Source organism: Ambystoma mexicanum, chromosome 7p, assembly GCF_040938575.1.
Source record: "Ambystoma mexicanum isolate Mex_15411 chromosome 7p, UKY_AmexF1_1, whole genome shotgun sequence".
Taxonomy (NCBI): domain Eukaryota; kingdom Metazoa; phylum Chordata; class Amphibia; order Caudata; family Ambystomatidae; genus Ambystoma; species Ambystoma mexicanum.
In genome coordinates, this window is record NC_090939.1 from 687,220,139 (window position 1) to 687,508,496 (window position 288,358).

Genomic DNA, 288,358 nt, shown 5'->3' on the forward strand with positions numbered 1-288,358 from the left:
ATGCGCCAAGCGGGCCATGGCATTTGGGAGAGAAGCCAGTTCGCATTTGCACATTGTGGTGCACTACATAGAGGGATTCTAAACTTCAAGTTCTCACAGATGCCTTTATGTTGCAAATAAACAATGCGAAGGACAGCGGCTTTGATTTTCAGCTCGCGCCCAGAAGAGGCCCACAAGTCGCACTTGTTTTTTGACCTTGAGACAGGGACCATGCCGAAAGAACTTAATTTGAAGGGGGTGCGCAATAACGTAAGAGACGATAAGGCAGAAAATTCAGAAACTAGACCAAGTTTCATTTTAGTTCAGTATACGAAAAATCGTTGTCAAGAGCATGGTCCGATTTACAGACTGCATTACGCAGAGACACAATGGAAATTTCAAATATAATGTGAGTAAATCTTTAGACGCTTTTATATCGGAATGAAGAATTAATGAATGGATGCATGAATAAATGAATGAATGAAGAGCTAGGAAAAGCAAGGAAAACGTGTTTGTAGTGGGCACATGGGCATGCAGGTCCACTGGTCTCACCGATCTCGGTCCTTGGCCCAGCCACTTTTCCCTGCATTGCCTACCTGCACTACAGGACTGTCTCTGTATCCTTCAGCCCCTTCTCCCGGCATTTACCTTGCACTTGCCACCAGCTGGCCCTATTATTTATCTTGTATTCTACTAACCATGTACAGCACTTGTACCCCCCTCTCCCCTTCCCCATGCGCGATCTGAAAGGCACCTGGCCTAGTAGGATCGTTGTCTGTCTGCCCTTGTTCCCCCCCTGCCTCGTCGCGCCTTGAAACACTTGTGTATAGGCGCGTTACAAATGCCATATCATATATCATATCATTCCACACGCATGTAGACTAACTGTCGTTTCTCATTGTGTGTTGGCCTTGATTTATTTCGTTACTTTTCGCATTGATTTTAGAGCCGAACATACTCCATTGAACTATTCTTGCAAGCAAATAGTTTCTGATCGGCCGTAATAAATAAAATGAGTAATATTAATGAAGATCGGCTGGCGGGACTAATTATAATTTGTTTGTTTTCATAACAGGTGTTTGCTCCCCTTCTGCTACTGTCATCGGTTTGAGACACAGGCAGATGGTTTTTTCAACAGACACCTGCAGCTTCGTGTGAACAACTGGAGCACACTGACAATTTTATGGGACGATCGCCAAGGGCCAAGTGGCTAGAAGCAACATATCAACCTTTACGATGGACTAGTGCCTAGTTGATGGAACAGCCTTGCGGTTCACCGTGCTTCCAAAATGCTTCTTTTAACGAAAAGCAACACCCTGTGTACCATAAAGGAACAGCGCATGACTCAATATTAACTTAGACGGATTTGCGGATACAGATAAAAGAAAATAAATGGCTTTCGGAGTTCATATGGCAATTGCTGAATATTCTCTAAACATTTAATGTCAAATAAATGTACTTTACCAAATGTACCGTGTTGCTGTTTGATTTTAAAGTACAGTTTCATATTCCGAATTGTGGCGCGCTGTGTTGTGGGATGGTCTGTGTTGGTTTCCGGGTTCTGTGTGGAGTCGCGTAGAAGACGACTGGGCGCGTTTGCCTACGCAGCACAGAAACATCACAGAGAGAGGCGGGGAATATGAATGTTTTGATAATGTCAGGCTCAGGGGTGGGGGATTTGATTTAGTGCCGCAGAAGCAGGTCAGCCAGGGCGATGTGGCAAGTGATAGGATTATCACAAAATGGCGGCTCCCTGGTGCCTGTTTTCGCTTGCGTTTAATGGTCGAAAACTCGGGTAAGGTCCATAGGAAAGTTTTCTAAAATCGAGCCACTTAGGCTTAAAAAAACATGGCCGACCCGTAGGGACAGTAACATTTTTTACTGGACCATGCCTTTAAGTCGCTGATCCACAGGAGCCTTTTATAATGGTGCTATCCCATTGTAAAATGCTCTGTGAATCAGGCCCCAAGTCTCTAGTACCAGCCTCCATAACACTGAGCCTCAAGCACACACCTCAAACCCAGAGCTGTGCCAGTGGTTATGAATGATTGAAACCTTCAAGCCAACACCTTTCTGTTTGGCTTATTTGGTAAGTAACCAACAGTTTTATTTTGTTAGACAGGAGTTTGAGGGGTGGGATATGTTGCAGGTCACAGTATTTGCACGTTTTTTTTTTTTTTTTTAAATGTAAACAGCAGCAGCAGCTCCATGGCATCACACTTAGAAAAGGTCAGTTTTTATTATTTTATTGGTGCTTTATATGTTGCTTAATGCCAGCCTCCTCCAGCTTCTAAGCACTAGAACAGGAGCTGAACACATGTTGCACTGCATCCTCTTGTTGCCAAAGCATGTGCGTTACCCCTGAGCTATCCTTCCAAATATATATATATATATATATATTGACAGAAACTCCCAGTGGCGTCTCTGGACGCCACCAAAGCTTTCAATTCCGTGAGGTGGGACTGGTTGTACGCCACTATGGCAAAAATGGGGATTGGCCCTGTATTTCTAAAATGGACACAGTTAGTCTATGCTAACCCCACTGCAAGGGTACGCACTAACAGAACTTACTCCGATAAGTGGTCCCTGTGCAGGGGCACTCGTCAAGGTTGCCCCCCTTCCCCCATGCTTTACATCATTGCTGCATAGCCTGTAGCAGCCTACCTGAGACAGGAATACGGGGACGGAGGCATTCAAATTGACGGGGCGTCTCACCTCATCTCCATGTATGCAGATGACACCCTCTTGTACCTTCAGGATCCCGAACACCTCCTACCTTACATTCTGGAAACTCTGGACTGCTTTCACAAGCACACCGGGATCCAGATCAAAAAGAGTAAATCCTGTCTCTTCCCTCTTGCCGCACTGCACAGTGAACATTACGGGTCTCTCCCCCCTCTTGATCTGGAATGACAAACAACCTCCTTCAAATATTTAGGAATAACTATGCACAGAAACCCTGCTACAGAACATATCCTTAACACTGTCAGGGCCAAAGACTCACTCTCAAAGTCCATGGACTTCTGGGGCCGGCTCCCGCTCTCGATGGCAGGGAGAGCGGGCCTTCTCAAAATGGTTGCCCTCCCTCGCCTAATACACACCTTCACCAACGTCCCATACAACATCCCTCCCGCTTTCTTCAGAGACCTCAATAAACTTTGCAGGGGCTTCCGTTGGGGGGGTAGCAGACACAGGGTGGCACTAGAGACCCTCCAAAGGCCATACGAGAAGGGTGGACTGAAGATCCCAAACTTCAAACTATATTTTCTCGCTAGTCAATTGAGACATATGATGCAGTGGATGGCTGACGAGGACACAATAGATACTCGCCTTCTTCAGCCTGCCCTCCCCCAGCTGCTGCTCAGGGACTTGCTCTGGACTGGAAGGGGTGCCCTCGTACACTGCCCTTACCTCGCCAAGCTTGGGATTCGCCTTTGGGAAAGGGCCTGTAAGCTGGTAGGGCCTAAAGACCCGTACTCCCCACAGATCCCTATTGAGGCACTCATGTTCAGTCAACCCTGGGGGCAGCTTGAGACTCGTACACAATGGGAACCTTTTGGTGTGGCCACGCTTGGAGACTTGATTCAGGAACAGGAACTCATTGCCTTTCCCGACCTATGTGATTCCACTGGTCTCCCCACCGGGCAATTTCTACTGCACAGAGCGGTCACACAGGCCTTGAGTAGCAGGTGGCCTGTGGCAGCTGACCAAAGGGAGGAAAACGCATGCATCGAGACGATCCTGAACGCTGCGGAGGGGGGCCACGAGACCTCCCGTATCTACGAGGCTCTACTGCAGGGATCCACTGCGGATGAGCTAAAAAGCCGGAACAAATGGGAGGCCGAGCTAGGCTTTGGTTTTGAAGACTCTGTCTGGGGGGACATTACCCACTATCACAAGAAAGTCTCCCGTAACGCTCGCTTACAGCTCATCCAGATGTATATCACTAACAGAGCATACCTCACCCCGGAAGCTATATCTAGATTCACCGGTGCTGGCATCCAACTGTGCCCCAAATGCAGTGAACCCAAGGCTGGCGTAGCACACATGTTTTGGGGCTGCCCGGTGCTCAGGGAATTTTGGCTGCAAGTAAAGGAAAGGGTGGCCGGGGCAGACATTGACATTGAGACAGATGACCCCTCAGCATGTATCCTGGGCAGGTTTAGGCGGAGCAGGAAGAACAAACCACTAAACAAGCTCAAAGACCTCATATACATCACAGCAAAAAGGCGCATAGCCATGAGTTGGAAAAGCCCCAGAGGCCCGCCTATACCCATATGGTGGGGCTAAAATGGATCATGGCTGAAACAGCGGCATGGGAGACGGTGATTCAGGTGCAGAGATTGGACTCTAGCAAGGAGCTACAACGCTGGGTGGCCCTAACAGTTCCTTTGCTTCATCCTGAGCCACCTGAGTCAGAACCAGATGGAGATGCTGACCCAAGAGTTTAGAACTCCTGAGAATCATTGACTTACCGCGGTCTTGGTGAGGGGAGGGAGGGGGGAGGGGAAAGGGAAGTTGGGTGTTTATTTCATCCTGTCATTGTGATATGCCTTTCAGATGCTATAGATGATGCTTCTGCTATATTTGTTACAGAAAATAAAAATATATTTAATATATATATATATATATATATATATATATATATATATATATTGCTTGAGGAAGCAACCGATGGTTACTTCAAAGGCAGAGGGCAACTTCATGTAAATCATCTCACTGTGCATCTATCTACAGTGTGCCTGTGATGCAGGTCTGGCAGATCTGGGTCAGGTCACACAGTGCCCTGCCAGGATTGGTGGCAGAAGCAACTGTGGCACACCCTCTCATCACAGGCTCAGTGAATCACTGGATGTGCAAAGCATACAATGAGAAACACTGATGAGATGTGTTTTCATGATGTGCTGTCACTGAGTACTGCAGACTGTTCTTACCCATTCACAGCTAGTTAGACCTATCCCCCATACCCTTCCTGTTGCTACAGTATTGCGTATGAGCTGCACAGTCAGCCCCTCCTCTGAACCCACCCATTCAGGCATTCTTCACTAATGGACTGCCAACCTCTTAGTGATGGCAGTTTCATGGTTTTTCCTGCCTCCCTGTTATTTCTCCCGCCAACGAGATCTAGATTCCAGGGGGAAAAAGCTGTGGCACATTTAGCTGCATTTATAACCGCCTTTTTCAGGTGCAACACAAATATCTGCACTTGGCACTGCCTCTTTGTCCAGTGGCCCAGAGGTCGCAAGGACAGGTCTAGGGGTAGCAGAGTGGGAGTCACGGGTAGCAACTGCTACCCCTGGCAACCTCAAAATGACATCCCTGTCAGAGACAGTCTTCCATGTCCACAGCAGGCAGTAAGGAGCCATAGCAAGAGACCCTGCCTCACAGCTGTTGTGAATTGAATGTTGATCTCACCAGAGTGGAAGAAGAGCGTTCATTCTGGAAACGTTCTGCGGGCTGATGCTGTTGGGAAAGGGGAGGAGTGGAGCAGGGCTGATATAGTCGGATGCGTAGCAGGGTGTCTGGTGAAAGGAAGGCTCCACATGTCTCATGGTGCTGCATAAACCACAAGCATAGGAGATGCCTGCCGCTTCGAGTGGACCACATCTCATGCCAGCGCGGATTGTGACCAAGTTCTGGGCAAATGATGCAGGTGTCGTCCTGGAACAGCAAAGTGCTTTGTCAAGGTGTCTGCTCTTGTAAGATAACCAAACTGCCTTGGCGAGTTGGCCTCCAAGAGAGAGCCAAGGGCCATGATTGCATAAAGTTTAATAGCCACTAGGAGCAAGGCAGAATAAGCACTGAGAACGCCATTTTAGGAAGCTTCTCTGCCCACGACATTGATAAACCACCCAAGGTTGCTTTGTGCAGTCACTGTGTTGAAAGTTTTATCCACTCAGAGGGGGAAAGTTACCTAGCTGCTTCCTTCTGCGGTGTCTTATATGTGTGGGGGGCATGTGTAGGACACTCTTCCAATATCACATGTGCCATTCAGGCGTTTGATCCAGAGCTTTTATCGCAAGCAAGGATAGATGTTTCTGCATAATATAGGGTTATTTATTACCTAGTATAGTGAGCGTAGTTATAGTTGTCTGTAGAATTGTTATTTTGGAGGGATATGCATTATGGGTTGCCTTTCGCTTACATCACATCTCTACCCACGGAGCTGATTTCTTGGAGGAGCGTGGTGGTTCAGTGGGTGGGTATTGTGGGTAACACTATTGCCATGTTCGTTAAGAGAATAGTAATGGTGATACGGTTTATGTGGATTGTTGGGCAATTGTTCTGCAGCTTGAGTAACGCTGTTATCATCATGGCATTAGTACCGTTTTTTTATTACTGCTGATCAGTATGATCATTATCGCAGTGTAATTGATATGTTTTTGATGCATGGGCGTGGTGTTATCATTACTCATGTTGAACAATATAATTGTTGAGTGATGGCAGTCCCAAGTACAGATCTCACGTTGCAAGCGTGGCATGGTTGGGTCGAGGAGTTATCGTTACAGATTTAAAGTAAGCATCCTAGTGCTTCAAAAGACAACGATTTCTAACATCTGGTGCTGGTGTGGTCACGACATGGCGTTCTTGTGATATTCAATGGCGAAAAATGTAAAGGTTAATTTGTCAGTGTGGTGTTAGGTTCGGCTGCGGAATGGCGACCGGTGGTACTTATGGTACATTTATTTAACATGCAGCCCTTGTGAGGCTGCAGCAAGGTGTATGGGTATTTATATGTCTTGCAGATTTAAGGTTCAACAATTGTTACGGAGAATTCTCATAAATGGCTAATTTCCCTTACCCAATGAGTGCCTCAGCAGCTTTGCTGGATTTTTAGGATTTTCTTTTTTCACCTGGTAAGAGTGTGGGCCTTTTTCCCACTCTTACATGTGTTTTTCTGTGTGTGTTTTTACCGTTTGTGTGATCTTGGGCTCTGGAGCCTCACCTACTCCATGAGCACCATTTGTGTGTGTGTTACACATTACCTTCAGTGCAGTAACACTAGGGTTGTCTTTTAGACTTCCCTCTGACTCCATTTTTCTGGGACTGACTACTGTCTCCCAGAAACATGTAAAGTTGCCATTAACTTTATGTAGTCTCTTTAAACTACAGACCCAGTACACCCCATCTTACATGGAGTATTGGAAAGGGTTAATTCCTATCCCTTTTTGTCTGTGTCGCTTGGAGCACTGTTTCGCTCCCTTTACATTAAGACTTGGCTGGTGGCAGTGGTAACTACCCTAACTTTTCTACCGCAGTTATATTATATAACCATAGTATTGTTTTAGGCTATCATATTAGCCTCGAACATAAACCCGCTTGACCAAATACATTTTATTTTGGCTCCGGCTGGGTTTAGTCACCATTTCTTTTTGTTAAAGTCTTTCTCGTGTTTTTCTCTGCGCGCCAAACCGGGGATGATTCCTTTGTTCGCTATCTTTTGGCGGGCCTCTGCACAGAAGCCCTACTTAAAGCGCCTGAAAGTCTGGGTAGGCAGGATGTGAGGGAGGGGTCTTCGGACACCTGTCCTGGGTTCCCTTGGTAGCCCAAGTCGCACTTTTGTCTGATTGGCTAAGGGGACTGGCCTTGCCAGGCCAGCCACCCTGCTGCGTGATTGACAGCCAGGCTGTATGAATGGGGGAAAACTGCATAAAAAGCAGGTCTCTGGGACTGGAAAGGCAGAGTCGCCACTGGAACGCAAGAATCAACGAGGAGCTGACTGAAGATGACCCCTTCAACGACTAAACCGCCCGGTGAAGCCCTGCGGCAGGTCCGAATCGTCCGAATCTGCAGACAGAGAAGATCCTCCAGGAAACTTCTTCCCTTGTGCGGGTGGGACCAACCAGTTCGTCCAAACTGCAAGGCAGGACCCCTCCTCTGGTCGAATTCGCTGTACGGAGCTACAGTGGGCCGGATAGCCAGGAAGGTCGGACCCTGCTTGGGTTTTAAGGAGCGCACCTTTTATTTGTTGCTTTGCTCTGCTGCTGGTTTCTTCCCTGGGTAGTGCAGGACCCTCCAGTCTTCCTACTTCATGTCAGTCCGACAGTTGCTTCAGGAACCGTGAGCCTGCAGGAACTACCAGGAACGTCCGCCTCAGTTACAGCTTCCTCTCCGTTTTAAGGTACTGTGCAAACCTGGCTGCTTGTTTCGTTCAGCCGCGGGGAAAATGTGTGAAATCTTTCTCCAATCTGAGGGCTTGTCCTTCTCTTCTTTTAAAACTAACTTTTCTGCCAACCAACCTCGTCCAAAATCCGTGGCATGAACTTTACCGCCAACTACCCTGAACCGTGTGATCTTGAGCAAAAGACTTTTGTCCTATTGACTTTGGCCCTAAGCCTTTTCTACCTGATTCTATCACTGTAGTTCCTCTAGTTCTATTGCAATGAGTACTTACCTGTTGGTGTTGTCCAATTTCTATTAACTTTGTCTTTCCCTTCCTTTTAAATTGCTGGAGTGCCATTTTGCTCCCACTTCATTTTGTGAGCTTCATTTGTCTGGGATTTAAGGGAAACGGTGTGGTGTATTGAGAGTGTGATTTTTAAACTGCTTATAATGGTGTAATGTTATACAACTGAAGAGTGAAATAAATGTATATTCTTTTACTTGAAAACCTTGGGTCAGTGTTTGCCTGAATCATAGTAATTGCTGTCCTTTGTGTAACTATTTGATACTGCTCACTTACTCTTGAGATAAGACTGGCTGCTCCGCTACTGCTACCACTTTAACAGTGTAGTACAGGGTTGTCCCAAAGGTGAATTTGTACTGTCACTTGTAGTCTTAATTGTGTGTGGTGTTCCCAAAGGGTACTGCATATAATTCTGCCTAACAACAATGCACAGTTCTGTGGTGCTTCTTGTATACATAACTTAAGTGTTGTACCTCAAGTTTATCATCATTAATCAAGCATGGTACTAGTGGTGTTTGCATGCTTTTTGGTGTTTGTGTTCCATTATCTTGTGTAGGTGTTTTTTAGCTTTCTTTCCCTGTGTGTTTTCTCACTGACATTGTTTGGGCTCTGCCTACCCCATGTTACTTTTGCTCCTCCTATGATCTATGTGTCATTATGTAGCAGGTTGGTGTTGTTGCTCCACCGTTGAAGGGTAGTTGTCTCTTAAGTGGCTCGGGGGGGCTTCCCTTTTCCCCGTGTTGCTTGGACTGTAAAGTTATTTCTCTTTTGGCAAATGTATGACTGTATGTATTTGTACTGAGTGTATGTTTCTTGTTGGGAGGCAGATGAATATGTCATCCGTGGCTTCTGCCCCACCCCAATCCAATACATCACAGATGAGAAACGGTACTCACTGAGACAACCATGCCACCCTTATCCCAGGCAGGTACAACAGGACTTTGAGACAATCTAAGCTAAAGATGGCGAAAACATTCAAGCTACTGTTGCAACAATAACAAGCACACACATTAGACACGAAGCAAATATGCACTCTACATGAAGAACACGCACACGAGGTAATATTTGCATTTATACATGAAGAATATTAACAGCATCCACAATATATGAAGAATATGAACCGAACCAATGTATAAGCTGTATACAACAAAGATGACACACAAGCTCACTAAAATAGAAACCAGAGTGTAATGAGGTACCATCTTCTTCAAAATGGAAGCCGCACCATGCTTTTAAATAGGCAAAAGCCTTGACATTTTAAACAAACTCAAAATGCTGAATCCATGGAAATACAGAGCAGTGACGAGCACAGAGAGTAGCTGGTAACCAAGGTTAGAACTAGATAGGGATGATGGGAATGACAGAACAAAAGGCATGAGATAACAGTTCCCGGGATGCAAGCAGGATACTCCCTAATTAATTAAAGGTTTAAAAGAAAGCAGCCCAACTTTATTAGCCAAGTGAAACGGCACAAAGAGTCAAGAGACTCTATGAAGGATAACTCAAGAGTGTTCCTAGAGGCAACAGAAAACACGGCGCACACGTTATGTCACGGATTTAAAGACACAGCACACTGCAGACCAGGACTCTCTCCACTCGCAGGGATGTGGAGCACAATAAAAAACGCTTTCAAATTCATTAATTTCAGATTCTGCTTTGAGAAGGCAGCTAACCCATCTCACACCCCACTTGACGAAAAACCTGTGTCGCAATGGACCATGTACCAGGCTGGTGTGTAATAATACAATATTTATTTATTTTTAAATTAAAATGAAAATCAAAAAGACTCAATATAGGGCAGCAATCACCAGTGTGGTGATAATTACACAGCAAAATTAGAGGGTACACTTAATTTAACTTAATTTAACTTTCTAACATCAGACACCTCAATGCAAAAATGAATGAAAGCAAAATTACTTTTTGGGAATACTTTAGATGGCACAACTGTTATGCATTCCCCCTGCAACACTCCCTGCAACACTCCCCCAAACCCCTGTTAATCAAGTTTTGTGTGGGTGGAGAGGAGTAGCAAGCGGCCAGGTATCATAGGCAAAAATCAGATTGGACATCCGATCTACCAACCCTGAATGGGAAGCCAAAATCAGATAGAAAATCCTTGAAAATGAACAAAATGGCACTCGGAATTCATTGAATAGTTATTTTACATGTGCGGTTGAATGGATAAGACAGGAATTTGTGTGGCTGTACTAAAGAAGCAAAAAAACGTACAAGCTACAAGGCAAGGTAATAACCAACATGCATACAGGTGAGAAAATCAAATTTGGGAAGGAAAACAGTGCAGCAGAAATCACACGTGGCAGAATTATAATTTCTTAGTTTTCACGTGTTTTAAACAAGAAAACAGCGTAAGAAATTAGCTTAACAGTCAAAACCAGAAACCAGTTTTTACTGATGAAGTACAAAAGCACATAACAAGTATGAGACTGAAATGAAAGGGTGACCCTTAATGGGTGACAGTATTGGATTCTTTATAGGAAAGGAAAATCAGATTTTAAAAGGGAAACACTTTCATGGGCAAACTCGATTTTATTAGCAAAATGATTTGTTTTACTGCAACTATATTTTAGTGGCTAGATTATAAAGAAAGACATGGTATGCAAGGAGGTTCATTTGCAAAGTTAACCTTTTCACGCTGCACAAGGAAACTAACACAGATTCTTCTAAGGACAGGAGACACAAAGGATTCTGACAATTAAAGAAATAACTAGGGTACGTATATGATTCTTATATGCTTGGACAAAATGCTTGGTAACAGAGCGGTTTATGCAGCTTTTTGGTTCTGGGGAAGGGTGATACTTACAAAATGCACTTGAGTTGGGGTTGTGGACAGCTAACCGGGTCTCTGGACAGCGGGACAAGGATCTGGTCACTACACAGCGGCTGGGCACTCCTTTAAGGGAGCAGCGGGGCAATCGGGGTGTGGTCACAGTGGACAGCGAGATGCATCCGCGGGGCATGGACAAGTCTGGTCAGTGGGTTCTCCCAAAGGGCTCAGCAGCCTTTCCTCCTTTTCTCCCTAAATTATTGCGATTTATGCATGGTTTAGTTCGCGACAAGTGGTTCTGCCTGGATAGGAGGTTCTGCCTGGATGTGGAGTCTTGAGTCTTGCAGGGTGAATGTTTAATGTCTATAGGTCTGGGTATTGAATGTCCTGAATTTTGAATGTCCTGACTCTCTATATGCCTCCTCCTTTTATAAGCAGGATGACATCAGAGAGTTTTTACTATGTGGGTGGAAGTAACCTAGAAATACCTCTAAGATAGGATAGGGCTTGCGGTGGATATCGCCACCCACTGCAGGCGGATTAGACCCCAGGAAGTGGCATCAGTTTTAGTGTGGGTGTTTTATGATGTGCTATGTTCCACCACAGTTACTTTTGCCAAAATCAGTTATGAAACAAAACCCTTGTATTAACAATTGTTATTCTCATGAAAATCAGATAGGCAGATCCCATATTTTACAAGGAATATACCCTTTTTAAACCCCATGTCTGTGTGATGCTGCTTTGTCCTTGTTGTACTCTTTCACAATTTCTATGGAAACATTTCACCTAAAGTTCTACAAATGGCTATACATAAGCCTAACAGTATCAGGCATATTTCCATCAAATTTCACATCTGTGTCATATACGCTTTCCCCAGAAATCCATCTTTAATGCCATTCCCATCCCGCACACAGTCTCATCTTGTTGATTGAAAAATCACATTAAAACCATTATAATTTCACATCACTTCTTATTCAGATTTCTGCAATAAATGTCTTAATGTAAAAAGTATTTTAATTCAAATGGGCTGGAGGTATTTCCAACCCCCCAGCCAAATGTCTTTCCCTGGTCAGCTTGCACAAGGGTTGTCATGACTCCTCCTATGAAGTCCTTCAGTTTGAATGCAGGGGATTTCACACTTATGAGGCAAACACATGGGTTGGAATCTCCATTTGCCCTTGGGAGCATCTCTGCCAAGCAGTCTGAGGCATCCTGTAATTATCACACTTGTCAGCCCAAAGAACAGGGCCCCTGCCCTGGCAGTATCAAATCACGGGGAGGTGCAACATTTGGGCTTTGAGCGAAACTGGTCTAACAGGAATGCCTAAGCTTCAGCCAGGCGGTTGAAGTTCTTTTTGTGAGGAAAAATAAAATATACACAGTAAAATATACCTATATTTTTGCAGCTTTTCTTCCCAAAATATACAGTTGTGTTTCTGGGCATTTTACAGTATTATTTCTTATTTAGATTTCACAATGTCATTTCACTGCTTTCAAAGCAGTGTAACACGGGTTCATTTTTTTATTCATGTTCATTTAACAAATGCGGGTTTCCTCGCATTTTCATTCTGAAGGCTTTCATGGCTCTGGTCAATTTCTATACACAGGGATATGAAATGGGTCCTTTGAAAATGACACCAGGAAAGGAGAGAGAGAACTTCTTCTGAAGGGCTTTGCGTGTGTTTCCCAAGTGAATGCTAGCCATGCGGGCTGAAATGTAATTCCTTCTTTTCACAGACTTTATTTGACACAATAATGCCGTTCAGGGAGGGATGGCCCTCATTTGATGGTGTTCACCTAAATATAGATGGACATGGCTGTGGTTTATTAAAACCAAGCTGGGTGCTGTTTAAAGATGAAAGTAGCACCAGTGCAAGGTCTTTTTTAAACACAGAACATTTTCTTGTGCAGCCTTACATTTTTGAGCTGACAACACAGCAGCGCTGAGCCAGGCTGCCTTTGAATTCTTCTCTTTGGGCTCACATGAGCAAAGAAAATGCAGCCATTCTCAGGGTGTCTATGTTCCATCTCACCCCATATGTGCTCAGCAGACAAAGCGCAGCCATTATTTCTGTAACTGCTAAAACGCAGGTTTGTGATGCAGGGATCTCTGTTTGGCTGGTAAATGTACCCCACAGTTACTACTAGCCAAAATCCCAATAAAAAGGAGTGAATTCCACTTCATACACGGTCCCCTAACACGTGATTTATAATTGGGTAAGACTGTTTTTCACTAGGAGCCGACGGATAAGGACATCTACTCCCCGAAAGCTCACATACACCATAGCTCCACACAAAGCCAAATACAAAGAGATCACCTGGGCTCAGGGCCTAGGAGTGAGAGATGGTAACTACCTAAATTAATATAAGACAGTCCATGGACCTCTCTCCCCCTACTCACAGTCTGGCGCATATCTTGGGGACCTGTCAAATGTCCAAGGTTGGTTAGCAAGAAACCAATCAAACCCCTTAGAGTCATGCCACCCACCACATAGTATGCCAGGCAATTGTTTTTCTTAGAAATGATGTACTTTTACTTTGATCAATATTGGGGTGGTGTAAGGAGGAGCCATCTGATTTAGTTAACCCAATAACATGTTTAACCCATATATGATCTATGTGTAGTCACCCAAAGTAACCTATCCCTATTCCCTTTAGCTTTTTGCAACTGATTATATTATGATGTCATTTATGATGTGTTTCAAGTATTTCATCCATTGTACCCAGAGAGCTGAGAGAAACAAGATTCCAATGCTTTTTTGCTGTCCCTGCTTTAATTGGATGGTAATAAAGCTGCACTTTGCCTTGCACTTTGTCTACTTCATCATTGAGTTTGGTTTGGAGTGACTCCAGTACCTCTGGCCTACCAGGGACTTTTTGGGCCCACTTAACAGTGTGCTTGTTAACCTTTTCTCAGATTTGGAGATTTGGTCTGGAGATCCTGTGTGTCAGGGGTGTGTGTGTAGTTACCTGTGGAAGGTGTGTGCATGTGGTGATTCTGTTAGTGATATCTGTGATCCATGTGAGCACTGGTGGAGGGTGTGTGTTCATGTGCTTTCTCTTGCCATCACTTTGAGTTTAGAGGTGAGGAGATTTGACTTGTGCCGATGTGATTTCATGAGTTTGTGAAGTCAGATTTGGAATTTGTGGAATGTGTATGCTGGGTCCACTGTTTCAGTTGGGAGTTAGCCTGGGGAGTGAGCATGGGTGGGTATTCCCTTGGGGTTTCCCTCTTTGTCCTCCCCTTATCTCCTATGCTGTACCTGTGGACTTATCTCCAATAAAGAAGTCACTTGAACTCACTTCTCAGCAACCTTCTTCCAACATGGCTTCATGGCCTGATCACATTACTTTCTCTTATTGGCCCTAGCCCTACGGGGAGGTAAAACCTCCCTGTTACCTATGAATCAACAGTTTTAGATTATTTAGAAAAATCATGGGACCCTTCCTTCACAGTGCTGGGATGAGGAAGAGTAGGACTAGAAGTAATGTAGATCATTGATAAGTAATCCAACCATTTCCTCCATGTCTCCTTTCCTCATTCCAGGATTGACCTTTAGGAATTAGCAAAGCCAAGCGTATGGGGAAGAAACATATGTCGAACCACTCCAACACTCAAATAAAATGCACAGCCATCCACCATCACTTTATAGATTGTCATAGAAGTAGCCACAATCAGAGTCTGCAAGCCCCAGACTGTAACTCTCCCACAACAAAGGAAGTAGATCTGGTTCTATCTGCATTCAATGCATAGTGCTGAATAATCATATTGAGACTAGCCCAAATGGAAGCCCTGCAGATGTCATGTAACAACTTCCCCTGTGTATTGGCCAAAGAGGTTGCTACTACCATTGTGAATCTACCCTGAATAGGGGCTCTAGGGTGCAGGTTCACCCTCTAAGAGGCCATAAGTATGGTGGCTCTGATCTCTCTACTGATGGTTGTTGTGTAGTCCTTTTTACCGACACCGCCCACTCAAAACCTCACAAACAAATTGTCAATTTTCCTGAGGGATTCTGTGTCGTTCAGGTGTTCCAGAACAGCCCTTTTCACATCGAGACAATGCTAGACACCCTCTTCATGGAAACTAGGATGTGGAAATCTCAATTTTATTGGTTAATCAGTTCATAACAATATGTCTTGAAGGAGAGCCTGCTATAAAACATAATCTGCTAGGGGCCATTTACAAATGCCATTCAAAAGATTAGGCCTCCCTGCTTTAACACACAAAGCTAAAACATTAGGCCTCACGTTAGACGCCTTTCTGCTTAGAACTGCACGATGCATAAAACGTGCTTACGCCCGCTGGAATTCAAAATAAACAGCATGACCTCTCACCGAGATATGCGTGTTGAAAGTACATTAGCTCATCCCAGTTGTGAGAAAACTTCACTGACATTAATGTGAATTTACAGTAAATCATTTTATTAGTAAAATGAGACTGGGAGAAACACTTCCCTTTTCTGCTCATGGTCTAATCTTTATAGACAGTAAACTTTTGCGCTGCTCGCTCTCTTCCCCATTTTACAAATAGCATTTGCTTTCAGTGATACGATTTGTGATGTATTATGACGTGGCTGTCTTTTTCCTCTCTGCATATACCGTCCTGACACATTCAGGGGAAATGTTGCAGAAGTGACGGAGGGGTGATTAATCTGCCACAAGATGTCTAGGCACGTATTGTGTGGGAGTGATGTCTGATATCTAGCTATATAAACATGGTCATTCTGCTTTAAAAGTTGTCAGCAACTGGGGACTGCAATGACTTTTGTTTTTTCTCCGTCATTGTAATCTTTCTTTGCTCACCCACTTAAGTGTTATTCATAATAAATGCTTGCAATTGTGAAAACCTCTGTGTCGGAATCTGTATGAATCTGATGTAAAAGTGTTTGTTCCATTTATATTTCAGACGGGGCAAACCCCATCAAAAACCATTGTAAATTCCCTTTTTTACAATTTGGCGAACTCTGGTGGTGGGACTTCGGTGACAGACGGATTCAGCTTGGACCTTTTTCCAGCAGTTGACCAGTGCGGGATTGTTGGTTTGACGAATTCACTGTGGAGGCCTCTGCTCAGAAAGGAGCCAGTGCTCCAGCGGCCACAGGAAAACCTCAGACCACATCTGCAACTAACTGCTCAACACGACGATGATCCGTTTGTGACCGAAGGCTCCTCCGTCTGAAAGGCTGTCTGAGGACCAGTGCAACGTTCGCTGGGAGGTTCAAACACAGACGTGCGTGTGTGCTGGTGAGATAGATGACATCTGAAATCCGATGAGAATGTTTCTAGCTATTGAAAGGACTATTTGAGGAATTAAAGTCGTGTCAATTTTTTTTTCTCTCTCTCTCTTCTCCTTTCATTTTTTTTCGTTTCTTTTTTTGGTTTTTGTATTTGCGTGTATCATTATAACATGGGGAAAATATTGCACTTAAGTATGCCCTAAGGGTTATAATCCTTGTGATCATAAATTAAATACATAAATTACGCAAGGTAACAGAGATTAGCGAACAAAGCTAGGCGCGCCGATAACGGGTAAATGAGTAATCATGGGAAATGCATGTACCAGAGTGAATTGTTGCGCAAGTAAGTGCTTGAATAAGCTAGAACAACACGTGCCAACACCACCGATGGGGAGTCCTGGGTGGGAGATCATGGTAAAAAAAGGGTTAGGCACAGTTTTTTTCTTACGAGAATGGAACAAATATACCTCGAAAGCCAGTGATCCTACCCTGATTCATCTGATTTATGGCTCTTTTGACTTAGAGCGAATTGCTTATCTCAGGGAAGCACTGCTGGCAGAAGGAGATAAAAAGATAAGACCTATTCAGTGGGAAACTTACTGAATCTGGGAGGATTATGCCAGACATAAATCTATAAGAGAAGCATGGCCTAAGGATAAAAAGCCACAATCAGAGAGGGATAAAGCAAGAGCCTATGAGCTCCAGAAACTAAAGGAAGGATGGGAACAGGATAACAGAGAGTGTGTTCTGAACACGGTAGGAGCATATGTATCCAAATCATGTACTGAGGCTTCTGCACCTATGATGCTGACAGATGAAGATCCTGATCCCTTATTAGAATGTCTTCACTCCACTAAGCGAACTCCCCCGCCTCCTTACTCTTGCCCAGAAGGTAGTGGGGAGTCAAAGGAGACCCCTCCTCCACCAAGTACCTCTGGATACCAGACTAGAAGCATAACTACATCCCAGAAGGATGAAGGAAATGTTTTGCAAATGCTTGGATAGGCAAAAGTGTGGAAGGCATTAAAATAGCTAGGGATAGTGCACCTCAAGTTGAACAGCCAGTGCCAAATGAAATTGTGAATTACTTGTTCAACAAAGTATGGTCAGCCTATAAATTGATTAGTAGAGATGAAGCATATGATCTTACAGACCACTACAGGCAAATGGATGTGAATAGCCAAAAGGGATCATTTCCATAGAAAACTGCCAGATATTATAGTGACACTACTTATGTGGCTTGAAAAAATTCCCTTAAAAAGTTCAGTAACACACCAGAACCCTATGAGAGAAGTGCCAGGTTTTGATAGCAGCAACCCCACACATCAGGTTCATGTACCTTGGAATCGCTTGGAATTATAATCTTTTACCAAGGACTTTCCTGATATTAGACAGAATTCAGAGCAATAGTATAGTCAAACTAACCGTTTGCTAAAGAATGGACCTCTCACAAGAAATGATATTGATCAGTTGTTCTCATGTATATTACACCCAGATATTTGGAGACAGTGTAGAAAACAGGATAGTGAAGAACCTCCCATTAAATGGACTGATTTAGAGGATGAAACAGTGACCAAATACAGGAATGGCCATGGTTGTTTACACAAGACTATTCTTGCCTTGCCAGAATACATAATGGAAAGGATAGAACAGATAGTACCCAGCAAGCAGATGGACTGGGATAAGTTAACTCATTGCAAACAGAATGAAGGAGAATCAGTTGAAAATTATTTTACCAGGAAAGAGCAGGCTTTTAGCTCTTTTAGCGGAATGGACTAAAGTACTACAGAAGGACCCTTAAGAATGATATTCAAACACATGAATCTACATGGCCAACCCAGAATGCTGCTCAAATACTGATCATGGCCAGATATTATGCGATAGACAGAGTAAAGAAAAGATTGAGAAAGAAAGAAAGCTGAATAGTTTAAAGACTAGAGTATTGATGCAAAACGCATTTCCAGAGAGAGGAAAGGGACAGATGCAGACAGCAAGAGGTATGTTCAGAGGAAGGAAACAGGGAGCAAGTGCAACCCCATCCAATGGAAGAAGTGGTATAGATGAAGGATGCCACTATTTGTAAATCGAGTAATCATTGGATCAGAAAATGCCCTCTAAGACCTAGGGGAAGAGGGAGATCAGAAGGGCGTGGTTTTGCCAGAGGACAAATCAGACAAGGTAACAGTGAAGAGGTAAAAACTATCCAAGAGCAGCAGAATTATTTTGATCCTAGACAAGGCCAACAGTATTCAGCAAGAGATTACTATGAAGATGACACACATACAGATGACTATGTAGAATAGGGATGCCCAAGAGAGGGAAAAGGGATAGTGGAAATACAAGTGGAAAATGTAAGTTCTTACTTGATACCGGGGCTACCCATGCATCCATCTCCCATAAATTGATACCTACTGTACCCCTCTCTGGGAAATTGAATAACTCAGTAGGGTTTTCAAATACACCTATTCATAGCCCCATTTCAGAGCCTATCCAATTCCCTCTAGATCCTATTTTATGTCGGTAAAGACGAGAGGGGGGTGTCTGTACTCCTGCTCTCGATATGGCTGAGGAGAGGCACAGAGGACCCCAGCCAAGATTCTCTATTATTGGTAACGTAGTCGAGCAATCAAGGCCTAGGTTCTCAGGAGGTGATGCAGGCTGGTTCTTAAGTACGGTGTAGTCCCCAAGCCCCCACAAAGGAATGTCCACACACTGTATTACTGAAAACACAGTCTTTATATAATTAATATTCAAGGTTATGTACACTTTCACAATAACTTACTTTGTGCTCAGAAGATCTACAATGGCAAATATATACAGTTCTAAGGTGGTACCACAATTATTATCAGATCTCATTAAAGTGCATCAACTATACTCTGGTTAAATGTCACACAGATCAAGGAATAAAATGTAACGCTCACCTGATTCTCGCAGAGGCGCCGGTCTTGACTGGGCGACTACCGTATCTTCAAAGGTGATGTGTAGCACCCGGTTGGCTCTTTGGGCTGGACCTCTGTGCACTGTATGCCTGACTTCAAGAGTAAGATGTCTGCAGACAGAAAATATGGGATTAATGAACTGGGGTTATTGGGGGTGTCCCTATCTCTTCCCTTTTTGCTCTCCTGTAGACCCCCAAAGGTTAACGCTCTCACCTTAGGTAAGGGAATGCCGAGCTCTCCATCTGCCTCGGGGCAGGGTGCTGTAATCAGTTTCTTCACTGGATCGGTAGCGCAGGCCTCTTGACTTCAGAGGACTGCTGTCCGTCGTTTACTGCACGAACGGTAAGTTTCGAGTAATTCTATTGTCTTTAAAGTCTTTAGCAATGATGTCTCTTATTTTGCAGGTTCCGGCGATGGCGGATGACGGGCTGAAGTGAGTTGAAGATGGAGTCCGTATGATGAATAGAAGCGCCTGGAAGCACGTAAGTAAGCGCTTGTTGCCTGCTTCACGATGCGCTCTAACTGTCTTTTATTTTGCAGGTACGAGTTCGGAGCGGCAGCAGGGTGCCGGAATACCCACTGGGGTTGATGTGGAAAGGAGTAATGGCACGTGAGTATTAAAGTTCCCCAATGTCTTTAAACGCACCTTGTTTTGTCTTTCAGATGCAGGATGCAGCGCCGAAGGCCTCCGGAGAGTGCGAAGAGTCGGTAAGCTTTTGTCTTTCAGATGCCGGAATGCAGTGTGAAGACCTCCGGAGCGCACGAAGAGTAGGTAAGCCTTTGTCTTTCAGATGCCGGAATGCTAACCTGTTCTTTCTTGTGTTTATAGGTGTTGCTGAAGACTGGATTCAGGATGGTAAGCCTTTTTCCTTAGGCCCAGGATCCGATGCAGAAGACACGATGAGCGTTCTGCTGCAGAGGATGCAGAATAACGCAAAGCAAGATTCATCCACCGGGTGTGGTTTAAATAGCCTCCTGTAGTGCTTAGGTGTCTCCTTCCACAGCCACGCCTAGGTAAGAAAAGAGTTCCTGCTTTCCAGAAGAGTTCCAGTGTTCTGAATCTAGGGAGTGGCTCCTACCCCACCCAACAGGTAAAGTAGTTCCAAACAGAAGAGGATCAGAGGATCAGCTGGCAGGCAAGTAAGCAGCATGGTCTGCTGCAGGTAAGTCCACCCAAGCATTATGAGCCCGGCGCTTCCAGCGCTGGGACTGGACACATTTATGAGCCTGGTGCCACTGGCGCCAGGACTGGGTCCAAAAGGTCCCAATTGGGACTGGTTGGCCCTCGGAACCTGGGTTATGGATCTGCTTCCAAGGGAGTTGGGAAAACCCTGACCTTTTGGAAGCAGAGATCATGACAGTACCCCCCCTCAAGGCCCCTCCCAAACCGGGCTTCTCCAGGGGTTTTGGCTTGTCAGGAAATGTTCGGTGAAATCTTTTGATTAGGCGAGGAGCGTGGACATATTCAGCAGGTTCCCAGGATCTCTCTTGGGGGCCGTAGCCTTTCCAGTCAATTAGGTAAAATAGTTTAGATTTGGAGATCTTGGAGTCCAGAATGCTTTTGACTTCAAACTCGAGTTCTCCATCAACTAGGATGGGTTTTGGAGATTTAGTTAGTCGGGTTTGAGGTTGCACGGGTTTTAATAGAGAGACGTGGAAGACCGGATGTATCTTCATGTGAGGGGGCAAGTCCAACTTGACCGCTACTGGGTTTACTATGGTAGTGATGGAATAGGGACCAAGGTATCTTGGGTTGAATGTGCGTGGCCCTTTTAGAGGTAGATATTTGGTGGATAACCAGACTTGGTCCCCTACTTGATATTGAGGGGCTTCCTTCCGATGTTGATCTGCTCCTTTCTTGTATTGTTCTTTAGCCCTTTGAAGGTGAGAAACAGCTTCCTTAAAGGCTTGGGTGATTGTAGAATGCAGGTAGTCTACTGCTGGTGTTTCAAGATCTTGGAGGGGATCCAACTCCGAGGTTCGAGGGTGACTGCCGTACAAAAGAAAAAACAGTGTTTTCCCAGTTCCCGAATGGACAGAGTTATTGTAGGCATATTCGGCTATCCAAAGGATGTCTTTCCAAGTTTTTTCAGTTTGTTGCAGCATGCAGCGTAAATACTGTTCCAGAGTTTGATTGGTCCTCTCGGTTTGTTCGTCGGTCTGAGGGTGGTGACTGGTCGATAGTCTCACATCAATTTGAGCCGACCGACAGCAACTTTGCCAAAAATGAGAAATAAATTGACTACCTCGATCCGAAATTAGAACCGAAGGAAAACCGTGTAGTCGGACGATGTTTTCGAGGAATTCTCGGGCCAGAGTTGCTGCTGTTGGCAAGCCTTTGAGCGGAATGAAATGCGCCATCTTGGAGAATAAGTCCACGATTACTAGAATCATATTGTATCCGGAGCATGGACGTAGATCGGTGATGAAGTCCATAGAAAGCGTATGCCAAGGGCGAGGTGGGATGTCAATAGGGCGTAAGAGGCCTGCTGGTCTTTCCTTTTGACTCTTGTTTTGGGCGCATACTCCACAAGACATTATAAAGTCTCTGATATCTTTTTTCCAAGACGGCCACCAGAAGTAGCGCTTGATCTTTTCTGAGGTCTTGGCCATACCGGGATGACCTTCCATTAAAGAATCGTGATAACAGGAGATTACTTTTTTCTGTAAATCTGTGCTGGGTAGGTATAATCGTTCTTGGAAATACAATAAGTTGTCCTTTACTGCAAAGTCCTTTCCCTGCAGATGCCAATTCTGTATGTCAGCTGGAGTTACAAGTTGCCTGGCTTTATCCTTAACTTCCTCTATGGATTCTGTGGCGATTACACCCAGAATTCTTTGTTCGGGAATGATTGCTACAGGTTTAGGGTTGATCAAGTGTTCTTCCACTCCCATCCGAGAAAGGGCATCAGCTTTACCGTTCTTTGTACCAGGTCGATAGGTAATTATGAAGTCAAACTCGGCAAAGAATAATGCCCAACGGAGTTGTCTAGAGGATTGGGCTTTTGCGGTTTTCAAATATTGCAGGTTTCGGTGATCCGTAATCACAGTAACGGTGTGTCGGGCCCCCAGCAGATAATGCCGCCAAGCCTTAAAGGCAGACTTGATAGCCAGAAGTTCCTTGTCAGTAATCGTGTAATTGATTTCCGGAGGCGAGAATTTGCGGGACCAAAATGCCACGGGATGCAACTGATTGGTTACCGGGTCCTTTTGTGATAGAACTGCCCCCATGGCAAGGCTTAAAGCATCAGTTTCCACGATGTTGGGGAGTTCGGGGCGAGGGTGTTTTAAGATTGGTGCAGAGATAAATTTAGTCTTCAAATCCTGGAAAGCTTGTTCCGCCTCGGTAGACCATTCAAAACGTTTGTTTTTCTTTAACAAGGCAGTGATGGGCTGGACTATTTGAGAGAATTCGGGGATAAACCTGTGGTAAAAGTTAGCGAAGCCTAACATGCTTTGCACACCTTTTACGGAGGATGGTGATGGCCATTTGTGAACTGCATCGACCTTCTTTGAATCCATACGTACTCCGCCAGGTGATAATATGAACCCCAAGAATTCAACTTCAGTCACGTTGAAAACACATTTTTCCAACTTAGCGAAAAGCTTGTGTTGACGCAATCTTTCGAGGACCATTTTCACGTGTTTCCGATGTTCAGATTCCGATGAAGAATAAACGAGGATGTCGTCAATGTAAACAACAACACACACATCTATGAGCTCTCTGAGGACATCGTTCATAAAATATTGAAAGGCGGCCGGGGCATTGCAAAGTCCGAAGGGCATGACCTGATATTCAAATAGCCCATACTTGGTGCGGAAGGCAGTCTTCCATTCATCGCCCTCTTTTACTCGTACCAAGTGGTAAGCTCCTCTAAGATCCAGCTTTGTATATATGCATGCTTTTCTGACTTGGTCCAGGAGTTCAGGGATCAAAGGTAACGGATATCTATTCTTAACGGTGATCTGGTTTATGGAGCGATAATCGATACAAGTTCTAAGGTCTCCTTCCTTTTTTGGAACGAAGAACAAAGCTGAAGAAGCAGGGGACTTGGAAGGACGAATAAACCCATTCGCCAGGTATTGATCCAGGTATTGTCGAAGGTGAAGGTTCTCAGGCTCGGTGAGAGCATAAATTCTACTACAAGGAGGAGTAGATCAAGGTATCAGGTCTATCTGGCAGTCATAAGACCTATGAGGAGGTAGAGTGTTAGCCTGATCCTTCCGGAAAACATCTTGGTATTCAAGGTATTCGGGAGGTAACTGGGGAGTCTCTGAAGAAATTGCTGCCAGTGCAACACCAGGTGGAAGGTGACAAGTAGAGACACATTCTGGAAACTGGACCGTTCTTGCTCGCCAATCGATCAGAGGATTGTGTTTCTCTAACCAAGGTATTCCTAGAATAATCTGAAACTGAGGGGCCTTGATCACATCGAACACGATCTTCTCATGGTGTCCATCTTGACTTACTAGCGTCACCTCTTGAGTGGTATGCGTTACTGGCCTGGAGGCTATCTCCGTACCATCCACTGTAGTAATGACGTCCTTTACAGCCTTGGGACAAAGAGTTAGATTCATCCTCAAAACCATTTCATGATCCACATAATTGCCGATGGCACCGCTGTCGACGTAAGCTTCAATTGCATGTAATCGATCCGGATTATCAGGGCTAATGAGGACCATAGGTATCATGAAATGCGAGGTCACGGAACTGGTTTTCACGCTCGGCAAGAGGACCTCTATTCTTGTCGGGCGAGGTCGTTTCCCTGCTCAGAGTTTGTAACTTTGGTAACTGCAGCTCCTACTGCCTTCTTGGCAGGTTTCACCGGACAGTCTCGAAGAAAGTGCCCTGAGTTTCCGCAATATAGACATAATTGCAACTGTTTTCTCCTTTCCTGCTCCTTTTGTGTTAGAGGACCTTTCAGACCCCCAATTTGCATGGGTTCCCCGGAGTCTACTCCTTTGGAAGGAGTTGGCGGTTTGGAAAATACTCGAGCATCAAACTTGGAACGGTCGGCCTTCCTGTTCTGCAGTCTATGATCTATTTGAACGACCAAGTCTATATAATCCGAACAGTCTTGTGGGGGATTCACTACTTGGGCTAAAACATCTTTGAGCTCTCCACATAGACCTCTGTAAAACAGCGTAATCCTTTTGTCCTCAGGCCATTGAGTTTCCACTATTAGTCTATTGAAAGATGCAATATAAGCCAAAAGGTCTTGATTACCCTGTCGCAACGAAAGAAGCTCATTGTCCAAGGCCTGCCCCTGTGAATGTCTTGCGAACAGTTTTTCCATACTAAGCTGAAAGGCTTGAAAATCATGGAGAACCGGATCATCTTGATTAACTAGAGGGATCGACCAGTCTGCCGCATTGCCACTAAGGTACGAAAGTACAAAAGCTACTTTAGCTTGATCAGTTGGAAAGGCTGCTGGCCGGCATAAGAAGTGCAACCGGCACTGATTGATAAATACTGCAAACCTCTTTGGGTCACCAGAAAATCGTTCGGGCGGAGCCAGAGGTACATTCCCAGGTAGGTTGATCTGCACTGGATTCATAGAGGATGTTGAAGGAAGATTTGCCCCTGATGCGGGTAACGGGGTTTGCCCGGCTTGTGACTGTAGCAATTGTCTAGCAAGACCGTCTGTTCTCTCCTTGGAAATAATTAGTTCCCTTCTTAGAGCATTCGTTTCCTGACGAGCTGCATGCACTTCTGCCCTTAGTTCCCCAAGTAACCGGGCTAGGTGGTCAGTATCCGAGGTTTCCATAGCGCCTGGGCGAGAGTTTTGCGGTAGGCTTTGCGTTCTGTAACGCTCACCTGATTCTCGCAGAGGCGCCGGTCTTGACTGGGCGACTACCGTATCTTCAAAGGTGATGTGTAGCACCCGGTTGGCTCTTTGGGCTGGACCTCTGTGCACTGTATGCCTGACTTCAAGAGTAAGATGTCTGCAGACAGAAAATATGGGATTAATGAACTGGGGTTATTGGGGGTGTCCCTATCTCTTCCCTTTTTGCTCTCCTGTAGACCCCCAAAGGTTAACGCTCTCACCTTAGGTAAGGGAATGCCGAGCTCTCCATCTGCCTCGGGGCAGGGTGCTGTAATCAGTTTCTTCACTGGATCGGTAGCGCAGGCCTCTTGACTTCAGAGGACTGCTGTCCGTCGTTTACTGCACGAACTGTAAGTTTCGAGTAATTCTATTGTCTTTAAAGTCTTTAGCAATGATGTCTCTTATTTTGCAGGTTCCGGCGATGGCGGATGACGGGCTGAAGTGAGTTGAAGATGGAGTCCGTATGATGAATAGAAGCGCCTGGAAGCACGTAAGTAAGCGCTTGTTGCCTGCTTCACAATGCGCTCTAACTGTCTTTTATTTTGCAGGTACGAGTTCGGAGCGGCTGCAGGGTGCCGGAATACCCACTGGGGTTGATGTGGAAAGGAGTAATGGCACGTGAGTATTAAAGTTCCCCAATGTCTTTAAACACACCTTGTTTTGTCTTTCAGATGCAGGATGCAGCGCCGAAGGCCTCCGGAGAGTGCGAAGAGTCGGTAAGCTTTTGTCTTTCAGATGCCGGAATGCAGTGTGAAGACCTCCGGAACGCACGAAGAGTAGGTAAGCCTTTGTCTTTCAGATGCCGGAATGCTAACCTGTTCTTTCTTGTCTTTATAGGTGTTGCTGAAGACTGGATTCAGGATGGTAAGCCTTTTTCCTTAGGCCCAGGATCCGATGCAGAAGACACGATGAGCGTTCTGCTGCAGAGGATGCAGAATAACGCAAAGCAAGATTCATCCACCGGGTGTGGTTTAAATAGCCTCCTGTAGTGCTTAGGTGTCTCCTTCCACAGCCACGCCTAGGTAAGAAAAGAGTTCCTGCTTTCCAGAAGAGTTCCAGTGTTCTGAATCTAGGGAGTGGCTCCTACCCCACCCAACAGGTAAAGTAGTTCCAAACAGAAGAGGATCAGAGGCTCAGCTGGCAGGCAAGTAAGCAGCATGGTCTGCTGCAGGTAAGTCCACCCAAGCATTATGAGCCCGGCGCTTCCAGCGCTGGGACTGGACACATTTATGAGCCTGGTGCCACTGGCGCCAGGACTGGGTCCAAAAGGTCCCAATTGGGACTGGTTGGCCCTCGGAACCTGGGTTATGGATCTGCTTCCAAGGGAGTTGGGAAAACCCTGACCTTTTGGAAGCAGAGATCATGACATAAAAGTAACCAACACTATATATAGGAGGAAAGCAGTTGGTTAGAACAATTGGCAGAATATTGACCCCTACCAACTAGGCACAATTCTGTGTGGAGATCCCCCCACCTGGGCAGTCTGTAAATAAAGATATAACACAAGCCCAGTCCATATATTGTTCTATAAGTCTTATTTCCTTCTATAAGGTTTCTACCCCCCAATGTACCTGGTGGAGCAGAGTTCTTCGAAGAGGCGTCAAGAGATTCTTCTTGAGTGACTCCCTTTAAAGCAGGAGCCACGGATCGTCAAGAGGCGTCGAAGAAGGTGAACTTGGCGTCGACAAAGTCGATGAAGAGTTCGAGGGTGCCGAGACCACGGTGTCGATCCAGGCGGTGCTCGTCGGCGACGTCCTGCGAGGATGAGGTGTGCGGGGCACTTCAGCGTTGTATAGTTCAAGACCGCAAAGAGTTTCTGAAGAACTGTGGCCCAACAAGGGCATCGAGTCATCAAAGTCTTTGTGGTCTTTGGGTGGCGGGAAACCTACCAGTGGATTCTCCTTGGCGCGTCGGCATCCTCGACTTTCTCCGGCGGGATAAAGCGGTTGTCGGTGCGGACAAGGGAGTCCTTCGATTCAACAGTCTTAGGCAAAGGAGCGGGCGGCTCCGGTCGTCGGCGGCACGGCGTCAAGCGGTCCCCTCTTCTGGGCAACACGGCTTCGATGGGCCTCCAGCGGTTACGGTGATACTCCGAACCCTGGTCGACGGCAATGGACTTCGATTGCGTCGATGTCGGGGTGCTTCACTTCATTCTCCTCGGCGGTTCCTGTCTCCGGTCCGCAGCCTTTCGAGGGTCTGTCTTCCAGGGAGCTTCGGCGAAGGTTAGCAGTGCTCGATGGTCCTTCGGAGCACAGGAAGAGGACGCCTAGCCAGGTCCTCGCTCGGATCAGTCCTCGACGAACTCGACAGCTTTCGGATCGGGTCGAAGCAAATGCAGCAGCAGTTCTTCTTCTTTCAGATAGGCGTCGATGATCAGCAGTTCCAGTTACTCTTCAAGTGTAGACACAGCTTCTGAACAATTTCCAGTGGTGAGAGGTCCCCAGATATACTATTCTGCCTCTCATCCACACTGTTGGGTCACACTCAGCAGCCAATCATACAGAAGGGCATTCATGCAGTCAGTCAGCCAATCAGGCATACAGTGCATTCAGGCTATACTCCTCCCTCTCAGACACTCACAACAAGGAATGTGTATTGGGACAAGTACCCAGCCATTCAACACTACACACTGCATTCATACCAGTTTCGGGCAGAGCTGTCTCAGTCTTTGTCTCTCATACCAAAGACCAGACACCCACAACAAGAAGTGCATATTGGTCACACACTCCATTCACCCAGGTCCCACCCACAGGGTGTACCCACAACATACAGTCACTGGGAAGGCTCGAGCCAGTCTAGCCTGGACTTCACAACAACACCATATATGGAACTTCCACCCAACAGCCAGTCGGGGGGGAAGGGTCAGAGTCAGGGCTTCTCAGGACTTTGGGAAAACAAGGTAACTGGCAATAGAAAGCAAGAGGCCACAGGGACCATCTTGATTCCTATCAGGAATCAACTGATTTCAATGGCAGGGTCTGGGTTCCAAAATTGAGGATACTCAGAGCACCTGTCAAATTCAGCATGGAGCTCCCACCAGCCCATACCCTGCTCTGTGGGCCCAGGAACATACAATAGGGGCACAGGGTTGCACCCCCCACCCATGTGTGCCATAAGGGTATCCCATGGGTCTGTACACCAAACAAAAACAGGAAGAGCTGCTCTGCCAGGAGTCCCACATGGACTCCTGGGCAGAAAACATTACAGAACATAAGTGAAAAATGACTACAGGACAAGGACAGGGAGGCCCTGTCCCTCCAATGCATTTCCAGCATCACAGTCGCCACCCCCCCAGACTGAGGTTATGGTGCCTAATCTCCCACGAGATAGACACCCTCATCCAGACGGCCAACATACCTTCTGGATAGGCATCTGCATTATCGTGACTCTTCCTTGGTCTATGCTCTATGGTGAAGTCTAGCCCTTGCAGGCTATTGGACCACCTGAGCAGTTTTGGGTTTTCACCCTTCATCTGCATAAGCCACTTCAGGGGCTTATGATCAGTTTGGACCTTGAAGGTAGAACCCCTAAGGTAGGGCCTAAAACGCCTAAGGCTCCAAACTATACTGAAACACTCCTTTTCAACAGTAGCCCACCTAAGTTCTCTAGCCTTCAGTTATCTACTGATGAATATGATTGGGTGTTCCCTCCCTTTGTCATCTAACTGGAACAAGACAGCTCCAATTCCGGTGTCGCAGGCATCCGTCTGGACGATAAAAGGTTTGCTGTAGCCAGGCGCACACAACACAGGTGCCCTACACAGACTTTCTTTCAAGCCATCAAAGGCCCTCTGACAGTCTTCAGTCCAAATAACGTTCCTAGGATTTTTGGGTGAAGTCAGAGCTGTCAGTGGTGCAGCTATGGTTCCATAGTCCGCCATGAAATTGCGATAATACCCAGTGAGGCCCAAAAAGGCTCTCATCTGGGTTTGAGTAGTGAGAGTCTCCCAGTCCTGTACATCCTGTACTTTACTGGGCAGAGGTTGGATTTGACCCCCTCCTACCTCATGACCAAGATACGTGACTTTCCCCTGAACTATCTGGCACTTGGTGGCCTTGATAGTGAGGTTAGCCCTTTTCAAGGCCTGCAACACCTTATCCAGATGTGTCAAATGCTCTTTCCTGGTGGAACTGTAGATGGCAATGTCTAAGTAGGCCACACAGAAGGCCTCCAGCCCACTGAGCGCATGATTGACCAATCTCTGGAAGGTGGCAGGGGCATTCTTCAACCCGAAAGGCATGACCCTAAACTGGTAGAGTCACACAGGTGTTGAGAATGCCATCTTTTCCTTGGCATGATCCGTCAGAGCTATTTGCCAGTAGCCTGAGGTAAGGTCAATGGTGCTTACAAATTTGGCAGCACCTATGGTGTCCACGAGCTCATCAGCCCTGGGCAATGGGTGCGCATCAGTTTTGGTGACGGCATTGACTCCTCGGTAGTCCTCACAGAATCTCCAATCCTTGGTACCTGCCTGGGAACTCGCCTTGGGGACAAGGACCATGGGACTGCACCAGGGACTGGTTGAGGGTTCAATAACACCCAGATCCAACATCTTGGCGACCTCAGCCTGGATGTGGTCCTTAACTGTATCTGACATACAGTAGCACCTGCATTTGACAGGCACACTGTCATCAGTGTCAATTTTGTGCCTACACCACAGTGTAAGGCCTGGTGTCAGTGAGAACAGAGAAGCATACTGGCGTGGCAAAGCCCTGCAGGTCTTCTGCTGCTCTGTCGTCAGATCGGGAGAGAGATGTACTCCCTCCACTGAGCCGTCCTGAGGGTTGCTATGCAGAAAATCAGGAAGGGGCTCACTCTCATCCTGTTCTTGCCCTGAAGCTAGCAAGAGATATGAGACTTCTGCTTGCCTGTGGAAAGGCTTGAGCCTGTTAACATGGAATACCTGAGAGGCTAGCCCAGTGACTCCAATGTCAACCTGATAATTGACTTCGCCCATCTTGGAGATGATCCTGAAGGGTCCAGTCCACTTGCCTGCCAAAGCTCTAGGCTTGGTAGGCTCCATCACAAGGATTTCCTGTCCCAGAGTCCAATCCACTTGCGAGGCTTTAAGGTCATGCCAGTATTTGTTCAATTCCTGGCTGGCCTTGAGATTCGCTGTTGCCTGACCCATCATCTGTGTCATCCTCCGTCTGAGGCCTAACACATAGTCCCCCACTTGCTTGACGGGACCTGGAGGGGTGGCCTCCCAACCTTCTCTGTTCAAGGCAAGGGGTCCCCTCATGGGATGTCCAAAGAGTAACTCAAAGGGGCTCAAACCAACACCCTCTTGAGGTACCTCTCTGTAAGCAAACAGCAGGCATGGCAGGAGGAGATCCCATTTCCTCCTTAGGGGCTCTTCATAAGCGCCTAGCATGCCCTTGAGAGTTTTATTAAACCTCTCAACCAGACCATTGGTCTGGGGATGGTAAGAGGTGGAGAACTTGTAGGTTACTCCGCACTCTTTCCACATGGTCTTCATGTAACTAGACATGAAGTTGGATCCTCTGTCAGATACAACCTCCTTAGGGAATCCAACACGGGTTAAAATGCCCAGAGGCAACCACCTTGGCAGTAACAGTCCGAAGGGGTATAGCCTCAGGGTACCTGGTGGCATGATCAACCAGGACCAGGATGAACCGATGTCCATCTGAAGTGGGAGGGACAAGGGGACCAACAATGTCGATGCCCACCCTCTCAAACAGTGTGCCCACCACTGGCAATGGCTGCAGTGGGGCAATGACACTGCCTCCAGTCTTGCCAGACAACTGACAAGTTGGGCAGGTCCTGCAGTGGGACTCTACTTCTACTCCCATCCGATGCCAGTAGAAATGGGCATAGAGCCTTTGCTTAGTCTTCTTGGTACCAAGATGACCAGCTAAGGGCACCTCATGCGCCAACTGCAGTAGGAAGGGCCTATAAACCTGGGGTACCACCAACCTCTTGAGGGCACCAGGTTCAGGCTTAGTGGGCTCACTAACAAGGAGCTCACCCTCCCAATAGATCCGGAATGTCCTAGGCACTTCTCCTTGTGCCTGGGACAGGGCCTGTTTCCTCAGACCCTCGAGAGAGTGGCACTCAGGAGTTGAGTTTGGGTTTTCCACTGGATCCAGCCTGTCCGGAGCATGGATCCCAATGGGTGCTGTAGGAACAGCAGGAAGAAAAGGAGCCCCCTGCACAGAGGTGGACTTCTTGTTCTTCCTTCTTCTTGCCTTAGGCCTCGCCTTTGGCTCGGGTACCTGACTCACAGTCAGACCCTGTATCACCTGTGACCTAGTGACTGCAGCAGCAGTCAGGGGGAGACCATCCGAGATCAACCCCAACTCTACTAGATCATTTCCTAACAGAATGTAAGCAGGGAAATTGTCCTGAACCAGGACAAGAAGCTTTGTTGTCTTGTCTCCAATCATGAGTGTGACTAAGGCTACAGGCGATAATTTGGGAGGCCCACCAGCTAACCTGGTGGTTCTCAGAGGAGCATATACATAGTCCTCTGGCTTGAGCAGGGTCCTGTCCACCACTGTCATGCTTGCCCCAGTGTCTCTCAAACCAGTAGAATGCTGGCTATTCAAGAGGACACTTCTCAAAAACCTACGGGTGTTCAGTGGGCTAGTCACCAGTACTTCTGCGTACTGGTCCCAGGCCCCAAGGGACACTAAGGAAATCTCTACAGGAGCACCAAAGGTGATCCCTGTAGAGGGGTGGAGGACAGTGGCCTCCACCTCAGACATAGGGTAAGGGTAGGTCAAACTGACAGCCTGTACTCCAAGTGCCTTACCTTTACACTTGGAGTCACCCTTCTTGTGATCCAGAGCCCCACATTCCCAACAGGTGCCAGGAATGCGGGGTACGGTACCGGAACCACTGGGAGCCTGCTTTGCAGCATGCGGACCACTACTTATATTCCCACCCACAGATGACCTATGCCCACTAGATTCTTAGGTCTTAGGAGAGGAAGTTTTTGGTTTACCCGACTATGACTGCTTTTGGGACTCCTCAGCTTTCTGAGATGTCCCCTTTTCTTTGTCCTTGTCCTTCCCACTGGAGTCCTTAGGGGACGCCCGGTGGGAGACCCACTTGTCAGCCAACCTAGCCAGCTTAAAGGGATCCAAAATGTTCTGGTCAGCAACATACTGACGCAGCTCTGGTGAACAGGCTTCAGAAAAATGCTCAAGAAACAACAGGTGGGACAATTCAACAAAAGTTTTCACCTTGTAACCATCAATCCACCCCATCATGTTCATGTGCACAGCACTCACCCAGTCAACCCAAGACACATTCTCTCTTTTCTTAAATTCCCTGAACCTTTTAAGGTATTGGGTAGGTGTATTGCCGAACTTGGCAATCAAGGCAGACTTCATGCACTCATACTGACCCATTTCTTCCACACTCAGTTTCAGAATACAGTCATATCCAGTCTGAGGCACTCTGCTTAACAAACAATTAGCCCAATCTCTCTTATCTACATCATGAATTGCACAAGCCATTTCAAACGTTTCAATCCATTGGAGGATATTTGAACCCTTCACAAACACACCAACCAAATCTTTCATAAACGTGGTGGCTAGGGACCTGACACTCTCACTGGGTTTAGCTGAAGTCTCCACTCTAGCTTTCTCTAGCTCGATTCACTGACATTCAGTGTCCTTGTTCTTGAGTTCAAGGTCCTTATTTTTGCGTTCAAGATCCCTATTCTTGAGCTCCACTTGTTGTGCCAACTCCTCCTTCTTAAAATCAGCATCTATTTCCAACCTGCGGTATTCAAAGGCCAATTTCATCCTTAATAACTCAAGCTCCAAGGAATTGCTGGGGTTTGGAACAGAGGCAGCAGGAATCGTGGTATTCCCAGAAACAGATTCAGCAAAAAGCCCAGGGGCAGAGTCCTCATTGGTTGCACCCCCCCCCTTCAAGAGTTTCACCATCAGTCTGGTAGTCCACCAGGGCAGCTATCAGCTCAGCCCTAGACTTATCCACAAAGTCTAACTCACTGGCTTCACAGGCACTCCGGAGAGCCTCTAAGCTCATCGTAGTCAATTTACCATTTGCAATAGACTCCATTGCTTGTAATGCAGTTATCTTGTACACAACTAAACCTCAATTTAACAAAGTGCAGATATTTCATAAGCGGCACAGTTATACACTGATTCTCAAAACCATAAGCATCCCACCGCTGCCGCCAGTGTAAAGACTGGAGGGGAGTGTCTGTACTCCTGCTCTCTATCTGGCAGAGAAGAGGCACAGAGGACCCCAGCCAAGATCCTCTATTATTGGTAACACAGTCAAGCAATCAAAGCATAGCTTCTCAGGAGGTGATGCAGGCTGGTTCTTAAGTACGGTGCAGTCCCCAAGCCCCCACAAAGGAATGTCCACACACTGTATTACTGAAAACACAGACTTTATATAATAAATATTCAAGGTTATGTACACTATCATAATAACTCACTTTGTGCTCAGAAAATCTACAATGGCAAATATATACAGTTCTAAGGTGGTACCACAATTATTATCAGATCTCATTAAAGTGCATCAACCATACTCTGGTTAAGTGCCACACAGATCAAGGAATAAAAGTAACCAACAATAGATATAGGAGGAAAGCAGTTGGTTAGAAAAATTGGCAGAATATTGACCCCTACCAACTAGGCACAATTCTGTGCGGAAATCCCCCCACCTGGGCAACCTGTAAATAAAGATATAACACAAACCCAGTCCATATATTGTTCTATAAGTCTTATTTCCTTCTATAAGGTTTCTACCCCACCAATGTACCTGGTGGAGCAGAGTTCTTCCAAGAGGTGTCAAGAGATTGTTCTTGAGTCACTCCGTTTAAAGCAGGAGCCACAGATCATTGAGAGGCGTCGAAGAAGGTGAACTCGGCGTCGACGACGTCAATGAAGAGTTCGAGGGTGCCGAGACCATGGCGTCGATCCAGTCGGTGCTCGTCGGCGACATCCTGCGATGATGAGTTGGGAGGGGCACCTTGGTGTTGGATAGTTCAGGACCGCAAAGTGTTTATGAAGAACTGTGGCCCAACAAGGGCGTCGAGTCGTCGAAGTCTTTGTGGTCTTTGGGTGGCGGGAAACCCAACGGCGGATTCTCCTCGGCGCATCGGATGAATTTGGGGATGGCCAGTTCAGGATAGCATCTACCTTGTGCACATCCATTCGGATTCCATTCAGGCTGAGAATAAAGCCCAGGAATTCCACCTCGGAGACATGGAATGAGCACTTTTCGAGCTTGGCGTTGACAGAGTTTCTCCAATACTGATTGGACGTGTTTAACGTGGTCCTGCTTTGATGCGGAATTTACTAGGATATCGTCGATGTACACTAGAGCACGGACATCAATCAATTCCCGTAGGACATCGTTCATGAAGTATTGAAATACAACAGGCGCGTTGCAAAGGCCAAAGGGCATTACTTGATATTCGTACAAGCCGTATTTGGTGCGAAAAGCGGTTTTCCATTCGTCCCCCTGTTTTACGCGAACAAGGTGATATGCCCCCTCAGGTCTAGTTTTGTGTAGATGTGGGCATCTTTGACTTTATCAAGCAATTTAGGGATTAGTGGCAGGGGGTAGCGATTTTTTATGGTAATCTTGTTCAGTGCATGATAGTCGATGCACGTTCTCAAGTCCCCCTCCTTCTTCGGTACGAAGAATAGAGGACTGGCTGCTGGAGACTTCGAGGGACAGATGAACCCGTTGGCCAGGTATTGGTCAAGATAGGCCTTTAGGTGCTGGTTTTCTGGTTCCGTGAGTGCATAAATTCACCCACAAGGGATTTGTGCGCCGGGTATCAGGTCGATTTGGCAATCGTATGGTCTATGCAGTGGCAGGGTATTAGCCTGTTCTTTCTGAAAGACATCTTGAAAGTCCTGTTATTCACTTGGTAGGGTGCCGATTGCCACAGTCGCAAGCGTGGAGGTTCTGGTGTCTATTGGTTGTTTCTCTTGGTGATAACATGTGTGGGCGCAAGTCTCGGGAAAGGCCAAGTCTTTTGCTCACCAATCGATTCAAGGATTGTGAGCTACCAACCATGGCATTCCCAAAATCAACTTGAACAATGGTGCCTTAATGAGGTCGAAAACGATAGATTCTTGGGGCCTTATTACACGTTATAAGGGAATACCGTTAGCGGTAACGATATACCGGCAACGTTATTCTCCCAAGCCGATCACGACCCGGACCCACTGCTATTACTGGACCCGTAACGTACGGTGCCACTAATAGCGGCGGGGCCGCGTGCGTGCGACCCCCACACCGTAAATAGCGCCATGGCGCTAATAGCACGCAATCACAACCCATGCGTACATGGCAATACCGGCATCCCAAAGACCCAAAAAGCAGTTACCGGCATGGCGCTAATAACAGCAACGAAAACCGCACGTTAACAGACCTGAGCAGTGTTCCCATCTGCCACAGGTGGACACAATCAGCACACGTGGAGGCAATGGAGACAGGCAGCACTAAAGAGCACACCACACCCCTTCCCACACCTCTTCCCACACCCCTTCCCACAGCAAGATGGTCCCAATACCAGCAGCATGACATGGGCATGTGTACATGATTGCAGTGCAGCACCAACAACAACAGGCAGCACAGATGAGACGAAGGAGGAGGAGGAGGGCAAGACTGGCGGAGCAAGCACCACCAGGGCACCCAGAAATACCACAAGGGCAGCCAACAAACCCCCGGATTCAAGGCAAAGATGACCATGGCATGTGTAAGGAACAACTAAATGTGCATCTGATAGAATGTGCCCATGCCACTATGCAACCACCAGATGAGCATGATGTGGATGTGGATGAGTATGGGTGAAATGCTCCAACAGGACATGCAAGAGGCGATGGCACGGCGGGACAGGATCTGCATCAGCATCTGAATCAGGAATAGCATCATGTACAAAGGTGGGATATCATGGATGGAGAGATGTGCATTGTTGCCCTTGTGCCCGTTTTGAGGCCCACAAAGGCCCCTGTCCCAAAGAAAATCACACATACACAATGATGGAGACCATGCCTGTGTTTCAACCTCAGAACAGTGTATTTCGAACATAATGTGAACAGAACGTGCATGACCCCAACTGTGCAAACGCCCTTACCCCCCTCACCCCACAACACCCCCGAATACACCCTTACCACCCTCCCCCCACAACACCCCCGAATACACCCTTACCACCCTACCCCCACAAAACCCCCGAATACACCCTCCCCTCCATCCCCCCACAACACTCCCACGTGAGCCTCAAGGCATGAACGTGTCCCTCTCCACATGTGGCAGATAGTCCTTGATGGCCCTATTTGTCAGTGCCTGCTCCGTCTTCGGGTGGTTGCGAAGTGGTGCACCTCAGGTTGCGCATAGACCGGTGTAGGGGGCTAGTTTGCCGTGAACTCCCTGAGGAGGCGGGGCCCTGTTCATCCTGGGTTGGTAGTGGGCATCTGCGCTCAATTGCATCTGCAATGCGGTTCATGGCCTGCCTTAGTTGGGCCATTTCATCGCAGATCCGGTTGGTGCATGCCTCCATGCACTCCCTTGTCTGCTGTGCAAATGCACCAATGTCCTCCCTCAGGCGCCCTGTCTCAGCCACATGTTGCCCTACTAGACCAGTGATTTCGGTCTGCCTCTGAAAGATGGCTGGGAGGTCATGTTGCATGGTGTCTGCCGGTGGGATGGCTGATGCGCCTGGAACCATTGCACTGGCATCAGGTGAGGATACCTGGGGGCTCCATGACACATCTTGGTTGTGGGTGGGTGATCCGCCTTGGCTAAACGGACCTGGTGAGAACATCAGGCTTGACAGTAAGGGGCGTGTCGGTATGGGGCTCTGACTCAGATCCTCAATGCCAGGTGCTACCTCCGCATCCGAAAGTGGGGCAGTGGCTGCTGCCTCACCCGTTGAGCTGGTGGCAGCAGAGTGCACTCCCTCAATGCTGCCTTCACTTGCTGGGAGACACACTCCCGTGGGTGCCACAACGGCAGCAGGCATGGCCTCTGGCTGCGTGGAACTGCTGCTCCTGCTGCCTTTGTCCCTGTGATCATGGTCACTCCTCCTAGGTCCCCTAGAGGATGTGGCGGTGTCCCCCGTGGCATCCCTCCTGGCTTTTTTCCTGGGTGCGGGAGCAGGTGTTGAAGTGTGTGGCTCCTCAGTTTCCGTGTGTGATCCTGCAGGGGTGAGAAAAGGGGTAAATCATCATCTATGGGTCGACCTGCCTTATGCAGGATGCATACGTCATGCCGTCCAATGCATTTGGGGCTCTTCAGTGTGGAGGCAGGTAATGGGGATGTTGGCTGGCTCATGCATGATTGGCCCTGTTTTGGACGGGTATGTGGTGATGCATGCATGTCTGTTTGTGGCTGGATCCACGGCATTCATATGGACACATGATTGGGAGACCCCTCACCCTTCACTGCGCATTGTTTGGTGTATACACTCACCTCCATCGGATGAAATGGCCACGCCAAGCTCCATTTCTCCGACCCCTTGGATCAATTCGACTCCAATCGTGGAGGCACATATCTCCTCCCACTCCTTCAACTTCAAAGGGGACTCTGCGCCACCTCCTGTGCCCATTGCCATGTTGTGGTTCACTGATAATATATTCCGCACACGGACCCGGAGGTCGTCCCGCCTCTTGCGGCAGTCCTTGACACTCCGGGTGGTAGTGCCCACTGCACTGACTTTTTGTGCGACTTCAGCCCAGATGGCCTTTTTCTTAAGGAGGGCCTCCCTCCGCATGCCATTCACAAACACTACCTCTGCATTGGCAGCAAGTGTGGTGGTCAGCATCACAAGCTCCTCATTGGAGAATTTTTCTTTGCGCTGGCGATCAGCTGTTTTTTTAGGGCCTTCGGCATCTTCGGGCTATCCGGTATGGTTCCTGGTCGGAGTTCCCTGGATATATGTCCTGGATGCAGAGGATAGCAATGGATTGTGTTTTTAAAGATGGCCGCCGTGCTCTTTCCCGTTCCTGTGCGATGGCGTAATTTCCGGTTCCGCTTTTTAACGGTGATCGGTAATAGCGGTGACCGCTATTTACAGGTGGTGGGAGGGCGGAGGCGCTATCGACGGTTTGGACGACACCGGTAAGGGGCGTTTTGGGGAATTTAGCGGCAGGGCGGTACGGTCATTTACGGCATGGCGCTATGCTCGTGTCCGCGTACTCGTGATGGGACGCTATTAGCGACCTCTTGCGAGGGCGGACACTCTGATAGCGCCATGCTGATTTTTACCGGACAACGAGTAATGAGGCCCTTGGTGTCCATCCTGGCACAGAAGGGTTAAAGCTGCAGTGCATTGGGATACTGGACCAGAAGCTATTTCCGTGCCGTCGACAGTGGTAACAGTGTCGGTGGTTGATTTAGGGCGTAACGGAAGCCCCATCTTTGCCGCAAGATCCTGGTCGATGTAATTCCCAACAGCTCCACTGTCTATGTACGCTCTTACTGCGTGCTCCGAGATAGTTGTTGGTGATTGATCAAGACCACAGATAGTGCAAAATGGGAGGTCTGTAGTTCACTTTCTTCGCTCGACAAGTGGACCCCTACACTTGCCAGGCTGGGGAGTTTTCCGATTCCTTGATGGTATCTTCCTTGTCCGTGGCCCCTACCGTCCTCCTCGGCGGCTTCACAAGGCACTCTTTAAGGAAATGACCTGACCTTCCACAGTACAGACATAACTGCTGCTGTCTCCTTTTATCCCTTTCCGCTTTAGTCAAGGGGGATCTGACCCCCCCGATTTGCATTGGTTCTCCTGAACCTTCCGTTGTTCGGGCAGTATTGTCCTTTGAACGCACATACATAGAGTGAGGGTCCAGTCTGGTTCAATCTGCTCTTCGGTCCTGCAACCTATGATCCAGTTGAACAACAAGGTCAATGAATTCTGAGCAGTCTTTCGGGGGGGTTCACTACTTGTGTGAGAACATCCTTGAGCTCCCCCGCAACCCCCGATGAAATAACGTGTTTCTCTTCTCCACTGACCATTCTGCTTCAGCTACGAGTCTATTGAATGTGGCTATGTATGTTAATAGGTCTTGATTCCATGGGCGTAGGGACAGAAGTTTGTTGTCTAATGCCTGACCATGAGTATGATGGGGGAACAGCTTTTCCATCTCATGCTGAAAGCCCCTGAAGTCATGCAGCAAAGGATCGTCTTGGGCCACAAAGGGTACAGACCAGTCCGCGGCGCTACCACTCAGGTAGGATAGCACAAACGCGACCCGTGATTGGTCATTCGGAAAGGCCCCTGGCCTACAAAGGAAGTGCAGGTGGCACTGGTTCATGAACGTTGCAAACCTCTTGGGATCCCCCGTAAAACGTTCGGGCGGGGCCAAGGGAACTGCCCCAGGAATTGTTATCTGAACGGGATTGGCTGATGGCGCTGGGATCGAGGGCACGCTTCCCGGAAATGGTGCATGCCCTGCTTGTGACTGGAGAAGTTGCTGGCTTAAATCATCAGTGCTTACTTTGGCTACTATCAGCTCTCTCCTCAGGATGTTGGTCTCCTGCCTGGCTGCATGTATTTTGGAATGTAGCTGCCCCAACATGTGGGCTAACTGGTCGGTTTCTGATGTTTCCATGACGCCCAGGTGGATTTTGATGTGAGGCTTTGCATTCTGTAACGCTCACCTGGTATCCACGGGGACATCAATCAGCCTGTTCTGACCTCTTACGACCTCGAACCCTTACCTGGAGGCTATTCGACTGGAGACTGGGCCTGAAACACAGGATTGGTAGAGTTTAACTCCCTATTGTCTCTGTGTGCTTGAACCCCTTCTTCCCCGGGGTCCAACCCTTCCCTTTGATCCACAGCTCACCTTGTTTTCTTGGATAGTGTGCTCTCCGTCCTGCTTTCAGTGCAGGGGTGCATTGATTGATGCGGGTTCGTTGCTGCCTAGTTACTTCACTGGCAAGAGTCCGACAGGTAAGTATAATGAGTCTTTTGAACAGTTCTCTAACTTCGTTCCTTTCCTTCCTTAGATGATGGCTGGCGTCCGGGGATGGCAGCATGCTGCTGAGATGAGTAGTGCTGAAGGTGAGTGAGAGCGTGATGCGCGATGCACCCCTGTCGTATTTGCATTGAACTGAGTTATTTTTCTGTCTTTGAGGTGCCGCGACGTTTTCAGCATGGATGCCGGTTATGAAGAACAAATGCAGTGGGTAAGCGCGGTATGTGGCGCCTCTAGATGTTTCCATGCTAACCTGGAGTGTCTTTTCCCTCTTGCAGATGGATGAGAAGTTCCGGAGACAGAGTTCCCCCAGAGCGGCTGGGATTCAGGTAAGCGTTTGAAGCTCGTACAGTATTTAAAAATAAGTGAAGATTTGTAGAATGCTTACTGATGCCTTTTTTCTGTTCTTTCCCTTTTCCTTAGGAAGCGGCGTGCCGGGATGGGAATGACATCGCCGAAGATGCCTGCAGAACAGAATGAGTGATGAATGATGGGCAGAAGTGCCGCAAGGTAAGGCTGTTCCTAACTGTGTTCTTGTTCTTGCAGGAGCTGAGCACAGAAGAAAGATGCAGCCCTACTAGAGACCGATCCGAACACAGTGAGTGTCACACTGCAGGTGCAGAAAATGCAAAGCATGTTTCTCAGCCTGGGTGTGGCTTAAATAGTCTATGGGTATCCCAGGTGTCTCTGGGCTGAACCACACCCAAAAGACTAAACCACACATGCAGTTCTGGGAACCGAAATATGTGGGGGCATCCATCTTGTCCCCATCAATACACTACAAGTCCAATCCCCAATGTTATCCTATGGGAGTGAGTGAGTCTGGTGCCACAAGTGCCAAGTCTGACTCCAAGTGGGTCTTTGGAGGGATAGAGAGGCCCTTGAGGGCCATGTAGGTTATCGTGGCCTGGCTCCAGCCTGACATCTTGGAGGGCTGGGGACATGAGGGGCAGGAATCATGACAGTCGGTGTGGCGCATAATTTTGAATTATGGGCTGAGAGAGGTTTTCTTACTTCTCATGGTACCAAAATCCAGCATGGAATGCTGATCACAAGATTGTTGAATTCACTGGTAGTGCCTAGAAAGCTAGCAATTATCAAATGCAGCGCTCACAAAAAAGTGACAAATGATGTGGGAATAGGCAATGCATTTGCTAATAGGACAGCTAAATTGACTGCCCAAGCACCTGCCACTTTAACATATGTCTCAGTAAATGCACCAGTAAATATTGAATTTGATAATGCTCTTGAATGTGTCAGACAAATACAGGCAGATGCATCCAAAGAGGAACTTGAGAAATGGAACAGCAAAGCCACTCTTGATGATGGTTGTTATGTATACCAATCTGATAGGAGATTATGGATGTTACCCAACACATATGTGCCTATGATGGTCACAATGGCACATGGACACTCCCATATATGGGCAGATGCAATTGTAGCCTTATTAGGAGAAGTATGTTATAATACAAACATTCGAAATATAGCTATAGCTAAATGTAAGAATCGTATTACCTGCTTGACACACAACATAGGAAAGGGTACACCTGTCCCTAGAGGTCATTTCAGACCCCCATAGCTACCATTCAAATGTATTCAAATGGATTTCATAGAAATGTCTCTATGTCAAAGATTCAGATATGTACTGGTTATAGTATGTACGTTCAGCAAATGGACAGAAGCATTCCCTATAGTGGATAATACTGTCTTAAGCACTGCAAAGGCTTTGGTAAAAGAGAATTTTTCAAGATACAGACATACCCCATACAATTTGGAGGAGTGACAATGGTGTTCACTTTGTTAATTAGACAATGGACCTAGTGTGTCAGGCGTTGGGAATACGACAACATTTCCATTCCATTTATCATGCGGCCGCAGCTGGTTATGTGAACGTTTCCATTCAACCCTGAAGAACAAATTGGCCAAAATCTGTTCCAGTAGCCCCCTCAAGTGGGTAGATGCCTTGCCCCTAGCCCTAATGTCCATACGTACTGTCCCACATTCAGGAGTAGGTTTGTCACCATACAAAGTTGTAATGGGACGACCTGCAAATATATGGGCAATCCCAAGTCCAAGAAAACTGTCTAATGTCCCTTATCCTTTGTTGAGCGATTACTGTTTGGAACTTACTAAGAGGTTGTCTATTATTTATAAACAGGTGAAAAACTTTTTGCCAAAGCCTCTTGAAGGATCCAGCCACTCCATGCAGCCTGGCGACTGGATTTTCACAAAGAACTTTCAGCGATCATCCAGTCTACAACCACAGTGGAAGGCCCTGTTCAAGTTCTGCTGGCCACCCAAACAGCTGTAAAGTGTGAAGGACATCGTAACTGGATACATGCGAGCCACATGAAGCGGGCTCCTCCATTTCTGGCTGGCAATACGTCTACTGAGTTAACATAAGAAGAATCTATGCCGCAAGGGACTGATCATTCCCAAAGACTACCTCCGTGCAATGTTTCTCCAGGTATCGGGCCTCCCAAAGGCATCACAGGAGTGACCCAGGGACCACGATATAACCTGAGGCCACGAAAGCTAAAGTAACTGTGCTGATAGACGCTTGCTTCTTTTCCTGAATTGACTTTGCTGCCTTCTCTACAGATTGTCCAGGGTGGTCAATACCAGCATCTTTAACTAACTGTTTTTGGGGTGAGGCATATGAACACTCCTGAAACTCCAATAACCCTTGTCTTGCCTCAGCCTGTTAGAGTCTTTCCTTTAAGAAACTCTCTCATAATGCCAAACAGTATCTATGACACACCTACTCCTGAATCCAGACTTTGGTATCGCTCCAAACCCAAGGTTCTGTTATTTCTACTACTTCTGAGTGTTTTCCTGTTTTGTTTATTTTTTTTCCTAGACAAATTGCTCAAACCCCCATATTCTGCTAAACCTATACATATATCTGTCCCTTCACCAGAAGAATTATATCATAAGGAACAAATAAGAGAGAATGCTTTTATTTCCCTGCTTCATCACACTCGGGATATTGTGAAGGATTCTGATTGCTGGATCTGCTTGCAGCTACCTGCCTATGTGGGGGAAGGAATGCCCCTGCTACAGATACCTTTACATTTTCTTCCTTCCTGCTATGCGCTTCATTTAGTATTCTCAGATATTGAGATAGTGCTTGCCCTCAGAAAGATGTCTTTAGGGTTTAGCACCAAGCGTGGTACTGCTCTGAATCACAAAAGCGCTTACTCTGATTTTGATAAGGATATCCTTTAAAAGGGCCAATGTGATCTGGTAACTGTACCCAATGCTACTTTTCCTTTTTCATCTAATTTTTCACCCTTTTCTGATATTGCAAACCTTCCTGCACTATATTCTACTGATAAATTTCATGTGAACTCCCCTTCCACAAACCCAATTGCATTCCTTAAATTTAGAAACCTAGATGTCAAAGGTAGTATCTGTATAGAAGCTTCTGGGGCCTATGATGTGGGATATAGCGTAGATTGTAACATGACCTACCACATGCCTGACCTACATCCTTCTATGGATGCCCCTATGTATGTGGGGGATTCTATTTACTTTATCTGTGGTAGTCATGCGCACACATGGCTTCCCAAGGGCTGGGCAGGACATTGCCATCTGGGAATTGTACTACCAGCCATATCTGTTAAACGCAACAATGATGTTCCACAACCTGCCATTAAGCCCCTACTGCGCTCCAGAAGGGGTGTGGTGAACCAAGGAGATACTGCAGCGGACATTGCCGGTGACTTAATGAAAGCTTTTATTCCCTGGTTTGGCCCCGCTATTAACTCCTATGAAATTAGGAGGTTAGCTAGGCTCTTGGAGGCCACAATCGCTGAGACAGCAGATGATTTAGAAAACAAGAAAACATAACTATTGAAATGGAAGCTATTAGAATAGTGGCCCTTCAGAACAGGATGGTGGTAGACATGATTTTGGCTGAGAGTGGCGGGACGTGCAAAATTATAGGATATTCCTGCTGTTCCTACGAACCTGATGCTTCCACCTGTGTGCGTGAGTCCATAAAAAGGCTCTGTGGAATTGGCTCGCAGGTTCATGTAGAAAATGGATCATGGGACATTTTACATTCCATTTGGGGTTTCTTTAGCGTATGGGGTTGGAAGATAGGAATGGTACTGCTTACAGGGATCCTAATAATGCTGGGAAGCTGCCTTTTTTTTAATTGCTTATCTGCATGCTGCCAATATTTAGCCTAATTGTGTGCCCCACGACCATTCCGTGGTGCCAGAGGAGTTGCCCTCATGATGCAGGATGTCGCTATACAGGAACTGATGCAGATTGAGATTACTGAAATAGACATAGGAAGACCACCTTTGCCCCCTTGGCCTTCACCTTGCACCTCCTCTAGTGATGCCCCTGAGTATGTTCGACAGGCGGCTATCCAGGATGAGAAGGTATATGAGGCGGTTCTGTAGCTGTAGTCTAGCAATATTGTTGAGCTGATTAACAAAAGGGCCGTCTGTGGAAATCTCGATTTTATCTATTAATCAGTTCATAACAATATGGCTTGAAGGAGAGCCTACTATAAAACATAATCTGCTAGGGGCCATTTACAAACGCCATTCAAAAGATTAGGCCTCCCTGCTTTAATACACGAAGCTAAAACATTAGGCCTCACGTTAGATGCCTTACTGTTTAAAACTGTACGATGCATAAAACTTGCTTAAGCCCGCTGGAATTCAAGATAAACCGCATGACCTCTAACCGAAATATGCATGTTGAAAGTACATTAGCTCATCCGAGATGTGAGAAAATTCTGCTGACTTTAATGAGAATTTACAGTAAACCATTTTATTAATAAAATGAGACTGGCAGAAACACTTCCCTTTTCTGCTCATGGTCTAACCTTTATACACAGTAAACGTTTGCGCTGCTCGCTATCTTCCCCATTTTACAAATAGCATTTGCTTTCAGTGATATGATTTGTGATGTATTATGGCGAGGCTGCCTTTTTCCTCTCTACATATACCGTCCTGACACATTTAGGGAAAATATCTTAGAAGCGACGGAGGGGTGGTTAATCTGCCACAAGATGTCTAGGCACGTATTGTGTGGGAGCGATGTCTGGTATCTAGCTATATAAACACATACTTGCCAACCCTACTGATTTAGGCAGTAGGCTACTGCTTTTTAAGCAGTTGTACCGCCTACAGATTTGGGTGACAGATCGTACTGCTTTTTACAGTGGCAGGTTATTTATGTGTCTATTAGGCAATTAATCTGTCTATGCGGTGGGCGGGTAAGGCATACATTTGAGTGATGGGCTCAGATCAATCCACTGGCCTGACAGCTACATGACTCTGCCGTGCACTCTTGCCGGGACAGACCTTAGGTGAACCACCAGTGAAGGCGAATGGTAGAGCGTACCACCATCACACAGCATCTGCCTATCAGACGGAGGAGGGTATCAGTCTCCATGTTGTTCAGTTTTGAAATAGATATGTACTGCCCGGGCTGCTGCTACATAGCAGTTGCAAACGTTGCCTACCAGCTCTGTGTGATTATTTTCTGTGAAGTTAGGTAATTGAATTTGGTGTTAAGTTACCATTCACAAAATTATAATTTAAAATATTTGAAGCATCTTTCCATGTCGTGCTGTTTGACATGTTGTGCATTTTAGAATGCTCCAGTGGTGCCAACAATGTGTGTTTTCTCATTTCCTGTGATGTCATTGTTATGCTAAGTATTATTTTTTTCAAATTTGAAAAATCCTAAATCTTTTCAGTCACAGAATGTTGGCAAGGATGTAAACATGGTCATTCTGCTTTAACATTTGTCAGCAACTGGGGAGTGCAATGACTTTTGTTTTTTCTCCGTCATTGTAATCTTTCTTTGCTCACCCACTTAAGTGTTATTCGTAATAAATGCTTGCAATTGTGAAAACCTCTGTGTCGGAATCTATAGGTATCTGATGTAAAAGTGTTTGTTCCATTTATATTTCAGACGGGTTGAACCCCATCAAAAACCATTGTATATTCCCTTTTTTACACTGAATAAAAGCCAGCGATGCTATTTGCTGGGGTCTATGAAACCTAAAGGCCACCTGTGGGATGAAACTGGGTCCCAACTCAAAATGAGTGCCTCATCCTGCACTTTCAGGAATGGAGGTCTGCATAAAAGGGCCCCAATCTCTCCCAACTTTTTGGCCAAAGTGACAGCAATCAGAAAAGTAGTTTTGAGGGTCAACAGTCTTAAATCAATAGACATTATAGGTACACTGCGGCCTTTTGCAGCATGTTAACAACCAACGGCTGAGCTCAAGGACGGTAGCCCTCCAATTCCACAGTTACAGAGGCTGCAACACCTGTAAGCAGCTTAGTCACCAACCTTTCCCCCACCACCTTGAGTAGGGGAGCCAATGTTCCCAAAAGGATTTAATGTCTGCCCATGGGGCTCTTAGGGGGTATACAGCCAGCACTTTTAAGGCTCTACCATAAAGAAACTTCAAGATCTTGGGAGTACCACAGATTAAAGCCGGGATGTCTTGTCTACCTCACCAGGCTACAAAGTTTGCCCAGTGACAGTAATACAATTTAAGAGTAAGATGTCTCCTTGCCCCCTGTACAACCGTCGCCACTTGAACTAAAAGCCCTATATTCTGCAATCCCCTTCTCTCAACTTCTAAACTCACCATTGAATGACTCAGGGGGTGCACACCCGGGCAACACCCATGCATGTTCCAATTGCAGCTCTAGAAGAGAGGGGAATCATCACCTCCTGGGTCAAAATGCACCACTAGAATTGCAGTGACGTGGCTGTCCCCCACCTTCTTGATCAATCTGGGGGATCAAGGGAATAGGAGGGAGTACATAGACCAGCATGTGGGGCCAATCTGTGAGCATAGCATCCACTCCCAAAGTCCCCTGTGTTTGGAACCTGGGCAATACCTGTGGACCTGAGCATTTTGAAAGAATGCAAAAAGATCTATTTCCGGACTACCAAACCCCCTGCACATTTCCCCAAACACCTGTTTACGGAAAGACATCTCCCATGATACTGTAAATATCCTGTGAGGCGGTCTGCCTCTGATGTGGGCAGCCCCAAGAGAAGGCAGGTGGCATTCCACCAGAGACCAATTTGCCTTATTAGGATTCCCAAGGACGGTACACTCATTTCCCCCTGACGATTTATATAAGATGGGGCAGTGATACTGTCCATCCATCCCATCACTGATTAGTTCTGTACCATGACCCTGAAGAGATAAGATTACACCCCTCCAAAGGTGAGACAGAGAAAAGCACGATTCGAGATCTCTCAGCAGAAATGCAGTCATCAGGTTTTTGCAGTCATAGAGCTGGGAAAGGTGGTTACCAAAAATAGTGGAGGTGGATTATCTGGGTTTATAAATGTATCCTCAGCCAAGGGACTACAAAAACACATGAGGACATGTTTCTGTGAAATGTCAATAAGACCCTGGCCATCACCCTGCTCTTGTTGCAGAGCTTAAACAACAGATCCTGATGCCAAAGGGCTCTGTCCAGAGGTGGTCGAACCTTCCCTTCCTTATGCAGAACTGGGATATAAAGACCCACAGAGACTGAGGAGTCAGGTGTGACCTGGGGATGTTTATAAAAAAGACAGAGCAAGGATTGGCAGACAGCGTAGATCTCTGAGGAAGATACCCCTGAATACCCTCCCGATTGAGGGTCACCACCAGAGAGACCAATACAGTAGCTTCGTACACATCTGAGGGGTGATTTCTGGCCACACAGCAGGACTCAGAACTGAAAATGTTATTGCCCCATTACAAACCTATTTATAGTATATGTACTAAACCTTTGCCAACAATAACCTATTAGTTGCATGTGCCTATTATTTCGCCATAACTTCTGGCTTTGTCTAGGCTAGTGACCTAGTCCTTAGGTATCATCAAAAACATGGATACACACATATCATTGGTAACATTCCCTCAATATTGTATGTATATTGTCTGTCCTTTATATATCATCAAACCATATATGCACACATTTCCTTATTGAAATTCCATCAATTATTTATATTGCCTCAATACATAATTCCATAATGCCTGTTGAAGAAAGTGGAGAAAACAAAATAGAAGTACATAAGTTAGGCAATTGCGTAAAACAAGTTGTATGAGAGTAATTCTTTAATCCCCAAAATCATAAAGTGATGCTGTTTGTCTATTCACAATTATAATCATAATAATCATTAATAAATAATAAGCTAAATTGAGACCCACGTCCTTTTCAGGAGATTTGCTGCCATCCAAAGTGATCCTAGCCAATAATACACTATTTGCTTCCTTCCTGACTAGATTCGTCAACGCCTCCTTCCGACACAAGAATGTACCTAAAACCATTAAGGAGGTGGTAGTTACATCCCTGATCAAGAAGCCTGGCCTCAATCCTAAAGACCCTGGCAACCTGAGACCCATTACAAAAGCACCTTTCATACTATAAGTCTTGGACAAGGTCGCGACTAGTCAGTTACAGGCCCATTTTGAGGCATCTGCTATTTTGCACCATAGTCAGTCAGCTTTTAGGAGCCACTACAGGCCGGGAGTGCTTGGATAAACCTACAATCACAAATGCTGCAAAAACTGGAAGAAAGTAAAACAGGTCTGTTGATTCTTTTGGATTTTTCAGCCGCTTTTGACTTACTGGATCACTTTTACATGCTCAAAACCCTGGCCTCCATAGGGAATTCCTCTAGTTTATTTATTTATTTTGTTGTTTATATAGCATGCCAAGCCCTAAGGTATCTGGGCGCTTTCTTACAGACAAGGTTACAGTAGTTACTCTGGTTACAGGAACACAATGGTCAAAGGGCATCTTAAATACAGTGTTCATAGGTGCAGTCAATACAGTTCAAATGTACAGTTATAGGTACAATATTAACAATGTTAAGATATTACACAATATTTAAATAGTTATAGATACAATATTTACATAGTTGCCTGTGGAATAGTCAGGAGGTAGTTTTATGTGTTCCTCATGAGTGGGAGAAGGCTTTAGTTGCCCCTGCCTAGGGTGCAGAGTTTGATTTGATTTGTCTCCAGAATATCCAAGAGGATTCTTGTTCTCTTAATTGGAATGGGAGGGAGTTCCATTGCTTGCTGGTAATTGTGGGGAAGCTACTGCTGCCCGCGTTTTGGAGCTTGAATCTTGAGGTTGTGAGGAGGTGCAGGTGGGTTGTTCTTGTGGGTCTTGCACGCTGTGAAAGGTGAATTTGTCTAGCAAGTAGGTCAGAGCCACTCTGTGGAAACATTTGTGTGTCAAGGATAGTATTTTAAACGTGGTGTGTTCGTGTACCGGAAGCCAGTGGAGTTTTTGTCTTGTTGCAGATATATGTGCAGATCTGGGGATGTTGAGCGTGGCTCTTATGGTGTTGTTTTGAAGGACTTGTAGTTTACAGATGTTTTGGATCTTGGTACCGGCATATAGGGCGTTGCAGTAATTGAGCCAGGACAGGACTAGGGTGATACAATTGTCCTGAGATAAGAATTGTCTGGGGGCATTGATGAGTTTGCAAGTGTAGGTTGTGGCTGATATGGTGGCGCTTACTTGTTTATTGAGGGTGAATGATGAATCCAGGTAAAATCCTGTTGTTTTTACCTCGTTGGAGACTCAGATGGTATTGCTGTTAATGTTAAAGGATTTGAAGGCATCATTTAGTTTGGCAAGTCTAAGTGGGGACCCTACGAGGAGCAGTTCGGTCTTATCGTCATTCAGGCAAAGCCTGTGGTGAGCCATCCAGGCAAAGCCCATGGTGAGCCATCCAGGCTTGAATGGTTAGCTAAATGGCATTGAGGGTGGCAGAGTCTGAGACGTGATCTCCCGTGATCGGTATGAGGACCTGGGTATCATCCATCTGCATAGTTAGTATAGGTGAAACCCAGATTGTCCAGGCGGTCGAAGAGGGGATTTGTAAAAATATTATATAAAGTAGGGGAGACACACGATCCTTGGGGAACTCCACATGAGACAATGGTTGGTGGTGGTGGCTTCCGCTTTAGGGGAGAACACGTTCATTGTTCTGTCTGTTAGGAATTATATGTTATGCAAGATGTGGCGTTGGGGGAGAACTGGGCTGCTGATAGCAAGTGTTTGCAAAGGATGTTGTGATCCACAAGATCGAATGCAGCTGAGAGGTCTAGGAGGAGAAGAAGGACTAGCTTCCCTTTATCTTTCAGGTCATCCATTTGGCCTGTTAAGTCGAGGCGTGTGGTTTCCGTGCCATGTTTTGAACGAAATCCTGACTGGCTCAGCCCTAGAATGTTGTTAGCTTCAAGGTATTTCTGAATTTGATGGTAGGCAAATCCATCTAGAATTTTGTGAATGTTTGGGTCGAGGGTGTTTTCTTTTTAGTAATAGTAATACCCAGGTGTTCTTTAAGTCTGTTGGGATGCAGCTGTTCTTAAAAGAAGCATTGATGACATTAATGATGAACGGGGTAAGTTGAGGTGCGCAGTCTTTAATGACAGTTGAGGGAGAGAGTTCCCCTTGGTACCTTGACAGTTTTAGGCTTCAGATGATTTGGAGAACTTCTTCATTGGTGACCTCTTTGAATTCAAATTGGGGTATTTCATTGTTGTTGGGGGCATCCAACTGCTTTGTAGGAGGATTGGTAAATTTAGGTAGACTTTTCCTTTTTATTTCAATTTTAGACTGGAATTGAGTGATCTCGGGATCATCTTTGATTCCACACTTTCCTTCTCAGCGCACATCTCTGACGTCTCTAAAAAGTCAAACTTCTTACTGCACCTCCTTAGAGGTACTCTGCCTTTCCTCTCATTCCCCCAGAAGCTCACTGTCTCCCAAGCTCCAGTTCTCTCTAGGTTGGACTACTGTAACAGCCACTTTCTAAATCTACCTACCTGCCTCTACTCTCCGCCCTTTACAACTAATCCAGAGCAGGACTGCAAGACTTGTCCTTGGCCTCAAGCTGTGGGATAGTATCTCTCCAGCTCTAAAATCCCTTAATTGCCTCCCAGTGGATGCAAGGATTAAATTTAAAATGCTCTGCATTGTCCACAAGGCTTTCTGAGGCCTGGGACCAAAATACCTTCAACTATCCCTTGGTAAATACTTACCTTCTCGAGCCCTTCGCTCCTCTACTTCTAAGTCCCTTAGGGTCCGTTGTTTTTCAAAGAAACGAGCTGTGGAAAGATCTTTGTCTTCGGCTGGGGCCTCCCTTTGGTACAGCCTCCCTGCCACCTTGAAACTTCAAGAGAATCATCACTGGTTCTGGAAGCACCTCAAGACCTTCCTCTTTGCTTTTGCCTTTGCCCCTCTTCTCCCCTGCTGATCTGTTCTCGCTCTTGGCACCATGCACCTGGCCACCCTCTGTCCCTTAGGCCCAGATACCTGCTCACCCTGCCCCCCCCTCCTGCATTGCCTCCGGGCCACCCCTTGCACTGGGATCTGTATCTGTACCCATACAGTCCCCCGCATTTCTTCTGCACTTATCAGATATGCCCTATCTGGCTAATCATGCACTTGCCACTTGCTGGCTGCACTACCACTTTTTATTGCATTTATTTATTTATTTATTTCATGTATTATTTATTGTGTTCTCTCCTTTGTTCCGCACTTTCCACTTCTCCCCCTTCCATGCACGTTCCCCCTTTTCCCTTTTCCATGCACCTGCATATTCTTAATGTCGCTGGGCCTAGTAAGATTGTTGTTTTTGTCTCCCTTGTTCCCCTCCCTTTGCTTGGTCGCGCTCTGAAACACTTGTGTATGAGCGTGATATAAATAAAACATCATATCATAAGAGCGATTTGGATGTTCAAGCACCAGCTTGCGTCCTTGTTGCAACTTTACAATGGAGGAATCAGGGTTTCTAGTTCTCTAAGGATTGAGAACAGTTCCTTAGTATTTGAGTTGGCCTTTGGTAAGGAACACTTGTTTTTGTATTCCCGTGCAACACTGTCAAAGTCATGTCTATTAAGTACAGTTGGATATTTCTTCCAAGTGGATTCAGCCTTCCTTTTAGCCTTTCGTAATACTTTTAGGGAGGGGGTGAACCATCCGTTTAAGTGGCCAGGTTGTTTGGCTTTGCGTAAGGCAAGGGGAGCTAGATTATTAAAGGCTGTGAGTATGGTGTCATTCTATTGTGATGTCATTTTAGTTGGATCAGAGTTATTCAAGAATTGTGCTGTCAGGATGGATTGCAGTAGCGGGAGTAGGTTGTTGGCCATGACATTCTGTTTGTTCCTGGACGGAGCGGCTGGGGCCAGTGTTAGGAGCTTTCTTTGGCTGGTCTTGGTATCACTCTTAAATGTTATAAGATGGTGATCTGACCATGGACAGGGGGAGTTCGATAGGATGACTGCATTGCAGTTGATATCCACAAGCCAGTTGAGAGTTTCAACCTTTCACATGAGTGGGATTCTGGATCATATGCGAGAAGCCGAGTGCTGATATGGTGTTGGCCAAGGATAGCGCATTTTTGTCAAGAGGGTCATTAAGGCCAAGGTTACAACCACATAGGATGATGGTTTGCAATTTGGGTTTCGCATTGGAGGAGAGGATTTGAGTAACCTCATTCTCAAAGTCAAGAACGGGTTCTGGTGGTGTGTAAATGAGGATAGCGACATTGTTAGTGAAAGGATTTCACCTGACTGATGTGGGAGGAGTGACCTGTGTCTCTCTCATGTTCAGGGATGTTTTTGCAATCATGGCTACCCCTCTGCCTTTGGAGGTGGGTCTGTCCATCCGACAGATCGAGTAGCTATCTAGGACAGCTAGTGAGAGGGCTGGGCCAGCTGCAGCTTGGAGCCAGGATTCTGTTATGGCAAGGAAGTCTAGTTTGTGTGATGTAATGATGTCTGTGATGTCTAGGGCGTAGGCAGGTAGGGATCTAGCATTGATAAGTGCTCCTAGGATTTCTTTGTTAGGCGAGCTGAGGTTGGTAGGGTGGAGGTTAGGAGGGAGTGTGTTGGTATGGTGGTTCTAAGAGTTAGGAAAGAGTTCCTTCTTAGAGTGGTGGGGCATTAGAATGGGGAACATCTCTAGTCGGCTTTGTTCTGGTTCCTAGGTTGTCATTTCTCTGAGCCAATGGGCACTGCGTGGATGTGGGTTGAGGCAGTCTACGACTGGATAGGGTCAATGCGTAGCTTACATGAGTAAGGTGTTTGAGTAGTGTGGTGGACATGTTGGTCAGGTAGTTAATGGGTGATGTGTAACAATATAAATAATTTCACAGGTTTATGGGCTAGGAGGCAGCCCGTGTTGCAGGTAGAGCAGGCCTTGGTAGTGGTAGGGTGGCTGCAGGATACTATAAAAGCAAGACAAGGTGCTATATAGCAATTTCAATCATTTAGCAAGTTAGTGTTTCAAGGCCGGATGAGAGCCTACGGTTGACAATGAATAACACAGGTTGATTACTAATATGAAGCAAGAGCAACTTTTAAGCAAGAGCAACTTTTAGGCAAAATGCAATATGGAGCAAAAGCAACTTTTAGGCAAGATGCAATATGGAGCAAAAACAACTTTTAGGCAAGAAGCAAAATATGGATCAAAATAAACTTTTGGGTAGGATGCAATATGGAGCAAAATTGACTTTTAGGCGAGATGCAATGTGGAGCAAGAGTAACCTTTAGGCAAACTGCAATATGGATCACAGTTAACTTTCAGTCAGGATGCAAAAGTATAAGCAGGGAGAGACACTGGCTGTAAAAATGCATCAGAAGCAGTAATAACGTAGTTGAAGCAGCGTGAAATAGCATGCAGTAGCTTTGCAATTGTTCAAAGTAGCACTAGCGGGCAGCCTGCGGTTGGGGTCTCAGCAGTGAGCCATAGGTAGCAGGAACAAGAATAGCATTAATCGCTGGTGTACAATATGTGTCAAAGTCAGAGTAGATAAGGCAAGTCTAGTTTTGGTCGAGTGACTTGACAGGCCACGAGGTACACGTTTGGGTGAACCTGCACTGTGCAATGTGCAATGTTGACTGCGGACAGGGAAAAGCACAGCTGTGGAAAAGCTCAGTTTACTTAATCAGGGTAATGGAGCATGGATGGGCTGTGCTAGTGTTCCGGGGGGGTGATGGGTGAGCCTGAGAACAATCAGGGGACATGAATCAACGGAAACAAGGCAAATGGATCGGTATAGATCAAACATTCTTGGCTTGTTGACATTGTGGTGTTCACAAGAGTCAGAGGGATTAAGAGTTGTGAATTTCAAAGATCGAAAAGGTAGCAGTAGTGACAAGACTCAGGTGCGCACCAGAGCGTCATGTAGATGATTACTGGGCAAGGTGTGGCACAGAGGTCACGGTAAAAAGCTGCAAGCTGCTCCCGGCTCCGACAGGCTCGGGACAGGGGCCTTGATCGTGGGCCTTTGTTGGGGGCCAGCGTTTGCCTGCCGGCTCCCGGATTGGCTACTTTTGGTTGGTCAGCCAACCAATCAGAGCATCTTCATGTTGCACATAGGAAGCGAGATCAGGCTGTAAGTGCGGTGGCCATTTTTAAAGCACAAACACTGAAGATTTGGAAATACAGATTTGTCTGTGTAAAGGCACGTGTGAGTCACTGATTTCTTCAACGAGATGAGTAGAATACTAACTTTGATTGCGGTGAAGGTGTCGCTTCTGTGCATTTATAGTGATGGTATCATGTGGATTGACTCATTCCTTACTGAAAGACACTCCCAAATCTGTTGGTGCAACGCATGTTCAAAGTCAGACCCATTAACTATGCCGTTCCAAAGGGGCCTGTATTTCACCAGCCCTTTTTAATCAATATATAAAGCCATTATGCACCCACCTTGAACCGAGTGGTCTGCAGTTTACCAACTATGCAGACGACTACCAGTTGTTAATGTACCTCAGTGGGGACTATGATACCATTTTAGCAAACTTAACCTCCATATACTCATAAATCCACAAATGGATGGTTAAAAACTGGATGGGTCTCAATGGTTCAAAAACTGAACTCATGATTTTTGGCACAAATCAGGCAATAAATAAACTGGATTAGGCATGCTCTCATTGAGAGTAATTCTATTCCAGTGGTACAGTATTAGAGGCATCTATGAGCGCTGATGCTCACGTTAACAACATAGTCAAAAATACCCAATACCATCTAAAAATACTACAACAAATAAATCCACTGCTTTCCCGCAAAAACTGTGAAACCCGGGTACGAGCAATTGTTATGCCCCGCCTGGACTGTTGCATTACCCTTCTTGGTGGGAGCTGATAAGGAGAGTATATACAGACTCCAGATTGTTCCAAATCATGCAGTCAGAGTAATTTGTAACATCCCCAGGAAAGAGAATGTATTCAGTTACAGAAGGGGCTTCACTGGCTGCTTGTCGCAGAGAGGCTCCTTTTCAAGATCCTCGCATTGACTCATGAATGCCTGTTTGGTAAGGCTCCAACATACCTTACACAAATGTTAATTAGGAATACACAAAGCAGAACATTACGTTCTAGTTCAGTGAACCTACTCACAGTTCTTCAGGTGAGGCGAACAAGAGGAAGGGCACCTCCTTCCCAGTCAAGGCTACTATGGTTTGGAAAGCTCTTCCAGAAAGTTTTCGCTAGGAAGAAATACAAGCTACTTTTAGAAGGAAGCAGAAAACTTAGTTCATGTTATTTGTTTTGCCGTCAAGTCCTGTGTTTGTTGCGCCCTGATGCCAGCGGGCTATGGCTCATTAGAAATAAATAAATAATAATCATTAATACTTCATGTTTGTCAGAATACGAGTGATCTTATTCTCTACCTCATATATACTTTCACCTATAAAGGTCGGCTGTCTTCCATGTAGTAGTAATGTTCCTCTACCATACGAGTTCCCATGGTGAACCCACCATTACATCGCTGTAATTACCTTTCATAATGGAACCAATTCGGTTTATTGTAGGTCCAGAATTCCTGATTGTTGTCAATTGTTGTCAATCTCTACTGCATGATTAATCACCTTGCAAGATATTTCATCTGTATCAGCTATAAAATACCTATGAGCATTTGTCATCCCCATAGGCTGTTTATAATATTTAGGGTACATTACCTTAGTTTGATTGTATGGTTACTATGAACGTAACCCTTGCATTAATCAATCAACATTCTGGGTTTCATATTAGCCCACCAATAATTTCTGTTATATGATCATTGGCACCAATTAGCCATTCACTGTTTATCTAAAAAACTTATCATATGCATCAGCTTCACTGTGCCCTTTATACATTATTATATATTTTGCGATCCTAGATCCGTAAAGGGTATCTGTGTTTGCTTACTTGTTTCAAAAATAAATTGCTTCACCCTATAGGTGGTCCTTTCTGTATTCTTCAATTACGTTTTTGTAATGGCATTTCCATTCTCCTGTAAGAAATATATAATGTATTCATTGTACCATCTGCACTGACATTGTGTTCCCCTTAACTTAACAGTAGATAGACACTCCTGTCTGATTTGTGCAAGTTAAAATCGCACCTATTATTTCAAGAATTCAGGGATATTTCAAGTTGGCAGCAGAGCTCCGCGTGTAGGGACCGCCGCTGCAATCTTAAAGTTCCCTTTTATGAGGCTGTCCCGTCATCTATCTTCACTACGTCATCGCGCTATTCCCTGTTGCATGATATTTCCAGATCTAATGCTTGTAGCAGCCATCGGACAGCGTTCTTTACTTTCATGCTTTTCGCTTTGACTGGAAACCAATGTGATTAGGAATGGCTATCTTCTAATGTATTTAAACATCGATTGTGTAAATACTCACTTATTTATCGTTAAGAGCACACAAAGACCTTTGGATTCCATGTATCCATGTCACTGGGGAGTATTTGCACTTATATCTGGTCCTGGGCTAATTATCTAATGATTTGGGAGATCTCAAGTACGCCTGCTTGCCAAAAGTCGCTGATAACTAAGAGGTTGGCAAAAGTTTAGTAAATATATGGTAATACTCTTGAACAAATTAGTATGGAAAAATTTTAATTTGCATAAATCTGATTGGTATATGATGTAATAATACACAATTAGATACAATTAAGTATTAAACCTTGAATGTATGGACAATTGCATTTGAATAGATCAGTTCCTTCAGTAATTGATTCTTTTAACTGAGCACACATTGTGAGTTGATTTGAGCACACATTGTGAGTTGATTTAATTCTCAACTGATGGGTGTTACAGTCTGTCTCCCACCCGCTGCAGACAGTTATTGCAATTTATTCCCATAAATACAATCATGAAGTTGGCACTGTAAACCACAGTTCACACTGTTACAGCTCTGTTTATTTTAGCACTCAGAGAACCCTCCTTTAGAGGATGCCTGCTTCCTCAGTTTGTCTGCATGTTTTTCCATCTTGAAGACCTTATGGAACCAGGCCTCCAACCTATCTCCAAATCGCTCCTAGCCCTCAAAGTGGAGTTTAAGGGCCGTGGAGTGGCTTGATCTTTCAGGCTTCTGGTCCCTGATGTGCATGTGGCACCTCCCTGGGACACAAGCTCCCATTGCCATTGCGGCCCCACAGACACGGTCATAAAACAGATTCAAGACATTGGGCCTCATTACGGGTTTGGCGGTAGCCATGCCGCTATTGGCGGCATGGCTGCCACCAAAACCGGGTCCGGGTTCCCTGAATGGGGAATTACCGGGCCATTACGAGCTTGGAGGACCCGGTAATTCCTCCCTCAGGGAACCCGGGCCCGGACCTTCCCCATTCCCATTTGAGCCCACATAGGGCTCAATGGGAATGGCAGAGGGAGCTAACAACGGGCCGATTACGACCGGCCTGTTGTTAGCTCCCTGGTCCCCTCGCGGGACCCGGTAACGATGCCTGGTTTTGCCAGGCATCCTTACCGGGTCCCGCGAGGGGACCTCGTAATCGTGCGGATTCGTGTTAACGGGTCCGCATCCATTAGGGGAACCCATTAACCCATTCTGCACGGGTCGTAATGAGGCCCATTGAATTCCACCTGATGTTACTTGTCAATAAGCACTGGCACACAATCCAACCCATCCTCCTTCTTTAGCTTTTTTAATCCAAACAGGACAGTCTCTGCTGCATAGGAGTCATAGGTACCTGCCCGCAAGACAAGGTGGAAGCTAACCTAAGCCCTTTTCATCGAAGTGTCCACCTTTCAGTAGACCGGGTCTTTTAAACACATATTTTGGAACCCAGAGATTCACCAACTGCAAACGATTCTTTAAATCTCACGGACTCATACATCTCCTCCACCACTTTCTCGACTTTCTCCTTGTCCAGGTATACTGGTAGATTCTTCTTCATCACCAGAGGAGATCGGGAAAGTCAAAGTGGAGGAAGAAGACTATAGGCTATAGGATGAGGAAGGAGAGAGATGGTAGCTTCCTCTTCTTACCCTCTCTCCTTTTATGTTCAGACAACAGTTGCTTAAATAGGGTTTTCAGCTCGTTCTTAGAGAATTTGTGCTGCACTCCCATGGACGAAGGAAGTGCACACAATTTTTGCTCCACTGGCGTGGGGAAGCATGACCTGTCTCACACAATGCCCAAATGTCATGACTCTCCCAGCATTCCACTTCAACGTGCAGTTTTTTGCTAAAATGCCATCAAAATATGATACGCTCAGCGGCACAATGTAAAAGAGTCATTAAACTATCACTGCCAATAGAAAAAAATATTCACAGTAGATGAAAATGTGGCATGCAGTCTAATTTCTGAAAGTTGTAATGTAAACTATGAAAGGCAGTTTACTAAAGCCGTATTCCTGTAGCACCAGTCTGTGCCTAGATACTGCACTACTCCAAGGTGGAATCACAGTCACACTACCTAGTTAAAAAAAACTGTTTTCAGGTCGCCTACACTTTGTGCTCTGAGGACAGGCTTCAACCATTTTACATTCAGGTTCTTGTAGTATGGGTAGAAGAAAACGAAATAGATTTCCCTTTCCAGGTGGCCAAGTCTACATGGGTATCACATATCTGTAGCATGCCATTTCCTTCATCTGCTCAATACCAACCAAAATGGCAGAGTCTGCAGTCGTAGTGTACAAAACAGTATTTTCACTTCGCTGGTTGAATAATGTTAAATTAATCCTCAAAAACCTTTGCTGATGTAATCTCTAGGTAATTGAATGATAACCTTACGGAATCGAGGGCAATCTGCTTCCGTCCCACCCTCATGCCCTAGAAGCTTATGCCAGCTTGGCTTTATCGGCACTTAAAATACACTCAAGGTTGTACACCCAACCGACTAAAAAATCAATTTTCTTCCTACTTTCATAAGGGCTGATGGAGCAGCAAACACCCAGATCGCTGCTCCATTTAGCATAGCCTGACTAGTTGGACCTTGGTATCAAATGACAGCAGGACAGAATGAACCCCACTCTTTCTCAACTTGGTATGGAGCCTGATTAGTGTATTTGTGGCATGGCCCATGCACTTTGGTTTGATGCATCTGCTGCTTCCAGGAGACATTTCCTGTGATGCATGCACCCAGATAATCATGAACAACACTTTTTCAAAATATGTATTAATTGTTAACATTACCTTTTAGGACGTAGACAATTTATGTAATCTTTGTTTTCTCTGCATTTATTTCTATACCTCTACATCCATAAATAATTTTAAAATGTAGATAATGGGGGGGCGCTGTTGCGCTCAGTGAAGATGGCCGCCTGATCTTCGGCTCCGATCTGTGAGGCACCGTTTTGTTGGAACTCTCCTGTTTGCCCCTACGCCACGACCATCCGACACACCAGAGGGGCTGCTGATGAGACCGGGCACCTGCTGTCCAAGCGCCGCCCACGGTGCCGCTCCTGCTGCGGAGCTACAACCCGCCGCGGGCTGGGCGGGAGCGAGTGCCTCCCCGGCCCCGCACTTGGATCCGTGGGATCACGCCGGAGTCCCGCGGCTTGTGGCCTACTGTGGGGGAGGGGCGCTTCACTCGCTTGCGCGTTCGCCCTCCCCCGTGTCAGACTTCTTTCTTCTCAACGCAGAGGCAGCACAAACGCGGCTAGAACACCTCCCTCCCCGTCGGGTCTTGGTACCTGGGAGCAGTTAACGCAGGCCGCCTTGACCCTTGGGGGAAGAGGGTTAGGGTCCGATGGTTGGATGGGTAGAGGTTGTTTGGGAACACCGGAAAGAGGGAGAGGAAGAAGTTATGGATGGGAATGGGGAAGATCAGGGTAACATGCTCCTCAGCTCCGGCTCCAGTACCTGGAGTTCTCCGCCCTGGTGCTTTTGCATTCACTGGCACTCTCTTGCTAATACCAGACGGAATGGGCCTTTGTACTGGAGCCCCAGACCAGTTACTATGTTCAATTCACATTCAACAATACACTCAGATGCCAGGTGATGTTAGGCTTTTGTACTGGAGCCCTCTACCAGTTTCTGGACCTTAAGTTCTACCGCTATCCACCCATTACTTCATCGAAGGAAGCTGAGTCTGCATTTACATCATACAGAATGATACATACAATGCCCAGTTTCTGAACATGCCCTATTGTAACAACGGAAACTTCACTTAGCTTCGGCACTGCCGTGTAGTCTTCTGGTCTTTTCGGGCTGCTAGACCCCTATGACGTTCTGTACCTCACAAGCTCTGCAAGAGGCAAGAAATAAGTCAGAATGAAAGCGTACATATGAGCGGAGTCGCTGTTTAGGGATCAATAGTTCAGAAATTGCACTTCTGCTCGGGTGTCTTTCCAGTCTAAACACATATAGGAAGCATGCTTCGTCTAGGAACACAATCGCGTGTTAATGGTGTCTCATGCTGGGTTATTGGACGGAGCGCCATGCATTCCCTAACCGCCTCGGGCGCGGTTCCAGTTCGGAAATCCAAGCGCGACTTCCGCTAATTAACTGTCTCTCTAGAATGCTGCCGGAACGTGCGCGCTGTGCTCTGCACTTATCTGATTAGTCACGCGGGGCCTGGGGTGGCTAACAGGCGGCGGGGAGCCCCGCGTAGGCGTGCCGTCAGGAGCTCAGGCTCTGCACATCCTTCCTCTCTGCTGGCCGGAATTGCAAGCATGGGACTTCGGGTGTGGCTCGCGCATGCGCATTTGCGCGGGCGTGGCTGACTTCATCCCAGCAGGCTTGTGCCACGCTCGGCCTGCTGGGAAACGTAGCTCCTGGGCTGTCCTTCGTCCCGGAGGCTGTTTCCTGAAATAGGGATGAAGGACACACCTGGGGAACAATGTAGGATGAATCCTACGCCCCATTAGGGTACCTGCCACACTGCTAGAGCCCCCACCAGTCTCAATCCTGACAGTACTCCCCCTCCCTCCGGCAGGCCCAGGTTTAGATGGATTTGACAAATGAAAGAGGCGAAGGAGCCGAGGAGCATGGATGTTTTCAGCGGGCTCCCAGGACCTATCCTCCGGGCCATACCCCTTCCAATCCACTAAGTAAAAGAGTTTACGCCGGGTACAACGGGAATTAAGGATTTTGCGGACCTCAAACTCGGGCTGATCATTGACTAGAATAGGAGGAGGATTCTTGGTTTTGGAAGTGGCCGGGGCTGGTTTGAGTAGAGCTATGTGGAATACAGGATGTATTTTCATGTGTGCTGGTAAAATCAACCGTACAGCTACTGGTCCCACCAAAGCTTGCACAGGAAACGGGCCGATAAACCGGGGCATGAACTTTTGTGAACCCTGTAGCCGGAGATGACGAGTGGATAGCCACACCCTATCCCCTACCTGGTATTGCGGACCTGGTCGCCTTCCTTTATCTGCTTGGTATTTATAAGCTTTTTTCGCTGCTCCCAAGTTATCCTGCACTGAACGCCATATTTCTTCAAGATGTTGTTTCTTCGCGGCTGCTGCTGGTACTTCGGGTACGTGTCCTACAAGGGCTGGTTGAAAGCGGGGATGATACCCATAGTTACTGTAGAAAGGAGTCATCTTGGTTGAAGTATGTATTGCATTATTATATGCTATTTCTTCTAACCAAATAACGTCTGCCCAATTATCCTCTTTACCGAGAGTAAGGCACCGGAGGTATTGTTCGAGAGTCTGATTTAGCCTCTCCGTCTGCCCGTCAGTTTCTGGGTGATAAGCGGTGGAGAGTCGTATGTCCATACCCACAGATCTACAGAAGGCCTGCCAAAACCTTGACGTAAATTGTGGTCCACGATCAGAGATGACAATGTGCGGTAAGCCATGCTGGCGGACGACATGCTGCAAAAACAAGTCTGCTAGAGTATTGGCTGACGGGGTACCAGTGCATGGTATGAAGTGAGCCATTTTGGTGAGGTAATCCACTATTACATAAATTGTGTTAAACCCTCGACTTAATGGTAGATCCACAATTAGATCCATAGACACGGAATGCCAAGGAGCAGGAGGCGTCGGTAAGGGTTGTAGAGTTCCTGATGGTCGTTGATGATCTGATTTGTTTCTGAGGCAAGTTTCGCACTGGGTCACATATGTATGGACATCCTTAGGTATGGATGGCCACCAAAAATGGCGTTTTATTAATTCAATTGTTTTAGCTTTTCCGGGGTGACCTACGAATTTTGAGTCATGACACCATTTTATGGCTTGTTGTTGCAGGGGTGTCGTGGGTAAATACAAGGCTGATTTAAAAAAAGGTAATCCTTCCTTAATAGTTTGGTTTTTGTTCTGGCTAGCCCATTGGACTAATTGCTGTGCTGACATCGCCTTTCTAACAGTATCGAAAACTGCATCCGCAGCTACACTCCCGATTACACGACTGGGATCAACCATTGGCTTGGGCTCTTCTACTCTTGTGGTGGATTGATCAGGATCTGGTTCCGGATACCTCGATAGAATGTCTGCTTTTCGATTCTCAACTCCTGGGCGATAAGTGACTACAAAATCGTATTCGGAGAACTGCATGGCCCATCTGAGCTGCCTGGGACTGAGAGCCTTTGCTGATTTCAAGAACTGCAAGTTTCGGTGGTCGGTATAAATGGTTACAGTATGTCGAGCCTCCATTAGGTAATGTCGCCATTCGTCGAACGCTGTTTTAATCGCCAACAGTTCCTTGTCAGCTATGGTGTAGTTTTGTTCTGCGGGTAACAACATTCGAGAGTAGTAGGCAACTGGATGTAATTGTCCATGTTCAGTTCGTTGCGAAAGAATGGCCCCCACAGCATAACTGGAGGTGTCCGTCTCGACAATGTATGGTTTGGTTGGATCAGGATGTATTAGCACCAGGGCAGTAACGAAAGCCTTTTTTAGAGTCTGAAAGCCTGTCTCAGCCGCTTCATCCCAGGAAAAGGTTACCCCCTTCCGTAACAGTCTAGTCATGGGCTGTACCTTCTTGGCGAATCCTTCTATGAAGCGACGATAAAAATTGGCGAAGCCAAGAACTGTTTGAATGTCTTTTACTGATTTCGGTGAGGGCCAATCCAGGATGGATTGTACTTTTTTCTTGTCCATGGTGACTCCTTGAGGTGACAGAATGAACCCTAGAAACTCCACAGTGGATTGATGGAACTCACACTTCTCGAGTTTTGCATATAGGTGATGTTCCCGAAGCCTCTGTAGGACTGCCCGGACGTGTTTTTGGTGGTCCTCCAAGTTCTGGGAATAAATCAAGATGTCATCAATGTAGACCACCGCGAACACGTCCAGGTACCCGCGGAGTACTTCATCCAGGAAATGCTGGAAAGCTGCTGGGGCATTGCATAGGCCGAACGGCATAACCTGATACTCGTATAGGCCAAATCTCGTCTGAAATGCCGTTTTCCACTCATCACCGTTGCGTACCCTTACCAGATGATAGGCCCCACGCAGGTCCAATTTGGTGTAAATTGTCGACCCACGCACCTGATCCAACAACACCGGTATCAAAGGCAAAGGGTAGCGGTTCTTGATGGTAATTTTGTTGATTGCCCTGTAGTCGATACATGTTCTAAGGTCTCCAGTCTTTTTGGGTACGAAGAATAAGGGAGAGGAAACGGGTGACGTAGAGTGTCGGATAAACCCGTTTGCCAGATTTGTTTCAATATAATCTTTCAGATACTGGTTTTCTGCTTCTGTGAGAGCATATATCCTACTACAAGGAAGTACTGCCCCTGCTTCCAAATCAATCCGGCAGTCAAATGGCCGATGTGGCGGTAGGGTTTCGGCGGCGGCCTTGCTGAAAACATCCCGAAAATCTTGATATGCCTGAGGTAGCTCTGGGAGTGCACTTCCTGCGACGAACTGTGGAACAGATACTGAACAATATTCTTGACAGAAGACAGAATTAAAAGAAACTGAGCCGGCCTTCCAGTTCACCTGTGGATTGTGAAGTCGCAGCCAAGTCAGTCCCAGGATAAACCCGAACTGAGGGGCCGCTATGATATCGAAGACAATGATTTCCTGGTGTGTGGTACCCATTTTCAGGTGCAACGGTTCTGTTTGCTGAGTCACTGGCCCAGAGATTAACGGGGACCCGTCTACGGACTTTACTTCTTCTGGTAGAGTCTTAGCACGTAACGGAAGACCCATTTTCCGAGCTAATTGAACGTCCACGAAGTTACCTGTGGCGCCCGAATCCACCATCAGAGTAACAGGCACCCATTCCTCTTGCCAGTGCAAATTCCCGATCACTGTGATATGGGCTTCCTGAGTCGTGTGCACATTAGCCAAATTCAATGGGGTGTTTTCTGCTTCGCTCGCTCCTACCACCCTCATGGGCGAGCTTTCTCGTTTCCCGAAGGCCCTCCTTTAATGGGCTTGGTAGGACATTCCCGCACGAAGTGCCCTGCTTTTCCACAATACAGACATAACTTGTCTCTGCGCCTTTTTTCTTTCTCCTCCTTGCTCAGTGGTCCCCGCACCGAGCCAATTTGCATAGGTTCCTCAGTTCCCTTCTCCACTGCTCTGGTTAGTTTCTGCTGGTCCAACCTCACTATTGGTTTATTGTCCCATTTCCGCCTGTCCTGCCGTCGCTCACTCTGTCTTTGGTCCAACCTGAGTGCTAAGTCAATCATTGCGGAACATTCATCTGGCTGGGGATCTACTTGAGCCACGAGATCCTTTAAGTCCTCCCGTAGTCCCTGGTAGAACAGAGCCATTCTTTTTTCCTGTGGCCAGTCGGTTTCCATTGCCAACCGGTTAAACGCTGTTACATAGGAAACCAAATCTCTGCCCCCTTGTCTGAGAGTCAATAGTTCCCTATCCTTAATTAGGGTAGCAGCTCGTCTGTTAAAGATTTTGCCGAACTCCTCTAGGAAGATATCCCAACTATAAAGCAGAGCGTCATCTTTTCGAACTAAGGGTGTGGCCCAAGAAGCTGCATCTCCACTCAAATATGAAATCACGAAGACTGTGCGGGACTGTGCTGTACGAAACACTGCCGGCTTGGTCAGGAAATGCAATTGACATTGCATGATGAATTGGTTAAAGGTTTGAGGGTCTCCATGATACCTTTCGGGCGCAGCTAGAGGCAGTTGGGGTTCAGTAGCGACCTGCACCTGAACCGGGATCGGCGGAGGGGCCCTAGGCAGTGGCGTGGCTTGGGCTTGTTGTTGGATAGTAAGGGTGTGCACCTGACCCGCCAAATTCTGGTAATCCTGCCTAGTTGCTTTTAACTCAGTCTTGAGTTCCTGGAGTAATGCTACCACGTCTGCCATGGTTGTGCTGCCCAGGCGTCTGAGGAACACTTGGGCTTGCGATTCTGTCAGACGTCTTTCTTCTCAACGCAGAGGCAGCACAAACGCGGCTAGAACACCTCCCTCCCCGTCGGGTCTTGGTACCTGGGAGCAGTTAACGCAGGCCGCCTTGACCCTTGGGGGAAAGAGGGTTAGGGTCCGATGGTTGGATGGGTAGAGGTTGTTTGGGAACACCGGAAAGAGGGAGAGGAAGAAGTTATGGATGGGAATGGGGAAGATCAGGGTAACATGCTCCTCAGCTCCGGCTCCAGTACCTGGAGTTCTCTGCCCTGGTGCTTTTGCATTCACTGGCACTCTCTTGCTAATACCAGACGGAATGGGCCTTTGTACTGGAGCCCCAGACCAGTTACTATGTTCAATTCACATTCAACAATACACTCAGATGCCAGGTGATGTTAGGCTTTTGTACTGGAGCCCTCTACCAGTTTCTGGACCTTAAGTTCTACCGCTATCCACCCATTACTTCATGGAGGGAAGCTGTGTCTGCATTTACATCATACAGAATGATACATACAATGCCCAGTTTCTAAACATGCTCTATTGTAACAACGAAAATTGCACTTAGGTTCGGCACTGCCGTGTAGTCTTCTGGTCTTTTCGGGCTGCTAGACCCCTATGACGTTCTGTACCTCACAAGCTCTGCAAGAGGCAAGAAATAAGTCAGAATGAAAGCAAACATATGAGCGGAGTCACTGTTTAGGGATCAATAGTTCAGAAATTGCACTTCTGCTCGGGTGTCTTTCCAGTCTAAACACATATAGGAAGCATGCTTCGTCTAGGAACACAATCGCGTGTTAATGGTGTCTCATGCTGGGTTATTGGACGGAGCGCCATGCATTCCCTAACCGCCTCGGGCGCGGTTCCAGTTCGGAAATCCAAGCGCGACTTCCGCTAATTAACTGTCTCTCTAGAATGCTGCCGGAACGTGCGCGCTGTGCTCTGCACTTATCTGATTAGTCACGCAGGGCCTGGGGTGGCTAACAGGCGGCGGGGAGCCCCGCGTAGGCATGCCGTCAGGAGCTCAGGCTCTGCACATCCTTCCTCTCTGCTGGCCGGAATCGCAAGCGTGGGACTTTGGGTGTGGCTCGCGCATGCGCATTCGCGCGGGCGTGGCTGACTTCATCCCAGCAGGCTTGTGCCACGCTCGGCCTGCTGGGAAACGTAGCTCCTGGGCTGTCCTTCGTCCCGGAGGCTGTTTCCTGAAATAGGGATGAAGGACACGCCTGGGGAACAATGTAGGATGAATCCTACGCCCCATTAGGGTACCTGCCACACTGCTAGAGCCCCCACCAGTCTCAATCCTGACACCCCGCTTGATACGAGGGCGGCTGGCCTCGTTCTTCGAACCCTGTCGACACCTGCACCGGACTCCAGAGCGCTCCGCTGCCCCCATCCTGGGTGGCGTGCTGCGCACCACCGAGCTTCCATCGCGGGCTGGGCGGGAGCGAGTGCTTCCCCGGCCCCCGCGGCTTGCGGCCTACTGTGGGGGAGGGGCACTCTACTCACTCTGTGCGATCGCCCTCCCCCGCTTGATACGAAAGCTGCTGGCCTCACCCTTTGCATCCAGATGGCCCCTGCACCGGACTCCAGAGCGCTCCGCTCCGCTGCCCCATCCTGGGCGGCGTGCTGCACACCATTGAGCCTCCATTGCTCCGGCTCCGGGCGGTGAGTTGCCCCTTGCCCCGGTCCCCCGGCCCTACGCCTCTTATATCCCTGAGGCCGCAGGATTCTCTCGGGCCTCCTGACACGCGGTGAGTGCTGGTGCGCCCCGCCACCTGAACTGGACCCTTGCCCTAATTGTGTGCCGGCCCGGGGGTCCCCCCCCTTCGGGTCCTCCTCATGCCAACTTTACTGCACCACACCCGTTTCTCCCCGGCTCCTTGGCCTGCAGTTGGGGGTCTCGCCGGCCTGACAAATTGACTCTGGGACACTCTGGGGAGCCTAGCCTTGCCAAGCCACCTTTCGACTGGCTCTCCTCCCGCACCTGAGTGCGCTGTGGCTACCGACCACCAACGTTCCACGTGCAACTGCTCCTGGGCCCCAGTTGTCCTTGACGCCCTCCTTCCACTGACCGCTTTACTGCCTCTTACAGGGATATTTCTCTCCACTGGTCTCTCCCCCAGCCACCAACTCCCCCTCAAGCCTTCTGGATGTGGTAGTCGGCACGTCTATCTACACGAAGACAGCCTCAACTGTCTCCCACCGATCCTCCCGACTGGTGGACCTATCTCCAAGGTTGCTCTGGGGTCCTTCCACTTGCCTTCGGCGATCTGCACCGTGAGCCACCCGTCTCACTGCCTCATATGGTGGTGGTCTCCTACACCATATTAACACCTACGACCCCGGCTACTACTGCCTCTACTACTGGTCACTACCACTCGAGCCCTGACCACCCCTACAGACCTTCCGGTGAATTGCTCGGGTCCGCTCGGCGTTCACCGGCTCCTTCGTGGTCTGGCTGGGCCGTGGGGCCCCCCATCGGAGACGCCATACCCCTTCCTTCCTGGTGCTCTGCCCGAGCCCCCCGTTCATACGCCTCCTTGTCGATCCTGGTGTCTCCCCTTGTGGCCCTACCCTCTCTCTTCTGTGCTTAAGTTTCCCCCCCCCACCGGCAACATGTCGACACGAACCGGCAAGAAACAATCCTCGATCAATATTTTCACGAAACCCTCGGGGGCCCCCAGAGCTGAGGCGTCATCACTGGAACCTTCTCCCTCACCGGTGCTGGAGCCATCCGGCTCCCAGAAAATGATGGAGTTTATCCGAGAGGGGTTCACCACAATTCATAGTAAACTTGATGACATGAACGGCACGATTTCCTCCATTAAAGCACATATGGAGCGGACTGATGGTCGTGTTGCCGAGATCGAGACACGAGTGAGCACCGCCAAGGACGGTATGGGTTCCCTCCGTGCAGAGGTCTTCACGCTATCCGCCCGCGTTACGGAGGTAGAGAAGAAGAATGAGGACCTCGAATCCCGCTCGAGGCGCAACAACCTCCGCATAATCGGGGTGCCAGAGGATGGTATACATGAACCCATGGAAGATTACGTGGAGGGCATGCTACTCCAACTCCTTGACTCCCCTAAACTCTCCCCGCAGTTCGCGATCGAGAGGGCCCACCGCTCACTCACGGCGAAACCCAAACCTGGAGCACCCCCACGCCCGATCATAGCCAGGGTCTTGAACTTTTGCGACCGCGATGCACTCCTTAGGGCGGCAAGGGCCAAGGGGGACCTTCTCCTAGGCGCAGCCAGGATCCACGTATATCCAGATTTCTCGGTGTCGGTTCAACGTGAGCGAAAAACCTTCCTGGCAGTGAAGAAGAGACTACGCGACCTCCAGGTTAAATATGCCATGTTATACCCCGCTAAACTGCGTATCGAGCATACAAACCGGGTTTACTTCTTCACGCTGCCTGAGGAGGCATCCAGGTTCATAGATGAACACTTTCCCGGCTGAAATGTACTCGTAACAGTCACGGACACTGGCTCACCACAGGTTGCTCTAATTGTTGAATGAACGCCGCCTAATCCTGCCTTAGATCTTGTCTGGACTTTCGTCACTCCGTTACTACCTGATAAGGTTCCTATGTAATGCCTCATTCGCACTTTTGACAAAAATGTTATTATCATTGCTGTTTTTTCTCACTGTGATTGTTACCTCCAGATTCACTGACCTATCGCAATATGGCCGGGTTGCTGGGCAATCTCTTGCTCGGCCCGCCCCCCTCCTTGGTGGGCTCTGGATGCCCGTCAAATGCTTTTCTCCCCCTTGTTCACCTCTCTTTAGGATTCTTTCTCAGTTCCTCTAGTTGAGCTAATCCGCTTCTCGGTCCAGTGGATCGGATATATGCATTTTCACCCCTGTTCTCTTGGTTCACCACCTACTGACCATGCCCCCCGTCACCAATGGGCCCTCCCCTGGGTGGGAACGGGTAATTTTAGTGGGCATTATGTTTATCCTAAAATTGCCTTATGGTTCGGAGCATCGCCGCCAGGCCGGTACGCAGGCCCCCCAGGCGTTGATGCCATTGTGTTTGTTCTGGTTGTTTGGGTGTGAGTTGTTCATCCCTTCGTTTGGGGGAGGGATGTGGGAGGAGGAGGGGGGATCGGGGTTATATGTTAAAAACGGCTTGGTATTCATAGAAAGGGCAGAGTCCGAAGCATCATGGCCCCGTCGGCGATTTAGATCGGTCCACATTGGGCACCGTCCACGGGGAGCACATTTCCACCCACCTGTATTTCTCTATGACTATCCCTGGAGGGTTGAGTGAGGAAACCCTGACATTTATGAGCTGGAATGTACGGAGATTGGGTAATTACAAGAAAATGAGGCTACTACAACTTCAAGCCGAGCGACATGGGACTAAAATCCTCTTCCTTCAGGAGACACATGCATGCACAGAATACTGTGAAAAATTTGCTAAAACATGGGGTCCCCAAAGGTACTTTACCACCTATTCTACCCAGAGCTGCGGAGTTATGACCCTTATTCACAGAAGCCTCAGATTCACCCCCATTGCTACGATTATCGACCCCCTGGGCAGATACGTGCTACTCCATGGTACCTTACAGAATAAGGAAATTGTCCTGTTAAATATATACGGTCCCAACATTGATGATCCCGGATTCTACTCTGATCTTATAACTCTCTTAGATGGCTTCCCTCTGATACCGACTCTCTGGGGAGGCGATTTCAACACGATATTCGACGTGGATCTGGACAGATCTGGCTCCAGACCCCGCCAGCTCTCCAGAGCGGCTTACACTACACTCTCCTCTCTTCCCCGCTTGGCCCTATTTGACGCATGGAGGCTTCTCTACCCTGATTCCCGCTCTTATTCCTTCTACTCCACGGTTCACGATTCCTTTTCTCGGATTGACAGATGGCGGGTGTCCGATGGGCTAATAAGGAATGTATCTGGTATGGCAATCCTCCCCAGGACCCTATCTGATCACTCCCCTGTGACTGTTACTCTATGCTGGGGCCCGGATCGGGATCGATCCAGATACTGGAAAATGAAGCCACATTCCCTCCTCGATCCGGTCTTTAGCTCTGAGATGGAGTCGGCGATTGAGGAGTTCTTCGAGATCAATACCAACTCCGTGTCCTCACAGGCCACCCTCTGGGAGTCCTTTAAGGTCTACATCAGAGGCATTGCCCTCTCCAAGGAAAATGGTATCCTCAAAACTATTCATAGGGAAATCGCCGAGAGCGAGGCCACGATGTCTTCACTGGAAGCTCAGTATTCCCTAGATCCAACCCCTGTAACCCTCGCGTTAATTGGCACGGAATTGGACACCTTCCGTGCCCTCGCGGACCGCGAGCTGAGGTTTCTCGATAATCCCGGGCGGGCGAGGAGGTATGGTGAGGGCGAACGCCCTGGCCGTATCCCAGCTAGACTCCTCCGCCATGAGTTTGGCTCCCCACCCATTCCCGGAATTCAGAGACCCGATGGATCCCTGGCCACCTCCCCTGGAGATGTCAATGCAGAATTCCTTTCCTTCTACCAATCCCTATATGCACACTCTGACAGTGCAACTGCTGCAGAGATCGATGCTTATCTTGATAGACTCCCCCTCTCGGTCCTCTCTCCCGACACCATCGGATCCCTCGAGAATCCATTCACCCCTGAGGAGTTCTCGGATGCTATAGAATCTCTATCCTCGGGTAAGGCCCAAGGTTCAGATGGTATTCCTGTTGAGTTTTATAAACATTTCAAATCACTCCTACTCCCCCGCCTGGTTGCTCTCTGGGAGGAGTCGGTGGAGGCGGGCCAGTTCCCCCCCTCACTCCGCGAAGCCACCATAACAGTCCTACTAAAACCTAATAAATCCCCCACTCAATGCGGCTCTTACCGCCCGCTCTCACTGATCAATTGCGACGTTAGGATTTACGCAAAATTGCTCGCTCTACGACTGGTCCCATACATGCCACATATCATCCACCCTGACCAGGCGGGGTTCATCCCGGGCCGCTCCACCTCCTTAAATCTGAGACGTTTTTTCAATATTATAAGTAGAGTGAACCCTGGTGTACACGCGGTGACCGCGACCCTAGACATGCAAAAGGCTTTTGATTCGGTCTCGTGGAACTACCTCTGGCGGGTACTTGATAAATGCAAATTTGGTCCCACCTTTGTATCCTGGGTCAGGCTACTTTACTCCAACCCCGTTGCCAGAGTTCGTACTGAGGACCGCTGCTCCCCCCTATTCCAAATAGCAAGGGGCACCAGACAAGGCTGCCCCTTCTCGCCCTTAATCTTCGCTGTGGCAATGGAGCCGTTTGCGGACATGCTTCGCCAAAACCATGCGCATAGGGGTCTACGTACTGCCGGTTCCTCAGATATAGTCTCTCTATATGCTGTTGATGCTCTTCTCTATATCCGCTCCCCCGAAACTAATTTAGCCCCAATACTGGCAGACATTGCTCTCTTCGGACGGATCTCTGGTCTCACGGTGAACTGCTCTAAATCAACCCTCTTCCCGCTCACGCCCAGCACACTCCCCCCTCCCGATACCATGAGATTCACATGGGCCCAATCTAGATTCACTTCCCTGGGCGTAGTGGTGTCACGTCATACTGAACGGGTCTTGGAAGATAATTTTCAGTCATACCTCACAAACCTTATGATAAAAATACAGGGCTGGAACAAACTTCCGATCTCACTGGCGGGTAGGATAGGGGTACTGAAGATGGTGGTACTTCTCCAACTACTGTACAGATTTACTAATATTCCGTTGTGGCCGGGAGCTGACTTTTTTCAGGCATTGACACGCGCCCTTAACTCCTTCCTCTGGCACTCCGGTGCGGTCCGCCTTAAGCTCAAGACCCTTTCTGCCCCAATGGAAGCTGGTGGCTTTGGGGCACCAGACTTCCTCAAGCACTGGCTGGCGGCTCAACTCCAACACACTGCACACTGGTTCAATATATCGGACCCCCGACCCCACGTTAGACTGGAAAGGCTGTCAGTCAGCGATCGCGACATCCGATCTCTGGTGTTCGTACCAATGCCAGCGGTATCGGACTCACTGGACCCAGCGACATGCACATCCTTGGCCTTGTCCAAATCTTGGCAAATATTGGGCACCGCCCATCCCTTTCACGGTAACTTCCCAATTTGGAATTTCCTCCCTGGGGTCCCACGAGTCCCTCCCTCCGTGGTTCGCACATGGGCCGAGGCGGGTTATGAATTGCTGCGTGATATATTCGAACAGGGTAATTTTATAGAATGGCCTGACCTCCCGGCCCCCCTTAGACGGAAACCTTCCGTCTGGCTTCAGTATTCATCCCTCCGTAGAGTACTCAAGCACAAGTACACATGCTTCCCAACACTGCCACCTGATGAACCTGCAATCACCGAACTGTCCTCACCTGACCCAATGAGGGGCAAAATTTCCAGACTATACACCTTACTTCAAACCACGACACCCCCTACATTCTCCAAACTACGGCGCTCCTGGGAGACAGATCTCGGCCTCGAGATAACCGATGAGCGCTGGTCCCACATGTGTGCACGGATCCATGGGGTATCCTTCAACTCCCGGTTCAAATTGATCCAATTCAAGGTGCTCCACAGGTACCACTACACCCCGACCAGGCTACATCGCATCTCGAGCGACTCCTCCCCTAGGTGCCCTAGATGCAGCTATGAGGATGCCGACTACATCCACATGATCTGGTCATGTCCCCGACTCACCCAATTCTGGATCTCAGTGTGCTCCACTACATCGACCATCCTCAAATCCCCCTTCTTGCCATCCCCACTGAAATGCCTATTCCATGATTTCCCCAAACTCCACCGTGACTCCAGAAAACTGGCTGGCCTCTGTATGCTACTAGCGGTGCGCACAATTCTACTTTGCTGGCTACGGCCTATCACCCCCACCCACGCGCAGTGGCTCAGAGCAGTTACGTGGACCTCCGACACCGAAGAATCCTGGGCGGTTCAGCAACCCGCCTGCTCCAGGCCTAGAGATATCTGGCTGAAGTTCCGCTCATTCATGTCCTCCACTGATACCGACTCAGATCCCGCATCCCCAGCTCCCTCTCCTAACCCAACCTTAGGTGGTCCCTGAGCTGTCTTTCATCTACCTTCGTTCCGACCTTCTATGGGTCCCCCTGGTGCATATGTCGATCCCATTTCCTTTATGTACCCCGTTTATATGTACTGTATGAAATGTGCCGATTGCTCTGTTTTGATTCTGAAGGCTCTATTGTTACTCACCTGTATCTGTGTTACCAAGCTGAATGAATAAACAAAAGTTTTAAAAAAAAAAAAATGTAGATAATAATTTAATTAGTGCGATCTCAGTCCTTTCACTATAGAGAGCATCATCGGCATAGATATGTGCAAGCCACAGGTGCCCAATAATAATTACAATGACACAACAGCTATATCCAACCCCAATACCAGCCCATCCAGAAATTAACTAAATGAAACCAGTGGCTAAAACACAGCTTTGTATGAGCCCTCTGTCTCATGATCGTGGAGTCCAGATCTCGCGGTGCCTCTGTGATGTTGGTACAACAGCCTGATAGCCTGTATGGTCTTTTGATCGGCTCCAACCTCCTGTTATACTTCACACAATGTGGCCCTATTGATTGAGTCAAAGGCTGCTTTTATACCAAGAAAGGCTAGAAACCGAGAGGCCTGCTTTATGTATCATATTTCTGGATTAGCAGGAATAGTCTAAATAATTGACCGGTTGTACCTTTTTTACTTATTTACCTTATTTATATCTTATTGACTTTTAAAGCCTCCTTGTGTACTGGAAATTGGTGATCTTTCTTGAATTTAAAGTTCCATACAAAAGGAAAGAAGCTCTCATATATTTTTCCTATAGCATCCAATAAGGGAAATAGGATGACAGGTTAAAGAATTGGACCCAAACAAAACAATGAGGAGATAGGGGGGTGGGAGGCACTACTGAATTAGGCAAATATAAGTTCAATAAGAAGATAATCCTCGTAAGTAGGGTAGTGTATTAGTATGTCTCATCAGGTAGAGTAAGATAAATTTCAGGTGCGGCTGGGAAAATCTCAAGGCCACTCGAGATCAAAATACATAGGTACAAAAAACACACACCCTGGACGTTGCCGACCAGGAGCCCAAAGCTGCACTCCTTGCGGGATAATATCCCAGGTCAAATATCTCAACTAGAACAGAAGTTAGATGGCTCCAATGAGTCACATATCCATAACAGTTGAGGCTGTAAATTTGTAATTTAGATGGCGAGCAGCATACAACTGTGCTCAATAGTTTAACACAATACGTAATCATTAAAGTGTGTATTTCAATATTTCTGTCCGCCTGCTGGAGTAAGACAAGGAAAAGGACCAAACTGACTCAAAACAGGTTAAAACAGAAAGTAAACAGGTTTTATATAAACAAAAGTCTCTGTCTGTTGCACTGTTAGTTTCCACAGTGCACCGTGGAGGGTGTCGTAAAATACAGTAATTCAAAATACAACAATGGTACGGTTTGAGCTATAAAATCGGGTAAACCAAAAAGAAGGTGAATCAAATGAGTATGACAAGTTGTTCCCCAATTACATCATTGGTGATGACATGTACAGTTTCCAACATAAATCCTTTTGAAATTTTCAACATAAAAAAGCACTCCTAGTTGGTATGAGGTGCCAACGCGTTTTGGATTCCATTAATCCATCTTCAGGGCCGGATGTGCTCATATTTCATAATGTATTCAAGTAGAATCTCTTTCGTTGGGTCCTAAGAATAATTCGAATGAACTCATCAAGGGGTATAGTGTATTGTGTTTCAAAGTAACTAATAGGCTTAGTAAATACACTGACCTAGTGAGTCGAGGGAACTGGACTCAAAAAGATGTTGTCGTGTCTGGAGAGAGTCGCCTCCCATCTAGATCGTTGGTAAATGGTGGCGGGATTCAGGTCTCATGCAGGTATCTGCAGGTAAAAGGGAAAAGCCCCCATCAGAGGCGATGGCAGATTCATACTAAAGCAATTTAGAAGTCGCACTGACAGACTGTTCTGCCGCCCCTGTGTATATAAACAAAAGTCTCTGTCTGTTGCACTGTTAGTTTCCACAGTGCACCGTGCAGGGTGTCGTAAAATACAGTAATTCAAAATACAACAATGGTACGGTTTGAGCTATAAAAAATTCGGGTAAACCAAAAAGAAGGTGAATCGAATGAGTATGACAAGTTGTGTCCCAATTACATCATTGGTGATAACATGTACAGTTTCCAACATAAATTCTTTTGACATTTTCAACATAAAAAAGCACTCCTAGTTGGTATGAGGTGCCAACGCGTTTTGGATTCCATTAATTCATCTTCAGGGCCGGATGTGCTCATATTTCATAATGTGTTCATTTAGAATCTTTTTCGTTGGATCCTAAGAATAATTCAAATGAACTCGTCAAGAGGTATAGTGTATTGTGTTTCAAAGTAACTAATAAGCTTAGTAAATACACTGACCTACTCAGTCGAGGGAACTGGACTCAAAAAGGTGTTGTCGGGTCTGGAGAGAGTCGCCTCCCATCTAGATCGTTGGTAAATGGTGGCGGGATTCAGGTCTCATGCAGGTATCTGCAGGTAAAAGGGAAAAGCCCCCATCAGAGGTGATGGCAGATTCATACTAAAGCAATTTAGAAGTCGCACTGACAGACTGTTCTGCCGCGCGAAAACATCACCCCCCGTGTACTAGCGTGATGAGCTAGTTCGAGCGCGTATAGTAATTGGAGTGAGAATCTCTCAGTAGGGAGTATCGTATTGGTTTGAAATTCAATTGTACTTACTGGATCTCTGCAGGGAGGATAACCCGAGCGGCCCATCGCCAAGACGAGTCGCTCGTAAGTGAACCTAGATAAAGTGGTTGTCAAAGACGAGATACCCAAGATTATAAACTTGATATAGTATACACCTGGCAAGAGTATTACGGCCAACGGCCATCCAGACCATTCCAACCTCGTGCTCCAAGGACCGGACCACAAAATACTGACGCATCATCATCTGAGGCATCTAGTGCGGAATTAGAGACACCTGTGGATCTAGCAACAGAGGTTCCCTCCACTTCATCAGCGGAAGAAAGCGCTACAGGTCTGGCCTCTTTTTTAGAAAAAGACTGACCAGACGAGGACAAGGGAAGAAAAAAATCAGAGAGGAAGAAACAAATGGGGAAAAAGAAATAGTAGTCAACATCTCTTCGTACCAACTGTCCAAACTAGAGTTACAAGTCTTACGTAAGGGTCTTTCCTTTGTTCCCCAATATAACACCAACTTACTTAGAGAAAAAATCAACTTTTTCAATCTAATGAGAAAACTGAAACTCAAAGTCTTTTTTGACTCACTTGAAGAGGAAGAATACATCACTGAACCTCCTGAATTTCTGGAAATGTCACCCAAAAGTGCCTTTAACCTCCTATCAACAACAATGTATTGGCAGTCTTGGAAAAAACAGTACTTGACCAATTCAAGAAACTAGAATTCAAGTGTAAGAATCGTGGAAACTTTACGTCTGTCGAACGCCACACACTCAAAAACTTGTTAGATAACAACAAGATCATCTTTAAACCAGCTGACAAAGGCGGAGCGCTCGTCCTGATGGACAAGAGTGTGTATATAGCGGAAGTCGAACGCCAATTGGGTGATCTTGAGACTTACCAGCAGATCGATTACAATCCCACAGAACAAGTAAGAAGCCTCATCAAAGCAACCTTGGATGAAGCAGAATTGAGGGAAGTGATCACAGAAAAAACATGCAAATTTCTGGAAAAACCGCATCCGATCACACCGGTTATGTACATTCTGCCTAAAATCCACAAGAGATTAATCGATCCACCTGGACGACCAATCATAGCAGCAACTGATAGTCTACTTGAACCGCTAGCGAAGTATCTGGACCGCATTCTACAGCCACTCATACAAGAAACTGAGACGTATATTAAGGACACCACGCATTTCTTGAGAAAATTAAGTGAAAGTACTTTTGTCAAGGAAAGAGATATTCTCTTTACCATGGATGTGACATCGCTGTACACCAACATCGCACACAAGGCTGGACTGGAGGCTATGAATGGCTATTGCTGAGGTCGTACAATTACCAAGGAGACAAACTATTCGTCCTAAAACTACTCAAAATAGTACTGATTAACAATTTCTTCAAATTTCAAGATGATTTTTACCTCCAACTTTCAGTGACCAGCATGGGTGCCGCCATGTCTCCAGCTTACGCCAACACTTATATGTATTATTTGGAATCCCAAAATGTCCTCACGTCTCCGAGGTGGGCCCGCCATCTTACCCTCTTTGTCAGATACATTGACGATATTTGCGGAATTTCGTCTGGCCCAGAGGATAAACTAAATAATTTCTTCTCAATGATGAACGCCATGCACCCTCGAATTAAGTTTACTACCTTAACGAGTAAATTGAAGATCAATGTCCTTGATGTGGAGGTCTATGTTAAAGATGAGAACCTTGAGACCAGGATTTTCACAAAAGCCACAGACAGAAACAGTCTACTATTAGCTACAAGCTTTCATCCACATCGAACAATAGACAGTGTTCCACTTAGCCAATTTATGCGTTATCGCAGAAACATCTCTGAAGACACAGAATACATAGACAATCTGCCACATGACGACAAAAATTCAAAAACAGGGGATACAATCCGGCCACAATCACTGGCATTGAGGAAAAAGTATCTATCATGAAGCGGGACACTCTACTAACCTCGAAAAACCAACCAAAGGATGAACATTTGGTCTATGCAACAACATATTCGACCCAAAGCAAGAAAATTAGGGACATTATCCAACAAAACTGGCCGATGCTCCAGATGGACCCTCAAACTCATCCTCTCTTTCGACAACTACCTACCTTCGCGTGTAGGAATAGCAAAGCACTTAGAAACAGTTTGATCAGAGCTGAAACACCCAAAGATCTACCCACGGCAAAGACATTTAAGGGGACACAACCTTGCTTTAATTGCCAACATTGCAGCAACATCTTACCTGGCAATACCATCTCACATCCACACACTGGGAAGCCAATCACACTAAAACATTCCTGTACTTGCGACTCCACAAATGTGGTCTATGCCTTAAAATGCCCTTGCGCTTTTTACTATGTAGGCATCACTACGAGAAAGGCCAAGCTAAGATGGACAGAGAATAAGTCAAATATAAGGACAAAGAGCCTTAAATCCCCAGTATCGGTACATTTTCTGGAGTCTAGGCACTCGATAGCTCAACTGAAATGTCTAATCCTTGAACAGGTGAAGGCTGGCCCTAGAGGAGGTGATATCCATAAAAAACTGCTACAGAGAGAAATCATATGGATAGATCTGTTAGACTGTCTCACCCCTCGCGGTATGAACTGTGAATTTGATCTTGTGTGTTTCCTTTGATGTAACAGATGTGAATTTAGAAGTTGAGGCTGTGTTCGTCCTTTACTGTTATAAATGTGTAATTGGGACTTTACATACATAAGCTTGAATGTACAGGGCACACTGAGATGCCATATAAACCGAATGTGCCAATATGTGTATATGCCAATCTGCCAGACATATGTGAATATGTATGCCTCTAGAGAATGTGAACGGCTTATGGGACCGTCAACATGCCAATCTGCCAGATATATGTGAATATGTATGCCTCTATAGAATGTGAACGGCTTAGGCACCGTCAGCATGACAAACCCTTTAGGAGTATTCCATGCAGAGAAAAGCTGTAAGTACCCATGTAGATTGACCATTGATCACTTCTCTTCAGTTCGACCCAGTTTTTGATAGGAGCCGGTATGCTCGCTAGCTCCTCCCTCTGGGTCCCAGCTAACCGGCAGGAGGGGGGGCGCCCCACAGTCCAACTGGAACTGTGACGCCCCCCCCCCCTGCGCCCCACTACTCAGATTAATAATGACCCTATTTTCTGCCCTTGCAGACGTTTTTACCTACGCATACAGATGCGCAAGTACAATTTGATTTTTCTCCTGATTGACACTATTGCAGCGCCGCTCGCAATACGGCTCTGTACGGCTTACTGCCCACACCAACATGGCGGCTTAAGCGCCAACGCGCATGCGTGGCGTCCGTGACAACCACTTTATCTAGGTTCACTTACGAGCGACTCGTCTTGGCGACGGGCCGCTCGGGTTATCCTCCCTGCAGAGATCCAGTAAGTACAATTGAATTTCAAACCAATACGATACTCCCTACGGATAGATTCTCACTCCTATTACTATACGCGCTCGAACTAGCTCATCACGCTAGTACACAGGGGCAATGTTTTCGCGCGGCAGAACAGTCTGTCAGTGTGACTTCCAAATTGCTTTAGTATGAATCTGCCATCACCTCTGATGGGGGCTTTTCCCTTTTACCCGCAGATACCTGCATGAGACCTGAATCCCGCCACCATTTACCAACGATCTAGATGGGAGGCGACTCTCTCCAGACCCGACAACACCTTTTTGTGTCTAGTTCCCTCGACTCACTAGGTCAGTGTATTTACTAAGCCTATTAGTTACTTTGAAACACAATACACTATACCCCTTGACGAGTTCATTTGAATTATTCTTAGGACCCAACGAAAGAGATTCCACTTGAATACATTATGAAATATGAGCACATCCGGCCCTGAAGATGGATTAATGGAATACGGAACGCGTTGCCACCTCATACCAACTAGGAGTGGTTTTTTTATGTTGAAAATTTCAAAAGGATTTATGTTGGAAACTGTACATTTTATCACCAATGATGTAATTGGGACACAACTTGTCATACTCATTCGATTCACCTTCTTTTTGGTTTACCCGAATTTTTTTTAGCTCAAACCGTACCATTGTTGTATTTTGAATTACTGTATTTTACGACACCCTTCACGGTGCACTGTGGAAACTAACAGTGCAACAGACAGAGACTTTTGTTTATATAAAACCTGTTTACTTTCTGTTTTAACCTGCTTTGAGTCAGTTTGGTCCTTTTCCTTGTCTTACTCCAGCAGGCAGACAGAAATATTGAAATACACACTTTAATGATTACGTATTGTGTTAAACTATTGAGCACAGTTGTATGCTGCTCGCCATCTAAATTACAAATTTACAGCCTCAACTGTTATGGATATGTGACTCATTGGAGCCATCTAACTTCTGTTCTAGTTGAGATATTTGACCTGGGATATTATCCCGCAAGGAGTGCAGCTTTGCGCTCCTGGTCGGCAACGTCCAGGGTGTGTGTTTTTTGTACCTAAAGAATTGGACCACCATACCAGACTGCTAGGGTTTGGGGATCATCCCACTTCTATACACATCCTCCAATATTTTATATACAACTGCAGTTCACATTTTTAAATCTGGCTTAATGCTCTTGGCTCTCATCATCTGAGATGCACCACAGGGCTCTCACTGCCCAGAATAAATGCCTGACCAGATTCAAAGCACTAGTGAGCCTCAGCCTGACAAAAAAATACTCTGTTATAAAAAACCTATCATATCATATGACAAATCCTGGTGATTCAGCATCCATTAAGGCGGCATCCGGTAATAATCCACCCACACAAATGGTCGCCATACATATAGTCTCCGGGAAAAGGCTGTTGCAACATTATGTATAGTGACCATTTGTAAGGGGAGCCGGGCTGTCCCCTACTCGCCTTGGGGACATTTTTTCTTTTTTTAAACAGTGGGTGCAGGGGTGTCCCCGCAGGTTTACAGTGATAATGCTGCTGCAAACCACAGCCTTTTTGCGGCAACTGTTTTGCCACAGAGCCTTTTTACAGGGACATTATCACATGGAACCATCAAGGCCTAATACTCCTAGAGCAATACAGAATATTGCCATGGCTGCCATGCAAGCAGTAGTACAACTATGATCCTAATGAACTACCCTCGGGTATAACTGCTTACAATGCACTGAGAAGTGACTCTGGCCCAATAGCTTCAAGTATCACATCACTTCCCACAAGCGCAAACACCCCAATGCCCTCTCTCATCATGCGCCTCCTGCCCTCAGATGCATTAGACAACCCCATGACCTGCACACTTACTGTACACTTCCCTTACTCACACAGCACTCTAGTTAAGTGTGCTGGCAACACCTGTAACATTTTTACCACAGAATCTCTTAGGGACACTGTACCACCGATCACACCCTAACAACTAAAGATTTCCCCTGCATCACTCAATGGCCACCCACTAAAATCTGACCACTTGGACTCCTTGAACAGTAAACTTGACATGTCATTGCTGCTTTCATTTGTGTATGGCAGGAAAAGCAACTCTGTTCCCACCTCTACTACAACATATGGTAGAGTGTGCGTGCGTCTCCAGTGGTCATTCTACCAACTTTTATAGGCAGCCAATTTGTAGGTGAGTACTCACATAAGCCAGTGTGAGGTCCAGTAAACCACAGCCAGTTAATTGCTATGGACTGGCACACATATCCTGCTGCCACTCTTGCCTTACCATACAATACTGGAAAATATGGGTCTGCCTATGACTGACCATCATAGTATACAGACTGTTCTGGATTGAAAACTCAATCACATGCCTCAGGCCCATCCTCTGGCAATGATGTCATTCTGCAAGCAAACACCCTGACCCATACAGAAGATGTCACTATGCTAATTGTTGACAAATAACAGACATCATGATCTGAACAACTATTCCAATGCTCTCTTGTGGAAATTGTGCAGCCAGACGTGAAGAAAAATATCTTTGTCAGGTGTGTATCTAAAGTACTGTCTAACCAGAGCAGAGTGGCATCATCTATCACTGTTGACTAGTCAGATGAGAAGGCAACTTGTTTGCTAGACCATCGCACAGCATGCCCTATCTGGGTCACATAGGTCACCTTCTGGTGGAAGAACCCCCAATTTAACCTACCAGGAAGTAGTGCTACTGCAGGTAGAGGTGCTAACCCAATCCGGCCCCCTGAAAGGGGGAGCACAGGAGCCAATGAGCTGGGTGAGAGGGTTAAAGCATTGGAGAGCCAGTAACCAAACATTAGCACTCTGCAAGTTTACAAACACACTCTCAAAGGGTGCACAAAGTGGTTGGACGATCTCAGACTATCATTCGGAAAGAATACCATAACGATCCAGGAGGGAGGCCGGTTTTAACCACACCGGGCTACATTGCCTCACATCACAATATTGGAGCTTCACATCTTCCAACATATTGACAGAGACACTTATCTCAGCGTCCTACAGCTTAAGTGCCAAGAATCCAAACTGGTCAGAGGGAGTGGATGCTGTCACTCCACCTACAAATGAACAAACGATCCTGGGCCTCTGGCAGGAGACAACGTATGCTCCGGTGAGGAGCGGGTAGGAAAGTGGGGGACTGCCTGCACTCGACAATAAAGCGGGGCAGTGCCTTATTGCAGAGATACATGCTCCTACCAGCAGAGCTCGGGTGAAGGGAGAATCTCGTCCAGTAAAAGTGTGGCCTGCCATCCTACCTCCACAGGTGGGGACACTACCCTGCCGACATCCAGAGACAGGGTAGTGGTGCTCCTACCACCCAAGGCACCTCGGATCCTGGGGCACAGATAAGCACAGGAGCCCCGGAAAAGAGGAAACCATCCTGCTGGACTGTTACACACAGGTAGCTAAACACCATGCTAGGAAAAGGAATATGCATGTCTTCGGAGGTCCTCTTACACCAAGGAGGAGTATTCTGTGTGACTGCCCTACCAGCGACATCTGCCTGCGCATATCATGCTGGTGCTTAGCCGGGCCGGGCAGAGTAACTGTCAAGGAAAAAGATGGTAAGGCTGGACTGGCACAAGCCAACTGCATGGACACAAGAGGGTTGCAGCTCTGTGTGAGTGTTTCTGCGCGCTCCAATGCTAGCCCGTCATGCCAAGAGCTCCTGTGTGAGGACAACAATGACTACCTTGGAAAAGGGTGAGTAAGAAGCAGTGGCCGAGACACCAAACCACCAGAGGATGCTGCTATTGACCCCGCTGATAACTATGTCGACCCGCACCCACCATACTGGTGCTACCCCTGCACCCTGAGTTGTAGGCAGTGGCTGCCAAGAAAGGAAGAAGGGGAAAGAGAAGGAATGCATACAAGATCCAGGAGAAGAGCTCACAAAAGGAACTGCACCCCTGCTTGGAGGGGGAGAATGGATGGAGTGGCCCAAACACCTTGCCACTAGCGCCGCACAGCCTGCCTAGCAAATGGCCCAAACAGTCTGCCACAAGTGTAGCCCTGCTGGCCCTACCATCTATGGAAAAGGCCAATGTGCCTTTGGGTGCGGGTTGTGCCAGCTCCTGAACTGGGACACCAACTGCCCAGTCATCCTGCCAGAAAGGAAGGAAGATAGGACTGGCCAGGACTGCTGCCCCATCAACAGCAGTGACTCCTGCTTGAGGGAGGAGAAGAAGTGACCCAGACACCCTGTCATCCGTGTCTGGCCAACCAACGTCTCACTGCCTGACACCCGCCGCCAGTGTTAGGGAGAATTCTCCAGAATGGCTAATTTTCCTTACCTACTGAGTCGCTCAGCAGCTTTGCTGGATTTCTAGGATTTATTCTTTCACCTGGTAAGAGTGTGAGCCTTTTTTCCCAATCTTACATGTGTTTTGCTATGTGTGTTTAACATTTTTTTTCATAGACTGTGGAGCTTCACCTACTCCATGGGCATCATCATTTTACTATGTGTCACACAGCACCTTTAGTGCAGTGACACAGGGTTGTCTTTTTTAGACTTCCCAACTCAGACTCCGTTTTCTGGGACCGACTACTGTCTCCCAGAACATGTAAAGTTGCCATTGACATTATGAGTCTTTTTAAATCCACAGACCCAGTACAAACTATCTTACATAAAGTTCTGGAAAGGGTTAATAGTTATCCCTTTTTGTCTGTTTCTCATGGAACATTATTTTGTTCCCTTTTCAGTACGATTTGGCTGGTGTCAGTGTTATCTACCCTATTTTTCCTACCACGGTTATTTTAAAAAGCCTTGGTATTGTTTTAGTCTATCTTAGTAGCCTCAAACTTAAACCCGCTGGACCACATTTACTTTTATATGGTTCCGGCTGGGTTTATTCGCCATTTCTTTTTGTAAAAGTCTTTCTCGTGTTTTACTCTGCGCGCCAAACCAGGTTTGGTTCCTTTGTTCACCGTCCTTTGGCAGGCTTCTGCACAGAAGCCCTCCTTAGACGCCTGAATGTCTGAGGGGGACAGGATGTGAGGGAGGTGTTTGAGACTCCCTGCACAGGGTCTCCTTAGAGACCCATGTCGCACTCTGTGTGATTGGCTGAGGTGACTGTCCCACCGGGGCAGCCACCCTGCTGTGTGATTGACAGCCAGGCTGTGTGAATGGGGGAAAACTGAATAAAAAGCAGGTCTCTGGGACTGAGAAGGCAGAGTCACCACTGGATCGAGAGAACTGAAGAGAAGCTGACAGAAGAGGACCTCTACCACGACTGAACCTCTCGGTGAAGCCCTGCTGTGGGTCCGAATATCCAAACTTCGACAACAGGGAAGATCTGCAAGGAATCTTCTCCCCTTGAGCTGGTGGGACCAACCAGTTCACCAAACTGCAAGCCAGGCCTCCCTCCTCTGGTCGAATTTGCTGTGCACAGCTACAGTGAACCGGAAAGCCAGGAGGATGGGACCCTTCTTGGGTTTTAAGGAGCGCACCCTTTATTTATTGCTTTGCTCTGCTGCTGGTTTCTTCCCTGGGCAGTGCATGACCCTCCAGTCTTCCTACTTCGTGTCAGTCCGACAGTCGCTTCAGGAACCATGAGCCTGCAGGACCTGCCAGGAACGTCTGCCTCAGCTACAGCCTTCTTCTCCATTTAAGGTACTGTTCAAATCCGGTCGTTCGTTCCGTCCGACTGCGGTAAAAGTGCTTGAAATCTTTTGCAAATCCAAGGGCTTGTCCTTCTCTATTCTTTAAAGTAACTTTTCATCCGACCAACTTCGTTCTGAACTCTTGGCAAAGACTTAAGCGCAAACTACTCTGAACTGTGTGATCCTCTGCAAAGACTTTGGTCCACTGACTTTGGCCCAGGCCTCTTGATGGTTCCATGTGATAATGTCGCTGCAAAAATATCGCCATACAAAAATTTCGCCATATTTTTGTGGCGATATTACCCCATGGAACCTGCGTGGGACACCCCCGCAACCCCCATATATTTTAAAAGGGAGTGGGGGACACCCCCCGCAACCTCCCATCCATTTACCCCATAAATTATACCCACCAAAAATATTGCCTATGGCCGTTCCCGATGACCATATGTACGGCAATATTTTTGGTGGGGATAATATTACCTGATACCCTCTTCATTTGATTTCCTCACTGTAGTTACTTTTTCTACATTGCCCTGCTTACTTACTGGTTGGTGCTGCACAACATTGGTCTTACTTTGTCTTTCCCTCTCTTTTAAATTAATGGAGTGCCATTTTGATCTTAAATTGTCCACAGTCTATTGGGTGTGGTGTAGTGTATTAACATTATGATTTTTCAACTGCTTGATAATAGTGAAATGTTTTATAACCGATGTGTAAATAAATGTATATTCTTTTACTCAGAAACCTTGAGTCAGTGTTTGTTTGAACCATAGCAATTGCTGTCCTTTGTGTAACTATTGATACTTCTCACTTTACTCTTGAGATAAGTCTAGCTGCTCAACCATCGCTACAACTTTAATGTGTAGTACGGGCTTGTACCAAAGGTGAATTTGTACTGCCACTTGTAGTCTTAATTGGGTGTGGTGTTCCCAAAGGGTACTGCATATGATTCTGCCTAACAACCAGGAAGCAGTGTAACGAGCAAGAGAAGTTTGCAGCTTTGTATGAGTGCTTATACACCCTCCTATTTCACTACAGCAAAGAGACATTCCTGTCTGGGGGAGCATGACCAAGAAGAGGGGGTGAATAACATGTTGTCACCCCATGCCCTGTCAACATCATGTGACGCAGCCCAGCCTCCCATCTGCCCGCGTCTCGCTGCCTGCCCCAACATCCAGGGACTAAGCCGGTGTGGCCCCTGGTGATCCCAGGTGCGGCTTTGCTGGTTTGTGAACTGTGCCACCAACAGACCTTAACCGGTGGTAGTGACCATCCCGAACGGACACTGATGTGAAGTGAACTGGTGAACATGTGTTTAATACAGTGAGCCTGTATGGAAGGTATACATGCTTAAAGTGGCCCCAGTTAAAATGGATGTAAAGCTGTGCTCCTGCGTTTTGTAGGCATGCTCTGTTTGGTGCCAGCAGATAACAATGGCCTCATTCAGTAGTTGAATTTCCACTTACCCCAGGTTAATAAAGGGTCTTGTAAAATGGGGTAGAACTGCCAATATTCCACCAGCAGTTCACAAACCCTGTCACTCGCTGAATACATGTAGAGCCCTTGATATGTGTTATATGTCCACAATTAACGGAATCTCTCTGTGTGTGTCATTGAGTCATTCCACGATTTGTCTAGTCTATCATTTCTGTGTGGCCTAAGTATTGTTGTTCGGTAACAGAGTGGTTGGGGGGTCAGTTCATATTTCCCTAACACTTGTTTTGTTCGTTATGAAAAAGGAGGAGTGTGGTGTATGACCCTCCCAAGTGCGTTGCCCTTTTAAGAGGGGCAGTGTTATGTGTGGCTCTCCCCCGTGTATTGACCTTTTAAGATGGGCCATGACTGTGTCATGGCCCAAGCTAATAAAAGGAACAACTGCAGGCACGTGCCTCAGGCCAGCTGTAAACTCCAGAAGGGAACAGCTGATTCTGTGTCTCATTTAGGCCTGCAGGCCCACACCGTGTGAGCACAGGCCTCCAGGCTATGGTGCCATTGGGCTCTCCTGCCATCAAGGTGGCCAGGGTCTGCATGTGCTGGGTATGGTCCGTCATTATCTAAGACCGGGTTCTGCCTGGCAAACCTCTGGGGCACTGGGCCTCCAAAGTGCTGGTGTCCATAGCACTTGTGGGGGCCGGCTTGATGTCAATAGCCGGCCCCCACAATAGCCTCCTCCACGTGTGGGCTGGTAGCTGGCTTATATTCCCCAGGAGCCCTCCTGACTGTTTGGATTTTCTTATGGTCCACTTGCCAGGGTCTCCCCATACTCTCCCACCTTGCTCTCTCCTCCAATGTCCTGACCTTTCTCCATCCTTATGACCTAGCAATGTTCTGGAGGGGGACTGCGGCAAAGCCTGTGGGTATTTTTGGTGGAGTTTTTCCCTGAGTTTGCGCAAGCCACTTACTACACGATCAGAAGTCACAACTTCCAAGGATGAAGTTGGATATAGCGCAGCAGAGGTTATGCTTCATGTAGCATTACTTGGGGCGCACATCCATCTGCTCTTCACACAGTGAGGCAAGGCCCAGGGATGATCACACTGCAGTCCTCTATTGAAGTTTCAACAAACATCATCCATAGAATTGTCATGCTTGTTCATCTGGGAATCATCAGAGTGATGTGTCAGTCAAACAACATATCAAAAGTGGACCCATGCTGGGTGTTTGAAAGAGTCATGTGAAGCATGCCCAGGGCAGCAGTTAACACAGGCTAGCATGAAATAGTGTGCCATCATCTCCCAAATGTACATGGGGACCCAGTCAGTGAACCAAATAGTAGTTGCATCACTGACGTCATCACATCTCCATGATGTGGCTTTATCCTGAGTGAAAGTTACAAAGTATGCTGCCTTGGTGCTGGCTACAAAAAGATGGTCGATGGCACATAGCAGTACTGCCCAAAGCCAATGTGGTGGAAGAATAGTGCCCATTAAGAGCGTTGGATACAGTAATGTAAAGGTTTTCACAAAGCCGTCCTGGCATTGCACAGACACAAGATGCTCAGTGCAATTCTCCAGGAAGGTTATATATGCGCAGGGTATATTCAGACAGCCACATGCCAGCATATGATCCTATACCATGGTAATGGACTTATAGGAGTATCTCTGTACTCCTATAAGTCATGTGAATGATGCGCTCACAGAGCTACATGTTTGGCTTGCATTAGTAGACACGTGGCTGTAAGCCTATGGGTGGGCAGTGTTGTCTCACTACATGAATCCAAACTGCAGCACATGCGTGAAAGCGGCACTGTTAAAACTGACCGTGGGGGGTGTGGCTTAGCGTCAATCCGGAATGTCTGTCTAGTGCATAGCTCCCTCTTGGGTTTACGTTATATAATTCCTAAATGCCACAAAACTTAACAAATTAATACTTTATCCCTCCTTATTTGCGCCCCACTTTGTTGAAAAGAGGTTGAAGACAGCTCTGACACCAGTAGACTGTACAAGGAAGTGAAATTCGGCTTGTGTAGAGGAGCCTGTGGCTGTGGCCTCAAACACCGACGTTTATTGCATAACAAAGCTGACGCGTCCTGTCATCTGGTCTGTGTTGGGGGTTGGTCCTGAACCCCCTCGCGATGCTCGTAAGCACTTGGCGAGCACAGACTCACACAACACACGTCTGTACTGCTGGGGCTTCCCAGTCACACTGCCGCGGCTGGGAACGCCCCCTTTATTTATACTGCACGTAGCGGCGTGCAACGTCATGCCGCCGCGTGCGCCTCCCTTCAAAGGGGCAGCGCCACACTCCTCTTTTTTCGGGAGGACAACAACAAATACTTTAATACTACTCACTCCAAACTAACCAACTACAATGACACAACACTTGAAAACAGTTTCCCCACACACCCCTTTATTAACATCCACCCGGGTCCCCTTACTTAACAGTCTAAGGACTCAGGCTGATCAGATAAATGTCCCAACACATAGTCGCTGAGGTAAGCGGGTTTCCCTCGCCCAGCCCTTTGGGGCTACCTCCCGCCTACCTCCGGCACGGGTCGTCTGTCCACAGGCATCCCCCTGACAGGGGACTCGGGTGTGCCGGATTGGCCTCCTCTATCATCAGGCACTTCCATTAAGTCTGGTTAATGGGAAGGGTCTGTCCTCGGGTCCCCTAGCTTCTTGAAGAAGCTCACATTACAGGTGACTGACGACCTTCCGTCCGAGGCGGTCACCATGGACCCCTTGACAGCCACAACGTCCAGCGGCTCTGGTTCGTATGGAAGGGAGAGCTTACCATGGGGGTGTCGGTTTCGAATGAGGACCTCATCACCTGGCTCCAACCGCTGCGGGGCGGAGCCCTCTTCTTATGTTCTCCTGCTCAATCCTCACTCGCCGGTCCACCTCTACCTGTTGGTTATCAATCACCCCCGGTTCCTTCTCCCCCACCTCGGGCAGCAAACCCTAAGGGCAATGCTTGAACAGCGCCTCGGCCGGGGCCACCCCCTTGGAAGCATGCGGGGTGGTGCGGTACACCAGCAGGAACTGATAGAGGGCTCTCTGGAGGGACTGTCCCTGGCCCTGGGCAATTCTGAAGGTCTTGTTCAGTGTTCTCATTAGCCTTTCGGCTTTTCCGTTTGCCCGTGGCCACAGGGGGGTGATCTTCCGGTGTTGTACCCCGCAGCTCTCCATCAGTTCCGAGAACCGCTCGCTCTGGAAGGGCGCCCCGTTGTCAGAGCACAAAGTGTGGGGAAACCCATGGGCCGCAAACACCTTCTCCACTGCCACCACCACGTGCTCGAAGGCCACAGACTCCACAAATTCCACCTCAGGGTATCTTGAGTATTCATCGACGATCACTCGGAAGTGGGTACCCATCGTTGTAGATCCAAAGTCCGCATGGACCACCTCCCAGGGTCGCGTCCCTCGAGGCATCGCCTCTATGGCCAGCTCTCATTGCAGAGGAGACGCCGCCTGACACCACACGCAGACTGCCACAAAATCGTCCACCTTTCGCTCCAGTTCAGGGAACCATACCCTCAGCCGTAGCCTGGCTTTGGTCTTTGCCGCACCCTGGTGTCCCTGGTGGGCCAGGGTAATCACGTCCTTCACCTTGGACTGGGGGACAACTATCCGGTCCCCTCTGAGCAGCAGGCCGGATGCTGAGAATGATATCTCTTCCCTGACCTTCCACAGCTGCTCTAATCCCGTCTTGGCCTCTTGAGTTCATCCCGCCAGGGACTCCAGCACCGATTTCCAGGAGCCCTGCTGCATGGAGTGTCTCAGGATTTGGAAACACTCGTTTCCAAATCCTGCTGCTGCTGCCTCGAGTTCCTCCAGAGGCATCGCATTCGGCGTGGCCGCCTCCGCCACCATGCGAACATGGTCATCGGCCTCTTCAGCACAGGTATCATACTCCTGTCCCCCATGGGCACCCGGGTGTCGGGACAGGTAATCTGCCACATTGTTTGCCCCCGGCCGATACACCAAAGTGACCCCGTACTCTAGGAGAGCGAGCATCCATCGCTCAATCCTCGCCGGTGGCTTGGATGACGACACTGCCAGAATGGAAAGCAGAGGCTTATTGTCCGTCACGACCGTCACCGGACGTCCCAGGACATACAGCCTGAAGTGTCTACAGCCCCAGAGCACCGCCAGTGCCTCACGTTCAATCTGCGAATACCTCTGCTCTGTCTCAGACAGTGCCTTGCTGGCGTAGGCCACCGGGCGGACACTCCCGTCACGACCAATCTGGGTCAGCATGGCGCCCAGACCAAATGGGCTGGCGTCCACGATAACTTCCGATGGCAAAGCAGGGCCAAAGCACGCCATGGTGTCCTCGGCTGCCAGCGCACCCTTGATGTCCTCGAACGCCGCCTGCTCCAGCGGGCCCCAGTGCCAGGTGGATTCTTTCTTCGTCAGGGCCCTGAGGGGTTCCGATCTCGAGGCAAGATTTTTTATAAACCGTCCACAGTACGTGACCATGCCGAGGAAGCTCCTCACATCGGACACCGACTCTGGTGGCTGTGCCTTTTTGATGTCCTGGACTTTCTTGGGATCCGGCGACACACCCCCCTCTTTGAAAACGAAGCCAAAGAATGGACGGGCGCAGGAACTCACATTTTTCCCTGTGAAGGGTGAGGCCCAGCGACTGCAGCCTCTCGAAAGTCTTTGTAAGCCTCCGCAGGTGGTCCACCTCTGTCCTCGCAAACACCAGGATATCATCACTGATGTTCAGGACGCCCTCTAGGTCAGCGAGGGCACCCCGGATGATATTTTGAAAAACCTCTGCTGCTGAGGACACACCGAAGCTAAGTCTTTTGTAGCGATAGAGTCCCCGGTGAGTGGTGAACGTGGTGATGTACCTCGATTCCGGGTGTAGGACCACCTGATGGTAGATGGCCCGGAGGTCCAGCTTAGAGAAGAAGCGTGCACCCTGCACCTCTGCAATGATGTCATCAATCATTGGGGTGAGGTGCCTCTCCCTTTTGATGGCTTTGTTCGGCAACCGCATATCGACACAGATGCGGACAGAGTCAGGTTGCTTGGGTTTCCTCACCACGACAATCGGGGACACCCATGGAGTCGGACCTTCCACCTTCTCAATTATGTCGAGGTTTACAAGATTGTCCAGCTCCTTGTCCACCTGCTCCCGAAGGTGAAAAGGTACCCTGCAATGTTTTAGGGTGATGGCTGCACAGACTCATCAATATGTAGCCTCACTGGGTCACCGAACATCTGTCCGATTCCATTGAATAGGGCGGCATACTTGTCAAGCAGGTCATTAATGTCCTCCAGGTACACTGAGTAAGCAAAGCTGACAATGCCGAGGGCCTCAGCCGCTGCACAGGTCGACAAGGTGTTTGTGCTTAACGGCGTTACATAGAATCGTGCGGTGATCTGAGAGCCATCATGCTCCACCTTCACCACGAAAGCACCATCCAATGGGATAGGCTCGAGACCACCGAATCCAAAAATGCAAGCTTTCGGTGTAACCAGTTTGGGAGGTGTGTCCATGGCGTCGTAATGTCCACGGGCCATCATGTTGACTGACGCTCCCGTGTCCACCAGGACCGGGTCTGGTGACTTGTTGACCTCCACCACACACCTCGGCTGTCTCCTGTTCTTCCCTTTGATGGCCCCCACACTGGAGACGAAGAAAATGTTCTCTTCCTCCTCTTCATCTACCTCTTTGAACGGTGCATCTTCCTCGCTCTGGTCCACCTGGGCAACATTCGGCGGGCGATTCTGGCGAAGGAAACCGGACCGGGCCTCTAGGCACGATCACGGGCAGGGCCGCCCTGCACACCCGGGAGAAGTGATCAGGCAGCACGCACCTTCCGCACGTCTTTCCCGCCGCTGGGCACTCCGTCTGGTGGGGAAGGTCGTACCCACACTTCTGGCAGGACTCACCAGCTCTTCCCACTCTCTCACGGGGTCCAGAACCAGGTCTCCTGATGCCTCTTCCACCTCGCCACATGACACACACTTCCTCTGACTTGACGGCGCGCGACCCAGCCTCCATCCTAGCCGCCCGTGCCTCAGACACCTCATGGCACCGCCCCAGCTCAAGGATGTGGGGCAACATGGTGCCGGGCTCTCTCAGGACCTGTCTTCTGAGCTTGCCCGAGGAGCACGCCTGGATGAGCATCGTTCTTATCATGTCCTCTGCATTGCCCCATGCACAAGCCAGCGACAGGCGCCTTAGGTGTCCATAAAAGGTGTCCAAGGTTTCATCCTCTTTTTGCCATGAGGATAGCATTACAAATCATTCGTAGTCCAAGTTGGCAAGGGGCAGAAAATGAGCCTGGAGTGCTGCTTTCGCCGCCGCGTAGGAGCCATCCCCCGGTGGAAGCGACTCAAATATTTCCTGGACCGAAGGTCCCGCTGAATATAACATGGTTGCCAGCATGCTGTCATCATCCGTCACCTGTGCGGCCCTAAAGTACATGTCGAGGCGGTCAACCCACCTCCTCCACCTGGGCCCCAAGCTGGATGGCAGGCCCAAGACGTCAAATTCGGGGATGGGCTGCAGGGCCGAATGGGCTTGTGCCTGTGCCATGATAAGATGCACTGGCTGAGCAACCGGTTGCACCACTGGCGGCGCCTGAGGTACTGGAGCCTGACCTCCTGCTTGAACCTGAGGAGGTTGCTGTAGAGCTGCTGGTTGTCCACCATCCTGAGGCGGTTGCTGTAAGGCTGCCGGTTGTCCGCCGTTCTGGTGAGGTTGCTGTTGAGCAGCTGCTTGCCCACCGTCCTGAGACGGCTGCTGTTGCACTGCTGGCAGTCCACCGTCTTGATCAGCAGCCCCACTCATGGGCTTCAGCGCACAGGCACCCCCAGCGTGGAATTAAGGGGTCGCAACTCAACTCCCAGCACCACAGCACAGTCCAGACACACACACCCAGGCAAATGAAATGTCCAACCTGGGAGCAAAGGTGACGATGGCAGTGTGTCCCCCTTCACAGACAGCCTCATACACAGCCACAGCAGCTGGATGTGATGATGAACAGGATGAAGAGAATGGAAGATCTACAGCTGCAGCAGTCCTTCCTGATGACGAAGAGGATGAAGAAGAATGAAATCCCCAACCTGATGATGAAGAGGATGATGAAGAGTCCACTCCTCAGCTGCTGCAGCACCTTGTAGGCAGAGGGGTTCCAAAAATTGAGTCAAGGAGAATGTGGGCTATGCAGGCCCAGCCATTATACCCCTCCTCCTCGCTTGCACTCGACGTAGGAGGCCCAAAAATCAAGAAAAACATAAAAATGGGCATGCAGGTATATCTGCCTGCTAACAGTGTGTCCAAAAGTTAGGCCTGGATGCCACTCACCACTCAAACCGGAGCTCGGTGAAGTTCCATGGCCGAAATTCAAAATGGCCACCAGCCGCGTTGTCGATGCATGGCCTACGGCATGAAACGAAACGTAATCAAAATTCCGCTTCAGGAAAAAAAATTGATCGTTCAGTCAACGCCGGGCCCAGGCATCAACCCCACTTCGTTGCCACTGTTGGGGGTAGGTCCTGAACCCCCTCGCGATGCCCGTAAGCCCCCGGCGAGCACAGACTCACACAACACACGTCTGTACTGCTCGGGCTTCCCGGTCACACTGCCACAGCCGGGAACGCCCCCTTTATTTATACTGCATGCGGCGGCGTGCAACGTCACACCGCCGCATGCGCGTCCCTTCAAAGGGGCAGCGCCACAGTCTGCGTCCGTGTAAAGAAGGTTCCGCTTTAAGAAGGAAGGCAGCTTTCCTCACAACAAGTGCACTCAACACGAAAAGAACTAATATTAAAGCAACAGTACCGCTTTAAATGCACAGACATGGAGGATATGTTTATTTACACATTTTAAAGACTTTTTGAAGTGCTGTGTATGCATATTTGAAGCAGAAAAGCCCATTCTAGTGCCTACTTGGATTTCTCACGCACTAATTTAGTCAGTACTTCTAAAATTCAAATATTACATGGGTAACAAAGAAAATATAACGAAAATAATATGCAAATACTTAATTATGCATTAAGTTGAACTACAGATTGGCTCAATACAACAAAAGAGACAAAGCAGCCTGAGTTCTCAACATCAAATATAGGATTACTATAGTAATAGCACATACAATGCTGTCTTAAGGAAATCACCATACAAATCACAACACACTTAATTTAAAGACTAACAAATCCACTCCTTGGGCTGTTCTCCTTTTTTTGTGCTATAATATATACCAAAGTGTGTCATCTATCAAACATAATCCTGCACATAATCCTGCACACTCCTCTACAAAGACTTTAAGTGAAACCACTATGTCCTAAAAAAAAAATCTTCTCAAGGAGGGGATAATGACATCATCCAATAACGCTCCTAAGAGACGAAAAGGTGACTCCGCTACAACCAAGGAGGACTCACAAGATCCAGTCATGCTAGCTATTTTGGATGAAATAAAATCCCTCAAATCAAATCATTCATGGAAGCTACATCTATGAAACTTCAAATGCTAGATGAAAAATGGTCTTTGTTTGAAACCAGAATCCATGAAGTTGAAACAAGAATAAGCAATGCAGAAGATGTCACTGGAAGAGTAGCCAGAAGGAAAAAACTGAAAACTTAGAAAACAGGAATAGGAGGAACAACGTATGCATTATTGGCCTTCCAGAAAGTATTGAGAAAGACAACCCTATCCAATTCCTGTATAATATGCTTCCAATTCTGCTTGATCTCCCTACATCTCTGCAATTCAACATTCAAAGAGCACATCATATAGGACCTAAAATCCCATCTCGAAATGCTCCTTGAACGCTAATATTTGCAGTGTTGGATTACACTCATGTTCTCCTCATTATGGAAAAAGCCAAGCAAAGGAAACAACTAGAATGTGAAGGCACAAAGATTTTTATATCTCAAGACATCTCTAATGCCACAGCAGCAAGGAGAAAATAACTGCTAACATTAAGACCAGCTCTCAAGCAACTGAATGCCAGGGATGGAATCATACACACTGCCTCTTTAAAAGTCACCCTCAATGGACGGGCATTCACCTTTCAGGATCCAGCGGATGTAAGAAGATTTATACAGAACCATTGAAGGGAAGAAAGGGACACTTCAAGACAACCTACATGAAGAACTCTTTGAATGGAAATTGTTTTCTAACTCATGTTTCTCTCCCCGTAGCGCAACATCGGGCGAGCCCTTCTAGATCTGGCTCTCCACCCCCTCTATTCATTGTTTCTTTTTGACATGGTTTGGGGTGGCTGTTTCCGGTTAGCCACTACTCTTTTCATTACTATTGAATCTAGTTATATATTACAAAATTCCATGTCAATTTTGTTTGTCTCCCCATCCCTTCATGTCTCCCTTCCTTCAGTCTACCCGCACAACACTAGGTGATGTATGTACGTATATTTTCCTGAATGTCTCCCATGTCTTTTAACATAACTTCATGGAATGTCAAAGATCTTCATAAACCAATTAAACAGCAAAACATTATTTCCCATCTTTACAGGACCAAACAGGCTATAGCTTGCTTACAAGAATCCCACCTCTCACAATTGGAAGCTGCAAAACCAAAACGTCTATGGGTAGGACAGGTATTTTCAAGCGCAGCATGTGGTAAGAAAAAAATAGTTATTATCCTTATCAATAAACATCTCTAATGCAAAGTTATTTCGACAGAAACTGATGATGTGGGCAGATGGGTCCTTGTCAAACTCCTCATTCACTCTATTGAATATTCCATCTTAAATCTATATGGCTCTACTAATGCTGATCCCACGTTCTGGACCCAATTAAGAAATTATATTTTTAGATCTAGCCCAAACAATCTTCTAGTATGTGGAGATTGGAAAGAGATCATAGACCCTCTCCTTGATAAAAAATCAAATGTACATTTTAAGAAAACTAGCTCTCATGTACAATTCACTAACTTTGTATCTGAATTAGGTCTTATTGATACCTGGTGTCTGGTTCATCCCACAGATATGAAATATAGTTTCTACTCCCCACCACACAACTCGTTCTCGAGAATAGAGTATGTTTTTATGTCCAAATCTATGTCCAACCGCCTGTTAGATGTTACAATAGAAACCATTATTCGGTCTGACCATGCGCCTGTTCATGTCCAACTATCTAATTCACATAATTCGCATCAACAAAACAGGTGGAGATTTGACTCGACCCTTCTGAAAGATAACTCATTCACTGAATTTATTCAACAACAACATACCCACTTCTTCACTGAAAATACAAATGAGGACACTTCCATTCATAAGAATTGGGACTGTTATAAAGCTTTGTTAAGAGGTCATATTATTTTGTATGCAGCCATAAAAAAGAAAAACTCAACCAAGAATCTGAAGATATCCTCAAACTAATTAAGCACCTAGAGGTAGACTACACTTGTGCTAATGCCAATTTGATTCTTCCGCAAATTACAAAGTTAAACATCCAGTACAATAACTTGATTATGCAATACTCCCGTACCAATCTCTTTAAGTATAAATCGAAAGTATACCAATTTTCCAACAAATCAAGTAAAACATTAGCCTCGCACCTCAAACTTAAAAAAGATAGAGCAAAGATTGCGGTTATAAAGGATCAAAACGGAAAAAGAGTTCTTAAAGATGAAGATATTCTACAAGCCTTCTCCAAATGTTATCAAAAATGATACTCATCAGAATCATCACCTACTAGCTCTCATGCGTCAAACTTTCTCAGAAATATACATCATGATTCATATACCAACACCAATCTCCAAACATGAAATGCTCCCATACAACCTAATGAAATGCATAAAGCCATAAAAGATCTTAAAAAATGAAAAGCCCCAGGACCACCAGATGGATTCCCGATAGACTTTTTTGCCCACTTTAATGATCTGTTAGTTCCTAGACTTCATTAACTCTATTATTCCTTTATTCCCAATGAAAAAGCCATGGGATCATTTTTGGAAGCAATGCTAATTGTCTTTCCCAAACCAAATAAAGACCCTGAATGAGTCAAAAACTATAGACTCATTTCACTAATCAACACTGACTGTAAAATCTTAGTCAAAATCCTAGCCAATCGATTAAATCCCTTACTCCCGAACTTAATTAAGAGTGATCAGGTAGGATATGTCACAGGGAGATTGTCTTCAGCAAATATTAGACTTTTTACAAATGTCTTTAACATCATTAAAACATCCACTAATCCTTTTGCCGCTATTGCACTCGATGCAGAGAAAGCTTTTGACAGGGTAGAATGGAATTTTATGTTTAAATCTCTCCAATGGCATGGTATCCCAGATCAATTTATTTCAATGGTGAAAGTACTATATTCCAACCCTATAACAGCAGTTTTTGTAAATGGGCACATATCCTCTTCTTTACCTCTTAGCAGAGGTACCCGCCAATGATGCCCTCTCTCCCCCCTTCTTTTTATCCTGGCCCTTCAACCATTCTTAGAAGCAATTAGACAGGATGAAAACATTGTTGGAATATATCATAATCACATTCATGTTAAAACTGCAGATTATGCAGGTGATGTTTTACTCCTCTTAAATGTCACAGACTCTTGCCTCAACCATCTACTTAGTACTATCCCACAATTTTCCTTAGCATCTGGCTGCAAACTCAACATTGATAAATCAGAGGTTTTGCCACTGGACATACACTGCACCAAACACCACTGCTCGAATCTAGGAATTAAATGGTGTCCCACAGGTATCAAATATCTAGGTATTGTAATAACTTCCTCTATTAAAGATACTATAAAACAAAATACTGCGAATGTCCTCGCTAGAGTCAAAGGTCTTACTAGTTCATGGTCTCCTTTGTTTTTGTCATGGTGGGCAAGGTTGGAATCTATTAAAATGTCTATTGCCCCTATTGTTCTTTATTTGTTATATATGCTCCCTATCTCCCTTCCTGCTATGTTTTTTTAAATCTCTAGACTCATATATTCTTAAATTCCTTTGGGGAAAGAAGAAGCACAGAATTTCATTATACAAACTCAAAACCCCTAAAACAGATAGTGGAGTTGGTTTTCCCGATTAAAAAAAATACCACAGAGCGTTTGTTCTATGTCAGGCTCAACTATGACTTGCCCCCACTACATTGAACCCACCAAATTGGTTCCTTTTTGAGAGAGTGATGGTTTTCCCCCATATCCTAGCGGATTGCCCCTATATTAAAAGAACCAATAGATTCACCAATAGCAATAGTAGTAATACTAGCATCACTTATCTAAGAGCAGACCTACTCCCATAAATCTCTACATCATCCCAATTTGTATCCACATATATTTGGATGAATTCCCAACACATTTTACTGCTTTAATGTTTTACAAAATACTTATATCTGTACCAGAAAACAAAGGTCCACGGAAAAGCCTATTAGAATGGAAACTAGATTGCTCATTGACAGACTCTCAAATGAAGTGGCCATTGATTTGGAAAACAATTTCTAAAGCTATTGTATCGGCAAGTCTGCTCCAAACCCTATACTTCTTTCATCATAGGGCCTTTATCACTCCATTAATTCTAGTCAGAGGTAGTTTTTCGCAAGATGAAAATTGATGAAGTGGCTCATGTACGAAAGGTTCTTTTAGACATTTCATTTTTGATTGTATTCATGATAAAACATTTTGGAAAGTGGTATGGAGTATGCTAAAATCTTTTTTTCACTTACAACAAGAACTTTGTATTTCCTTTCTATATCTAGGCAGCTCAGCCATTCAACCTCCTATGGATAAAAATAAAGGATTTTTGGGGGCGCTGTTGAGCAGCCTACAAAATGGCTGCCTAGACGTGACGCTCTGCTCCTCAACCAGAGATCCTATGAAAAATATCTGTCACCAAGCCTGGCTGCCTAGATCTGAATAGAGAATTGGGTGAAGTAAGCTAGTGTGCGTCTCCACACTTAAAACAAAGAAGATACCACGGCCACAACACGAAATATCCTGACTCAAAAACTGGGAAAGATCCAGTGCCTGCGAAACCGGTGTGCAGGGCTGGGGGAGGTGCCTCCGCTTTCCTGGAGCCCAGTATCACGTCAGAGACTGACCCCGGCGAGGACGCTGCGGTTCTCCTTCCTACCGATCACCTCCTATGCTGCGGGGGAATACCACTGACCCCTCCCACAAGTGCAGCCTCCGGATTGCTGGAGACCAGCAGACCATACCCGGCTGATGTGTGGATCAAGCGGCTGGCGCCCTGATCCCCCACACTGGAAACAACAAGTGAACTCGGGGCTGACACTGCTGTGACCGAGTGGGACTGAGGTGCTGGAGCACTCCTGCACGCCGGTCCATGCGGAGCCTGCCCTTGCTGCACACCGCAGGGGCCTCCTAACCCCGGCGCTGGACATGAAGCTGCAATGCTGCCCGGGGGGGGCACAACGTGGCCCGCTCATTCAGACTGGTGACACCGCGCCATAGAAGATACGTTGCAGCGAGGTAGGACCTGTTAAATTACCCGCTTTCAGCAATAACTTGGAGCCTAACATTTGAACACAGTGGGAATGCACTGTTAATGGCAGACATTACGGCCAATACTGCATAACACCACAGTGGCCAGAAACAGATCAGCACCTGTCTGACACACACCGCATTGGGACCAGCTAATCTGGGCACAGCTTTCCTAGAAACACAGCAGGAATACACGGACAGCGATCTGCCCACTAAAATAACCAACGCCGTTCCAACATCACGAGGCGCTGCACACTTACGCCATAATGCAAATCCACAGTATAATCCAAGGAACCACGCGCTAAGGCATCTACTAAGCGATAACTGCAACACAAATCAACGGCGTAAGTCACTCCATATAAGCAGAACCTTCATCCCTCACACAGCGCCATCTCCTGGCAGCCCCTCAATGCTGCAATGTGCTTCAATCAAGGAAAACAGGGAGAGACACTGGCAATCTCTGCAGGGCTGGGCCGCCGCCGTCGCTGCCCAACTCCACGGAAACATCCACCACACAGTGCTAGGCTGTGGCCACTTGCATCAGCCTAAACAAATTGCTGCAACAATTGACCTGCGCCATACTAACGCTCCTGAAGAGGCAATAAATCCTGGAAAATATCCCTGCATGAACTATGCCCGCATAAGCTTCTGCACCAACATCATGACCAAAGGTGCCAACAAAAGAAGGGGCCCAATGGACTCATTCACAGGCCCGAGACCTGTGTCTTCAATAACTCCCCTCCCCCTAGCAACCCACAATCACCCGAAGGGGAGGAGAATTCAAGCGACGACCAATTATTACAAACCATGCAAAATGGGTTTCTGGCCATCAATGTGAAACTAGATGATATAGTTGGCACAATAGGGTCTCTGAAGGCGAAGATTGAAAAAGAAAGTGGACGCATTACGGAAGCAGAAGCGCACCTCAGTTCAAACGAGGACAGCATAGCACAGCATGATCGCACATTGAGTACCATCCAAACAGAATGAAAGAAAATGGTGAATAAATACAATGATTTGGAGTCAAGGTCCCGACGCAACAATATCCGAGTGGTCGGGATTCCGGAGACAGCGGCAAGGGGACCCTTGGAGCTCTTCATGGAGAATCTCCTTTAATCACTTGTTGACCCCTCAAAATTCTCACCACAGTTCCTGGTCGAAAGGGCGCACAGGACACTCACCCACCCCATGCCCTGGAGCCCCCCAGAGGACAGTCATTGCCAGATAGTTAAATTACAGAGACAGGGACACAATACTGCGGCTCGCCAGGGAAAAAGCAGTGCTAAAATTTGAATCCAGCAGGATACATATGTATCCAGACTTTGAAACTGGCATACAAACACAAAGAAGACCCTACGATACTGTCAAACGCCTTCTTCGAGTCCGAAAGATTCCATACTCATTAATATTCCCAGCCAAACTGCAAATTCAACACGAGGGAAAAGCCCATTTCTTTGTGGACCCTACTCAGGCAATGGCCTATGTGGAGTTGCATATACCCATACCTTTGCGACAACCACAATCAGGAGCCAATACGCCACACAATGGTGAGGACGAAAGCTTAGAGGAAAATGAATGAAAATGAGAAATAACAACACAATTAGCTAGAAAGATCGAACACCTTATCACTTTGGCGACGGATGAAAAACTTCAGAAGACCTGGGGTGCATCGAGCTACACTAAAGGTGAGGCTCTCGACATGGTCCGCCTGGGTTTATCCAAAAGTGTGAATTGTCACATCATCATGTTGGGGCAGATGGGGAGGGTGGGAGTGGGAATGGGCAGGTTGTGGGAGACTTAGTTTGCTCAGCGTACAAAGAATCAGGGCCTATTGCAGCCTGGTAGATATGGGGAGAAAAGTTCATAAAAGTTGTGGCAAAAGGCACGAAAACAGGTACATGCTAATGAACATTTAGACAATGGCGCAATGGGCGGACCAGAATGATGAATCTGATGACGCACCATGGCTCTCCAGTTGAAGTTGATCTCTTGAAACTTGAGAGGTCTAAACAACCCGATTAAGACAAGAAAGATCTGGGCGTACCTCGACCGGCATGCACCAAACATTGTGATGCTCCAAAAAACCCATGCCCTAGAATTAACCCACAAACAGATGGCACACAAATGGGGGAAGAACATATTCTATACCAACTACTCTTCACAAGCGAGAGGTGTGATAACATTCGTACACAAAAGTATTGACTTCAAGGTAGGAACAAAGAATATAGACCCAGATGGCAGATTTGTGGTGATATCCAGTGCCATCAACAACAGACCGGTGATCCTTGTAAACACGTATTGCCCTAACTCTAATGACCCAGCATTCTACATCAAAGTATCAACACTGATAAACAATACCCCTGACGTCCTCATTATCTGGGGAGGTGATTTCAACACAATACTAGACCTTTCTATGAATAGAACAAGCACTAAACATAGAAATATGACCAAAGCATCGTTTATGATAAACCAGACTATGGCCCAATACAGCTAAACAGACATTTGGAGATCAGAACAACCAACCTCCAAGGAATATACATATTATTCTACTGTGCATGATGCCCATTCCCATATAGACTTCTGGTTAATATCTGAAACTTGGACTAATGGATTGTGCAAAACCACAATACTACCGCGCACCTGGTCTGATCATTCACGCGTAGTACTTGAAATACTTCAGGATAATATAGACATCCCAAGATCTGCATGGATAATGCCACCGTCCATATTACTCGACGACTCTCTGGTGGAGACATTAAGGATCAACGCTGAAACATTCTTTATAGAAAACGAGAACTCGGTGCCCAGAACCTCCACGGTATGGGAGACGTTCAAAGTTTGGCTACGAGGAACAATGATAGATGCTACATCTGGCATCCTAAACACTACCAGGATGGAGCTCAAGAAAACTGAAGAGAACCTGAGGAAACTCAAAAACAAATACAGTAGTACACAAGACAGCGCATTGGTGGGATTAATCAAGGACAATAAACAAAACTTCTGTGAATTAGATGACAAAGAAACCCGATTTGTAACCAAGAAAGTACAAGCGAGGCGTTATGGTGAGGCAGACCACACTGGGAGGCTGCTGGCTGGAATAATCAAAGGGGAACGTGCAACACAACATATAAGTGGGATTACCAAACCCAACGGTCAGGCAACCATTAAGCATGAAGAAATAAACAACATGTTTAGGGATTATTATCAGAGGGGTGTGACAATTCTGGAAGGAAGGCTGCAGATCAGAGCATTACTCAGAGCCAATTAAGTGATGGCGCAGTCAGTCATCCAGGAAGGCTGAATGGATTGTGATGTCAGCAGCCCATGATGTCATGATGGGAGGGTCTTCCATGGAAAGTCAGGTATTTGGTCCAATGAGAAATGAAAGATTGGAAAAGAGGTACTTTTCTTGGACAATACTGGTTTTTATTGTTGTTGTCTGTTTTTCGTTTGGACCGGCAGGTAGCTGAAAGTGGCGAGGAGGAAGGAGATTCACACAAAGAAGCGGCCACTTATGAGTGGGTCTATTAGGAAGAGAGACTGCTTCCCTCAAGTTAAATGCTCCTGTTGAGCATGTTTGGAAAATGCTATACCTTTTACAAGTTAAGTTATTGAATCTCCCGACGCAGAGCGGCCTCCGTCAGAGCCCGAAGAACGAAGCCGTAACTTCATCAGAGCCGAAGAACGAAGGCGTAACTGACATTCAGCTGTGCCGCATAACCCAACAGCTGACCGGTAATCGCTCCTGTACTCTGGCCCCCACCGTTGGAGGGTTGGGCCTCGCAGTGAGGGAGCCGACGCAGCACGGCTCTGAAATAACCTGAGAGCCGATCCGTCAGACGACAGCTGACGAGGAGCCCAGGCAAGTGAAGGGACGGAGGTCTCTGGAGACAGTCGGTCTCGCGGAGACACGGAAGCAGAGTACAGTCGAGGAGGAGGCTCCCTTCCCAGCAGATTTATCCAGTGGAGGCAGACGTCCTAAAGGAGGTGAGGAGGGGAAGGATTCCTCTGTATATCAAAGGGAGAATAGAAGGCTAAACACATCAAGCACATAGAGGGCAAAGTGAACTGTGAGGAGAGGACTGTTGGGGACATTAAGAGGCAAAGACAATTAAAAGGGTGATCTATGAGAAGAGGCCTACTGGGGACAATAAAGAACAATGCAGATGTACATATAAGAACGGCAAGCTTAGTCAGTCATCTCCAGGCCCACTAATCGAATGTGGCTGAGGTCCAAGGTCCAGATAAAGGAGTCCTTTCCAGGGTTGGGGCCCTGAAGTACAAGTTGGTGCAACCGCTCACAAAGATACATATCCCATAAATCGCAACCCCCACCTTTTCAAGGACTGTCAAGAGAGAGAGAGAGAGACAGTTGCCCTACCTATTACAAAAGACAGTTTATTGACACTAAAACCCAATAAAGTGTACTGTTTCAACCTAATCTGTTTCAAGAGAGGTCTTTTCCCATCCACATTCTAACAATTTTGTGGCAGCGGCGGAATAGACCGGAACACGATGGAGGAACTAATAAAGACCCTAAGTGAGGGCCAACAGTTGCTGCAGCAGGCCCTAAAACTCCAAAGCCAGCAGGCTCAAGCAGACAGACAAGCTTTCCAGCAAGCGTTGCAGGTCCAGCAGGCCCAGTTGTTGGAAGCTACCAACATGAGAAACCACACACCTGTGCCTACGTCGGTCCTTCAGAAATTTTCCAGTGGCGAAGACCCCGCACACTTCTTTGTCAATTTTGAAAGGGTAGCCAGGAACGCCCAATGGCCTGCCGAGAGGTGCTGTCATTACATCGCACCACTTATGACCGGAGAAATGCAGAGCGCATATCAGGCCGCAAACCCAGCAGGAGACACAGCCTATGCCGACATGAAACGGGTGGTCCTTGAGCGACTTGGACATGACGAAGAAGCATACAGGATCAAATTTCGTGAGGCTAAACTAATGACAGAAGAGACCCCCCGCCAACTTTTTTATCGGATAAAAGAATTAGGGGAAAAGTGGATGCAAACAAGCACCGCAACAACTCATGAAGTGGCCGAGAAAGTCATAATGGAGCAGTTTATCGAGGCTTTATCATTGCCAATGCAGAGATGGGTGAGGCAACATCATAGGCCCACTTTGTTTGAGGCAGTCAATATCACCTGTGCATACCAGAAGGCCGGTCTGGCAAAGCTAATGGTTTACCCCTCCACTCCTAAAGTCAGAGGAAGTCACACGGGTATGAACATCCGACCTGTATCCACCTCTCGTTGGCCAAATTCAATGCTTAAAAAACCTGACTGAGAGGGAGGGAGACTCCGGGCTACTAGTGAAGGCCCGGTGCTGTCCCCGCTCACCAGACCCCCGAGACTCAGCGCAAAGGGGCCACAATGCTTCAAGTGTGGCGATTGGGGTCACTTGGCAAGGCTGTGTCCAAGAAGAGCTAAAGCGGAACCATTGGAGGTGGGGGTCCTTGAGACTGCCAAGGATGTCAACCAATATGAGGCTACTTCAAGCCGGAAGGTCACGTATCCTTATGTTTGTGAAGCCGAGGTCGAGGGGGGACCTGCCAGAGCAATGCTGGATTCAGGGAGCTTACAGACGGTGGTGAACCCCGAGCTGGTAGGTGGAGTCGAGAGGTTGAAAGAAAGAATCTCCATCAGATGTGTGCATGGTGATGTTAAGGAGTACCCAGTCAAAGATATACAGGTTAAGCTAGCTGGGGAACAGATGACTGTGAAAGCAGAATTAATGCCTGCACTGCCGGAACCCTTGTTAATTGGCTCTGATGTACCTGATCTTCCGCGGCTTATTCGAAAGGTCGAGAGTCAGTGGTTAAAGGAGGCTCCCTTCTATGGTCAAGAAGTGATATCACAAGCCAATAAAATGAGAAAAAGCAAAAATCAGAGACGGGGGGAAAAGCAGGCATGGATCACGCAAAACATGTGCCCAGTCGCCATAGACTGGATAATAGATGAACAAGGCGATAGTTTTCACATGGCCCAAGAGCTCGACCCCCTCCTGAAACATGCGAGAGACTCAACAGGACTAGATGCGAGTAGAAAAAGCCCCCATTTTATTAAGGAGAATGGGTTATATTATAGAGTGACAAGTGGCCCTAACCAAGTACCTCTCCGACAATTGTTGGTACCCAGCAAGTATTACCGACCTTTTCTTGAAGTTGCCCATCTGCAAATAGGGGAAGGACATCTAGGAGTGGAGAAGACCACGCAAACAATTTTGGCGAGGTTTTACTGGCCGGGGGTGTATGGGCAAGTAGCACGGTTCTGCCAGCGGTGTTCTGAGTGCCAAAAAAAGAATCGACCAAATATAGTCAAGGCTCCGCTCCAGTCAATGCCGCTGATTTTAGAACCCTTCCAATGAATAGGATTGGATATCGTCGGTCCCTTGGATCCTACCAGTAGAGGGCACAGGTATTTGCTGGTGGTAGCCGACTATGCGACCAGGTACCCCGAAGCTTTTCCCTTACGCTCCACGTCGGCGCAACAGATATGTAGATATGTGATGTCCTTGTTCCGTTTATAGCGAGAGTGGGTATTCCAAAGGAGATAGTGACAGATAGAGGAAGTAACTTCATGTCAGCGGTATTGAAACAGTTATGCGAGACCTTGCACATCCAGCAGCTCAGAACGGCCGTTTACCATCCTCAAACAGACGGCCTGGTTGAGAGATATAACCAGACGATAAAGCAGATGTTGAGGAAGACTGTACAGCCAGCAGAACGAAATTGGGATAGGGTATTACCCTGGATTTTAATGACATTAAGGAATACACCTCAATCCTCAACGGGTTATGTCCCATTTGAACTGTTATTCGGAAGACCAGTGAGGACCCTGTTAGATATCCTAAAAAAAGGATGGGAGGAGTAAGCTCACACAGAGATTTCTCTAACGGAATACGCTTCCGAGTTAAAGGCAAGAGTGGAGAAGCTTCAAGCTGTGGCACGTGAGAATCTGCAACAAGCTGTGGGAAAGCAAGAGCAGTATTACAACCAGAAGTCACGGTTGCATACTTTTCAAGTTGGGGATCAGGTGCTTGTGCTTCTACCCACATCTGAAAACAAAATGTTGGCGTCTTGGAAGGGCCCATACACTGTGGAGAAGGTGTTGGGGCCGGTGAACTATAAGGTGCGCCAACCTGATAGTAAAATCCCTATTCAAACCTACCATGTTAACTTGCTAAAGAAGTGGGTGGAACCAGACATGATGATTGCTATGATAAACATAGAGGAGGGATCAACAGAATATCTACCGACTTCTGAGGCAGCGCTTGCTAAGGAGGCTTTAAATGTCAACCCACAGCTGGAACCTGTTCAAAAAGAGGAATTGTCCAAGTTGCTGGATCTTTATACAGACTTGTTTTCCTCGGTGCCAGGGAGAACGACGTTGACTTGCCATCGCATTCAGACTGATCCAGGTGTCAGAGTACGAATAAGACCATATCGAATTCCAGAGGCCAGGTTGCAAGCTGTAGAGAAAGACGTTCAAGAGATGCTTCGGCTAGGGGTGGTGGAACCTTCACAGTGACTGGTGTTCTCCTCTCGTGATGGTACCGAAGCCAGACGGGAGCATTTGTTTTTGCATGGATTTCCGGCATTTGAACGAGGTATCCAAATTTGATGCATATCCCATGCCAAGAATTGATGACCTGCTAGAGAAACTTGGTGAAGCAAAGTTCCTGACAACAATTGATCTGACCAAAGGCTACTGGCAGATTCCTTTTTTCCCTGAGGTCAAGGAAAAGACTGCTTTCGCTACGCCTAGTGGCTTGTTCCAATTTACCATCCTTCCCTTTGGTCTGCACTGGGCCCCAGCCACTTTCCAAAGGTTGATGAACCACCGGAATAAAGGCTATGAGAGTTATGTGGGGGCATATTTGGACAATATTGTGGTTTATAGCCAAACCTGGGCAGATCACCTAAAACATCTGGGGACAATCTTTCAAAGCCTGAAAGGAGCCGGTTTACACATAAATCCAAAGAAAATGAATGTTGCAAACTCACATACCAGGTATCTGGGGTATTTTGTGGGACAAGGAACCATCAGGCCGCAGCAGGAGAAAGTGGAGGCCATCCAGCAATTACAGTTCCCGACAAATACAAGGCAGGTTAGAGCATTTCTGGGATTTGTGGGTTATTACCGTTTATTCATACCACACTTTTCATCTCCTGCAACTCCCCTAACAAATTTGTTAAGATCTGATGCTCCACCAAAAAGCGAGTGGAGAAATCCTGAAACTGAAAGAGCATTTAAGGCACTCAAGACTGCCCTATCAGTCAAAGCTGTTCTTCACTGCCCCGATTTTAAGGTGCCTTTTTATCTACACACCGACGCTTCGGGGACGGGCTTAGGAGCTGTACTCTTCCAGAACAGAGGGAAGGACGAGCGACCCGTTCTATTTATTAGCAGGAAGTTGATGCCGCATGAAGTGAAGTATGCGACGATAGAGAAAGAATGCCTTGCAGTAAAGTGGGCGATAGAGTCCTTGAGATACTATTTGCTGGGCAGGAAGTTCACCCTAGTTACAGATCATGCGCCACTAGTATGGTTGTCCCGGAACAAAGAGACAAATCCCAGAGCGCTGAGGTGGTTCCTGTCGTTGCAGCCTTATTCGTTCCAGACTGTCCACCAATCTGAAAGCAAAATGTTTCAAGCTGATTTCTTGTCCAGAATACATGCCCTTCCCAAGCGTAAGGGCTTAAGGGAGGGGAAATGTGACAAATCAGGAAGGAAGGCTGCAGATCAGAGCAAATACTCAGAGCCAATTAAGTGATGGTGCAGTCAGTCATCCAGGAAGGCTGAATGGATTGTGATGTCAGCAGCCCATGATGTCATGATGGGAGGGTCTTCCATGGAAAGTCAGGTCTTTGGTCCAATGAGAAATGAAAGATTGGAAAAGAGGTACTTTTCTTGAACAATACTGGTTTTCATTGTTGTTTGTTTTGTGTTTGGACCGGCAGGTAGCTGAAAGTGGCGAGGAGGAAGGAGATTCACACGAAGAAGCGGCCACTTCTGAGTGGGCCTATTAGGAAGAGAGACTGCTTCCCTCAAGTTAAATGCTCCTGTTGAGCACGTTCGGAAAACGTTATACCTTTTACAAGTTAAGTTATTGAATCACCCGACGCAGAGCGGCCTCCGTCAGAGCCTTAAGGACGAAGCCGTAACTTCATCAGAGCCGAAGAACAAAGCCGTAACTGACATTCAGCTGTGCTGCACAACCCAACAGCTGACTGGTGATCGCTCCTGCGCTCCGGCCCCCACCGTTGGAGGGGTGGAGCCTCGCAGTGAGAGAGCCGACGCAGCGCAGCTCCAAAATAATCTGAGAGCAGATCCGTCAGACGACAGCTGACGAGGAGCCCAGGCAAGTAAAGGGACGGAGGTCTCCGGAGACAGTCAGTCTCGCGGAGATGCGGAAGTGGAGTACAGTCGAGGAGGAGGCTCCCTTCCCAGCAGACATATCCAGCGGAGGCAGACGTCCTAAAGGAGGTGAGGAGGGGAAGGATTCCTCTGTACATCAAAGGGAGAATAGAAGGCTAAACGAATCAAGCACATAGAGGGCAAAGTGAACTGTGAGGAGAGGCCTGTTGGGGACATTAAGAGGCAAAGACAATTAAAAGGGTGATCTATGAGAAGAGGCCTACTGGGGACAATAAGGGCCACAGTCTTTTGAAAGAACAATGCAGATGTACATATAAGAACGGCAAGCCTAGTCAGTCATCTCCAGGCCCACTAATCGAATGTGGCTGAGGTCCAAGGTCCAGATAAAGGAGTCCTTTCCGGGGTTGGGGCCCTGAAGTACAAGTTGGTGCAACCGCTCACAAAGATACATATCCCATAAGTCGCAACCCCCACCTTTTCAAGGACTGTCAAGAGAGAGAGAGAGAGCCAGTTGCCCTACCTATTACAAGAGACAGTTTATTGACACTAAAACCCAATAAAGTGTACTGTTTAAACCTAATCTGTTTCAAGAGAGGTCTTTTCCCATCCGCACTCTTACAAGGGGTCATTACGAGTTAGGAGGTAGCCATGCCGCTATTAGCGGCATGGCTACCCCTTACCGGTACAGGGTCTGGGTTCCTTAAATGAGGAATTACCGGGCCATTCCAACCTTGGAGGGCCCTGTAATTCCTCATTCAAGGAGCCCTGACCCGGTACATCCCCATTCCCATAGGGCTCAATGGGAATGGGGAGCATGCTAACAATGGACCCGTTAATAATGGGACCCGCTAAGGATGCCTGGTTTTGCGAGGAGAGTTCGTAATAGGGCGGTAAGGGGTTGACGGCTCCGGCACCTTTACCGGCGCCGTTAAACCCTTACCGCCCAACTCGTAATGACCCCCTTTCTCAGACAAGGGAGCACCGTCAAGCAGAGTGGCGACTGCACAGCCTTTTACCATTTACATCTGCTGTCAGTTGAGTTTAAGCCACACCCTGGACCACGCTGCAGGAATTGTGAGGAATGGGGATTTTAATTATGAACCTTTGGTCAGTTTCAATAAGATTTCAAAAAAGGTTCAGGTAACCCTGTGGATGCTGCATCCTCGCATTGATGGTGGCAAGAAGTCAGATGTGGAGGGCAACCATGAATGTTTCATCTATAGATTTTTTAACCCCTCATACAGCCATAATCTAGTGTCACGAGTGGGGTCGATCAATGTCTCCCCAGAGCATTTGTTTCTGTGCGTGCAGATAAGTGGTGTCTCATCCCAGGCTGATTCATGTTAATATGGTAACTGAAAGGCTATGTCGTTCCCCACAAGGCAGGACTGTGTTTAAAGCGTGCAATATAGATGCCAACTGAATGAGGCCTGACGTCACAGATAAGTCGGCCATAAAAAGGACAGTCGTACTAAAATAGGGCCTCCCCATCTGAGTTTTAGAGAGTAAATATTTCCATCTTCTATCAAGAACTGGCCTATCGGACTGACGTATATAAATATTCAGTGAAAAAACTTTGTTAAAGGGATGTTATGGTTAAGTTGCCCTAATGTAAACTTATCAAATTCAGTGCAAAAACCTTGTTAAAGGGACGTTATAGTTACTTTGCACTAATAATAGCCTATCCATATTATGGTTACAAGTAAAACCGAAAACCCCCAGAAAGTTGCCAGTTATAGTAAGCTAAGCAACCATAACTCGCGCCACAACGGTGCACTGCTAAGACTAACACCCATGACATCATTGATGCAGAGGAGGAAGACGAGGAAGAAGAGAATGAGGTAGTGGAGGTCCCCACTACCTGCTGCCCACGTGAGTCTTGGGTGTGGAGGCTGTTTACCAGTGTTGGTGGTTAGCCCAAGGCTAGTGTGGCCAAGGTACACCGTAATGAGTGCAGCATGCTACTCAGTTGTGGCAAACCTGGGCTGTACAGTTATGGGACTACCTCCATGCAGTGACACCTGAGATCCAGCCACAAAGCAGCAGTTCGGAGGGTCATCCCCTTCAAACAGGGTAGTAGGTTGAGTTCCAGTGCAGCATCCATGACATCTGCTCCTGTCACCACAAGGGACACTCCTGTTATGTTATGTTATGGTCACTTGTAGAGCGCACAGTCGCCCATAAGCATCATGGCACTGGAGAGGCAGGTAGCCAAGACAGAACAAACACACTAAAGCCAGAATGCTGAAAAATCAGAATAGATAGGTTTTTAAAGCTTTACGAAAGAGCAGATAATTAGCCAGCGAAGTCATAAGTATTGGGAGGGTATTCCACAACTGCGCTGTTGCAATCGAGAAAGCCCGACCCCCGACCTAAGTGAGGTGAAAAGAGGGCATGCAGAGCATGCCAGCAGCATCTGACCACAGAGGGCGGTTTGGGACATAGCGCACAAACGTAGCACACAGATACTCAGCTCCCTGACCAAAAAGAGAACAGTGAACAATACATAGTGCTTTAAATTGGATACTCTGGGCTACTGGGAGCCAGTTAAGGGAATGCAGTAAAGGAGAAATATGAGTCCCACAGGGGGTGCCTGTTGCTACCCAGGCCGCCAGATTCTGAAGACGTTGTAGTCAGCCTACCAACACCTTAGGCTGCGCAAGATATAGGGAATTACAGTAGTCCAACCTAGTCAGAATCATGGCAGCTACCACTGGGAGACATAGCGTTGCAGGAATCAGGTGACAAATCTTTCTTAAATTTTCAACTAAAAATGCCCTGTCTGGCATACCGCTGATACCTGAGCGGCCATGGACGGATTGTCTGACATAATCACCCCAAGATTTTTCACCTTGGTGGAGGGCACAGGAAGCGAGCCCACGGAAGAAGGTCAGAATGAAGAAATCCAAAGTAAGGGATCCAGAGGAGAACCCACCACCATCACCTCAGTTTTGTCCCCATTCAATTTCAACCAGTTGTGGCCCATCCACTCCCCCACGGCTGACAGGCACTTATAAAGGCACGCTGACACCTCAGACTGATCAAGGTCAAGACAGATCAGAAGCTGGGTATCGTCAGCATACAAATAGCACCTGATGGCGAAGGAGCAGATGAGGTGCAACAACAAAAAGATAGAAATGTTGAAAAGAATGGGGGACAAAGCGGACCCCTGGGGAACACCGCAACTGAGGTGAGAGGACTTAGACGTAAAGGAGAAAGAGAGAGAGTTTGAGATCTATCAGACAGAAAGGAAATTAACCAAGCCAGTACCTGACCTGAAACACTGATCTGGCCCAGGCAGGAGAGCAGCATTGCATGATCCACGATATCAAAGGCAGCTGAAAGATCTAAAAGAATCAGGGCACCGACACCCCCTTTGTCAACCAGTCTGGCCATATCGCCAGGCACTCCGTGCCCTTGCCTGTACGAAAACCAGACTGGGCCGGGTGAAGGAAACTGGAAGATCCAAGAAAAGAGGACAGAATAGGAGAGACTAGTGATTCCACGAGTTTCATCAGAAAAGGAAGAAGAGAGATAGGCCAAAAATTGGAAGGCAGAGCAGGGTCCAAAGAAGGACAGAGGATTCCTCAAGCAGCCTTGCAGGCCATACGCACTGCATTAGATCCTTACCTTTCAAAGGTCACTGTTTTGTGTGTGTATTGCAGGGGTGAGCAGTTCAGAAGTGGTTACGAGTCTGCGATCCGGGACCACGAAGGAAAGTGCCCCTACCTCAATGAGGCGCACCCAACATCTTCCTCTCTCCATCTGCCCTTTCTTATCCCTGTGGTTGGTGCCCCTTCCCTACCCTGCCTACCCTTCCCTCCCTTGTGTATCGTGTTTAAAAAATCCCCAAAAATATACAAAACTGAAAAATAAAAAATAAAAAGGCTATTTTCAGAGCCACCTTCCACAGTTTAAAAATAGAAGTGTCAATGAAATGATTCAGGGCGCTGGGTATTCCGAGAAGTGAAGTCCGGGGACAGCGAAGTAGTCCACGGACTTCTCAGAAATGTAGGGGGTGACACCATCAAAAACATTGCATTCATTTCCAGGAGAAAGTGGTGGCTCGGAAAAGAGCCTTTTTGGGATTCTTTGTTGTTTGTGAAAGGTTTGAAGTGGACAACACCAGCTGCAAAAATGCTTGCTATAGTTGAAAAAAGGGCTGCAATGCATTTTGGATATTTCGCAAAAAAAAGCTGATTACCAGCATCAATAAGATTAAATGTAATATTTTCATTGTGGAAGGAGGACATGCCAACATCTCTCAAAAAGGCACAAACAGCCTTGTTGACATTGCGCCTCGCTTTCTCCATTTGCAGACCAAATGAAGAAGAGCGCAGCCACATCTGTCTCTGGTCAATGCGAGAAAAAATTACTCGGGAAACATGTCCATGACTTTCCCAAGTTCCTCCTTCATCGCAAACTGCAATGAGATTCGAGTAACATGTCCTACACTGTTCCCTCCACAATAAACAATAATAATGTCTGGCTGATGCTGCATCACCAAAGTGGCACAAAGAGGAAGCAAATCCAGCCACCTTATGCCACGCACTCGATACCGGTGCACATCCACATGAGGGAATCCAAGATGCGCAGCCACTCCACAGTGAGCTGCATACATCTGCAACCAATGTATCACCGAGTCCCCCAAAATCCATACACTCTGCCTCCTGAAAGACACAGCCATATCCATAGCCATCAGCACTCCTCTCAGCAAACAGAGCTTCTGCCACGGTCTCTCCTTGCACATCACACCCAGGAAACCTTATTGACCAATCCCCTGGCCTCCACAGCCCCATTTCTATGCCTGAGAAAATATAAGGGATGCCTGCTTTTTTGTCTGTGGTCTATCAGGCAATTCAATAAAGCTAAAGAAAATTAGACCATCCAGACCAGAGATAACATCCGATTACTCTTTCTATGCCTGCCATCCTCAAAAGCCCCAGATGTGGCACGTGCGATCCACAAACTACCGTGGCATCTGCGGATATATCGTGCAATTCACAGGGGTGAGTAAAGAAATTTCCACAAGGGTAGGAGATTTCTTCTTTAGTGGTGGCTCTGAAAAGAGCCTTTTTTAATAGTTGCTTGAAAATAAACACCTTTTATTTTGTATTTTTGTGGGGAGGTTATCTTCTTTTCCTCCTTACTCTCTTACAGCAACCTCTGCAAAGCATCCCTTAGATTGCGAAAAAAAATGAGCAGTTCTAAGAATGTACAACAAAACGCCATCTGCAGTAAAATAGTACACACTAAGGGAGTCAGTGTTGTCGTTGGAGAAAACAGACATCACAGCATGCTGCAGAACTATACCCATTCTTCTATTCACAAATCACATTCCCAAATATTGCTGGGGATTGTAGACATTGGAGTTGTTCTATTGTGCTCTTGGTAGCATTTCATAAATAACACCTTTGCACCTGGGAAAAGCAGCATTAGTTCCTCCACCAACAACTTCAATACAGGAATAAAACCTGGCTGATATCCCCCAAATGCTCTCCTCCACAGTGCACCACCAAAACATCAGGACTACCAAACGTAGCCATGTTTCTACAAAGAGCAAGCACTGCCTGCAAATTGTGGCCAGGCACACTCCACCATAAAGCCTCCAGACCTCGAAAACCAAGATCTGTAGAAGCACCTCTTGCCTTTGCATACCTTTCCAGATCAGAAAAAAAGCAACTCTCACTATCCATACAATAACTCCAGCCATCTTCACCACACAACCAGCACAGCAATAACAAAGTATTACCCTCCCTTCCTGTAAAGCACACCCATAACACCTGATTGGATAATCCACACAGTACACTCCCATTTCCATGCCAGGCATGCTGAGAAGCCCCAGATGTAGCATGTGTGATCCTTGGACTACCGCAGTGTTCACAGATCCTGTAACACAGGGACAGCCCTTCTTCCCTTTCCACTTCACACTTTGCAGCACTCTCTCATTGGCTACTGGTAAGCAGTCCCACAACCATCCACCAATCGCATCCAAGATCTCTACATCTAACTCCAGCAACTCAGTCCAACACTGCTGATGTACTGTGAACACTCAGAGCACAGGTCTCCTATGATTCGCAAGCACCTGCATTCAAAAATACTGTAAAACTCTCCAAGATTTCTACTTCCAGATTCATCCACATCTACGTCCAGCAACACAAACTACAGGTTTGCATATGCTTTGTAATGCACATAGGAAATTAAAACTGTGTGCATGTTATCAAAGCATAGCAAGTACATATATTCCATGCTTATGAACAGGGTGCCTGCCACTTGCCCTGCATAACCTGCCAAATATTCATACTATCATTTGTACCATCTCCTCACATCAAATGACAGTTACAATGCTGTTTGTTTTCACAGTTTTCTTATACTGCCCACTAGCATAACAGCTGCAAACCACATATCTCAATTTCAACACCAGTATCTGTGATTTTATTTTATTATTTATACCAAACCACATTGGGAACATTTCCACAACACATGCAAGTGCCAGATCCTATGTGAAGTGCCCAGAATCCACACAAAAAATGGGAAACTGCATGTATATTATGAAAGAATGCCAAGCACATGCATTGCACAATTGACAAAGTGCACCATTGGAGGAAAGCAAAGAAATGCATGTGTACATTGGAAGCAGTGCTAGCTGTACATTTGAATATATAACGTCCACAACTGAAAATAATATTTCTGCATTCATGTAGTGAGAATCTGAGTGTGAGAAACTTACCAAAATTCCACACACAGAAGCATTCTCCTTTCCAATCTCTACATCTTTCTGCCCTTTTACTCACTTTACTATGACTTACACTAATCAATTTCCAAAACAAATAGTGCAAAAACATCTCACATACTTCAAGACTGCAGCCCCATTGGGCACAGTTTTCACTGCAGCACTGGCCCCCACACCAACAATGCTAATACTTCCAAGACCCCACTTGTATGAAGTGCTGTACAATTGCACACACACATTAACTCTTCCTGCCAACAAATCCTCCTGCAATCTAAAACAGTGTGTTCTCCTACTGCTATTACTGTACCATTAACCCACATACCCACTAACTTCCTTCTTTTGTAATTGCAGTGAAAAACCACCTGCGAAAAGCCAGTGACGTCTCTGCTGGAAGATAAAACCGAGAAGAAACATACTCTTCACATCCAAAAAAGTAAATGCAGTAGTGTTGTAATGTTCTGCCTGTTACTCAGATAGTGCAGTATTGCTGTTTTGTAGCATAGACACTGTTATCCAAGCCCAAAGCACTTGCTTCACCTTTACACATTGCACCTTACCAGGTCCACTGTTTCTATTATCACCAGAAGACCAGTCTGTAGACACTCACTAGTTTTATGAAAACATTGCAATGTCATCACTTCTTCAAGCACATTACACTCTCATGCACACTGAAGCAAACCTTTCCCATAGGAACACACACACATAGCAGTACGCCTTCCCAACCAAAATGAACAGCCCTTTGCACAATCACACTCCTCCATGTATACCTACCATCATATTCAGACACTCATGCACAGTACACACAAAAATACATTGCGCAACTTTAAAACCCACACTTTCCTTTTTTCTCCAACAGACAGAAGACAATGCCTACCAAAAAGCAACTCTGTAGAAAAAAACGCAGAAGACACGATAAATCTCAAGCCATGCAAAATGCCCATCCACCTCTAGCAGACTTTCTACAAGATGTTCAAACAAAATAGCTAATACAGTCACTAGGCAAAACAGAACCAGGTAGCAGGGAAAAAAGTGTGACTTCTCTTTCAAAGTGTAAAACAAAAGTAAATTTATTAAGATGAATGCAAATTCCAGTAGTGCAAACACTACATCTACCAACGGTAACATAGCCACAAGTAAGCATTCCAAAATATTAATTTTACAAAAAATGTTCCACTATAGAATCCTTCAGAACCTTATAAAAACAGGGGAGAAAGCATGCTCCACCCTCAAAACCTACCGCAGAAAACTGATCCTGGAAGCTCTCATAGACAGTGCAATGCTCCTCAAAAGGAAATTACTTATATTAGTTTTAAACAGAATGAAACCACTAACCAAATTAATTAGTAAACTGCAAAAAGTACTTCGCAACAGACGTAATATCAGCATAGACACCTTTGCAAACGTCTGTGAAGGTGAGTGGATCGACACCACCAGCACAGAGCCATATTTCAATGAAGAGGCATACAAACAAGAGCAAACAAACCCAATTGCCATACATAGCAGTGGGCGAGGGTATGAAAAGGTAGACAATACCATTATGGAAGAAGAAACACTGATTGCAAGAATATCCCCAGCAAGCTTACAATCAACTCTCCGTTCCACTGAACCAATATGTCTGTCTACAAATAGCTGTGCACATCAATGTGTAGAGTGCGAAAACAATCTTTCAAATCTTTGCAGCGGTTCCTCATCAGTATGTGAAAGCCAAAGACAAATTTAAATTAAAATATTACAAACTATGGACTCCTGTCCAGTGCGCAAATACACAGGACTACAAGGGCCTTCATTATCCTGCATTTCTGGACCTGCTTGCAAAAACACCTTCCACCCCATGAAAAAGTTAGAAACACACCATTCTACTATACGAAATCTTGTTCAGAGACTGTACTATGCAAAAAGTCCTGCTTTAGCACTGTACCATGTAAATGGCATTCTCCTGCGTCGTACAGCCAAAGAGCTCCTCGAAGAAATAGACCACATCCAAAGCAAATATTTTGGAACTGAAGAGCACTTACGAAATCCAGTAACTTTAAAAAAGAGTAGCGACAACCTTGCAGATGTCATCCTTCTATTACACATATACAAAAAAGAAATAGCTAAGTTTGTGGATATAATGTACAAAATAGAAGACAATGAGCAATCCCAATGGTTCCAATTAGTTCTCTATCTTATAGCAGAAAACAAATACTAAATTACTAACCCCTCAATACTTTGCACATACTGCACAACTTGACAATAACCAAATGACTTCACGGGCTATTACTAATAACTTGGAAATATTCCCACTGCCAAAACCACTCCAACAGCTTAATATGTATTAGAGCATTATAATCCAAACAGTACACCAATTTTAAGCGATAATATGCCTTCAACCAAAAACAGCGAAGTTGCCTCCCTCTGCATTACTGAAAGGCATTTGTGGCAAAGTAGTTTATTTGCCATTAGGTCTCAAAGAACATGTAGACACTCTAGGAGTGTAACTGCCAATAGCTCAATCTTTTATTATCCTAGTGAAAGGTGTAACTACAAAAGACAACTGTTAGGCAGAATTATATGCAGTACCCTTTGGGAACACCACACACAATTAAGACTACAAGTGTAAGCACAATTTCACCTTTGGTACAAGCCTGTACTACACAGTAAAGTGGTAGCGATGGCTGAGCAGCCAGACTTATTCAAGAGTAAAGTAAGCAGTACAAGAGATTACACAAAGGAAAACAATTACTATGATTCAAGCAAACACTGATTCAAGGTTTCTGAGTAAAAGAATATACATTTATTTACACCATCAGTTATAAAACAGTTCACTATTATAAAGCAGCAGAAAATCAAAGTCTTAAATATACTACACAACACCCAATCAATTCTGGACAAGTTAAGCTCAAATTGAAGTGTGAGCAAAATGGCACTCCAGCAATTTAAAAGGGGAGGAAAGACAAGGTTATGCAAAATCAATACCACCAACATGTCATAAGCAGGGCAATCTAGAAAAGGCTACTACAACTAGGATTCAAGTCAATAGGTCTGGGCCAATGTTAATGGTTCAGAGTCTTTGCAGAGGATCACACAGTTCAAAGTAGTTTGCGGTTAAGTCTTGGCCAAGAGTTCAAAACGAAGTTGGTCGGAAGAAACGTTATTCAAAAGAGAAGAGAAGGACAAGCCTTCGGAGAAGCAAATGATTTCAAGCACTTTCACTGCGGTCGGACGGAACAAATGACCGGATTTGCACAGTACCTTAAATGTAGACGAATGCTTTAGCTGAGGCAGTTGTTCCTGGCAGTTCCTGCAGGATCACGGTTCTTGAAGTGACTGTCGTGGTGGCAAGAAGGAGGACGGCTGGAGGGTCCTGCACTGCCCAGGGAAGAGGCCAGCAGCAGAGCAAAACATCGAATAAAAGGTGTGCTCCTTAAAACCCAAACATGTTCCTTTCCTCCTGGCTGTCTGGTTCACTGCAGCGATGCACAGCAAAGTTGACCAGGAGAGGGAGGCCGGCGTTTGGTGTTTGGTGAGCTGGTTGGTCCCACCAAGCTCAAGGGAAGAAGATTCCTTGCAGTTCTTGTCTGTTGTCGGAGTTTTGGGCGATCACACATTCGTGTCAATCACACAGCAGTGTGGCTGTCCTGTGAGGACATGTGATGACGGAGACTAGATTGCAAACCCAGTCACAAATCAGGTTTTTGATCCTTGAAGTACTGACCAAAGCCAACCCACATGACGATCTGGGCCTGCGGCTCAACAGGAGAGAAACATTTTGGATCGACAGGCTTGGGAGTTTGGTCCCAAACGGTCTCAATGTAGAGATTAATTATCACTGTTATATTTGAATGTATATGTATCTTTTGATGTGATTTGGTTTTCTCTCATTTACCCATATATTGATCCTCTTGTATGTTTTTATGTTGCCTCTTTCACTTCTTGTTACATTACTATGATGGTTTCTTGTGTATACAAGTATTGTTGCCATATGAGTTAAGTAAAGGTACCTAGGTTGCAGATCCCGGACATTCTGTCTGGGACCCAAGGTGACGCCATGTGACGCCACCTCCCGCAACTGGGTTACCTCTCGATTACTGTTGCACCTACCTGACATTGAGACTCTACCTTACATTCAGTTTTCTTTCGTGATTGACTCTTACCGGCTTGCATTAGCCCGTTGAGTATTTCTTTTATGTTCATGTTTTTTTAGATCCAGGATTCCACTCATTTTATTTTCATGATCCGTCTACAGTACTTGGTAATTATGTTCCTTTGCAATTGGACTCTAAATTACTGCATTTGCAGTGATCAATCCCTGTTGCACCGTAACGCGCCAAACATTGACGTGATACGAGTATGAGGCTTTAACAGCACCGCTACCATGACAACGGCGTTACACAGCGTTGCGTTTCATCGACTCGGCATCGGCCGCAGCTCTGCAAGCAGCACAGACACGACAGGTATGCATTACGCAGCTCTTTTTTACTTTTGAGAATCCAGCTCCCCGCGCTGGAATGGTTTATTGACTCATACTCCATAACTATCCACAGAACGTTACATGCGTTCCTGCCCTGTGTTAATCTGGCGTTCTCCCGAACGCACTTTGTGACTACACGTACGGCATTAGTACTGATTCTTTACCTACGGGCTTGACACTCTTCAGGTAAACGGCTTTCTTATTTGATTAGACAGTGACCAGCAAGCAAACTGTCCTTGATTTTGACTTCTCTTCTGTTCTCTTGTCCTTCGGTATTCCAATCCTCACCTGAATCTACCCATGTTTGGTATGTTACTATGTTTATTTTTATTTTATTAAATTGATTGTTTTCACTGATGTACACTGTATATGTTTGCAATAACAGAGACTTGCCCTGCCGAAGGAGAACACTCTCCGAAATGCATTGGCGCAATAAGTCTGTTTAAACAAGAGATGTGCTAACTGCTTCCTCACTAAGAATCAATTAGTGACCTTGCTTGGAAAGAATTATCTTTGATAAAATATTATTCTTTTAAACACAACAAGGACTGCCAATTTTTGAAATTTGCCATGTTCCATTTATATATTAGGTTCTAATAATTTTGAACATTTCAACAATTAATTTCATAACCCAGTTTGGGTACAATGGAGAGCAGCTGTGTGACTGGGTTTGCAATCTAGTCTCCATCCTCACATGTTTTTTGAGTCAGGGTGTCTCCAGACTCATCACAGCCAGCTCCTGGAAAACATTTTGATTTATTACGAAGCAGAGATCTCTTATATATGAATTACTCGACTTGAAGTGAATTTACCAGGTGGTGCTCCCTTACTCTTTGTTTGTCCTGTGAGGACATCCACCTAGCCAATCAAACTAGAGTGTGACTTGGGTCTCGAAGGAGACCCTGTGCAGGGGGCCTAAACCCCCTCCCTCCCATCCTGTCCACCCAGACACTCAGGAGCCAAAGGGCGGCGAACAAAGGAACCAAACCTGGTTTGGCACGCAGAGTAAAACATGAGAAAGACTTTTACAAAAAGAAATGGTGAACCAACATGACCAGAACCAAATAAAAATAAAAGCGGTCCAGTGGGTTAGAGTTTGAGGCTACCACCATAACCTCTAATGTTACCAAGGCTATTTTCATAGCTCGCGGTAGGATAAAAATGGTAGATACCACTGCCACCAGCCAAATCTTAGAGAAAGGGGAACATACAAATGCCCCATGAGAACTATTAACCCCTCCAGTACTCTATTGGAACATAGTTTGTACTGGGTCTGTAAATTAAAAAAGACTAGTAAAGTCAATGGCAACTTTACATGTTCTGGGAGACAGTAGTCAGTCCCAGAAAATGGAGTCTAAAGTGGGAAGTCTGAAAAGACAACCCTGTGTCACTGCACTGGAGGTGCTGTGTGACACCCAGTAAAAAGATGATGCCTATGGAGTGGGTGAGACTCCATAGCCCATGATAAAAATGTACAACACACAGCAAAACACATGTAAGAGTGGGGAAAAAAGGCTCACACTCTTACCAGGTAAAAAGATTAAACCCTAGAAATCCAGCAAAGCTGCTGAGGGACTCAAAAGGTAAGGGAAATTAGCCATTCTGGAGAATTCTCCCTAACAACAACTAGTAGACTTAAACAAAGTTAGAGAAGCCCTGTAATATCTTAAAGACAACAATGAAAACTACAAAGAAATAAACATTGAAGAAAACCTGAGAGAAACCACCAAAATAATTCAGTATTCCTCATCAGCTGGCCAATTTGAACTACTAGAACCTACTACAGCCTCCAATATTTTAGACCAGTATACAATTCCCCCACTGCACTCCAAAGACACCATAGACGATGCACTAGAAACATATCAAATGTGACAAGCCAAAGGATCTCCAATCAGCATATGGGAAAAAAGTATAGAAGCACAAGCCTTTCCTCTACTGTTTCCTACTGGAAAAGGTGCAAGCTACAATGAAAGATGCACACAAATAACAGCATCAGAATACTGCTCTTTACGAATGTATTCTGAAGATCCCATATTCAGACAAAACGTTGAATACATAGTCAACCTCCTCTTTGAAAGTGAAATAGCAACTCTATGTTATAAAGTTGCACACTAATTGAAAACAGGTTCCAATTTTATAAATATATCTGCTATGCAGCTACTTCAAAAGGTGCAAGAGAAAGATGAAGTTTTACAGTCAAGTATTACAAATCACTTGGCAAACATGTGTGGGATGAAAGAATACTGGTTTCGATGTCACACAGATGTACAGTGTATGCTACGCAAACTTGACCCACCCACATGGTTTGTCACTTTATGTCGTGCAGAGTATGCATGGGAAGATTTGCACGATTTCCTATGCATAGCAAACGAAAACAAAGCATGAATAGACATGAAAAACCAGGAGAACTCTGCTCTCTCAAACCTGTAAATGTATCAAGGTACTTCCATCATCGCTTTATTGACATGCTACACTTCATTTGTAATAAAACAATCTCTCCCCTCGGAAAAGTAGAACACTTCTTTTAGAGAAAAGAATATCAAGCCAGAAGAGCACCACACATCCACATGCTTTTGTGGATTAAAGATGCTCCGCAATTTGATCAGGACAGTGATGCCACTGTTTTGCAGTTCATTCACAAATATGTCACTTGTGAAGTCCATTCAGAAAGTACACATAGTGACATACTTGAGCAAATCTTGCAGTTTCAAAGACAAAAGTGTGGCAAGTATTGTTGGTGCAAATATAAAAACAAAGGCAAATACTACACCAAATGCTGCTTTGGTTTCCCTAGACCAGTTATAGCAAAAGGCAAGCAAACAGTGTCATATCTTCTGTTAGACACAGTGTGAAAAGCAAATCGCCTAAGAACACATACTGTATAAAAAGAACCGAAGCATCAAAGTACATCAATGATTACAAAGCAATCATTACCTTGTATGGAATCCAAACATAGATGTTAAGTACATTGCAGACAATTCCACTGCAGTTCAACAATATGTCACATCCTACTTAACCAAAGCAGAGAAAACAGAGCTGAAAGACCTCTGGGATGACTTATCATCTGACAAAACACTGCCATAAAAATGGTACAGCTTTGGCATAAAAATTATCTTGCATAGAGAATGTGGCTGCTATGAAGCCACAGACCATTTAACCGGCACCGCCTTGTATGGGAAATCTGAAAACATAGTCTGGCTAAGCCTTGGTCCTGCTGCATCCAGAAAAAATGTTCTCAAATCGTACCAAGACATAGAAACAATAGCAAAAACCGATCCCAACAGCCAGGACATTTTGAAAAACAACTTATTGGGCACATACTACCCAAACAGGAGTACTGCTCTAGAAACCATGTGCCTATACCACATAGCCCAAAACTTCTCATACAAAAATAATATCAAACCAGGTGAGAAAAAAGGTAAATACATAGTCAAAGGTTGTGAGGGCAGCCTGGTTAAACTTACCAAATGCAGCCTGATTAATCATATGAGGGTATCATTAAAAACTCCTCAACATAGAGAACTGTACTACATGTCCCTACTGCAACTTCCGAAACCATGGAGAAAAGAAGAATATGTATTGGACACCCATGCCTCCTATGAAGATTCTTTCAATGAATGTGAAAGCACTATAACAGATAAAGGGGGTCATTACAAGGTTGGCAGTAAGGGGTTAAATGCGCCGGTAAAGGTGCCAGAGCCGTCAACCCCTTACCGCCGCATTACAAGGTCCTTTAGCGGGTCCCACTAAGGGCGCCTTGTTTTACCAGGTGCCCTTAAACGTCTTGGGGTTATCGGTGCACACTAATAATTCAAGATCAACTTTCCATTATTGGATTTTTTGGTTTCTAGACTTTTTCATGTGCAGGGGAGAAAAGATGGTCTTGGCACAAGACCAGTATTGCACAAAATAGGAAGAGTAAGAGGATCCAGATTGGGATCCCTCCCGTCCCCTGAACACTATGTAATGTTGTCAAAAAGACATTCAAATGTTCAAAATAGAATTACTCATTAAAGCACATTCAATTATAACTAATGATAGTCTCAATTTTGAAAAAAGTAGAAGCATTTAATAAAGGAAGAACAAAACAAAAATGTTTTCCTTATTACAGTAGATTGTAAGTATTTCGGCATTAAACGCAAAGAAAAGAAAAGCATCCGTCAATTCAATGTTCTTGGCTGAACCGTTTTGAGGTAATTTCTTCTTCTTCTTGAGCCTATTTGAAATGGGACACATTTAAGACAAATATGGCAAAAAAAAAGAAATACAGGGAGAGAAAAAAATGGGGTAGAACCCATGAGTAAGTTTTACATGGTTATGTTAAATAAACATTATAGAGCAGATAATGGGGGATAATACCCAGCGGTGATGGTTAAATACAAACAGTACAGAATACTTGAGTAGTTGTTAAGTGAGCTGCTATACATTTTATGGGCGGTAATACCAGTGTTCAGTATCCTGCTATTTTTAGACACTAAAGTGTCTTAAGGGAGCCCGGTAAGCACCAATGTGTCGAGCATGAGTTCACTAATATGTTAAAATTAGGACAACAGTATTCCATTGTATGCAGGAATGATCCGTGCTCAATTTGAGTAAAAACTCACTTGTGTGGTTATCAGGCAGTTGCACAATTTGTAAAGAAAACTCGTAGCTGAAAGTGCCTTGCACAGCGTATCTGAACACTTCTATATTTTCATGATGATAAGACGCTGCGAGCGAATTCTAAAAAATGGGAAAGCAAATATACACTATGTAATGTAGATCTGGCAAAAGATGATATTAAGATAAATAATCTAACTAAGTGTAAAGTACCTGGTACAGGTCAATGTATACCCCGAAAGCGCATCGGCCCAGAGCGTGTTGGTTGTTATGGGAGGGAGGCGTCAGTCAAAAGTTGAAATACAGGTCGCCAGCGTTCATACAAGGATCTTGTTAATGTTCATTGACTCTTGGTCAGTATCTGTGCTGGTAAAAGAGACGGGATTCAATACTACAAGATCCGCAGTGCTGAGTCTCTCTAAACAATGTGTGTTAGATAAATGAATACCTGTCTGCAAGAGCAGGCGCTGTGTCTTGTGGAGCTGCACTCCTGGAAAGCTTGGCGGTAGCCATGGTAATGGAAGTCAATGGACCTCGTGTTGGTGGCCGCCATGTTGGACCAGTAAAATAAGTAACTAGGAAAGTCATGGAGACAGAAAATTGACTAAACGCTATGTGTGGCCAAAATGGATTCCATGTTGGAGTGGATATTCAGAAAAGGCTATGAGTGCAGAAACTGAAAGGTTCAGACTTGTGCTCACGATTGGTGTGGAGCAGTGCCCTTTTACATTTATTGATTTTTACATACCATAAATTCTGTATATACCGGGACCCGCTAAAGGACCAGCATGCTAACAACAGGCCTGTTGCTAACGGGCCCGTTGTTAGCATGGGCCCCATTCCCATTGAGCCCTATGGGGGCTCAATGGGAATGGGGATGTGTTCCCTGAATGGGGAAATACTGGGTCCTCCAAGGTTGGAATGGCCCGGTATTTCCCCATTCAGGGAACCCAGACCCGGTATGCGGTATGGGGGTAGCCATGCCGCAAATAGCGGCATGGCTACCTCCAACCTTGTAATGACCCCCACAAACTTTACACAGTACAAAAACATGTTGGACAATGAATGCCAACAAGAAGAAGAACTTCAAGCACAACTAAATGTAGACACTCCTGAGAGCAGTCAACCTTTTCTTACAGGAAGCCAAGAACCACTTGGACAGCCACTCATGGCAAATGAGGCAGAATTAGCAATGACTGAAGTAGAAAACACCATGGGCCTCATTACGACCCTGGCGATTAGTGTTTAACGGCGCCGTAAAAGGCTGCGGCGCTGTTATACACTTAGCGCCTTACTACGAGGTCCCTTTGCGGGACCCGACCTGAACGGCTGGTCTAGACCAGCCATTAAAGTAGGGACCTGCAAAGGGACCTTGGTGCTAAGTACGGTACCGCAATTTGCGATACCGTACTTAGCGCCTTCCCCATTCCCATAGAGCCCTATGGGGCGAAAATGGGAATGGGGAAGCGCCATGGTTCAATGGGGAATTACCGCCCCGCCAACCTTGGAATGGGGTGGTAATTCCCCATTAAACCATGGCGGACCCGTTACAACACCGCCACCAACCATGGTGCTAATAGCGCTATGGTTTAGCGCCGGTGTTGTAATGAGGGCCCATGTGTCAGTATGACCAATATGCAGAAATATGCAGAAAACTTTGCTGAAGTCACAACTAAACAATGAACATCGTATCATTTTCCTAGAAGCAACTAAAGAAATTGAACATGGTGTACAGCACGAAACTAAATGTGTACCTGTCAAAACTATAAACCTGTACTCCTGTATGTAAGTGGTCAAGCTGGTTCAGGCAAAACATTCTTAATCAAAATCATCAGCAAGTTACTCCAACAATTGACAAACAACAAGCTTTCAGCTGTTGTAACTGCCACCACAGGTTTAGCTACCTACAACATAGGTGGTGTTACTTTACACCGATTGCTCCTCCTTCCAGTAGAACACCAAAACAAATTAGACTACTACAAACTTACAGCAGAAGCTGAGCTACGCAGAGTTTTGAAACACATGAAAACGCTCCTAATAGATGAGGTGAGCATGGTCTACAACCTAATGTTGGCTTTGATTCACCTCAGATTTCAAGACGCACTTAAAACAGACTAAGAAGAACTCTTTGGAGGAAAACATATAATTGTTTTTGGAGATATTCTTCAATTAACACCAGGGAAAGTTGAACCTATTTTTAAAACCTTTCAGACACAAACTGTGCCGTAAAACACTCGGCAGCATAGGAAATGTAAATCTCTGCGAACATTTCCATTACACATAACTAACTGAATACAAGCGTCAGTCTACAGACCTCACATATGCCAACATTTTGAAAAGCATTCAGATTGGTGCGCATCCATGAGCTATACGGGCATAACACATGTGCTACTGATTTCATGGAATAATTAGCACACAAAATGTAAACTGTATGTCCTTAATGACAACCCTACCAAGCTGTGCACAATTCAATGAAACAATGTTGAAAAAAGAAATGCAACCTCCAGTGCAAATTTACTCCACAGACAAACTGGATGTGCATGGTATGACAGTACCTATGTGTCAACAAGCCACAGCATGACTAAATACCTAACACAGCTGGTTTGGAGAAAATGTTTACATTTTGTTTAAACTGTAGAGTAATGCTAAAGCATAACCTTGACGTGGAGAAAGGTTTAGTTAATGGAGCACTTGGTACAGTTGTTGGCTTCCAGACATACCCACATGACAACAGCATTCAGTTTGTCAACATTAACTTTGACAAACTTTTAGAAGTTAAAAGGATAGGATGCTCAACAGCCCGATTCCTTCTTTTCAAAGACATGTATGCACGCAGAGAACAGTTTTCTCTGTCTCTAGCATACACAGTCACTATTCATAAATCGCAAGGTCTAAGCCTAGATCAAGCATTGATTGACATTGGCAGCACAGTCTTTAAAGAAGGCATGAGTTACCTAGCACTGTCACGCCTACGTACACTTGAAGGACTATTTCTAGTCAATTTTGATGCAAGTAAAGTCAAGGCTGACATTCCTTGCATCGTAAAGTACAACAGACTATGTGCACTCTACACATCCCATCTCAAAATGTAACCTGTTCCTCAAAAAGGCCAACTTTGTAAAAGAAAACTAGTGCAAATACAACTTATACATGAGCTCCCAACAGTACCAGCAAAGAAATTGAAAGCAGCTGATACTCCATTAATTCCCACAACCACAGAAAGATTTGTACTGAAAAGGCAAATACATACAAACTGCACAAACAAAGATAACTACCACTTCAAAGAAACCATGTGGACTTCCATCACATGACTCAGACACAGTACTGTCTGGCCCATTCAAATTTTCCAATGCAACTGGTGTAAATTGATATGCAAATGTAGCAATCAATGTTCTATTCCAATTGCCAAATGACACTATTGGGTGCCTCTAGTTATGCAGGGTTCGTCCTGGCCACAGTATTATGAAACAATAAAGGAACAATACCCCAAGTTGCATTAACACTTCTCGTGAGAGACCCAGTGTGGAATACAACAGGGGGTGCCCCAACTTGCAGATTGCATACAAAGAGGAAAGAAGGATAAGATGAAGTTCTTTATCCAACTACCTAAAATCACTCTAATGCTAGGTTGCGCTAGTATGCCAATTATCTAAAAGCAGACAGAAAACGGAATGGAACTTTACCACAATTCTAGTATGCAACTGCTGGTAAGGATTTTCGAGCTGGGGCAATCTCCTGTTGGGAAGAGACTTCAACCACACTGTGTATGGAGCGCAATGTGGGACGTGACAAGCAGTATTAGAAACAGTGTTAAAATACACAACACTAGGTCAGTCTACTTATGGTAACAATAATTTTAATGACCTGTAGACGCAATCTAATGTGTATTGAGGATATAAAAGATAATCAAAGTTATCGATTTAATCAGAAGGGTTTTTAATGGCCGAAGGTATTTTTTTGAACATTTGAATTGTTCACACTGATGTTTCTGTCATGACACTGTTGAGGAAGACAAATAAAGGGCTTCCTCACACTTAGGGGGATGCCTCTGAGAGAGGTGCCCGCTCAGTGTAGAAGCAAGAGCATGTGATTCCTATCAGTTCTTAGTCTACCGGTTTCAGTGGTATTTAAATAGATTTACCCACTTTCTTCAGGACAGTCTTCATATAACTACATATACGTAAAGGATTTAAAGGATTTAAAGGATGGATCTTGTGAAACTTCAACGATCCTTGTCATTACCGCCGTAAAACACGTGAACAGGTAGGTGACCCTGTAATGAATAAAACAATACCAGGGTCACACTTGAGTTCCAAGACTAAATTCATTAGAATATAGAAACTGTGCTAAATATCGCATGTTTCAACACACACCATCTGAATAATATATCATACTTTCACACTGGTTCAAAACTCTATTGTGACAGTTTAATGATCAATGTCTGTCAACTTGTTCATTCTTAGGGACTAATCCGAAATGTGGGATCTCATCAACATGCTGTAACACTTACTATGGGATTGTCTCCATCCATGACTTTATAGTACACAATTTGTGTTTAGAAGAAGACATGCGTATGCACCCTTCACTGTTTACAGGTGCATTATACTGATTACATGTGGCAAAAGAAAGTTCCCCTTAGGGGCTACATTGTGATAATTAAATTAAATGAGAAACGGATCTGTATGTAGCTCACAAATCCATGTAGGTTATTTCACCTACCTGTTTGTGTTAGATACGCGTATGTTCCAAAGTAAATGCAGCAGCGTAGATTCTTATCGGCTGATTGTCTTTGTTGATCAGCCATTTGTCTATTTGAACGCTGTTGTCTGCTCGCAGGCGCAAAAAGAGCAACCCTAAATAAGGAGATGAGGTGCCCGTTAGAAGAGGGAATCCCTAACTCGCCTGTATTCCACACTGTTTCTCTCACTATTGCAATTGCCACCAATTGTTCAAAGGATTTACTTAAACGGCGCAAACCAGTTGTGTTTGCAAATGCTACTCCTTCACAGAAATGCAACAAACAATCCTGAGAATTTACAGTGTCTCAGGAATAAGGCAGGAATTGGATTACTGTGCAGGAATGGTGAGATTCACTATAAACACACAAGAAGATCCACAATAATTTGTAATGTACTTACTGCAAGTACTGGAAAGCGAAAACATACCAATAAATGAAATCTTCCAGATTTCATACATGTGGAAACATACATGCACTCCCTTCAGCCATGTGGTGCAGGAACAAGTCCCTAACGAGCGCTTTGTGTATGTATCTATACCTACCTGTGAATCCATTCCATTTCAGCAGCTAGGACAAAATGCAGTCTTACACACCAACACACTCTACTAAATAGTATTTTTCCACCAAGTTTCACCGCGCTGTCCGCGGATGTCCACGAATCCAAGATGGCGGGGGTTCCCGAAAATCTGACGCACTTCACACTCTTCACCGTCCAATCAGCGAACACGTTGCATGTCCGCGGACATGATGTAAGCCGGTTGGCCAATCATGACACTGTCCGCGGAGCAAACAGGGAAGTGTGTCCGCGGACCGGACATAGATATCACTCATTTTTTGTGACCTAGTTTTTGGTCATTTTAAAAAAAACTACTGGACAGATTTTCACCAAATGTGCAAAAGCACGCTTTTGGGACAAAGCCGCTGCTCCTGGTCCAAATTTGGTGAAAATCCATCCTGCGGTTTGGGCTGTAGGCGTGAGCAAAGTTTTTTCACCATTCAGTTGATGGGAAAAAAATAAGTTTTGGGACCCCTCTTATAACTTTGCCCCCCTTGGACCAAACCTCACCAACCTTTGCAAAAAACATCAGAGTGGCCCATATACTGATTTTGCAAAGTTTGGTGAGGATTTGTCCGGGGAGAGCGAAGTTATAAGCCACCCAAAAAGGGCTGTTCCTATGGAAACAGCAACTTAACCATAACTACACAGCCACTATTGTGGCTGTGTAATTATACTGCAGCAACAGCCGCCCTATTGTTAAGGTGAGTTGGCTTTCCATAAGAACTGCTTAAAATTCTATTGTTAATAACTTTTGATTCGAGTAACGGATTTTACCGAAACTTTGAAACTGATTAGGGACACCTCGCCCCCTCCCCCTCAGACTGCAAAGTGCTGTAAAGATATGTTACAAAATAAGAAGGTTACTAAGAAGACAAACATTTTTTTTTCCAAAGTTGTGTCCTACTTCCCATTCATTTTCCCATAGACAAACAAGGTACATTTTTGACATAGTGCACAGCCCAAACTCGCTGGACGGATTTGGACCAGGTCTGAAACAGCTTGGACACAAAGCGTTGGCTCGCGATCCATGCATGGTTTGGGGTTATTCCAGGCAGTCATTATTTAAATATTTGATGTAGATGGTGGTGCCCCCTTCTCAAAAGTGGATAGTTACATCTCCCATGGTGCATTGCAGGATCATGCTTTTCAGAAATGAAAAAGCCACCATCTTATTTTTCAATCGATGCGAGAGATAACCGCAGCTACAGCTGAGGATATGGAAAAATGAAACGCAGGAAAAAAGCTATTTACCAGTCACAAAACATGCAAATGCCATCAGGCTAGATGTGGGGGGTGGCTAGAGGGCACCAAGTGAGATTTGGGAGTTGGATGGGGTCTAGGAACTGAGTTTGCAACACAAAGCTTTTTGTAGCTCACCTACAGCTGCCATCTCAAAGCAAACTGCATTACAAAAACAGTGTGATTTGTGAGGGGAAAGGGAGAGGATAGAGAAGGTGAGGAGGCCCTCAGGGGAGTGGAGGGTAGCTGCCACAGATGAGTGGGCACTTGGTGATAGCCTGGGGGGGCAGGAAAGCATTTTTTAGAGCCATTTTACGATATTCATGGATATATTGAACTACAGATAACCGAGGGTATGTGGAGTTCAGTAGCGCAGTTACTGTTTTTTTGGAACAATATTTACAGTTATAGTGACATCGAGGTGACAAATCACGGGCCATGGCCAAAGGCCATGGACATTGGCACGATTGGCAACCAGGACTCCCATCCATGCAGTAACAAGGACAGACCCTGCTTAGCTTCAAAGCGAGGAAGGGGCCAGCATCCCCAGGCCATGTTGTCAAATAAATGACCCAACGTTACAAGACCACTTAGAGAAACGGCACAGCCCTTTCTGTGCTTTGAAGTTAAGCAGGTTCAGTCCTGCTTTGAAGCTAAGCAGGTTTAGTCCCGGTTACTGCATGGATGGGTGACCAAATGGGCATTCAAATAATTTATTTTTTTAAACCGTGCTACTGTCAGTCCTTGAAAGTCTTGCACTCAGAGACAATTGTTTGCCTTTTGCTAAACTGCATTCTGGTATTTGTACTCTCACAGTCAAGATAGGGGCAATATTGCCACAACTGTACACATTTTGCCTAACAAATCTTATAAGGGTTTATATATTTGAGTGACACTATGGTATGTGTACTTTTCAAGTTAGCTTTATAAAGCAGAGTATTGTTGAAAGACAGACATGGAGGTGAAGAGGGGAAATGATGAGAGGGGAAGTAAGTCATGAGTACTTGCCCACAATGTGGCAAGAGAGTTTGAAATCCTGGACACTGGTGCAATTATTTTCACCTGATTGTGGCTGCTTTTGAGGGCAAAAGTAAAGGACACTTATGGGTGGACCGTATAAACTTTTTTTCAGAAGGAGGGCCCAACACATGGGGGTTCTTGAGGTTGGCAAGCTTGCTCCAGTATTTGGCTACCAGAATTTTACTCAGGTTGTCAAGTTCCCAGTGCAGACGCTTACCCACAAGACCACAAACACTTGTTTTGTATTGGGATTTTGTTTACCAGGGAAAATTTCATGACAGATTGCTGGGTTTAAAAGGTGAGCACCTTTTATACTTTGCCAACATATTTATTGGAACATTTCCTCCCTCAGGTTATTTTTCTGGTGTTCATTACTTTTTTAAAAAGTCCAATACTATTTTGTCTTCCAAGGGGAAGGTCAAAATGAACTACATTTCTATATTTCACTTTAAGATATATGTTCATTACTATGCGTATATATATGGGTGCCAGCTTTAGATTTTTGCAATGGGTGCAGAAAGTGCCTGAGCATATGTTATTCTTGCAGCCAGTCATGTTTTTCCTGTTTCCATGCTGCTGGTTAGTTGGGGTTGTGCGATGTATCACAACAGTCACCAAGAAACCGCCCTAAAACAAGAGGCTTGGAGCGCACTGCTTAACCAAACTGTGCGGTCCATGGCAAATAATTTAATCTCACTGCGCATTGCCTAAAAACATTGTGAGTTTTCAAAGCCTGCAATCTTTCATACAGAACAATACCACTGTCAAAACAGGACAAAATCAGTTTGTGATTGATGAACGTCTTTGAGCGATGGGTGGAAAATGTTTTAAAATATAGAGTGGCCATGCCCACCGGTCATGAACAAAGACCATGGCTAGTGGTTTGGTAGTGTTTGGCCATGCCCACCAGCCACACCCGAATGCCATGGCTAGTGGTCTGGTAGCGTTTTAAAAGGCCCACTGACAATGTGCGAAGACCATGCTAGTGGTCTGAGAGCATTCTATAGATCTATGGAATTACAAAACCCTAGAAATGTAGGTAAAACACTTTAGTTGCAGGGACATTAAGGTGAGCAATACGGAACTGTGCGAAATGACTGAAATAAAAGGTCAGCAAAATGCATACCACCAAATGTTCGAACACCAAAAGTTCGAACCTTTGGTGGCATGCATTTTAGGTAAGTAAAAAAGAAAAAAAGACTGTGGGGGCTGCGGGGCTGCCCCTGCAACACCCCGCTCACCATACTTATACAGTATAGTGAGCCAGGGTTGGGGGGGACTCTCCGAATGAACAGCCTACAAAGGGGAAAAAAAACACAATGATTTCCCAATCCACCCCACACTGACATGCCTATCTTAAGACACAAAACCAATAGTCAACTATGTACATCAACACATGTCCGTCACACACACACACACTGGTTGGCATTGATTGTGTAAACTCACATTTTCACATGCATCAACCCAATGAGCGAATCCCACACATGGAACTAAAATATGAAAATGGATTATGTAAAAAAAAAAAATCAATGACATGAAAGCATAAAAAAACAGTGAACATGAAATGAAAAGCATGTGCAAAAGATGAGTAAATGAAAAGTATAACCAATCCAAACAAATCCGAAAGAAAAATAGTCCAAACTCTCCCTCCAACAACGCAAATCCGAAGGAAACGTAAAAAGAAAAATCCATTGATCCATGGTGAAATCAAATGAAAAAGGTCAAAATAATCCATTGTCCAACTATGTACAATCCATTGTCAAGGGTCCATGAGCCCAACGAAAGAAATTAAACCTACCTAATAAACTACCTAATAAAAAAACTATATACAAATGTGTGTGGCATAGTCCATTCACCACAAATCAAAGAAAAAGCAAAAGGAAACCTAACTCTAAAAACTATTTACAATGGCAGCGGGCTAGTCCGAAGGCTCACTTTTTGATGTCCCGGGCCAGGGCATCATCGAACTCCCGCTCAATGTCCTGGAGGCGGTCCTCTTCCATGGCCCAGAGGGTTCGCAGGGACGATGACATGTTCACCTCCCACTCCCTGCGAATTGCCTCGAGGCACTCGGCCCGCCTCAGTGCCCTCCGCATGGAGTTCTCCGCCATGACCATTGTGAGCCGTGCCTCTTCCGCCCACTGCCGCTCCGCATCTATGGCGTGGCCCAACCGCTGCCACACGGAAGACACTTGAAATCCTGGGGCCTCCTGCCCTCTGGCCGATGCCTGCCCCTCCGATGTTGAAGGCCCCGAGCCATCATTGCTCCCACCATGTTGCTGCTGCTGCTGTGCCTGCGCCCTGGCTCTTGCTGCCTGCACGTCCTCCTCCGGCTGGGGTGCAGTTGTCGTGGTGGCCACCCCTGCTGCACGTACGACTCCCGACTGTGGCAGGGATGTGTCCTCCACCAGCCTGGGCGCTGGGTCAGAGGCAGCTCCACAGGGTACCCAGGTGATACATGGGTGGGAAGATGGCATGGAGGACGACTGGCGCGTAGGGGGTTCAGGTGAAGAGGGGGTCGCAAGAAGGTCCAGCACACAGAGGAATCCAGCACCAGTGACCCGTCCCAGCAGGTCAACGTGGTCAAAGAGGCATCCGAGATGACGTGCAATCTCTTCACGAAAAGACCGCAGGTCACCTCGCATGCCCCGTTGACGCAACGCTATCCCGGCCAGGACAGGCTCAACACGGTCCCGGATGGCCACGTCCGCAGGGAGAGGAAGGCCAGTTGTTGTGTGCTCATCCCCTCCCTGAAAACGGGTCTGGACGTAGGCATCCCTGCTGGTGCCAGTTGATGCAGTGACAGGATCAGGGACAGGATTGCACACAGGCACCTCTGCGGCGGCCTGTGCTGCCTCCTGTCCCTGCCCCTGCACTGCACCACTAGCACCAGTGGAATCCCCACCTCCAGACCCCGTGTGTGTCCCTTCCGCAGCCTCTTCCTCCACCAAACCCCCCACCAATCTGGATGATTCCGTGCCATCTTCCTCCGTTGGACCCTGTGGGGTCTCAGCTGCCCCTTCTGCTGCCGAGGAGTCCACCTTCAACCTCGACTCTTGGACCTACCCTCGGCAACTGCGGCCTGGGATGCAGCACCAGACTCCTCACTCCCCGACGAGATGACAATCTGGGAGGGGAGCCGGGCCTTGCGTCTCCGGCTGGTGGTGCGATCCCTGCCCCTGTGCTCCACAGCACCCTCTCTGCCCTCTTCATCAGTTGACGCTGCAGACAGGGAGAGATAAAACACAGACATGAGGGCACTGTACAATGGACTGATACACACATGACAGTTGCACATGAGTGGCAGTGTCAAACTTCAGACATGGCATCACACTCCACGACACACATGTCATTTCAACTCACACACATGAGCATTTCCACAGAAATATTGCACCAGGCAGCACCATCCATACACATACAACAGCATGAACAGCCGAAGGGGAGCCTGACATCACATGAAACACAGGGAATGCACTAGACATGCACACACGCCACCACATTTACATGCATGTCTACATCTCCTCCAACTGTCGCAGTGATGCAATCGCCATACATGTCACATCTGGCATTCAGCCTTCTACATATCAGTGTCACGTGCATCCATGGTGCATCACAGTTGCACACTTGTCAAATACACACACATGCACATGTACACAGTGCAGATACATGCAGCAGGAACCACCATCCATGTGTGACACCACAACCATGCCAACATACATACACAGAAAATCAAACATGTGTGCTCCCACACCTGCATTTGCACAGCATGCTTACCAAAACATACACCATTGAAGTGTCTCACACCTAAGAGGACTCACATGTGGCAGCCTCACGCCCCTGTTCATACACATCCCTGCATGGCCCTACGAAAACACATGTGCAACCTGCACACTACTGGCACACCACCACACGCACAGGGTCCAATCAGTATGCATGTACACTTACCGCTCGACTCCAGACGGGTCTGCCTCTCAAGGACCTGGACGTGGAGCGCTGGGCATATGTGTTCCAGGACCCTCATTTTGTGGTCGGACAGGTGGCCCCGGCGCCCCTTGGCATCCGCTGCCTTCAAGAGGCGCCGGGCCTTGTTCAGGGTCCTGGACCTGACGTCCTCCCAGCACTTCTTGACATGTTGTAAGTCGTGGACTGCCACCCCCTCCCCGTTGTTGGCAGTCACGATGTCCATCCAGATCCTGGTCCGTCCTTCATTGTCGGCGCACAAACTTCCAAAGAGGGCATCATACTGCCCCAACCCACCCCTGGTTGACGTGCAGGCAGCAAATAGCAGGGCACGTGGGCAGCAGGCAGTCAGGCAGCAGCAGATGGCAGGTGGGAGCATGCTCGGGGCTCTGGGGGGCAGTAATTCGGCCTTCTGGGCAGGAGCGTGGTCTTCCGTGTGTTGTTGTATGGCCAGCTTGATACGGAGTGATTTGGCACATGAAAATCGTGCACGTCAGCGCGTAATTCAAGGAAAGGCCCTTCGCGTGTAAGCGCATCGGCACACGTACGCGGTTTCATTGGACCAAAGGCCCTTAGCGGTAAAGCACTTCTGAGACGTGACTCGCGCGAGCGTTTCCCTCGTGATGTGGGCAAAGTGGTTCAGCACGCGTGAAAAAACTGCACGTCCGCGTGTGAATGCATGTAATCCGAGGAAAGGGCCTACGCGCGTAAGTGACGTGACGCGCGCGGGCGTTTCCATCAACACGGGTGCATGTTCATTGTACACATCCAAAAACTGCACGTCCGAGTGTCAGCTCGTGTAATTGGAGGAAAGGGCCTTAGCGTGTACACGCGTGTCATGATGCCTACCCCCGGAGCACCAGGCCAGGCCCAGCACACCCGGGAGCAGGCATCATGCCCCCGGGTAAAAGCCCAGCGGCCCCTTATAGGGGCTCTTTGGACTCTTACTGGCGCCTTTGGCACCAGGCTCATGTTGGACATCAGTCCTGGCGCCATAGGCGCCAGGCTCATAAAGGAAGGTGTTTTGTGCACTTACCTGATGCAGACCATGTTGCAAGATTCAGGCCTCCCTGAGACCTGAAAGGGACTATTTTTTCATTGGGACTATTTTGCCACTCGGGCGTGGCTGGGGAAGGATACTTACCTGGAACTACTTTGGGGGCTATTTAAGCCACGCCCAGACAGTAGCTCACGCTTCGCGTTGTTCTGCATCCAAGCAGCTGAACGCTCACCGTGTCTGCTCCTGCATCTGGTCTCCAGCCACGCCCACCTCGATCCTGGAAAACCTGTAAGGAAAGAAGGGAAGAGAAAGGTAAAAACCAAGAATTTTATCAAACTTCTTACCTGCATCCGGAACCTTCACGCCAGCGTTCCTGAGAAAAGACCTTCATTTAAAAGCACCGCGTTGCTCGCTGCAGCGCCGCGCTTCACTCACCTGTCCTCGGGAGTTCTTCTGGCTCCACCGCGACTGTCTGCACCGATGGCCACATCTCTGCGCCTAGGGGAGAGAAGAAGAGACAATAGGTGAGCAGAAGGAACATATGAGGAAAGCCTAATTTTTCGCCATAACACTTACCGGTCTTCTGTTGGTGGATCATTCCTCATTTCGGGTCGGCGCCGCTTCGTTGGCAGGTACCGCACCCCGGCCCCTATGGGGAAAGGACAAAAGACATTACTGGAGGAATATAAAGACATTAAGAGGGATCGCCCCCATCGCTAACTCACCTGAGTTTACCATCGGCAAGTCAATCCCTCAACGCATCGCCTTCATTCTGCACCTGAAATAAAGGATAGATCACAGGTTAGGAAGGCAACAGAAAAGGAGGCTCAACACTTGAACTTTTGTAATCTTCATACTTACGGCGTTCCGCTCGGAAAAGTCAAGTGGATTTTGCCAGCGCCATTCTGAAAACCAGTGAAGTAACTGGACAAACACGCCATAAGGTGAGCTTCAACTGGGGATTTCGGAGGAAGTTAGAGAAGAACAAAGGGGGGAAGGGGGCAGCAAGCGCACTATTCTGCAGACTGTTAATCCCCTTTCTCATCTGGAGGACGATATTCCTACGGGCCAGACAAGCAAGATTTGAGGGTCCTGTTCAGTCGGTGTTCCGAGTTCTGCGCATCATGCTCGAAGAGGCCACAGCAACCCAGACCAGACCAGCGCCTCCGTGGGAGTCAGGTGAGCGTTACAACGCGTGAGTGACGCTGTACGTGTGGACCGCTTTAAAAGGTACGTGTAGGACACCATTCCCTTGTACGTGCTTTTCGTGGAGAGCGAGTGGGTGAATTCTGTACTTCTTGTCGGTTCACATGCGATTACTTCACAGCGTTTCAAGTTCGTACTCCCTGTTACCTCTGACAGCGTTCTTTATTTTTTTTGGGCCTGTTTCCTCAAACAGCGTTCACTTCTTCTTTTGTCCTGTCTCCTCAGACAGCGTACAATTCTTCTTTTGCCGGGGGTGTTGCCTACGCGCACATGCGCATTTTTTTCACGTTATTTTCCCAGGCAGACGGTGAGTCGCACACGCATTTACCAACTGTGCTTGCCCGTGTGTCGCGTACCCCTTCAGAGGTCATTGTAGGCTGCGTGTAACATGCGTATGCTTGTTTTTGTGTTTCTGGGTGCCACAGCATAGTGCGGGTTCATTTTTCCACGCACGTGTTCTACGAGGGGTTGCGTGCACGTTACTTTTTGTTTTTGGGTTGCCTGTGCGTTGCGTGTCCCGTCATCTTCCCCCAGGGGTCACAGACAGCCTTGCTAGAGCACTAGGGTACGAATTCCATCTAGTACCCTACCCCTTTGACCCCCAATTACCCAGGACAATTGTTTACTGCAACTCCCATACGCACAACAACATCAGTGCCATGGTTGGGAGGCGACCAAGCGGTAAGGGAGGCAAAAGTGGCCGACCTCCAAACGGTGGGCGTGGTGGGCGCGGTAGGGGATGTGGGCAGGCTTTGCAGGGTGTCCCTAGACCCCCATGTGTGGAGGACCAATCAGGGACACCCATGCTCCCCCCCCCATGGTTGAAGGAAACGTGACTGACACCATTCCAGCTCAGCCCTTGTTGGACCAGCCCATTGTGGCACCTGACCCGGCACAGGATGACTCCCAGCCACATGTACCGGTGCAAGTTGGTGTCACTAGGCCACGTGGATCTGGGGCAGCGATGTCATCTGCTGCCCCAAGTAGGCAGGGTGGGGAGGCTGCAGGGGCAGCTGCAGCTCTATCCACCCCAGCTCTGAGTCTCCCAGCCGGGACAGTGTCGGTCCTGGTCCATCAGACTGACGTTGCCCCTGCCAACATCACACTTCAGCCAATGCCTGCACCAAGACCTATGGTCATTGTGCCTTCGCACACTCCCAGTACCCAGTCCACCTGCCCTTCTGCCCCTACTGACCAGAGCAAGCCACTCAGGCTCTGCTCCACCTTTGAAAAAGAGGAAGAAGGGTGCTCTGGCACTACAGGCTGAGACCCCAGACACAGCTACACAGTCCGGCACGTCAAGGAAGCCTAGCTTTAATGACCCCGAACTTGATGCACTTGTGACCTATGTGTCGGCACATAGCAGCGAAATGGTGGTGACTGCAGGGTGCAAGACCGCACCTGGTCAACGTAGGGCACACTGGCAGACCATCGCGGACCGCATAAGTGCCCTTGGATTTGTGAGGCACACAGCTGATGATTGCTACAAGCGGTGGAATGACCTGAAACGCAGAGCAAAGAACAAGCTGGCCTCAAATCATGCCGCTACTCTGGTGACTGGTGGTGGGTCTCCACCAGAGGACAACAAACTCACTGAACATGAGTCTGTTGCTGGGACCTTCGTCACAGAGGAACAGATCCAAGGCGTGGGAGAGCTACCTGATTGCGAGGCATTGTCCGGTGAGTGCCCATGCATGTGTGTGTAATCCATGTGTATGTTGTTTGGGTGGCGGGTTCTGATTGAGTGCCAGGTGAGGGTGTGTACTCCTGAGTGTAATGGGTCACCCATGTGCTTCCTCCAATCCATTCATGTGCCTTTGATTTGGGGATGACAGTATCCCTTCTGCACACAGTATCCAATTAGCCCCACATTACTGCTGTTGCACTTGAACTATCATCTTGCAACAACATTATTCTGATTTTTTCTGTGTTCATTCAGGCTGATTGTTTAGATTATCCAATTTTTCATATGCTTTTTTCATCCCTAATGCCACATATGTGACATGCTTCTGTCATTGTTTACACCCCACATTGTGCCACTTTAGTTACCTCGTAATGTGAATGCTTAAACCATTCAGGGCGAGGGAGTATTGGCCTGCTGAAATTTATTTTTAGGGCCTGTTTGCATGTGGAACATGATAGTTGTTTCCTGTCATGTTGAAGTGACCAACCATTGATGTGTACATCTGCCTACAATCACTGTCCAATTGTACACTGGATGTGTTGCAGTGTGCGGCACGTGCATATTTTGCAACACTATTCTGCATTAATCTTCTCATCATGTCCATGGGACATGGATGTGTGACAGTACTCATTCACTGACATATCGCTGTAGTTGTCTAATTTACCATGGCTATGCTACATGATATCTGTGTGCTGGCATGTGTCATGTATGTGTATTGGACATGCCACTCACAGGCTGATGTGTGATGCCAGTGCTACACGACATTCTGAGAATGTGTTGCTTTTCCAGCTTGGTGTCCTCGTTGTCTGCCTTTTTGACTCCCCTTCAGAATCATTGACAGTGCATGCATGCCAGGGTTATGGTCATGTGGGACATGTGTTAGCCATGAACAGGATCTCTGTCTTGTCAGGCCTATGTGTGTGCTATGGTGCTCATGCCTGTTTCCATTTCTTGTGTTTAATGTTTTTGCAGATGACGACGCACTTGATATGAGGTTCAGGAGATGGCACAGACCCAGGAGGATTCTCAGCCACGACCAGGCACCAGTGGGGGACGTGGTGTGGTGGTGGGTGAAAACACTTTGGTACTGCAGACCATACTGTTGAGGGGTGCCTCTGGGTGCAGCTCCCCAGACCTCTATTCAGGTGCTGTTGCAGGTCAGTGTTTCTGGCAGGGATTCTGTTCTGTCCAACCCACCTGGACCATGGGTAGAACCCTCTATGGGGATGTCAGTGTTGGTAGGTCCGCCTTTGGCGGTTACGGATGCAGGGTCACACTCCACAGCATCTGATCCTGTTCCTGGGCCAGCAGATCAGAGGGGGAATGCATTCCTGCAGCCTCAGGCAGTGCCAGCACAGCAAGGTGCAGATCGCCTTTCCCCAAACAGGTGTGGTGCCCACCGACGCGGTGGCCGTGCGCCACCAGGCAATACTGTATGGGAAAATTCCATGTACGGTGTGGCAACCCAACAGGCAGCATCAGTAGAAATTATGGCTCAGGCAATGGAGAGGGTGGCCACTTTCATTATCCCCCCTGAAAGGCAGATGGAGCAACAACAGCAGGCAACAGACTCCATTTGCCAATCACACAGGGAAGACATGTTGGCGTACAACAGGGACCGACGGGCGGCACCGGAGTCTCTGCGCGAATCCATATCAATAGAGTCACAGGGCCACAGGGAAACCCTGAGGGTGGAACTCCATAACCTCAGGCAGAGTCTGCTTGAACTTGAGGCTTCCCGAAATGTTAGGGCAGAACAGCAGCTGGAGCAGCTCACACGTTCGCTCTCAGCTGAGCTGCAGGCAACACGTGAGGAGATCCGGGCATCCCGCGAGGCCATGCGTGCAGAAGTGCAGGCAACCCGTGACGTGGTGCATGGGGATCTCCGCACTTTAATCCTCCAGAATCAGACCTTCCAGACCCGCATGCTTGCCGCCATGGAGGACCATGCCAGGGCTTTGCGTGGGCTGCCTCCCATAGTGCCACCACCTCCTGATGCAGCAGCAGAGGGTGAAGAGACCGACAGCAGTTCTCCCACAATGGCATAGCCGTGCAGGCCATGAGCCCATGGAGGTATTTTTTTTTCAGTAACATCCACGCAGGTGGGTGTTGGTGTGCACCCCCCCCCCCCCAGGCCCCCACATGGTCATTTTTGATTTTTTTTTTTTTTACAATGTGTTGTCTTGTGTGGCTCCCGTGGGCATCCACTGTATTCCGGCTGGGCACATGCAGGCTTGTCCTGAGTTTGGGTTAGATGCTTGGGTTCGTGACACACACCCCCCTCCTGCTTCCCGTTTCCATGGGCTTGCAAAGGGTGTGACCAAGTGACAGTGACTTACACAGTGACATTGGGCTCCCATGAGCTCTGTGGGCAGTCTGTAGTCAATACTGTGTGTACATCCCTAGTGGGTATTGTTGTTGTATTGTACACTGCATGGTGTATTGATATGTGCTTGTGCATCCATGTCTTCCTCCTAATTTGCAGGTTCCTTCCTCATGTCTTCACAAGGCCGTCTCCTTTGCAGATGGAGTTCATGTTGTATGCAGTACACTGACACATTTGCGTGGCAGCAACACTCTACTGTTGGAAGGGGTCGATGTGCTGGCTTATTCAGGTTGTAAGACTACCACTACTTTGACTTAGTACTGTCATGTTTTTGCAATGTTTCATGGTGTGTTGCTGTATTGTGTTGGTGGTAAGTATTTGTTCATGTGTGCTGTTTGTTATTGATTACTGGGAGCATATTGTCTGTGTGCAGTTTCCATTTGGGACAGTGCACTTTGTGACACTTGTGTCAGGTCTTGTGCATTGCTTTGTCTGCTTTCACATTGCATGGCATGCCATGGTGTGTTGGGTGGCGGATCTGGGGAGGGATTGGGTGACATGGTGCTATTTTCATGTTGTATTTTGCAAGGGGGTAGTCATTCATGCAGCATAAATGTGTGTTTTTTTGGTGACACAGCATTGGTTGTCTTTCGGCAGGTAGGGATGCACACAATGTAACACTTCCAGGTGACCAATCTCAGGCTGGTATGGTTGTGACAGTTGACTGTCCCTTATGTCATCATCATTGATTGTCAGCTTGTATGTGCCAGGGCTGTGTGCACTCCATAGGGGTGTGATATTAGGTGAAGTAATTAGCCACCAGCTGCGCACAGGCTGCATCACCACATGCCCTTTCCCCTCCCATGCGCAGTGGGCGTGCTTGTGTTTGAGGATGTGGGGGCACCACCATGTCCACGGCCAGGCCCCGGCATGTTGCAACAATGTGCAGGACACATGCTGCCACTATGATCCTGCACACTACTGGGGGCGCATATAGCAGATGCGCACCAGAGCAGTCAGGGGAGCGAAAGCGTGACTTGAGCGCTCCGAATGTGCGCTCCACTATGCCCCGGGTTGCAATATGGGCTGTGTTGTATCTTACCTCGGGTGGTGTGGTGATGTTCCGAATTGGCGTCATCATGTGGGTGCTCAGTGGGTAGGCACTGTCCCCTGCGGAGGTGATGATGGGTATCATTAGTGGGGTTTTGACATTACTCAGTATCTGACATGCATGCATGTGCAGGGGCATTTATACTCACCAAGCAGCCATGTATCACCATGCCGCCCAGCTTCTAGGTCCCGGTTTAGGGTTGACATTCTGTAAATGAAACTATCATGGGTGGACCCTGGATAGTTGGCATATACTGAGGTGATGATTCCCTTGGCATCACATACTACCTGCACGTTGATGGAATGCCAATTCTTGCGGTTTCTGTAGATGTGCTCAGTTGCCCTGGGAGGACGTAGAGCCACATGTGTGCAGTCAATGGCACCTAGCACTTTGGGGAAGTGTGCCACCCCGTAAAAATCCTGGACGACAGCCTGCCTTTCTGCAGGTGTTCTGGGCAGGTATATGTGCCTGCGGACTGATGGGTGTGCAGTCATGATGGCCAACACCTGGTGCAGGCAGCATGACTGTGTGCTCTGTGAGACACCCCCCACTATGGCAGTTGTCCGCTGGAATGAACCAGTGGCCAAGAAGTGCAGTACATTGCGCACCTTTTCCAAGGGGCTCAGTGCTTGGGAGCACAGGGTGTGTGATGTGAGGTCATCCTCCCACTCACTCACCGGGTCGAGTATTATGTGAGGTGGAAACCTGTACCTCCCATACACCTCCCATACATCAGGCATCCCAAAAAGGCTGGTTCTGGGTGTAAAAATTCTGGGCCTGACTATCCTCCTCCTCCTGCGGTATCCCACGACCACTGCTGCGAGGAACGGTATATTCATCTTGGCTTCTGAGCTTGTTTGTTGTTTGCGTGCACTTTTATGCTGCGCGGGTCCACATACGCCAGCTTCCTGCTAGCGTACGTGTTTCCGGATTAGCGCGTCTTTTTTGGCGCACGCATTGGCCCCGTTCGATTCCATGAATACGTGTTGTAGACGCGCATGTGGGTGTTCCGCGCATTTGGCTCCTGTACTTCCCCCGTGAAGCCCACATTTTCACGCGTTGTTCCCCATTCCGCGTGTTATGCCCCCTGTTCCGCCTACTTTAGTTGTGTGCGCTGCGCTATGTGCGCTTTCGCTGTGCGCGTAGCGCACTCTGTTTGGAGACATGTGCGCCACTGTGCGCCACGCAGGATTTTAGCGCACATCCAGAGATTGACACGCGCACAGACTTCCATGAATCACTGTGCACGGGTTTCGCTGTGATTTTCACACTTGCGCTGCGATCCGCACACTTTCGCACGCTTGCGCAGGAATTTTCAGCGCACATTTATTCCATGAATCGGCCTCTATATGTTAGAATATATAGTGGGCACAGCCAAAGCTTGTGGCCACTGGCCAGTATTGTGCTACAGTCTATGGCTAGTGCCATGATCAGTGTATTTAATATATAGTGGACACGGTTCAAAGCTATATGAACTGGTAAAAGGCCAAAATCTATGGCTGATAGCCTGTTAGTGTTTTAAAATATTCAGTTCATATGGGTGAAGGTTGTGACCGCTGTCCATAACTGAAGGCCATGACTAGTAACTTGTGTGTTAAAATATATTTGGCCATGCAGACTGACCATGGCTGAAGGCCATGCTTAATGCCAGTTACTGTTCTAATGTAATTTGTGATGTCATCAGTGTGTGATCTGTGATGTCATCAGTGTGGTCATAGGCTACGCAACAGGGAGCATGAAGTTAAGGTGGCTTTAGCAGAATTTCAGAGGTTTTGTTGCATTAAGTTCTTATATTAACGTCCCTGCCACTCACGTGTTTTCCTTGAATATATATTACAGGTCATGTGGTAGTGGCCCTGTAATTATGGTTAAGTTGCTCAAACCATAGAAAGAGCACTTTTTGGGCAGCGTATAACTTCACCCCCTCCGAATGAGTATATGGCCCTGTCAGATTTATTCTGCAAATTTTGTCGAGGTTGGGTTCAGGGGGGCAAAGTTATATGTGGGTCCTATAGCCCAAACCACTAGACAGATTTTCACAACATTTGCGGCAGGAGCCGCAGCTTGTAATTTCGTGTAAATCCATCCAGTCATTTTTTTTTAAAACAGTCCAAAAATAGGTAAAAAATAATTAGTGATATCTGGGTTCAGTCCGCGGACTCACTTCCCTGTTCGGTCCGCGAACAGGCCGCGAACAGGCCTCCAATTGGTCCAGAGGGCGGCGTGATGTCCGCGGACATCGGACGCGCCCACAGATTGGATGGTGAAAAGCATGTGGTGCGTCATATTTTTGGGAAACTCCCATCATGATAGATTTGCGGACAGCGCCGTTGTCCGTAAACATCGCAGCAAAAACATATTAAAAACACAACATTGCAATTGTCGAACTAATGAAACAATATCTGGGGTGTGAGGGGTGATGAGTGTGGGATGGTTAATGGCCATAAAAGGCCGTAGAATTGGCAGTTTTTCATCTTCAATGTCCGCGAACAATTCGGGCACAGCCATACATATTTTTGCATTACATGGTTGGTGAAAATAAATTCTTGGATGGCATATAACTTTGCCGTCACTCATTGAAACTGTATGAAATGTTGTGATATTAATCTAGACGTGACCTTGAATGGTTCTATAAAGTTTGGTGCTTTTTTGCCAAGAGGGAACAAAAGTGGGTTTCGAAAATATTTCAAAGGCTTATAAATGTGGTGCAGTCTCACGAATCTGCACAAACATTTGCAAAAAGATTTATGACCCAGATTTGTATGTATATGCAAAGTTTGGCGGGGTTTTGTGAAGAGGTGGCAAATTTAGAGGGGGGATTCAACATTTTTAGATGGTTTATAACTTTGTTGCCATTTGGCAAATGTGCAAAAAAGATTTTAGAAAGATTATAGACAGAACCATGAATTTTTCTGCAAAGTCTGGATGGAGTTTATCAACGGACTATTTTATGTACGTACATTTTGACACTTTTCAAAAAATAAAACATGGATGGATTTTCAGGAAAGTTGTGCAAGGTGCATTGGCAAGGACTTGAAAGCATTGCTTTGCAAATGTGTCTGTGTTTTATTTTTTGAAAAGTGTCATTATGTAGTTACACATAATAGTGATATACCATTGGTGACTGAGCTATAGCCGTTGGCCATGGGCAGTGGCCAAATTGTTAGAGTCATGGCCTGTGTCCATGGGCAGGAACCAGATAATCTGGCTAATGGCCGTGACCATGAGGGACTGGCAATGGGGCTAAAGTGGGCATTGCCACCAGAGACTGGCTATCTGGTGAGGTTTTTTTAAATCGGGTAGGTTTGAATGGGAAAATAAATTCTGCCAGTGGCTAAAGTTCTGTCTGTGGCTACAGCCCAAAGTGCTGCACAGGATTGCATGAACAGATTGCCATGACTATCGCTGCATACACTCTGAGACACTGCTAATCAGCAGATAATTACAAAACACGCTGTACCAGCTGCCCACGTGGTCACAGACCACCACTTGAAATCATTACCCACCCTTATTTGCAATCATAGTGGAACAAGAATTCAGGATTGGATGCTGGACTCATTTCCACAACCTCGCAGCAATGACTGGTCCAAAGTCCACATGCCTTGAGAAAGACTCTAGAGAGTCGAGTTACATGTTGGCCTAGTTCTAACGATTAATATAGTATCGAAAATGGTCTTGTAGACTGCTTCATTATGACAACAGTTATTTATTGAATGACCCAGTGCTGAGGTGAACAGAGCTCACTCTCCAATTCGAAACCTAACACTTGAAGAAGGAAGGGCACCTTCACAAAAGAACCCCATCACCAGCAGCAGGGTAATCTGTTTAAAGTACTAGATGAAGCTCAGTGATATACCCATTCTTCTGCCCTGCAATCACTTGATTATCATGTTCTCTGATTTGATTAATGGGGAATGGAGCATGGCCGAACCCTAGGTTTGAATGGGAAGAAATATTTTGCATGCGGCTACAGCCTGAAGTGCTGTACTGAATGGCAACAAACCTGAGCAGGGAGCCTCAGCAAGGACCTGAACGCATGGTTTTTCAAATCTGTTTTGTATTTTATGTTTCCAAGGTGTCCAAATGGACGCACAAATATAATAGTGATATAGGTTTGGTGCATGGACAATGGGCCTGGCCCTTGGCAAGGACGAATGCCTACTCTGAGTTACTTATTGGGGCATGCGGCATGGCTGAAACTCTAGGTTGAAATGGGAAAAAAATCGAAAGAAAATGGGAAAAAAAAACTTGCGACTGCAGTCCCGAGTGCTGGACGGGATTGCAGCAATCTTGCACAAGGAGCCTCAGCAAGGACTTTAAAGGATGCTTTTGCAAACCTGTCCTTTTTTTATATTTTGTGAAAGTGTGGAAACGCAAGTCCAAAAAATAGTGATATAACTTATGCCATGGGCTGTGGCAAAAAAAATAGTGATATAGGCTTGGTGCATGTACAGTGGGCCTGGTCCTTGGCAAGGACAAATGCCTACTTTGACTTACTTATTGGGGCACGGGGCAAGGCCCAAGCTGTAGGTTTAAATGGGAAAATAAAATCTGCTCTGGACTGCAGACCGGCGTGCTGGACGGGGTTGCAGCAAAGTTGTGGGCATGAGTCATGACCGAAACTGTAGGTTTGAATGGGGAAAAAAATCTGCTTGCAGCAGCAGCTCAGAGTGCTCGATGGGATTGCAGAAAAGATGTGCGAGAAGCATCAGCAAGGACCTGAAAAGATGCTTTTGGAAATGTATCCTGTGCTTAACTTTTTTGAAATTGTCGAAACGTAAGTACAAAAAATTGTGATATAACTTTTCTGCCGTGGGCAGAGTGCCTGGCCTTTGGTAAGGACAAATGGCTACTCTGATTTGCCTATTGGAGTATGCGCCGCTGATAATGACTCACATAAGTATGTGTTCCAAAAAATATGTTTGTTAAAGGAGGTTTACATTTGTTTCATATATGTTAAAAGAAGAATTATTAATAAACTACATACAGTGATGTAACATTATAAAACATTTTCACTTATGAAAACATATTCAATTGACCGACAAAATGTTGTTAAAGGGGTGTTATGGTTAAGATATACCCAATCCTTGGTATTACTCTGCCCCAGCAGTTAGCTAGTGGCCTCCCACCTTGGGATCCTTTGGCACTTCCCTCCTGGGCTCCCATGAGCACTTGTCTATTCGTACTGCCCCTTTTATTTATGCACTTCTGTCTCCTCACAATGCATATGTGCATTTATAAGAGCACTATGTACAATTTCTTGGTATAAGTAATGTAGATACAAAAGATTTGTAGAACATTGTTAGGTGGCAGTTGGTGTAACGCTCACCTGGTTCCCACGGGGGCGCTTGTCTAGTCTGGATTGCTGTGGCCTCTTCTAGCGTGATGCGCAGGACCCGGAACACCGATTGGACAGGACCTCCAAATCGTGCTTGCCTGGCCCGTAGGAATATCCTTCTGCAGATGAAAAAGGGGATTAACAGCCTGCAGAATAGTGTGCTAGCTCCCCCCTTTCCCCCTTCGTTCCTCTCTAACTTCCTCCAAACCCCGGTTTAAGCTCACCTTATGGTTTGGAAGGATGAACTCTCCATCCTGCTTCTGGTGCAGGGGTGCGCGTTCGTCCAGTTACTTCACTGGTTTTCAGAATGGCGCTGGCAAAATCCACTTGACTTTCCTGAGCGATGCGCCGTAAGTATGAAAGTTCAAAGTTCAAGTGAGGCCCCCTTTATGTTGTCTTTCTAACCTGTGATCTGTCCTTTATTTCAGGTGCAGAATGAAGGCGATGCGTCGAGGGGTTAAACTGCCTAGGTGAGTAGTGATGAGGGCGATCCCTCTAAATGTCCTTATCCTTCCCCAGAAATGTCTCCTGTCCTTTCCCCATAGGGGCCGGGGTACGGTACCTGCCAACGGGCGGCGCCGACCCGAAATGTGGAAGAAAAGCCGGTAAGTATTATGGCTGTTAATCAGGTTTTCCTTCTGTGTTCCTTCTGCTCACCTTTTGTTTCTTCCTCTCTCCCCTAGGTGCAGAGATGTGGCGTCCGATGCTGACAGCGGCGATGAAGCCGGGAGATGTCTCGAGGACAGGTGAGTGAAGCGTGGCGCTGCAGCGAGCAACGCAATGCTTTTAAATGGAAGTCTTTCTTCAGGGATGCTGGCGAGAAGATTCCGGATGCAGATAAGAAGTTTGAAATAGTCCTTGGTTTTCACCTTTCTCTTCTCTTCCTTCCTTGCATGTCTTCCAGGTTCGAGGCGGGCGTGGCTGGAGTCCAGGAGCAGGAGCAGACACGGTGAGCGTTAAGCTGCAGGAAGCAGAACAACGCGAAGCATGAGCTGCTGTCTGGGCATGGCTTAAATAGCCTCCAAAGAAGTCCCAGGTATGTATCCTTCCCCAACTAGGTATGTATCCTTCCCTGGCCACGCCCGAGTGAAAAAATAGTCCCTATGAAAAAATAGTCCCTTTCAGGTCTCAGGGAGGCCTGAAGCGTGCAGCATGGTCTGCATCAGGTAAGTGCACAAAACACCTCCCTTTATGAGCCTGGCGCCTATGGCGCCAGGACTGATGTCCAACATGAGCCTGGCGCCAATGGCGCCAGGACTGAGTCCAAAGAGCCCCTATAAGGGGCGGCTGGGCTTTTACCCGAGGGCATGATGCCTGCTTCCGGGGGTGCTGGGCCTGGCCTGGTGCTCCGGGGGTAGGCATCATGACAGCACTCCCCCCCCAAGGCCCCTCCCAAGGTCTTTCCTTCTGGAGGTTTCGGTTTGTTTGGGAAATTCCGATGGAACCTTTTTACCAGCCGAGGTGCATGTACGTGATCACTGGGTTCCCAAGACCTTTCCTGAGGCCCGTACCCTTTCCAATCAATTTGATAGAAAAGTTTTGATTTTGAGATCTTAGAATCCAAAATGTTCTTCACCTCGAATTCAGGCTCCCCATCTATCTGAATCGGTTCTGGTGGCTTTGTTAATCTGGTTCCTGGGTGCACTGGTTTCAAAAGTGTCACATGAAAAACGGGGTGAATCCGCATGTTAGCTGGTAGATCGAGCTTGACTGCCACTGGGTTGATTATAGCTTTGATCGAGTAAGGGCCTAAATACCTTGGATTAAAAGTTCGAGGCCCCTTGACTGATAGGTGTTTGGTAGCCAACCATACTTGATCCCCTATTTGGTATGGAGGCGCCTCTCTTCGATGCAGATCCGCATTCTTTTTGTATTTCCCTTTCGCATGTTGCAAATGTGCAGTTGCATCCTTGAAGGCTTGAGTAATCGTAGAATGCAAATGGTCCACTGCGGGCATTTCAAGGCTCAGAGGTGAGTCCAAGTCTGAAGTACGAGGGTGATGTCCATATAGGGTATAAAAGGGGCTCTGACCAGTTCCAGAGTGTATCGAGTTATTGTATGCATATTCAGCCACCCATAAAATGTCCTTCCAACTACCCTCCGATTGGTGCAACATACATCGTAGATATTGTTCAAGGGTCTGGTTCGTTCTCTCCGTCTGACCATCGGTCTGTGGGTGGTGGCTGGTCGAGAGTCTTACGTCGATTTGTGCCAGTTGACAACACTTTTTCCAAAAATGAGAAATAAACTGGCTTCCCCGATCGGAGACTAGTATGGACGGGAATCCAGGCAAACGGATATTTTCGAGGAATTCCTTGGCAAGAACAAAGGCTGAAGGTAATCCTTTCAACGGAATAAAGTGGGCCATTTTGGAAAATAAATCCACCACGACCAGAATAGTATTGTAACCATTACAAGAGGGCAGGTCCGTGATAAAATCTAGTGACAGGGTGTGCCAAGGTGCTGGTGGAATGTCTAAGGGCTGAAGAAGACCGGCGGGTCTTGTCTTTTGACCTTTGTTTTGGGCACAAACTCCACAGGACATCACGAAAGATTTAATATCCTTTCGCCAGGAAGGCCACCAGAATTGTCGTTTAACCTTTTCCTCTGTTTTGGCAATGCCAGGATGTCCTTCCATCAGGGTATCATGATGACAGGAAATACCCAGTTCTTGCAATTCCTTTTCTGGCAAAAATAAGCGTCCTTGGAAGTAAGGTAAGCCATCCTTGACTGAAAAGTTAGACCCTCTTTTGATCCAATCCTGCAAGGCTGAAGAGTCCAGGAATTGTTTCACTCGTGCTTGAATGTCTTCAAGGGTTTGTAAAGTGGTTATCCCCAAAATTCTTTGTTCGGGAATTATCGGCACAGGTTCTGAGTTTGTGTCTATTTCTTCCATTCCAATTCGGGATAGAGCGTCCGCCTTACCATTCTTATAGCCGGGGCGGTAGGTGATTACAAAATCGAACTCAGCAAAGAACAAAGCCCATTGGAGCTGTCGAGACGATTGAGCCTTGGCAGTTTTTAAATTTTGTAAATTTCGGTGATCAGTGATCACGGTGATGGTATGCCGGGCGCCGAGGAGATAATGCCGCCAAGCCTTAAAGGCCGACTTAATGGCTAATAGTTCCTTCTCGGTGATCGCATAATTTATCTCCGGCGGCGAGAACTTTCTGGACCAAAATGCTACGGGGTGCAGTTGGTTGGTTTCAGGGTCTCTCTGAGACAGGACAGCTCCCATGGCTAACCCGGACGAGTCGGTTTCGACTATATATGGGAGATCGGGACGCGGGTGCTTCAAAATAGGTGCGGACGTGAACTTAGCTTTCAACTCCTGTTCGGCTTCCTCGGTCTATTCAAAACGTTTATTTTTTCGCAAGAGTGCGATGATGGGTTGCACCACACGTGAAAACTCCGGGATAAACCTGCGATAAAAGTTGGCAAAACCAAGCATGCTTTGGACACCTTTCACCGAACTAGGTGATGGCCATTTGAGGATGGCATCCACTTTCCGTGAATCCATTCGGACCCCTTTAGGTGTCAGGATGAATCCGAGAAACTCAACCTCGGTGGTATGGAAAACACATTTTTCCAGCTTGGCAAACAGTTTGTGCTGGCGCAGTTTCTCTAGGACGGCCCTGACATGCTTTCTGTGATCAGATTCCGAAGAGGAGTACACAAGAATGTCATCGATATACACGACAACACAGACATCGATGAGTTCCCGAAGGACATCGTTCATGAAGAATTGGAAGGCTGCAGGCGCGTTGCACAACCCGAAAGGCATCACCTGGTATTCGAATAGTCCATATTTTGTACGGAAGGCCGTTTTCCATTCGTCGCCTTCTTTTACTCGTACCAGATGATAAGCCCCCCGGAGATCTAACTTGGTGTATACGCAAGCGTCCTTCACCTGGTCAAGGAGTTCAGGGATCAGAGGCAGAGGGTAACGATTTTTAACAGTTATCTGGTTCAATGCGCGATAATCGATACAAGTTCTAAGGTCGCCTTCTTTTTTAGGCACGAAGAACAAAGCTGAGGATGCCGGGGACTTTGACGGGCGAATGAAACCATTGGCGAGGTATTGATCTAAATATTGTCTCAAATGCAGATTCTCTGGTTCAGTAAGGGCGTAAATCCTGCTACAAGGGGGTTGTGCACCGGGCACCAGATCGATTTGGCAATCGTACGATCTGTGGGGAGGTAACGTGTTGGCCTGTTCCTTTTGGAAGACGTCCTGAAAGTCTTGGTACTCTGGAGGTAGTTGCACGGGACAGAGGTTACTGATGCTAGATTAATCTTTGGATTTTCTGGGTAGCAGGTTTGTGCACAATCCGGGAAGGTTATTCTCTTCGCTCGCCAATCAATTCGAGGATTATGTATCTCTAACCAAGGGATTCCGAGAATAAGCTGAAACTGTGGAGCCTTGATTACATCAAACACAACTGCCTCCCGATGGCCATCCGGACCTACAAGTGTCACCTCAGCTGTGGAATGTGTTACCGGTCCAGAGGCAATTTCGGTTCCATCTACTGTGGTGATGACATCTTTGTTAGTTTTAGGACGCAGAGGGAGGTTTATCCTAGAGACCAATTCTCGATCCACATAGTTTCCTATAGCCCCGCTATCGATGTATGCCTTTATAGCATGCAACCGTTTAGGCTGTTCCGGATCTACGAGGACCATTGGCACAATGAAATGCGAGGTCTGAGAGTTAGTTTTCAAGCTCGGCAAGCGGACCCCTACGCTTGCCGGGCGTGGTCGTTTCCCGATACAGAGTTTCCATGGATTTTATCAGCGGCTCCTACTACCTTCTTGGGCGGCTTAACCGGGCAATCTCGTAGAAAGTGTCCAAAGGACCCACAATAAAGGCATAATTGCATCTGTCGTCTTCTTTCCCGTTCTTTTTGAGTTAGGGGTCCTTTAACCCCTCCGATTTGCATAGGCTCCGAGCCATCAGCCCCCTTGGGGTTAGCGTGGGTCTTGGCCAACACCCGGGTTTCAAACTTGGACCGATCTGCTTTTCTGTTTTGCAGCCTGTGATCCAATTGGACCACTAAGTCTATATATTCAGTGCATTCTTGGGGCGGATTTACAACTTGTGCCAGGACATCTTTAAGTTCTCCGCATAGACCTCGATAGAATAACGTGATTCTTTTATCCTCTGGCCAACCAGTTTCCACAATTAGTCTATTGAAGGTTGCAATGTAGGATAGAAGGTCTTGATTGCCCTGTCGCAGAGATAGAAGTTTGTCATCCAGAGCCTGTCCCTGGGAGTGGCGAGCAAATAACCTTTCCATGCTTGTTTGAAATCCTTGAAAATCACGAAGAATCGGGTCATCTTGAGTTACCAGTGGGACTGACCAATCGGCAGCACAGCCGCTGAGATTTGACAACACAAAGGCTACCTTGGTCTGATCATTAGGGAAGGCCCCAGGTCTGCATAGGAAGTGCAAAAGACACTGATTCATGAATACGGCGAATCGTTTGGGGTCCCCAGCAAAGCGTTCAGGTGGGGCCAGCGGCATGTTTCCAGGTAGATTAATCTGCACCGGGTTACTGGAAACCACAGGAGCGGGGTTCCCCCCGGAACCGGGTAAAGGAGTTTGTCCAGCTTGACCTTGCAAAAGCTGTCTAGCCAGGTCATCAGCTCTATCCTTTATTACAATCACTTCCCTCCTGAGGGCACTAGTCTCTTGACGAGCGGCGTGTACTTCGGCCCGTAATTCCCCCAGTAATTGAGCCAACTGGTCAGTTTCGGAAGTTTCCATAGCGCCTGGGTGGGAATTTGTAGGAAGGCTTTGCATTCTGTAACGCTCACCTGGTTCCCACGGGGGCGCTGGTCTAGTCTGGATTGCTGTGGCCTCTTCTAGCGTGATGCGCAGGACCCGGAACACCGATTGGACAGGACCTCCAAATCATGCTTGCCTGGCCCGTAGGAATATCCTTCTGCAGATGAGAAAGGGGATTAACAGCCTGCAGAATAGTGTGCTAGCTCCCCCCTTTCCCCCTTCGTTCCTCTCTAACTTCCTCCAAACCCCGGTTTAAGCTCACCTTATGGTTTGGAAGGATGAACTCTCCATCCTGCTTCTGGTGCAGGTGCACGCGTTCGTCCAGTTACTTCACTGGTTTTCAGAATGGCGCTGGCAAAATCCACTTGACTTTCCTGAGCGATGCGCCGTAAGTATGAAAGTTCAAAGTTCAAGTGAGGCCCCCTTTATGTTGTCTTTCTAACTTGTGATCTGTCCTTTATTTCAGGTGCAGACTGAAGGCGATGCGTCGAGGGGTTAAACTGCCGAGGTGAGTAGTGATGAGGGCGATCCCTCTAAATGTCCTTATCATTCCCCAGAAATGTCTCTTGTCCTTTCCCCATAGGGGCCGGGGTACGGTACCTGCCAACGGGCGGCGCCGACCCGAAATGTGGAAGAAAAGCCGGTAAGTATTATGGCTGTTAATCAGGTTTTCCTTCTGTGTTCCTTCTGCTCACCTTTTGTTTCTTCCTCTCTCCCCTAGTTGCAGAGATGTGGCGTTCGATGCTGACAGCCGCGATGGAGCCGGGAGATGTCTCGAGGACAGGTGAGTGAAGCGTGGCGCTGCAGCGAGCAACGCAATGCTTTTAAATGGAAGTCTTTCTTCAGGGATGCTGGCGAGAAGATTCCGGATGCAGGTAAGAAGTTTGAAATAGTCCTTGGTTTTCACCTTTCTCTTCTCTTCCTTCCTTGCAGGTCTTCCAGGTTCGAGGCGGGCGTGGCTGGAGTCCAGGAGCAGGAGCAGACACGGTGAGCGTTAAGCTGCAGGAAGCAGAACAACACGAAGCATGAGCTGCTGTCTGGGCGTGGCTTAAATAGCCTCCAAAGAAGTCCCAGGTATGTATCCTTCCCCAGCTAGGTATGTATCCTTCCCTGGCCACGCCGAGTGAAAAAATAGTCCCTATGAAAAAATAGTCCCTTTCAGGTCTCAGGGAGGCCTGAAGTGTGCAGCATGGTCTGCATCAGGTAAGTGCACAAAACACCTCCCTTTATGAGCCTGGCGCCTATGGCGCCAGGACTGATGTCCAAAGAGCCCCTATAAGGGGCCGCTGGGCTTTTACCCGAGGGCATGATGCCTGCTTCAGGGGGTGCTGGGCCTGGCATGGTGCTCCAGGGGTAGGCATCATGACAGTTGGTGGGTGGAAGTTTAATATAACAATTGGCTATACGTAGAGTTTGTTAAGTGTTTGGTGGATATATGTGTGAATGGTTTAAAGGAGGCAATGAGGTAGCGTTATTCACCTAACATTAAAAAGGCTGTTTTGTGTGATGGTGTGCATGGGCAATCCAAGTTTTCTAAAAGGCACGGGCTAGACATGGGAATGCAGAGAATGCAGAGACTGTGGATAGTTATAAAAGGCAATGGATTATGGTGTTTATTGTGTACTACAGAGAAGAATTTCAGACAGAAATGTGTTTCTGTGCTTTTTCCTTTTTCTCCAGCATACAATTGTCCATCATTTTCATTAGCATAGTAGAAAATGCTAATGGGAATGTTGAAGAATCTAACTACTTTACTGAAAAATGTAAACTAGATGGAGTCTATAAGCTTTTTAATAAGCTAATTAATTCTTCACTGAAACTGCACTGATCCTGCAACTGGACCACTCTAAACGGCCTCGGTCCTGGGCCCAGCCACTCTCCACTTGCACTGATGCCCTGGAACCCCTTTGCACTGCAGGACTGTCTCTGTATCCCTACAGCCCCCCCCCCCTCCCCCAGCACTTGCTCTGCACTTACCTCGCACTTGCCACCAGCTGGCCCTATTTATTTATTACTTTACGCCACTTACCTTGTACTGCACTTCCCCCCTCCCCTTCCCCTTGCACTTTTCCCCCTCCCCCACCCCTGCACTTGCGCGATCTGAATAACACCTGGCCTAGTAGGATCGTTGTCTGTCTCCCCTTGTCCCTCCCCTCCCTGCCTCGTCGCGCCTTGAAACACCTGTGTATAGGCGCGTTACAAATACCATATCATATCATATCATTTATATTTATTTCTATTTTTTAACTGTGAAAGGTGGTTCTTAAAGGAACCTTTTTTTAAATGTGTTTTTAAATGTGCTTTTATTTATTTATTTATTTATTTATTTATTTATTTATTTATGTATTTATTTTGCAGGAGAGGTCAGAAAGTACGATGGGGAGGGAAATGAGAGAAGGGGCACCAACCACACATATGGGGGGTCAGGTTTACAAGGGAAGATGTTGTGTGTGTGTTAAATCTAAGATAGAGGGCAGTGTTTCTCATGTTCCTTGATTATAGCTTCAAAAGCACTTCGGAATTGCTCTCCCCTGCAGAGTGGGGTGTTGCAGCATATATAGAGTACTGTTGTTTTTGAAAGATATGGATCAATAACCTCTTTTATTGCTTGCAAGGTAGCTGGTGGGATTTTGAGTCCCATAGAAGTAGGCTCTGTGGTTACGGCATTGGTTGAAGAAGAAGAGGTAGAAGAAGACAACCTACTACTTACTAAGAAAGGAACAGTCTTTCTGAGAGCATTGTGTTGGTTGGATTTGGTCTGGTGGTGCAAGGAGGGGGTCCTGTAGGAGTACTGCCCAGGTTGTCCGCGACTGAGTAAACTCAGTGCATTTCACTTTGGTAGGTTTAGCCTTTGGTACATTTCCAAAAGTGGTAAAGAACTGCCACACCCATAATTCTCCCTGGGTGCTAGAGGTAGGCACTTCTTCTACCTCATCTTCCTGATTTTCTTGATTGTCTTTAAAGTATTGCACTTCTTTCATTGTGTAGGTCCTCCACCTGGTGGTGGAGGTCGTGATGGGTCTTGGGGAGAAGGGATGGCAATAACTGATGCAATTTTTAAGATGAATAACAGATTTCTAATATACTTCCAAGTATGTGCTGTGTGCAAGATTGTTAATGGATAATGAGTAAGAATAGGTGTAGGAGCTGTGAAAGGTACATTTTGAGCTTCAACGGTCCCAATTGAGCTGAAAAATTCAGTTCTGAACTGTTCGCGAAGCACGGACCAATTCGCAGGGACGCATCATCATGCCGCGTGCGAGCATGTGGTCACTTGACACTGTCCGAAAAGTCTGCGATGACATCAGATGTTCGCGAATGTCGAGGAACATAAGAACAGTGGGAAAAGTTGCAAAAAGTGTTTAGAGGTGTTAAAAAAGATGCTAGAAAGTTGGGAATGGCAGAGTGTTTTAAGGTGAAACTTTCTAAATTGGAGAAAAACGTTTCTATATCGGGATAAGTATGATATTAGTAAGTTTTAGCAAACTAGAGTGCACTGGTGAAAACCCATGAAATTCACTGAGAAAACGTTGTCATGGTGACGGTATGGTTAAGTTGCACTAATAAAAACCCATGAAATTTAATGAAAAATCTTAGTTAAAGGGACGTTATGGTTAAGTACATTTATTCCTGCAATCATAACCATTTCTGCATTCATGCACGTGCCCCTCATTGCCCTGTGCAGTAAGATGTAAATGTGCAAACAGCACAGCCGCATGTTCATAATGCAGATTGGCAATACAAATTCCTTTGCCCGTTACTTCAATGTTGGCTAACACTGTGGAACGTAAACTCTTTGGGCCTCATTACGAGTTGCCCGGTAAAACCGGGTTCATTACCGGCATGCCGGAATGAGCGTGTCCGTGCACGTATGAACCCGCTAATAGCGGGTCGTTACGAGTGCGCGAGCACGCACGTTCCCCCATGCCGGTAGTGGCAATACTGCCATGCCGGTAAAGGGCCTCCAAGCCCCCTATACCAGCATCGCGGGGCCCGCCCATTGCGCTACCGCCTCACACTAACCCGTAAGTACCGGCAAGGTAATACCGGCATGTTATTACCGTGTTCGCAAAAAACTGACCCGGAAATTACGTCATCGCGCAGGAACGGGAAATGGACCGGCGGCCATCTTTAAAAACACAATGCATTGCCATTCTCCATTACTACCACTACACCCGTGTTGTTGAGTGCCAAAACACAGCCAGGATGTCAAAGGCCACCGGAAAAAGCTCACAAAGGAAGAGGAAGCAGCGCTTTTCAGATGCTGAATTGACAATGCTAGCGGACACCCTACAACAGCATGCTGACATAATCCGAAGCACGGACCTGAAGCATGCGGCCCAAACGCATAAAAAACAGGTGTGGCAGGAGGTTGCGCAGAGGGTAACAGCAGTGGGGAGCACCCCAAGGAGTGTCCGGGATTGCAGAAAGCGCTGGGACGACCTCCGCCTCCGTGTCCGGAAGATCCTTGCAGAGAACCGGAGGGCCGCAATGGCGACAGGCGGTGGCACACACTCCCCTGTTAAGCTCACCACATGGGAGGAGATTGCAAGTGGATTCATCGACCCAGAATCCATAGAGGGGATCGGAGAGCAGGAGTTCGGGGCAGCTACCACAACAGAGGAAGGTGAGTGAACCACCACATCCACCAATAACAAAACATGATGTGACACAAGTGAGGTGGGAGTCCGATTAGGCAAGGCAATTCCTTTACCCAAGGCAACATCAACTCACCAACAGAATACTGATTGCCACCCCCTGCACCACATGCATGCTGCGTGAAATATGTAAACCCAACAGAGGTGCAACATGACCCATCCATGCCCATGTCCCCCCCACACCTAGACAATCCATTGCCACCAGCCATGCAATCATTGCCAACATGTCCCCTCAGTACACAAAATGCAACACAACAGAAATGAAATCATGTCTGAATGTATCAAGATATTACACTGCAACAAATCACAGCTGCCATTTGGCAATCTCACTGATGACCTGCATCTCTTCTATCCCCCAGGCACCAATGAGGAAGGTGGAACCCAGGACAGGGGGACAAGCACATCCAGTGCACACAAGGGGACCAGAGCCACCGCAACCCCCTCCTCCGAAAAATTGCCTGCAACCACTCCCAGTGTGCCACACAAGGCATCATCTCTGCAGGGTGCACCTGCTGCGATAGTGCCAGCTGTACCACCGGCCACCACGGATGTCGTGTCCACAGAGGTGGTCGAAGAAGCCGAAGAATCTTTGGGATTGCCCAGCCCAACACCCATTGGCACCCCCTCCCCTCCTGTGGAGACAGAGAGCCTGGATGACCCATGTCTCCATGACTCCGACCAAGGAGATTCGGACATCGGCATTTTCGCGGACGACAGTGCCCAGGACGAGGGCACCACGCTGGTGCTTGCCACCACCCAGCCTACCACCACCGAGCCTTCCACCACCCTGCCTTCCACCACCCTGCCTTCCACCACCCCACCAGCCACCGGTACACCTGCGACAGAAACCCCCTTTGAGGTCCGTCTGTCAAGGGTGGAGGCCAGCCAAGACGAGATGCTGCAGATTATGCGGCAACAGGTCGTTGCCGGTAATGAGGCCATGAAGGCCATAGCCACAGCCATTGCTGCAAATACAGCTGCCATGGAGGCCTCCACGTCTGCATTCAGGCAGTGCATGGGGTCACTAACCGAGGCCCTACTAGCCAACATCAGGCAAGTGCAGCAGCCACACTATGGGTCTGCAAGGGGATTGACAATTGACACATCCACCACGTCAACACCTTCCACCTCTGTTCAATCTAGCCCTGTGAGCTTAACGCGCAGGAGCGCACGGCGCATGGCCATGGAACCCCCAGACCCAAAAGTCGCCAAAAAGTGACTTTCTGAAAAATGGAAAAAATGTGAGGAGTAACATTGGTGAAGGCAACACTGTTTGTTGCGCACATGGGGACATTTGGGATCTTTGGGGTGGGTGAGGGAGTTTGTTGGGGGATTGTGGGAGGGGGGAGTGGGCACAGTTTTGCACTTTCATATAATACACAAGTTTTCTGGAGAACAATCCCTGGCTGGACATTGTTATTTTTGGTGTGCATCCATTTAATGTGTTACGGTGTTCAGTGTCCAAATTACAACATTCCCTTTGTGCATGTTCACATTGGCCCAGTGTCTGACTGACAAAAGTCATTCATGGTCCCTGTGTCTTAAAAGTATTCGTCAATTAGTGCTTGGCGTACAGCATGGCCGTCCCGTGCATCACGTACTGGCAGGGGGGCTCCTTCTCCTCCGTCTCCATCCCCTTCATCCTCACCCGGGCCATGCATGTCAATGTCAGGTGGCAGTGGTACATTCCTTCGGACGCACATGTTGTGCATCATGACACAGGCCATGGTGATCTTTGCCACCTTCTCAGGCCTATACAGGAGTGCCCCACCAGACCTGCTTAGGCAGCGGAACCACACCTGCAACAGGCCAAAGGTCTGCTCAATCACAACACGGGTTCAAGTGTGCACACGATTGTACTCCTCTTCATGGCTGTTCTGCGGGTTCCGCACAGGGGTAAGTAGCCACGGCCTCAAGGGATATCCTCCATCACCTGCAAGCAGATACAAATAGGTGTGTGTCACTCTGAACTGACACCTTCAGGGAGCACGGTCATGGCAGCAGCTATTAGGTGTGAGCATGCACATGTCCCTGTACGTGTACCAAATAGTCACCTATATGGAATGTATACTGTAAAGAGATGTGGAACACTGGATGGGGTTGAATAGATGATGCAGGGTGTAAGCATGCATGCTGAGGCAGATGAGCTGTGGCAGTGCGACAATGTTTAGCCTCCAATTCATGCAGTATACTCTTTGCTATGCATGGTCACACTGGCCGCATTGGCACAGTTGCCATCCTATTCAGTCATGCATTGCTTGCCATCACCATGGTGCCCTTGTTGTGCCTCTTACTTGTTGTCATCCATTTGCATCATTTGTGATATGTGGCCCAGTGATGTGTCATTTTCAGTTTGGCTGTGTCAGGTGAGGAGTGTTTAGCTCTGCATTCATTCTCCACTCACTGGCTATTGCCACCCAGGTGTACTTGTAACCCCCCATTTCCCGGCCTGGTAAACTATCCCCCCCTTTCCCACCCAGGTGTACTATCCCAACCCCTTTCCCACCCTGGTAAACTATCCCCCCCTTTCCCACCCAGGTGTACTATCCCCCCCTTTCCCATCCTGGTAAACTATCCCCCCCTTTCCCACCCAGGTGTACTACCCCCCCCCTTTCCCACCCTGGTAAACTACCCCCCCCCCTTTCCCACCCAGGTCTACTATCCTCCCCCCTTTCCCACCCTGGTAAACTACCCCCCCCCCTTTCCCACCCAGGTGTACTACCCCCCCCCTTTCCCACCCAGATGTACTATCCCCCCCCTTCTGCATCCGCACACATGAGTACCCCACAGCATGGCCATGGGCCTGTTGTGCAACTCACCGAGCAGCCAGGCACGTGGTCCAGCATGTCGCTCCATGTGACGGGGTAGCGTGGAGTTGCGCAGTACCATGGCATCATGTGTGGATCCAGGAAATCGGGCGCAGCAATGGGTGATGATCTTGCTGGAGTCACATACCATTTGCACATTGATGGAGTGGTATTGCTTGCGATTGCGGTACACCGCCTCTATGGCATGGGGGACTACCAATTCCACATGGGTGCAGTCGATGGCACCGACACAATTGGGCATGCCTGCCAGTGCATGGAAGCCTACTTTGGTTTCGGCTATCTCCTGGCCAGTCCGTGGTAGGGATATGTGGGTGCTTGCATGCTTCAGGAGGGCATCCAGCACTTGGTTCAGCATGCGCGAGAATAGTGGTTGTGAAATGCCATGCAGCTGGCCCACTGTGTGTTGGTAGGTGCCTGTGGCCAGGAAGTGTAGCACAGACACCACCTTCAGTAGTGGGGGGATGGCAGTGCGTATTTGTATGTGGCTGGCAATGTCATTCTGTATCATGTCCACTATGGTGGTGATGGTGTCACGGTCCAACGGTACAGGGTGTGGATCTGCTCAGGGGTTAGGTTGAATGGGCTGGGTCTGGTGCGAGGGATTGGTGGCTGCCTACGAGGCGCTGGTAGCTGCGCTGGTGGTAATTGCTGGGCCTGTCTCACCCTCCTTCTCCTCCTGCGTCTCCTCTGTGCTGCCTGTTCTTGCTGCTGTTGTTGTTGTTGTTGTTGTTGTTGTTGTTGCTGTAGTTGTAGCAGTATAGGCATGTCCTCTTGCGCCATGATTGCAAATGCTAGTGGTAGCATTTTGGTGTAGGAAGGGGTGTGGTGTGTAGGTGTGCTCCTTTTGTACTGGCCCACTCTGCATTGCCTACACCTGTGGGGGGGGGGGGTTGCGGTGTGTGGGTGTGCTCCTTTTGTACTGGCCCACTCTGCATTGCCTACACCTGTGGGGGGTTGTGGTGTGTGGGTGTGCTCAGTTCATACTGGCGCAGCCTCCTTTGACTCCACCTGTGGGGATTGTGTGCACCTGTGGCAGCTGCCTTGTATCTTGGTTGCTGTTTGCGGGTGGTCCGCGATGCCTGTTTTTCCGGCATCATGCAGCCCATTGTTACCCTGTTCGTGATGCCGGTATTTGCATGTTTGCGTGGGTTGTGATTGCCCCCTATTACCGGCATGCCGGTATTTACTACCTGAAGAGGCGCGTGTAAGCGCCTATGCCGCTATTAGCGGACCCGTAAATAACGGTGCCGTTCATACCAGGTTTGCGGGTCAGAATGATACGGAACGTTAAATGAGGCCGGTATTTACATACCGGCATCATTTTTCCCTTACCGGCATGACTCGTAATGAGGCCCTTTGTCTATTGCAACCAGCAGCCACTTTGCATAATATCAACTTTCCATCGTGTCAAAACTTAATTTTCTTTATTCATTTATTTCTTGGTTATTTGTAAAGCCCCTAGAACCAAAAAAAAAATTTACACTTTGGCACAAGACCAAAAAAGAGTGGTGGGGCCAGGGAACAAAACAACAATGATTTCATATAATAAGTCATTTGTAACTCTCCTGTACACAGGTGGTTCGAGGCGCAACTTGAAAAGCAGGGGAACAACAAAAGGAAACAGAATAAATGATCTTACTAAGCCTTGGGTCATTCATATCACGCAAGTGCAACTGAAAACAAGCAAGAGCAGAAGTGGCAGGGGGATGCAAGGGGAGAGTGCAATAAGGAACCTCCATTAAGTGACACTAGGGTGCCCAGTTATAAGTAAGTGCAAATAGGCACGGCACCATGTGCTTGCAGATACAGTCCAAAGTGCGAGGTGGGCCCTGGCACAGTGCATGACCCCCCTTGTTAATTAGCATATTCAAGTAACTTTGGGTCTCACCCTAAGTTACTAGGGGAATCCAGACGTGGACCCCTTGCTCACTATTCTTAGAGAGGCACAGATCCACCCTACTGATGAGGTCCAACCAGACCGAAACACGTGTCTGGGGTTTCTGTTGGTACTCTTGTTCAGAGGAGAATTGCCTAGCATTCGGTGCAGGACTGTCCCAGGGCAGGACAAAGACTGATATGTTTGGGACATTTCTTCCCTGTGAAAGATAGTGAGCTAAAGACTCTGGGTAATTCTCTCGTAACCAGGACTAATGTCTGGCAGAGGGACTCCCAGGACCCCCCTTGTTAATTAGCATATTCAAGTAATTTTGGGTCTCACCCTAAGTTACTAGGGGAATCCAGACGTGTACCCCTTGCTCACTATTCTTAGAGAGGCACAGATCCACCCTACTGATGAGGTCCAACCAGACCGAAACACGTGTCTGGGGTTTCTGTTGGTACTCTTGTTCAGAGGAGAATTGCCTAGCATTTCGGTGCAGGACTGCCCCAGGGCAGGACAAAGACTGATATGTTTGGGATATTTCTTCTCTGTGAAAGATAGTGAGCTAAGGACTCTGGGTAAGTCTCTCGTAACCAGGACTAATGTCTGGCAGAGGGACTCCCAGGACCGCCCTTGTTAATTAGCATATTCAAGTAACTTTGGGTCTCACCCTAAGTTACTAGGGGAATCCAGACGTGGACCCCTTGCTCACTATTCTTAGAGAGGCACAGATCCACCCTACTGATGAGTTCCAACCAGACCGAAACACGTGTCTGGGGTTTCTGTTGGTACTCTTGTTCAGAGGAGAATTGCCTAGCATTTCGGTGCTGGACTGCCCCAGGGCAGGACAAAGACTGATATGTTTAGGATATTTCTTCTCTGTGAAAGATAGTGAGCTAAAGACTCTGGGTAAGTCTCTCGTAACCAGGACTAATGTCTGGCAGAGGGACTCCCAGGACCCCCCCTTGTTAATTAACAGTGCATGAAGCTACTGTTGATAAAGCAGCCTGGTCCCTATAAGGTTTACCAAGTGGCCAGGTAACCAGTTAGTGCAGCAGAATGAAAACTTCAGCAGGGGAGAGACACAGAGAAAGTAGAAGCATAAAGGAATGTCTTCAATTACTTGCCGTACCTGAGGTGTTCCTGCTCAAGTTTCAGAGAGGCAGGTAATCTGTTCCAGAGGAATTTACCACCCAAGTACAGAAATCTACCCCCTCACTCTCTACCTACAGAAGCGCCTAACCCTCAAAGAGGTAGAGGTGCAGGAGTAGACAGCTGAATAACAAAACAACTTAAGAAGATAAACTTGAAAGTAGTGTGGTCCCTAGCCCCGAAAGCCTTTTAAACAATACAGACCGTCTTGAAATTGATCCTTGCAGCTTCCAATTGCAGCCAGTGCAAACATGTCAGTGCTGGAGATATAGCATCCCTTCAGTTAAGGCCAAGAACAAGTCTTCTAGTGCTGTCTGGATGAGTTGCAGAGGTCGAAGAGTAGAGGCAGTAAGATTTACAAAGAGGTTGTTACAATAGTCCCACCTAGACAAAACTACAGCTCTCGCAACAGTGAGGTTCTGGGGGAAGGTGAGAAAAGGAACAATACCTCTTAGTAGCTGCAGCTGGTAGTGTAACATCTTCAATACGTCCATAATGTGAGGACATATGGACAGGGTGAAAGATAACACCAAGGTTTTTTTTTCTCACTGGAAGGCGTAAGTACAGGACCCAAAGAGGACAGCCGGAGTAAAATAAGGAAAACAGTAGCAGGGGTCTAATAAAAATGATCTCAGTCTTACTGGCATTAAGGCACACATTGTTGGTTGCCCACCATTCCTAATTTGCACATACACAGTCAGCAATAAGCAAGAGAGGAGGGGAGAGGATGCAGCAAACATCTTGAAGCTTGTCATCCGTATAGCACTTAAAGTTAGATAGCTATGTAGATATTAGGTGCGCTACAGGTGCCAAGTAAAGGTTGATGACTAAGGATCAAATATACGGTCCCTGGTCTTTAGGCCAATGATAAGTCTTGCAGCCTTAATTTTAATTACCTGTACTGGGCCAAGAAAGAAAGTGGGTGAAATAAGAAGAGGCTGTTGCAATAGTACAGCCTACAAAGTACCATTGTTCTACACATGTTCAGCTTCTAGGTAAAAGTAAGAGGAGGACGATGAGAATAGGGTAAGCGCAATAGGCCTGCAACAACATTCAATGGACTCATACATATGATCATTGCAGGAACGAGGTCTTCAAAGGAGAGTCTGTAGACACCAGCACTGAAGTGCACATTTGCAGAATAGTCACAGTGAATAAGATACCTTTCTGGTGATCATTGTGTACCACACCTTCAGCGTCTCCATCCACCTGCCCCTTTGCGAGCACACCATCAGAGGTGGCAACTGCCATTGATAATAGACAGGCGTATGTAAGGGTAAGGCAAGTGCCATAGACCAATGCATGTGTTATTGCGCACCAATATGTAACCAATACGCCTACATGTTTGAACTGTAGTGCACTTACAATAGTGTGTCACAACTGTGTACCTGCAATTATTTGTATTATTTGTATTTCTTTTTTTTTATCCAGTAATTTCTTTTTCCCCAATGACTCAATTTCATAATACCTCCATATTACTAACTCACACTACATTACGGACAATTACTTTACACATATTGTTACTATGGTCATTTTGGCAATACTCCTACTACATTACCTATAATTACAATACACATACTACTACTGTAGTCATTGTGCTAAGTGCATATATTCTGGGGGGCATGGCCTGCAGTGTTTCACAAAAATCTGACGAGGGCAAATCGGAGGCCCGTCCGTAGACGGAAGAGGAAAGTCAGTTCGCGGACCGAACCCAGATATCACAAATTGTTTTGAAGTATATCGGGAGCACTATCAGAAAACAGAGAACTAGGATCAAAGAACACCTGAGCCTCGTAAATTCACAGGACGCCAGATATCCATTGGCTTTACATTGGACGGAAAATCATCAACTTGAAAAAAAAGAGGGCCTCAGATTTGTGGGACTTGAACTCATCAAATGCAATACCAGAGGAGGTGACAAGGAGTTCAGACTCCATCAATGTGAAGCCAAGCTCATCTTTAAATACGGAAGCGTGAGCCAAGGCCTCAACTCTGATCATTAACTAAATGTGTCTCTGAGTTTGTGTACATTAATCTCAACAACTCTCTCCAGCCTGAGCTCACTAGCCAGAACACCTTTACCATACTTCCCCCCCCCACACTTATGCCTGCGTACTACACACATGCCACGCCACTCCCCACTATGGTTCATACAGCAGCTTCACTGCAATCCTATTTATCTCTCCACCACCAGGCTGATCTCCACACTGGCCCCCCATTACCAGTGACTGCCTAACCTCTGTCAACAACATCACTATGAGACAACACATGGTGCTAGATCTAAATGTGTTAAATTTAGCACCACAGGCACACTAACTGCAACAATTCTCACCCCCCTACTTGTATTTACATGACTTACAACTTGCAGTAACAGGATGCCCTACTGGGGTAAAACATACACATTTTGAATTTACCCCCAAATGTCATTGGACACCTATTTTTGCTACAATAGTATACATGGTACTCCCACACCATGGACACACTGATGCGCTACATGCTCAGCGCCTCTCCCCCCCCCCCATTTTCACAGAACACACTTGTGTATATTATTACGTGCTTATCATGCACACTATCAACCTCACCTCCACCCCTCAATTTTATCACTGTATTAGTACACCCCCCCACCCGGGTCTGCATTAACTGCAATCAAATACCCAGCACTGCTACCAATCAGAGCGCAGCATACAGCAGTCTCACACCCAATCGGCACTCAGATATCTTATTTAATGCAATGCAAGTTGGCGGCCGGGACCGAAAGATCATTGCGACCGCACATCTACTTTCCAGAGGCCTTGCTGGCCTTAGAGATAAGCCTGCATATTCCCCTGCATTGTTCTAGCCCTGGTAACTGCCCAGGCACCGTTCCACACATGGACACTGCTGCAACTATTTTAACCCCATAATGCTAAGTTCCACATGGACTTCCTCATGCCCGGCCGACGCTCACAAACGCTGGCACACATTTAATTATACCACAGTGTTTTTCCCCATTAGGCCGCACTTTCACCCCACCTGGGACTCTTTCACATCTCTCTGATAATCTCACTGCACCACCCACTCACACGGGTGACTAACGCGTGCAAGCAAGATCAATTGCCCTGTCCTCACTTACACAGGTAACGCCAGTATTTACTGCAATTACTGAATTTTTACCAATATCCCCCAGCATGAATGGCCAATATTGGCATTAATAATAGAACAGACTGCTCAATCTAATTGCAAGCAATTTGGACGTTCCTACTGTGCACAAGAACAAGGGACACTCATGCCCATCAGCCGGCTCTAAACTAAGGCAATTCCGACCTTCTACTACACTAGAAGACACAGGGCACATGCCGACCACAGATGATTTATATACCCACCCACTCCTTCAACGCCAGGGGGCCTCCACATCCATGCATGACACCTACCCTCTACCATGCAGCTGTAATGTATTTTTGGACCCCTGCCCTCAATTAATATCAGCAGTGACCAGGCTATCTTTGAACAATTAATCTATCAGCTTGCTCTCTATCAGCACTGCGCCAGACGAGATCCTTGCCACCTTACCTACATGACTCTTCTCCCTCTCTCCTGCAGTTGCTATCCAGCATCCATTCACTTTGGTAATCTATACCAAGCAACACCTTCACCCGGTCAGAACATGCCCTTCCTCCCTACAATATGACATCACCCCTCAGCAAATCTACATCTAACAATAACTCTCTTTTTTCCCTCCTTTGCCCCTTGGGGCATTCTCATTTTATCAACTTATATTCCCTTATCACGGGCTGTAAACACTATGTAAATGTATTAAATTATTGGTCACTTGTTAGGCACTTATACAATTAGCAAAACTGTTTTAAAGCTCCCACAGGACAAACCGGGTGGGGACAGGTGAAGGAAGACAATGAATTATAGCAAGGATAAATAATTGAATTAATAGTACAAACAATGAGAGTAAAGGGGAAGGGGAGACAAACCTACTACGCCTTGTGAGTGTTAAGAACGTGTAAGTGCAGAGTGGGGAGGGGTGAGGGATAGGTGCTGATGCTCATGGAGAAGTGCTCTGGGTACATGCTAAGAGGAGAAGAACGTAAGTGCAACCACCCGTGGGTAGGTTGAGCCCAAGTAATTGCAGCAGAAAGATAGCGGCTGGGATGAGAGATATGGGGGGTCAAGGCCACGGCGATACATAAGGGCCCTGCACATCAGTCACGCTGCTGTAAAATTAGCAGGGAAGAGAGGAGGAGCAGGAAGAGGTAAAGAGAAAGGTCTTGAGGCTTTTCCCGAACTTAAGGAAGTCATGCTCAAGACGCAGATGGAGAGGGAGGCTGTTCCACAGGAGGGAGCCAGCATATGAAAGTAATCACCCACCAGCTCTCTGTTTAGCAAAGCGCTTAACACGCAAGGAGTTGGTGCCAGAGGAAAGGAGGAGTCTAGAAGGGGAGTATTTGGTCAGGAAGTGTTGAAGATGGAGTAGTCCCCGCCCTAAATCGCCTTGTGGATGATACAGAGGGATTTGAATTTAATCTGTGCTGAGACCAGGAGGCAGTGAAGGCTTTGTAGGGCAGGAGAGACACAGTCCCTGGGCTTGAGGCCAAGGATAAGTCTTGCTGCCTTATTCTGGGTTAGCTGGAGGGGTCACAGGGTGGAGCAAGGAATGTTAAGGAGGTGGCTTTTGCAGTAGTCTAGCCTGGAGAGAACAGGGCATGGGTAACATTGAGTCTCTGGGTGAAGGTGTGGAACGGTATAGTCCCTTTGAGAAGGAAGAGCTGAAAGTGGGACTTCTTGACAATGTCCTGAATATAAGGGTTGAAGGAAAGGGAGGAGTCCGAGACGACTCTGAGATTCATAGCTTTAGTTGTTGAGGCAGGTGGGGGGCCCATGAAGGAAGGCCAGAGTGCAGGGAAGAAGTATGGTACAGGGGACCCAATAGGGAGAATCTCTATTTTGCAGGCATTGAGGCAAAGGTCATTAGCAGTGCACCAGGCCTGGATGGCATAGAGACAGTCAAGGATGAAGGAGGGTGCAAGGGCGTCAGTAGGAGGTTTGAAGAAAAGTTGTGTATGAACAGCATAGAACTGGAAGTTGAGGGAAAAGGAGGATATGTGTTGTACCAGCAGAGAAAGGTATATGTTAAAGAGCCAGGGCAAAAGAATGGAGCCCTTGGGTACGCCACAGGTGGCGGAGTAAGAAGGGGAGGAGAAAGGGCCCAGAATAGTTTCAGAGGAATGTCAGTTAGGAAGGAGGTAAGCCAGACCAGTGCCCGCTCTGAGATGCCAAGGGTGTCATGGAGTCTTTTTATGAGGATGGAATGGTTCACTGTGTCAAATGCAGAAGAGAGATCAAGAAGGATGAGGACAACAGGAGAGTTGGAGTCAGGAGATGCGAACAGTTCTTCACAGGTGTTCAGAAGAGCAGTTTCCGTGCCCCTGGATGCTATAGTGGTCATATAGGCTGCCAACAAGTTTGGTATGATAGTTGAGTTGGGGGAGGGCCAGTTTCTCAAGCAGTTTTCCCAGGAGGATGGTGATGGAAATGGGGCGGTAGCTGGCTGGGCAGGAACGGTCTGCAGAGGGTTTTTTAAGGAGCGGGCACACAAGGGAGTGCTTGAGGGAAGACTGAAAAGAACCAGTAGCAAAGGAGTGGTTGCAGAGATCAGCCAAAGCAGGGGCAGAAGAGGCAATATTTTCCTTGATGGTCCTGGAAGAGCAAGGGGCCACCTATTTGGACGAGACCTTCATGGAGTTGACAACTCTGGTGACTCTTCAGGGGAGACAGGAGGGGAAAGAGGAAGGAGGAGGGTGAATGGTAGGGAAGGATAGAGGGGGAGGGAAGGGTTGGGAGAGTGTGTGAGAAGGCTGTTCAGTATGTCCTGGGTTTTGGAGGTGAAGTGAGAGGCGAGAGCATTGCAGAGGGCGTGGGAAGAAGTAGGGGCAGAGGATGCTGTGGATGGGTTGGCAAGTTTCCTGCAGATTTTGAAGAGTTCAGCCATGTTGTTGGATGCATTGGACACTCGTGGCTGAATGTGGGCTATTTTATTGGCATGGATGGAGAGTCTGTAGTTTCTCTGGATCAGGTGGCAGGCCAGTTTGTTAGAGGGTGAAGTGTGCCTCTTCCGGTCAGCAACCCTGCACTTACATTTTTGGTCTGCAAGATCGGAATCATACCAGGTGTTACGCTTGGGGGCAGGTTTCAGGCGGTTCCTCGTGACTGGGGCAAGAATGTCAAGGGTGTTGGTGATGGACAAATAGTGGTTGCTGAGGGTAGAATCAGTGGAAATGTCTGTGTTGGGTGGGCAAGGGGGAATGAAGAAAGAAGGGAAGGCGGCAGCTGACACTCGTTTCATCTGAAGAATGTTTGTGAACGAGGTTGGCAGAGCTTTATGAGGAGTTGACACAGGGCCATAGGGACCAAGGTGGGAGGAGAGGACAGAGTGGTCAGACCAGGAGAGAGGGGTCACCAGGGGAGGAGAGAGAGTGAGGTTGGAGTAGATGATGACATCTAGCGTGTGTCCAGCAGAATAGGTTGTGACAGAGGGAAGAATGGAGAGGAATAGGGAGGAGCAGAGGTCAGTGAAGAAGATAGTTGCTGTGCAAGGGGAGTCTAGATGGATGTTGAAGTCACCTAGCAGTAGCAGGTTGGAGGTGGTAGAGAGTAGGGAGGAACAGAAGTCTGCCCACTCAGAAAGTAAGAGAGAAAAAGTACCAGGTGGCCGATAGATGGTAGCAATGGTCAAGGTGGAGGAAGGAGAGATGACCAATTTGCACACCAGGCTCTCAAAGGACGAGTAATGCTGGGTGGGTAGGAGGGTAGAAGGAAACCACTCTGGGAAGATTAAGGCAACTCCACCACCAGCACGGTGGGCTCGAGGTTTAGAAGTAATCTTATAGCCGTCAGTGAGAAGTGAGTCAAAGGAAGTAACTGAGCTGGCATTGAATCATGTTTCTGTGAGTGGAAGTATGTCCAGGTCAGTGTATTCAAGGGCAGATGTCAGCAGAATGTTTGATGGCTGAGCATGAGTTGAGGGTTGCCAGATGGAGACGGTCGCTGTCTTTGAAGGTTTTTTGTTGTGGGGTGTCAGGATATGGTCTATCTGTCTGGAGAGGTGGAGTGGAGGAGGTTTAAGGGGGAGGGGCAGGGGATGAAAGGAAGTTAATGAGAGATCGCAGGAACCGGTCAAAGAGAAGGAGGTTGGCCTGGGGGCCTTGAATCGGGACTGTACCCGTGATGTAAACATTGACAAAGCAGCAAGAAGAGAAAAAACCCACAAGGAGGACTTCCCACTTGGTGCCGCCATTAATGGAAGTTGAAGAATAAGGTCGGAGGTGGGGGAGAATATGCTGCAAAGCACAGTTCTGAACCTGATCCACTTGGCACAATAGGCCAAAAGGGAATTAGATGTAAGATCAAACAGGTAGGATGGAGGAACAGCTAGAAATGAATTTCACACAAACGGGTCCTTTCAATGCCAGATATGGCACAGCTAACATTGATTTCTACACACACAGGCAATTACAATGCAGGAAGGAGCCACAGCTAAAAACTATTTCAATACACACAGGTATTTTTAAAGCAGGATGGAGGCACAGCTAAAACCATTTCCACACACACAGGTTCTTTCAATGCAGGAAGGAGGCACAGCTAAAAAAACAATGTGTACACACGCAGCTACTTTCAATGCGGGGGGGGCACAGCTAAAACATTTCTACACACACAGGCAAGTTCAATGCAGGAAAGAGGCAGAGCTAAATAAAAGATTTTTAAACACACAAGCAATTTCAATGTAGGTTGGAGGCACAGCTAACAATGATTTTCACTCAAACCAGTACTTTCAATGCAGGATGGAGGCACAGCAAACAATGATTTCTACACACACAGGTACTTTCAATGCAGGATGGAGGCACAGCTAAAAACGATTTTTAAACACACAGGTACTTCCAATGCAGGATGGAGGCACAGCTAAAAACGATTTGCACACAAACAGGTACTTTCGATGCAGGATAGAGGCATAGCTAAAAACGATTTTCACATAAACCGGTACTTTCAATGCAGTATGGAGGCACAGCTAAAAACAATTTTTAGACACACAGACATGTCTTTGAGGAATGGCACAGGAAGTGTAGCACAACAATGCGGCAGTTATTATAGTGAGTTACAGTGAGTGAAGGCAGAGTGTAGAGACACCGCAGAGCAAGGGACATCTGCAAAGTGGATGACGTGATAGGTAGATGAATAAGCAGCAGCAGCACTCACGTGAACAAACGATTAGGGAAGACACAGTCAAGAGGTCTGTTGAATGTAAGTAAAACATTGCAGAGCATTTTACAGAAGATTTCGGAAACTGGGGCCAGGATAATGGCCAGGCACTGACAGGGACAGACAGGGCCTTCGATGCGGGCCTTAGCTGGAAATTGAATATTGTTTAAACTGTTCCATATATGATTCAATCACCATCATTTGCGCCTCACATCACTCAATTGGTCAGTTGTTACACATATGCAATTATGTCATTGGACAATGTAAACTGTCACAATTTGCATTGCTACTCAAGACGGATTGGCACTCTCCACACCACAATAATATCATACTCACCACGTTATTGTAACACAGCCTTGACAAAAACCTTCTGGTCGAAATACATGTCAGTACTTTTCATGTGAATAGACACTAGAAGTGCTCCAAGATCTTGGCAACCATATACCAATAAAGCAACACTTCAAATAAACTGAAGTAGCAGGACTCATTTACTCGCGCCTGATGTACTACCTTAACTGGTGATAATATTCAAAGTCCAGCACCGCAACAAACGGGGTTCTTACTAACCTCTTGTAAGTATGACTCTGGTTTAAGATAATGGTGCATAACATTACCTAAATACTTGTAGCTATGCAATGTGGACAAATGGGTGTAATTCTTTATCTAATACCATTGCTTCACTTTAATCTTATATAACCCTTTTAGAGTTTCATAATCCGTGCCCCTTTCAAAGTCAGGGAACCAGTCTATCCTCCTTAAGCCGTCTAAATTCAAGTCAACAAAGTTACAACCCTTGCCTCTTGCACCAGGCGCAGTCGAATAACCACTCCCAATCAAATTCAACAACAGCCATTTAGGATTCACTTTAGATTTAATGTATAGAGCTCCCCTACTAATGAACCTCTGACTGCTTAGTGACACCAAGCATAGTTTGAGTCTGGAATACTCCATGTAAGTGGAGCATGATAGATTCAACCTAATACGCTAGAACAGGCCATCCAATACATTAATCCATGCCAGGTCCTGCATAGTCAAAGCCTCCAATCTGTATAAAATTGCAGGGCGATAGCACTGCTCATACAGCATAATAATTCCCTCCACTGAGTATCCAGCTGCATGTTTTGCGAATTTGGTTATAAGATACATCAATTGGTGGACCTTGCATTTTTTTTTACTTCCTTGACATTAGAGTAGCCACAGCAGGCAGCCATATCGACCCACAAATAGAGATAGCTGACCATGGGCCTCATTACGACTCAGGCGGTAAGGGGTTTACGGCGGCGTAAACAGCGCCGACCCTTACCGCCTGAGTACGAGGTCCCTTAGCGCCATGGCGGATTTAACACCTGCTTTTAGCAGGTGTTAAAATCCATGGCGCTAAGGGACCATGGAGTTAATTACGCCACCGTAATTTACGGTGGCGTAATTAACGCCTTCCCCACTCCCATTATGCCCTATGGGGCAAAAATGGGAATGGGGAAGGGTAAATGGGGATTGGGGACTTACCGCCCCCGCCGACCTCGGAATGGGGCGGTAAGTCCGCCTACCACCATGGCGTAAACATAGTTTACGCCATGGTGGTAAAGTCACGGCCCAGGCGATAACTTACCGCCTGGGTCGTAATGAGGCCCCATATATTCAATAGACCTAGAAACAAGTCCAATGCCACACGATTTACCATTTTCCCTGAAACGAGCATGCATTAGGATTTACTCATGTTTATCAGTAATCCTTTTTCTGTTGCATACTTCAGGGGTTTATTACACATGTCTTTCACCCCTCCTCCTCCATCCCCCACCCACGTTAGTATGGTCAAATAGAACCAAGTCATCGGCATCAATCATGCTGGACAAGGGGAAATTTCCAATTTTTGGTAGACAACGCACTTTCAGCAATAAACGAGGGGGAAGGTCTGCCAAGTAGCGGTTAAACAACATAGGGGCCAGCATGCATCCTTGCTTGACCCCAGGTTAACCATCATCTGGGCAGACAGAGCTCCCTCCTCATTCAGCTTCACTCGTACTCCAGTATTCAAGTGGAGTTGCCTTATTACAGATAACAAATACGCCTGGCATCCTGGTGACTCCAATTTCTGCAATAAGATATTGCGATCCACAGAATGGAAAGCAGCGCGGAGGTCCACGTCAACTACACATAATGCTGAACTCCCCCTGGTGGCTGCCTCTTGTATACATTTATTCAATAACCAAATATTACGGGTGGTAGATGAACCAGGGCGAAAGCCCATCTGGAGAGGATAAAATACGTTGTTCTCCGCCACCCATATTTGAAGTGCAGTTACCACAAGCAAGGGAAATAGTTTGCAAGTAACATCAAGCAGAGAGAGGCTGCTGTAGTTCTCAGGAGATAATCTGTCTCCTTACTTATATACCGGGATGAGAATGGCCTGTTTCCATGGTACCGACACCTCTGTGGTCAAACATACTTTATCAAATAGAAACTTTAAAATCCTAGCCAAACAGCTCAGATTACATTTCAAAACTATATTTGAGAGTCCGTCAAGCCTGGGCGCCCTAGAGCTTTTTATGTACAGTATAGCAAGCCCGATCCCATCCATGTAAACCACCAAAGGCCATATCTCTCCACGGTTCTCCACTTTATGTGTTACCTGATCAATTACTACTCTGGCTTTTAGGTGATTTAACCATTCACCTCCATTAATAGGATTAACAATTTTCATTCTCTTATTACCTTTCACCATTGCCAACGTATGCCTGCCATATGGGGCGGGGTTCTCTACTCCTCGGGGCTATAACCATCTGTTGGCACTGTACGTTTTTTACAGACCACCACCATCTTTCAACCGGTTCCCATACTCTTGCTTTACCTTTTTACTTTTACTGATAATCTCACCCCAGATGCCCCCAGCTTTTTTATCAGCCTGTGTTTCCTCCTCAAATGCCCTTCTGCATCCCATATAGCAATGTCAAAGATGCTAGCATGATTTTTTACATCCATAGCCAAAGGTCTCCGTACTGCAGTACCAGTATCAGATGCTAACTGTGCCTGCCATGCTTCGATATCATTCACATGGCAGAAGGTTAGAAAAGTCAAATCACTGCCGGCTAAATAAGAGGAGGCAGCAGTGATTTTATTGATGTTAGCAGGTGTCCAACATATACGGTTACCCGTATGATTTATATCAATTCCACTGACAGGCCTCGGACTACTGCCACCCTCAAACTCTTCCATCGTTAGAACTAGTATCCGATGGTCACTAAATTCTGTTGTAAGAGCCTGCATTTCTACCACTTTTTCCAAGCATGCTTTACTTCCAAAGAAATAGTCCAACGTTGCCATCTTTAGACCCATACTCCAGATAAATTGTCCAGGGGAATCACCCTCGTTCCTACCATTTAGTAAAGCAAGGTCCCACTCTTTCAGAAAAGATATCCTTTGCCTGGTGTGTTCTAGTTTGCATCATCATGCAATTTTCCAACACATTTTTTTACGGGGTGAACACTTTTTGTCATCTCTGCAATGTGCATTAAAATCCCCTTTTTTATGAATGACTTTTATATTGTAGTGTGAAAGGTTAATTACACCAAATGCACCTAATACAAAAATAAATAGAAAGAAAATATTGTATTTAGAGCAAAATCCTATCTTGCCATTGATAAACAGGATAACATACTCTTGCAAAGCGGTCAAAACTGATTGGGATCACTCTGGAACCGCAGCAGTACCCCTGAAGATCCCCATGTCATCAGAAGCATTTCTGTTAGGTGTCTGAAAGATATACACCTTGGCCAGCTACCCATGGTCGGTCCAACTGCAAGTGAGTAAGGACATAAGTTCCGAGTTGTGGCCAGCAATGGTGTCAATGGGATATTCAGGGTTTGAAGGGGAAGAAGGAGAAGGAGAAAGAGAAGAAGAAGGAGAAGAAGAAGAAGGAGAAGAAGGAGGAGAAGAAGGAGAAGAAAGAGAAGAAGGAGACGAATGATAAGAAGGAGAAGGAGAAGGCGAATGAGAAGGGGAAGAAGAAGAAGAAGAAGAAGAAGAAGAAGAAGAAGAAGAAGAAGAAGAAGAAGAAGAAGAAGAAGAAGAAGAAGAAGAAGAAGAAGAAGAAGAAGAAGAAGAAGAAGAAGAAGAAGAAGAAGAAGAAGAAGAAGGATGGTTCAGATGTAAGTGAGATGTCCTAAAGAGCAGCAGGATATTGGCAGTACTGAGGAATGTGCTAGCAACAGTGGTTGAATTTAGAGCGTATCAACCCCCACTTCATTAGAATAAAAGGAGCCACGGAAGGATCAGAAGAAGTCTTGGGCGAAACAGAACTGTCAAAAGAAATGCTGTGTTGGTATTGCAACAGATACAGAAGTGGCATTGGCCCAGACAGGTTGACATACCATAATATTTACTTAACATTATATTCTCTTTCTGAGCATATTAACATGATATCCTTTTTCTTAGAAAGGGAGCATTTGGGAGGTTGTAACCCGGGGCAGGATATCATCTGGATAGGTGGCCATCACATCACAAAATGGTCCACTGTTAGAGAAGAAGGGGCACAATATGGAAAAGGGCAGAGGTTTAATGTAAATGTGCTGCAGGTGCAATGGCAGAGAGGATGGATGGGGCAGTTAGAGCGGATCCTTTTACAATGTGAAACAGTGGGGACAAGGTGAGTATTGGTAACAAGTAATTTAGAGGAGAATTGCCACATGAAGGTGACAGTACAAGCACTTATCGGATAATATGCCCAACATATGGGTATGGCCATGAAGCCATTTTAACTTCAGCATGTTTATTGGAAAGATGAGCCAGGAGAAGGGTGTTAAGGATCACGTTATGCACATAGCAAGCAAGGAGGTAACCAGAGGAGTCCGTTATTTCTAGATTTCTAGATGGAAGAAGTATGGGGCCACATCGTGTAAGCAGACATTTTATAGAATGTATATTTCTTGCAGCAAGTGGTTAACATACTATACTATATAGAGGCAGAAAAAAAGAAGCATCATTGGTGGAAATCTGATAAGTAAACATGAGATTCAGGAAATGGGACCAGATGCATCAGGAGAAATGTTTTTTGCAAGGCCTGATGGGAAGAAATTGTACTGGTAAAATAGATGTTTAGGACAGAGATTTGAAAGGCCTTGGGAGTGGTTGATTTGTGAAAGGGTCTGCTGTACGAACAAGAATTTGTTATGTATTATTTCTTTTGGGGCATTTTCCATATGTTAGTCAATACACCCCCTCAATCTCTAAAACATATTAAAATTAACTGCACACCTGCCTATAACAACCAAAGAATGCAAACATCCTGGCCATTGTCATAGTTGACTGTAGATAAATGATTGCCCTGGGCAATTCGACCTTAACCGGAAGCAGCCGATATGGGTGGATGTAGTTGGTCAGGTGCACTTCATCTCCATGTGCTGATTCCTTTACTTTCCTCCCCTTGGAAAACAAAACATCACACTATGATGTTGGAATGTGATCTCAAGCTTCTACTCATCTGAGCCCTTCCATCTCCCAGAGCCGTAGGCTTCTTTTCTTTCCTACCCATGTAACAAATCGCTCACAATATGTTCCTTACCAAAGACACCCAGGGTACACTCTTAGGAGTGTCTCTATCTCCCAGCACGGATGCATTTCCTCTTCTTCCTTTGGAAAGACAATGGCTAAGCAGCTATGGTGTTTGCCCTGGGTATGAAAGCTGCAATGCAATGAATCTCTACCCCCTAAATGCTAATTGCTTCCATTTCTTCCACCTGGTTCCTCCGTTTTCATATGAAGATTTTTCCTCTGTTTCCCCTTGATAACAAGAGATCTCAATATACAACGTCTGTTAAGCACATTCTACCCTCTATGACATCACTATATTGTAACTACTGCCATTCTATAGTTTAAATGCAATGTCAAATGGCACTTTTTGTAGTAAAAATCATTTGCGAAGTCTGAGTATGGCTCTCTTGCCTGATTCAACTATAACTTTAACTGATTGTTTCTGTTTTTGGGTGGTTTTATGAACTGAGGTTGCATTTACATTGCATTTTAATGTAACCAGTGACATACTCCATGTCAACCTTGTTTCATGCAGTTGCATAAATACAACACAAAAGTCATTGCTAATGTGTTGAATTATGTTATTTACGTAGAGAAGTGGTTGTACACTATTATTGTTTTTGGAATTCTGACTGCTTTGAAGTAAAGGGTATGTATGTGTTGGCTTTGTAATTCTCTTACACGTATGAAAATAAATATGTTGGGAATTAAGCTGTGTCATCCTGTTTTAAATCCTGTCCTGCTCTGTAACAATAAGAGCTCAAACAACAAAAAGCTGGTCTTATTTCATTGTAAAACTCCCTCCATTGACTTAGAGGTCATTAACCATGCTCTGACAGGCTCAATCTGGCATCCGGCCTATGTGCTGTGCACCATTAAATTATACTCTTCGGCAAAAACAATCTGCAAGCAAACATGTTTTCCTATATTAAAAGGCAGAGATGAATTGCCTATAAGGCAACATTACTTTGCATGTTTAAAACTCAAAGTTAAAACACAGCCAGTATTAATGTTAATGTTAAAGGATATTTATACCTTGCACTGTCATCACCAGAGTGGTCTCCTGGCACTCTGGTGGCTCTGAAAGTTGAGAGGGTAGAGTAAGTTAGTAAGACAGAGTGGGAGCAAGAGCAAGAGAGCTGTGATGTGCTGTTAGCAGCTTTAAATCTGTTTACAACGTTCGCTGAGCTTTGGTGTCTTATTTTGGTTGGTAGCCTTCATGTGCTGTTGTGCAAGGCGATGTGTGGCTTGTTTTGATGTTGCAGTGTAGAGAATTGTGTGCGGGTTGTTGTGCTTTAGAGTTATGGTAGTGTTTATTCAGGGTGCGAGTGGTGTATGCAGAGGGGTGAGTTTTTTTATTAGTAGGATTGGATATCGAAATTACTATCTAGACCGGGTGCATATTTCATATCTTCAATCCCATCCAGATGTGGCGCAAGCTAATATTCACATTCCTGTCTAGATGTGGAGACGTTTAATATTCACATTCTTGTCTCGATGTGACGTAAGCTAATATTCACAATTCCATATAGGTGTGACACAAGCTAACGTTCACATTTCTGTCTAGATATGATGAAAGCTAATTATCACATTTCAGTCTGGACAAGCTAGCACAGTTGGAGTACAGTCCCCCTAGATATGAGGTATTGCTAACTAACAGTTCTCCTAGATGTGATACATGGCTAGGCAACACAGTTCACAACTCAGTGAAGGTATATGAGCAACAGTTGCTAAATAGAAATGGGTATATACAGGCGACAAACTGTGGCTGACTAACACAATTGGCATGATACAAAGTGTGGTTACCTTACACAACGATGCTGGTTTCAGGATGGATACCCTGTGCACGTGAGGTAAATGCTGACAGGCATAGGTAGGCTGAGTGCTTGGGGGAGCAGGATAATTAGGCAATGCGACAGGTGGGTAGTTAGAGGAGTTATCCAGAATGGTTAACTGACATAATGGCTTTAGGGTAAAATATGGCCACCACACCATCACAGGCCACGTGCATCAGACTAAAAGCAGGTGGGCCTGCAGGAAGCCCGACACTCCCAGAGGCGAGGTCGGCAGCCAATGGGGGCTGAGAGGGGGAAAACAAACAAAAAAAACAGGAGAGAGAAGAAACTGCACAGGAGGGGGAGAAAGAGCGCAGGGGTGCGAAAATACACAGAAAGAACCAGAAAAGATGGATGAAAGAATGGTGGCGGAGAGGGGACACAAGGGAACGGCGTCCCCACCTCTGGCCTGTAACTCAGGGACGGAATGTTCTCATTTATAATGAAGTCAATCATGCATACAATGTATCAGTGCATGCTGCAGCTGACAATGCACACCGAATAGAAACACCAGAGGGCTGACAAACATGTAACAACAACATTATCATGCTACCATTCTAAGAGGTCACTCAAGAAAACATTGCTTTATTACGATGCAGTGGCCCAACGAAAGACACTCTCTGTATCAGTCAGTAGCTGACTGCATGCAGGGGAGCCTAGCTCTTACACTCTTTTCCCGCACTGCAGTTCAGCACATACGTGAAATAACATATATGTATCAAGCAGCATGGTAAGAAAGGAATCCCTTCAAAGTGACACTTGTCTTACCAACGTACACAGTTGCAATAGTTTCTGCAAAATGGCTGCACCATAGCTTGCACCACGATGCACTCTTTACACTTCACACCGCACATAATTGACACCAACCCCCTTCTTTTCATGATGCAAGAGCTCTGACAGCCGCAAAAGCTCCCTCGAACCAGACCTAAAAATATGAATATTTGTAGCAATTTGGTGAAATCATTGTAGGGATAATTAATGCTATTGTGAAAACAATAACACACTACTAAAACACAGTTTAATCTTTTGCCTTGTTTTGTAGGATTGGCCTTTGCAGCAAGCATTCCATAGGATAATTGAGACAAGACATGCATTTATCCATGCACACATGTAAGGAATTGTTAAGTGTGTCGATACCCTGGCCTGGATACACCACTGATATGACTTACTGCAGAGATTACAGTGACTCTTATGAATCCATTTTCCTAATGGTTTCTGTGCATGAATAAAAAAAAAAGGCCTGTAGCTCTGAGCCATCTGAAAGATTGGGAATTGCATTTACAAATCGATCAAGCTAAAAGCATGCAGCCGTTGTTCTTTTCTCCGCACAACTTTGCGTTTGACCTCTGTAACAGCGGTGGACTCCATAACTAAATGAAGACAGACTGGGCAAGAGCTTTGTGCACTGCAGTAGGAGCAAGCCTTTTTGATTGGCAATGATGCTTGACAGGTTCTTTTGTGTTACAACTGGCTCAATTCATTTATGAGCATTTACAAGACACGAAGGAAGATCCCTGGCATTACAGATCGGTATTAAAGGATCATTTTTAGAAGGCGTGATCAATATTTACACGCATCTCAAGTGCTATTACTTGCTTTTCATCAATGTGTACACCAGTACTGAGCCATTCTATTCATACCCACAGCTTAAGATTCCCTATAAAAATGATGGCGGGGAACACTGGTGCAGCATTATGGATCATCATCGACTGCTCGTTTTGGGGGGAGATGCTGCCATTAAAGATGCTGCATGTTTTCTAAGTGTTCAACTCAAATCCACATGCCGAATAGCTTAACTGTATACTATGCAGAGTAGGTGGCAACATATTGAAATGCATGATCGTTTATCTGGGAAAAGTGTCAGGAAAAATGCGTTACTTTTAGCACTGTGCAAGGCCTTATTAATACACCCTATTATTCAACATGATATATTTATTTATTCTATGCATTCATTGTTCGCTTGTTAGGCGCTTATGCAGCAAGTGCAACACTGTTTCAAAGCGGTCCATATGGCATCACATTGATCTTATTCGTATTGTTTCTATTGTAGCACTGGGGTATGGCTGACTCAAATGCATCAACTGATAAGGTGAACATTGGACTATCAAGCTAAACAACCAATCAACGTGACTAACATGCTTCCAAGTCCAGCAGACTGAGCACAGCTTTACTACCAGGCAACACATTCCCCTAAGACAAATACCTATGCGTGCAATGCATGTTTGCACCAGGGCAATTTGTTGCTGTAAATACTAATCCCACTCATACTAGCACTAGGGTGTAAACATTGCCCTGGTGTAACAATGCCTTGAGACGTGTTTTTGCAGTAGTGCATTTTGTGCCCTAAATGTCATCTTTTACTGGTGAAATGGTTCTGTAACACGCACTCGGGGAGCCAGTGTTAATGATGATGGATGTAGCTTGGATTTTGGAATCAGATTAGGCAACTGAACACCTCAGTCCCCACTCATCTTTGGTAAAGAGAACAGACACAGCATGTCTGAGGTGCAAGATGGAAGTCGCAGAGTCGTGCACACTGACTGGTCAGGTGCAGCCATGCAATGGTTTTGGATGTGCTGTTGCACCCAATGTGGGGAATCCTAGACTGGTAGGCTGGGACACTTGGGATTTTAACATGGAAAGAGGTAGCCACTTGCACGGAACTGCTCCTAATAATAACCTAAGTGGTGGCCACAGAGATATAGCTATGAAATGGAAAGACATCAGCCCACATACAGTACTCTCGGCTTAGGTGTGAGAGCACATACACACACTGTCATCATTCAGGACCTGGGCTGAAGTCTGAAAATAAAGGTTTAAAAGATCTACGTCTGAAAATAAAGGTTAGAATAAACATAGGTGTAAATCAGCGGTGGAAATTGACTTTTTTTTACTCGGGATCACATCTAGAATGGGGCTAAGTGGGTGTTTTCAGCATAGGCTGGGAGGGCGATTTTGTCCCCCCATAAACATTTGCCTCTAAGCCCTTCAGAAGAGAGTCATGAGCACCTCGAAAACAGCCAAATTGCTTATTATTTTGTCAGTACAAAATGTGCACATCTCTTAAACCCCCAAAAAATGCACATCAATATTTCCTGTACAGTGCAACATTGACATGGGATTTCAGAGCACTCAAGTGGTCTTCTGGGGACGTGTATTGCCTCTCAAGCTAGCGACCATGGTTCAAATCTTGCCCCTGACATGAACGCAACCGCAGTATTTGAAAATGAATGTAAAGTGCACATGGTTTCCCCAGGATTAGGGAGCTGCATCTGAGATAAGGGGAGACTTCTTTGGCAGATCCAGCTCAACGACAGCACCAGATGTGATGAATAATTGTGTTAAAATAAAATATACAATATGGCAACAGAAGAAAACAATATACAGGTTAAAGGCATAAATTAGGTGAACATCTTAGGGATTTATTTTAGGGTGGTTCCTCCCTTTAAAAATGTCACCCAAATAAAAAAAAGCAAAAGGAAGAGGTTCTTTGTATGTAATGAGCCGGCAGAATGCTAAGGGGAAGAGTGGTGGCAAACTTTCTAGTCTCAAAGTCGTACTTTTCTCCCCTGCACCTTTAAACACGATAAAAAATTGTTCTGTACACTTGTGCAACACATTATTACTATTTACTAACTAAGGAGTGTGTCTACCGCTCTATATTTTTTGTTACAGATATAGATCAAGCCTCATCATCTGAGGAAATCATATTGGACAGCGTTCAAAGAGCTGAGCCGCTGTGGGGAGGGAGTCCCCTCCAAGGACTTTCTTATGATGCTTTGCTCCTTCAACATAAAAGAGGGACTTCTTAAGAAGGCAGGAAATCTGAGCAACATCTCATATCATGGTAAATCCTTTTAAAACAAACCAAGATTTGGCTCCAACTACATTGCACAAAAGTGTGGCTTTCTGCCTGGATACTGACAAACTCGACTAAAAACGTGAAATACAGGTTCTGTTCGTGCTGGTCTTAACCTGGCAAAATAGATCCATGTGAACCACAGGATTAGAGAAGGCTGCTAATATTCTGTGCCTGGAACTTCCCAAGGGAGATTTGTCTACTGTATGTGTGCCTAGATGGAGGATATTTGAGGCATCAAAGAGGTCAAGAAGGTGGTGGATAATTGGACATCCGAAGAGGGATGGGCAAATTCGCCCCATCCTCCCCCTCCTATAAGGTACATGATGTGGAAGAAGGCCAGGAGTTATTGTGAACGCCCATACTATTTTGGACCGATTCCCAGTGCTCCAATAATCTATTAGTACGTCGAGAGGTACCCACTCAGCTAGCCCTACAGAACAGGTGTGGTACAAATCTTCCCCAGAGTGGATGAGGAGCCTCAGGCTGCAACTAAAGAGACCTCAATTGACAGTATCGACTAAAGCGCTGAGAATCCAAGCCACTGACGTCAGTAGAGACACCACGACCTAGCAGCATTAGACAGGAAGCACACATGGCATCCGCACATGGGGACACAAACACACACTCAAATACACAAAGAACACAAATGTACATTTAGTTAGAGGACAGATATATATACATACTGTCATTGCTTTTATTATTTTGTCATTAGCTTAATGCAGCAATGCAGAAACCGCAAGAAGCAAAAGATGCTGAACGAATCTTGCAGATGCTTAAGTGCAATTAAACTTATGGAAGTGCAGGAGCACCTATGGGACCTGACAGAGCTAAGTGTGACTTACACATAGAGCATAGAGAATAGCATCGACACTGTAGGAACCGCATAATGGTTTAGGAAAATTACAGCAGGCCACAAACCTCTCAGCAAGAGCTGAGCTGAGGTGAATTCAGGTTGGATGAGAACAAACGTGTGAGACAGGACCCGCTGCTAAGGCCACCAGATACGAACAATATTCCATTCCCTGAACAAAAGTAACACCAGCTGCAATAAATCCGAATAATTCCTCATAAATTAGAGCTGCTGAAGCTCCAAATCATGGTCTCTGAACCTGCGACCCAGCCGACTCAGACAATAAATCAAAACCAGAGCTGGGAAAGAGGGTCGATCTCATGCTGCCAGACAGCAGCTTACAACAAAGATGTTACAATGTGAGGCAAGTGTTGCACAAAATGAATGAGCACTCTCATAGTCTAAGGTAGTGCCCACAAGTTACAATTCAGACACATAGGGCCTCATTACAAGTGAGGCGGAACGGGTTAATGGGACCCGCTAAAGGAGGCGGACCCATTAAACCCGTTCCGCCTCATTACAAGCTCCCCTCACGGGACCCAGTAAGTAACGCCTGGTAAACCAGGCGTGCTTACCGGGCCCCGCGAGGAGAAGAGGGGGCAAACAACGGGCTGCTTGTAATCGGCCAGTTGTTTGCTCCCTCCCCCATTCCCATTCAACCCTATGGGGGCTGAAATGGGAATGGGGAAGATCCGGGCCCGGGTTCCTGGAGGGAGGAATTCCCGGGCCCTGCAAACTCGGAATGGCCCGGTAATTCCCTATTCTGGGAACCCGGACCCGATTTTGGCGGCAGCCATGCCACCAATAGCGGCATGGCTACAGCCAAAATTGTAATGAGGCTTATGGTCATTCTTATTACCTTGAGAAGGTACACCAAGAGCTGAGAACCATTGCGGATCCCAGGCCTGGGGAGGTCAGCTCTCGCCAATCAAAGTTCAGACTCCTAGCGGTGTGTAGCAACAGGCAAGAACCAATGGTAAGACCCTCACACTGCAACAATGTTTAGAGATAGTAATTTGGAGATGGACCAGGGCAGCCACCTGACATGCGAGAGCCAGTAGAATAACTCATATAGTGGATTATATAGGTTATTAGGCTCCTGATGAGCAATTCAGTAGGCCGATAGGTTTTCGCAATTTGACTTGCTGTCAGGCTGGGTCTACGTTCCTTTTGGGGGAAGGTGTTGGGCCTTCCAAGAGTCTGCAAACTCCTAGTAGCCCTCGAACCTACCTGGGAGTTTGTCCCTAACACATCCTTCTTGCTGCCAGGGCCATGGATGATTAATCAATATTTATAACTGCAAATCTCTAGTTATGCCTTGCCACCATTGATGGATAGCTCTTCAACAATGTAAACTAGGCACACATTTTTCCTTTATAGCCTTATAATTCACTTGTTCCCAACGGGGGTGCAACTATTAGATGAATGTCTACACCCGTGGGGTGATGGAGTTTCTGTTCATGTAAAATATTTGCTTTTGAATGTTTTTTGTGGAGGGGTGACTGAGTGGGATGTTTTCTGGGGGTAGTCTGCCAGTTATCTTATTTTTTTCATGCATCTAGTGTCTTGTTTAGACCATTTTTATCCCGATTTGAGAAATGCAGGTGATGACAAGGGAAATGATAAAACATAAGTTAACTTTTCTATGATCTAGGCATTTTTTTCAGGTAGTCAACATAATGTAAGAGTATGTGTATTCTACAAAGCACTATTACCTTGAATGCAGAATTCTATCTCAAAATATTAGAGGGTTAAATTCACCACACACGAGGATATGCCTATTAGAACTCCTTATTGAACAAAAAGCAGATTTCACATTTACTCAAGAGCCCCATCATAGGAAGTCAAACACCAAAAGACTTGCCTCCAAACATTACCAATTATAATCCTTCAAAAAAGGTAGTTGGCGCTCCACTCCAGAAAGAACATGGCATGATAACCTGTTCTTAGATGAGAGCTTGGAGCACACGCTTTTTGCTCACTATACCTTTCACAGATGGGAAATATCCATTTGCATATCAGTCTTTGTCCCACACACATGGTCAGTCCAGCCCCCGAAATGCTATGGCAATTCCTCTCTGAACAAGAGTACCAACAGCAACCCCATACACGTGTTTCAGCCTTGTTGGGCCTCATCAGTGAGGTGAAGCTGCGCCTCTCTGAGCACAGTGAGCAGGTAGTCCATGTCTGGTTGCCCCCAGGTAACTAAGGGTGACCAACCCCAAGTTCCTTGCAAATATTTCAAAAAAGGTAGCTGGCGCTCCTCTCCAGAAAGAACATGGCATGATAACCTGTTCTGAGATGAGAGTTTGCAGCACACGCTTTTTGCTCACTGTACCTTTCACAGATGGGAAATATCCATTTGCATATCAGTCTTTGTCCCACCCACATGGGCAGTCCAGCACCGAAATGCTATGGCAATTCCTCTCTGAACAAGAGTACCAACAGCAACCCCAAAGACGTGTTTCAGCCTTGTTGGGCCTCATCAGTGAGGTGAAGCTGCACCTCTCTGAGCACAGTGAGCAGGGAGTCCACGTCTGGTTGCCCCCAGGTAACTAAGGGTGACCAACCCCAAGTTCCTTGCAAAGATTTCAAAAAAGGTAGCTGACCCTCCTCTCCAGAAAGAACATGGCATGATAACCTGTTCTGAGATGAGAGTTTGCAGCGCACGCTTTTTGCTCACTGTACCTTTCACAGATGGGAAATATCCATTTGCATATCAGTCTTTGTCCCACCTACATGGGCAGTCCAGCACCGAAATGCTATGGCAATTCCTCTCTGAACAAGAGTACCAACAGCAACCCCATACACGTGTTTCAGCCTTGTTGGGCCTCATCAGTGAGGTGAAGCTGCGCCTCTCTGAGCACACTGAGCAGGGAGTCAACGTCTGGTTGCCCCCAGGTAACTAAGGGTGACCAACCCCAAGTTCCTTGCAAATATTTCAAAAAAGGTAGCTGGCGCTCCTCTCCAGAAAGAACATGGCATGATAACCTGTTCTGAGATGAGAGTTTGCAGCACACGCTTTTTGCTCACTGTACCTTTCACAGATGGGAAATACCATTTGCATATCAGTCTTTGTCCCACCCACATGGGCAGTCCAGCACCGAAATGCTATGGCAATTCCTCTCTGAACAAGAGTACCAACAGCAACCCCATACACGTGTTTCAGCCTTGTTGTGCCTCATCAGTGAGGGGAAGCTGCGCCTCTCTGAGCACAGTGAGCAGAGAGTCCACGTCTGGTTGCCCCCAGGTAACTTAGGGTGACCAACCCCAAGTTCCTTGCAAATATTTCAAAAAAGGTAGCTGGCGCTCCTCTCCAGAAAGAACATGGCATGATAACCTGTTCTGAGATGAGAGTTTGCAGCACACGCTTTTTGCTCACTGTACCTTTCACAGATGGGAAATTTTCCATTTGCATATCAGTCTTTGTCCCACCCACATGGGCAGTCCTGCACCGAAATGCTATGGCAATTCCTCTCTGAACAAGAGAACCAACAGCAACCCCATACACGTGTTTCAGCCTTGTTGGGCCTCATCAGTGAGGTGAAGCTGCGCCTCTCTGAGCACAGTGAGCAGGGAGTCCACGTCTGGTTGCCCCCAGGTAACCGAGGGTGACCAACCCCAAGTTCCTTGCAAATATTTCAAAAAAGGTAGCTGGCGCTCCTCTCCAGAAAGAACATGGCATGATAACCTGTTCTGAGATTATAATGATATTTCCCATCTGTGAAATGTACAGTGAGCAAAAAGCAGATGGCTGCGAACTCTCAATGTGGTTAACAACCACTGAACAGGTTATCATGCCGTGTTCTTCCGAGAGAGGGGCGCCTGCTACCTTTGTTCAATTATAATCCTTCTCCACATGTAAGGAGAAGAAGCAGGCAGCGGGTATTTTACTTGCAGGAGATTTCCCTTTTATATTGCATAGCCAACATAAGACAGGTCTCCTGAAATTAACCAGAGAATTCAACACAGTATGGGATGGAGTTATAGATGGAGCATGTGGTGAAGGGAGGGTAACTGGCCAAATCTGCAAGGAAATCAATAGAGCCTTTATAGATATGGGTCTTAGAGAAGTCTGGAAAGACAATAACACAGTTAAGAAAGATTTCTTCTATTTCTTACACATGCATTAAGCTTTAGAGACCTATCCCAAGGACCGTACCAAGAGTTATGGGCCCTGAAGACCGAGTTAAAGGCCCAAGTGCAGCAAGGGTGCTTCACAAGGTTTACAGGCCTATAGCTCCAGGTACATCAAGAGGGCATAGTCAATAAAGCTATTATGTCCCATCTTTGAGGTGAAAGCGGATGTACAAAATAAACATAACATTTCAAAAAGACAATCTGATTGGAGATCTTGCTGGCTATTAACAGGCAACCAAGTACAAAGTTTTGAGGTGGGAGGGGCAGCAGGGTTTAGATTCCGGCTGTACTGAATCTTTCAAATGCATCCGGCAAGGTTATTGAGTGATGATCGGAGCAGTCCTGGGGCAGAGGTTGGGCCATGTCTGCCAGGTGCAGCCTGGCAGGAATTGTGTCATGTAAAGTGGGGATACTGTTTTTTCTCCCAACAAGATCACTGTAACATACCTATGAGGAGCTGGGTCTCCTCGTGTTATCATGCATGTTTATTTCTCAATTTTAATTGGCATAGTTAACAAGCTAGGTGAAATTGGGAATCAACACAGAATTGTTTTGAATTATTTACTTATGGTTGCTGAGTTTCAGCCTACATTTTCAAGAATGGATCTATACCACTAATGTTTATGCCCTGAAGAAGAGCTAGATTCGAAACACACATTGGCAAATCATTGGCCATTGGCCAATTTTCAGGCAATTTTGCAATTAAATTGAACTTGAATTCCAGACATCAAGTATTAGCAGTTATTCAATAATTGGAGTGCAAAAATGTTTGGGAGAGTGCTTTTGAGATACAAAACCCCCACCTTTTCTGTAAGGAAGGGATGACATCCACCTACCACTTCAATAAGGTAAGGAGGGCTATGGGATTCAGCCTACCCAGGCCACGTGTGTCAGGTTTATGGCTTGCAAGGTGGGGAGTGCCGCTAGCAGCAGAGCTTGCAGCATGGCACTCCCATGATGAGAGAGAGCGCCGCGCCAAGAACCCCACTGCCAGTGCACCAACACTGGGGGTATGATGCAGCTTCCCACTCATTGCCCACCTTCCAACTCATATGGAATAGGAATTAGCCAATGCAATTGTTGAGAACTCCCAGGAATGCCAGAGCAATGCTGGAAGTTTGCGGACTTGGTGGGCCCATCTCCCTCCACCAGTATAAATGGAGGACTCAGTAAACGGAAAGTTGAAGCTGAAGTTTATTACAGCCAAAACCAACAAGCATCGATACAAGAACTCAGAAAAATGCCAGCATGTCACACAGTAAATGGCACGCAGACCAGTTTTGTCCTAAAAACATGTCACTACTCCGTCATCACTTGGGCCTTTCTACAAAAAACTATTGCTGTGTGGTATTGGCTGTCACAAGTCTAATAATCTATAAGGGTACATATACATGTTATTCTACTGGCTCTTACATGTCAGGTGGCTGGCCTGTCACATCCACAATTAATCTAATTAATACATTGTTTCAGTGCAGCAGACTTACCATTGGTTCTTGCCCATTGCTACCCACCCCTAGGTTACTAAACTGTGATTGGCTACAGCTGACGTCCCCAGGCCTGGGACTAAAAATGGTTCTCAGCTCACTGTGCACCTTTTCAAGGTGATGTGGATGATTATGAATCTGTGTTGTAACTTGTGTGCACCACCATTGACTATGAGACCATGTCTCGTTCGTCGCAACACTTGTTGCACACTTGTTGCAACATGCGTCTGGCTGTCTGGGAACGACTCCCCTTTCTCACCACTGATGACTGTCCATTGTCTACTTCAGCTGCATCATGTGTCTAGAGACCACGAAATTGAGCTCTGTAGCTCCACGTTATGAGGATTTATTCATTTTCTGTGCAGCTGGTCCCTTTGTCATCTGGGGATTGGAATGTCTTCACATCTCTTTACCTTGGCTGTGGGCTCTGTCTCATGCGTCTGGCCCCCAGTCCAGCCTAGATCGACTCAGCTCGTTTCCTGCTCAATGATTTGAGACCTGCTGTAATTTTCATAAACCTTAAAATGCGGCTTCTACATGGTTCATGTTATAGTACATTCTCTATGAGTTAGCTATATGTGGTTTGATCAGGTTCCATATGCTCACCTGTATGTCCATGTGACTATAAGCATCAGCAAGCTTGCTCAGGCTCTCTTGTGTCTTGCTGTTTCTGCATTATTGCATTTGGCTAATGGCAAAAATAATAAAAGCAATGACACTACGTATATGTATCTGTCCTCTAACTATAGAACTTTACGGTCATGTTCTTCTTGTATTTGACTGCGTGTTTGTGCCACGCAGTGCGGATTGCACTTGTGCTTCATGTCTAATGCTGCTATGTCGTAGTGTCTCAAATGACGTCAGCATCATGGCTTCTTAGTGCTTAGTCCAGGCTGTCCATACAGGTGTCTCTGACCATGGCCTGTGCTCACGCACGGATAGTCTTGTACCGCACCTGGTCTGTATGGCTGACTGAGAGGGTACCTCTCAGTGTATTTGTCGATCATGGGTTCATTTGGGATTCGTCAAAAATAGAATGGGTGGTTGCAGTGTTTTGTGGCCTTTTGTCTTCTCATGAACTTGATGGGAGGCGGGGTGGTCCCAAGATCCTGACTCCCTCTTCAGTCCCCCCTCTGGTCGACTTGTCGATCACATCCTTACATGTCAATCTTTTTGCTCTTGGTTGCCATACCTTTGTTATTCCTCTGAGGTGTTGTCACGACGCGTCTGTTCTGGAAGTTGTGGACTCGATGGAAGAAACACTAACGGAACCATCTGCTGCGGTCTAGTGTCCGGACTGCCTTGCCACGCCCTCTGAGGCTCAACGTTATCTACGCACCGGACAGCTACGCCGGTGCGTTGCAACCCTCTGTTTCCGCTTTGGGTCTACACGCTGAGTTTCTTCCTACGTGCTCTTCGTGTGAGTATTCTCTGCCCTCTTGCTGCTTCCCCGCTTGGTTTCTGTTTCCTGCTTTCCTCTGCTATACCTCCCGCTTGCCACCTGCTTACCTTGGATCCTGCATTCCCCGCTCTGCGTAGCTCAACTCTGGTCCATTTTCTACAATCTTCATTCCCGCTCCTCTTTGTGTGCGGATCCCGCTTCCACTCTGCTGCATTCCACTCTCTTCCCGCTACCGCCTTGTTGTGCCTGGATTCCGCTTTGTTTGGATTTTGGAAGAGACTTCTGGGAATTGTAGTCTACGCTCTCCTGCATTCCATCCAGCAGCAGTTAACCATCACGCCAGGGTTTTTTCCGGCCTACGCCTTTTTCCCTGGAATTAGGGGCGGACTCCCTGAGGGTCCCACTGCCGAGCAGTCTGCTAACTGGCAAGGTGGCCTCCAGACGAGTTCATCCCAAACCCTGCAAAGAGAGACAAGAGGGAACTTGGAGAAACAGAAGGACGATATCTACAGAGAGGAACAAGATGCAGGTAAGGAGGAAGAGGAGGAGGATCCAGGTATTTACCTTAACATAGAACCCCCCAAACCTGAGAGTTTGCAACGCCAAAGGATGGCCAGTTTGGAGCAATATCAGGAACTTGTCAATGCGATTCAGGGAATTACGGCTGAACTACAGGCAGTAAAGGCCGATAATAATACATTAAAGGCGGATAATGCTGCTCTACGCCTACAAGTTACACAAAGGGAGAAGGTACGAGATGACCTTCCTCCTATGCCCTTACCATGTGGCAAGTACGAAGGAAATCCCAAAAGTATAAAAGAATTTCTTGACGCATGTCAGGTCTACTTTACCTTTCGCCCAAGGATGTTCGTATCTGACAAAGCTAAAGTCGGTTTTCTTATCTCCAATCTAGGAGGTAATGCCCTAGCTTGGGCAACCCTGTTGGTGACTAATTCCGACCCAATTCTAGCTGATTATGGAGCCTTTGTTCAACAGTTCCACACAAGATTCGAAAGACCCGAAGTTCTATTCACCTCATATGAGAACCCTTTGGATACTAAACAGGGTCCTCAAGATGTACAGACGTACGTGTCAACCTTTCAAAGGATTGCAGCGGAAACGGGATGGCCGGATTCCGCCATACAAACCCTCTTCAGACGGGGTTTACTTGATGAGATTAAGGATGAACTCTCGAGGGTAGCTAGACCAGAATCCTTCCAGGAGCTGGTTACTCTGGCTCTTCAGATAGAATACTGCATGGCCGAGAGATGCACCGAAAGAAGAAGGTACAAGCCTGGAATACCACCCTCCTCACCCTTCTCCTTTATACCTACACCACCTGAAAGAACCATGCAACAAACAGAAGAACCCATGCAAATCGGAACTGCACGAGGGCCTCTAACTGCAATCGAGAGAAAGAGACGAAAAGACTTGAACTTATGTATGTATTGTGGTTCTGAGAAACACTTCCTGCGAGATTGTCCAAATGTACCTCCCAGGAGAGCGGGAAACGAAAGACCCCGACCCTGAACAGGGACAAGGAAGGGGTTCAAACGGCAGGTCCCTGTATCACTAATACACCCCGAGTATCAGATGCCTCACATCAGTTGATGGTTGTACCGGTGGTTCTGGATTGGAAAGGAGGACACTCTGTAGAATGTCTGGCCATGTTGGATTGTGGAGCGGCAGGGAACTTCATGGACGATCAATGGGCTTTAGATCATGCTATCCCCAGAAGAGAGAAACCTCTCCCAATCCCTGTAGAAGGGGTGGATGGTACCCCTTTGTCCTCGGCCCTTATCAGGCAGGAGACTCAGGAACTGGGAGTAAAGATGAAATTTCATCAGGAAGTAATGGTGTTCGATCTCATAAGAGCTGCTCACGTTCCGATTATCCTAGGCATCCCATGGTTAAGAAGGCATAATCCTGGCATTGACTGGACAGCCAATGTAGTGGAATTCCGCTCTGAACGATGTTTCCGGTTCTGCCTATCCAACAAGGAACAACTATGTCCTCAAGTGTCTACTCTTTCTGTAAGAAGTATCAACACCATACCATTGCACTATCAAGGTTTTGCAAATGTGTTTGCAGACGTTCAACCCAGACCTTTACCTCCAAATCGCAATGAGGATTGTAAGATCGACCTGGTACCGGATGCTGTGGTTCCTTTTGGACGTATGTTTCCATTGTCTCTTCCTGAAAAGGAAGCTCTAAGAGAATATTTGGACACCAATATTCAAAATGGTCTTACACAAGAATCCACCTCGTCAGCCGGAGCATCTTTATTTTTTATCCCCAAGAAAGGTACCAAGGAGCTCTGACCTTGTATTGACTATAGGGGTCTTAATAGCTTGACCATTCGGGATCGGTACCCCATGCCCTTGATTAAGGATATAATGGAAGCAGTGCAAGGAGCCAAGTGGTTTACTAAGTTAGACCTAAGAGGAGCATATCATCTCTTGAGAGTACGAAAAGGAGACGAATGGAAGACCGCTTTCCGGACTCCCTTGGGTCATTACGAGTACAAAGTGATGCCTTTTGGGTTAGTCAATGCTCCAGCTCAATTCCAGAGATTTATGGACAAGATTTTCTGTGATCTTTTGTTCAATTCAGTAGTGGTCTATCTGGATGACATTTTGGTATTTTCATCAACCCTAACACAACATCGTCAGCATGTATTAGAGGTACTCCGAAGGCTCAGTATTCATCATCTACTAGCCAAACCAGAAAAATGCTTGTTTGAGGCTGTTACAGTCCCTTATCTGGGATTTATCCTGTCGGAAGGAAGGGTAGAAATGGACCCCAACAAGACCTCAGCCATCCAAAACTGTCCCACTCCAAGCTCAGTAAAAGATATACAGAGGTTCCTAGGACTGATACATTTTTACCGTAAATTTATCCCGGGATTTTCCAACATTGTCCTGCCCATCACAGCCTTACTGAAGAAAGGCACACAATTTTGCTGGAATCAGGAGGCTGATATGGCTTTCAAACATCTCAAGGAGGCTTTCGTTTCCGCACCTATCCTCAGGCAACCTGATCAAGCTATACCCTTCATTGTAGAGACAGATGCCTCACAAGGAGCTATTGGAGCTGCTCTCCTACAAAGAAAGGAAGATCGACTGGAGCATCCTGTTGCTTATTATTCTAGGACACTCTCCCCGAGTGAAAAGAATTACTCTGTAGTCGAAAAGGAACTGTTGGCCATCAGACAGGCCTGTGAAAAATGGAGGCACCTTTTACAAGGAGCTAACTTCCCGTTCCAGGTACGAACTGATCACCGGAATCTTAGTATACTCAAGAGTATGGAATGCCGAAATTCTCGCCATGCCAGGTGGGCATACTTCTTTTCTCAATATGATTTCGAACTAACATACTTACCAGGAAAGGAGAATCACCTGGCGGATGCCCTCTCCCGGAGTTTTGGGGAAGAATCGGGTTCGTACTCCAATCACGAACAGTTACTTCAAGGGAAGAAATTCATAGGAACGGTCAACACCTTTTTACAACAAGTGTTAGAAGCCCAAGCAAGATCCACGGTCACAAGTTTGCCATCCTTAATCAAGAAGGGTGAATACTTGTTTAAAGACGACCTGCTGTTCTTACCGAATTCCGTACTACAGTCTCAAGCACTAGCCTGGTGTCATGATCTACCCACAGCAGGTCACAAGGGTCGAGCGGCCACACTACATCTACTAAAGAGAAACTTTTGGTGGCCGACAATGGTCAAGGATGTCTATGCCTATGTATCCTCTTGTCCCACGTGTGCTCAAAGTAAATACAGTACGGCCAAGCCGCTGAGCCTTCTCCAACAGGATTCGTTACCTGCGGGTCCCTGGCACCATATATCCATGGATTTTATTGTGGACTTAACCTCCGTCTGAAGGATTCACAGCCATCATGGTAGTAGTAGAATCATTCAGTAAACTTGCAAATTTTTCCCCTCTCCAGGGAACTCCATCTGCCACCAAGACTGCAGAAGTATTTCTGAAAGACATAGGGCCTCATTACGACCCAGGCGGTAAGTTACCGCCTGGGCCGTGACTTTACCACCATGGCGTAAACTACGTTTACGCCATGGTGGTTGGCGGACTTACCGCCCCATTCCGAGGTTGGCGGGGGCGGTAAGTCCCCAATCCCCATTTACCCTTCCCCATTCCCATTTTTGCCCCATAGGGCATAATGGGAGTGGGGAAGGCGTTAATTACGCCACCGTAAATTACGGTGGCGTAATTAACTCCATGGTCCCTTAGCGCCATGGATTTTAACACCTGCTAAAAGCAGGTGTTAAAAGCGCCATGGCGCTAAGGGACCTCGTAATTGGCGGTAAGCGGTCGGCGCAGATAACGCTGGCGTAAACCCCTTACCGCCAGGGTCGTAATGAGGCCCATAGTCAAACTACATGGTCTACCACATACAATAGTCTCGGATCGAGGGACTCAATCTACCTCAAAATTCTGGTCCTCGTTGTGTAAACAATTGCAAATCCAAAGGGCGTTGTCTTCCGGATTCCATCCCGAGAGCAACGGACAGACCGAACGACTAAACGCTACATTGGAACAATTCCTCAGATGTTACTGCAACCAGACACAGGATAACTGGAGCTAACTCCTATCCATAGCCGAGTTCTCCTATAATAACACAGTACATTCGGCGATTGGTATGAGCCCTTTCAAGTGTACTTATGGATACGAACCTCGACATATCCCACAGTCAGTGATCCCAACAACCAACATACCCACTGTAGATCAATTGTTGAACGCCCTCAAACAAACCCACTTGAGCGCTCAGGAAACATTAACGGCCAGCCGTCAATCCTATAAGAAATGGGCCGACAGAAAGCGACGAGCAAACCCGACCTGGAAGCCTGGAGATAAGGTTTGGTTATCCACAAAATACTTACCAAGGCGGATACGTCCAGGAAAATTCACTCCAAGGTATATTGGCCCATACATCATTGAACAGCAAATCAATCCAGTAGCTTTTCGACTTAATCTACCCTCTTCCTTACGAAGGATTCATCCAGTATTTCATGTGTCCCTTCTCAAGGATTACAAAAAAGATCCATGCCAAAGACAAATCAAGAGATGCATCCCAAACTTAGAAGAAGATCCCGAATATGAAGTCTCTCGTATCTTGGACTCTCGTTACAGACACGGGGTTCTCCAGTACCTCATACTTTGGAAAGGATACCCTTGGACTGAAAGGTCCTGGGAACCTGCAAGAAACCTCAGTGCACCCAGACTACTATGTTTCTTACATAGAAACCATCCAGGGAAACCCAGAGGGGTCCAGAGGAGGAGAGGTTATGCTGTCATGACGCGTCCGTTCTGGAACTTGTGGACTCGATGGAAGAAACACTAACGGAACCATCTGCTGCGGTCTAGTGTCCGGACTGCCTTGCCACGCCCCCTGAGGCTCAACGTTATCTACGCACCGGACAGATACGCCGGTGCGTTGCAACCCTCTGTTTCTGCTTTGGGCCTACACGCTGAGTTTCTTGCTACGTGCTCTTCGTGTGAGTATTCTCTGCCCTCCTGCTGCTTCCCCGCTTGGTTTCTGTTTCCTGCTTTCCTCCGCTATATCTCCCGCTTGCCGCCTGCTTACCTTGGATCCTGTATTCCCCGCTCTGCGTAGCTCATCTCTGGTCCATTTTCTACAATCTTCATTCCCGCTCCTTTTCGTGTGCGGATCCCGCTTCCACTCTGCTGCATTCCACTCTCTTCCCGCTACTTCCTTGTTGTGCCTGGATTCCGCTTTGTTTGGATTTTGGAAGAGACTTCTGGGAATCGTAGTCTACGCTCTCCTGCATTCCATCCAGCAGCAGTTAACCATCAGGCCAGGTTTTTTTCCAGCCTATGCCTTTTTCCCTGGAATTAGGGGCGGACTCCCTGAGGGTCCCACTGCAGAGCAGTCTGCTAACTGGCAAGGTGGCCTCCAGACGAGTTCGACCCAAACCCTGCAAAGAGAGACAAGAGGGAACTTGGAGAAACAGAAGGACGATATCTACAGAGAGCTCCTCTGAGGAACAAGATACAGGTAAGGAGGAAGAGGAGGATGATCCAGCATTTTACCTTAACATAGAACCCCCCAAACCTGAGAGGTGTCCATAGTTATTCGTATGAACATCAAAAGACCAGATAACTGCACACTCCTTTGGGCTTGCACCACACCAATTTTCCTTCATAATACTTACCTGGTAGTTCCTCTGGTACAGATCTCTTCTTCCTTTTGTTGGTGTCCATCTTCGGGAATTCATCGAGCTTCACATCTTTCTGTGGCACAACCAACTTAGCATATTGATGTGTACCAACAAGCAAACTCCTCCCCATTTGGGTGGCAGCTTTTCATATGCCTTAGATATGCACACCCAGTAGTGGTCCATCAGTACTGCTATGCCTGCCTTCATTGCTGCATGTTTCCCTATGCTCCTGCATCCACATTCTCACCAACTTCTACTTCACTGTTATTCTGATAGCACAGTGCTGGTGTCTTCAGGGGTATTATTGGCATTGGCCAAGCTTCCTTCTCCACCCATGTCAGTAATTTTGCACTTACTTCCCACTTCTTTAGGCACTTCAGTTTCTTCCTGTACCTAATTCACTGGTGATTGTGCTAGTGTCAGTGCTTTGCTTGCCACTACTCCATCCTTCCATCCATCTCCTGTGTATACTTGGCCAGTATCTGCAGCCTTTCCCAGCATCTAGGTTCTCCTCCTGTCTATTTCACTCTTGTCCAAGGACATGGCAATTTCTTCAGTGTAATAGTCTTTGGCTCTCCCTTCTCTGGCCTATCTTTTATGTACTGTATGGCTTCATTTAACTGCCAATAATTGTTCATCATGTCTAATGTCTTTATGTAATTATATTCATATTAGAATGTTTCCCTGGACATCCACCTCAGTGTTGTTGTCTTCCCTTGGAACCTTCCTCGAGAGATACATTAAGCATTGTGCTCTTTTTGCTGGCATTTTAGTTGCAATGAACGTTCTGGAGGCACTAATGGCATAGGGGATAAATGAGCAGAGATAACAGCTCTCCCCGGTGGTTTTCTTACCTTCTTCGGTCATGTGGTACCAAATGTTAGTAGACACTTCAGCAGTGTCGGTGAGATACATGTCTACCCCTTTCATGTCTGTGTGAACACTGTGCTTACCTCTCCTTACCGTGTCTGCCCTGCTCTTCTTTCCACCTGACATGGTCATTCCACCTGCCTGGTTTGGGGAAATGTTAGTAGAGGATACAGCGGCAGAACTAGCAACGAAGGAGATCTCCAAAATATAAACACGGCGAAGTGCTCCGGAAGTGTGGCTGTTGGGCTGGGAGCTTTTTGACTGGTGATTCCTGTGAATGGTCTGCGACTACCCTGCAACTGCACGGCGTCGGCAAGAGGAAGCTTGCATTGCCGTGTAATGCGCTGCTGAAAGAGCTCGCGCTGCTGAGTGACTGTTCACACTCCATTGGGAACTCACTTAGGTGATTATTGTTAACTTGCAAAACCGTGGGTTTTGCCGTGGGTTTTGCCGTGTGTTTTGCTGTGTCTTGCTGAGCCGTGAGGGTGTAACCCACTCCCTATTCTCTTTCCTTTCTCTCAGCCCTGCCCAGATTGCTCCGCCTCCTGTCTCCCGCCTCCCGCCCGCTCTCCTCCCACAGCCTCTTCCTCAAAAGCACCGGTGCACGCGCATCTCGCGCGCGCATCCGAAGTGCTCCGGAAGTGTGGCTGTTGGGCTGTTCGGCGGAGCGGCGGAAGTAAGGAGCCCCCCTTTTCTATCTAACAAGTAAAAACCCGTATGCATTGAGCAACGGGATTGTTAACAATAGTATTCCAAAGCATATGACTGACCTGCGGGGCTGTTCAGAGCATTGTGTTCCATTTCATTGTTTTCCTCCATTTTTCCTTTCTGTAAATAAGCAACATATTGCTATCTTTTGTGCTTGCTTCGGAATGGTGAATGGGTTAAGAAGTGGTAGAAAACTGAATGATTTACAAAGCAGTGCAATGTCCAGTAATACTGATTATGAGACCAGGCCTGTACTATCTGCTGCACCATTGCCCGAGCCTCCTGCTATGTCATCAGAGGTCATAAGACTAGGTGCTGAAGAATAGGTGTAACTTCAATTATTCCACCTTTAGATGTAAGACTTAGGACTCTGGAAGAAATGGGTCTTACCTCTAAGTTTAACGTGCCCATCCTGATACATTGCCCCAATCATGATACTGATAGTACTCTAACAAACAAGAAATTTAAGTTAAAGGACCTAAACAACAGTAACCAAATGGGCCCTTCTCAATCTACTCTATCACAAACATGCGACAATGGTATGTATAGTCCTACCAATGCAATTAACAATGATGATACGGTTGATTGTTCATTGATGGGCCCGACAATTGAGGCAGAACTTGGTAAACGTATACGTCTTTCTCTTGGCCCTTCCACGCCAGTTAATCAACGACTGGTTGGACGCGAGGACGTATTTATGTTGTCCACTCCTGCCAAAAAAAAGAAAAAAATAATAATAATAACACTCTACCTAATTATAACTCTGATGTTCTGGGTGGTGAAAAGTCCAAATTGGTATGGGAAACTGATTACATCTCAGATGCATCACTTGTCAAACCTATGGTAAGTTCCTCAAATGCAAAGAGTGCTCAAATTGCACTCAATGAATGAATGACCATAGACATTCAGGAATTTCAATCAAGCCTGAACGATAGAGATAAGGAAATCTCTGTTAACGAGGTCCGCTCAGAGAATATTACTCTTAATGTACCATCATTAAGTCCTGATTTCCCGGTATTGGCGAAAATCTTGGACCTACTTGACAAAGGGCATGAGCGCTCGCATTATGAGATTGGTATCATGAGAACAGCAATTGGTGAACTCACAAATAAAACTAACAGAATTGAAGGTCTTTTGTTTGCATGTGATGCTGTGGCCACCCTATCTGAAAGACATACTACCAGGAAGATCATGGTTGATAGTGCTAACCAATTTGATGGGATTTTTGGTATCCCACAAAAACAAACACGATCCTTTGCCAGTGTGTAGATACCAATTACTCAACACTCGACTTATACACAGACCGAAGAGAACGTTGAAGAAATATCTAAAGTGTTAACTTCTGTTCAAAGGATTGAATGTCATCTGGAGCAATTGAAGGTTGACTTTGGTTTTGTACCTCCTTTGAGTCAGATCTCTATTCTTGCAGAGGAGGTGAGTGACAACGTTATAGAACTAAATAGTCCCTCCCCTCTGACTGACCTGATTGATCTTTCTGAAAAGTGTCTAGTCAGCAATTCACCAATTCAACTTGATCAAAAAGAAAATGATGTCCTACCTAAGCATAAGACCGTTCTAACTCGTAAAGAAAAGAGACTTGCTGGGAGGGCAATGAAAAGGAGGGCTAAAGCATTGGCACTGACAAAAAAACGAGCAAGGGCAGCGTCAACGGCCCCACCAAAAATTCCGACTACTATGTTAGAGAATGAGGTGGTCATTGACCCCTCTCAGTTAGATGATGAATCGAAAGCTTTATTGGACTTAAATCGTCCCAATACTAACCAGGAACTGAATAAGACAACCAATAAAGTAGGGTCTAAAAAGAATGATAGCAAGACCACTACTGGAAAAGGGGGGATAAAGGATTGCAAAATTATAACACCAAATAGTCCGATCCAACTTGGTTTCCTGACTGGGGGGTCACAGCTGTCTCTCTCTCAGTTTTACCCTATTTCTCATAAGCAAACTTCCTGTAAAAAAAACAAAATGATTAAAACAGGAACAAGTGAAACTGAGTTGAAGACAGTGGATGTAGGTACAGTTGTTAAATTTACAGGTGATGAGCCATGGATGATGGGTGTGCTGGACAATGATCCAGCAAAATCAAAACGGTTAACGCACAATATGAATGCGTTACCTATTGACAATGAAGTGTCATCTAGCAATATTGTGAAACACAATGTACAGGCTTCTGGGTTACCTATGAACATGATGGTCCCGCCTATAGATGGTATAACAACTGACCTTAAAGCTAAACAAAATGATATCGTCTATGACTTCGATTTTATTAAAGACCCACCTTTTATATTGGGTTGGGAAAGTGATCCAAAAATCAATACTAGACATAACTTGAATCGCTCTTCACTTTTGAAAGCCTTCCATACCATCCCTTGTCTGAGTACAATTGGTTCGGAGGATATTGACTGGGTTAGATTGGCTACTGTCCAGAGTGATAGGATGACTTGCGGATTTTATTCTAGGCTGATTATGAAACTGGTTTGGGAACAAAGAGAACATTTCGCATATGTAGGTCTAACTCCCTGCCTTTTATACTCTGAATCAGAGGCAAAACGTTTTTTGGAAAAACCGGTTGCTATTACTGCTACAGTAAATCAAAACATGGAGCAGATACAACCATCTTACATTAACGAAGAGTTTGTAAAACAGATATTGGCTATGGCTGCAACCCTGTCGGGGTATAATAATCAGAGTACAGTAGTGACTGCACCCGTCTTGGCTGCACCACCCTAGTCCTACGCAGCAAGATCAACCCTTTGAATGCTTCTCCTGGAACAGCTGTGGATTAGCTAATCTTAATAGATGGTGGGGTACAGTGGATGTTAAGGCCTATCCCGCTGTTATCCTACTCCAGGAAACTATGCACTTGACTCACTTTAATCTGCAAGGGTATGATTGTTATACTCAGCCTGCGTTAAGAGGGGAGAAGGGCCGACCGTCAGGGGGGCTAGCAATTCTTGTTCACAATGCCTGTAGATTCATCACAAAATGTGTATATAAGGATGCTTTTGTAATAGCTGTTGAATTAACTACAGGTACACCATGTAAAAACTCCTTTCTAATCATGTGCCTATACTGGAATAGGAGTAAGATCACGTTTATTGAAGCTAGTAGTATACTTGATGAAATTCTTGAAGATGCATTTGCCCGTCAAACACATTTGGGTGTTGTGGTTGGCGGTGATTTTAATTCCTCCTGTCTGTATGATGACATGTGTATGGGGCGGAATTTACTAAATGCTAATAACACCACAAAGAACGGTAAACAATGGGTTGACTTCTTCCAAAATTGGGACATTCAGGTAGTCCCCACTGATGAAAAAGATCCTGTTCACACATGGTCAAGAGGAGGGTTGTATTCAAACATTGATCATTTCTTTCAATCTTCGTCTTTGCAGAACTCCCATGACCTAATTACTATAAAAAAGTTGGGTTTTGGTGATCACCATGCAATCTCATTGAAAGTGAGAATAAACAGTTGGTTCTTCGAATCTAACAAGGTATTGGCGTTAGTTGAAAATGATCGTGTTGGCCTTTCTGTAAGATGGAATCCATCTATTTGCCATCAGCTGACAATGAGAATAAAAGCTGATCCGGCGATGAACAGGGTTGTGACTGACTTATGTCTAGATCCAAGTAGTGTTGATACACTATTAGTTGAAAGGATTGATTATTATCTTCTTTCGATGTTAAGGAAAAAAAACTCGATCACGTGCAAAAAACATCATTTATATGTCTTTAATATTGAAGTTTTCCGTTTAAAGCAGAATAAGAACTATAAGATTCGACAACTCCCGAAATTGGCACTTGAACCGCATAACTACTATTATTTAAAAAATAACATTCTCCATAGTTATAAAACTGCGGTGAATAATCTAAGAATAAAACTCTACTTAAAAGATAATCGTAATATGATGCAAAATTTGCTCAAGAGTGATACACGGAAAATATGGTCAATATTGAGGACATTGAATGCTTGCAAGGATGGTCCAATGGAAAATGGTATATCAGCTGATGTATGGATTCATTTCATCAGATCTAAATATGATATGCCGAATCAATTCCTAAACTATCCCAGATTTGACATTGGTAAGGACATACCTATAACTTCATCTTGGGGCCATGAAGACATATCCAGGGCTATCATGAAGCTAAATCCTTCGAGGGCTACTGGCCCTGATGGCATTCCTGCATGCCTTTATAGATCTGACATTGATCTGTGGGCAATAATCTTAAAGTATAGATTTGATGCCATCTTTTTTCTACAAGAGATACCAAAATCATGGTGCTCTGCTATTGTCATTCTCATTCATAAAAAAGGTCCAATAGATGACCCTCTCAACTTTAGACCTATTGCTTTAACAGATTCCTCTTCTAAGGTTTTCTGTCTATTAATTCTCGAAGAACTTCAGGAATTTATGACAAAGAACTCTATATTGTCAAATTATCAGACTGGGTTCAGATGTCGTATGGGCTGTTCCCTAAATGCCACTCTAATATCTCATATTCAATTGAATTCAAAACACCATCATTTAGGAGCTGTCTATATTGCAGCGTTAGATTTAAGCTCTGCATTCAACACGGTATTACGAGATTTATTATGGGCTAAGATGCTAGCGATGGGCTTCCCGCGTCATTTAGTAGCGCTCATTGCCTTATTACACTTACATACCAGTTATAGAGTACGACTAAATAAGGAGGGTGCTCTTACTGAACCTATTCCATCTAAAATTGGGTTAAAACAGGGCTGCACACTGGCAGCTGTCTTGTTTAACTTATATATATGTGATGTAGAGGATTGTTGGGCTAATGAAATTGTCTACCCGATTAAGTTAGGATGCCTTAAAATTAACTACATTGGTTTTGCCGACGATATCCTAATTTTTGACAAAACCCCCTTTGGTCTACAGAATAAGATTAATGCATTTAACATCTTTGCTGCCTCTCATAACTTAAGAGTAAATCATTTTAAGTCATCGATTATTATATTATCTGATGGGAAAAAAACAGTGTTCCTATAATTGGTCGATTGATGGAAGACACATTGAAATAGCATCTGAGATCAAATATCTGGGATATCCCCTAACTGATGCCTTTTCTAAATCCTGGTGGTGGGAAAAAATACAAACCAGAATCAACCTTTAATATCACAAATGCGTAAAATCATGGCCAAATATTGTGAATTTTCATTTCTGCCGATTATACAGTTTTATCTCTTAAAAATTGAGCCAACAATTATTTACCTAACTGATATGTGTTTATATGAGGTTGATGACATACTGGACACAGCTCAAGGGATAATATGGAAAAAGGTACTTGGTTTAGCCCTTGCTGTGCCGAATGACATTGTTCGACATGAACTGGGTCTCCTACCATTATCTGCTAAACGGAACTGGCGATTGTTGAACAAATATGTTAAAATACTTGACCCTCCATGCAATTCTCTGTATGAAGACTTAAAAAACCTGCTGGAAACAGGGAGTGTGAGATCATTAACTGATTATGCGGATAAAATGAATGATTTAATGACAGCATTGGGAATTCTGAAAGAAGACTTAATACTGGGACTACCAAGCTGTAAACGCAAATTGCACTTATATTACTGGTGCTGTCAAGCGGACAGAATAGGGCTATATAGTTCTTATTATGAGTATGCCCAGTATAGAAGAAAGTGGGGGGAGAGGTTGAAATACATTATGCAATTTCCATCCTCTGTTGCTCGAAAGGTTATATCTTCGCTTCAAACTCAACTTGTATCATACTAATGAAAAGTTACTCAAATGGGGGAAATGTGATGCAAAGTTTATGTTTGGATCATGTTGATTCTGTAATCATGCCAAGGTCTTGGAGACCCTCAAACATTTAGTCATATATTGTACATTTTTTAAAGACTTGCGTCAATCTAGGTTCGGCAATTTTTTGGATTTTGACGTAATTTTGTCTCGTGAGGCACTACGGCAAAAATGTATGAATGGCAATAGTACTAAACTTATTATAAGATTAACACAGATCCTAACAAATATTGACTCTAAACTGAATGAATTGAAATTTTGTGAAATGTGATATTTAAAAAAAAAAGAGAAAAAAGAAAAAAGAATGTGAATTAGCATTATGTAACGTTAATTCTTCTAAGCTATTCTTTTACATGTTTAGTATCAATTTATAGGAAAATAATTGATCAATGTATGATTTTTAAATTGTTTTATATTATGTGATAAATTCTGTATCAAATTTGTAAAGGTTTTTTTACCATATACAATAAAAAAATAAAATAAAAAAAACACAACACTACCGCTAGGAATAATCATAAACAACAGGACAGCTATATTCTTTATTATTTCATTCATTGTTACCTGTGCTGCTGATCCTCCTGCAGCGTGGAGATAATAGTTGCGCTAGAAAATACATTATTGTTTTAGTATTGTAAGTAACTCTTAAGCCCCGCAAACCAAATAACCATGTAGGGCAAATACAAACACTTCTTCCCACACTTTCCTTACTGATGGGTCTCTCAGTGTGGCTAGAAAGGGGATCGCTGTGCTCGAGTTGTGGGTATGTTTGGACTAAATACTCAATGAAGGCAAGATGATATACTCCGGGGATCGTGCTCGGAATCTATTGGGTCTTCTTACAGTGTTGACACATTGGTTTGAGAAAGTATCCGGGTGGTGGGCAACATGAACAATCATCAACAATTACATTGGCTTTCGCATTGAAGGTGTGCAGAGGATAAAATAATAAACAGACAGTATATCCACACTCTAAGTCGATGAGCAGTCCAGTCCCTAACTCTGCTGCCTGTGAGCGAGTGACCATTCGGTGTACTCCACTCGGCAGTGTAAATTCAGAATCAACTTGTAGCTCTCTGAGCTGCTGAACGTTGGCCCTGTTGAACCCATTGCCAGGTGAGGCCACTGCTTTGTAGAGCTTGATGTCTGACAGGTGGATCCATACTGACTTACCCTAGAGCTTGACAGCGCGATCTGCTACCTTTTCTACAATGTGAGGACCTATAAATCGTGGTGCATTCCAGCACCTAATGAAGTTCCTTAGCAGCATGATGTCCCCTACATTCACTGGGTTTTAAACTCCAGGATCTTCTGGCGTGTCGTTGCAGTTGCTCTCTATGCTGTCTTCTGGGCCACCCCAGTGTCGCTGTATCTGGCGAGAGATAAAAGAGGGACTAGCAATCAACAAAGTAATGTATTGGTACATCTCTTGCCCTAACACATCTGCACTCACAGTCTTTCAGTGCTCTTGTGGGAGGAGCCAGTGGGAGATGCATGCACTGTCCTGTCAGCACCTCATGGGGCGTTAAATGGTGGTCGGACCCAGGCTTATTGCGAAAATGCAAACAAAGCGAGAAGTAAGCAGTGCAGCCATATTTTCTTTGCGCTCTGCTGTGTTTTGGCTATGGCTTCCTACATGAGGTCGTTCAGGTGTTCACACATCTCATTTGCTTGCAGGTGGTACGCACATGGATGCCCAGCAATGTGGTGATATACTGGAACATCTCATTGGCGAAGTGAGGGCCATTGTCAGACCGTAGGACCTCAAATATGCCCCATCTTTGGACCACTTCCCTGACCAAAAATGTGGCCGCTCTGAGTGCATTAGAATGTGCCTCTTTCCACCTGGAGAATGGACACACAATCACTATCATGTAGGGGTAGCCTTGACACACTTGGATCATGTCAACATAGTCGACATGTAAATGCTGGAATGGGCTTACTGGTCCTATGGCTCCTCTCAAAACTCTTAAGGTATACCCTGCTGTGAATTGCTTACATGTCAAACAGTTACTTACAAATTCAGCTACGTGTTCTGCCAAATTAGGACAGAACCATGTTTCTCCAATGAGGGCAGCAATTACCTCTTTCCCTCTGTGTGTTGGATGGTGCAATTGTGTCAGTCAGTGTTCACAAGTGCTAGCGGCATCACCACTTTCCCTGTGTTATTCTGCTGCCATAGGGCATCTTTTGGAGATACCGTAAACCCCTTTTAATCCATAATTATTTTTCTTCCCTGGGTGCAGCTCCCTGCAGTTCCATAATCTGTGTTTCTGGCAGTGCATTGTACCTTTCCTTTGGTACCATGTTCCTGGTGCACTATCGAGCATTTGATGCTGCTTCCATTTCTAATAACTCTCTGAAATATGCTGCGCATTTTGCTTCAAAGTCTGCTGCTTCATTCCCCCTTGAGATAAGATCTTCCCCTCTAGTGTATGCTTGGCACTTCACTATGGCTGCCCGTGCTGGATAACTTCAATCATTTTGCCCAATAAAAGTGCATGCTTTACTGGTGCACCGTCTGCCCTCCTGAATCCTCTCCTGTTCCATCGTGCCAGTCCTGAGTGTAGTGTTGATGTCACACAAGCTGAGTCAAAGTACACTGTCATTTCCTTGTCTCTGCATTGCTCCAATGATAGTATTAGGACTACTAGTTCTGCTGCTTGTGCTGAGTAATGGGATGTTAATCGCGCACTTGCCGCTAGCTCACTTGTCCCATCTTCTTTCACCCTCACTACTGCAGTTCCTGTATGTCTGACCCCATCCGTCTGGTCATTAGTTGGCGACCCGTCAATGTACAGCATGTATCCCCACTAAAGTGCGTCCTCATCCACTTTGCGAGTGTTACTGAATGCCTGTAGAACATCTGCTAGGAAAATTGCTGGGTTGACAAGTCTGCATCTCACTATCTTCAGGGATGCATTTGATAGTATCACTTTGTACCCTGATACTCTTTGTGTAGTCAATGTGCTCTTTGGCTTCTGCAGTGTCACAAAAAGGGTGTGTTCCACGTAAAGAGTGATGGTGCACCCCATGGTTATTGCAGCTGACTTTTCCACTGCAAAGGCGGCAGCTGCCAAAGCGATAATATCCTCTTATCACTGGGTCAAGCTTCCCACTGTAGTATGCTATTGGCTTGTGTCCCATGCTTGTCTTCTGTGTCAGTACTGCTTTAATCACTACACCGTCAGTGTGTGAGAACAGGAAAAATTCCTTTTTGTAGTCTGAGATCCCTAGCACTGGTGCTGTGCATATTTCCTCTTTCAGCATGTCAAATGCATCAGTCATTTCTGTGGTGCACGTCAGTGTCTTGTGTCCCTTCTGTGCTTTCTTGAGGGTGCCCAATAGAGGCCTTGTGTATGTACTGTAGTCAAAGACCCATGCTCTGCAGTAGTTAAACAACCCTTAGAACTGCTGCATTGTCTCGGGAGGATAGTTCAGGGGTGACATGCTCGCCTTGAAAGCAAGACGACAGGCAGCAACATGGGTTTGTCCCCAGGTCCGTGCTTAGAAACCTCTGGGTATTAAGCGTGTTATAAATAACCAATCATCATTTCTCTCACTGTTGTGGGCTTAGCTGTCTTGCTTATTATCACTGCCATTTCTGGTGTATTCTGTCAGCCATTTTGGGAGATTGTCTGTCCAATGTATAGCACCTCTTTCTGACAGTACTGTAGTTTGCCTTTGTCCACCTTATATCCCTTGTCAGCTAACACTGTCAACATGTGCACTGAGTTCTGTCTACACTGATCTTCTGTCTGGCTGCAAATGGTGTCTACATACTGTAAAACAGTGCTCTCCATCTGTATGTTGCACAAGTCCATCTTTATCACTCTTTTAAAGATAGATGGTGACTCGCAGTACCCCTGAGGAAGTCTTGTATGTTTCCACTTCCGGTTTCTATACATAAAGGAAGTCAAGTCTTGTGAGTCTGGGTGTAGTAGTACTGTGAAGAATGCATTCTTTAAGTTAATGACTGTGAAGCAGGCAGCTTCTGTCGGAATTATGCACAAAATTGTCACTGGATTTGCAACCAAAGGGTACTCTGCTTCTACAATGTGCTTAAGAGGCCTTAAAGCCTGTATGAAATGCCATGCCCCCCCTTTGCTTTTCTCACTGGGTACACTGCAGTGTTACATGGTGACTCTAATGGTACTAGAATGCCTCTCTCTATCAGTGGTGTGATTGTCTCCTAAATGCCCTCATCTACCTCTTTGGTGAGTGGGTACTGTTTCACTATTGGTAAAATTGCTCCTGGTTTCAGCTTGATCTTCACTCCCCTATGCTCTTCAAGAGCCCCACATCATAGGAACTGGTTGTTCATAGGCTTCTGGGCACTTCGGCCAGATCCTCTTCGCAGAATGGGGGTGGCACTTCCGGCACCATTGCCATCCTCTGTGGTACCTCCCTGTAGTGTATCCTCAACCAGTAAGTCACACACACCTCGAATACCATCTCTACCTCTAACCTACACTCCCTGAATAGCTCTTCATCTGTCACTGTGGACAACCTGCACCCCTCTGCCACTGTGATCACTGCTTGCCATGCTCATCCTGTGTCGTCCATCCCATACACTGCTATCCAGTCCTCTCTCTCTACCACTGCCTCTATTCCTATTGGCCCTATGGTTCCCTCTTCCCCATCCAATGGTAGCTCAGGCCTGAATAGGTACTCGTTTGGCACCCGCCACATTTTCCCTGTGATGCCTTGTAGCTATGCAATAGCAATGTCAGTCCTGTACTGGAACATTGCTTCGTCCACTGGCACCCCCCTCGGTATCCTGCATCCACAATAAGCTTGAACAATCTCGCTTACATTGAGCATGCGTATTCCTGGTGTGGGACACACTATCCCCTTGTCTGTGAATGAAATTGCCATGTTCAGTCTGCTCAGGTGTCTGTCAAGAGTAAAGTAAAGGCAGAGATAGATCATGATCTCCTATAGAAAGTGCAATGTCGTCTGTGAAAGGAACCACTTCCCGAGCTCCAGAGAATCCTTGAGCGTTCATGGCATCGCCTGACAAATTAAATCCTCCTTCCCGAATGCAGGACCTAGTCACCCTGGTGTCAACAAGAAAGGACAAGGTTTGGTCACATATCACGACCCCTATGCGAGGTTCCTCCGCAGGGTTGGGTGTGATTGACAGGATGGCACACATGAAGTTCGTCAGTGGGATGTCCGATTGAGGGTATAAGGACATCCCATTCCCTGTAAAGGGGTTGTTCCCCACCATGGAAACTACACCCAGTCATCTAACGAGAACCGTTGCCATGGAGTCCACATGTGCAGCTGCATCATTGCTCTGTAACTGTGCCAATTGCTGTGTAAACCTGAAGGCCTGTGGTGCTTGCAAATACTGTGGTACTGGGGCCTGCATTGGTGGTACCTGCAGTTACATTTGTGGGGCTTGTACTTGTGCTTGTTGGATCTGCTGGTGTGTGCCCTGTATTTGTTCTTGCTGCTGTGGATCATGTGTATAATAGTCGTCCTGAACCCCTTGATATGGCTGCTGCCCCTGGTCTCCCCATTTCTGCTGCATCCCCTGCTCCTACACACTCTCAAAATGTGTCCTAGTTGCCCACACGTCCAACACTGTGGTGGCTCCCTCCCTTGACCTTGGAAACCCCCTGGAAAATCCCCTGGGGCCTGCTGCACCTGCTGCCCATATCCCTGAGACCCTCCTGGAAAGCCCCCTTGGTTATGATGCACCTGTGGTCCAAACCCACACCGTCTCGGTTGCCTCCCTCTTCCTCAAAACCCTTGCTGTGTGCCGCCCCACCCCATGAACTCTCCCCCCATGGGCAGTACGAACTGTGGTTGTTGCTGCTGCTGTCCCTGTGGGGTGTCCCTGTGGGGTCCCTGCTTCCATTGCGTACTTCGTCCATTTTTTTGTACCAGTTTTGCTTCGTCTATCATCATGTCCTCTGCCTTTTTCTTAAGCTTCTGCTGCCATAGCCTACAATGGTGAATTATTGTGAGCTGTTTTCTGGGCAGCCTTTTGCTTCCATGCCGACCAACTTCTTTTTCCTGGGAGGCCTCTAGGCATATTGACATATGTAGTGGTGTCATATACGGTGTGCAAGTCATCCGCCAGCCGTACCTGCTCATGTGAGCTACCCCTTCCTTCTCCTTCTGTGTGCGTGCTGTGCTCCCACATCACCCGCTTGTCTGTCCCTGTCCCCGTTGACTGGGATCGATATTGCTCCCCCCGCTCGTCCTCACTGTTCCTGTTCATTGTCAGACCCTGAGCCCATGTTACTGCACAAATCATGTGCAAAACTCAGTCTCCTAGATGTCAAATCTGTGTTAGGTTTCATGCTGAGGTCAATATCCCTTAAGTCATGTCTGCCTCCTCTTGCGCAGGCCAGGAGACCTGCTCCTTCTCTGTCCGTTGTACTCGTGCCCCATAAGCTTGTGCTATATGGTTCTGTGTGTCTGTCCTCCTCTAGTTTGTCATTCCTCCTGTCTTTGTCCCTTGTATCTTTACCAACCTTATAGCTCACTCATCCTCCTCCCTACGTGCATTCCCTTGCCAGTCTGTCCACCTGTAACTTCCTCTGCTACCACTCAACCAACTTTCATTTTTCCTGCTCTGCTACCTCTCTTTGGCTCTCAATCTCTTCCACTTCTCTTGTCTTTCTGGCCCACTGCTCCCGTTATGCTCTTTTCCTCTCTTTGCAATCCCTTTTGATCCTCTCTTCTCTTTTCCTTTGCATCTGTTCCTTCTCCTCCTCCTTCCTTCTTTCCCTATCTTCTCTCTGTAGCTTCTCTTCTCTTCCTCTTTCCCTGTCCTCCCTTTCTAGTTTCTCCTCTTGTTCCATCTCCCTCATATCTGTCTGATCCATTATCTCCGGCCTGTCTGATGCTTCGCTGCTTCCCTTCAGACCTTCCATTGCTTTAGCCGCCCCTTCTGCCTCCCCTTCTGTTTTCCCTTCCAGCTTCAGGAGTATTTGTCCTCCTATCCACTCCTTCGTAGCTATGCTCCTGAGCCCCTCCTTCGCGCCCTTCTGAGCCTCGCCGTTTGCCTCTCGTTCAGTAGCAGGCTGACCTGCGCCCAGACCCCCTCCTCCTTTCTACATGATGGTGGTTTGTATGCCGTATTTGAATACCCCTCTGCTGCTCTTAACTCCCGTATTGGGTACTTCCCTTGCTCATCATCTGTGTCATCGGATGGTACACTGTGGGGGAGCAGAGGGGTGAGCCCCTGGCTCCTTCACCTCTTGCTGGCTCAGCGTCCACTTATGCCTCGCTGCATCCTCCTCGCCCTCCTGGAACATGCGCCACAATTCGAATATGGACATGAGTTTTTCTAACTTCTTCCCCTTATAGGTACCCTGTATGTGTGTTAGTAGTGATTACTGAACTTCTTTGGAGATACTTCCGCAAGGAGGCCATGGTTTAGTTAGCTTTCCCTCAGTTCTTTTCAACCATTCTATGCTATATTTTCATATCCTTTCTCTATAGGGTGGGAGTGTCTTACACAGGTGCAATAGGGGCTTGTCACCATGCACTTCCCCTGATAAATTTTCTTGCCTTTACCTGACCTCAAGTCGAGGGTTTCGACAACACGCTGTTTAGGGAGAAAGGTACAGTGTAAAAACAATGCTTTTCAGGTTACTAAGAGCTCTCGGCTCCACAATTTATCAGGTGTGCTCCACGTACCGCCCCTTTACAAACTCGCCATCACTGCCTCCTCAGGCATGCCCACAATCTTGCAGATGAGCCTTCTGTGCACCGCCACGGTTCACCTCTTCTACCAATCCCAAGTTTCCAATGCTAGCTCCTCACCGTCTCACGCTCACTGTGTACTATGTGGAAACCTATGGGTGATGTCACCAATTCACTAACCAAGGTAGTGCTGAAAAATCAAATACTGCACGCACACTGTCATAGCTCATTACTCCCTAAACACACAAAAACCCACAGCTGTCTTCCCGCCTCAAGGCAGAGCATACCAATATTATCTTGTGATCGAACTGTATCTGCTGCTGTTAAACCATGTTCACATAAATACCATCTGATTATGAACATTGGCCTAAGCACATTCGCATTGTACAGAAAACCATGTCTAAAATACCCTGAATAGAATTGACTAAAGCCGCCATTTTAGAAACTTCTGTCATTTTGATTCTAACCCCTGCTTTCTGTCCTGAAATGATTATCTGTGTTTGGCATCAGGTTCATATGTAGGAAGGAAGGGCTGTTCAAACTAGGTCCCATTTATGTACATGGGCCTTTAAATCCAACATGGAAGCACCCACACAGTCTAGTTGTAAGACCCAAGCCATGTGGTCCAGTGTTTTGGGTGTGGCAGGCCTGGAACTACTTTCCCTGGTACTACTTTACCTGGGCTATACAAACCACACCCTGACTGCAGAACACGTTTCGTGTTATTCTGCAACCAGCAGCGTGACGCTCACCATGTCCAGCTCCTGGTCTTCAGCATCTTCCTGTAATCCTGCAAGAACAAGATTATTCTGTCTGACCTGAGAAAACACCATCAGCACTCAGCATCTCAACTGGGCTGCAATCTGTGGAAACCGAGAGAAGAAGAAACATCACTCACCTGTGAGTACTAGCTTAAGGATTCCCGGCAAACCGCTACCACAGCTGCTGTTCGAACACTGCGACCTGCAATAATGAAAAAGGGAAAAACAATATTAGAACGCATAATTCCAAAACATCGAATTCCATCAGTCTTACCTGAATTCCATCGCGCTACGCCACGCTTCGATCCGGAGCACCACAGCAACATCTGCAAAGGAAAAGAGACATTGGGCCTCATTACGAGTAGGACGGTAAGGGATACCGGGCACTGGTAAGGAGACTGGTGCCGGTAACCCCTTACCACCCTACTACGAGGTCCCTTAGTGAGTCCCTTCCTTAACGCCTGGTCTGACCAGGTGTTAAGGACGGGACCCTTAAGGGACCTGGGCACAAAGAACGGCCTTGGCATACGCCAGCCTGTTTTTTGCGCCCTCCCCATTCCTATTGAGCCCTATGGGGGCTCAAATGGGAATGGGGAATGGTTTGGTAAATGGGGATTTACTGGTCCCTCCAAGGTCGGAATGGACTGGTAAGTCCCCATTGTACCACCCGGAGTCGGTACCGGTATGGGAGGCAGTCATGGCGCAAATAACGCCATGACTACCACCATACTCGGAATGAGGTCCATATTCAGGTTCGCTTAAAATATTAAACAACTGCACAGTGCTGTACTTACCTTAAAGGATTCCGGAGGCCTGTTTTTCATCGCGCTCTCATCCACTCGCAGCACCACAGCGGCCTGTGAGGAGAAGAAAAAGAAAACACAGGTTAGCTTTAAAAGACAATAAAGGCGCTGCGCTTCGCGCTTTCTCTTACCTAGAAACGTGCCTCTCCATCGGGCACACAGCATCAAGACCTTCGCACCTGAAAAGAAGGAGCTAAAAACATTAACGAATTCCCACCATAAATAGAACAAAGACTTACAAGTAACAAACCTACCTGCCTACCAGCAGATTCGGGGTCACAGCAGGCCTAGGCCCACCAAGGAAGGTGTACTGCACCAGTGAAGCAACTCGGGCAGCTCACCAACAAACGTCAAGCACCCTTGCACAAGAAACGCAGGACGGATAGCTCACCCTACAAATAACTAAGATTCATTATTCAGCACTGGGCAACTATGCATCAAGGGTTCCAGATCTCAGAGCCTTCCAGACGCCCCTGGGAATGTCAGGTGAGCGTAACAGAACACAAAGCCTTTAAACCTTATCCACCTGGGCGTCATGGAGACATCTGAAACTGATCAGTTAGCCCAGCTTTTGGGACAATTACGCGCTGAGGTACACGCAGACCGGTAGGAAACCAATCCCTTTAGACGAGAGTTAATAGTCACAAAAGACTGTACTGATGAACTAAGCAAACAGCTACTACAAACACAGGCGGGGCAGGCTCCATTGCCCCGATTCGCCCCATCCGTCGCTACACCATCATCAGTCAATCCAGTACAGATAACGTTGCCAGGAGCAGTACCCTTGGCACCACCAGAACGGTTTAATGGAGACCCAGAAGGTACGCAACATTCGTGAATCAGTGCCGCCTCCTTTTTCTTTGTAGGCCTGGGGCTTTCCCAAATGACCAGGTGGGGGTGGCCTTCATGTTATCATATTTGAGTGGAAGTGCCGCAGGCTGGTTGGTACCTTTAGTGAGCCGAGATGACCCATTACTGCAGAACTTCAGGGGTTTTCAACAGGAGATGGAAAAGTTATTTTCTCGGCAGTTGCATGGACAAGCTCTTGATAACGAACTCCTGTCCCTCCGCCAAGGGAATCAAGATTTGCTGACTTATATTGCCACCTTTAATAGACTGGTGGTACAAGCGGGGTGGCCAGAAGATAAAAGAACCACGTTGTTTCATTGGGGCCTATGAGGAGACCTGAAGGATGTCCTTGCTCAAGTGGTAGACCCACCTAAAGACTGTGCAGAGTTTATCAACCTGGTAGTTCAGTTGGACCACAGATCACAGGATCGAAGAACAGACCGAAGTAGACTCAAAAATCGTGCCATGTACGTATGTTCAAAAGATAATGTTCAACGTCCATCAGAAAATACCACAGAACCCATGCAGATTGGAGGAGTACGACCCCCTTTAACCAAGGTTGAAAGAGACAAGAGGAGACAGCTACAGTTATGCCTATACTTGGGTAAATCGGGTCACTACCTCAAAGAATGCCCAGTGAAACCTGCAAGGAAGGTGGTAGGTGCTACAGAGAAAGAAGATTATGAAAAGGAATCGGAAAACTACCAGGCTCGGCAAGCGTAGAGGTCTGCTTGTCGAGCGAGAAGGATAAGTCGCAGACCTCACATTTCGCCCTATCAGTAACCTTGATCAATCACCAACGATGGTCACGGATGCATGCCATAGAGGCATTTATAGACAGTGAAGCAGTTGGTAATTACATAGATCGAGATCTGGCAACAGAAATGGGACTTCCCTTATGCACAAAGCCAACAACTGAAAAGGTAACTACTGTTGACGGTACAGAAATTGCTTCAGGACCTGTAACCCAATGCATAACAGAATTAACCCTTCTGTGTCAGGATGGACATCAAGAAGCAATCACGTTTGACCTCATCAAAGCTCCTCAGTTCCGGTTGATCTTAGGGATGCCATGGTTAGTAACTCACAATCCCCACATAGACTGGCGTGCAAAGAGACTGACCTTTTCTGATGAATGTGCCCGCGCTTGCTACCCAAAATATATACCACAGCCAAACCTGAAATATGTTCAAGGAATAGCATTGGGGATCGCGGAACCAATGGACACCTTACCAAAAGAATATCAGGATTATCAAGATGTTTTTCAGAAAGAACAGGCTAACACATTACCGCCACATAGGCCCTGTGACTGTCAGATCGACCTGATACCTGGAGCACAGGTTCCTTTTGGTCGAATTTATGCACTTAGGGAAATCAAAAATCTCCACTTGAAGTCCTATATGGATCAATACCTGGCTAATGGGTTTATCCGCCCATCAAAGTCACCGGCAGCCTCTCCCTTATTCTTCGTACCCAAGAAGGAAGGAGATTTGAGGACTTGCATCAATTACTGCGCACCTAATCAAATCACAGTAAAAAACTGCTACACCCTTTGCCCCTTATCCCGGAACTGTTGTACCAAGTCAAGGATGCCCGAATCTACACCAAACTAGACCTCAGAGGAGCATACCACCTTGTACATGTTAAGAAAGTTGATGAATGGAAAACCGCGTTTCGCACCAAGTATGGCCTGTACGAGGGGGCGTGGCCAACCGCCATGTGGAGCGGATGCACTCTTGGCTAGCTCCGCTTGATGTGTCTACTGATATGCTGCAAAACATACTTTTGCTGATCGTCTTTACCCAAAAGGGTTGCCGCATCCACTTGTGCAGCTGACCAGCGACTCTCGTTGGAATCGGGTGATCATTGGACCCTGGCTTGACCGTGTTTTCTGCGGATAGAGGAGCCCGCGTAAAACGAAGAAAATGGCGACCATCACATAAACGGCCGATACTGCTTTGCGCCCACCAGCCTGCCTCGTTGAGCTGACACCCACGCACCCACGCAAGGATCGAAGGCAGGAGACTGCACTGCGGGAGGCATGGGAGCTGGGGCACTCTGTGGCGCTAGCAGACTCCAGCGGCCAGTTGGCTTGGCAGCCCCGGGTCCTGGCATACAGACTGCCCCCAGAGCAGCTGGCGGTTAAGTCGGGGAGCGGATCAGCCGTGCCCGAATGAAGCAGACTTAGGCTGGATGCGTGCCCGCCCTGGGCACAGCTGAACAGTGGAGCGAAGGAGTGGTGACCCTCGCACCGTGTGCCCTGAGGAGACAAGAGAAGAATGAACCCCAGAGGCAAACTCGAGGGCCGCAGCCTGGTGCGCCCCACATAAGGTGAGGAGCGGGTGCGGGAAGCGAACCCACGGAGCAGAGCTGCATGCCCTGTGCCAGGAGTTGAGCGGCCTCTCCCCTGGCTGGCACGGCCCCCCCAGCAGGGGTGGAGGACCCTTTGGCGGCGGTTGGAGAGGGGCCATTGACAGGATACCCATAGCGTGGACAGGAACAGGAGTCTGGCCTGGTGGGGTGCAGACCACCTAGCGACCAGGGGGCGAGGGGAGAGCCCAGGCAAATGAGGCCACGCGCCTGCGAGCAGTAGTGGATCCCTCGTGCTGCGGCAAAGGCGGCGGGCTTTAGCAATCAATAAAGATACTGCACCATGAAGGGACAGCCAGCTACACCCGAAAGCCCGGCTACCTAGAGCACATCAAAAGAAACCCATACGTACTGCCCAGGCGGAACCCAATGGCCTGAGCAGTCACCGCAGGCCTGCAAACCACCCCAATCCACCCCTGGCACAAACACAGAAGGAAACCCCAAGAGTCCTGGACACAAGGGGCCCCTCTAATAGGCACCGGGGATAACCATTAACTACCACACGGTCGCTGCACCACGCACTGCCAGCAGGGCACATACAGCACCTTCCTAGAACTGAAGTGTCTCCCGCCATGTGCTGGAATGTCCTCCAAGAGAGCAAAGGCCAAGCAGAAGCAGACCACTATGGTGACCTACGCATCAGGAGGATCCGCGAAGCATGACGCCTGCCCCAGGGACACTGCAACAGCGCTCTCTGAGCCTACTGCTAAGGAAGTAGAGCCAGGCAACTCGCAAATCCTAGCAGCCATACAAGTGCTCAAGCGAAGATGGAGAGCAGAATTGATGCAGTGACCATAGACTTGGGCCTACTCTGACAGGATGTTCGCAACATAGCCGGTAGGACCGAAGTACTCGAAACCCAGGTTCGAGAAGAAAACACTGTGGCTAAAATGCAACTCCTGAAGGATGTTGATGAGCTGGCGCAAAGAGTAAAACACCTCGAAGAAAGAGCTGAAGAAGCGGAAGGGTGAGCACGCCAGAACAACATTAGAATTCTAGGCCTGCCAGAGGGCATAGAGAGAACCGATCCTACAAATTACGTAGAAAACCTCCTACTGCAAGAAATTGGTGCGGACAAACTATCGCAAGGCTTCACCATTGAACGTGCTCACCGATCCCTAACTAAGAAGCCCGCCCCGGGCACCCCACCTAGGCCGGTAATAGCAAAAGTGCTAGAATACAAAGACAGGGAGACTATTTGGGCCTTCTCTAGATCTGGGGGGCAGATACAAAGAGACTCTGCTAAGATTGCCATCTACCCTGACTATACCTTCCAGGTCCAAATGAAAAGAGCCCAATTCATTTACTCGAAAGCTTGATTGAAGAAGGCGGGCCTGCGCTACATGCTTCTATACCCTGCATGTTTGAAGGTGATACACAACAACAAAACACTCTTGTTCGATACACCAGCTGAGGCCAGAGACTGGATGGACAAGGAACAGATCCCGGACCTCGACAAAGCTGAGCGAAAGCAGCGCTGAGCCTCATCCAGAACGATCACTCAAAAGGCTAACTTTTAGCACCGGATGCACAACAGGCAACATTACCACTCACGAGCAGCAAGATTGATCACCCTCAGGAGCTGAGTCGAGAGGAGACGCCTCCTGACAAGCAACATCCGAAGCAGAACTTCTCCGCCCCAGTGGTTCTCTTTTTCACCCCCCCTTTTTTTGGGTTAGTTAAACCCACCCGTAGTGCGCCACAAGATCACTCTTGATCAAATGGAGCGGAAACGGGAAAGTCACAGTGGGAGAAGCCCCACTGGACGGTTATGGTTATATGGGACTAAACAGTTGATGGAGGGAGGGAACACGGGAGTTGGAGTTAATGGTGGGGGTGTTTTTTCTTTGGGGACAGACAAGACCACTTAAAACGACAACAATCACCAAGGCCAGGGAGATGCCCCAGAGGAGTCACCTGTGCATTTATTTGGACATCCATGGAACATGGCTGACAAAATCGGAATTATGTCATGGAATGTCAGGGGAATGAACAACTTTGTCAAACAACGCCGCATCCACGCCCTAATCAGAAGAAGCAAGGTTGGGGTTGCATTGTTGCAGGAGACGCATTTGGATGCACGCAAACTGGAAACACTAGCCAAGTCCTGGAGAGGGACCTTGATAGGCTCCACTTTCTCTATCTACGCCAGAGGAGTCATAATCTGGATAGCTCCCACTATCCCCTTTAAATTAATAAACACAAAAACGGATGACGAATGCAGGATGGCCCCGGTTCACGGCACAATCGAAGGTAGAGAGATATGCCTAATCAACACTTATGCTCCCAATCACGATCCCACAACCTTTTTCCGTTCACTACACAGACGGATCAGCCCTTACAGGGTAAGCACCCTCATCTGGGGTGGAGACCACAATTGCACCCTGGACCCTTGCACAAATAGATTGGACAATAAACACACTCGCCCATCCCCGCCTGCAAAAATATTACATACCCTGATGCAGCAACTAGGGCTAGCAGACCTATGACACAAACAACACCAGGAAAAATGAGAGTACTCCTTCTATTCCTCCCACCATGCTTTCTACACCAGGCTAGACTATTTATTAGTTAGTGAAGAATGGCTAGCGCTGTTTGAAGAAGCACATTACCTAGCCAGAGTATTATCTGACCACTCCCCGCTGGTGGCCAGCTGGGCGGTGTTCCCACCCAGGCCCCCTGGCTCACGTGGAGGCTAAGAAGTGAGGAATTACTTAATGCAGCCTTTTGTGAACACATCAGAAGCAGCACATTAGAATTTTGGCAAGTGAACAAGAATAGCATTCAGCACATAAGCACGGTATGGGAGGCATACAAAGTTGTCATGAGTGGTGAAATGCTAGCAACCATAGGGGGAACCCAGAGATCCAGAGCGGCCTCACTCGCAAACACAGAAAAGGAGTTAGCTGAGCTGGAAAGTAGGGCCACCGTAGAATCTGAACATGTACAAAGGATGGTTGACCGCAAACAAACTTGCTTAACGTACTGGGACAAGCTTAGCTACACGAAACACATTGAGAGAACCCATGCCCTTGGAGACAAACCAGGGAGATTACTGGCATGGCTCTACAAACAGGAAATCGCCAGGACCCCTATCTGCCACGTCCGTAGGCCGGACGGCACTGTTGAGCACACGCAGCTAGGTATAAACTCGGTGTTTGCCGGGTATTACCAGGCACTATACGCTAGCACCCCATCCCCGACAGCCACTGAAATTGATGACGTCCTCGACATAATTAAATTACCTACATTGGATGCACAGCTGGCTGAGGCCCTAGATGAACCAATCACTCCAGAAGAAGTGATGGCTACTATTAGGTCCTTACCATCTGGGAAAGTTCCCGTTACCAACGGGCTCCCAGGGGAGTTTTATAAAGTGTATGAGGGCGTACTTGCGCCTCTGCTGGCCCGTGTGTTCAATGAAGCATATGAGACAGGCACCCTGCCAGATACCATGAAAGAGGCCTTTATTATCCCCCTTCTGAAACCGGGTAAAGACGAGATGGAGTGTAGCTCATATAGGCCCCTATCCATGTTGAACTCAGATAATAAGATTTTAATGGCATTACTGGCAAGGAGACTGAGAAGAGCAGTCCCCCTTCTGATCCATAAGGATGAAATGGGTTATGTGCCTGGGCGATCCATCACAGAGAACCTATGCAGATTACATCATGTTATTTATAACACCAATAGCAGGCCCAAGAAGTGTGCAGTGGCGTCTCTAGATGCCACTAAAGCGTTCGACTCGGTCAGGTGGGAATTGCTATATGCGACCATGACGAAAATAGGGATAGGCCCCGCCTTCCTAAAGTGGACCAAACTCATATATACAGACCCCATGGCCAGAGCTCGCACAAATAATACATTCTCCGACAAATGGCATCTCCACAGAGGCACACGGCAGGGCTGTCCACTCTCCCCTATGCTGTACATCTTGGCAGTTGAACCTGTAGCAGCATACCTGCGCCAGGAGTATAGAGATGGGGGCATAGTGATCGATGGGGTGACACACCTGGTGTCATTGTACACTGACAACACACTCCTGTACTTAAATAATCCGTAACACATATTACTGTATATCTTAGAAACGCTGGAGGGGTTTCACAGATACACGGGGATCCAAATTAATACTGAGAAATCATGCCTCTACTCCCTGGCCGCCCTAAGTAGGGACTCCCCTGAAGGACTCCCCCCAATGCCCTTCCAATGGAAGACCACATCCTTTAAATACTTGGGGATCACTATTCACCGGGACCCCAAAATGGAACATACTTTAAACACAGTCAGAGTGAAGGAAAACCTAGAAAAATCAATGACCCTCTGGGGAAATTACCACTCTCTGTGGCGGGTAGAGCTGGTCTCTTGAAAATGGTGGCGCTTCCCCGATTCTTACATCACTTCACTAACGTCCCCATCAACATCCCCACACGTTTTTTTGCAGACTTTAATAAACTCTGCAGGGGATTCCTTTGGCAAGGGGGCAGACACAGAGTTGTGCTGGACGGCCCTACGACAGGGGTGGACTAAAAATACCCAACTTTGAACTGTACTACTTGGCAGCCCAACTAAAGCACGTCATACAATGGATGGCCGACGAGACCACCCTTGACACTCGACTTCTACAACCAGCCACCTCCCAGATGCTGCTCAGAGACTTATTCTGGATCCCAGCAGAAGAGACCCAGAACAGCCCCTACCTGGTGAAACTGGGTATACTGATCTGGAAACGAGCCTGCAGGGTCGCCAAGATGGAAGACCCGTACTCCCCACAGATCCCCATAGCAGCCATCATGGCGGGCAGGCAATGGGGCCTGAACGAGGTACAGCGTGGGTGGGAGCCCTGTGGAGTGGCCACCCTGGGAGACCTGGTAGATTACCAAGGGATCCTAACATTCAACAAACTACATGCGACCTCAAGGCTGCCGCCGGGACAGTTCCTGCTCCATAAGAGCTGTGGTGTGCAGACTCACAGCTGGCCGGACGAGGAGAACTTAGAGACCTGGTGTGACACCATTGAAAACATGCTCTCTGCAGCCAAAGGGGGACATGAAACCTCAAGGCTTTATGAGGCACTATTAAACAGCATAACTAACATAGTCCTTAAGAGCGAAGCGAAATGGGAATATGAGCTGGGCCGGGAATTTGAGGAAAAGGAATGGGAGCACATTGTTCACTATCACAAAAAAGTTTCCAGGAACGCCCGACTGCAACAAATACAATTCTACGTTCTCAACAGAGTACCTTACACCAGAAGTGATCTCCAGATTCAAAGGGGCGAGAACCACCGAATGTCCCAAATGCCGTGAACCCTGTGCGGGAATGATGAACATGTTTTGGGGTTGCCAGGTGATACAAACGTTTTGGGCACAGATTGCTGCAAAAGTGGCTGAAGCAGACATTGAACTGGAAGTACAAACTCCGGCGGCATGTATTCTGGGCAGCTACAAAAGAGGTAGAAAGAACAAACCCCTTAACAAACTCAAAGACTTGATGTACATCCTGGAGAAAAGACGCATTGCATTGGGGTGGAAGAGTGCTAGGGGGCCAAGCATTGCAATGTGGTGGGAGGACCTTCGCAAATGGGCGACAGCGGAAACTGGGGCGTGGGAGAACGCGCAGAGAGAACAAAAACTAGACACCAGCGAAGACCTGCACCAATGGGTGGCACTCACAGTGCCGTTATTAAGCTCCAGGGCAACAGAGGACACTTCTAGTGACATGGGCAGCTCTTGATGGCTAGTTGGTGTGAACAGAACTGGCGTATGGACAGTGGTCTTGGGGGGGGGGTGGGAAGGAAGGAAGGGAAGTTACACTTGCAAGTTATAAAATGTACGAAGTTGTTGTTCCTCTGTGGTTTATGTTGAATAAAACCTAATAAATACATTTAAAAAAAAATAGTATGGCCTGTATGAATATCAGGTAATGCCTTTCGGGCTGTGCAACGCTCCCGCAGCGTTCCAATACTTCATGAATTATGTATTACGGGAATTAATCGATGTCTGTGCCCTGGACTATATTGACGACATCCTGGTGTATTCCCCCTCTGAAAGAGATCATGTGGAACATGTTCGCTCAGTACTTGCAAAACTTTGCCAGCACAAACTGTACGCTAAACTCGAGAAATGCTCCTTCCATGTCACCGAAGTTGAGTACCTCGGTTTTGTTCTCTCGCCAAAGGGATTCAAAATGTATTTACACAAAGTAGATGCCATCCTTAATTGGCTGTCACCTTCTTCACTTAAAGGAACCCAAAGCATGCTCGTCTTTGCGAATTTTTATCGCCGATTTATTCCAGATTTCTCACAGATAGTCCACCCAATCACATCGTTAATGAGAAAAAAAAACAAAAAAATCCAATGGAGTGAAGAGGCGGAACAGGCCTTTCAAGTACTCAAGAAAAGATTCACCTCTGCGCCAATTTTACGACATCCTCGCCCTGATCTCCCCTATGTAGTGGAAACTGATGCTTCCAGCGTTGCTATGGGAGCAGTTCTCTCTCAAAGAGATCCAGAGACAGGCCAATTACACCATGTGGCCTTTTGGTCACGTAAATTCTCACCACCAGAACTTAACTATGCAATTACAGACAAAGAATTGTTGGCAATAAAATCAGCCTGCAAAGCCTGGCTGCTGTATCTATTAGGTGCCGGACATACCATCACAGTAATCACAGATCACCAAAACCGTCAATACCTAAAGTCAGCAAAAGCCCAATAGTCACGACAGTTGCGGTGGGCTCTATTCTTCACAGAATATGATTACGTAATAACATACCGACTGGGAGTTTGGAAAGGAAAAGGCGATGCCTTGTCTCGTATGGGTGTTGAAGAGAAAACGAACAGTACCCTGGACCCTGTTGCCATCATCCCAAGTGATTAACTACTGGGACTCACCACCACATTGACTCTGAGTGAACTTCAAGATAAGATTCAAACCTAAATTAACCCCGAGATCTTACAGAAATGGAATTCCCAAAATGAACATCACACGGTTCTGGATGGATTACCCTACTTCAGGGAACAACTATATCTACCAAGTAAAGATCTCCAAGAATTGGTCATGGCTGCTTATCACGATTCCTTGATCGAAGACCATCCCGGAATTGCTAAGACTCTAGCCAAGGTTAAACAGAATTATTGGTGGCCAGCCTGGCGTAAGGACATTGTGTGGTGAAGGGTGCAATTCAATCCCTTTCTCCCCTGTAAGCACACTCTCCTCACCTGAGCTGTCTGAGTTGTCGGTCTCTTGTATGCGTCGTCGTGCAAGGTAGTCTCTCCCCTTCTTAAAATGGATGTGCTTGTCACGGAGGGAAGCCACAGTGACTGCTGCTTAAACAGCTGCCCGTGACTTCCTTTCCGGAACCAAGCCAGAAATCAGGGAAAAACCCAAAAGGGAAAAAACCTTATGGTGTAGTGTCGACCCTTCCAATCCAGATGACAGGACAATTGCTGATGAGAGCATTGGTGCGAGGCAAGCAGCAGAGTTGTAGTTAGAATGTCCAAGAAGTCGAAGCCAAGGAGTAGCAGTGTCAGGGAAGTTGGAAGCTCTTTGTGGCAGTTCGAAGATGTGGCACTGGTTCCAGGAAGAGAGAAGGTAAGCAGCAAGCACAGCTCAGAGGAGCCCAGCAGAAAGAGAGTACGGGAAAAACCCCGAAAGTCAAGCGAGAGAGAGGGAAATAAAGAGAGAGAGAGGGAGGCGGATGTTGCTGGAAACAGAACCCGCCACGAGATAAAGCACAGCAGCGTACCGCTCGGAGCAGTGGAAGGAAAATGAAGCGAGGAGTAGCGTTCCGAGGAAAAATTGGAACACAGGAGAACAGGGAAACCCTCTGGCAGATCCGAAAGCAGACGGCAGAGGATCGGAGCGAGGAGACCCGGAAACAGGAAAGCATCCAAAGTGGGTTGCAACGCAGCATCAACCGGGAGGCGTGGAGTTAAATACTCCCAGCGGTGCTGCGTCACGTAACTGGGGCTGGAAGCAAGAACACAGAGAAGGGACTAAAACACCCTACCTCTGCGTCTCCAGCTCCAACGCGGAAGTATCTGCCAATTTCGGCTATGGCCGTGACGGCGGATGACACCGGCTTCCTCGGGTGCAAGCGGTGGAATCTGGCAAGCAACCGAGGGGCATGTACCTGGGAAGCTGGTTCCCAGGAGTCCTCCGACTCCGGGTAACCCTTCCATGACAGGAGGTATTCCAACCGACCACGGTAAAACCTAGAATCTCCAACAGCGGAAACCTCATACTCCTCCTGGGTGGATGTAGACACAGGAATTTGCCGGTAGAGAGTCCGGTGGTGGGGATCTGGATAGTATGTTTTGAGGAGAGAGGAATGAAAAACAGGGTGAATGCGTTTAAGAGAAGGGATGAGTTGGAGACGATAGGCCACAGGATTGACCTTGGAGAGAATGGGAAAAGGATCCAGGAAGCGTGGAGACAGTTTGGAAGGTCTTGTCCATCGGGGAAGGTACTTTGTAGACAACCACACCTTGTCTCCTGGACTCCAGGAAGGGCATTCTCTACGGTGCCTGTCGGCTCCTACCTTGTTCCTTCGTCTGCTATCTTCCAATCCTTGCAATGCGCTGGTCTGAGCCTCTTGGATATTTCTCAAATCCTCTTCAGCGGCTGGTGAGTTGGAAAATCCGGGTACTTCAGGTATTAGAAATCGTGGGTGGACTCCGTAAGTACAAAAAAATGGAGAAAGACCTGTGGCGGAGTGTTTGGAATTATTGTAAGAGAACTCTGCCGTGGGAAGTAGAGAGACCCAATTGTCTTGATGCTGAGAAATGAAACATCTCAGATATTGTTCTAGAGTGGCGTTGAGTCGGTCGGTTTGGCCGTTGGATTGCGGATGGAAACCGGAAGAAAGGGCTCTTTCTACCCCCAATCGGGTACACAAGGCTGTCCATAATTTAGAAATGTATTGACTTCCCCGATCAGAAATTATCTTGTCAGGGAGACAATGGGCCTCATTACACGGAAGGCGGTAGTCCAGGGTGCTATTAGCACCCTGGACCATGCCGGTAAAATACCGGCACCGCCTTGGCGGAAAGGGGATTTACCGCCCCATTCCAAGGTTGGAGGGGCGGTAAATCCCCTTTCCGCCATTGCCCTTCCCCATTCCCATTTCTGCCCCATAGGGCTCTATGGGACTGGGGAAGGCGCTAATTACGGCACCGCAATTTTGCGGTGCCGTAATTAGCTCCGAGGTCCCTTAGCGGGTTGGTATTTAACGCCTGCAAAAAGCAGGCGTTAAAACTCCAACCCGCTAAGGGACCTCGTAGTACGGCGGTAAGGGTTAACGGTCACCGTTGCCATTAACGGTGACCGTTAACCCTTACCGCCGTCCGTGTAATGAGGCCCCATGTAATTTGAAAATGTCTCGGGCAAAGGTCTCCACCATCTTCGTTGCGGTAGGCAGTCTTGGAAGGGGGGAGAAATGTGCCAACTTGGAAAAAGCATCCACCGTCACCATGATACAAGTACATGATTCGGATTCCGGGAGATCCACTGTAAAGTCCGTGGAGATGAGTCCCCACGGGCGAGACGGCTTTTCCACCTGAGTGAGGAGTCCTAGAGGTTTGCCCGAGGCCTACTTGGCCCTATCACAAATTGGACAAGATCTCACGTACTCAAACACCTCCTTTCTTATGTTGGGCCAGAGAAACGACCTCGAGATGAGTTCTAAGGTGCCGTCTCCACTTTTGTGTCCCACCATACGTGAGTCATGACACCATCTCAGGATCTTCCTGCGTAGTGGGCCTTCTGGGATATACCACTTCTTCTTATAAAACACCCATCCATCCTTTACTTCAATGGGGGAATCGGGAAGGAAGGAGATTTGAGGCAACTCTTGCGTGACAGCAGCCTTCACTTCTTGAAGAAAAGAACCCACCATTGCTAGGATCTGGTTTCGGTGGAACATGGGCTCGGCCTTGACAGACACTGTTTTGGTGTGGGAGTCCTTGGGAGACAAAGCGTCAGCTAGTCGATTAAGCGACCCAGGGATGTATGTGATCCGGAAATTGTACTGTGAAAACAGGTAGGCCCATCTTGTCTGTCTGGAGTTTGAACATTCCATCTCCTGTAAGGCTTTCAGATTCTTGTGATCCGTGCGGATGAGGAACTGGTGGCAGGCACCCATGAGGAGGTCCCGCCATTCTTCACAGGCCAATTTCATTGCCAGTAACTCCTTTTCAAGAACGGAATAATTGAGTTGGCTGGGAGAGAGAGTTTTAGATAGGTAGGCGACCGGGTGTTCTACTTCCTGAATGGTCTGAATTAACACGGCCCCAACAGCAATGGCGGATGCGTCCGTCTCCAGAATAAACGGTAGTATCTGATCCGGATGCTGCAAAATCGGGGCCGAGCAGAAAAGGCTTTTCAGATGACAGAAGCTCTTCTCCGCATCAGCGGACCAGGAAAACGGGTAGGCTTCCTTCTTGAACAATCGGGTAATGGGAAACACCACTTCTGAAAAGTTCGGAATGAAACTCCTGTAATAATTTGAAAGTCCCAAGAACCGCTGCACCTCCCGTACAGAAGTAGGGGCCGACCAGTCGAGAATAGCGTGTACCATGTCTGGGTCCATGGCGATCCCTTCTTCAGACAGAACATAGCCCAAATATTGCACCGAAGGTAAGGCGAATCTGCATTTTTCTGCCTTGACCAGTAGATTGTTCTTTTGAAGGCGATCCAGAACTTGCTTGACTTGTTTGATGTGATCCTTCATGTTAGGGGAAAAAATCAAGATATCATCCAGATAAATGATGACTGATATTGAAAGCATGTCGGAAACCATTCTGTCCATAAATCTCTGGAATACCGCTGGGGCATTCACCAATCCGAACGGCATTACCTTATATTCAAATAAGCCCAGAGGGGTACGGAATGCTGTTTTCCATTCGTCTCCTTGGGCAATCCGTAGCAGATGGCATGCGTTTCGAAGATCAAGCTTGGTAAATACTCTAGCCCCTTGTACAGCCTCAATGATGTCAGTGATAAGGGGCATCGGATACCTGTCACAAATGGTAACCTTATTTAGGCCCCGGTAGTCTATACAGATTCTATTCTTAATGAAAAATAAAGGAGCTCCTGCAGGGGAATTTGTAGGTTGCATTAGGCCATTCTCCAAATTGGTATCTAAGTATTTCCGAAGAACCTGTTTCTCCGTCTGCGTGAGAGAGAACATCCGACCAAACGGAAACAGGGCATTGGGTTCCAGGTCGATGGTACAGTCCTCTGGCCGATGAGGCAGCAATTTGGCATGAAGGCACTCCTGAAACACCTCGGAAAACCCTGAGCAAAAACTGGGTAATGCATGGACTCCCACGTGGTTGTTGGAAAAAATCTTAACCGGCTGTAGATCTCCCTGACCCTCCAACAGAAAACAGTTGGTAGCGCAATATGAGGAACTGAAACTCAGCTGATTCTCGGACCAGTTTATCAGTGGATTATGTCTACGGAGCCATGTGATGCCCAAAATAATGGGAAAATGGGTGGCCCTGATGATGTCAAAACATAAGACTTCCTTGCGTTGGTTTATCGTCAAGGAAAGTTCCTCCGTGGTATGGGTAAAAGAGCCAGAAGACAATGGTGACCCATCCACTCCTTCAACCTTCTCACCTTTTTTCCGTGGTATCCGGCGGAGACCCACCCTGTCTGCCCACAGGGTGTCAACGAAGTTACCCGCCGCTCCACAATCCAGTAGGGCTAGGGTCTTAACTTGTCTGCTCTCTAGGTCAAGATGTACAGGAATCACCATGAGTCTGGAGTCCTCTTTAGACTCGGGAGAGGAAACTGAAAGAGAGACATAGGGACGATGAGAAATGTTGGGAGACCCCCGGTCGCTTGTCCCTACTGACGCCGAGGGTATTCGTTTCCCGATCTCTTGTTTGGCAGTTCTGTGCAGTCCTTGAGACGGTGTTGGTCTGAACCGCAGTAGGCACATAATCCTTTCTCTCTTCTGCGACAACTTTCAGCTGCAGATAAAGGTGCTGTGGTGGCGCCGATCTGCATTTGTTCTTCGGAAGAAGTAGCAGTAGAGCGACCAGGGATTGAGCGTGCAGAGGGTTCTGGAGTATAACCCGGGCTTCTTTGTTTGCGACGCTCCGCCCTTCTTCCCTGGAGACGATACTCAATGTGAAGAGCAGCCGCGAGCAGGTCAGAAAAAGTGGGTGAACGAGGAGACCTGGCCAACTCATCTTTGATTTGTTCCTTCAATCCTCTCCTGAATATGGCATATTGTGCTGTTTCGGGCCACCCTGCTCCGGCTGCCAAAGTTTTGAAGGAGGAGATGTATGACAATACATCTAGAGAGCCTTGTTTGACATCCAGTAAATCTTCGCAGGCGGTGAAGGACAGCTCTGGCCGTTCAAAAGTCTGCTTCAGTAGATTCTAAAACCCGGGAAAATCCTGCAAAATGGCGTTTCCACTGGTCACCAATGGTGTAGCCCAGGACAGTGCGTTTCCAGTCATATTTGAAATTAGGAAACCCATCCGGGCTTGATCTGTAGCGAAGGTACGAGGCCTAAAGGTGAAATAAACCATGCATGCTTCCAGAAACTCCTTCCCCTTTTTGGGAGATCCATCGAATTTCCCAGAGGACAGTGCCATGGGTGGTAAGTCCGGGGGGCAGGTTCTCTAGCTGATACCATCTGTTTAAGCAGAGCATTCTCAGTCTTTACTCCTGGTAGCTCCTGAGACATTGCTTGAAAAGCTTTCCACAGCTCTTGGACCTGATCCTCAGCAGACATCTTTAAAGCTTTTGGCGTTGCAATCTGTGGTGAAGGGTGCAATTCAATCTCTTTCTTCCCTGTAAGCACACTCTCCTCACCTGAGCTGTCTGAGTTGTCGCTCTCTTGTAGGTGTTGTCGTGCCTCTCCCCTTCTTAAGATGGATGTGCTTGTCACGGAGGGAAGCCACAGTGACTGCTGTTTAAACAGCTGCCCCGTGACTTCCTTTCCGGAACCAAGCCAGAAATCAGGGAAAAACCCAAAAGGGAAAAAACCCTGTGGTGTAGTGTCGACCCTTCCAATCCAGATGACAGGACAATCGCTGATGAGAGCAATGGTGCGAGGCAAGCAGCAGAGTTGTAGTTAGAATGTCCAAGAAGTCGAAGCCAAGGAGTAGCAGTGTCAGGGAAGTCGGAAGCTCCTTGTGGCAGTTTGAAGATATGGCACTGGTTCCAGGAAGAGGGAAGGTAAGCAGCAAGCACAGCTCAGAGGAGCCCAGCAGAAAGAGAGTACGGGAAAAACTTTGAAAGTCAAGAGAGAGAGAGGGAAATAAAGAGAGAGAGAGGGAGGCGGATGTTGCCAGAAACAGAACCCGCCAGGAGATAAAGCACAGCAGCGTACCGCTCGGGGCAGCGGAAGGAAAATGAAGCGAGGAGTAGCGTTCCGAGGAAAAATAGGAACACAGGAGAACAGGGAAACCTCTGGCAGATCCGAAAGCAGACAGCAGAGGATTGGAGCGAGGAAACCCGGAAACAGGAAAGCATCCAAAGTGGGTTGCAACGCAGCGTCAACCGGGAGGCGGGGAGTTAAATACTCCCAGCAGCGATGCGTCACGTAACTGGGGCTGGAAGCAAGAACACACAGAAGGGACTAAAACACCCTACCTCTGTGTCTCCAGCTCCAACGCGGAAGTATCCGCCAATTTCGGCTATGGCCGTGACGGCGGATGACACATTGCTCGATTCGTTCTATCCTGTGGGATATGTGCACAGAATAAATTACAAAAACAGAAACCAGCAGGCCTCCTCCAACCACTGGATATTCCACCGGCTCCCTGGCATACTCTTTCTCTTGATTTTTTTATGGATTTACCTCCCTGTCAAGGTTTTAATACCATTCTGGTGGTTGTAGACCTGTTCTCTAAAATGGCACATTTCATTCCATTCAAAGGACTTCCTAACGTGACTGGTCTGGCAAAAGTATTTCTTCAACAAATTATAAAACTGCATGGTTTCCCCTCAGTCCTAATTTCAGGTCGTGGAAACCAATTTGTATCCAACTTCTGGAGGAAATGTTGTACCATGGCACAAATCGATGTTCGATTATCCACTAGCCATCACCCCCAAACGGATGGACAAACAGAAAGAACAGACCAGACATTAGAACAGTATCTACGTTGCATGCTGCATCAAGTGGAAGAAAATTGGAAAGACTTGTTATGGCTAGCAGAATACGCACACAATAACTCCATACACACCAGCACGGGACAAAGCCAGTTCTACACAATATTCAGAAGACATCCACATACCTCTGAACTAGACTCCCCCACAACCTTGGAAATGCCAGCGCTAAAGACTCTACACACAAGCATAATCCAAGCCTTCAAAAGGGCAAATGGACATTTAATGCAAGCCCAAGACAGACAAAAAAAAATCTCAGACCGGCATCGAAAGAAAACTCCCGATTACCAAGTTGGAGACGAAGTCTGGTTGGCATCAAAACATGTGCCCACAAAAAGTATCCGGACCTTTCGTCCAAGATAGCTAGGACCCTATACCATCGAATTGGTGATAAATCTGGTGGCTGTCAAGTTAGCCTTACCACCAAGCGTGCAAATTCATCCGGTGCGCCATGTGTCACTTGTAAAACCTGTACAACCAGGAACCCGAGTCTTAACACCACCACAACCTGTGCTAGTTAATGGAGAGCCTGAATTTGAAGTTAAAAACATCCTGGATTCGAAACGTACCAGATCTAACCTATACTATTTAGTGGACTGGAAAGGGTACGGGCCTCAACACAGAACTTTGGAACCAAGTGAACATATTCACGCACCACGTCTGATTAAGAGGTTTCACATGGATAACCCCACCTAACCCGGACCGGACAGGAAGGATACCATGAGAGGGACCTTGGGGGGGAGTGCTGTCATGACCACTGTGAGGAGGCACAAGTTGTGCCACAAGCAGGCTCCTACCAGAACCCTGAGGGCCTTAAAACCACTGCAAAAGGGCTCCTGGAGCCAGTCCTGGTGCCTTTGGCACCAGGCTCATATGTAGGAAGGAATGGCTGTTCAAACTAGGTCCCATTTGTGTACATGGGCCTTTAACTCCAACATGGAAGCACCCACACAGTCTATTTCTAAGAACCAAGCTATGCAGTCTAGTGTTTTGGGTGTGGTAGGCCTGGAACTACTTTCCCTGGTACTACTTTACCTGGGCTATATAAACCACACCCTGACTGCAGAACACGCTTCGTGTTATTCTGCAACCAGCAGCGTGACGCTCACTGTGTCCAGCTCCTGGTCTTCAGCATCTTCCTGTAATCCTGCAAGAACAAGAACAACATTATTCTGTCTTACCTGAGAAAACACCATCCAGCACTCAGCATCTCAACTGGGCTGCAATCTGTGGAAACCGAGAGAAGAAGAAACATCACTCACCTGTGAGTACTAGCTTAAGGACTTCCGGCGAACCGCTACCACAGCTGCTGTTCGAACATTGCGACCTGCAATAACAAGAAAGGGAAACATAATATTGAACGCGTGCTTCCAAAACAGCGAATGCCATCAGTCTTACCTGAATTCCATCACGCTACGCCACGCTTCTATCCGGAGCACCACAGCAATATCTGCAAAGGAAAAGAGACATATTCAGGTTTGCTTTCAATATTAAACAACCGCATAGCGCTGTACTTACCTTAATGGATTCCGGGGGCCTGTTTTTCATTGTGCTCTCATCCACTCGCAGCACCACAGCGGCCTGTGAGGAGAAGAAGAAGAAAACACAGGTTAGCTTTAAAAGACAATAAAGGCGCTGTGCTTCGTGCTTTCTCTCACCTAGAAATGTGCCTCTCCATCTGGCACACCAGCATCAAGACCTTTGCAACTGAAAAGAAGGAGATAGATAAAGACATTAACAAATTCCCACCATAAACAGAACAAAGACTTACAATTAACAAACCTACCTGCCTACCAGCAGATTCGGGGTCACATCAGGCCTGGGCCCAAGGAAGGCATGCTGCACCAGTGAAGCAACTCGGGCAGCTCGCCAACAAACGTCAAGTGCCCCTGCACAAGAAACACAGGACGGATAGCTCACCCTACAAATAACTAAGATTCATTATTCAGCACTGAGCAACTACACATCCATGGTTCCAGATCTCAGAGCCTTCCAGACACCCCCAGGGATATCAGGTGAGCGTAACAATCTCTTAGAACAGGATTTACCCTATTTTGTAACTTATTAGTTTGGAGGTGGGCTGGGCAATGACCGGGACTGGGTATAAATAATGCATGCGTTGTAATGTTCAGGACTCTCTCCCCTCACAGTGTCTTCTGGTACACACTGCGAGGCGCCTGAGAGCCAGATAGCTATCTGCTTTCATATTTGTATGTGTACAGAATAAAAGTTATATTTATAACTTTGACTTCATGATTGGCGGATTTAATTTGGATCCCTAACTTTTCATTAATCATAAAAACTATTTTGGCATTGACAAAGAAGGGCATTTCTTTGCCTTTACCGTGGAACATAGATTGCCAGAAAGCTTTTGATCTGCTCAAGGCTGCGTTGTGTTCAGCATCAGTTTTGGGCACACCAAACTATGAAAAGGCCTTTGTATTGTATGTGCATGAATGTGATGTTTGCGTTTTGGCTGTGTTGACACAGGAACATGGGGGAAAGAATAGACTGTGCAGTTATTTTTCCTCCACATTGGACCCAGCAAAGTTACCTTCAATCAAGATAGGCCACGTGGTCAGGGGCCACCTTCGGATGAACTAAAAGAGCCTAACAGAGAGGATTCTTAACGGACTCTGAGAAAACAATTCCCATTTTTTAAAATCACAGGGCAATTTCACGAGCTTACACCTTCAGTTGCCCCATATCATGTCACTATTATTAATAGATCTTCATGACACTTGAAGCAGGAGACACAATATTACGAGGTGGGATTGAGCCCCTACAATGACAAGCCGCACCATTTATTCTTCCACACACGTGGAACACAGCTATATAAAGGTCCGGATTTGAGAAAGGCTAAGTGCCGAAACACGTGTCATCCACAAAGGGCTACCAAAGCACTTAATAAAGACTTTTTCTGCACACCCCAAGGACTACTGGAGTTTCTTTTCTTATGAGGAACCCCTGAAGATCTATTAATAATAGTGACATGATTTGGCACAACTGAAGGTGTAAGCTCATCAAATTGACCTGTGATTTTACAACGGATTAGAGGGTCTCTTAGTCTGCGTAAATGCTCACACCCATGCCACAAAAGTCAAAATGTCCTATTCAGAAAACAGAATTTTGAATCATACAACTATTCGAAGTCGCGAGGTACAATCAGAAGGGTGTCAATCAAAAAGCCCCTCAACAATAACCCCATTTTTTAAAATCGCTTGTGCAAAGATGAATGTTGATCACTCCTCTTATGATAAATCTACCCATCAAGGGTCATGGTCCCTGAGGACCAAATGTTTGTTGGTTGCAGTATTAGTGTGTTTAGTCACCGTATTTTCATTTGGGCTTTGGTACCTTGAAGAAGTGCATCCACTTGATAATTTGTTACCAACTGCAAGTACCTCCACTGTGTTTCCACCCTTCGTGCATCTGCACACTCTTCCTCCTCGAGACTTCCAACATAGACAGGGTTACCATAATAACACTCTCTTAATGATTATGAATGCTACACATATGATTCTGAATCAAACTAATTGTTGGGTGTGTTCACACCTGCCGCAACATGGGGAAAAGGGACTGGGGCGGTATATTCATCCTCTTCCTTTAACCACTGCCTGCTATGCCTCACTTAGAGCACTATTCTTTGGTCGTTGGAACAATAGTATTACTGGGCATTTTGATGAGACTAATCTTAATGAATTTGAAAAGCGAGTCTTAACACCTTTAAGATGTTCTCTCTTTGCAAATAGGAGCAAGCTCAATGTTGCTTCTATTAGGCCTTCTGATAGACTTTATAGAGTTTTTCAATCATTGATATCCTTCAAAATGGCTCTCGTAGGCAACCGGGATGCCATGCCTCCTTATTATACTATCAACTATAATCCAGAAACTGTCCCATTCTGCATACAGATAGAGGGTTCCCAGCCAATGGGTACTTTCAAGGGTTGTACTAGCATTGCAAATGTAACCAGTGAGGGTAGACCCTTATATGTAGGAGATCCTGTTTATTTTGTTTGCGGCAATAAGGCATACCCATGGTTACCTAGAGATTGGCAGGGTACTTGTTACTTGGGTATATTATTGCCAGGAGTATATGATGCTACCACCTTTGAAGTTTCTAGAGCTTGTCCAAGGTGGGATGACAATGGTGATACACCTTCACAAGTCTTGGGTGACGTAGCAAAATCATTTGTGCCATTCTGGGGTCGAATAATGAATTCTAAGGATATCAGAAGACTAGCAGGGGTACTGGAAAAAACCATCAATAGGACCACCAATATTTTGTACAACATGATGCTAGAACAAAAGGCAATTAGGGTAGTAGCCCTTCAAATTAGAATGGTGTTAGACATCATTCTAGCTGAGCGTGGTGCGGTATGCAAAATGGTGGGATCTCCATGTTGTGTTTTTGTACCTGACTCTTCCCCTACTATATTCAAGGCAATTCAAAATCTACATACCTTGAGTACTGAAGTGCATGTCCCAGTTCTTGGTTCTGGGATTTGCTCCCATCACTGGGTTGGACGATCTTTGCAGTTTTAATGGTGATTCTTGGGGTTTTCCGGTTTTGCTGTTGTGTACAATGACTCCCTGTCATTTGTTCCTTGATAGGAGGATGTTGTGCACAAGCAGTAGGTACACTAGGACCTAAGATACAAATGCCTAAAAAAGAAACCAATGCCTTAGTAATGAAGGAAATTACTATCAAAGAGTTAATGGCGATTGATGTTCTTGAAACCAGCAATTCGGAATGTTCTGACTATGACACATGGTCATTGTATAGCCAAAATGTTTGAACTATGCTTTTGGCTTAGGCCAAAAGGATGGTTTGTTAAACCATGTTCACATAAATGCCGCCTGATTGTGAACATTGGCCTAATCACATTCGCATTGTACAGAAAACCGCATCTAAAATGCCCTGAATAGAATTGACTAAAGCTGCCATTTTAGAAACATCCGCCATTTTGATTCTAACCCCTGTTTTCTGTCCTGAAATAATTAACTGTGTTTTCAGCTGCCATTGACCAGAGTAACCTTTGAGCCTATGTCAACATTAAGGCTGCCAAGAGCAGAATGTTTGTTCTGTGCAAAGAGACCTTGTAATCAAGATGAACTGCCATTGAAAGTGTTATCTGTGTTCGCAGCCGCATCCTCCTTCAAACAATGGCACACAATGCAAAGTAACTAAAGCAGTATGCTTTGAGAGGAATCCTTTGTGAACATCTCTTGGAACAGGGCTTACCCTAAAGCTCAGTGAACAAGGAAAGATCCACACAGCTGACTACAACAACGTTTGCCAGCATTGTATCTTTAAGGGCAAGACAACATGTCAAAGGTGTAAACCAATATTGTCATATTTGCCATGTGAACTGGGCATGGACCCTATTTTGTAACTTATTAGTTTGGAGATGGGCTTGGCAATGACCGGGACTGGGTATATATAAGGAATGCTTTGTAATGTTCAGGACTCCCTCCATTCACATTGTCTGATGGTACACACTGTGAGGCACTTGAGAACCATATAGCTATCTGCTTTCATATTTGTAGCTGTACAGAATAAAAGTTATATTTATAACTTTGACTTCGTGATTGGTGGATTTTATTTTTGGTGGTACTAAGCCTCAATATTCCTTGCTGATCTATCACTGCGTCGCCTAGCTTGCAAACGTCTCACTCGAGGAGACATAACCAGTCGACTCACCTTCCGCAATGTAGGCAAGCTCCCTTGCTAACCCTTAGAGGGATACTGTCATCTATGACCCAAGTTAAAATGCCCAACCCACAGGAAAACTACTATTTACATTACCTCTGCCATCTGTGCCCTCGAGTAAGTAGCCTAGGTTATTCACCAGAACTGTTTACCTCTAAACTTGAAAGTTCCCTAGAGACAGAAAAGGGACACCTACCTCAGCTCCTGTTCCTACTCAATTTAACACTGCTAAACAATAATTTGACAATACTCGACGATACTGAACAATACTCCACAATATTCAATACCCTCGCTCACACCCACTATTGCCATTCAACTGGGTCAATACTTACACTGCGTAGTCTGTTGGCGCTGCTCAGCTGCTGTGTCCCCGAGAAGGTGCTCACTTCCCCATCCTGGTCTGCCTGGACTCCTCGCTGACTTCGGGCAGGATGATTTCCAAGCTGGCTCCTGACGCCCTTTCCACGGGTACCTGCCACCGTATTCTCTAAATATGCGAGGGTCATGCAGTCTCTCAAGTTCCGTGGCGGGGGAGACGACCTTGTGTCAGGCTGACGCAGCAAACTACCAACTCTGCTACCAACTTGTTGGGGAGACTTCCGAGGTATGCCAGTTCAAACTGTGGTTTATTACAGCCAAAACCAAAAGGGATCTATACAAGAACTCCAGAATGTCACACAGTAAATGGCACGCAGGCCAGTTTTGCCCTAAGAACACATTACTACTCTGTCATCACTTGGGCCTTTCTCCAAAAACCTATTGCTGTGTGGGATTGCCGTCACAAGTCTAATAACCTATATGCGTACATATACATGTTATTCTACTGGCTCTTACATGTGAGGTGGCTGTCCTGTCCCATCCCCAATTAATCTATCTAATGCATTGTTGCAGTGTAGTGGGTTTACCATTGGTTCTTGCCGGTTGCTACCCACCCTTAGGATAGTAAACTGTGATTGGCGAGAGCTGACATCCCCAGGCCTGGGAACAGAAATGGTTCTCAGCTCACTGTGCACATCTTCAAGGTGATGTGAACAATGAAGTGTCTGTATTGTAACTTGTGTGCACCACCTTTGCCCATGAGACCATGTTCCGTTCATCGCAACACTTGTTGCACACTTGTTACAGACTTGTTGCAACCTGCTACTGGCTGCCTGGGATTGGCTCCCCTTTCTCACCACGATCACTGTCCTTTGTCTGCTTCAGCTGCATCACGTGTCTAGAGACCACGAAATCGAGCTCTTCAGCTCCCAATTATGAGGATTTATTCAATGTCTGTGCAGCTGGTTCCTTCGTCGTCTGGGGATTGGAATGTCTTTGTATCTCTCGATCTTGGCTGTGGGCTCTGCCTCACGTGTCTTGCTCCCAGTCAAGGCTGAATTGGCTCAGCTCGTTTACTGCTCAATGATTTGAGGCCTGCTGTAATTTTCCTAAACCTTATAATGCGGTTTCTACACTGTCCATGTTGTACTACATTCTCTATTAGGTATCAATACGCGGTTTTATCAGGTTCAATATGCTCTCCTGTATGGCCATGTGACTATTGGCTTTAAGCATCAGCAAGCTCGCTCAGGATCTCTTGTGCCTTAAGGTTTCTGCGTTACTGCTTTTGGCTAATGGCAAAAATAATAAAAGCAATGACAGTATGTATATGTATCTGTCCTCTAACTATAGAACTATACGCTCATGTTCTTCATGTACTTGAGTACGTGTTTGTGCCGCGCAGTGCTGAATGCACGCGTGCTTCATGTCTAACGCTGCTATGTTGTGGTGTCTTTAATTATGTCAGCAACCTGGCTTCTTGGTGCTTAGTCCAGACTATCCATATAGGTGTCTCTGACCATGGCCTGTAGCTCTTCACTCAAGCATTGATTGATTTGTACCACACCTGGTCTGTATGGATGACTTAGAGGGTACCTCTCTCTCAGTGTATTTGTCGATCATTGATGCATTTGGGATTCCTCCTAAATAGAATGGGTGGTTGCAGTGTTTTCTGGCCTTTTGTCTTGTCATGAACTTGGCTGGAAGGTGGGTGGTTTCTGACTCCCTCTTCAGTATATTGACTTAACTCATATGGATGCGAGGGTGTGTTGGGACACGTTGAAAGTATTCATGTGAGGACAGCTTAAAGATAGGGCAAACAAGCTAAGAAAAACTACAGCTCAGGAAGAGGAGTCCTTACTTAACGCCATATAAGATCTGGAGAGGCATTATAAAGAGGCAGGAATGAAGAAGGGTTTTCAACATTTGCAGCTAGCCCAGAACCAATGACTTTATAATATAAAATTCCGAATTAGAGAACTGAAACAGAAACATTAGAGCGAGGGAATACACCACACAGTTTACTCACATTTCAGCAGAAGGCAAGAATTAAAGATAACCATATAGCACAGTTAAACTATGACATTGGGAGGGGCCTAAACCAAGATTGTCTCATTTTTACTTATCTGTCTATGAAACGAAAAAGGGGACATAACTGCAGTGTAGGCCTTTCTAGAAAAAGTGTGTCACCGTGATGATAGTACTTGAAGCCCAAATCACTAAACAAGAAATAGCTAAAGTGAATAAAGTAATGAAATAGAATAAATCCCATGGCATTCTTTTTTATAACTCTATCCAGGGATTGCTGTTAGATCTTCTGACAAGTGTATTTGATTGCATTAAATCTGAGGGGGCATTTACCTCTACCATTGGTTAAGCAATTGTGGGTATCCTTCTAAAGGAGGACAGGGATCCTCCCCTCTGTTCATGCTTTAGGCCCACGGTCCTTCTAAATGTTGATGCCAAAATATCTGTAGGTGTCCTGGCAAACATGATGGGTCCCCTACTTTCATTGCTCATTAGAGAGGACTGATATGGCTTTATTCTAGAGAAGCAAGCTACAGACAATATCAGGAAGATGGCAGACTTAATCTACATGGTGCATAAGTGTAGGGTTCTCGCAGCTCACATTTCACTTGATGTTGTGAAGCTTCGAAAGAGTGGAGTGGAGCTTTTGCTTGAGAGTTCTGGACAGGGTTGTCACTTGAGAGGGCTTTCGCAAAGAGACAGCAGAAATATATAAGAATCCTATTGCTAGAATGTGAGCCAAAGCTTCTTCTCAAATACATGTTATCTGATATGGGTACACACCAGAATTATTCTTTGTCCACTTTTTTATTTGTCTTGTTTGTAGGACGTTTACCACTGGCCATTAGAGAGAATGATCACATTCCCAGCATTAACTCTGGGTGGGAGGATATTCTATAATGTTGGGTGGGAGGATATTCTATAATGTAGTCCTGCTTACTGACAATTTTCTATTCTTGATCTCTGAGCCTGAAACCACTCTTCCTGCTCTGGTAAGACTCCTTTAATGGTTTCAGGGGCCTGTGGCTTTAAAATCAATCTAGCTAAGCTCCATAATCTCACCTTATCTGCTTCTCAGTATTCAATTGTTAAAATAATGTCTCCCTTTTTTAATAGCATCCTATTCTCTGAAATAGTTAGGGGTAAGGCTGACACGCATGAGTACAGACCTCTATGCTGCCATCTAGTTCCATCTTTTTGCTATGGTTAATGAAGATCCTTGATCATGGAGGCTTTTAACTGCCTCCTGTTGGAGGTGATCATATCAGTTAAAATAGACATCCTTATGAGACTTATATGTGCCTTTCAAACTTTGATGATCACAGTCCCAAAGAAGGGCCTCATCTCCCCTCAGAGAGATATTATGCATTTTATCTGTAATGGATCTAGACGAAGAGTATCCAGGAAAATCATATTCCTACTGTGCTAGTGTGGTGGCCTTTCATGGTCAGGCCTTGTGAAATCTTTTCAGGTTGTGCAATTGTACATTCTAAGGCTAAACCAGAAGATGTATCTATTGAATATTCTTTTGTGACCAAAAGACCATTGTTTCTCTTGTATATAAATTAAAAAAGGGGTAAAAAATAAAAATAAAAATAAATGTAGTTGCAATACCCTGAGACATACACTTCAGATGTCTTCAAAGCACAGATCATTAGTGATATCTAAACTTCTTCCTACCTGAACTACCATGTGAGCGTGGAATGGACTATCCAGCAAAAGATCTCTTATCTCTCGACTTTTTTCTGGGCCCAATCTCTTTTATTCATGCCAATCCTCCCTTTACTGTGGGAAATAAGGTAAGCGACTTTTAATGTTGGTATGAGGGGGATGAAAGGGGGATGAAAATTCATTTGACACATGTTTACAAGCAATGAAATGAAATCATTTAGGAAGTACAAAAATGTGTTTGAGCTGGGAGAGAGAGATAGCGTTACCCTGAAATACTGCCTTGACTACTACTTAAAGATAGGAAAATGGCCACTTAAGTTGTTTGAAACATTTATTCTCCTTTTTCCTGAACTAAAGGCCTTATTTTCAGATCATAAATTGTATTTAATCCTCCCAATGAAGGTCCGCTTTTGCCCTACGTTAAGGCAGGGCACAATGATCTGGTGTTTGAATTACAAATCGAGAAGTGCCCGGAAGTGCTGCTTAGCCGCTCCAACCCCTGCTCATCCTGGACATTTTTGGACTTGCTAATTGTAGTTTGAGGCTATATTCAGCAAGAATTACATTGCACAGTGTTAAGCTCCTCCGCCACATCCCAGAGCCCTATTTTACTGGCACGCGCGTGCAACTGAGAAGTGCCCCGAAGTGCCGCTTAGCCGCTTCATGGGAAAGAGAGCAGTCGTTTGGCTGCAGCGAGAGAAAGGGAAGGGGATGTTACTACAGGGCATAGTTAGTCATGAAATGCCAAGGACTATTAAACCTTTGTGGAGACAGAATGTCTTCATGTTACTGCCTGACACTACTCGCCCCACCACTGCTGCATTGAATGCAAATAGGATGGATTATATTTTATCTTTTTTTCTTATTGTGCTTATTTAGGGTCTCGTGGGGAAAGAAGGAGTTTTAAGAAATCTTCAGGTGTTAAGAATCACGTATCACAGGTAACGGGAAGGGTAGCTCAGAGGGCTTGACTACACAGAGCAGCACGGGCTCGGTCACCAATCCCGGTCCTGCGGTTGGAGTCGGGAGTCCAGCATGAAGCGCAATATACAAAACCGTTTATTTCCCAACATAGTATGTCTTCAAAGCTAATTGGTGGCTGGTAGCTGAGAAGGCTGTCTGGAGAGGTGATTTCAAGACTCAGAGTTCATACTTGTTTCCTATACTGTGAAGAAGTCACATTTCCCTAAGAAGTGAGTCCAACTGATGCAAAAATTGAAAGAGATACATACTGATGTGATATGTCTCCAGGGAACACATCTCCTGAAGCCGAATATCCCCAAGCTCTGAATTGGTTGGTTTCCTGTACAAATCTATTCCTCAGCATCTAAAAAGGAAAGGGGGTGAGTATTCTAATCAGCTGTAAAGTGAACTGAAGGACACCAGAAAAGATAAGAAGGGTGGATATTTGTACATAATGGGGAACTAAATGGCATGCGGGTAGCACTGGCTATGATGTATGATCCAAATAATGGACAGAATGGTTGCTTGTGCTCTGACCGTATGGAGCGCAAAGCATTTGTTAAGTGACATGTGATTCTGCCGGGGTGCCTAAATCTAGTGCTGGATCCAAATTGGGATATTTTTATTTATTTATTTATTGTGTGACATAGTTTAAGACAAATACACTTTTCACACAAATACACAGACCAAATTACAACTGTATAAAAACATAAATTCATCAAACAAATCTGTACATTATTACATTAATTCATCAATTCATCAATTCATCAAATCAGAGGGTTAATACTTCAACAATAATCTAGAAAACAAGATTATAAAATGGGCTCTAATAACAACAACCAGATCAACTCGCTATTAAACAAGTAAAACCATTGGGTAGGATAATTGAACACTAAACATCATAGCCAGAAATCTCATCACGGAGATCATTAAAGATGTTGGTGGCACCACAAGAAGAGAGTGCCACAATCTTTCAGAACCAGCCACACTGTCTATATCTAGTGCTTTCCCCAAGAAATTCACATGAATAGATAGTATCGAGACACGGACAGAGCAACAGAATATGGTTTATTGTTGTATTGTTTCAATTTCACCATGGCAAAGGCGGCACAACCTATCTGGCCTGGGTCTGCGATCTCTGGCACCTTTTACTTGAAACGGTTCAAATAGATAAAACTTTAAAAACAGCCAAGTGCGATGAATTATCTTAGCAGGGTATTTCAGCAGGTTACCGTTCATAGACCCATTTACATTTATGTTGTATATAAAGTGTTTAAACACTGCATAAAACATCAGTAGTTGCCTATTGATAATCCAATCCAGTTCAAACAAGATTTTTCAAGCCGAATCAGGTCTCTGTATAAGCATTTCTTTAGTGATGTTTCCTCTTGACATAATACCAAGACACCCCTGTACCCAGTCAGACAAGGGCCTGCAGCTACTCAATATTAAAGTGTTAGGAAGGATTTCCATTTCATGTGTAATTTTCCCTTCAGTTGTGTACCCCCCAACATTTTGCTTTGTTTAAACACCATAGTCTGACTTTGCCAGAGGAGCACAGCCTTCTGCTGCACTCACCTGGGCTTTTCACTCACTTCTTAAGCGGAAACTGACATGCTCTTAAAGACAGTCAGTACTGGGAAACTTTGTTTCCCTTAGTCCTTGTCAATGTTGCAACTTTTCTGCAACATGTTGCAAGTGCACGAAGTACCTTACAGTACAGTGCACTTGGGTCTTACTGTCAATTCTAAAGGCCCTAGTTACTCTCGAAGGATTTTGTAGGAAAAGTGCAGATGTGCCTTGGACAGAGCTGGTTTGTAACCCTTTCTTGCCAGGTAAACCGCGATTAACATGTTTGGCACAGTTAGGTGACCTGGCTCCAAAATGGTCACGCCACAAGGTTCTTTGTCCTGTCCTTTGGACATCTTGCCCCTTCACCTTCCCCAGGTCGAGCCGACCCCAGTCAGTCCTTATTTGGGCATTCATTTTCCCATGAAGCTTTCGCGGGCTTCTGCATGCCTTTTGTGAGCACCCCCAGGATGTGGGATGGACTGTCTAGTTCCAATACACATCCTGGGTGCCAGAGAGTCTGGTGTGCTGTGAATGCCTGGGACCACTATGGTTCATGATTGGTCCATGTATGGTATGCCTGTATGTGAGCAGATCTCCCATAGGGTCCTCTTCATTTTGGCACAAAGGAGATTTTGGATAAGAAAAGGCTCCAAACACCCATACAATGTCGATCTCTGGAGTCTCATTGAACGAAGGATAGGATCCAAGTATCCTGAAACTAAGAAGCCGAGTCGAGGAACCGCTGGTGACCCGCTGGAAGGTTTGTCACCCTCAGCCCGCTGTCATTCCCTGGGACCCCTCTGGATCTGGTTGTCCTAGAAGGTCTGTGAAGACTATTTGACCCATTGGAATAGTGGGACCAACTATTCTCAGCACCTTCATCAAAACCTGCAAGTAAGCCTTTTCAGAGGCATCCCTGAGCCAACCAGTGGGCTGACCAGCTTACACAGGAGTTTTGCCCTGATACCGACACCATTTCAGGAGGCCCATGAAACTTGATACATCGCAAGCTCTGTGTTCACAGCACTCTCACACGGAATTTCGTACACTTGGCGTTCCCAGGTCTGGAGTAAAGTGAGTGCGCCCGAACCGGAGTATATCGAGTTACCGTGTTGCCGGGCCGTGGTGAAGAACTTTGCAAGTTCAGTGCAGCTGTGGTCCTCTGTGCCTGATCCATCCACCAGGAGCGGAAAAATCGCCACTGTCCCGTTTGGGATTCAACGCTGTATCTTCGTCTCTGAAAGCCACAGAGCCACAATATTGCCGCATTTGAACCTGCAACTGAAGTGGATTCGACTGCCAAAGTTTGGTCCGGAGTGCGCCAGGGGTCGGTGAGTAATTGCAACCCTTACCGGTGGCCCCTTGCGCATCCATCAATTTTTACGCACGAGTGGCCTCTGATGGCCCCTCTCCTTTCCACTGCTAGTGAGAACTAGCAAACTATTCCCGAACTCTGGAACCAGCTCTGCCCTGTTGGGGAGACCCTCTACGAATAGTGGGAACTTATTCTGCATCACCTAACCTACCTTCCTGAGCTGCTACAGACCCTTGAAGAGACCCGTTTTGCCCATTTGCATTACCGCATGCGCCAGCATTGCAAGTACATTTGAGCAATAGGCTCCACTCTTCTTAGTTATTGGACTGCCTTTCAGTTAGGATTGTGTTGGATGCAGAAGGCACTAAAGACTATTTGCACTGCCTGCTTACTTCCCTGTATAGGTTGTGGACCCATTCGGTGGATTCATCCTTTAGACCCCATTGGTCTTGTATATATGTGTATGGATAGGATTGTTTTATGGTTTAATAGTATTACTGTGATTTTCTTTCTGTGTGTTGAATTGCAAAGGCCTTGGAATAAATGTATTTGTATTTTTGATTTATATACACCTGACTGGGAGTGATTTGTAAGTGTCCTTTACTCTGTGATCTCATTGTGGTCTTTCAGTCACCCTCAACCCTCCTGAGACCTAGTCTTGACTGCCGCCAAGCTATCTTGATTGGTCTGGCTTGTCAAGAAGGTTAACCTATTCCAGGAAACTAGGCTGGCCACCAGGTCAGAGTTCAGAAATCTGTCTTAACAACAAGCACTGCAGTTCAATAAACAGTGACCCAGAGGTTGGATCCTTCCCCCCGTCTGTGGAAGTCAAGGGGTTGCAATTGATAGACCTATCCCCAAACTTAACAGGTGTAGCCAAAGTGTCCCTGGGAGAGTACAAATTAATTTGACACAGACATTTTTGAGAAAACCTAGCACCTTTCTTAGTGTGATTGTTTTGATTCTTTGATTTTTTTTGAGGCAGTTTAGCTTTCTCTACCTCTACCACTATATTTTCCAACTGCGTCTCAGGCTCTAGAGCAGTGGTCTTCAAACCTTTTAGGCCTGGGACCCCCTGAGTAAAATGTGGGCAAGCTGGGCCCCCCCAAAAATGCTAAATGGACAGTAATCCAACTGACTATGAACTATCGCGCACCGTCATTGCACCCTACTCCCAGTATATTCCCTGGGCTCCCCCACCTACTCCCATCACAGTCTTTGGCCTCAGCCCGGCCCGCTACCAGTGTTTTGTAAAAAAAGTAACAGATTCCTGCAACTGCTCGCCCTTGAAGGACCTGGGGCAGCAGCAGGCAGTCTGATGGAGGAGCCTGGAGGCCGCCTGCACGGCTGGGCTTGGCAAGAGGCACGAAAAGTTGCTTTCAACTTTGCAGGAAGCAATCAACACATTCATTGCACGCCACTTTGCAAAGTTGAAAGCAACTAATATATGAGACTCCTTGCCGCCACCAGCCCTCACTCCCAGCCCCAGGTCAGGACTGGAGCTGCAGCCTGCAGGAAGCCGCGCACAAAGGAGGACCTGACCAGTGCCATTGGTGAGGTCGACGAGGCCCCTGTCTCCACACCACAGCAAGAGTCAGTCAACTTGTCTCCAGCAGTGCAGCAGAGGCCAGCCCAGGAGGGCACGCAGGCACTCGGGCACGGGCGACCCCCCCACCCACACAGTCACTACCTCAAAGTGGCAGCGGAGATGGAGAGACACCCCTGGCTGAGCTGAGGAAGTAAGAGTCACTGGCCGTAAATGCGGTAATGGCGGTAAGATAGCTCAGCGGGTTGAGCGCTTGCTGCTGCGATCTGAGCGTGATCTGCAGGTTTGAATCCCGGCAAGGCCAACTCAGCCTTTCATCCTTCTACCTACTGGTACTTTAATGATCTTCCGCACTCTGCTCGCATCAAAGAAGCCCAGGGAAAGCCAGGCAGGTGACATCTGCCAGCGTCGTGTTCACACACGCGCTGCTTCTGACGGTGTGGGACTACGAAGGGGGGAGCGTGGCTCGGCGCTGCTTCCTCGTGCTGTACACTCGCTGAAGCATTCCCGCAAATCGGCTCGTCTGTAGCTCGACAAGTCCCTCCATTGAAATTTACATTAGACGGGGACTGAGGCAAAGAAACGTGCACTGTTACTCTTGATGTGTGACGAGGGAAGGCTTCATGGCTGCTACTGGGCCGCACTTCTACTCTCTGTGAAGTACGGGTGTCGCCATCAAGTCTGCATCTGCTTTATCCTGTGTGCGTGGGGAGTGGATGGGCTTTGCACTTCATGGCTATGCTGCACCTTGTCAGAGTGTAGGCCAGAATAGTGCACAACTGCTACTCTCATGGGTAGACCTGGAACCAAAAGAGGCTCTGGAAATAATGTTCAAAGTGGAACATATTAAACACTTTGAGGTCAGCTCGGAGAAGGGTCGGGCCACAAACCCCCAGGAGAGCGGTGTAGTTTCTTCAGAAATAGGGCAGAAGGGTCAGTCCCAGGAGAGGGGCCTGCTCACGATAGGTCAGGGAGAGTTGGGAGTCGGTGCAAAGAACTGTGGGTAGCTGAGGCTGAAGATGGTGAGCGGGTCACAGTGGAGAGGTAGTGTGGTAATGTGAGGGGGTAGGCTGGAGGTGAGCCTTAGAAGGGGTGGTAAGAGTAACAGGGGGGTTAGGGGGTGGAGTTATTGGAGGTTATTGGGGTCCGGCATGGTACAGCCTCAGGACCGGCCACGGTACAGCAGGAGGAGAAATGGCCATCAACGACAAGCACACCCATGCCCGGTGGTAGAGTCCTGGCACAGGTGGGTGCTGGGATGATTGCTCAGGCCCCCCCACACACCCTGGGAGCAGAAAAAAGTTTGGGTGAGACTGGGCATGGTCTCCCTGGAGCTATCTGAAGGGGAAGAGGGACTGTGGACGGCCATCTTGGAATAGAGCCAAAGCTGATCAGGACTTGGTGAGCACTTGGCAAGGGTTGGCAGCATGGTACAGTGCTGCACTCGGAGAGGGAATGCAGGGCCGCAGTGGTAGGGGGGCACAAGCATCAGTGGTTAGAGGTTGGGATTATGACAGCGAGGGTTCAGTGGATGGGAATGGCTTGGGACGGTGAAGGGGTTGAATGGGTGGGGAAAAGAGGGGTGGATAGTTGGGAAGAGTAGGAGATTTATGATGTGTTGAGGATAAAAGGGCGTGCAGAGGTCACAGGGGTGGGACTTCTTTGGGGATGAATGGGAGGAGCCATGGCTATGGTAGGAGGAGAGGATGGTTTTTGCCAAAGGGAGGAAAAGGGAGGAGTGTTGGTCTTGCCCACACTCGGCACCCAGGGCAGGGTGCATAGTCCAGCCACAGATGGCAAAATAACATGGAATGGAGGTGTGATGGCGGAATGTGGTTCCAGAGGAAAAAGAAATGGAAGCACAGCCAAGGGTGAAAGGGGAAAGGAAAGACATACCCCAGGCATCTGCAGCAAAAGCGAGGGCATGAGCTCAGGGGAGGAAATAGAGGGTTGGTTGGCAGTTTAGGAAAAGGAGAATGGACAGTGCTGGGCTCTCAGAGGGAGAGATGTGGGTCCCCACAGGAAAGGCTGGAAGGTGGGGTAAGGGTGGATGTGGATTTGGGGTTGGGAACTGGGGCGGTGAGAGTAGAGTGGCCCCAGGAGGAAAGGGGACAGGAGTATTTATAGAGCAGGAAAGGGCAATGTGCATGCTAAAGGGAGAGTGTACCAGAGTTGGTGCGATGACCGCGAAAGAGGGGTCAGATATAGGAGGAAAGGAAAGTGAGGAAGGAGGATGAGGGGAAGGTAGAACAAGTTTCCAGACAGAAAAAGGCTTTGAGAGCACTTCATGCTATCAGCAAAAGAAAACATTTGGAAATAGAGGTTTGCAGAGGTTTTCAAGGGCAGTGGAGGAGGACCTACAAGTTGGGCAAGTTTTCTTGAAGCACTTTTATGGGGTGTCAATAATGTGGTTGGGGCACAGTTGTTAGGAATGGGAAATGGTGTGTAAAATGGTGTGCCGATTGATGGCGTGTTGACTGGAAGAGCTTGCAGTAATCCGAGGTCGATAAATGAGTACCAATTTCAGTTGGGTGATATTGTATGTACATATGTGCTCTGTAAAGCACTTTGGATTAAGGCGCTATATAAATAACACATCATTATCATTTATGTGCCCCCACCTGTCTCACTTTGTCTCACTTAGCTCCACACCCTGATAACCAAAGCTCCATTCTTTGTTGCCCTTCCATTTTCTCACACTGCCTCCCCTTCACCCTTTTTGCTCACTACTCTTACAACTCCCTCTCCACCAGTGCCCACCACAGCATCATTAGTTCCCAGGAGCAGCAAGCTATGCTGTTGGGGTGAAAGAGGAACATTCCCGCCATGCATGTGGAGCAAAAACATGAGATAGCGATCCCGCATGGCATGCTCCTACTCACTGCTTGCCATGATTGGGCGTTGCTGTGCAGAGTTGTGACTGGCAGCTAGGAGCAAGGAAAGACTACTATGGTTGACCTCCAAATCTGGTTAATGTACAATGCAGATGAAATCAGATGTTTTTGTTTTTGATGATTTAGGCACATTGAAGTCTATGGAGGGGTCTTGGGTTTGACGTGAGGGTGTACATTGTCCAGGGCTGGTGACACCGATCCAAAGAGAGTGAATTGAGGTATGCACTTCAGGGCATCGCAACTCTGCGTGATAAGTAGAGCGACAGACTATGGCATGTTTTCCACACTGCATTCCACAATCCGCATGATTGTGGAGACGGGCACTGTTAATGGTATCCACTACATAATAATTGCTCAGTTTACTATTGCTGATTTGATAGATCAGTGGGTTGAGCGCTTGCTACTGTGATGTGTGTGTGATCTGCAGGTTGCAGGTTCGAATCCCAGCAAGGCCATCTCAGCCTTTCATCCTTCTGAGGTCGATAAGTGAGTACCAACACAGGTTGGGTGATATTGTATGCATATTTGTTCTATAAAAAAGAGCTTAAGAGTAAGTGCTATACAATAACATATTATCATTTGGCCTTGGACGTCTGCTTGCATTGACAATGGTTTGAGGGCCACTTTTCTTGATGCAAGGGGTGGGCCACTTTTTGAGGTGACCTTGAAGGCTGGACCACTTTTTTGAGACGAGGGTGGGCCACGTTTTTTTGGGTGTCCGGGCCTATTTCTTGTCCCAGTCCGACCCTGGTTGTTCGATCCTACTGAAGATGACTTGGCTGGCATTTTGCTCCCTATCATGAAGGATGTCAGAACCGGTAGCGAAGGGCTGAGGCTTTGGAAGTTTCTTTATGGATGGGGGTTGTGCACAGCTAATGGTCGCTTCCCGGAAGACATTCTGTGGAATTTTACCTTTTTTTCAAGCTGGGTCACTCCATCATTGATTATTTTTGTATCCCTGTAAAATGTTAGGATTGTCTAAGTGGGTTTAGGGTGTTGGTTGGTCTAGGCATTTCCCTATCCAGATGGAACTGGTCTCTGGGTGTTCTGCAATGTTGGTGGAAATGGCAATCAGTGGACCATGAGGGTATGTTGAGGGATTTTGGCAGAAAGAATTGGCAGATTTTGGAATGTTTCTTTTCTGGCAATACAGCCCAGGTTGTAATTGTAATTGTAATTGGTTATTTATAACGTGCTTAATACCCAGAGGTTTCTCTGTGCGGACCCAGGGATCGAACCTGTGTTGCTCTGCATTGTCCTGCTTCCAAGGCGAGTGCCTTGCCCTTGAGCTACCCTCCTGAGACAATGTCAGGTTCCTATTCAATCTGATTTTGTACTTCTTCTGTCCAACCTGTGGGCTACATTTACTTGGAGGGTGGGCAAAAGGAAAAGCAGCCCACATCGTAGGTGGTTCAACTCAGAGTGTGCAAAATTGAAGTCTTTCTTGTTGAGAACTTTGAAGAACCCCTTGTCTACAAAGCTCAATATAGTTAGGGCCCGAGCTATGCATAAAAGAGCCATTGTATGCAGAAAGTATGAAATCGAAAAACATGGGAGCAATGGATTGATTCCTCTGTTACCAGTAATGTCAAGCTTTTTGGGGAATTTGTCAACAAGGGGCCTTTTTATGAGTTCAGGCAGGGTGATCCCCCGGTGATGGTCTTGGAACAGCAATGGGTATCCCATTACTCTTTGTTATTTAGCAATGGTATGGTGGATAGGAACAATGAGAGACCTTATGAGTTGGTTTTCAAACAGCCCTTACTTGGCTTGGTAGACAAGAATATTGTTTTACAGTAGAGGAAGCGCTGTCAGCCATTAATGACCGGGGAAGGAACAAGGCCCCAGGCCCGGATAATGTTCCTGCAGATTTATTTTTGAAGGAGCCGAACCTGTGCGTGCCCATCTTGACCTTGGGATTTAATGCAGTCTGTGCTGGAGGCCCTATTCCTGGCTCCTGGTCTAGTGCGACTATCTGTCCAATATATAAAAAGTGGCCAAGGGCGCTTCCAGCGTTTTACAGATCAGTCTCCCTTTTAGATTCAGTTTTTAAGATTATGGTGAGGACCAGCTTAGAGACACTGGTTTTCTGCGTTGAGCATTCAAATATTTTCTCACCCATTCAGCTGGGCTTCAGATCGGGTTTGGGGACAGCAGAGCAGGCTCTGAACTTTATTTAGTGGTGGTGCATTCATTATTTATTAGGAGGAGCCTATTTTTTGGGCTTTAATGGATCTGAGCACTGCTTTTGACAAGATCAATCATGTTGGGTTGTGTAGAGTGCTCGGATCCATGAATTTTCCTGGTTCTTTGGTGGCCAGACAATGTACCCCTGTATTTTAGATGGATTGTGGGGTCTGCCAAGGCTGTGTGTTGGCCCCTCTGCTTTTTTGGCTTTACACCAATGGCTAATATGTTTACTTATTGAAATCTTCCTCTGAATTTCCTAGGCTGGGCAATAGGTGTTTGCCTTTACTCGCCTACATAGATGATACAGTTCTTATAGCTCGCCCCCCCAGATCTTTACAATGTCTTGTGGATGATTATTCTTATTTTATGGATATCTTGGGGCTGAAGATAAATGCTCAGAAATCGTCTGTCATGGTCTGTTGTAAGGGGAAACGTTCCCCATGGTTTTTAACAATTTTTTGTAAGGGGGAGATCATCCCAAGAGTGGATCATTTTTATTATCTGGGGGTGAGATTCTCTGCCAATTTTGGGGCAGTTGCACATGTTTAGATGCAGTCCCTAAAATGTAACCAGGCAATCAGAGTGATCGTGTAAAATAAAGCCGATTGAGCTTTTGCTCAAAGTCTATCATGGTAAAGCGACTCTGTGGCGATATATGGCAAGGAGTTTTGGGGATTTCGTAGCCTATTCAGGCGGCAGATAATGCTTTTTTTAAGAGTATCTTGGGGCTGCCTGCAGTTCATGAAGAATTGGGCTGTTGGTTTCTGGGCGATCTGGCTGCATCCTTGCCAGCCATTGGCTCAGAATCTGGAGGAACACCAAAGCAACGCTGACCCAGGAATTAATCAGTTATTTGGTGGGTAGAGATTCCTGTTTAAAAACAGAATTATTACTAAGACCAGTGGGTTTATGAATCTTGTGATTTTGTTTTTAAGGACATTCCAAAGTAATTGTAAATGGTTTAATTTGTATTCGTAATATTGTTGATTATTAAATTTGTCGTGTTTTTATGGTATGCTTTGCTTTACCGAAAGAAACTTTTTTCATGATGATGATACTACCCAAGCTGCAAGGCCATTAGTGGCCCATCCCATATTCAATTGTCAACTACCCTTTTTGTTCTTCCTCTGCGCAATTCCTCAGATTGTTGCTGCAGAGGTATTGAGGCATCCTCAGTGCAAATGAGAAACTGTGTCATGACCTCTAGTGAAAATCATGGTTGGTAAACTGGTGTTGAAAATAAAATACCAAAACCCTGATCTACCTATCTTGCTCACTGTGTCGTACCGTAACAACTCTCTCCATGTCTGTGTGTTTCCCATAAACTCAGTGACCTTAAATGTTGACGACACTAGATACTGGATACAAATACGCATTCTATTGACTAACGCAGTATTATAATGGAATTAAGAATGTGTTGTGTTCAAAAAGACTCTTACCACCTTGTTACTGTTCCTAGGAGTACAAGTAGTTAGTTAAGAGCAATATAGTTCCATGAAATTGTTAATATCATTCCCTAGATTTATGCTCTGATCTTCTATACTACACTCTACTAGTACAGCCACTTGATGGATACCTTTGGGTAAAGATACTATATCAACGTCTCCACTTTTAACCGTGCTCTGGACCCTTTCTCTCACCACCACCATTGTATTCATCATGTAGCGGAACCAATACATGGTTTTCAGGATCTCTTTTCTTCCCAAGTGCAAAACAAAGTAAAAATAATATGATGGATCAGAGATTTGGGAAGGTTCAGGGTACAATTTAGAAGCTAGGGTTGGTTTAGTAGCAGTGGTCATTTTATAATGTAATACATCTGTGTTAGTGATCAATATTGAGGACTGTGATTCAGTATTAAAAGTATGGAAGTAATCCTCAGCAGGAAGCCTATTGGGTAGAGCTTCACAAAGGTAGGGATCACACATTGGGGACACTGGTCCTGGAAGAAAACCTAATACATATCTACACCACATTCCCAAATGCCTATTAAATCACATATTCCCCCCTGCCAGAGAACAATGTACCTTTTGTAACCACAAGGCCAAGATTTGGCTTCAGATATCGTTACCATATTTGAGAAGCAATAACCTTTCATTTGTTCAGAGGAAGAGGCATAAGAGAGATTAGAGGCCAACAAAGAAGCTAATATAACCAAAATGCTTAACGCAAACATTTTCTTTCTCAATTGATTGGTGCAGCTGCTCTCTTACATTGGGTCACATGGACCCACATAGGATGCCCCTGTAACTTAGCCTCAGAGTTTGAGACCAATAAAACCTGGAAAGTCCCCTTCTAACGTAGAACCAGAGACGACTTCCTCTGATTGATCTTCAAGAAAACAAAATCGCCTGGCTGTAGATAGTGGCCTGTTACAAATGGTTCCTTAGGCAGAGCTGCCTTCACCTGGTTGTGAGAAAAGCTGACAGAAGTAATATATTGTCATTCGTTAGACGCACACTAACATCGACAGATTTTACAAGGGAAGATGAAGGAAGTTTCATGGGCCACATATATAAACTTTTGTAGGGGCTGAGCTCAGTTTTCCTGCTAAGAGTGCTTTGAATACTGAATAACACAAGGGGTTCGCTAATTTATTTTTGATAATACCATTTCTTCTCTCTATGCCCCTGCTTACAGGGGGTGGTGAAAGTCATACATATTATGCTGTACATTCAGGGCTGCCAGGGCTGCCAGGAGTGTTTTCCCCACATTATTTACAAAATGAGACCCTTAATAGCTCTTAACACTAACAGACACACCAAACTTGGGCACGAAACCTCTAACCAATATCTTTACCACATTTACAGAATCTGATCATTGACAGGAGTATGCCTCCACCCATCCATAGAACACGTCCAGAATTACTAGGAGATACCTGCAGTTACTGTAACAGATGAGCTGGAGAAAATCAATCTGAAAACCCACAAAAGGGCCATAATGAGAGGATATGCTTCCTTGGCGGCAGGAGTAGTTTTCTCCACATTATTCTTGAAGCAGATTATCAGTCAGTCAGTCAAACAGATTTTTATTTGGTATAAAAAACATTCAAGTTATACAATGATAAAAACATCCTAAACATTTTTCACCTTACAATTAATAAAATAACAGAAAACTAAAAATAAATCAAATGGAACATTATCGTGAAATTAAAAAAATTATGACATTGGGAACAAACACGAGTCATTATGCAAAAACTGGAACTAATTAAAAGAATACTAACGGGGAGCGAAAACTCCCCGGGAATTACTTAAAACAGTAGATAAAAAAGGCATCCCCATTCATCCCCATCAATATTCATTATCATATATTTTAAAAAACAAATTCTGATGTGCTCAACTAATTGCAACCGCTATCAATTTTCAAATCAATCCAAAATGTCCCTATTATATTCTGGATTATACAAAAGAGAAAACAAAACGATACTAACAATACTTGTACTATCCAAACACAAAGAGATATTAATATTGTAGGGAACACTACATTAGATTCCTTCTGAGATATTCTTTAGATCTGTATAGTGACACTCTGTGTGTATACCTAGCAGTTGCAAATATTACATGAGGTTGTGGGGATTGTCTTAAAAACATTATGGCATCGCCTACACGGCAGAACCTCATTTCCTTTAAAACAAGTTTCAAGGAGTGACGTCTCAAATCGAGTGTACGGGACATACCAATAGATAGTGAATTCACGTTTCAGTTGCTAATCTGCATATGGGGCATTATTCCGAAGTGTTTCCATGCCACGTTCTAGTAAAAAAAAGCAGTCTGCAGAATCCCAAGTGTAACACAAACATATTAAGAGCATTCAAATGGGGGGAGAAATAAAATCAAGATAAGTATGATCATCACCCAGTGACTGCAAAGATAAATAGTCTGGGGCCAACTTGAGTAATGCAGCTTTATCTTCTAGCTCTCCCTTACCTTTATTTTTATCACCTCTTTCAAATTTGAGGCCTTTGAACCAGGACAAAGTCTTGGGTATTCTCTTGGATCACAAACTCCCAGGGCACCGAGTGTGTATTTCAGGAGTGCGACCCATTCAATGCTATAAGCCACGTTCAATGAAAGTAAATGTTTTGCAGCTTCAGGATAAATAACCAGATCATTTGTGTTCCATAAACGATTCCAATATAAGGCAGGTTTCAACTCAATTTGGTCTCCTGTCGGGGCAACACTAAGTTCAAGCTATATCAATGAGGAGGGTGCACTAGATGGAAGAAAATCTATTTTTTTTAAATGTATGTTCTATGACAGCCAATTTCCCAGTATTGGTGTATCCCCATAGTTCGGATCCACAGATGGCTGCAGGTAAAGTCTACTTCTTGTACAGGTCCAAAGCCGGGAATATTGCGTCACTACCATGTCTAATATGGAATGATTGAATTGCCCTAATGTATTTCTCCAAGTTGGTCCCTGCTTTAAGGATTTGCTGAGACCATGCACCAGAATCTTGGAACCTGACACCCACGTAGTCAAAAGGTTTGACCTGCTCCAATCTGAGATCGTTGACTTTTGTCAGCAGAGGGCAGTATTTGGCAGACTGTGATTTGAACACCATAACTTTTGTTTTTCTGCATTTAATTGAAGGTGCAGATTCTTGCACTTTGACAGAAAAATATTCACTGAGTTTTTCAAATACATTGGGGTGCTAGTAAAATAACTGCATTGTCTGCATAAAAGAGCAGGAATCTCCAAGGATGCCAGCTTCGGGTTGTCAAAGCAGTCACTAGCAATGGCACCTATTTCCTCCTGGATATAAATACAGAAAAGAAGGAGGGGCCAATACACATTCTTGTCTCACCCTTTTGTTTACAATAAATGAGTGGATTGCTCACCACCTAAACCATAACGTACAGTGGCTCGAGTCTCTTCTTAAAGCAGCATCATAGAGGTAAACAGTTGTGTGGGGATATTGCGATCTTGTAAAATTTGCCACAATGAGTTTCATGAAACTGTATCAAATGCTGTTTTCAGGTCATGAAATATAGCATATAATTTCATTTTATGAAGTGCAAAATATTTCTGAATCACTATAAACAGCAACAATGATCTATTGTATCCCTATTGGCACAAAAGCCAGCTTGCAAGTCACTTAACACATTATTATCAACCCATTCCTGCAGTTTATTGAGGATCACCTTACCAAAAGTCGTTCCTTAAAGGGAGGTCCGTCGATAGTTTCCCGGAAACTCCCTGTCCCCTTTTTAGAGATTGGAACAATTACTGCGCTCAGCCAAGAGTTGGCAATAGACCCTGATCGGAGAACAGCATTAAACTTCTTTGTTAAAGCTGGACCCAGAGTGCCACCTCATCCTCATAAATCTCCTATTAAATATCCAATGGAATCAAATGTGGGTCTGCAGCTCGTCCACATTTCTGTTCATTCAATGCCCTTTCTACATCTTTAATTGATATTAATAAACCCAGAAATTCTGCATTCACTGTGACAAGGAACTTATTAGACAGAGGCATCGATTCCTCCCCTATAAAACAGAAAAGTGGGAGTACCAAAGGTCAGCTGGTATCATACAATATTGTGATTGATCCCTGTTCAGTTCCTTTGTAGTGACCAGTTTCCAAAATGTGATGTAGTCGCGATCATGTAATGCTTTTGTAAGGGCACACCAATGATTGCCCACAAATTCTCTCTTCCTTAGAGTAATCAAATTTGTGTACTGCCATCAAAGAGATAGTAGCTCAGTTTTGTCCACCCCCAGACCTGATCTCACACTTCTCACTAGTTTCTTTTTAGCTTTAGTACAGGCATTGTGATACCAACCAATGGTTAGCAAAGCTTTCTTTTTTTACAGCCACGGTAGGCAGAGAAACATACAGTGACAAATGTTCTCCCAGCAACTCAAACTCTTCCACTATCTCAGGGTCTGTAACCTTGCTACTACAAATGATCTCTACATTTTCTAGAATTGCGCTAGCAACGGTTTGGCTGCATGCTCTATTATTCTTTCTCATTTTATTGATTTGCATGCATGACCCGATAAAAGAATAGGTTTTTGTCCCTTAGAAGCACACACTACCTGTTTGGCCACACTTGGTGACAAGATGGTGATGATCAGGGGATGATAATCACTTTCCAGTCATGAACATGTTCCCATCTATTGCCTGAAATCATGATATCGTCAATTATGGACAACCTACATCCGCCATTAAATAATAGTTTGGCCGGCAGATCCTTAGGAAAGCGGCCATTACTTGGCCTCAAATTGAGAGTCTGTAAAATACAAAGTGATTCCACCACAAGTGGGTGAATTCTGTTGTGAGGAGGAGCAATGAGATCAGGAATGTCCCATGCCTGCTCTTGGTTGTCCCCGAGGTCCATTGTATCTTGTAAAGGTTTGATTTGTAGGCTCAAGTCACCTGCCACCAATGTGTAGTTACTTGTCAGTGTAGGAGGTTTATTGGATTTTACCAAACTTTGGAGATTATGTAATGTTGACATTCATTGACGGCCCTGTGGCTTCACTTCAGCTTTGAGCGTGTGAGCATAGAGCGGGAGCGGCGATTACATGAATAACATGGATGCCGCACAGGCGAGTTGACAATTAAGCCAAATTCAGTAAGTTGCTGCTGATGGTAACCAAAATGGGCACTTCTATGCTTTGTGCTCAGGCCCGATAACAGATAGTCAATCAATCAGTTACTGCTTACCATTCCCGTGCGTGTCTCGAGCGACAAGTGCAAACTTCTGTACTAATCCGCCCAGTCAGCCTACAAAGGACCACTCCGTCCCTCTCAGCCCCGCGCAGCGCTCCGCACACAAATGCAACAAACACTAGGCTCATGTAGGAAAGGCAGGCATTATCAAGTCATCAAATAAGTTCTGGGTCGCCCTTGAGTTCCCCAAAATAGCTCATGAGTTTTGTAAGAGTTGCATCATCTGCCTCCAGAATAATGTGGGGAAGACCAGGTAAGACACAACTTGGCGCTTAATAACTACTATGCTACACATTTTTTTTTCCTATTGCACGTTCCTTATTTACTTGTTCTTCACTTGCTTATTAGTTGGTTACTGTTTTTTATTAATGTAAATTGTGCCTTATTCTTTGTTATGAACTGATGAGTCTGACCCCAGAATTATGTGCTCAGTGAATAAAATAAACACAATACAATGCAATACAACACCTCAGTTCGCTATCTCTGGCCTGACCAAAATTCAGATTTTTTGTGAACGGCTTCTATTGCGTCATTAGCGCATAAAACATGCTTAGTAATGCTGTCTCATCCTGCCTAGACATTATGACAGTGGAATATGGAAGTCTCTGCCCCCCTGTTCTTTGCTGGTTTGGAGAGGGAAGGAGGCGGAAGGTGACAAGACCACAAGTATGTTCTTTGCCCTAGGTTGTGTATCAATTTCTCATGCCTCCCTTATTTACCCCCACTGCACTGATGACCATCTACAATTCTGTATATCTTACTATAGTGCCTAAGCACAGTCTCCCAGTCCCTGGCCTGGGTGGAAGTCTGGAGGAAGGCTGGAAAAATGGGCAGCTCTCCATGGGCCCTGCCAGAGGAGAAGAGTCCGAATATTAATTGTAGCAATGTAAGGACTGTCTCATGATTTCAAGTCCCACCTCATCGATGTAAGAAGGGAAAAGGAAGACGGAGAACGTCACGCAGAGGGCGAGGTTCTCTGCACGCAGTATTTATTGATCTTATTGCCTTTATGTGCCTTCATGCATTGTAACTTTGGTGCCAACCTTCTGTGTAGTCTGTGGACTTTACAAGCCGCTTGCAATCGAATCTGTCCAGCGCAGATACCAACGCCGAACTTGCAGGAGAAGATATAAAACGTCCAAGAGGCTCTGGGAAAAGAAAGAAAAAATAGGCGTCAATAAATCACCAGCATGAAAGCAAATAACAGGGCAATTTTCCAAGCTAATGTAGCGGGTTAACACCTGAATACTTTCACGCGCGCCTGATTGAACACTAACAACACATCCCTAAAGGAAGATTATTAGTTGTAGTGTGTCTTCCTAAGTAGCAGCATATTAACCACTGTTTGCATACTTCCCCCCACTTCCCGTTCTTTGATTCTTTTCATTCAGAAAGTGTTTTAGAGCATAATGGCAGGATAGCTTCTGTTTCTTAAACAACTGATTACACACGTTTCGCTAAATTATAGGTCTGTCAGTGGGTTTTGATAACGCAATTAAAACGTAATACTTGTAAAGGAATATTCTTTCTTTTACTGATTGGGTTTTCCGGCCATTAAACAAGAATATGTGCAGGCTTGAAACTGGCAAGCTTAATTCTAATAATATAGAAAACCCGAATGCGCAGAAGATGTGACGTTTTACAGTATCTTCTCTTGGGCCACGTTCGGAGCAATGCGAGGATGTTACCGTAGTTCAGCCTACAATAGACACACGCACCTGGGGCGGTATGACATGGACGTATGACGAAGCACTTGATGCGGTTCAAGGGGCAAATGTGTGTCAAACAGAACTAGGTAAAAAATTATTACTGTTCCAACATGTGTACGCACTGGAAATGCGCGTTTTATCACACGCCAACTCCATTGATAATACGGATGCGCATTCTCGTGCCACTCGCGTTTATTTATTTATTTATTTATGAGGTGCCAGCGGTGGAAGGCAGTCACTTCGTGGCACCAGAAGTGGGGTGGAGTTAGGAAAGCAATGACCCTCACAGTAATGTAACATTTAGGTCAGGTAAAGCCAGGAGGGGAAGGAAAGAGGAAAGCACAAATGGCCACACACAGGAACCCAAGACAACGCGGCACTGTGAGACATATTGGACCCACATGCCGCTGGTTAACACAGCAATAGGAAATACGTGCACAGGCATGGGACACGTTGCAAGAGGTACCACAGGAGAGAGAGAGAGAGAGAGAGAGAGAGACAGTAACAGTGCCCAAAGGGGAGGAGCAACTACCAGAGCAGAGCCTCATGGAAGGAATGCAGGCCAACGAGACAGTGGGGCAACAGGCACAGTGCCACTAGAACGAGGCACGGGACACTGTGGGTGGCAAGAAGACAGACAGCAGAGCACGACCAACGCATTGCCTAGCACAGGGTTAAGATACAAAAACCAGACCAGCATTCCACTAGGAGAAGCAGTCACCTTAGAGTCAAAGTCATCCCTAAGAGGTAAGTCTTAAGTTCTTAAAGCGCCACTGTGTGTTCTCAAAACTGAGGTGGAGGGGGAGCGAGTTCCACAAGCACACCACCCTCTATTCCTACCACCAACCCTTATTGTCTTGGAACATGTACAGGCAGAGGAAGATTTCAATGGCCTGCAGGGATGGTAAACTGTCACTTTGCTTTGGAGGGAACTGGGGCGCAGGACCTCAAATGTCTTGTGTATAAAACAAAGTGTTTTGAAGATCTGTGCTTTTATCGGGAACCAGTGCACGGATTTTAAGGCTGGGGTGATGTTGATCCTGGGGCGGAGTCCAATATAGGTCTGACACTTTAATCTGGATCATCTGCAAGATGTAAAGCGTGGACTTGTAGTGTACTTGTCATTTGTATAGCCGCATGTTTCATTATTATAGTCTCAATGTGCTGTTAGTGGTAACACCCTCGGAGGACCGAAGTCCTGAGAGAGGGAGCTCATGGACTACGATTAGGATGCGTGTGTGCATTTGGCCAAAAAAGACTTAGCATGGCTGGCCAGGCTCTGGTAGAGAGGTAACCCATGCAGTCAGGCATGTGGACTTGCAATGCGTTCACCATGCCCAAATGTGTCATATGTCTGTGCTGCATTTTGCTATCAGAGGTGTTGATGCATAGTCTGCAGAGAATTTATGTGATCAGCATGACCACATTTTGTCATAGTCCTTGCTATTAACTGATGTGTATGATAGCCATGCATGCGGCCAGTGGAGTGGTGTATTCTAGGTACCTTGCCGCCATTCATGGTGCTTTGTTGTTAGGGTGCCCCCGCAGGTACTTGGCTTCTTCTGTCGGTTCTTGGGGCTGTGATAAAAAATGGTTAGTAGCAGCGACAGTGTATGCTCCAACTTTTAACACAGGTGGCGCACAGGTTGTGCTTCCAGATTCTTCTACGTGGGTCGGGTGATGAGTCTACCCAGATTTCGAAAGCTTACTGATCATTTTAAGAAGGTGCCTTTACCAAGGCCTGCCCATTCTATGGTTCATATTTGCACAATACCTGCTCCCCCATTGCTTCCAGAGTGATGTTGAGTTGGTTCTTGATTGCCCACCTGTGGGGTTCCACAGTGGACCCCCACCTGGCATGCTGTTCGGGATATAGCCATGGCGGCCCGACTACCCATGAATTCCCTGCAGTGCATCGCAATCACACCACTGTGCTTCAACCACTATTGTTAAGATTTGCTTTCTGTACATGCCTGGTGCAATCATCCATCAATACTGTGAATTTACATATAACAGTGATGGGAATCAGCTAGTGGTGCTTGAGGGGAGGCATGGTTATGATAGGTGTATGATAGTGCGTGTGGCCCAGGCCGCTGCCAACACAGCCGGCACGTCAAGTGTTTGGAGGTTGGTGATGTTACGAACGCAGCCGGCAACTCCTGGGAGACTGTTCATGAACTCGGGATTTGAGGTAGAGTGAGGTAGAGGCTGTTACAGCAGTCCAGTCTGGTCAGGGTTAAGGCCTTTTTTCACTTCCACCATATGGGAGAGATTGGGAAATGGGATAATGTGTAGGAGGAGGTTCAAGGAGAAATAGCTTTTTTTTACAACGCCCCCGTTCATGCAGGGTAAAGGTAAAGGGTTTACCAAAGATGGCCCCAAGGTTTCTGTCTGCCAACACCAGAGAAGCAGGCGGGTCCATAGAAGGAGACAGATCTATGAATCTTTTCAGATTTCCTTAATCGAATTACACTTTCACCAATATTGTTTAACAGTTTTTACCACTTTTTCCCCACAAAATGCAGAGGAAGTCCCCAGTACCCCAGGGACGTCATTTCACCAAAATGCCAGGGGTAGCGGAAGTGACATCACACGACCCTTGACCTCTGATGACATCACATAAAGTGATGTCATTTGACCCCACTTTGACGTGACATCACGGAAGCGATGGAACACGACCTTTCACCCCTTGACAAAACAGTAAGTGGCATCACATAGCATTGTTACTAAGTACACTACGAAAAAAATAAGGTTAAGATATCACTATACAGTGAAAACATTTCATACAAGATTGGATCAGCATATGCATAGTTAATATCAGTGCGTTTAGGCCCATTTACCAAATTTCTGTGAATGCAAACAGACGTCCAAGGCCAGACGATCATGACGTGTTATTATATAGCACTTACGGTTAAGTGCTTCATATAGAACAAATATACATACAATATCACCCAACATGTGTTCATACTCATTTATCAATGTCAGCAGGATGAAAGGCTGAGTTAACCTTGCCGGGAGCCTAACCTACAAATCACACGCACATTGCAGCAGTGAGAGCTCAATCCACTATCTTGACGGCACAGCTATCTTGACGGTTATAGCTATTAGAAAACCAGTCACTCCAGAAACAATGAGCCACATGCTGCTGGCCCAAAGAGCCACATGCTGCTGGCCACAGTGCAGGATTCTCAATTTATAAAAAAAAAAAATATATATATATATATATATATATATATATGTAAAAAAGGACTGGAAACCAATCCGGATTACATCGGCACTCCGGCTGTGATAAAAGCGAAAGACTGGATGTCTCCAACAAATCCACACACAGCCTTGTCATATATATATATATATATATATGACACGGTCGTGTAGGTATAGTTAAGTTGCTTAAATAGGAAGAGCACTTTTTCGGCGGCTTATAACTACGCTCCCCCTGGAGGAATGCTAGCCAAACTTTGCAAGAAAAAGTATATGACTGGCTCTGAATTTTGTCGCCAAGTTGGTTGAAGTTTCATGCAGGGAGGGCAGGGGGGGGACAAATTATAGGGAGGTCCCAAAAAAAAGTTTTTCTTCCATAGACTGAAAGGGCAAAAGGGCAAAAACTTTGCACCCGGGTACAGGCCGAACGGCTGGACAGATTTTTACCAAATTTGCGGCAGGAGCGGGGGGCTTGGGTCAGACAGCATGCTTTTGTGTGTTTGGTGGAAATCGGACCAGTACTTTTGTTGCAAATAGCTGAAATGTCCCTTTTCCCTGTTCACCGCATGGTTAAAAATGTGATTGCACTGCAGTGTACAGTGACGTGTTGGGTGTGAATAGTTTTCGATAACGCCGGCATGTTGTTTCCAAGGGCAGTGCAGCGGCGAACAGGCCTGGAAAACATAGTTTACGGCATCTGGTGGTGGCAAGAAGGGATGGAATGGGTGGAGGAGTGAGAAGTGCTGCAAGTGATACATCTCATTAGAAGAAGACGGTGGTGTGCCAGCGGTATCCGTCCATACTATGCCGATTTGCGGTTATCTCAACAGGCAACAATCTTGTGTGGTCATTGCAGGCAGCCTTCGTTATGGCATGCCAGCTGCAGCAGCAATATCTTTTTGTGATGAGGGGTGGCAGGCACATTTGCAGAAGAGGAGTGAAGTTCCACAAGACATGCACATTTACTGATAGGGTGTACTATGGTGTGCTGTGTGTGGTAAATCCGTAGCCCCTTTAATGCATGGCTGCAGCACTTGCACAGAAAAGCATGTGCACTGGTTGAAAAGGTATGTCGACTGGTTGAAAGTCGGTGCCACATTGTCGCTTTGTGTGTGTGGTTTTGCTGCATTGTAGACATTGTTGTTTGCATAGGTGTGGAGATTGGTAGAACATCGTACAGTTGTCGGTGTATGGGTGGAGATGCTGCAGTGACCAGTCGTGTACTGTGTCCACTGGGTGCACTAATGGAATAGTGTAAATATGGAAGAGGTTACGGTGCAACTGGTTCTTACATGTGCTTGTGTAGTGTGCATTGTGCGGTTTAGAAAGTGTTGCAGTGCACTATACAGTACTGCTTGTGTGCACATAGTACAGTGTGGAGAGCAGGACCAATGTTGCAATGATTGTGTTGTTTGATTGGCATTATTACAATGGTTTCTGAATGGAAGTGGGTAGCGGTGCCAAACCCTGTGGTATGTTTGTGCATTACGGTAAGTGGAACATGTGTGCATGCATTCCTGCTTTAGGGTGCAGAGGTTGGGTAGAAGTACTGGTGCCTATGTTGCCTTTCTGATTTGGTGCATGGCCGAAGGCCGTAGGCCGTAGGCCATGCACCCAGCAGGCGAAGCCTTCATGACAGCCACCACAATGTAATGCAGTCATGCACTTGTCAGTCTGCATGCATGTCAGGTTGGTGACTTGTACGCAATGGTTGTGGAGGACATTGTAGACTTGGTAGAGCAGCATAAGTGCGCTGCTATGCATACATTAGGATACAGTGCACATCAGTGCCCCTGTTTCACAATAGGGAGCCACATGTCACCAGTTGTGTTTGCTATGGTTAGGCCCTTAGAAGACCCTTGCTTTAGGAAGTGCTGTAAGTTATGGCAGCATGAAAGGACGTTCTCAGCAGCACACATGTAAAACATGGCCAATGCACACAGCCTCCTACATACCGTTCACCACACCTGCACCCAAAAGCCTAGGCCTTTATAACAACCACCACAACCTATTGCAGCCATGCAGTTGTCACTCTGCATGCATTTGAAGTTAGTGACTTTTACACAATGGTTGTGGAGGATATTGAGCACTTTGTCGACCAGCGGAAGAGAGCTGCTATGCGTAAATTAGCATATGGTGTACATCATTGCACCTGTGGCACAATAGGGTGCCACATGCCACCATGTGCATTTCAAATGGTTTGCCCCTTATAAGCCCCCTGCTTTACAGAGTGCTATAAGATATTGCAGCATGAAAGCCGTGCTCAGCAGCACACATGTAAGCTATGTCTAACGTACATGGGCTCCTACATTCCGTTCATCACACACAACGCAGCGTTATGAAGACATGCGTGCAAATATGTGCCCGGGGTGAAAGCTGGCAGGCTGAATTGCAGATGAGGAGTGCAGTGCACATGACATGAGCATTTACCCATAGCCTGTACTATGGTGTGTTCTGTGGGGAGGGCCTAGCGCCTTGCATGCATAGCTGGAGTGGAAAGTGAAAAAAGGAGTCCTCCTGCTTTACTGTGCCGTGGCTCTCCTGGTATTTGGGGAAGCGTACGTTCCACATTATGCGTTTCCCACCATGCTGGCAAATGGAAATGGGAGTATGGCCTTTGTCCAATCAGGTGCTCAGGGTGTGCGTCAAAGGCAAGAGCACCAATAGGGAGAAGGACTCCTCCTGCATCACTGAGGCGCAGCTCTCGTGGTACTTGGGGAAAGGCAGGTGCCACATTCTGCGCTTCTCACCATGCTGGCCAATGAAAATGGGACTATGGCCTTTGGCCAATCAGGTGCTCAGGGTGTGCGTCACAGGCAAGAGCACCAATGGGGAGAAGGACTCCTCCTGCTCCACTGGAGCACGTCCCTCGCAGTACTTGGGGAAAGGCAAGTGCCACATTCTGCTCTTCTCACCACGGTGGCCAATGGAAATGGGACTGTGGGGAATGTCCAATTAGGTGCGCACACGGGAAAGGGCGGCAATCATTTTTTCCATTAGTTTGTGTAGTGCGGCTGGCAAACATGGCAAGACGCACAGTTTTCGTCGTGGGTGATGCCTTTGTGGAAGATTTGTTCGTGTATGCCCTCAAAGAAGTCTTTTGTGGCAATTTCGGTTTGAAGGGAGTGGACACTTTGTGGTGCAGTGTGGAAGCATGCTGTTTTGGCGGAGTGCTTGTAGAATGTCAACGCATGGCCTCTTCGGCAACTGTACATGTTGTGGTCGTGCACTTTGGAGCCTTCTTTTTGGGTTCCATGCCTTGTTCCTGTGTGTACCGTTAACTGAAGAAAATGATGAAAGCAGTGCAGCACATTTTTCCCACTGCCAAGGTGCTTTTCTCATGTATACCCCGAGAATAGTGTGGAACTATTCCAATGATTCCTGTCGCCAGCCAGAGTTCAGAAGGGGTCTCATCAACAGAAGCATGTGTGACTTCTTGAGTGCTGCTAGGATGTTCTCCTGTGAGAATGAGAACATTGGTACTCAATATTTAAACCTTTTCAAAGGAAATGGCATGTCTTTGTCGACCAGTGGCAATGACATTTTGTTTCACAATCTACAGGCTGCACTGAAGACCCTATTGTAATAATGTGAGCTGATGTTGAAAACACAAAATTACTTATAAAAACTGCAAAAAAAGGTGTTTCTACGGAAGCACCTTTAAAAAAAGAAATAAAAGGCTCTTTTAAGAGCCACTACAACTAACGACGTCCCCTACCCTGTTTGAAAGTTATTCCCCACTCCAGCGCGCGTACAGCATGAAAAGATGAAAAGTCCACGAATATCCCGATAGGGGCAGGGTGGACATGTTAGATACGCCCCTTTTGCAGATGACGGCCATAGAAATGGGCCTGCAGAGGCTACGGGATTGGTCAATAAGGTTTCTGGGTGTGATGTGTATGCACAGACTGTGGTACACAGTGTATTCATCAACAGAAATGCAGAGGGTGCGTTTATGGCTTTGTGTTTCACGAGCCACAGCGTGCAGGTTTTAGGGGAATTAGAAATACATTGAGTGAAAGTAAATGGAAAACACTGTGCAATGGCTGCTCATTTTGGAATCTATCATGTGGATGTGTAGTGCTATGGAGTACCTAAAATGAAGTGACTGATTTTGGTTTGTCTGTGTTACACTTTGGTGACACGCAATCAGGCCGATATTATTGTTGTTCATTGTGGAGGGAAAATTGCACAGCATGTTACACATGTTTCAGTGCCGTTTGCTATGAAGGAGGCACTTGCCCAGGTCATGCGTTTGTTTCTGATTTCTTGCATAACTTTCTATCGCATTATGGCTGCGTCATTTTTTATTTGGTCCGCAAATGGAGAAAGCACGGTACATTGCGAAGCAGTGTATTTGTGCCTTTGTATGGCATGTGCCAATGGCGTACTCCACACATGGGAATATGACGTTTCACAGGACGAACAGTTTTCCCCAGCTATAACGTCATCTTACTATGCCTGCCATCCTGATTTCTGCACACCCCATCCAAATTGTCTTGGTGCCCGTCTTGAAAGTAGTGAACAATTTTTGTAGTAAGTGTTGCACACTGACACACTTCAAAACGCTGTGCAACACGTAAACAAACCTCTTTCTACAGCGACCCCCTTTCTAACCGATTCAACTACAGTGTTTTGCACTGTGCCATGCCTCCTGCCCTGAACCCGTTCATTGGCAATTCCATTGTTCATCTCTAAAAGGTGCTTTGTTTATTTCCCTTTTTTCCTTTCCCAGTTCATTTCCCTTTATTATGGTCTTCTGACACACGCCACAGAAGGAACAGCAGGAAAGGCCCGGTACAAAAGGGGCAGCACCTGCATGGATACCATAGGGGACGTGCCAAGAGACCGAATTATTGGGTGGCCCTCACCTACATAGGCACCAGTCATTGTCATACTCCCGGAAGGACCCTTCCCACGCACTTCCAAGTACCTTCCTTCTGTAGAGTAGCGCGTTGCAGTACATTCACAAAACAATTCCCTTTGCCAGGGAAGGGTCTGTAGTGCGGCATATGGTCTGCAAGGATGTTTTAGAGTTCTGCTGCCCTGCCCTACAGGAGTGCCCCTCTTGTTACCCGCAGCAGATGTGGCAAATGCTGTACATGAAATTACCCTAAGTAATTGATGGAAGGGCGGTAGACTGCCCACTGGTCCCTTGTGCTTTCATTTCAGTTGTCGTCACATGTAGTACAAACACTTCATGCTGTGCCATTAGCCTTAGGAGTAGCATTCACAGAGATGCATACATTCTGGAATACAAGAATGTTTACAACAACGCGAAACATAGCTTCATTACGTGGAGCAGGAAGCCATTTATTTTGTGTGACCCATGCAGATACAGTACTTTTCTAACCACCACTGAGATTGTTTGCGCTCTACACATTATGCTGTTTGCTTACTTGACTTTACATGCACTATTATGTGCGTGACCAAGCTGCACCAGCTTTGCCATTTTGCAGACTCACCACAAACTGTCCCACCTACAGTTACATGTTTTCTTCAACTGTACGACCTGCAGGCAACCTCTTGACACGTTGCATCATGCTGCTCAATGCAGACATGATGTGTCTGTTTCACGGGTCATGGAAAGGCAAGCATCACATCAATCAAATTAATGTGACATTTAACATGCCCACGTTACACTGCAGGTTGCTGTTCCTTGTTTACCAGTGGGCGTCATACAGTCAGGCATGCTTTAGCCACACATTGGTAGGTTTGCAGAGCCACCCACGTAGTCGGCAGGAGTACTTGAAATGCAGTAGCCTACCATATGAATCCGTAGGGCTGGCGACAGGGGCGGTGTTACCAGCACACAATGGATGACCTATGCATGGGTATAGGTATGGAACGGATACACGTACGCTTCCACAACTATTTAAAAGTGCATTAGAAGACGCAGACATGCGGCCACTAATGGAGTCCCATGGATACTTGCAGTGTGATTGCACATACACCGACCAGGTGCAGTCTCCCTAGGAAACGTCCATATTGCTCATCTGTAGTCATCTCGGCCAGTACTGTGCGGCACAGATTCACCATGCAATGTTAACACAAAAAGAGAAACTACTCAAACACCCACCAACATTTACCATGTACATCTGTAATTACTAAGATACACCAACACTATTCGGAAAAGGAAGGGGTAGCGCAAATGCATACATACACCAGACAATTTGGCCTTTCCACACGTTTATCATGAGGGATGAGGGCAGCCAAGGAATCAGTAACAAACCATTGTCAACCAGACGTTATGGTTCTGTTGCAGTACCAAACAGCTATTATCTTTACAGAAAACACTATGCTAAAGCAACGCTCTGGTTACAGTGCCCTACTAGAAACCTATGAAATTCACTAACTAAAACATTGTTAAAGGGACGTTATGGTTAAGTTGCACTAGTAAAAACCGATGCAATTCAATTGACAAACGTTGTTACAGGGACGTTATGGCTACAGGTAAAAATTTTAAAAAAACCTGAAATTCGCCAGTTATGGTAAGCTAAGCAACCATAAATTGCGCCACCAGTGTGCACTGCAAGGACTAACACCCATGACATCAAAGATGCCATCACAAATCTCATTGATGACATCACTGATGACATCACATGTGTGGCTGCCCCTTTTTTGTTCACTGTCATAAGTAGGCCAGGTGCTTTTCTTCACTAACAGAAAGTAACAATTCAAAAGGTTCTATCTTTGTGTACGTCGCCCTTCTGATATGTTCTTGCACTACTTTCCTCAGGGTTCACTCGCATCATATGATACATATACATATAGGGGAAGAAGAAAGCGTAAAACAAAGCAATCATTTCTGTGCATGAAGGTAATCAGTTATTTTATGAACACTTTCTGGTAATGCTCCTTGTATGCTTACTGTAATTTCCCTGTATATGCTCATATTTATATGCATTTTGGTGTCATTATGTTTTCTGTGCAGAAGTGCAATTTTGTAGTTATTAAGGTAATGGTAGCTACCTCTTACATGTTTCACAGTAGCCAACACTCTCAAAGGAGGAGGCTTTCCATGAAAACTAAATGCACATGTGATGTCATCAGTGATGTCCTCAATGTGATTTTTGATGGCATTTTGATGTCATGTGTGTTAGTCTTTACAGTGCACAATGGTGGCGCGATTTATTGTTGCTTAGCTTACCATAACTGGCGAATTTTGGGGCGGTTCGGTTTTACCTGTAACCATAACGTCCCTGTAACAACATTTGTCAATTGAATTGGATAGGTTTTTACTAGTGCAACTTAACCATAATGTCCCTTTAACAATGTTTTACCCATGTAGTTATGGTTAAGTTGCTCTTTCCATAGGAAGAGCACTTATTTGGGGGCCTATAACTCTGCTCCCCCTGGACGAATCTTCACCGAACTTTGCAGAAAAAGTATATGGGGCACTCTGATTTCTGGTGCAGGGGGAGCAAAGTTATAGGGGGGGTCACAAAACGTCTTTTATTGCCATAGACTGAATGGGGAAAACAACATTGCGCACGCCTACAGGTCAAACCGTTGGACGGATTTGCACCAAATTTGCGGCAGGGGCATGGTCCCGAAAGCGTGGTTTAGCAAATTTGGTGACAATCCGTCCAGTACTTTCCTTTAAAATGACCCAAAAATATGTCTCACTAAATTAGTGATATCTATGTCCGCTCCGCGGTCACATTTCCCTGTTCGCTCCGCGGACATGATACCGATTGGCCAGGGGAGGTGGCGTCATCACCGCGGACACACAACGTCTTCGCCGATTGGCTACAGCGAGCTGTGATGTACGTCAGAATGTGTGGATGCGCCCGACATCTTGGATCCGAAGTCAGCGCGCTACCTACCAGTGGCGAAATGCTGTTTTGGAAACTGTTTTGCTCTCCTACAGTGTGTGGGTAAGTGAGTAAGAGATGGGTTAAATACTGTACTTGTTTGGCCGGTAGATGTTAATGATGTATTTGCCATGGGAAATGGTGTTTGGGAAATGATTTTGGTTTCCTACAGTGCTTGGGGAGGTTTAAGGAGTAAGAGACGGATGAAATACTGTACTTGTTTGGGCGGCACTTGTAGGACACGCGTGGTGTTAGTGACCATTGATTTTGAGTATATTTCACTATTATATTACATTTTGCTATGGGTGTGTTATTGATTAGTACGCCACCATGGTCGTGACATGCTGCAGTGGTTGTGGGCAGGGCCTAGAGTCTTGGATGCATGGCCGTAGGCCACACTTCCAGGACTGTAGGCCCTGCCCACAACCACCACAGCATTTCACGACCATGGATACACGTGTAGTATTGATTATCGATGACATGTTTGAGGGGAGAGTGTACAGTGTTGGGTGCATGGCCAAAGGCCATGCATGCTAGAACAAAGTTATAAGCGCTGGAGGTATAAGCCAGTGCACATCCACACATTGCAATAATATCTATGGACAAACAGCTAGGAGTGCAGTCTCTGGCCAGAATAAGTGAAGGAACCACACCTATCAATACACCCGTACTACTGTACATCACTGAGGTAGTTGTGGGCAGGTTGTAGAGTTTTGCTTCCATGGCTACAAAATTTGGTGATGTTTGGTGCAGGGGGGCAAAAGTTATAAGGGGGTGGGTTTCTCAAAATGTCTCTTTCCCCTTACACTGAACGGGGGGGGAAAGGTCGTGCTCACGAACATGTGGCTCTTTCCCTGATTGGTTGAAGTGAAGTAAGTCAGCTTTCTTCGGTGCCCCCCCCCTATCTTTTACTAATGTTTTCGTGTGCGCGGATATCGCCAGAAACACCTCCAAAACAAGAGAGCATTGGACTTCTCACACTCAAGTAATAGTATTTCAGAAGATGACCTTTGAGGGGGGGCAATGAGCTGTGGAAGCACAAAGTGAAAAAGTGGAGTTTTCTTGTCTGCAAAATGATACGTTTTAATGGAAGTTCGTGCTCACTGCACCGCGACCAATTACAGCTTGTGGGATAAAATGTGTTTTGCTATAATATTTCCCTCCCATTAGCCTCTTCAGTCTTGAAAACTAAGGCCATCATCTGCAGTGTTTGCTTAAAACGGTGCTTAAGGAGGGGTATGGGAGGTGTATGGGAGTAGAGGTTCTCATAATTGGATTTCAATATGTTGTTTCAAAGCAAGAATGTATTTGGCTTCTGAGTGAAGGCCACATGAGTTGCTTATTTGGTTGACCGCTCAATACGTCCGCCCATCCGAGTGAATGTAAAGGGGCAATTGTTTTTTGACCTTGAGCGAAAGAGAAACTTACTCGCTATTCATGGAATGAAAGGGTCGAAAAAAATAGCAATTGATAAGGTTATGTTTTAAAAAGTTTGAAAGGGACATGCAATATCAGTCAACGAAGATTCTTCGCTGCGAACACATTTGTGTCTGATTTGCAGAAAAAGAATGGAGGCAGTAAATATTTTGTAAGTTTACTTTGGGCCACTCTACAGCGAACAGTGCTTTATTTTTACATAACTGCACATCTAATTGTGCTAATATAATTGACGTATTATTTTTCTGCCCTTTCACATTTTTCCTGTAATGTTGCAGAGTGCACAGGTTGCTCATGTGCAGGGTATAACTGCACTCAACCTTTTTTAGCATTAATATTTCTTACTTGAAACGTTTACTTTGTCCTCATAGCTTTGTGTATAACTTTGCACGTTTTTTTGGTCTTCTTTGAAATGACGAGACGTAATTGTTTTTTATTTGTCCACTCTTTTTTATTTCATAACTAAATTATCGTCTTTCTGTGTACTTGGCATTTTGTTTTCTCTTACGGCGCATGCAAAATCTCGGCGTTTGTAGCCTGCAACTATAGGTAAATATTGACATTAGTAACATATTACTAAAATGTCAACTTTGAGCATGTACTTTTGTGTAGCACTTTGCACATTTTCTGTGTGTTCTTTTAAAAAATGTTGGTACAGGTTAGTTACTGACACGCATTTTCCGTAACCTTTCCCGCCTAGGTATATATTGCTGTACTGTGCGTGCCATGGTTTTCAAATCCCGAGTGAGGGCTTCTTCGCACGGTAAATACAACTGCTGGCGAGCAGTTGCCTGGCCATAACAATAATGTGGAATGACACTGTAAGCCCGCTTTGTCTGTTCGCTGAACTCGCTATACGGAGCAACGTGACATCATTTATTGTGCTGTAGGCTCAAGGTCATGACGACTTCTGGGAAATCACTGTGGCAACAAAGCGACTGCTTCAACGAAGACCCCAAAATGTTTGTTTGATCAAAAAAAACGGCCTCCTCATCTTCAACATTTGCAATGCCTCCCTTACAAGCATTGTAATCATTGCATTGATTATGGGATTACTCTGATGGTCTCTGCAGGTTTGTTGTTAAATAAACCTACTTTGTAACGTGTACAATGTTCACATGTTCTTTTACATTCCACTGTATTTTTTCCAAATGTAAGTTATTAGCTTGTACGTCGCTTTGTGATGTCATCTTTGATGTCCTGGGTGTTACTCTTAGTAGTGCACGGTGGTGGCGCGAGTTATGGTTGCTTAGCTTACCATAACTGGCGAATTTCAGGGGTTTTTCGGTTTTACTGTGAACCATAATGGCACGTTTGTATTATGATGCTTTAGTAAAGTTTTTTTAGTGATTTTGACAGGTGTGTAGTAGCGCAACTTAACCATAACGTCCCCTTAACAAAGTTTTTTTAGTGAATATATATATATATCTATATATATATAAATAAATAAATATATATATATATATATATATATATATATATATATATATATATATATATATATATATATTCTTTTTAGGAGTAGCAAGGGAGACCACAAGGGGTAGCAGGGGACACCTCAGGGGTCGCAGTTGTGACCCCTGGTGACCCCTTAATGATGTCCCTGCAGTACCCCATGTTACTCCCCCTCTATATACCTTACCCCAACTTAACATCTGCATTTTGCATTGGAAGTGGTAAAAAATGCTGCAAAAATGTTCAGCAAAAGTGTAATTTGTCAAAAGTGGATAATACCAAGGAGACCAAGAAAAGGTCAGGGTGGGATGAAAAGTATAGCAGCGAAAAGTATTCCTGTCTTAGCTGCATTAAGATACACATTGTTATTGAACATACATTTTTGGGTACATGAGGGGGCAAGAGGATAGATGCTGGGGGCAAGGGAGGAGTCATCCCCCAAACTGAAAGCAATTTGGGTGTTGTCAGCATAGAACAGGAGGGTGCAAGAGAAAGGTAAAAGGATATTCTACAAGGGGAGATGTGGGTGTTGAAAAGCCAAGGTGAGAGTATGGAACTTTGAAGAACTCCACAGTTAGAAATGGAGGGAGGAAAAAAGAAAGAGCCGGAACCTGGGTCACTCTTTTGAGGAAAAAAGGAGAAATCCATTTCAGATTCTTACCTTTTATGCGGAAGGAGCTACCGAGCCATTTATTTAGTATATAATATTTGATACTGTTGAAGGCAGAACACAGGCCTAGAAGGATTGGGATAGCAGAACAGTTCATGTTCAAGGACTGTAGGAGCTCATCCCTTATGGGGAGGAGGGCCAACTTCGTACACATGGAGGACCGGAACACAGGCTTTTTGCCATGAAACAAGCCATTTGCTTCGCTGAAAGTGAGCTATTGCGACAAGGTCCATTTCTCCATTATTTTGTCAATATAAAAGGAGTGATGGCAAAAGAGCAAAAATTGGACAGGTTCACAGGGTCATGAGAAGATTATTTGAGGAGGGGTAGAATGCAAGCCTAGTTCCACTCCGGAGGAAAGATACCAGAGTGAAATGAGCTGCTAAATAGAGCAGCCAAGAAGAGGTTCCGGGTTGGCTTTGATATTGGCTTTAATGGTGGAAGCAGGGCAAGGGAGAACCTACTCTGTGGAAGCCTGCATTTTATGAACTGTGGTCAGAATATCAGCAGACAAGTTGGCTTAATGGAGGAAAAGGAAATGACAGAAGCAGCTTTCGCGTCAGAAGATGCATCATCATCATCATCACATAACCTTTATTTGACACTTGTCATCAGGTTATGCATACATACATAGAAAAACAATCCATAGAACAACAACAGCAAATAAACCATGTAATTTGTTAGTTACTTCCTAAAAAGTTAAAACCTCAGTTGACCATAAGGTAAATGCTGGTTGTTGCAACAGGAGAACTTAGTAGAATCCCTCTGTTGTAGTCAATCATGAGTACACATTTTCCAATTATCAGTATTCATCCAAGATTTATACATGATCAAACAACAATTCTATTATATGAAACTAAAATGTAGTATTCCTGGAAAGATTGCTTCTAACATTCTAGGATACTAAAAGCCTATGGTCAGACACTTAATATAGTATTAATGCTGTGATACTGTGACCTAGCAAGTTTAAACTGGCATAATCTGCTGATGTTTTAAACATTTTAACCTTCTCAGACATGTTCTAGGGATGAAATTTGCCACCGTGCATACTGTGTTAATTCGTCAGAGCTTCTACATTGGGTCAAAGCATCACATGAATTGCAGATGTTTTGTGGTTAAAGCATGGGATTCCAATATCGACCCTGAGATCAGAAAATGCAATACAAAAAAATAAGAAATGGTCCAGCGTTTTCTCACTCCTACTACACAGAGGACAAAGGCTGCTCCTCTCATGGCTTGAAAGATCACTTCAGCAAAAATTATCATACTCTGTGCACACTTTAAGGCATGAACATGCAAAACACATTATCTTAGTGCAATTTTTACTTTCACATTTTATTCTTGACCAAAAACAATGACCCAAGAATGTCTGGGTAATGTCTCTATTCAATTTTGTTAGTATTTAAAAAAATACCCATTTTACAACAAAGTGTTACATGCAGTCTCGTGTTTAAAAATTCAATAAACCAAACAATATATACATGTTTTCACAGCTTTTTCAATCCGAAAATGTTTCTAATGTCTCTTTAACACTCTTTTTCTTGCTATTCTTTACAGTTTAAAGTCCAAAATTCTCAAATGAAATCAAGGGGGTATTGATCAAATAGTCTCTTATCTTTCCGTTGATGCACAACGCGTTTCGGACTCTCTCTTAGCCCTTCATCAGGTGCGACCAAATTTTGTACTTCAATCTGATGTATCTGAAAGTTAAATATATATTTCTATTTAGACCCTCAGTTCATGTTACATATACCTTCACAATTCCTTTTGACTAGATTGACCAATGTACCTGTAATACTGTGGATCTCTCCCATCTGTCAGTCTCTAATACTTGTGAATTTCATTCCAGTATTGTTTATTCATACTATCTTATGTTTGTCTTGAGTATTACACCCAATCTGTAAAAAATGAATATGACTTAGTTTTTCTACATGGATTTTGAGTGTTTGTAAGCGGGTTTGGTGCTGGGAACAGTCGCTACATCATAGCGCTGTGCCCCAGTCATCCAACCCTAATTCAGCGTTTTTCCATGCTTTCCTTTCATACCGTGTCCCAGTTGTCTCACTTGACTGTGCGGACCTCTGCAGGCTACTTTCTTTTGGCTTGCCGTGCGTGCGTGCTTGTTGTCATCAGTTCGCACGCACGGCAAGCCAAAAGAAAGTAGCCGGCAGTGGTTGCCGAAGTGATCTTTCAAACCATTGTTTATCCGATTCTGTAGCCCAGAATCAAACTCTGTTTAGCACCTAAGTTTGTATTTAATTCTAACAAGTAAGGATTTGAATTCATATTAAGGTTCATGGTATAAGGAGTGCTCCTCTACACCCAAATTGATCATTGCTCCTCTCATGGCCCCACGACTTAGTATAGTAAGCCAAGGGAAGTGTGCCCATACTAAGTCTCATGTATAGGCACCGGGCTAAGAAGGGGGAGACACTCATACCCGAACTCGATTTTGCACAACAAATATAGCTGCCCAGTCGATTGTTCGGCACACGTTATCAACATTCTGGAATGCAATTGCAATGCAAATAGATCCTTAACTACTGTCTTTGTTTTTACGTCGATGTCATTATGGTTTTGCCAATATTGTGATAAACCTATCGATGTAAGCATATGTTTTGCGTGTTTCAGCCAGAGTGATGAGGAACCGACTTCCTGCGACAGAATGTCTGATAGTGGTTTTCTGAATCTGTGGAGCTGCGGGGTTGACCACAAACAGATCCAGTAGAGGACAGGTGTCAATCCAATATCCTCACTGATGAAATGGACATTTGTCTCTAAATGAACTGTCACTTTGGGACTACTCATAGGGAGGTTCAGAAGTCACTTAAGAAATGTGTTCTCAGTGATAGTTAGATGCGTTGTTGTTACAGGCCCCCAGAGCTCTGCGCCGTCAGTAGCTGCCGCTTTTGCGCCGTCAGTAGCTGCCGCTTTTGCCTGCATATTGTAGATATGTATGGCCGGTTTTAAGGCTCTGTTTCCATACCTATGGGAAAGACTACGTCCAGCACCACTCATCCTTTCTAATGTGAGATTTCAGTAATTGCTTGCCCCATTCGCTTTACCCCATGAATTTTATATCCAAGTAGTCATATGAAGACACTTATTCCAACTTCGTTGGGCCAATATTATTTCCAACCTCATTTTATTGCACTGCTCGCTAAGGGCTGGCAAGAGATCTTTTAGGGCAAAGGGTGCCGTTGCCAATAAAATTGTGTCATCAGCGAATAATAGCAGTAGACTCCTCTCTTGATCTAGTATGAGGGTATCTAGGGGTATCTGTGTTTAACTGGCTGAGAACGTTGATCATGCTATTGATAAAAATACAGAAGAGGGTAGGGGTAGGGGCTAGCACCCAGCTTTGACTAATGCCCCTCAGCACCTTGAAGGACTCAGTTATTTTGCCGGAAAAGCTCCAGTTTACAACTTCCTCACTGTATGTGTATAGGAATTGCAGAATTTAAGCAGCTGGCTGGGAATGCCTTTATCTTTAAGCACTTCCCAAAGAACCTTCCTGGGAACTCCATCAGAAGCTGTCTTCAAATCAATGAAGGCAGCATAAAGACATGCTTTCCTCAGTATAGTATACTTTTGTATGATAAATGTAAGCCTGAAACCTTGGCTGATGGTAATCCTTGCTATTTGAAAGCCTGCCTGCAAGTGGCTGATTATGCTGTTATCCTCTGCTCATGTCTGCAGGTGCCTCAACACCACCTTTGCGAAGATCTTCACTGAGGCATCTAACAGAGATATAGGGCGATAGTTCACCCGATAGCCACAGCCACTCTTTTCATACAAGGGCACAAACTCTTCATTGGTACAAGATGCAGGCACGTAATCCTCAGACACAATTGCATTGAAGAGGCAGAAGAATATTGGAGAGAGTAATTGTGGTCCCCAGCGCACACCTATGTTGGCATGTCAGACTTATAGTAACATATAAATCAAATCTAGTTATATTAGTCAATAGTTTGTAAAACCTATGGTGCAGGGGAGAACAAACAGTCCTGGCACATGGACTGTATAAGTAAGCAATGCAAAATAAAAGTTCCCAAGATGTGGGATCTCCGTCCCCTGCACAATCTCAAAGGCAGAAGCTCAGCCAAACTGTTATGTAAAGATGTTGTGCATATATATAGCAGGCAATTTTATAGAATTTTCAAACAATATAACTTTTGAAAACAACTAGCTAATATTCGAGAAAGAAAACTTCAAACAGGTTCCTTTGCTCTTCACAGTTGCTACTTTAATGGGGAACCCAATGCGTTTGGAGCTGCTGTGCTCTTCATCAGGGGTACTAATCTGTGAGTTGTACTGTAATTTGACAAAAAGACAGTGTCAATTTGAATGTTTGAGATCATAATCAGTGCTACAAATCTTTAAACTATACTATAAGTCACCTTAATCTTGATAAATCCAGAAATGTTCCATTCCTGTGTCTACGAATATTGGAACCAATTTCTGACTTAAAGATGTCAATTGACATCTTGCCTGGGCCTGGAGGCTTCTCCCTTTCTGAGAATTTATTGTTTCTCTTATTTCTAGGATCGTGAATTCTAGTGCCCAATCATGTATCAAGTGCTCCATCTGAACATCTAAAGGGGTTTTCAAATTTGGAAAGGACTGTATCTCCTTGTACAAGTGTTGAAAGTGTTTGAGCCGGGTGTCTTTGCCAATGCAGCCTTTATGATAGTACCACTCGGTTCGACATGTGATGCCACCTGCTTCCAGAACTCTACAGTATCGCCTGCCGTTGCTGCTTCTACAAGGCCTCCCACTTACCTTTAAAATAGGCTTCCTTTTGAACAGCAATATGTTTTTTATAGTAGTCGTTAGAGTCGTATAAGGACATGCAATTTGCACTCTCAACATTCTTTACACAGCTGATAAAGTTGTGTTTAGCTACCCTACGCTCCTCGTCAAATGAGCCTTGATGCCTGACGGCATGGGCTTTGATTTCTCCTCCCGGTTTGGTGACGTGGGACTGAATCTGTAAAATCATTGACTCAAATTCATTCTTAACTCCAAAGTTACTGAAGTTTCCTGAGCATATCTTTTCCACATGCTCAATGATTCTTGAGTATAAAGACGGAATTTGGTTGCCCCCTTCCAGGTTATTCCATTTAATTGTACTCCAGGCATGTCCTGTGATTGCCACAGCAATTTTTTCACTCAGTATCGGTTGACTTGAGGCCCATATATTACATTTGAACGTTAAACAAATGGGCCGATGGTCACTTTTATAGTGGTATGTTACCGTGAAGTTGACCGCCATTTTCCAATTCAGGGCAAAGATTAAAATACAATCGATTAGAGAAGATCTATTATTGATGATAAAAGTGGGACTAGCTGGTTTATCGCTCTTAAATCTGCCATTACATGCTCTAAATTCCAGATTATAGAAGATTTGCGCAACCTCAATTGCAAGTTCATTTGTACATTTTGGGTGATCTGCTACCTGGTCTGGTATATACAATCGATTAGAGAAGATCTATTATTGATGATAAAGGTCGGTCTAGCTGGTTTACTGCTCTTAAATCTGCCCTTACACACTCTAAATTCCAGATTATAGAAGATTTGTGCAACTTCAATTGCAAGTTCATTTGTACATTTTGGGTAATTTTTTACATGGTCTGGGATATCCCATGCCATACCTTCCTCCTCCATGAACCTGGTCAGGGCCTTTAGAGGTTCAATCTGGAGGTTTAGCTTTCCCTCCAATATCACATGTGCGAGTGGTGAATCTCTCATTTACCATTTATCTATTATATCTTGGATGAGGCAGATCATACTTGCCTTGATACATTTAGTAGGTCTGGTATAATTATTAAAAAGTACAATGTGGTGTCCTAGAGTGGTCGTTAGCTGGAGGAGTTGGAAGTCCACTGAACCTGGTGCACTGCTTTTACGTCATGATTGAATTATGCATCTACCCAAATTAGAAGACACCCACTTGGTCGTCCCCTCATACCATTTAGTGCTGGGATATGGTACGATACATACCTCTGTAATTCGACTGGTGATGTTGCCCATGTCTCTTGGAAACAAATGATCTGGTGCTCTCAAATATAGTTGCACCATCAATCATAACAGATACTTTTTTCTAAACCTGTAAAGTTCAAAAGACAATACTTTCAGGATTCCATCCGCACCTTGGTGGGGACTATTTTGGTCGGGTGTATTTTCTCTCTCACACGTATATGTTAGTCAGTCCACCCCCTACAGGCTGTCCTCGACGAATCTCATTGCCTCTAGTCTCACAGGCTTTTGGCCTCGGTACAATTTAGTTGTTGGGTTACTGCTAGCTATTACGAGGTGGCTAACAAGATGCAGGTCATTTTCAGTCCCACTCCTCTGATATTGCTTGCTGGTGGGAGAACCCTTACCTCTATGCTAGATCCCTGTAGTGGTTAAGTGCGGTGTTCAATAGCCAGAAGCTAAAATCGCCTTCACTGCAATTGGGCATGAGGTACCAAAGACAGCTCACAATGGTGTCTCCTATTACAGAATAACACCCTCTTAACTGGAAAATTCAATGAATGCATTTGTTGACCAAGGTATCTTGGTTCTCAAATGCACTTTTAGACAGTCAGGAAAGAATATGCATTGGCACCTAAGTATTTCCAGGCCCTTTTTGATGGATTCCAGTAATATCTCTGGAAAGTCTATTGGTGGGTGAGAATAAATTAACTTGCGAGTTTCCTTTTCTGGGACCGACCGAGGCCCATGCGGAGTTTGGGAGTCTCACCGGATGCATAGTGCAGGCTTAATGATGAATAACATTTGTCAGCGTCTGCACAGATGCAGTTGATTTTACAGATGATTTGGGCCTGTTCCCTTCTGCTAGTGCCATATTCGTATTCTTGGGTTCTACTTTATTCAGCTTTTCAAGGTAAGCATTGTTATGGTCATGATGCCTCTCTTCGAGGGCTCCTGGAACTTTAGTATTTATCTGTACACTAGATATTGCCATACTAGGGGGCACAGCAATACTTGATTCAATGGGCTTTTTTCGTTTGTCCTATAGTTCAACTGTCCTTTAAATTGACAGTCGTTTTTTCTCAGTTTGATTAGGACATCATCACAAATACAGCAGTTTAACAATGGCATGGAGTTTTGGGGGGGCACTACCTCTTGTCTTAGTTTGTGTTGGGGTGTTTGGTATGGATGTGTTTCTTACAGACCACCAACTTCTTCCCTCACCTCTTTTTTTGGCACTCGTTCCTTTTGTGTTATATGTCGCTGAGTCCTTCGAATCTTTTAGCTAAGGTCACTAAAGGGGAGATTATAATGATCTCATCCTTCTCCCCAGCTGAAAGTGTATCCCGACCGATGTGTTCTGTAATGGTGCTAACGGCTGTATGTGTTTCCATCAGAGTCCTTTCCCGCAGTCGTGTGTGTGTAGAGGCACCGACCCCAGTTACCCTTCTGGTTTAGCAGTTCCAAACATATCTAGTGGCTACTTGTTTATATTGTGTAGCTTTTCCCTGCATGAAATTGTGCTGTTGTTTCTTTTTTGTTTTGTTTCATACGTTCTACCTGCCCTAGTGCCCCCAACATTAGTCTCATCAGACTTGATCCCATTTAGATCTGTAATCACTGCACAGTTGGTAACAAATGATAAGGGTTTCCGATTTTCATCAAATTCCGAAAACAGCCGCTAAAAGACCCCCAATATTGTTTTCTCTCTCCTCAAGAGAATCCGGAAAACTCTGGTTTCAGTGAAGCTCTGTGTGTGAGCGTTCCATTGTTCTTGTCATAGTAAAGCCTGTGGCAGGGGTGGTGCACAGATAAGAAGGCCATTAAAAAATGTGATGGGCATGGCCTGATTGTCTGTGTGTATCTCTGGAGAGAAGGGCACTGACGAACCTCCCTCTAATCAGGAACTGCATTCAATGTTCTGACTACGTCAGGTTTCCTCTGTGAGAGCAGCTGATGAGCTGGGTTGAGCAGAGGTCGGTCTCGTGATTGGCTGGCCGAATCACCTCAGTTCCCCGCCTCCCAAGGCCTGTCACAATGTTAGAATCAGTCGCCTCACCTATAGAAAAGCATGTTCCCTGCATAACACAACAGGGCTCAGCAGTGGCATATCAGACATCGGCATGCGCAGAGATGCTTGCCGTAGCCTTGACCACATGTCGTAGGCCCCCCACAGAGCCACCGTCTTAGCTCTGTTCCTGCACAGATTGTCCTGAACGGCTACATGATCAAGGCTGGCTGTGTGGGGCTTGCACTGACAGAACCCAGTGTGCCGCTGTGCTGTGTGCAGGCACACACAGGCAAGCTCTACATTTGTAAGCAGCACACCGTCGCTCCTGCTTCATTCTGCTATAACTGAACGTGCCTGACTTGCCTCTCAAGAGGCTGCTTACTGTTGTCATCTGTTCATTGGAATGCTGTAGGAAGGCTTTTAACACAACCCTAACTATTTAACTTGTTAAAATTACATGCATCAATTACACAAATGTTTGCCTTCAAAAGCTCTCTGCCTTGGCATAACACATGCACGTTGACGCATCACGCATTGTTAATCTGGCACCGAATAATAAAAAGAACCATTAGAAAAGTTCCACAGCATAATTGTGGTTCTTTAAAACTAAAAATACAGCACCACTGTAAAAACAGCAATCATTTTCCTTCTAAATTGTTAGACACTGGTCCAGGGTCATTGTCCGGGGTCATTGTTAGCGAGCTGCCATTTCCTTTCATGAACAATTTGGCATAAAGAAACAAGACAAGAAACTTGGAAATCACTTTGCTCCCTCTTATTCATTTAATTATTCATTTTAAGTTTCATTTCATATGAGTCCAGCATTCAGAAGCTCAGCATTGTATCTCATACTTTTCCACAGCATGCAACGTTGTTCTTATACCACGCTCCTGCAATATTTAGTTAACTATGGTCAACCTAAACATCTTTCCCTGGGACCCTGACCTGAAAAAATTATGTCTGCATTATATATCACTAAGTACCATGTACAGCACCACAGCCCCCGCAGCTATCAATTTCCCTTTTGTTAGCCTAATGCTAACATCACTCACAGACATTCATCAATCACAAACTGATGTTTACCTGTATTGACACTGGTATTGTTATTTAGTAAAGATATCAGGCTTTGAGAACTCATTTTTGTTTATGTTTCATTTACAGACATGGAACAGTGAAGTATTATGCACAGCAAAGCACTGTAATGTTGGTTATGGATGCTCTGGGTAGCCATAGTGTGTGTGTTGCAGTGCACAGGGTTGCGATGTATGGCATCCTGCTGACAGTGAGAGCGGCAGAACACTGTGATGTCGGGTGTAGTGCTCTGTGGCAGAGAAGGGATCTGGGGACTCTGGGGTAGTGAAAGTGTGCGTCCTTCCCCGGTAGTGCAAAGCTTTTACTAAGTTTAAGTTAAATAATATTCTTTTGTACTTGTTCTGATAGGCTACATAACATCTTGCACTTACCCAGCTTATGCAATGAAACAATAAATGAATATGTGTGTGTTTACACTGGAAAAAAACAGTGTTCTGTGATTTTCTAAGGGGGCAAACAGTAAAACACTGATAAACAGAGATTAAGAACATTTTTGAAAACATTGGAAAAACACCCTCAGGAGTTAAAAAAAAAAAAAAGAAGCTCCTAAAACAGAAAACCCTACACATGATTTATTAGCTTGTCCCGGTTCATTGCCGTCCAGTGAGTTTAACAGATGCTCTAGTTCAGTAATCAATCTGTTCGCTGCATCTATAGGTGCAGTTATTGTATTTGATTTTTTGGATGACTTCACGGGGGACAGGCTAGCAGGATCTTCCTGTTTAGACATGCTGGGCAGTGTAAGACCTCTGTCTTAGACTCACCTCAATTGCAAACAGTACAACACAGATACCCAGGCAATGTTATAAGTCAGCTAGAGAGGAGAACCTAATGTTAGTTGCTCAACTAAAAGCACAATTTCACTGACTCTGTAAATCATTTACCAGTGCCTATCAAGACCCAGAATAAAAACATTGAAACAATTAAAATGATCTGAAGAGTAACGGAATCACTTTTTTTTCATTTTTTAAAAAGGTTGTGACCAAAGCGTTCAATTACTCTCGTGCCAATCAAGGCCACAAATATAACAATAAAACAGTTATTAACAAAGACGTGTTTTAGAAAGGTTCCAAGTAGTTCAGGAACATTCATAAAATAATTCTTGGTCCTCCGTTGTAAAACAAAATAAAATCAAGTGCAATTGGATGCTTGACAAAGGTGAAACTGCCTAATTTAGATTCAAGACGTGGGGGCGAGGAACGCCCGGCAGCTTGAGGAGCTACCAGAGCCCGTCTCCTCACCCTCATTCCTACTTCTGAAAACTACCAAACCAGTTTGTGACACTCTCCCGAATGTCACAAACGTTCGAGCCTTCTGCCATTGTATGAAGGGGGAGCTTAGCCACAGCTGCCTCACTGAAGCAAGATCAGCAAAAAGCACATAAAACAGCCCTCTAAGAAATCAATCCACCATAGACCATGGAACACCACAGGAATAAGTCTGCATGAGTATGAACAGTAGGAAGCAGCCTACTCCAGGCTCCACTCCCTGCTCACAGCTTTGCGCACCACCTGCAGATCCGTCTCTGTTCAGACCCCAGTTGCTCTCTGCTTGGGAGCATGGGGCCCTGGTTCTTTATGAAGTCTTTTGGGCTCTGCAAAAGTCTGCCAGAGTTTACAGTCAGCAGAGAAACAGCAGGGAAACAGCCTGCCCCGCCAGTCGCTCAGCAGATATAGAACGCACAGTAAATGGTTGAATAGTAAAAGTGTGCCTAACACAGGCAGCGTAACATTCACAAGGACCCACATAGTGATTACTACCATGTCCATCATGCATGCTCACGTGCACTAGGTTCTCCCTCAGGGGCATGGCGAGGAATTTCCAGATCCGGGTCTGAGGTGGGGAGAGGGCCCACCCCCCTTGTCATCCGGCTCTGTCCTTCCTCGCATGCGCTGCCTCAGAAACACTAAGCCTTGGTTCGGCATCGAAAATCATGATCCCTCCAGCAGCGATGTCCACCACTTGCTAGAGGAAAGGACCACCAGCTGTGGTGATACTGTGTAGCCACGTCAAGTGCATCGCTCAGAACTCCCAGCCTTGCCTGTTCTCCAATATGTTAACAAATTCACCACTGTAGTTAGACTCAAGAATTCAGTCATGTATTTCTTGTTGGCATCCTTATCCTCTTCCATTTATTGCATTGGTCACCCATTCGCTGAGCACCTGAGTGAATCCATCATTTTGCAGATCTGACAGCCATGTCAGGAAAGGAAAGGTATGGGCAGGCTTCTGTATTGTCTAGCACAGGTTCACAGGTTCAACATGCTCCATGCTCTCAGAGTTGGGGGTTCATGATCCAAGATTCCCATTAGTTCAGAAGCGGCAAGAGGGATAGACTTAGCATGGCTGTCGGTGCTTGCCGATGCCGCTACAAGCATATCAATGTAGATCCTAAAAACATCTGCAGATTTGTTGGGTGTAAAGTCATCGTGTTTATGCCTTTTTCTTGTGCCTGATGGGTTCGTGGGGTATACTCACAATTGGCAAAGGCACACACATTTGTCCTCATTAGACTTGGATGTGCACCAGCAGATCAGAGTCAAATAATGTGTTACATTTCACTGGAGGTTTGTTCTTATTCCTGACGATGGGGGCATTGTTATCCAGCATATTGGAGACAGC